General features: G+C 45.6%; 6 protein-coding genes and 2 long non-coding RNA genes across 11 annotated transcripts; 6 read left to right on the forward strand and 2 right to left on the reverse strand.

Moving 5' to 3' along the window:
• Nucleotides 1–43,068: 43,068 nt before the first annotated feature.
• LOC310827235 lies at nucleotides 43,069–68,280 on the reverse strand. The gene is made up of 3 exons (XR_014556242.1): nucleotides 68,231–68,280; nucleotides 66,835–66,942; nucleotides 43,069–43,231 (listed from the first exon to the last, which is right to left on the reverse strand). It is a non-coding gene; the product is annotated as an uncharacterized lncRNA (long non-coding RNA).
• Nucleotides 68,281–68,409: 129 nt separating this feature from the next.
• Nucleotides 68,410–88,422, forward strand: LOC310827231. Its single transcript, XR_014556238.1, has 4 exons — nucleotides 68,410–68,454; nucleotides 71,394–71,453; nucleotides 86,878–86,978; nucleotides 88,297–88,422. It is a non-coding gene; the product is annotated as an uncharacterized lncRNA (long non-coding RNA).
• On the forward strand, nucleotides 79,904–81,436 carry LOC310827189 (peroxiredoxin-5, mitochondrial-like). The gene is made up of 2 exons (XM_083702989.1): nucleotides 79,904–80,384; nucleotides 80,979–81,436. The coding sequence occupies exons 1-2, from the start codon at nucleotides 80,103–80,105 to the stop codon at nucleotides 81,186–81,188; spliced, it is 492 nt and encodes a 163-aa protein (XP_083559115.1). The 5' UTR covers nucleotides 79,904–80,102; the 3' UTR covers nucleotides 81,189–81,436.
• A 3,748-nt stretch (nucleotides 88,423–92,170) lies between the features above and the next one.
• SKOR2 (SKI family transcriptional corepressor 2) lies at nucleotides 92,171–126,836 on the forward strand (the record flags this gene model as incomplete). Its single annotated transcript, XM_083703788.1, has 8 exons — nucleotides 92,171–94,573; nucleotides 98,631–98,694; nucleotides 99,138–99,212; nucleotides 108,969–109,034; nucleotides 109,486–109,584; nucleotides 118,441–118,508; nucleotides 123,679–123,749; nucleotides 126,801–126,836. 7 exons carry the CDS (start codon nucleotides 92,171–92,173, stop codon nucleotides 123,739–123,741), a joined length of 2,838 nt encoding a protein of 945 aa, XP_083559914.1. The 3' UTR covers nucleotides 123,742–123,749; nucleotides 126,801–126,836.
• A 6,208-nt stretch (nucleotides 126,837–133,044) lies between these two features.
• Nucleotides 133,045–143,142, forward strand: LOC310827194 (uncharacterized protein). Its single transcript, XM_083702995.1, has 4 exons — nucleotides 133,045–133,160; nucleotides 138,494–138,549; nucleotides 140,547–140,664; nucleotides 142,491–143,142. The coding sequence occupies exons 1-4, from the start codon at nucleotides 133,129–133,131 to the stop codon at nucleotides 142,654–142,656; spliced, it is 372 nt and encodes a 123-aa protein (XP_083559121.1). The 5' UTR covers nucleotides 133,045–133,128; the 3' UTR covers nucleotides 142,657–143,142.
• Nucleotides 143,143–152,980: 9,838 nt separating this feature from the next.
• Nucleotides 152,981–157,913, forward strand: IER3IP1 (immediate early response 3 interacting protein 1). The gene is made up of 3 exons (XM_083702999.1): nucleotides 152,981–153,263; nucleotides 156,881–156,982; nucleotides 157,729–157,913. Exons 1-3 carry the CDS (start codon nucleotides 153,173–153,175, stop codon nucleotides 157,782–157,784), a joined length of 249 nt encoding a protein of 82 aa, XP_083559125.1. The 5' UTR covers nucleotides 152,981–153,172; the 3' UTR covers nucleotides 157,785–157,913.
• On the forward strand, nucleotides 157,729–181,953 carry HDHD2 (haloacid dehalogenase like hydrolase domain containing 2). 3 transcript variants are annotated; one of them, XM_083702951.1, is made up of 13 exons: nucleotides 157,938–157,981; nucleotides 158,792–158,863; nucleotides 162,169–162,454; nucleotides 163,650–163,739; nucleotides 167,461–167,569; nucleotides 168,669–168,877; nucleotides 172,409–172,493; nucleotides 174,356–174,572; nucleotides 174,675–174,738; nucleotides 176,488–176,865; nucleotides 176,965–178,840; nucleotides 178,889–180,740; nucleotides 181,529–181,953. In XM_083702951.1, the coding sequence occupies exons 5-10, from the start codon at nucleotides 167,469–167,471 to the stop codon at nucleotides 176,589–176,591; spliced, it is 780 nt and encodes a 259-aa protein (XP_083559077.1). In that variant the 5' UTR covers nucleotides 157,938–157,981; nucleotides 158,792–158,863; nucleotides 162,169–162,454; nucleotides 163,650–163,739; nucleotides 167,461–167,468; the 3' UTR covers nucleotides 176,592–176,865; nucleotides 176,965–178,840; nucleotides 178,889–180,740; nucleotides 181,529–181,953. The 3 variants fall into 3 exon arrangements, with proteins under 3 accessions (XP_083559076.1, XP_083559077.1, XP_083559075.1); XM_083702949.1 differs by lacking the exon at nucleotides 158,792–158,863 and having other exon boundaries at nucleotides 176,488–178,840; XM_083702950.1 differs by lacking the exons at nucleotides 158,792–158,863; nucleotides 162,169–162,454 and having other exon boundaries at nucleotides 157,729–157,981; nucleotides 163,653–163,739; nucleotides 176,488–178,840.
• Nucleotides 181,546–219,460, reverse strand: KATNAL2 (katanin catalytic subunit A1 like 2). Of its 2 annotated transcripts, XM_083702812.1 has the most exons (16): nucleotides 219,264–219,460; nucleotides 208,869–208,939; nucleotides 206,389–206,555; nucleotides 205,053–205,089; nucleotides 203,854–203,977; nucleotides 201,498–201,593; nucleotides 199,785–199,883; nucleotides 197,576–197,653; nucleotides 196,228–196,326; nucleotides 195,680–195,743; nucleotides 194,349–194,467; nucleotides 190,135–190,226; nucleotides 188,007–188,117; nucleotides 186,080–186,242; nucleotides 184,698–184,800; nucleotides 181,546–182,225 (listed from the first exon to the last, which is right to left on the reverse strand). In XM_083702812.1, the coding sequence occupies exons 1-16, from the start codon at nucleotides 219,312–219,314 to the stop codon at nucleotides 182,086–182,088; spliced, it is 1,614 nt and encodes a 537-aa protein (XP_083558938.1). In that variant the 5' UTR covers nucleotides 219,315–219,460; the 3' UTR covers nucleotides 181,546–182,085. The 2 variants fall into 2 exon arrangements, with proteins under 2 accessions (XP_083558938.1, XP_083558939.1); XM_083702813.1 differs by lacking the exon at nucleotides 206,389–206,555 and having other exon boundaries at nucleotides 219,264–219,454.
• Nucleotides 219,461–222,011: the final 2,551 nt, after the last annotated feature.

A 222,011-nucleotide genomic window follows, 5' to 3' on the forward strand; every position in this document is an offset into this window, starting at 1 on the left:
GGTTCCTGCCGTATCTCAGGAAGAATGCTGTTCCAACGAACAGGGGCAACCCTGTTAAAAACCCTCCTCTGGGTTAATGCAGAGCAGATTTCTGAGAGCTTTGGAACTTAAAGTTATAGAGGTCAAGGAAGTCTCTTTAGGGACATATAGTAAGCAGCCCGGGATATTTGTCTACCTACCTCAGTATTGCCTTCCTGAGCCTTTCCTGAAGTGGGGATGTTTTGGAACCTTTTTTATGTATGCAACAACAGCAGCAAGAATACTTATCACAAAGTACTGGAAGACACAAGATTTGCCCACCTTGGAAGAATGGCAGATGAAGGTGATAGACTACATGGGACTGGCAGAAATGACTGGCAGAATCCGAGACATGGGAGAAGAACAAACAGAAGAAGACTGGAAGAAATTTAAAGATTATCTGCAAAAACATTGTAAATTATTTGAATGTTAAAGTGATGCAGGATAGTGAGATAATGTGGCATTAGTGACAAAGTTGAAAGGAATGTGCAGTGATGCAGGATAGTGAGATAATGTGGCATTAGTGACAAAGTTGAAAGGAATGTGCAAAGATGTTTTGTAAGTAACAAGTAAAGAAACACAGCTAAATTAATCAATGAAGGGGGATTAGAAGATATGTGGACAGCAATGGGAATGGTTAATTTAAAAGAAATTAAGTAATATTAAAATTAGTCGAAATAGAGGAAGAATTTGCTGAAACTAAATTGGAAACTTGAATACAGAAAAGGGAGATGTGAGGAAGTCGGGAAAGCAAGTTATATGAAATTAAGAGGTGAACTTATATATTTTTGTTTGATTTTTGTGTTTTTTACTGTTTATTGTTTGTTATTGTGTTGTTTTGTCTTGTTTGTTATTATAAAATCTGTTGAAACTTTAACAAAAATCTTTTTGGGGGGAAAAATGAAGTGGGGATGTTTTGAAATACATCTCTCATCAGTCTCAGCGTTGGCTGGGGCTGATGGAAGTTGTAGCTGGAAATGTATGGAGGGCACCAGGTAGAGAAAGTAGCAGTTCTTCAGGGTCTCAAGAACTTGAAATCGAAGGGGCTGAGAATTGAACTTGAGGTCTCCTGTACGTGAGGCAGATTCTCTACCCAGGAAGCCCCTTTCCAGATTGAATGTACAGTCCTTGGGTTCTAGCCAATGCTAGTCCTACTCAGAGTAGGCCCATTTAAATGAATGGCCATTAACTCCAATGGGTCTATAGGACTAGCTTTGGGTACAACCCATTGGATTGTTTTCAATGTGAGTTGCGCTCAGAGCGGAACCATTGAAACTGGTGGACATTCCAGACTTAGATCCATTCATTCCAAAGGGCCTACTCTATGTGACCTTAGCTACATACTGTACACCCCATTAAATATCCAGTAAGAATCATTGGGTTGTTAGTTGCAATCAGCACAGACCTACTAAAATTGATGGATAGGCCTAACTTAGATCCATTAATTTCAGTGGGTCTACCCTAAGTAGAACTTAGCTGTAAAATTCATTAATTTTGTTGTTGTTGTTTAGTCGTTTAGTCATGTCTGACTCTTCGTTACCCCATGAACCAGAGCACGCCAGGCACTCCTGTCTTCCACTGCCTCCCGCAGTTTGGTCAAACTCATGCTGGTAGCTTCGGGAACATTGTCCAACCATCTCGTCCTCTGTCCTCCCCTTCTCCTTGTCCCCTCCATCTTTCCCAATATCAGGGTATTTTCAAGGGAGTCTTCTCTTCTCATGAGGTGGCCAAAATCTTGGAGCCTCAGCTTCGGGATGTGTCCTTCCAGGGAGCACTCAGGGCTGATTTCCTTCAGAATAGATCGGTTTGATCTTCTTGCAGTCCATGGGACTCTCAAGAGTCTCCTCCAGCACCATAATTCAAAAGCATCAATTCTTCGGCGATCAGCCTTCTTTATGGTCCAGCTCTCACTTCCATTCATCACTACTGGAATTCATTAATAAGTAATAGCAATTATCCAAATACTGAAACATAGATTACCCTTGAGTGAGCAAGCTGGAGGACCTCAGCTAGAAGCCTGGAATGTCCCCCACATTCTCCAATGGGACAACTAGGTTGGAAAACTTTGCCGGGCTCGGGCCCTTCCTCTTCTCCAGCTCCAGCTCAGCCTTCTTCCATGATTATTGAAAGCCCCTTAACGCCCACTCTCCCTTTGCTACTTTCCCCCCTGCTGGAAACTAAAATGGCACAGCTAATTTCATTTCCTTTTGCTTTCATTTGTCTATCTGCGGCATCCTTTTTTCCTGATGTGTTTAATCCATTCTCAATTTCTCATCATCAAGCACAAGGTGTCCCCTTAGGTTAGGAGAGAGCTTGTCAAAAAAAAAAAAAGGAGGGGGGTATAACCGCATAAATTTACAGAGGTAATCACTAATCTATCTCCTCTTTTTTTCCCCTTCTTCACAGCCCATGGAACCATTAACTAATATCGCCGTCTAATCTTCTCCCCTGTTCTTTCCCCCTTCCACTTATTTATTTTTGCAACCAGAAACTCCGGTTATAAACACTCCTACTGTCAAAACTTGTCATCCTCATTACCTCAAGGCGGGCGCCCAACTCCGTTCTTCTAATTTCATAGTTTCTCGAATTTACAGCCGCTGGAAATTGAGTACAAAATCCATTATCATTTGTATATTTTAATTATGTAAATGAGGCAGCTCAGCTGTGCTGTCCGAGACCTGCAGGGATGCCTAACTTCAATCTGGGTGATTACAATTTATCCAGTCGAGTCACTTTAATTGTAACAAGCTAATTACATTGTTTCATTTGGCTTTAACAAAAGTCAGAGGCAGGCGGGGGGTGCGGGGGGCAGGGCGAGGAGAAGGAAAGAGGAGATGGAGCTTATTGGCAAAGGCCTGGGATGACTTCTCTGCTTTTGACATTTCTACGTTGGAACCGGGTAACCCTACAGCTCCAGTCCTGCCCAGAGCCAGCCAATGGAGCCAAACTAACTCCCGTTCTTAGCACAACTTTAATGTCAGTTCCCCACATTTCTCTAGCAAGTGGCGAACTTCTGGTCCTTAAATCCTCGTGAAAATTCGCCACCATTTGGCTGCGAATTTCTCCCAATAAACGCATTTTGAGCCACAGTTTTGACTAATCTACACATTTCGGCAAGCGACTTTCCCTTACGCAATGCATTTTTATATGTTAATTTCGTTTTTAGGCGCAGTTGCTCCTAATGTGCACTTTTCCTGTAAACATTGTTTGGTTGGAGAACTGAATTGCCTTTTGATTCAAATATGTAAACTGAATTTGCAAACTGAATTGAATTTCCTCCCATCTATAGGGCCATTTTGTGATGGAGAGTACTTGAATTATTAGGGACGTGGGTGGCACTGTGGGTTAAACCACAGAGCCTAGGACTTGCCGATCAAAAGATTGGCGGTTCAAATCCCGTTGCTCGATCCCAGCTCCTGCCAACCTAGCAGTTCAAAAGCTTGTCAAAGTGCAAGTAGATAAATAGGTACCGCTCCGGCGGGAAGGTAAATGGTGTTTCTGTGCGCTGCTCAGGTTCACCAGAAGCGGCTTAGTCATGCTGGCCACATGACCTGGAAGCTGAACACCAGCTCCCTCGGCCAATAAAGCGAGATGAGCGCTGCAACCCCAGAGTCAGCCACGACTGGACCTAATGGTCATGGGTCCCTTTACCTTTACTTTATGTTGCTCTACAAGTCCGCCTCCACCCAGAGGCATAGCAAAGTTTACCTTTACCTTTTTACTTGAATTATTTGGTTGGGGGCCAGGGGAGTCTGTTCCCTTTAATTTTGGCGCTGTCCTCTTGGATTCTGCTTTTAAACAGCTAAACGGAGCCTGATTAGGCTAAAGTAGAGGGAAATAGAGGGGCTGCACTGGTTTACTTCAGTGGAAGCTCATGCCATGTATGCACTGATATACTCAAAATAATTTGGCAGCTGTCACGTCCATGTCCTTCAGAACAGCCTTTGATAGACAAGGAAATAACGTCAAGGCGGACACGATAAATTCTGAGTTATTGTAAGGATGAGATTATGGGTAAAAGTAAATACATATAGGGAAATGGCAGCAATATATATCCCAAATCCAGGCTATTAGGACATTTAGAAATAAAATAAACCAGGGCAAATCCTGTTTAGAACCACGGAGTGCGGCCAATAAATATATTTTGTCATCACCATGGCTGCAGAACCAAATACCCACTGCCAAAGATACACGCAGGTACATAAATTAGAGCTACAGAGGCTGCAGTTCCAGCACCATTCGTTTTTCTGTAATCCCACTTTGGCCCTGAGGTAAATTGTGAAGATGACCTCTAATTTTCCTCCTGTGTTCTGTGAATAATCACATTGCTCTGTGTACACATTGCCTCTTTCCACCCGAGTCCATGCAGCTGCTGTTCGGCATCATGATGGAATCAAGGTTCTGGTCCTCATCTTTAAGCCTTCCACCTTGACCTGCAGCACCATTTTGAATTCTTGCTGTCATGTGGTGAAAAGCTCCTCTTGTGCTGACCCATGTCAAAGCATCTCCTCAGAGAGGAGCCAGTGACAGATATCCTTTTATCTGCGGTGCTAATTGTAACGTTGGGTGTGAATTTCAAGGCAGTGGCCTCATTTCATTTGTATCAAACTGGAATCCATGTATAGACCCATTCAACCGCATCTTAACCACTTTTAAATATTTTACCATGCATATATATTTTTCTGTCTCTTTCCTTCTTTCCCCTTCTCTCTCTCTCTCTTATGCTCAGCCTCTCTCCTTTTCTTCCAAAAAGGACAGCAACCCCTATCTCTATTTTTTTTAAAAACCATATTTTTAATGGCAGGAAAATGCTGTTCCAGGAAATCCCTGAAATCACTATAGTATTTAAGGAATATTCTAAACTGCTTTTAAAATGTTTCTGAGCAGGAACTGATTTACCAATAATAAGGTGAAATATTATAATTTGACAAAGGGTAAATAAGTGCTTATAGAAATGTGAAGAATATGGAAAGTTATGTGGAAGTCAGAAAGAGGGAGGGAAGGAGGCTGATGCTCTCACAGAGTTATATATTAAGTCATGGAATTATTTAACAAAATGTGAATATGATTTAAGTGGAAAACTCAATGAAAATTATTTTTTTAAAAAAAAATTAAATGTTTCTGAGCTCCTTTGGGAGGAAAGGTGGAATATGAATGGAATTATTAACAATGACAATGGTTATTACAGGAGTGGAGTGTCTCTCCAAACATTCTTGGACTCCAGCTCCCATCATCCCTGGTCACTGCCTATCCTGGCTGGGAGCTGATGGCAGTTATAGTCCAGCAGTATCCATAAGACCACCGGACTCCCACACCCAATAAATGGAACTTCCATGTTCAAAGCCAGTATGTTGGTGGGTGATAGCAGAGGAAGGTTGTTGTTTTCATGGCAGGGCTTCCTGGATTCATCTGGCTGGTCACTGTAAGAAACAGGGTCCTGCACATGATCAAACATATTCTGTCCCTACTCTTCATTCATAGCTATCTTTCTCTCTTAAATGGCTCTCCCCTGTTGTTCCCTAGGCCTGGAATTATCTCTGAAAATGCCCACATGGTGCTACCTCTTTGTTTCTCTCTCTGCAAACCCCCACCATCTCAAGGAAGCAGTTGGCTTGACACCTTAAACTTCAGACATGGCCTAATCAGAGTGGACCTCTGCAGCTGCCCATAGCATTGCTCCTCTGTTCTGCTGTTTGTAACGCTCCTCTTCCATTTTCTGTCTCTGCTATTTAGACTGTAAGCCCATTGGAGCAGGAACCTACTTTTTTATTTATGTTTACTTATGTTGCTCTACAGAATGCTGGTGGCGCTGTGGGTTAAACCACAGAGCCTAGGGCTTGCTGATCAGAAGGTCGGTGGTTAGAATCCCCACGACAGGGTGAGCTCCCGTTGTTTGGTCCCTGCTCCTGCCAACCTAGCAGTTCAAAAGCACATCAAAGTGCAAGTACAGTGGTACCTTGGGTTACTTACTTAATTCGTTCCGGAGGTCCGTTCTTAACCTGAAACTGTTCTTAACCTGAAGCACCACTTTAGCTAATGGGGCCTCCTGCTGCCACCGCACCACTGGAGCACAATTTCTGTTCTCATCCTGAAGCAAAGTTCTTAACCCGAGGTACTATTTCTGGGTTAGCGGAGTCTGTAACCTGAAGTGTATGTAACCTGAAGCGTATGTAACCCGAGGTACCGCTGTAGATAAATAGGTACCACTCCGATGGGAAGGTAAACGGCATTTCTGTGCACTGCTGTGGCTTCGTCAGAAGCGGCTTAGTCATGCTGGCCACATGACCCGGAAGCTGTATGCCGGCTCCCTCGGCCAGTAAAGCAAGATGAGCACCACAACCCCAGAGTCGGCCACGACTGGACCTAATGGTCAGGGGTCCCTTTACCTTTACTTTATGTTGCTCTACAAGTCCGCCTCCACCCAGAGGCATAGCAAAGTCAGGTGGTTTTTGTCGCACACACACACACACCCCACACACATTGCAATTTTTGGGAACGTTGCCCACAGTTGTTGAGCTTTTATAGGGAGGCTACCGCCCACCCTCGGGACTGCCAGCGCCGCCCGCCAGGGGGCGGATTCTCATGGCAACAATTGCGCCAATCATGAAAATCTGCCTGCCAGGAGTGTGAGCGCTGCCACGCTGATCCGCCTGGGGGGATTTTGTCACCCCCCTAGGCATTACACCCGGGGCGGACTGCACCCCCCCCCCACGATGCCCCTGCCTCCACTGCCTCCTCTCCAGAGAAAAGTGAGAGGAACTCAGCTTCTATAATGGAATTCACCTGGTTCCTTCCCTAACAACACCCCTTGTGCCCCATTGAGGGACCCCCCCCCCGGAACAGCATAGTTTGAGGGCTGCAGCAGAATTCAGAAAACGGAAGAATTTGTGCTTGCACAAGATGTCTTTGGGCCCAAGACAATGTGCATTGATAGGAAGCAGGGATCTCTTTAAACCTTGAAATCTGCAGCATATTGAAAATGGCTCGTTATATCATCACCTTAGAGGTCTTAGCTGACTTCTGCCCTTCCTGTTGAGAAGTGAGATCGTTTTGGGAAAGGATGCAAGAGGGAGACAAGAAGTACGCTCGGTCTATCAGTCCTCCTCCCACTCCTTCATCCCCCCCCCCCCAGGAAGAAAATTGATGGGAACCACGACATCTCTGTGGGTGCGTTTAATGCACCAGTTTCCTTTCCACAAGATCATTTTGTAGCTGGTGAGGGAATGCAGGAAGACTGTGGTTACTGCTGCTTGATTGAATGGGGCCTGGAAAATGTTTATCCTGGGAAAATGGGATCCAGAGCCATCTTCTCCTTTCAGTAGCATCTTACTTGCATGTGTGGAGTCTGGTCTGCAGGGAGCTGAAATGCTTGCGCTACAGTTGCGCCCACTTAAATCTATAGAAGAGCCCTAAGCAACTTGCTCAACGAGTAAGCTAATGTTCCGAGGCAGGAAAACACCCACTTACCAGTTGCATCGATTTACTGGATACATTTTTCTCTACCTCCAACTCCTATAGAATCATAGATTTGGAAGGGACCCCAAAGGACATCTAGTCCAACACCCCCCCCCCCCCGCAATGCAGGAATCTCAACTGAAACATCATTGACAAATGGCCATCCAACCTCTGCTTAAACACCTGCAAGGAAGGAGAGTCCACAATCTCCCAAGGGACCCTGTCAGAAACGCTGTCAGAAAGTTCTTCCTGATGTTTAGTCGGAATCTCCTTTCTTGTAACTTGATTGGTTCAGGTACTATCCTCTGGAACAGAAGAAAACAAGCTTACTCCATCTTCCATGTGACAGCCCTTTAGCTATCTGAAGATGGCTATAAAAACTCCTCTCATTCTCCAGTTCTCCTAGCTAAACATACCCAACTCCCTCAACCATTCCTCATAAGGCTTGGTTTCCAGACCCTTGATCATCTTGGTCGCCCTCCTCTGTACACATTCCAGGTTGTCTATATCCTTCTTAAATTGCGGTACCCCAAACTAGACACAGGACTCCACGTGTGGTCTGACCAAGGCAGAATAAAGGTAAAGGGACCCCTGACCATTAGGTCCAGTCGTGGCCGACTCTGGGGTTGCAGTGCTCATCTCGCTTTATTGGCCGAGGGAGCCGGGGTACAGCTTCCGGGTCATGTGGCCAGCATGACTAAGCCGCTTCTGGCAAACCAGAGCAGTGTACGGAAATGCTGTTTGCCTTCCCACCGGAGCGGTACCTATTTATCTACTTGCACTTTGACGTGCTTTCGAACTGCTAGGTTGGCAGGAGCAGGGACCGAGCAACGGGAGCTCACCCCGTCACTGGGATTCGAACCACCGACCTTCTGATCGGCAAGTCCTAGGCTATGTGGTTTAACCCACAGCGCCACCCGCGTCCCAAGGCAGAATAGAGCGGTACTATTACTTTTCATGATCTGGACATTATCATTCTACTGACGCAGCCTCGAGTAGCATTAGCTTTTTCCACTGCTGCCAGTGAATTCAGCAGTATTAAAAATAATAATATTGTCCTTCAGTAAATTAAAGGTGCTTGAGGGGAAATCTCACAAGGATATCAAGTGAAGGTTTTAAACTGCTTGACAGGTTAATTAGTAGAACTGAATCTACAAGTTGATGTCTTGCTTATAGCATCCAGCATACCTTTGGTCAAGTCCCAATAAAGTTATTGCCCCACAATGGTCTTTGGAGTATTTCTTTTTTTTCCCTATGGACGGACACAATTACCTTTACCTGTTATTGTTAGAAGCATTTCTGGTTAGCAGTCAAGGTTAGGCAGTTGACATGTCATCAATGGAGGCTGATGAGTGTGAGATGACATGTTGAAAGTTGGGGATGTGTTTGCTTTTTCTGGAATGGGGTGCTCATCAGTTAAATCATGTGGGGAAAGGAAGAGAGACCATAATAAGCCCACAGGTTATCAGCCCAAAATCCCTCACTCTGAGGAAGGAACACCTGTTCTTGGGGTTCTTCCTCAAATATTGGGGTGATCAGAGGTGCAACAGCCTCAGAGCTCTTCCTAAGAGTGGCACCAGCTCCTTTCCTGGGATAAATACTGCCTTGAGGCTGCAGTCCTAACCCAACTTACCTGGGAGTAATCCCCATTGATTCCAATAGGACCAACTTCGGAGCAGACATGGTTAGGATTGTGCTGTGAAACAGAGATGGGGATGCTGTGGTCTTCAACTTTTTAGGAGGATATACTTCGTTTGCAAATGGCCACATTTATTATACACTAGTAGAGGATGGACCTTAAATCAGTAGCTACTCCACCTGCAGAAGCTCCCAGGCTCAAACCCTGGTACCTCCACCATCCGTGGCATCATCGCCACACCTGGACTTTGGACCAAAGGTCTAGGGTCTCACTGCCCACAATGGATGAAGGGACACCAACCAAATTCAGCAGATGTGGATTTTCAGGTTTTGAAGTAAGTAATACAACATTACAATATAAATAGGTGTTTGTGTGTGTAGACCATTAATTCAGGTGGACCCCCAATTAAGCCCAGGGTAAGCACCACTGTTCACTTGTATAGCCGCTGCCAGGATCCCCCAAAAGGGGTGCTGTAGGGTTCACAAATGGGAGTGAGGGAGTCCTTGCAGCAAGTTCAAAGCCTGACAGGCGAGAGATGGAGGCCCTTAAATAATTCAAGAGCATCATTTTGTAATGCACTGACCCCTTGAGCATTGTACATCATTCACTCTGATTCCTCCCTCCTCCCTTCCAATGCAGTCTGCCCGGGCCTCCCAAGTCCCACCCGCACATCATTAATGACCTTTTATGAGAATTAACAGAGAGAAAAAGCATCAGCTACATCTCTCCTGCATTTTTAAAAAGCACCAGCCTACTTTATCTATTTAGGGTTTTTTGCCCGCACAGATTAGTTTTGTGAAAACAATTAGAGTGATTTAAACAGTTGGTTATGGAAATGGCTATTGAGCTGCGTTGGTAATGCTCAGCTCTATTCATAGAAAGCATTAGGCTCTGTCAGCAACTGAACAGAATGGGAGCACAATTTAGAGGAGAACCACCTTTGGATTTCAGCTGCTTCTGATGCAGTTTTTAAGATGCTTACAAGATGTGCCTTCTGTTCATTATGAAAGAGTGGCTGGTTGACCTCTAGGGACGGGGAGAAATTTGATTCACTTCACATTTAAAGGCGGACCTACCAAATTTGCAGTTTCCTAAACAATGCAGAAAGTGAAACAACACCCCCTTTTGAAATTTGAATTTCTCTGAACTTTGTGGTGAGTTTCTCCAGCCAGGTAATGTGTACCAGAAAAACTGAGCTTTTTAAGGCTAAAGTGTCCATAAAAAGACATATATTAATGAAAATAACACACAAAAATGGATACCATTAAGGGAAACTTAATGTGAAAAGGTATGCATTAGTCAAAACTGAGTTAAAAATGTGTTTTATTAGGAGAAATTCACACTAAAATGCTGGTGAATTTTTAGGAGGGTGTTTTTTTAAAAGAAAAAGAATTGCAAACTTGATGTGGCAATGTCGAGATCTGAAAATAAGCAGGGAGACCTAAAGTAGGCAGAGCCAGAATCCTCAAAAGGCATATCCAACTAATTCTAGGTTTGTCTCCCTCTGAATTGGAGGAGGAAGCTGCCAGGCAGTGCCACCCATAACAATGATTTAGGTAACAAGGCAGGGCAGGTGAGGACTGACTGAAGGCAGAGTGAGAATGGTAGAGCAGGGCCTCAGTTGCCTATATAGAGCAGCCTCCACTGGACACAAGCTACAATTTTGAAGTCTTTTCTTGTCCTCTATTTTTCAGTGCTGTGTAAGTAGCCAACTGTCCTTAACCTGTTGAGTTCCACATTCTGGAAATCACCAGTCCTTTGAGAACTAAGAGGGAGCTTCTGTGTTATGTTATAATAATAATAATAATAATAATATAATAATAATAATTTATTATTTATACCTCGCACATCTGGCTGGGCTTCCCCAGCCACTCTGGGTGGCTTCCAACACAATATTAAAATACCGCAATACGTCAAACATTAAAAGCTTCCCTAAACAGGGCTGCCTTCAGATGTCTTCTAAAGGTCTGGTAGTTGTTGTTCTCTTTGACATCTGGTGGGAGGGCGTTCCACAGGGCAGGTGCCACTACCGAAAAGGCCCTCTGCCTGGTTCCCTGTAACTTGGCTTCTCGCAGTGAGGGAATCGCCAGAAGGCCCTTGGCGCTGGACCTCAGTGTCCGGATAGAACGATGGGGGTGCAGACGCTCCTTCAGATATACTGGACCGAGGCTGTTGGTGTTTGTCCTCAATTTCTTCCCCTGATGGACAGAGGAGGGAGCTTTCACACATACCCCTTGGAGCAGAGATCACCAACATGGTGTTCTCCAGAAGCTATTGGACTCTCCCTCCCATCAGCCCCAGTCATCATGGCTAATAGTTGGGGTGATGGGAGTTGTAGTCAATTCTCCCGATAACAACATCCCTAGAGATGGAGAAAGGATGTATCACAAGGATGGGGAAACAGGTGGTCTCCTACACGTTGGTGGACTACAGCTTCCATTATCCCTGTCCGTTGGCCATGCTGGCTGAAGCTGTTGGGAGCTGGAGACCAACAACATCTGGAGAACCACAGGTTCACCATGCTTGATGTATCAGGATTCCTTGACACAGCCTTTGCTACAGCTGAAATGTTGCAGAGGGAGGAATTCCAGGAGAACATATGAAGAGTCTGATGGACCAGACCAATGTCTCCTCTGGTCCAGCATCTCACAGTGGCAACCCAGGTGCCTGTGGGAGACCTACAAGCAAGATCTAAGCACAAGAGCACGTCCCCTCCTGCAGTTTCCAGCAACTGCTATTCAGAAGCATTCATGTGTCCAGCTGTGGAACATTGCTATTACCCAGAAAACACCATCCTATCCCTGAGTCCTGGCTGACTAGCCCAAGGGAAAGGTGGCCCAACTGGAGGTGTCACCGAAAATTTTTACACATCACTTGGGAAGACAGGCGAACTAATATCAGTGTACTGGAAGAAGCAAAGATCCCCAGTGTCAGAGCAATGATTCTTCAACATCAGCTTTGTTGAACTGGTCATGTTGTGCGGATGCCTGATGATCGTCTTCCAAAGCAATTATTCTACTCCGAACTTAAAAATGGAAAGTGTAATTCTGGTGGTCAACAAAAGAGGTTTAAAGACTGTCTCAAGGCAAATCTTTAAAAAGTAGTATAAACACCAACAATTGGGAAACACTGGCCTGAGAGCACTGCAGTTGGACAACAGCCTTTATCAAAGGTGTCATGGGCTTTGAAGACACTCGAACTCAGGACGCAAGGGAGAAACGTGCTAAGAGGAAGGCATGCTTGGCAAATCCACACTGTGAAACCAATGTCAACTCCCACCCGGAAACCAATGTCTCCACTGTGGAAGGACGTGTGGATCCAGAATTAGCCTCCACAGTCACTTACGGACTCATTGTTAAAACCGTGTTTATGGAAGACAATCTCACTTGGCTACGAGTGATCACAGAAGAAGAAGAAGAGGAAGGTAATAACTTGCCTAACCTGTCCCAGTAAGAAGGATGCCTGCTCACATATTCTAGGAGTTGATGGGGAAACCATACCATTTCTTTGGTGTGGTTTAATCTACAAAAACAAACCCAGTGTCATTTCCCTCCACCCTAGTAGCAAAATAGGGGGAAGCACTGGAATAAATACTTATCGACCTGTTGATCCTATTTAAAACAACAACTAAGAGATATTTTAAAAGGAGGAAATGAAACTATAATTGGTTTATTAAGCATACACACACACATACCCCACTTAACAGCTTTCCCCCTGCCTAATCTCATTTGCTTTTTTCCCTTCCAGCCATTTGTTTGCATTTACGAACGACACAAATTATCCTAACATTTGTGCACACTTCATCAACATGTTTCCTCCTCGAGGCACTTTACAGTGTTAATTAATGAATTAAGCACTACTAGATAAGTAGGGGACATGATACCAACTTCACAGTTGGGCAACCCTAGCCCTTTTCAACTCCACTAGGGGGCAGCAGTTGCAGGTCCCTGGACCTAGCCATGCCCACTTAGAGAAGTCATGGGGATCCTCCACTCCCCCGCCTGGCCAGCCATAGCTATCAACAAAAAGAAAATGGAGTCGACGGCATTTGTTGCAGCACCAGAACTTGACATCAAGCCAGACCTCATTGACTTCTCAACATAGTCCTCTAGGAAAACAAATAATACAAGGAGGAGGAGGAGGAGGAGGGAAACATATTTCATTTTTATTATATTTCTCATGGTTGTTTTTTTAATATGTTATAGGAATTCTAAGGTCATATATACATTGGATGCTCGGGTTGCGAACGTGATCCATGCGGGAGGCACATTCACAACCCGCAGCGTTCGCAACCCGCATCTGCGCATGCGCAGGTTGAGATTCGGCACTTCTGCACATGCGTAAAGTGCGATTTAGCGCTTCTGCACATGCATGACCGCTGAAACCCAGAAGTAACCCATTCCGGCGCATCTGTAACCCAAAAAAACACAACCTGAAGCGTCTGTAACCCAAGGTATTATATATATGTGTGTGTGTATGTGTGTGTGTGTGTGTGTGTGTTCATAAATGTACATGGCAAATACATACATAAGTATATAAACCACATGTATGAAATAGTACAGGAGAACAACCCTGAAGCCATTTTGACTCTCCCAAATTGACCTCAAATATTTCTCTGCAAGGAGGAAGGAAATTGTCTTTGGACTGTAGGGGCTTCCACCTCCCTGTAAATACAGTCTGGCAAGTATCTGTTAAGCTGAGCACAATATCAATATGAGTAAGAGATTCAGGAACTATTTACCATCTCAAAGGAATGGCCAGGCTACCCAGAAAAGGCAATCAGATAAGGCATTATCAGGTATCCTGGCAGACAGGAGAGGAGCAACACACTCAACTTTCTGCTGGGGACCACCTCTTTCCGTGATGTATGTATGATGTTTGGGGTGGGGCGGTCTTGAGCTACAGGGAAGGCAATTTCAAAAGTCTATATAAGAGTTTGCACACCAATGTTTGGGGTTTCTCTCCTCCCTTCATGCGTGGGGGAGTGGGGGACCCTGTTGCAACAGTTTAATAAAGATCAGGCTTACTAGCTACTTTGCTTCTCAATATTCTCTGGTTGGCCTCTGTTATTTTCTCCTACCGATAGAAAACCTACATAAGGACTCTCTTGGATACCCATAAGGGATAAAGGAACAGTTTTTCTCTTATAACAAATATAATATATGTGGACCCCATTTTCTCACTACAAGCAGCCCCCCATTTATACAAGGTCACTCAGAAGCAACCCAGAAACATCATAGAGATGTCACTGAAATGTCTCTAAAAGGGTGGAATGGGGGCGGAATGGGGCATTGGCAAGCTTTTTCAATGGGTTACAATTATATGCGATTTCACTGGTGCACATGGTTCCTCGGAACATAACCCCTGCATAAACAGGAGGCTGCCTGTACATGGTGTGGATGTGTTGATAGTGCGCCACAGTGAGAACATTGGTCTCCAACTGGTCCGGATCCAAGACCCACCTCTGACTCCCAACCTGCAACATGGCACCCACTTTTACATATTCACTTTTGATTTATGCTTAATAGTGCTGAACTAGGGCCAGGGCCTTTTTAGTACTGGCCCCGACTTGGTGGAACGCTCTGTCACAAGAGACTAGGGACCTGCGGGACTTGACATCTTTCTGCAGGGCCTGCAAGACAGAGCTGTTCTGCCTGGCCTTTGGTTTGGACTCAGTCTGACCCCCCTTATGGTTTTGATCTATGGGCTACTTTTAAAATGAGGGTGCATTTTAAATTGCATTTTAACCTGTATTTTAAATTGGTATTTTTTTCCTATTATGTTTTTACTGTAATTTTACTGGTGTTAGCTGCCCTGGGCCCGGCTCTGACCAGGGAAGGCAGGGTATAAATAAATTTTATATTATTATTATTATTATTATTATTATTATTATTATTATTATTATTGCACGTGATTAATCATAAAATGGCAAGGGGGGTCACGCACAAGGAAGGTTTCATTCCCAGTGCCTTTTCCCTCCTGTCACACAGCCTGCACAGAAAATCAACTGTAACAGACAGGAAAGAAATTCAGTTCAATTCACACTGAAGGGTGAGCCTACCTCGTTCACCCTATCCAAAACCAACGTGCAAGCTGAAACGCAGCTATCTTTTGAAATTTGCACCTCTCCGAATTTTGCAATGCAGTTCCCTAGCCAAGTAATGTACACTCAACAAAAAATTCATATACAGTGGTACCTCGGAGTACATACGCTTCAGGCTACATACGCTTCAGGTTACAGACTCCGCTAATCCAGAAATAGTACCTCAGGTTAAGAACTTTGCTTCAGGATGAGAACAGAAATCAGGCAGTGATGGTGCGGCGGCAGCAGGAGGCCCCATTAGCTAAAGTGGTGCTTCAGGTTAAGAACAGTTTCAGGTTAAGAACGGACCTCCGGAATGAATTAAGTACTTAACCCGAGGTACCACTGTATACTAGGTTAAAGTGTGCATTAAAACTGCACGTGTTCCTGAAAATAACCCAGGGTGGGTTACAACAATTAATCTTACACAACATTAAAAACGATATTAAAAACTTTAACAATCACAAAAATAAGGTGGGCCTTAAAAATATACATCTCAGTGTCAAAATTCAGGGTAAAGGGGCACATCTGCAGCATTTTCCTAAAGCTGTGTCATGATAGTGCCAGACACTTCTGTGGGGATGAGATTCCACCATCTAGGGGCTTCCACATGTGGGAATGTTCAGAGATGCAGGAGAGGATATACTGTTTGATTATAGCCTTTCCAACTTGTGTAAACAAGTTCACAATTTAGCAGAGTAACGTTCCCCTTCTTAAACTTGCAGCGGATGCGTTTGCTCAGGATCACTAAAGCCTCTATAATAACTGTCCTGGTATTTTCCACTTTTTCCCTCATAAAAGATAAGACACGACACAGTCTTCTACAAAAGTATAAAAAGAGTTTACTCACATTCTGTTCACAATCAGATCCCAGAAGGCAGACTTAGCTTAGAAAAGTAACATACACCTGGAAACTATCTCATAAGGAGACAGTCCCTTTATCCTCTCTTGGCTGGAGGCTGGAGGCCAACAGAGCATCTTTGGCTAAGCAGATGTTGCTTCTTCGATGAAAGTAGTCATAGAGAGGGAGTTGGCTGCCCTGCCCTGTGCTTTTGTCATTACCTGCACAGGTGAGGCCACGCCCACCTCTAGTCACATGCAGAGGAAGTCTGTCCCAGCCCAGAAGGAAACAGGAAGTTTACCTGCTGGCTGGACAAACATTCCTCCCCATGTGTAAACATGTTCACTCTAGGAATGTTGTACTTGACTGCTCTTATGTTTCACATCCCACACCGCAGAGAGGGCTGTCTCCTGGGCTGCCATGAGCTTCTGAGAGCAGTGGAACAAGCAAGAGGGCACCTTCCACCAATCTTAGCACCCAAGAAGGTCTGTACGGAAGGAGTTGGTAACTCGTGTATTTGGGGCCTCATTCATTTAAGGCTTTAAACACTGCATGGTGTGGCTATTGTGCAAAGTTTGCATGCCTTGGCCACATGGAAGGCCTGGCACTTTGCTGATTTCAATGGGAGCAATCAGTGGGTCTTAAACGAGCCTGCATTTGGTTGGGCCATGCCTAACATGATCTCTGCAACTAATGTATTTGACCTTGATCAGGATCTGTTTCCAAAAGTTGTCTCCTGCTGGATGTGACCTCCTAGCATTTGTCTCTGCAATAGGTATCCATTTTGTATTGTTTTAAAACTCACATGACGTTATTTGGGTAACCGTTTTTAGTCTATTTCATGTGTTACCTTATGATCTATGTGGAAGGTGATTATTAATAATTAGAAAATTAATTGTCATAAACATTTTGCATGAAGATTCAGAAACGGAGTTCTAGGCCCACCCATCAACTTTCGCCACCGTCCCTGTATATTCTAATATAAGTAACACAAACCAGGGTGAGCAATTAATCAGTCAGTAATTAGGAGCTGACACGAACATTTACTACCATCAGGCATAATTTGTATTATTACAGATGATTAAATAAAATGTAATTGAGTGAGCAGGCAATTTGTTAAGCACACGGACGTGCAGCCCTGTCACCTCGGGCTCAGGTCTCGTCAGGCCTTACTTAGCTAAGCAAGGTCAGAATAGGTCATAATCTGGATGGGAGACCAGCCAGGCCAGGAAACAACACTGGCACATTTATTTGTGGGTGCTGTTTGCAGTTGCTTACTGGATGCCTTTGATAGCATTAGGCAATTTTAGACTTTGGACACAATGGTCAACAGTATAAAGGGGTGCTCTGTATGTTACTTCACAGGAACATGGGGAGCTTCCATATTGAATCAGGCCATTGGTCAGTCCAGTTCAATATTGTCTGGCAGGCACTCTCCAGAGTTTCAGTAAAGTAAAGGTAAAGGGAGCCCTGACCATTAGGTCCAGTCGTGGCCGACTCTGGGGTTGCGGCGCTCATATCGCTTTATTGGCCAAGGGTCATATCGCTTTATACAGCTTCCGGGTCATGTGGCCAGAATGACTAAGCCACTTCTGGTGAACCAGAGCAGCGCATGGAAATGCCGTTTACCTTCCCGCCAGAGCGGTACCTATTTATCCACTTGCACTTTGACGTGCTTTCAAACTGCTAGGTTGGCAGGAGCAGGGACCGAGCAACAGAAGCTCACCCCATCACGGGGATTTGAACCGCCAACCTTCTGATTGGCAAGTCCTAGGCTTTGTGGTTTAACCCACAGCGCCACCTGCGTCCCTAGTGCCACCCGCACTTCAGAGCCTCTCCCAATTCTACCAGAGAGAGATGCTAGGATCTTCTGGCTCCAGTGCAGTTGCTCTACCACTGAGCTTTCGTTGTTGTTTAGTCGTTTAGTCATGTCCGACTCTTCGTGACCCCCTGGACCAGAGCACGCCAGGGAACCCCTGTCTTCCACTGCCTCCCACAGTTTGGTCAAACTCATGCTGGTAGCTTTGAGAACACTGTCCAACCATCTCATCCTCTGTCATCCCCTTCTCCTTGCACCCTCCATCTTTCCCAACATCAGGGTCTTTTCCAGGGAGTCTTCTCTTCTCATGAGGTGGCCAAAGTATTGGAGCCTCAGCTTCAGGATCTGTCCTTCCAGTGAGCACTCAGGGCTAAGGTGTGTAAAAATAATGAGCTTGCAACCAAGAAAATCATGTCTACTTAAAAGTTTAATCAGTTAAAGTAAACACTTAATTGTGCCTGGAATTACTTATAACTACAGCCATTCAGAACCACTGGAGTGAAAGAGGTCTTCTTATGCATTCAGAAGAGTCCAAAGAATGGATTTTGATGGATCTTCGGTTGCTGGTGGCCACCAAGAACACCAGCCTCTGTTTCATTTGCTGCTTGCATTTGGCACAGAAAGGTATAAACAGGAATTTGGGTGAGCACACAGTTGATGGAAAATAAGTGCAGAGGCGCTGTCTAAAGCACACCGGCTGTTTAGGGCTTTTTAGGTCAAATAGAAAGAGACTTGGAAATGGTCTTTGATTATTAAATGGATACTTACACAGAAGGATAATCGGACCAGGTTCAGCAGGATAGGACCTATTTGAGAACTGCAGGCGCACAACGGAAGGATTAAAGGCAGAAAGTAATGTCGGCTTTCTTACATAGACCAATAAACAAAATCACTTTCCTGACATCAGGAGGACCCGCTCATCTATTGCCTTCCTTTCCCGAAGTCTACACCAAGGCTTGGGAACACGATTTGGGTCAGTGTGATGTTTAAACTCTTAAGTGGTGCCACTAATCCTCATTAATCTGACTTTAAAGATGGGATCTAATGCTTAATGCGCAAAGGCTAAGACTGCCTGTTAATGCGCACACCCCTGCCTGGAGCACATTAGCGCACAACTCTTGCCGAAGGAATAACCTCTTTGGGATTAGGTGGGAGCCAGGGTTAAAAATAAAAAAAAATCAATGTTTTGGAGAGAGGGGGAAAGACATCCTTAGGAAGTCTTCCACTCCTCTCCTCCTCCAAATGTGTGGTATAGTTTTCCAGTTTCAATTTTTCCACTACCCATTGGCAACATTGCATTGTTCTTAGCTCATTTGAGAGACAGTGTGGTTAGAGCAGGAATCCCCAACCTTCGGCCCTCCAGATGTTTTGGCCTATAATTCCCATCATCCCTGGCCACTGGTCCTGTTAGCTAGGGATCATGGGAGTGGTAGGCCAAAACATCTGGAGGGCCGAAGGTTGAGGATGCCTGGGTTAGTGTGTCTGACTAGGATCTGGAAGACCAGGGTTCAAATCACTGCTCAGCCATGAAGCTCATTGAGTGAACTTGGGCCGCTCACTGCCTCTCGGCCTGACCTACCTCACAGGGTTGTCATGGGGGTTAAATGAAGAGCAGAAAGAACCATCCCTAACTGAAAGCAATGGGGGCTGTGAATGAGGCAGTGACTCCACCTTCTGCCACACTTCTGACCAGGTCAGGGTTCAGGTTGCCCTGTCAGCAGGTAGCCATCACAACATCCTGCAGCAATAATAATAATAATAATAATAATAATAATAATAATAATAATAATTTATTTATACCCCGCCCATCTGGCTGAGTTTCCCCAGCCACTCTGGGCGGCTTCCAATCAAGTGTTAAAAACAATACAGCATTAAATATTAAAAACTTCCCTAAACAGGGCTGCCTTCAGATGTCTTTTAAAAAGAAGATAGCTGCTTATTTCCTTCACATCTGAAGGGAGGGCGTTCCACAGGGTGGGTGCCACTACAGAGAAGGCCCTCTGTCTGGTTCCCTGTAACTTCACTTCTCACAGGGAGGGAACCGCCAGAAGGCCCTCGGTGCTGGATCTCAGTGTCTGGGCTGAACGATGGGGGTGGAAGAGGCCGTTTAGGGCTTTAAAGGTCAGCACCAACACTTTGAATTGTGCTCGGAAACGTACTGGGAACCAATGCAGATCTCTCAGGACCAGTGTTATGTGGTCCCAGCGGCCACTCCCAGTCACCAGTCTAGCTGCCGCATTCTGGATTAATTGCAGTTTCTGGGTGATCTTCAAAGGTAGCCCCACATAGAGCGCATTGTAGTAGTCCAAGTAGGAGGTAACTAGAGCATGCACCACTCTGGTGAGACAGTCTGTGGGCAGGTAGGGTCTCAGCCTGCGTACCAGATGGAGCTGGTAGACAGCTGCCCTGGACACAGAATTGACCTGCGCCTCCATGGACAGCTGTGAGTCCAAAATGACTCCCAGGCTGCGCACCTGGTCCTTCAGTGAGTTCCATGGTGTAACAATGCACTTCCTGCCATCCTACCCTGAGTCTCCCACCATTCAGCTTCAACGGAAGACCCCTCTGTTCTTAGTAGGATGAGAGAGTCTCTCTTTCTCCACAGATTGCATGACTTTGTTTAATAAAAGATGGTAAATGTGCCATGCAGATCTGATGACTCACAATCATGCACGGGTACACCATTTGTGAGATAGGCACAGCTATTGTAAATTCCCCCCAAGTATTAAAGGAAGCGAACACATAATGAACTCAGTAGCATTATGGGGGGGGGCCACAAGGGCGGTTGCCCCAGGCGCAAAATTGTTAGGGGGTGCAAAATTACAACTCCCTGTGCTGCCTCAATACAGCTGTGTTCTTCTGTTGCTGGGCTCCATTGAAAACAGCTTTTCCATGCAAACCAGGAAGTGGACAACAGAACAACTCTCTGTGGCTGTGGTCTCCTGGGTGACGCGGATGCCGTTAGGCAGCTGAATGTGCATGTGTACGCTGTCCGTTTCCCTCTGTTATGTACTGAGTTGAATAGGATCCAAAATGCAGCAGTCTGAATGGTCCTAGAACAATAGGATTCAGAATGCAGCAGTCTGATTGGTCCACAGGAGCCACCTAATCCAGCTCCAGGTGGAAGTGAATCCGCAACCTGATTGGCCTACAGGAGAATCCCAGAATTAGTCAATCACATGGGGCCCATTGTGTACATAATGTATATAAAGCAGACATTCTGGGGGAACTTCCATTCCTCCTCACCACTAAATAAAGAGCATGAAATCCACTCTCGACTCCAAGTATATTTCACCCTCCCTCTTCCCTGTCCCAGGTACTGTCAACCCATGATACGCCACTGAACTAACTCAGCGCTTCCCGTGCAGATGAGTCCTGGCCAGCTACACAAGTGAAGATGAGCGGTCTCTGCACTATCTGTTCCAACCACCGACTGGAGAGTTCAACAGTTCAAATCTGCCAACTGCCAGGTATATTGCCCCGGGCAGTCCTCTGGGTCATCAGCCCCTCTCTCTTTCCCTGTGTATGTTCCCTTTGTGCATACATTGAAGGGGAAAGCCACAATTCATACACATGGGGTGCCTTTAAAAAAACTGATGCGATGCACACATATTATGTACTCTGGAATCTGTTTCCAAGTAGAAGATGCATCATACAAAGTGGCTCTTGCTGGGCATTTGTTTTATCAATGAAACAGTCTTAAGGATTTCTGTGCATTCCAGACTGAAGTGCACACTCAGCGGATGAATTAACCACACATTTCAGAGCCCGCAAGTACTCATTGACACAAGAGGTAAAAATTAGAGCTCCAGCAGAGCTGTAATGAGTTCTTGGCAGCTATTCGCTTTCCCTTAAGCCTCTACAAAACAGGTTGCTAAACTGAATCTTTGCAACTAAGAAAAACCCACCTTAAAGCAACTTAGAATGCAGTCCTATACCCACTTACCCAGAAGTAATCCCCTTAGAATTCAATGTGGCTTACTTCTGAGTAGATAATATAGGATTTCACTTTTGATATCTTTTGGGTTAAAACTGAACCCACTGAGTCCTATTAAGCAGACTTCCAAGCCTGTGGGTGCAGGAACAAAGCCTAAGACGGTTTAAGGTGTTAACAAAACACTGTAAAAATGTACAGACCCACATGGTTCACCAGCAGCAGGCAATTGTCATGGAAATTTTTCTGCGATTTCCCTACAAGGCCGCAGTTCCCCAACGACAATATTGCTTTTTAATATATTAAGTGGATTTAGCAGTGCAATCACATACATGCCTACTCAGAAGAAAGTCATATTGTGTTCAAGGGGGTTTACTCCCCAGGTTAGTGGAGTTCGGATGGTAGCCTACATAAGTCCAAGGACACTGGACTCCAGCTCCCATCTGTGGCAAACACCCTAAAAAAAAAAAAGAAGCTCAGTTAACGTGACTAGGTTGCGGTGTTTTAATCTTAGACACTGCCTCTTAGGAACACTTGAGAAGTCTGAGATTCCCAGCGTGTGTTTGCGAGTCAAAGTAAGGATCAATCACATTTGAAACAAAACTGGAATATTGTTCAAACATACTCAGTGAGGGTTAAATCTTCATGGTTACTCCTATAAGGCACTTTGTCTCCATCAAAAGCACCTTAGAGAAACAATTAAGAACTGTACAGTGGTACCTCAGGTTAAGTACTTAATTCGTTCCGGAGGTCCGTACTTAACCTGAAACTGTTCTTAACCTGAAGCACCACTTTAGCTAATGGGGCTTCCTGCTGCTGCCGCATCACCGGAGCCCGATTTCTGTTCTCATCCTGAAGCAAAGTTCTTAACCTGAAGCACTATTACAGCGGAGTCTGTAACCTGAAGCGTATGTAACCTGAAGTGTATATAACCTGAGGTACCACTGTACTTAAACTTCCACTTTAAACCTGCTTCCAAGTTAAACTACTTCCACCTAGTATGACTATTTGTTCAACTAAGCCAGTACAACATTCCCAGACCCTTCTGGGTTCCTTACCTTCCCCTCAGGGCAATAATCTGGGTTGCCCTGGCAAGGACACCCCTAACTATCCAGCTAATCCCTTCCTAGCCCTTTTGCAAAGCCAATCCAAGCCCTATCCCAGCCCAAGCTGAGCCCTATCTGACAAAGTGTCCAGTTCTAACTTTTAACTCTCCACTCCCTCCTGATTGGCTGCAGGGTCTTTTGGGGGGGGGTGTTCTAAGGCCCATCCATCACACCACCACCCCCAGCCCAAACAGCCAAGAGTGAAGGGAGTTGCAGTTCAATTCTAGTTCCCATCTCTCATCTAGACCTTTTAGAGATGGCTTTCCACTCATTCTTCCATTTCATTTCTATACCACTTTATATCTTTTTTTGGGGGGAACGGACCTCAAAGCGGTTTACAACACATTTAAACGTCAAATGAGTGAAACAAGATTTGGAATACTTTATGGGCCCTAGTCTTAACTATGGAAATCTGGCAGACTTGTTAAGAAGGAATATAAGCATTGTTGGGTTGGAGCTCCCCTGAGATCTGTTTTTTAGCACCAAAGATTATCAAGAAGATCGGCAGAAGGGACGTCAAGAAGAGTTAAGAGCCTCGGATATAAGATCTCCAGGTAGACGGACTGTTGGAGGTTGATGGGATTGACGGCAGGGGCCGAGACCGGGGAGGGGAGACGGTGGAAGAAAATTGGGAATTTAAAATGTATATATAGAGATTTTAAAAAATTTAATGAGAGAGGGGGAAATCGTGGAAGGGAATTTTTATGACTCTAGGGGAAATGTCTTAAGAGATCAAGTTCAAATATGTTAGTTTTAATGAGAAATAAGATTAAATAAAGTAAAAATGGGTGGTTAATTGGTGAAAGAAGAGAATGTAAAATTACAGCATATTAAGATAAATTATTAGGATAAAAACAAAGGTGAAGGATTTGCTGAAATATCTAACTGAACTAGAATACAAAGAGGGGAGGTGTGAGAAGGTCAAGGAAATAAGCTAAAGAAAGAAAGTTATGTAAAGGTTTGATTTGGTGTGTTTTTTTCTATTGTATGTATTTTTGTTTCTCTTTTTTGTTTGTTTTCCTTTTTTAGCTTTTTTTCTTGTATGTGACTGGTTTTTATGTATTGTTTTGTTTTCCTTTTTGTTTAATTGGGTGTGGTTTTTTGCTATTTTTTTTTATCCATGTAACTTTTAAAATCTTAATAAAAATCTATTTAAAAAATAAAATAAATAAACGTCAAATGAAACAATCCAGAATAAAACGTCGCTGAAGAAAGTCAAATGCAAAGCATACATTCCAAGCAACTAAAATATTATCTTAAAGATTTCGAAATAAAACATCATGAAGGAGGTCAGCTACAGAATACACATTTAGCGTTGCGGAGTTAACAAAAATATGTGCCTTAAACGTTCCAAAGGAAAACATTACTAAAGGAAGCCAAATATAAATGCATACTTAAAACAGCGTAATTAACATGAGGATAAACTATGGTCATAAGAATAAAACATGGTTGCTTGACAAAAAGTACAGCCTCCCAGTTTACTGGCTGTAGAAGGCCAGAGGACTGGTTAGTGTTCAATTTTTTTACTGCGACCGACTGCCAATCAGGGCAGACAATACTGAACTAGATGGACCAATGGCCTGGTTTGGTATAAAGCAGTGCCTTACATTCCCAGCATCCTGCAGACAGTCCCATGTTATAAAACTTCCTCATGTCTTGGAGCACTAGAACTTATCCGACACCAGGTGTGCTGCCACCTTTTTGAGGTGTCCTGTTGAAGTTTACGTAACTGTGTCTGCAAAGAGTAAATAAGTTTAAATAAAAGAGTTGTCGCACGCACCATTCATCATAGGTCTGAACCGTTTATTAATGCCCCGTCACTGGCTAATAGAGACGCTCCCACTCCCTTCTCAGCTGTGTGCAAACAAACAGTGGTGATTAAGCACCAGATTAAACATCCTCATGAATAGTTAAAAGCCTGTTTTTGAAAGTTTCCTGTCCTTTTACACTAATAGCCCCATTAAAACCTGTTTACAAGCCGGTCATGAGAGTAACTGGGTGCACTTAAAACATGTGAGGCTTCCCCCAAGAGGAACACTCCAGTCATCTTAGGATGGCCTCTGATCAATAGAGTTCTTAAAGTAAGACTGTCTGCCTGAAGCCAATGAGAACAATCCCTGCAAATGAGACTTAAAGAGTTGGCCGAGGCCCAACTGGTTAATTAGCGCATCAAAAATTAGTATTAGCTGCTCAGCGAGGATACTCACCAAGGGAGTCTATAAACCACTTAAAACTAGTAGGACCTGTGTTTAAAACTGCCCATGCAAAAATCAGGAAGGGAAAGGACTGGTTCACACATGCCTTCGAGGACTGCAGCATTGAGGGAGGATCTGCATGTGTGAATGGCCATTGCCAGTCCAACATGGCCAACAGAACTTTCACATCAGCCCCAATGCAATGGAATGTTGCATTGGCATCTGTCTGTCTCAAAGACAATGGAGTGTAGTGCGGCTTGGTGTAGTGGTTAAGAGCGGTGGACTCGTAATCTGGTGAACCGGGTTCGCTTCCACGCTTCTCCACATGCAGCTGCTGGGTGACTTTGTTGTGGGGGAGGAAGGGAAAGGAGAATGTAAGCCGTTTTGAGACTCCTTAGGGTAGTGATAAAGTGGGATATCAAATCCAAACTACTACTACTACTATTCTTCTTCTTCTACCTTCCCAAGTGGACAGGCCCCAGCTGCCCCATACTTCCCTCCACAGCACACGCAGAAACCGCCTTCTTGATGCTTTTGACCCACTATCGCTTTTGCTTTTATGATGTTTACTGGTTTTTTGCTGGTTTTCAGTTGTCTTGTTAGTATATTGTTTTTAAATTGAAATGCGTTGTATTCATTCATTCATTCAATCAATCATTCAATAAATGAATCGGTCTGTCCATCTTGGTCACTGTGGATAGCCAACAGATGAGATGAATGATCAGAGATTTTAACCAATGAACCGTAATAGTCATTAATTATGGGGGGATTTTCTTGATAGCTAGGAATCACTCCCCAGCCTTCGGAATGTGATAGCCATCACAAATGAGGAAGATGTCAGATGCAGTGTTCAAAAGTGCTGGCTGGGAAGGAGCCAGCTTGATGAAGCTTTGATTTCCAGCTAGGAATAAAGGTGGGGTAATAACTGTTTTTTCCACATATACTTATACCAACAAAGGTCCATATAGTTAAAGCTATGGTTTTCTCAGTAGTGATGTATGGAAGTGAGAGCTGGACCACAAAGAAGGCTGATTGCCAGAGAATTGATGCTTATGAATTATGAGGCTGGAGGAGACTCTTGAGAGTCCCATGGACTGCAAGAAGATCAAACCTCTCCATTCTGAAGGAAATCAGCCCTGAGTGCTCACTGGAAGGGCAGATCCTGAAGCTGAGGCTCCAATACTTTGGCCATCTCATGAGAAGAGAAGACTCGCTGGAAAAGACCCTGATGTTGGGAAAGATGGAGGGCCCAAGGAGAAGGGGACGACAGAGGGCGAGATGGTTGGACAGTGTTCTCGAAGCTACCAGCATGAGTTTGACCAAACTACGGGAGGCAGTGGAAGACAGGAGTGCCTGGCGTGCTCTGGCCCATGGGGTCACGACTAAATGACTAAACAACAACAATACCAATAGATAGATGATAGATATAGATAGGTAGGTAGGTTGGTAGGTAGGTAGGTAGGTAGATATAGATAGATAGATAGATAGATAGATAGATAGATAGATAGATAGATAGATATAGATAGATAGATGATAGATAGATAGATAGGGAAATGATATATAATGAGTTGAAAAAGGTATTCAAGTATACCTTTACTAAGAAACCAGAGGCCTTCCTTCTGGGCATTGTCGGCCAGAAGGTGTTAAAGAAGGACCGAACATTCTTTATGTATGCAACAACGGCAGCAAGGATACTCATCGCTAAGAGCTGGAAAACTCAAGATCTACCCACGCTGGAAGAGTGGCAGATGCAGCTGATGGACTATATGGAACTGGCCGAGATGACTGGCAGAATCCGAGACCTGGGAGAAGAGAGGGTTGAAGAAGACTGGAAGAAATTTAAGATCTATCTACAAAAATATTGTAATTTCGTTGAATGTTAAGAAGGATGCTAGATCACAAATAATTGCCTACCATTGAATTAGACTCGAATTTGACGATAAGTGAGATTAAGGAAAATATAAATTTTTTGGAGAACTGCTAGATTCTATTTAAATGAGCGGATATAAGATTGTAAACAAGATGGTAATTTGCTTAGAAAAACCTTTTTTAACGATGCAAGTGAGAGCGGGAGACGTGAGGGAGTCCAAAGAAGTGATGAAATTATGCTATGATATAAATAATGTTGTTTATTATTAAAGCATTTGAATTGGAAAATCTTAATAAATATTTATTAAAAAAAAGATAGATAGAGAGATAGATAGATGATAGATAGATAGATAGATAGATAGATAGATAGATAGATAGATAGATAGATAGATATAGATAGATAATAGATAGATGATAGATAGATAGATATAGATAGATAGATAGATAGATAGATAGATAGATAGATAGATAGATAGATATAGATAGATAGATAGATAGATAGATAGATAGATAGATGATAGATAGATAGATAGATAGATAGATAGATAGATAGATAGATAGATAGATAGATAGATAGATGAGATAGATAGATAGATAGATAGATAGATAGATAGATAGATAGATAGATAGAGATAGATAGATAGATAGATAGAGATAGATAGAGATAGATAGATGATAGATAGATAGATAGATAGATAGATAGATAGATAGATGATAGATAGAGAGAGAGAGAGAGAGAGAGAGAGAGAGAGAGATGATAGATAGATATAGATGATATAGATAGATAGATGATAGATAGATAGTCAGATAGTCAGATAGATGATAGATAGATAGATGATAGATAGATAGATAGATAGATAGATGATAGATAGATAGATAGATATAGATAGATAGATAGATAGATAGATATATGATAGATAGATAGATAGATAGATAGATAGATAGATGATAGATAGATATATGATAGATAGATATAGATAGATGATAGATGAGAGATAGATAGATAGATAGATAGATAGATAGATAGATAGATAGATGATAGATAGATGATAGATAGATGATAGATAGATAGATAGATGATGATAGATAGATAGATAGATAGATAGATGATAGATAGATAGATAGATAGATAGATAGATAGATAGATAGATAGATAGATAGATAGAGATAGATAGATGATAGATAGATAGATGATAGATAGATGATAGACATATAGTCAAGTGACGTAGGGTTGCCAAATTTTTGAATTAACCCTTTGCTTGTGCCCATAAGCGGTGTCTGGAAGGCAGAAAGAAAGCAGATGACTTTCTCTGGCATGGAGATACAGAAGAGCTTCCTAATTTGTGAGTATTGTGCAGATGTTAAAGGCGCAGGAGCCACAGGGTGGGGAAGCTTGGCAACCCAATGGAGCACACACTGGTGTGAAGCAGCTAGGTTGTCAGCTTTATAGCCAGTAGGTGTAAGCCAGCTGTGCCTTTTACTGCAGTTTGATCCACGACAATTAGCAGGTAATAACATTGTTCTCCATGCTGGGGGGGAGAAACATCACCTGCTAATTCCTAAAGATCAAGCAGTTGTTAAGGATGCAGCTACAGAAACCAGGTGAAAAAAGGGAGCAACTCTAGAAACAGCCATTGAGCATGCTATTGCTTCCAACAGTTTTTGTTGTCTTTCAGACATGTCACTGTAATACAGGGGTTGGCAAAAAAAATTAGCCATGGGCCGGTCCACTGTCCCTCAGACCTTATGACGGGCCAGAGAAGAGGCACTTGGGGGGGAGCTGGAAGAAGAAGCAAGGGGGGCAAGTAGTCCTCCACCCCAGCCCCAGCCACTGTGCTTACCTTCCCAGGGGCTGCCGCTGCCACCACTGCCGCTGCTTCTCATGGGTAGGCAGAGGGAGCTCCTCCGCTCCGCTCTCAGGCCCACAGGAGCAACAGGGAGGTGGGGGTGGGGGTGGTGGCGGTGGCGGTGGTGGAAGGAAAATGAGTGGCGCAAAAGGCCTGGCTCCGGAGAGGGGCTGCTTAAAATGGCGCTCAGCCAGCTCAGCCCAGCCCCCTTCCTCCTCTAGGCAGGGCAGGGAGAAGCCAGGAGGAGGGAGGGAGGAGGTGCCGCCGCGGTGTGGGGGGGGGGGGAATGGCACAACCCAAATGAACAGAATCTCCCAGTACGTTTCTGAGCACAATTCAAAGTGTTGGTGCTGAACTGACCTTTAAAGCCCTAAACAGCCTCGGTCCAGTATATCTGAAGGAGCGTCTCCACCCCCATCATTCTACTGAAGTCCAGTGCTGAGGGCCTTCTGGCAGTTCCCTCGCTGCGAGAAGCCAAGTTACAGGGAACCAGGCAGAGGGCCTTCTCGGTAGTGGCACCCATGCTGTGGAACACCTTCCCACCAGATGTCAAAGAGAACAACAACTACCAGACTTTTAGAAGACATCTGAAGGCAGCCCTCTTTAGGGAAGCTTTTAATGTTTGATGCATTACTGTATTTTAATATTTTGTTGAAAGCCGCCCAAAGTGGATGGGGAAGCCCAGCCAGATGAGCGGGGTACAAATAATAAATTATTATATTATTATTATAATCTCCACGCCGATCCATGGACAGTCCGTGGACCAGATCCTGAAGCCAGTTGCGCATGATCCAGCTCCCGGGCCTTAGTTTGCCGACCCCGCTGTAATAGCATGTGGGGGAGGAGAAAATATTAGACCCCAACCCCCAATAGGTGCATCTTTTATTTAGGTTTAGTTTTCCTACAGTATCTCAAAAAAAAGTCACCAATGTTGCGGCTTTGGTAATACTAAATTTAATCTGGAAGGTGGCCAGATAAAGCAGGTTATTAATCAACAAAACTTTCTTTAATCATTTGACTATGTCCTTATGCTGTTGTGGGTGGTGATACATTTTTTTTTTTTCTATTTGAGATGCATGAGGTTATCATTCAGCCAGGGATGAGGAAGCCGTGGTCCTCCAGACACTGCAGAACTACAACTCCCACAAATCCCTGGCCAATGGCCAGGGACGCTGGGAGTCTATCAACATTTGGTGGGTAACAAGTTCCCCATTCTTGCAAGTCTCATCCATGCACTGTGTTAGATGGATTTAGATGCGTAGGAGAGGATATTTCGTTTAGCAATTATCGTTCCACTTTCTCACTTGTGTGAGAATGCAAATACCTATTTCAGCGGAGTGATATCACCAACCATGCGCAGCTTATCTCTGGAAGCTATTAGGACAAGGTTGCATAACCTTCTAGAACAATTATGATACTGAATGATGCTTTAGGCAGGCTTGGATTATCTTCTCCTTTTGTATGTTGCCCTCTTAACAAAGAATTCACTCTTGGACTGTTTAGTAAACAAGAAAAAAAAATCAATGTTTACTTGCATCAGAAGTCTTGCCAGGATTCAACAGATACAGTGATGAAAGTCAAATAATCTGAAATTACAAATATCCATAGTCCAGTTCAAAATGGAGACTGCTCCCTAGAGGAGAACAAAGACAAATCTCCCCCCTTTACAGGTAGGAAAAAGAGTGTGTAATGACAGGGATAGGTAAAGGTAAAGGGACCCCTGACCATTAGGTCCAGTCGTGGCCGACTCTGGTGTTGTGTGCTCATCTTGTTTTATAGGCTGAGGGAGCCGGCGTTTATCCGCAGACAGCTTCCGAGTCATGTGGCCAGCATGACTAAGCCGCTTCTGGCTAACCAGAGCAGTGCACGGAAACGCCATTTACCTTCCCGCCAGAGTGGTACCTATTTATCTACTTGCACTTTGACATGCTTTCGAACTGCTAGGTTGGCAGGAGCAGGGACCGAGCAACGGGAGCTCACCCCGTCACGGGGATTCAAGCTGCTGACCTTCTGATCTAGGCTCTGTGGTTTAACCCACAGCGCCACCCGCGTCCCAATGACAGGGATAATTAGAGATTAAGTTTTTATTGTTCCCGTTCCAATCACGAGTTTAGAGGATATGACATCATAGAGTCCTCTGTCTGTGACTATCTAGCAATCATGTGTTTGTGATTTTGGCCGCAGATCCTGCCACACACTGTAGAGACTGTGGCCACATGATTCTTATTCTTTCGCACTCACTATTTTAATTGAAGGAATAAGGGCCCCTCCAGATTTTCTTTATTTATTGAAGACATTTACATACCACTTAAATATCTGCATTTCCAAGCGGTGTACCAAAAAAACAACAACACAGAAAATGGGAAAAGAAAAAGTCATCCAACTACCTTTAAATGCTATCTTGAACAAGGAAGTCTTAGACCAGGCTTCCACAACCTCAGCCCTCCAGATGTTTTTGGCCTACAACTCCCATGATCCCTAGCTAGCAGGACCAGTGGTCAGGGATGATGGGAATTGTAGTCTCAAAGCATCTGGAGGGCTGAGGTTAAGGAAGCCTGTCTTAGACACAAGTGTCTAATCTCATGTGGGAGGGAGTTCCACAGGCTTGGGCCCACTACAGTGAATGCATGGCGTCTAGTAGCTGCAAGCCGTGCATCTCAGCCATGAGTAACTACCAGAGATTCCTCCAAAGATCTCAGTGATTGGGTGGGAATAGAAGTAATCAGGAACCCCTTAAGATGTCCTGGACCCAGCTGTTAAGAGCTTTGTATATGGATACAAGATTCTTGATGTCTTTTTTAAAAAATTAGACATTTATGATGGTTTGTGCTCATGATGATTTCAGGGTGGTTATACACGACTCCACTTTCAGCACTGCTTGCAGCTGCAAAAGTTTTAGGATAGACATACTGCTTTGTTTCCAATCTGTGCAGGCCATTCCTGATGAAATCCTGTGACTTTATACCACAAAAGTTTCAGGGGATGGAGCGGGGTTGTCCTGCTTCAGTTGCACAAGCCGGCCTCTCCAGATCTCAATAATGCGGTAACGTTAGGAGAAGCATCATAGAGCAGCTAAGAACGTGGAATGATGTGCGGCGTCTCCAGTGTAAATCCACTCACTAATACACTGCTATTGCATCAGTGACACTTTGCAGAATACACCTGCCAAAAGGAAAAAGGGGGAAATCAGCACTCTGGAGAGCACCAAAGTGTGCCTCGTTTTAATTCCTTTACTCGCTATAGAAAAGTGAGTAGCGCTTCATTTTTCAATGCAATAATGTAGTTTTAGTTATATGATACATTTTTAAAAAAATAAATAAGCAATATGTCGCAAGTAGTTTATAAGAATAAAATCATTAAACCATACAATAAAACCATTTTTAAAAAATAGGTAGGTATCAATTAAGCATTGTGGAAAGATGTGTTTCTTAATTGTCAGCACAAGGCCAGGCGGAATAGAGCAGTTTTCAGCAGTCTTTTGAAAGTTGCCACAGAAAGTCCTCGCTAAATGTTTGCTGTTAGAACATGTATGCATAGCCCTTAATGAACTCTGACTTCTGGGGGATATTATATGTTTTGCAATTTTGGGAGGCATAAATCGCTATGTATTTTATTATTATTTATTTATTTGTTATTGCAGTGTATCTCCCTTATAGGAAAGGTATAAGGACAACTACGACTTATCCAAATAAGTACGCACCAGCTCCTCCAAAATTGTTTCTGTGCATATATTGTGGAGTTTGTAGTGATCTTGGTAGGACTGCCAGATCTAGTGTTCCAGGGAATTCCTTCTTCAAGGCGGGTCGCCGGCCTCAGAGACGTTTCCAGGGAGGGGCTTAATCCGCCAGGAAACTGCCCTTTCACACCTCCCTACAGGAAATCAGTGGGAGGCAGGGCAAGACACATATGTCAATAGAACTTGCTCTGGAGGACTTACTGGTAGATTCTGACACCCACCACCACGGGCTGCTCGTATTTCCCAGTAAAGGTGCACATCTAGTGCACACACTTAACTGGAAGTCCGGGGCTTACTTCAGAGTAGGCATGCATAGGGTCCTGCTGTGTGGCGCCACAGAATGGTGCTAGACTGGACATCGTTCAGACGGATTGACCAGCTGGGGAAATTTGGGGGGTTCTGCCCCCCATCCAAATAGAAAGAGGTTCACAAGTTCTCAATAAAGGACAGGAGGGAGTCCCGCCCGACGAAATCGTGTAAAGAGGTTAGGATCGTGTCCTACTTACATTTCAACGGGGAAAGGACGAACAGCGCGATCTTCTGCACATTTGCTCAGAAGTAAACTCCAGGCCGTTCTTCGCCCTCAAGCTAAGTGTATATATAGGATCGCTGCCTAAGACTTCGGCTGCGATCCTGTACACACACGGGCTGCAAATCTCCCCTGACGGCTGATTTGGGAGTAAACCGCCCTCAAGGAAGACAGCGGGAATTGTCTGAGAGTAAAAAAAAGTGCACCGGATTGGATTCGGTGTCTGGAAGCATCTGAAACTCGGGCGTCGACCCCAGTGAAATGAGATGGGATTTAAAAAAAAACGGATTAGGGGATCGCCGTAAAACCTAACCACGCACATTATTGGGACGGCCGAGTCCCGCTGAACACAATGGTCCTTACTTCTGAGTAGATTTGGAGTGGACCGGGCTATCAATCCGAGTCCAGTCGCTTTATTCGCTCAAACCTGGATTGCTGAAAGTGTTTGGAGGCACCGCAACGAAAAGGGAGGTTGACACAATTTCTAAGCGTAAAGCTCTGAGATGCGCGGGCGGATAAAAAGGCAGAAAAGCGTCGCTTTCCCTCTGTGACTCCCTCCAGATCTCTTTGATATTTGTTTTTAAATCCTTTTTACCCACCTCAACGTACAACTTTCCAGGCTTCACGCTTTTCAGTGTTGAAAGCGCAGTAAGCAAGAGATAATTAGAGCCGCTTGCTTTTTGTTTTACATTAGTAATAGGAAATTCAGTTTCTGCTGTCGGTTTACTCTGGCAATCCGGGAGCAAACGGATTTTGGAAAAGCTCACATTTTCTTGATCCCCAGGGGGGAGGTCTACCTGTTACTCCTTCCCAGGTATCTACACGCAGATATGAAAAGCGGCTGTGAGGGACAGATCCTGTCATTGTCGTGGGATAATATACTTTCTAGTCTCGCTCAGGAAGGAAAAGATTCAGCTCCCTGCCCCAAGAAGCTTACAAACCTACGAGGGGTGTTCAGATGCGAAGGGAAATAGATGTCCTGTTTCCTATTTACAGTTTGCACCCAGGAGATTTTGCAACTGTATATATCATGCCTGGAAGAGAGGGGGCGGAGCGAAATCCACATCAGTTCCATTCTTTATATACCACTATTAAAAGTGTATAAGACAGACAGACAGACAGACAGACAGACAGACAGACAGATAGACAGACAGACAGACAGACAGACAGACAGACAGACAGACAGAAATTCTGAAATTGGAAGGGGGTGATTGGCCGTCGCCCGTACTCAGTGAAAGATCGACAAATCAGGATCCTGCTACAGCCTCGATGCTTGACAGCTGTCCATCTTCTCCTTAAATATATCCAGCAAAGGAAAGCCACCACCCCTGGGGGCAGGTTGCTTCACAATCTTAACAGCGTCTGCGAAGTTCCTACCAATATTTTTGGCAGTCGTCTCCCCATTGTTGACGCCCTCCTCGAACCTAGGAAACGCAGAGGTAGACTTCCTCTGTTTGGAAAAGTTCCATCTTAGCTGTCGATGATAGACGTGCACTCAACTCCCCATTAAAACTAATTAATTCTTTATCAATCTACCTATGCTGACGGCACCGTGAATCCTAGGCATTACTATCTGCCGTGCATTTGACTCACCCTGGCATAGGAGCCAACTCCTAGGGCCCGAGACCCCAATAATTTTTAAGGGGGCCGGCCCCCCCAAAGCTGATGGGCATTACCATTCAAATGGGGTGCATGCCCCTCATCTTGTGATCGATTATGCGGAGCAGGGCTTACTGGGCCCCCAATATTTTATTCAAGTTGGCTCCCCGACATCGTGGACTTGAGAAAACTTTGCGCGGCGGTAAGGAGCCCACCAAATACTTCTGGGGAGCGCGCAGCGCCCTCCAGCTCAACAGGCTTGCGGGCCGCGCTCCCGCCCCGCTTCCCGCAGACGTTTTCGCGGTGGCAGCGGAAATCCCCCGGGGTGGGCGCTGTGGTTAATGCAGCTCCCCCAATCTGCGCCTCTTCCCCTCGTCCGCCAGCTAAGGGCTGTTCTCTTAATGAATTACTAATGAGTTAAAATTGGACAGCAGGCTTAATTAAAGCGTAGAGGCAATGTGTTTACCACATTGTAATTGAACTCATTAGGGCTGGGAGGGTTGGTGTTTTGCGTTTTCTTTAGTCTTCCTCTTTTTTCCCTTGTCTGTTTTGTTTGGAGTTGTGGTTGGGTTTTTTTAACAGCCGCCTGTTTTGCTTTGGGGTTTTGCTTCCCCCCCACTCCCCGCACACCTCCCCCCCCCCACCGCGTCCGGTAGCAAATCACGGGCAGAAATAGTTTGTTTGGGGAAATTGGGGCGAAAGGAAAAAAAGAGGGTCAATTATTTGGATGAAAAACACGACTGGGGTGGAAGGGGAGAGAAGGAGAGGGTGAAATTGCAGTCGTTTTCTCCAGGGTAGCGCCTGGACCTGGGCTGAGAGACATATAATATATGTACGGAGGTGGAGAAGAGAAATATATTGATTTAAAGGGAAAGGGATATCGAAATGAAAGGGCAGAGACAGGAGGCCTCCAGGGGCGAATACTGAACGTTATGTAACTCGGGGTTCTTGCCCTTTAACCACCCAGCCAAAACCGGTGTAAATCCGGGGTACTTTAAGAGGAGTTATTTTTACACATCTGTTCACTCGCTTACTGCGAGTGTCTAGGGACACTCTAAGCCCCAGGCTGAATAAGGAACCAGAGCAAAAGAAAAGAAAAGAAAGTTGTATTCTTGGGTCTGTACCCCGAAGTAAGACAGCGAAGTTGAGTGCCCAGCGAGTGTCCTTCTTGGCGCCATTTGTAATCCGTGTGTTGATGACGCTTACACACGGTTTCCCAGCACAACAACCTTGGGAGGTTGGGCGGAGAGACAAAGGTAAAGAGACTTGGCTCAGCCCAAGTCAACTAATGAGCTTCGTGGCTAAGGCTGCGATCCTAACCCCCACTTGCCTGGGAATGGATTCAATAGGGCTTAATTCTGAGTAGGCATGGCTAGACTAGTCAACTGCATAAGCGCTCTATGCCAGGCGCATATTTTATTATTTATTATTATTAATAAACGCGGTTCTCCTCCTCCTGGGTCTTTTCCAGAGCATAATGTGGCGCGGCTTGCAACGCATTATCATCAAGGCTCCGCTCCCCGATCTTTAGAGCGCAATCCTCATGTATTATCCTACAGGGCTGGTTTCTTAAGTTAGTGTGTTTAGGATTGCTTATTTAAGCATTTGCCCCTGCAAAGTCAGCCTGGAGACTCCCGGGGGCGGGCGTTCTAACCTTAGGATCACAGGCTTACATGTCAGCCAAGGCAGAAGATGTGACCCTATTAAACAGACCCCCGGGGGTGGTATAAACCCGCTTCGGCTGCACTGGCTTTTGGACTGGTCTCCAAACACGATTCTGAGAACTGCAGGTGGTTAGTGGGACGCAAGGTCCAAATGGGCATTTCTGTGTGTTTTGGGAAACGATTGGGTTTTGTGCGCGCTGGGTGGGAGTCCCGCTTCCAAGCTCTTTCCCTCCTTACAGGCCTGGCAGGACGGATCCAGCCCTCGGCTTCCTTTCCGAGCATTCGCTGGGGCTTACTTCCTAAGTAAGCGCGTTTAGCATTGCGTCGTCAATCAGCTTCAGCGCGCGGGCTCCAGCTTGACAGCGGCCTGCCTCCTTCATTTCCGAACACGTTTAGGATGGCGAGGCTCCTGGTGCGGAAGTAAGGCCCGCAAACCTAAGAGCGAAAGGCTCGATTAGGGAAGGTCAATGGCAGAAGCAAAGCTGTAGTCAGACTGACTCAGGCTGCAGTCCTAACCCCACTTGCCTGGGTGTAAACCTTATTGGACTTACTTCTCAGTAGACGACGGTTAGGAGTGCGCGCTATGAACTGTAGTCCCCAACATACTAACAGCGCGATCCTGTGGATTAAATAGGATTTAGCTCCCAGGTAAGGGTGCGCAGTAGGATTGCATCCTAAATTCCACTGGACTCTGGTGGGGAAAGCCCTAGTTAGGAGGCTTGCAATGCTGAGCCCGCTCAGTGGGAAAATCTGCAAGTTTTACTGGGGGCTGAATGGGTCCCGTTCCACGTCGTGGAGCTAAACGTCAGAGTAAATAGGCAGAGGATCGCCCAACGAGTCATCGCCCTCACCCTGCGACTTCTTAGAGGCTGGCTACAGTGGAGACCAATGCGCTCGTTCGGCCAGCAGATTCTCCAAGCGCATTCCGATTGAACCAGGCGGGGAGAGCTAAGAGGTAAGAGGGGGAGGAGGGCAGTTTGGTTGGTTGGCTGGCTGGCTGGTTCCAGCAGCTACAGAGCCCTCGAGGAGGAGGTGGAGGCGGCGTGCTGGCGTGCCGGCTGGCTGGCTGCTGCTGTACTGCCGCCTGCCTAGGAGAGGGCAATCGCCGTCCCCCCGCCCCAGCCCACAAGAGGGAGGGCGAGAGCCACGGCCTGCCGCCAAAGTTCCCCAGCGAAGAGACGCCTGCGAACTCGCCGCCCGGGAAGGAAGCTCCGTCGAGTCTCCGCGCTAAGGCGCCGCTCGGATGGCCCGAGCGCTGAGAGGCGCTTGGCCCGGCTGCGGGAAGCAGAATCTGCGGGGCTGAGGCAGGTAAGCTCTGGGCTTCGCTCCCTTCGATAAACCCTCTTGGCAAGGGGTGAGGGTCTTGAGGGGAAAGGGGCACTGAGTTTGAAACGGGCTCTCTGTTTTATGACTGTTATTTTCAGACGACTCTCTGGCGCAGCGGCCACGCACGATCTCTTGGTTCAAGGTGGGTCGGTGATGGAGGTGTCATCTTCCAGGCTTGGGTGCCTTCCTGTCTCCGCTGCCTCTGGGTTGTCTTTCTTGATGCTTCGCAGTCTTCCATTGTTGTGCTTCTGTTTCTAGGTCCTCCCCACCCCCCACACCAAAACGCCAACCAACCAACTCACTCGCCAGCCAACCGCCCTGCCAATTCCGCGCTATTATAATTGTCCTATAATTTGTTGCTGGCGACGTCTTAATTTGCTGAGGGTGGATCTATTTGATTAAGACAATTAATCTTTGATTACAGGACTCTGATGTCATTTGACAATAAAAACGCTTTCCTGGCGTTTATTTGACGTTGATGCTTCTTCCTCGACAAGCTTCTCCCCTCACAAAAAAAGTGAATTTCTTCCCTGCAAAGGAAACTTGCCATAATTTAAATTGAACTCCCAACAAAAAGGTTTTTCTTAAGTGGATGAATTTCCGCTTGGGGAAGTCTGACTGACGAGGAGAGAAAGGAAATGGAGTTATTTGGTTTTGAAGTTTTATTTGCAAATGGGCTTAGCAAGGTTTGGATACGCTGCAATGACATCTGGTTTGTTTGCGTGTTTGGGAGGTGAGGGTTGTATTTCCATCCCTGAATAATCGGCATTGCTGAATGTCGAATACTGGGCCCGGAAGGTAGCGGAGAGTGTTTCTTTCGTCCTGCCTCACAAAGGATCCTCCACTGAGGAATCAGTCTGCTCCTAATATATAAAATGTAATAATAATAATAATAATAATAATAATAATAATAATAATAATAACAACAATAATAATGGCGAGGTTCCTCACACTTGGTAATTGCACTCCCTGGCCGAGGACCTCAGGCACTTGAGGACTGGCTGTGGTTACACGGCGGTGCGGAAACAGCCACTGTACATGCCCAGAGGCACTCTTATTAACATTAGAGAACTAAGCCCGGGCCGGCACAAACTAAGCGAAGTTAGGGAGCGAGAAAGGAACCAAGATTTCTCTCTTCTCCTGCTTATCTAACTCTCAGATAATGCAACGGAACCCCGAAATATTATTTAAAAAAACAAACAAACACGTTTTTGTTTACGTTAGCAATTAATTACTTAAAGTAGAGGAGGTGGCGATGCGGGAGAGGGGGCGTTTGCGGAAGGAGCTGTCCGTTCAGCACCACAAGCCTCGGCTGCTGTCCGTTCAGCACCATCAGGTCGGCATTCAAAAGGCTTTGAGATTTTTTCCCACTCGCAAAAACGGGGCCGTAATACTGCACCGTCTCAGAAAGAAAACCCTTAATAGTTACCATGTATATCGGGAATTCCGAACAAGGTTGCTGTAGAGAGCTTGAATGTAGCATATTTCTCAGCCTCATCCGCAATACCTTTAAACCCTACTAGGTCCTCTTAACCGTGCAGGGACTTCTGGCTCCTAAAAGCGTTTGACTTGGAAAGCGCCCCCACTGATTTCAGTAGTATTTATTGCGCTTAAGATCGCCGCGGTAGGGTTGGAAGCGATTTACGGTCTATTCGGCACGAATCTCTAGCACAGAGGCGGGACTCTTCCTAAAGCAGCCGGATCCGTGACAGAAGTATTTTGATTGAGTTTTTCTAGCCTCACTGAATTACATATAGAGGCCTTTCAGCTAAATTTCTGGTTTGCTCTTAAATGAAAGACCGCCCTTATTTCTATCGCATATACCGTTCTGGGAACGGAGTGGTGGGTTGGCTTAAAGAGCTACAATCTCTTGCGATCGCCGTTCAGGGAAAATATAGAATAAAATAGGAGCTTTAATTTGTAAGAAGAACAGGCTGCCTGTCAGTTTTTGGAGCCGTGTCTTCTTGTGCGGTTACATACCCTTTAAAAAGAAAATGAAATTTCTTGAAAGTGCCCCCTCACACAAAAGATTCGTGCCTTCCTCCCCCACCCCCCGCATTTTAGGAAGGTTACTTTCCGCCTTTAACTTCTGCTGACCCTTGGAACTGCAATTCAACATCTTCGTGAGCCTTAAGAAGCAGGATATGAAAATAGCCCTGACATTTAGAAGATAGATATCAAGACGGGGGTCCGCGTTTGAAAAAGAAAAGCCTACGTGCAAAAAAAAAGAAAACAGAAAAAGAAAAGATGACATTAATCCAGCGCGATAGGCAGACAAGGGGGTGGGGACCTCTCCCTTAAATAGGGAGAAGGTCCTCGACTTGGGTTTTGGGAGTGGCGACAGGTGGAGAAATGACTTGGTGCGATCCCTAAAGATTGGAGGTGGTCGTTCTGGCACCACTTTTGGGACAAGACCTCCTTATTCCTTTATTCCCCAACCTAGCCCACGGCTGCACTTTTCACCCAACGTGGCTAGCTTGAATCCACTTCTGCGCCCTAGTCTCTCGCCCCCCGCCAGGAGCTAGGTGAGGTTTATACCCAATAAAGTTATGCATAAGTTGGCCTCTTGAAAGGGGATGGACACTAAGTCTCATCATGCACCTTTCCTAAAATGCGCAAAAACGGTGCGGCCCCAGCCTTAGACTTTTTCTGCTGCAAACAGGAAGCCAAAAGACTTATACAGTACTACGAAAACCCAAGACTGCGATCCTAAGCATGACTGGCCGCGTTCTGTTCTTCAGCACGTTTAAAACACTGAAATGAAGGTGAGCAGAACGATTATACCCATGTTGCGTTTATTTACTCACTTTAAGAGGGTGCATAATTTTTTAAAAAAATATTATACTCCTCCCTTTTTTTTGTAAAGAAACAAACCACAACTCACGGTTGTTTAGAAAATATAATCTTTAAAACAAATTAAGCCAGTGCTGGTTTAAGATGACAATGTTTAGTTCCACTCACTGGCATCGAGAACAGCGTACCTACTTAAGATGTTTGAGCTCTCCCCGCCCACTTTGACTGTTCTGTCTTCAAACCGCCTGCGCGGAACTTGATGTGGCTTCTGATTAGGGGAGGTTAATTAACCGTTCCTAAACCTTAAAGCTTCCGAAAACAGCCTAATCCACAAATCGGTTAAGCCACGGTCGCTGGATTCGAATATTCCTGATGCCTTCCGCGCAAGTACATTGGCACAGAAGTATTTGATCTTTTAAAGAATCGGTTAATAACAAATAATGTTACAGCCCAGGATAGCAAGTTTGCTTAACTCAGAAATAAATCCCACCGAGTTCAGTGGGGCTTAACCCCGCACCATAAGGTTGCAGTTGTGTGGCGTAAAGCTAACGCTAATATACACTAAGTAGCACACACGAAATAAATTTGGAGATTAAAAATTGCAAATAGCAGTAGGAAGAGAGCCCGATTCACAGCTCGTGGGAGGTTGCATGAATCCTATGCATTCCAGCCTAAGAGTAAGTAGCTCATTGAACGCGTGCTGTATTGAGTCGACATGCATACGAAATTCGACTATTTGGATTTAATCCAGTTCGCACTGCGAATTGCAACTCTTTCTTTAGGGTCCCACGATGCCTTAATTTATTTTGCAGTTTGCTTTGGTTTATGGACCGGATTTGTAGCCCCAGGGTGTCCTAACGATGATGGTGCAGAGACCCAGGCAAACCGAAATACTTTGATCAGGAAACGCATTTGGGTCTGCAGCTGTCTGGGAATCCAGGTGCTCCGGATTAACAGGTTCGTGGGACCGTTGTGTGCAAGCAGCTTTACAGGAGAAAGAACTGGGTTGGGTTGGGTTTGTAAGGGAAGCAGAGGCCTTGTTAGTTTAATCATCAGAAAGAAGTAAAAAAAAAAAAAAGAAAACTGTGCGGGGCGGGGACTCTCCCCGAAGCAGGAAGCTACTGCAAACGTTTATCAATAATGAATGAATCTCCTGCAATAAAATACGTGCATCATTGGCTACATTAAACTCCGTGCGTTGCTGCGAGGCCCGCCGCTCCTCCTGTCGGTCTGAAAGGCCCACCGACGTGCGGAACCCTGAACCCAAGAAATCAGGCAAGGCACAAAATTGAACGGGGCTGCGCTTATCCGACGCAGGTAAAAGCCTCAGAAATCTGGAAAGCTCTAGTTAGGGAAGCACAAGAGAGGCAACCCCCCCCCCCACGTGCTAATTCCCCGGTCTGCCCTGCTCTACTGATACCTATTCCACCTCATTCTCGGTTTTCTTTGGCCCTCGTATTGGTTTGGAATGCCCACAGATATAGCCTAATATTTATAGAATGCCTTCAATGTGCCTTGCAATTCCTCCCCCCCCCCCACACACAAACACACACACACAAAAGTGTAAACCCCATTACGCAGAAAGAACAAACCCGGGTAAGCCCCTGCCCCGATGAGCTTCCTATTTAGATACTACTGGGGAAGGCAGTGCGGAGGGCAGGTCATTTAACAAGATAGGTGTTCCCTGGTGGGTGGGTGGGTGACGGTTAAAGAATTTCCATGACAGTCATTGCTCTTGAAGGATGTTTTATATATTACTGAACACATCTCTCACTCTCTTACATACATACACACACACACGGGAACGGGAATAGAACGAGCATAAGGTTACTCTTGTGCGAAGCGCACACTGTAAAGCCTGATTCTAAGGGTCCTTCCTGTGATTATAAAGAGTGGAAAGTTTTCCCTTTCTTAAACCCAGGTTCTCATGGGCAAAAGTACAGTGCTAAATTTCCAAATAATCACGGAGGGCACAGTTCCCCAGGGTGCTCTTTGATTTAGCCAGGAAGCGCTCGTAATGGTTTTACACGCTAAAAAGTGGGAGCTGCAACAAAATGTTGCAATGCGGAGATCTCTTGGGTTGTGTTCTTGTCTTGCTTGCCTTTCCATTCCCACCTCCCACCCACCCCGTCATTCAGTGCTCTTTTAAAAAATTCCAAAAATGGGTGGAAACTTAAAACGTGTGAGAGGATTTAGAATGTAGCAAGCCATGGGTGCTAGTTTATCTAAAGCGGCTCTATCGTGCCATTTTCTTTTTAATTATCCTGACACTCCTGAATCAAAACAACCTACCCACGTTTGAAAAACTGGACCATCGTGCCAAAATTAATCTGGTAACGCTTCTATCGAATAATCTGCCGATTAATGGTTGCAGCCACTGGGTGTAAACAGCCGCTGTTCCCTGCCCCGCGGAGCTTACAACCTAAATGGGCGCGCTTGAACATCCCAGCGATGTTCAAATGAACGCAGCGAAATCCACGGCTCCTTAAAATGTTTAACTTGCACAGGATCGCGTCCTAAATGTCGACGGTGGCGGAGACAATGGAAAAGAGAAGATTTTGGCGGGCGGGCGGGCGGGCGCGTCTGTCTGTCTGTTTATCTATGCCTGTTCTGGTGTTGTTCGCTGAGTGACAGTTACCAACTTCAGCAGCGAGTGAGACCTTTTCAATGGGAATCCAAACCCTGAGCAAATAACTAACGCGAGATCCAAGTCCAGGTCCGATTTTCTCTATCAGGCAGGGTTCCCACAGCCACCCCTCCTTCTCCGAGCCAAGTTGTCCTGAAATAAACAAAAGATTGAAAGTGCGGGGAGAGGGAGAGAGAATCGTCAGAAAACTCTCTTTGGTGAATTCCAAAGCATCATTAACATCCCGCTTTAAGTGAATGTTAACAGTAAATAAAGAATTCTCTTGATTGTAATAGTTGGAACAAAGCGACCATAAAGCAGTAGGTGGTCATCAGGCAAGATAGATGCTGCCTTATTATCGCCGTGCGGTTGAGAGAGGGGGTTTTGCCAAAGAGTTTTAAACGGGATTGCGCGGCGCAGGCGGGAAGAGGTTCGGGGTTAATCGACTACTCAAAACGAATCCCTTCTCGATCCTACGCCACGTTTACTCAGAAAGGAACTCCACCGTGTCCAATAGGACTTCCTTGTCAGAAAGCGTGTTGAGGTCTTAAGCCTCAGCCGATCGAAAAGGGAAAAAAATTACACCATTCATCCCAAGAATTGCAAACAGATGGCATTTAAATCGGTTTCGGAGGTTTTAAATTCCCAGATCGTGAATCAAGATTGGAACCTTATCTCTTCTCCTTTGAGGGCCTCGGAAAACCAACGTTCTTCGGGGAAAAGGACGTTTGGCAGGAAAGCCTATTAAAGTGACATGCTTTACTCCCCAGTAAATGTGTGCAGAGCCGGGGAGCAATGACCCGTTTTTTACTTCGAAGCTTCTTCTTCCCTTTACACACTGACAGAGCAATCCTATGCATTACTACTTGGGAGTAAGACCTATTACGCTTACTGCGGCTTACTTCCAGGTAAGTGTTTATAGGACTGCAGCCTCGGTGGGGAATAACTCTCATTGGTATCTGAAGAAGTGTGCATGCACACGAAAGCTCATACCAAGAACTAACTTAGTTGGTCTTTAAGGTGCTACTGGAAGGGAAAAAAAATTGTTCTCATTAGTGGAAATTCACTTGATCAAACGCGTTCAGAACTGAAGGGTTCACTGCGCCCAAAATGCGTTTCGTTTGAGGTGGCGATAAGGCCGGATCCGAGGAACGTCGATACTCAGGAGGAGGTTCCGCTGGCCTCAGTGGGACCCCCAATCTCAAGTGTCCGCAGGAGCATTGGATGGGGCTAAACCTCTAATCAGAGACACCTTGAACTTGGGAAAGAAGTCTCCTAGGATTCCATGGGGTTGCTTCCGCGCAGACACGCACTTTGTTGAGCCCCACTGAATCCGGCGCGATTTCCCTCCCAAGAAACTTGATTAGGGGCAGTGGCGTAGTGTGGGTTGTCAGCACCCGGGGCAAGGCAAGTAATTTGCACCCCCTAACCCGTGGATTTGCGCCCCCTAACCCTAACCCCCAGATGTTGCGCCCGGTGCGGCTGCACCCCCTGCACCCCCCACGCTACGCCACTGATTAGGGGTTAGGCTGCCCCTTCGCCAAAAAGTCCGTGCCTCCCTTGAAAGACTGTCACCTTATATAAGCTTCTGGGACCCATCCTAGGAGTCAGGAGGGAGAGGTCCTCTTCAGAAACAAAATCACGCAACTGGGAACGCTCCAGAGTCGGTTCCTGCTGCCGCACAATGGGTTAAACCTGTTCCTCTTCCTTTTTTTTCCTTTTTTTTCCTTTAGCAGATCGTTCCTCAGCATCTCCTCTCCTCCCCCTCCCCCCGTTGATTCTTTCTCTCTCCACCTTCCTCATATGCCTACAGACTGAACTGTCTCTCAACAGAAAGAAAACCACCCACAGCATTAGAGAACCAGGGCAGGAGAGCCGCGGTGGCTTTTCTTACAAAGGCAGATATTTCCCCCCTGCTTTCTTGAAGGCTACTGGAAAGCAAAGGATATCTCCCTTCGGAGAGAGCTGCCCGCGAGTCCCAGCTGCGTCGTCGGGGCTCCCATTATTTCCTCGGTGTCGATTCCGAAGTGCCTAGTCTTGCAGAAAAAGGCTGGGCCCTTCAGTAAAGGATGCCTTAGGTCATTGGAAGTGGGGGGTGGGGTGGCAGAAGATAGTGGGAGGATCTCCAAACACCCACCCATCTCACCAAAGCGCCAAGTCAATTCCAGCTCGCAACGTTACCGGCTGCTCCGAATCTCCGTCGCCCTTCGCTCTCCCTCGCGTGAAACACAACAAAAGCGCCTTGGAATCGCATCTGTTCTTTGCAGAAATAAGAGCCGCTCGCATCTAAATGTGGTTCTTTTTTTTAAAAAAAAAAAAAAAAAGGAGAGAAACGGGGCTGGCGACTGAGGTTCTTTTCCCAGTGGTTTTTTTTTCTGCTCTAAGGCGCCTTCCTTTCCCTTATATTTCCTCTTTTCTCTCTTTCTCTCTTTCTCTTTTCCATGGATGCTTCGGCGCTCGCCTGCCCGTTTTTGTGTCGCTTTGCCTGGAAGGTTATTCAGGAGACGAGACGGGGGGATGGCGGCGGGGTGGGGTGGGGGGACGGGAGACGAGGACACCCTGAAGTGATGCGATCTAATTGAACGTCGAGCTTTTCCAGATGGGACCTTCTCGTTTTCAAAAGAGTCGCTCTCTCCCTTTCAAATTCAAATCATCATCGGAATTATACGGATGCCTCTGTGTGTGTGTGTGAGAGAGAGAGAGAGAGAATTTCACTCGCATTTATTTTTTTTAAGGTTGAAAGCATGCAAACGATCCTCTTTTTTAAAAAAAAATACCCAAAGTTATTTTTGTAAAAAGAAAAAATGGTCATGATCAGAACAAAGTCTAAGCTCTTTAGTTACAGAGTAATCCTTTACGTGTCTACTCGGAAGCAAGTCTTACTTCCAAGTATTTACAAGGTTTACTCCCAAGTATGAGGCTGTTAGGATAGCAAATGCTGTTAAGCAATTGCCCTAACTCATCCACTGAAATCAATGGGCTTTTAAAAAGTACTTTAGCATTGAACCGAGTGAGCATTATCCTTTTAAAAAAATGCTTTTCAAAGACCTGTGTTTTGGACAAGCTCCTAACTAAACCAATGAGCTTGCTTGTAGGCCCAATCTGCAAGGCATTTGTGAACATACTACATGTACATGCAACTATTGACACATAAATCCCTCCTTTTCATTTGTTTGGGTGGTACCTCTATTTTTTAAGGCTGGAATAAACGTTCGAATTAAAATCGGTGGATCACGGTTACAATGGATGTGGGCTGTAGTAAACTGATCCTCAAAGCCCTCTTCAGTTATGAATGTCATTTAGTTGCCTTTGGGCAAGTCATCATCATCATTTTTAATTTGTATTTTCTATCTTACAATACCCAAGGCGGTTTACAAACTGAAGAAACAAAAAATGTACATCTTATAACAATCTAATGCAATACAAAAATGTGATAATAAAACATAACTTTAAAATAGGCAGCCTACATCAAAATAGTAACATTCAATTAGAATAGTATAAAATAATAATAACATATAAAAGTTAAACAGAAATCCACTCAACAGTTAGTCCACACAGCCCTGAACCTAACCCACTTCACAAGGTTGTTGTGAGGCTAAAACACCTCTAAGACTTTGGGGGGGAGGTAAAAGGATAAGGTGTCGAGGCGATTTACAACTGATTCACCACCAAAGCTAAGGCGGCAATGCTAGGCCCATGTACTTGAGAGTAATCCCTATTGACTCAGGTTGGGGCTTGCTCCCAGATAATACAGATAGGACTGGGCTCCAAGCAGAAATACTTTAACTGGGGCTTAATCAGGTCGTAGTTCATCCTCATTTGATTTGTATCAGGAGCCTCTTCATGTTTCTTCATGAGCACTGGAGTATCCTGTTGCAATTCTATGCCCTCAGAAGCAATCTCAACTTCTCTGGTCACAGATTTGTGCCAAATTGATAAGAGTCCACCTTCAACCAAATACCATAGGATCAGATGCCATATAACCATTGGGGTCATCTAGTCCAACTCTCAGTGCTCAGTGCAAGGTCTAAGATGCAGGATGCGGCTACAGCAGAGGTTGCCAAGCTGGTGCCCACCAGATGTTCTTGGATTACAATTCCCATCATCCCATACCATTGGCCTTGCTGGCTGGGACTGATGGGAGCTGTGATCCAACTGCATCTGTAGGGTGCTGTCTTGAGCTACATCATCCCAGACAGGTCATCCAGCCTCCTTAAATACCTGCAGTGAAGGAAATCCCACCATCTTCCAAGGCAGACTGCCCAACTGCTCTTGCCATGGGGATGGTCCTCCTCGAGCAGGCATGGGGAACCTTCCGCCCTCCACATGCAGCTGGACCACAGCTCCCATCAGCCCTAGCAAGCATGACCAGTGGCCAGGGATGATGGGACTTGTAGTTCACAACGTCTGGAAGGCCAAAGGTTCTCCACATCTGTCCTACTGCTTAGCTGATATTTGCTTCTCTGCTGTTTCCATTGATTTGCCAGTGGTAGCTGTAGAAGATGGATTGAGGGTTCAGTCTGTAGATTAAAATAGAAAGGTGTTTTAACTTGAGAATTAGCTGTTTTAACTTGTATTTTTAGTTTACCTTTGTATATTATATACAATATGATATATATACAATATATTGATACTGGTATCAACAAGGATGACCCACATGACCTTAAGGTGCTGCTGTGCGATGCCAGGTCAACAATTCACAAGATCACTGACTTGACTGTGGATGGAGGAATTGACCTGGTATTTTGTACCTTTAAGTTTTCTTATCTTCATTATATTTGCTGCCTGCACTGAAGGCTGAATGTGAGAGTGACACTCCATCTGCCTCCCCCAAGGAAAAAAACTGCTGTGTAGGACAAAATGCTAGTGATTTAAATGTTCTGTGCAAAGAGCTTGATCAGAGATAGCTCATTCGCTCCTGTAAGGCCCTGCCTGCAGTCTCAGGCCACATTAAAAAGTCATGGTGTCCGCCGAAGTATTCCGGGAGCTGTAGTTTGTCAAGGGTGCTTAGAGTTCTTAGGAGACCATATTCCCTTCACAGAGCTACAGTTCTCATTGTGGTTGTATATACCGTATTTTTTGCTCTATAAGACTCACTTTTTCCCTCCTAAAAAGTAAGGGGAAATGTGTGTGCATCTTATGGAGCGAATGCAGGCTGCGCAGCTATCCCAGAAGCCAGAACAGCAAGAGGGGTCACTGCTTTCACTGCGCAGCGATCCCTCTTGCTGTTCTGGCTTCTGAGATTCAGAATATTTTTTTTCTTGTTTTCCTCCTCCAAAAACTAGGTGCATCTTGTGGTCTGGTGCATCTTATAGAGTGAAAAATACAGTATATTAAAAAACCACTCTTCCCAGGGAACTCTGAGATTTGTAGCTCTGATGACCTTGGCCAGGCACTGTTGTTCAGTCTAACCTACCTCACAGGGCTTTAGTGATGATAAAATAGGGGGGCATGAATATGAACTTGTGCTCCTTGGGGGGCGGGGGGAGGTGGGATATAAATGTAATAATAAATAAGAGGGCAAATGTGGGCATCGACTTTGCAGGCAGTATGTTTCAGGTCACACATATACCTTCATCCATCTTCTGTAATTTAGAACAAAAACATAAAACGAGGTGTTCGATGGAGGCTTCCTTGTAACATGGTTTAAAACTTGGTAGGGATGTCATTCTAGATGAATTACTGCAGTAAAACAAAGGGATTTTGTGCACACAGCAGAGATGACATTCTGTCAAGTTACTGCCAGCTCCCCAAAGGTTGCATTTCAGCATCAATAAGAGCTTTAGGAAAACCTTTGGTGTGATCAGTGGCGTAGCGTGGGGGTGCAGGGGGGGCCGGCAGCACTGGGCGCAACATCTGGGGGGGGCGTGCTGGGGGGGCGTGCTAAAATCCACGGGTTAGGGGGCACAAATTACTTGCCTTGCCCCGGGTACTGACAACCCATGCTACGCCACTGGGTGGGATTAGTGGTGAGTTAAACGAGAGAGAGAGAGAGAGAGAGAGAGAGAGAGAGAGAGAGAGAGAGAGAGAGAGAGAGTCCCATAGAAATAGAAATAAGATTTCTATAGAAAGATTTGGAACTGGCTGTTTCTGATTATTTAAAATGCATCTTTCCATTTGGAGTGTTTTTGCGATCCTTGATTATCTGTGGCATATTGGTCTTGAAAACATAGCACCAGGTTGACATGAGAATATCTATCACTTGGTCCTCCATCACAATTGCTTAATATTTGGTGATTAGCCCTTAAATCGGGGTTTGGAACTCATAGCCCCCCCCCCCCAGATATTGTTGGATTCCAATTTCCACCTTTTGGGTGGATTTTTAAAAAGTAGAAGAGGATATAGTAAACTTAATTTTTCTCCCCAGTCTCAACTGAGTGAGGTTTAGATCTTATTCTGAGTTAAAATATCCCTTTGCAGAATAAAAAGAAACTTGAGACTATGCTGCTTAGCCTTAAATACACTTATCACAATTTCCCTCCTATAAAAATAACCAGGCAACAGACTGTATTACTACATATATTAGAAAATAAGTTTACTTACGTTTAAGTCTTGCCAGGATTCAGCATAGTACAGTGAAGAATATAAGGCAGGCAGTGACACTTATTAGTTACTCCCTACATATTAAAATGTGCTAAGATAATGTTTGTTCTCCAACAGAGCAAACAACACACCCATCTCCATCAGCAGGCTAATGAAAAATGATCTGAAGCAAGGAGCAAATGCTAAGGATTAAATCCTTCATTTAAGTTTCCCGCTAAATAAGTTCAAGGAAAATGACATCACAGAGGTTTTCTGTCTAGGAATTCAGCTCAATGTGAGTCTTGACTCCTTCATACACTTGTACAGTAAACAAAAATTATCATTTTGGCTGCAGATTTTCCCACATCAACCCCAGCCAGGCTGGCTAAGGGTCAGGGTTGATGTGGATCATTGTCACACAGTATCTGCAGGGCCACAAATTACCATCCATACCTGTATGAAATGTATTAATGGACTCATTGAAAAGGCCCTTTGTTGTAGGTGACATGAAGCACTATGGAAGTTTCATCTGTGATGTTAAATCTGTGGTTTCCTGTCCATGGAAGGATGCATGAGCTAGGCCTTCATGGCTGGTGAGAGCTCAGTGTGTGAATAAGCACTATTGAATAGCACTGGATTTGAGACAATGTGAGGTGATATCCAAGCTCCACCTGCAATGTCGTTCCTGTGATAACCCATTTATGTTTGCACAGCTTCAGTTAAAGTTAAAGGATTATCAAGCGGTTATCATATACATCCCAGGGATGCAGGTGGTGCTGTGGTCTAAACCACTGAGCCTCTTGGGCTTGCCGATCAGAAGGTCAGCGGTTCAAATCTCCGCAACAGGGTGAGCTCCCGTTGCTCGGTCCCTGCTCCTGCCAACCTAGCAGTTTGAAAGCATGTCAAAGTGCAAGTAGATAAATAGGTACCGCTCTGGCAGGAAGGTAAATGGCTGCTGTGGTTCACCAGAAGCGGCTTAGTCATGCTGGCCACATGACCCAGAAGCAGTCTGTGGACAAACGCCGGCTCCCTCGGCCAGTAAGCGAGATGAGCGCTGCAACCCCAGGGTCGTCCGCGACTGGACCCAATGGTCAGGGGTCCCTTTACCTTTTTATTATATACATCTCTGAACCAGCCATAGGGAACTTTTCATACACTTGGTCAAAGACTGTGTTTGTGTCATTGATGGAGGAGATAATACTTAACAGCCCCATGACCGGCATGTGTGACTGCACCCAAGTCCATAAACAGAATACATCAATACTTTTTTATCTGGACGTAGTCCACACTCCTGCACAACACAGAATACTTATGTCTAATCTGTGCAAAACACTCCCTCTGTTTCTGAGAGAAGAAGAAATGTACAGATTTGGCCTAACCACATATATTCCCACGTGTGGAATAAGGTTTGCTGTCAACAAGGAGAAAACTATTCCAGCCATTGTTTTTGGTTTTCAGACCAGGAAGCCTTTGGTTATTCATTCATTCATTCATTCATTCATTCATTCATACCCCACTCATCTGGCTGGGTTTTCCCAGCCACTCTGGGTGGCTCACAACAGAATATCAAAAACACAATAAAACATCAAACATTAAAAACTTCCCTAAACAGGGCTGTCTTCAGATGTCTTCTAAAAGTCAGATATTTGCTTGAGGCAAAGGAGAATATGGGAGAAGTATTCCATTAGATGTCAGAATCCAATTGGATTGACCATTGAATCTTACATGAACACTGACAATGGAACATCCTAGCTATGGGGACTGGGGGCGGAGACTAGGGGCTGCTGCTACCCTTGGTGTCTGCAGCCTGAGGCAGCCGACTCACTTTTCCCAAAAGTAGGGCCAGCCCTGTTAAAGAGATCATGAGAGTTCTGAAACCATTTGATTGCATCCTGGACTTGCCATAAATGTTTGGGTTCCACCTCTAATTGCACCCTAAGAACTTCTCAGGGCATTGTCCCTAAGCTTCCTGTTTTCTCACCACCTACTGAGGTTTTTCAGCTACATGTTTGCTTGAACGTGTCCTTGATGTCCCATTTCCAAATGTCTGAATTGCCTCTGTTGAAAAGTGTTGCGTTTTGAGCGGCTGCTTGGACACAGGAAAGCTCTATCCAGGTTAGTTCATACATGCAAGTTATCACTTGATGTTGCAGCGAACAAGTGGTGAACATGCATGTACGAACCAAATCAGATGTGGAAAACTGAACCCCTTTCTCCATTATCTGTGGAAGAAATTCTCTTGGTGGTCCCTGTGTTAAATGAGGTGTGTAGCGTGGGGATCCATAGCAGAGCCTTTTTGGTGGTGGCTCCATGTCTGTGGAAGAAGCTTCCGACTGAAGTGCATCTTGTCCCAACCTCTTTTTGATCCCAGGCAAAAGCTCATATTTTTTGCCAGGTTTTTAGGGGCTGGTGGGTTGTGTCATTTTTATGATGCTGCTATGCAATATATGAGAATGATTTTAATCTTTTCATTTATTGCAGATTTTGTTTTACATTTCTTATTGTTAATAAAATGCCTAGTGACCATTTCAGTGAAGGGAGTCTTTAAAAACTAAAATTAACTAGAAAGAACAAAGATTCTTCATTGATGGATGCCTTTTCCTTTGGGTTTGTTACCCACCAAATATTGAAATGGAGGTTTGTGGCCAAAATCCAAGACTGGATCAGCCTCACAACTTGCTAAAATGCATGGTGGTGTCTGCAGTATGACCCATACGTTAGTTGAACCCATACGTTAACTACTAAATTAGCTCTGATCTTAAACAACTTCATGTGGGAATGTTCAGGGTGGCAGGAGAGGATATATTGTTTATTAATATTCTTCCTAACTTGCAGTAACAAGTTCCTTTACTTAGCAGAGTTTACATTCCCCTTCTCACGCACTGCAGAAAACTTGTTGCAAACTCGTGTGAGTTTCTTAAGACAATATGCAATTCAATCTGCCTTGTCCAGATTGAAATGTGTTCTAATATTTTCCCTGAATCCCTCCTAAAAGAATAAAGACACCAGTGTCTTATTCATAAGTAACAAAAAGTAGTTTTATTCATGATCAGGAAGAGCACAGTGTGATCCCTGAAGGCAGGCTTTAGGCTTAAAGTTTCAAACATATACAAACAGGTAACAAGATGAAAGATTTTTTATATAGTAGATGATAGATGATAGATAGATAGATATGGATAGATGATAGATATAGATAGATAGATAGATAGATAGATAGATAGATAGATAGATAGATAGATAGATAGACAGATAGATAGATGATAGAGATAGATAGATAGATAGATAGATAGATAGATAGATAGATAGATAGATAGAGATAGATAGATAGATAGATAGATAGATAGATAGATAGATAGATAGATAGATAGATAGATGATAGATAGATAGATGATAGATAGATAGATAGATAGATAGATAGATAGATAGATAGATGATAGATAGATAGATGATAGATAGATAGATAGATAGATAGATGATAGATAGATGATAGAGATGATGATAGATAGATAGATAGATAGATAGATGATAGATAGATAGATAGATAGATAGATAGATAGATAGATAGATGATAGATAGATAGATGATAGATAGATAGATAGATAGATAGATAGATAGATAGATAGATAGATGATAGATAGATGATAGATAGATGATAGAGATGATGATAGATAGATGATAGATAGATGATAGATAGATAGATAGATAGATAGATAGATAGATGATAGATAGATAGATAGATAGATAGATAGATAGATAGATAGATGATAGATAGATGATAGAGATGATGATGATAGATAGATATAGATAGATAGATGATAGATAGATAGATAGATAGATAGAGAGATAGATAGATAGAGATAGATAGATAGATAGATAGATAGATAGATAGATAGATGATAGATAGATAGATAGATAGATAGATAGATAGATAGATAGATAGATAGATGATAGATAGATGATAGATAGATAGAGATAGATGATAGATGATAGATAGATAGATGATAGATAGATAGATAGATAGATAGATGATAGAGATGATGATAGATAGAGATAGATAGATAGATGATAGATAGATGATAGATAGATAAATAGATGATAGATAGATAGATAGATAGATAGATAGATAGATAGATAGATAGATAGATAAATGATAGATAGATAGATGATGATAGATGATAGATGATGATAGATAGATATAGATAGATAGATAGATAGATAGATAGATAGATAGATAGATAGATAGATATAGATGATAGAGATAGATGATAGATAGAGATGATAGATAGATAGATAGATAGATAGATAGATAGATAGATAGATAGAGATAATCCAAAAAGAACTCCCTTGAGAATCAATTCTTTTTGTCTTAAGACAGTCTTTAAAAGGATCTTAAAAAAAATACTTATTTTTTATAATTCCAGTAGCACCTCAAAGACCAACGAAGTACTGTATAAGCTTTCTAGGTATGAGCTTTCATGTGTATACACACATCTTCACATATCTCAACCTCCTAGGCCACACGCATGGGAGAAATGCAGAAAGTAAATGGACTGTGTCACCTTTTTTAGCAAAGTAGAAACACTTATACATTTTGCCGCTTACTAAAGCAGTTATACATTTTTACCTCGTTTTGTGGTCTTCTCCCCCACCACCAGTTGCAGAGAACAAACCACACATTTTTAGTAAAGTAAACACAACAACAACAAAAAGGTTTGCTTACAAAGCAGTATGCAGAAAAATGCCACGAAGTTACAGTAAAATAAAAGTTGGTCGTCTCAAAAAGGGGTGAGTGTATCTGGAGCCCCCATCTGCGTAGCGTGGGAACACGGTGGAAAGAGAGACTCCTCAGAGGCAGAAGGAATTTTTATGAGGTTATTTCATTTGTTGCAGAATCCCCTCCAAGAGGAAGTGGCCACACACAAAGGGTCCTCTCTAGGAACTTTAATAACTCTCTGTGCACTAGCCCTGTGCTTGTCTAGCAAAAACATGCATTTGTGATTTGGCTGCAAAACCCACAAATTTAACTAATAGACCCATTAATAGCATGGGGAAATCAACCTGGGTTGCTATTTTCTATGCATTTTCCTAGAAGTGCGTCATGTTGAACTCAGTGGGACCAGCCATGTTTAAAGGTTGAGCAGTAAGATTTCTTTAATCGAATGACAAGCACTGATTTCAGTGCATTATTATGAGGTCAAGAATTCAAATCCATTTCAGCGACTGTTGGTACAGAAGCTTTTGCTGATTAGATTATTGACTGCAGAGTAGAAACGGGAAGGAGGATAGAATTTGTTAACTGAAAGGGAATTTGCACTTGGATCTCACACAGAGCCAACCAAGAAAAGTTGGAGAGGATTCCTCAGCATGGGCATAGCCAAGGGGGGACGGGGAGGGGCAGCTGTCTCCCCCCCCCAATAATTAAAAATACAAAAAATATATAGCAAATTGAGGCCTGCCCCCCCCCCCAACAAAAATCGTGGCTATGCCCATGTTCCGGCCCTTCCTATCAGTTGATGTCAAGCCAGCGTACCACACCGTGATGCAGTATGAAAGGACACTTTGTATTGTGGACCAGTAGAAGGAGATCTGGGATGCGGGTGGTGCTGTGGGTTAAACCACAGAGCCTAGGACTTTCCAATCAGAAGGTCGGCGGTTCGAATCCCCGCGATGGGGTGAGCTCCCGTTGCTCGGTCCCTGCTCCTGCCAGACTAGCAATTCAAAAGCACGTCAAAGTGCAAGTAGATAAATACGTACCGCTCCGGCGGGAAGGTAGACGGCGTTTCCGTGTGCTGCTCTGGTTCGCCAGAAGCGGCTTAGTCATGCTGGCCACATGACCCGGAAGCTGTACGCCGGCTCCCTCGGCCAGTAAAGTGAGATGAGCGCCGCAACCCCAGAGTCGGCCACGACTGGACCTAATGGTCAGGGGTCCCTTTACCTTTACCTTAGAAGGAGATCTATTGTGTGAATCAAAAACTAGGGTGGCTGAGCCCCTATGGTTCTGAATCAGAAGATGTCACAATCATAGCATTCATGAAAAAGAGGGATGGGTAATTTATAGAATCATAGAATTGTAGAGTTGGAAGGGATTCTGAGGGTCATCTAGTCCAACCCCCTGCAATGCAGGAATCTCAACTAAAGCATCCATGACAGATGGCCATCCAACCTCTGCATAGAAACCTCCAAGGAAGGACAGTCCACAACCTCCAGAGGGAGTCCTTTCCAGTGTCTAACTGCTCTTACTGTCAGAAAGTTCTTCCTGCTGTTTAATCATTCTTTAAATCTCCCTTCAGTAGAAGTATGGACTTGGCAAAGAACTCTTAACTTCTGGCTCCGCCTAAACTCAAATCCCCCCGGTTTACTATCCCTAGTACTTCAAGACTCCCATAAAAGTGCCTGGCTTAAAACCGTCTATCAGAAACTTCACTCTTGTGGCCTATCCCCACAACACCTACTCACTACGGGCCCCACTAAAGCAAACAGTCTAATTGGTCACCGTCTAAAAGATATCGAGCATCAGAACAACCTGGCCACTATAAGGAAATTCTGTCCTTGGTAGGTTCAGTTTCTACCTCTCCATTTTGATTCTCTGGCCCCATATCTGCACAAACTTATTATCCAAAAATACAGACGTGCTTTTACACTTGCAAGACTGGATGTTTTGCCATCTGCGGTACTTGAGGGTCGATTTCAAAAGATCCCGCCTGAGAAACATCTTTGCCCATGTGGAGATGGTAGCACCGAAACAGCAGCACACGTCCTCCTGTCCTGTACTCTCTACAAAGACCTGAGGAACGAGAGCATCACCCCATTCGTATTAACCATCCCAGGGCACTCAACCACTATCACAATGTCCTTTCTTCTATCAGATCAAAATGAGCAGATTAGAGCAATGTTGGCTAGGTTCATAGAAGGGGCATTCAGAATAAGGACCACTAACTGACGGCTGATTCAGAACTTTAAACTGTGCTCTTATACCAAATTCCTGCCAAGCAGGAAACACCATCAGAGCACTCCTGACATATGGTTGTCAAGCCTCTGCTTAAAGACCTCCAAAGAAGGAGACTCCACCACACTCCTTGGCAGCAAATTCCACTGTCAAACAGCTCTTACTGTCAGGAAGTTCTTCCTAATGTTTAGGTGGAATCTTCTTTCTTGTAGTTTGGAACCATTGCTCCGTGTCCGCTTCTCTGGAGCAGCAGAAAACAACCTTTCTCCCTCCTCTATGTGACATCCTTTTATATATTTGAACATGGCTATCATATCACCCCTTAACTTCCTCTTCTCCAGGCTAAACATGCCCAGCTCCCTTAGCCGTTCCTCATAAGGCATCGTTTCCAGGCCTTTGGTTGCCCTCCTCTGGACACGTTCCAGTTTGTCAGTGTCCTTCTTGAACTGTGGTGCCCAGAACTGGACACAGTACTCCAGGTGAGGTCTGACCAGAGCAGAATACAGTGGCACTATTACTTCCCTTGATCTAGATGCTATACTCCTATTGATGCAGCCCAGAATTGCATTGGCATTTTTAGCTGCCGCGTCACACTGTTGGCTCATGTCAAGTTTGTGGTCAACCAAGACTTGGTGGCACATTTGGTATTGGGTGGATTTTGATAAGTAGGAGGGGCTATATTAAACTTGATTTATCTCCCAAGTCCCATTTGAATGAGGTTTGGACATTTCCTGAGTTAAAATCCTTTTAAGTTTCCCATCACAGAATTCAAGGGAATGACATCACAGAGGTGTTCTCTTTAGGAATTCATTTCTCTGTGAATTTTAACCCCTTCTTACTCTTCTACAGTGAACGTAAATTGGCATTTTGGCTGCAGATTTTCTCCGCATTTGAGAAAGCTAAGAAACTGCTGTGGGCATCACAAAATATTCATGTCTTGGTGGCAGGAGTGGGAGAGGCAATAATCAGGCAAACACACATACTTCTACAAACAAACAAAGCAGGTAAAATGACAGGGAATACTGCCCCCATAAAATAATAATAATAATAATAATAATAATAATAATAATAATAATGGCAAGTAGACCCATCCATACAAACCACCCTCCCAAACTCTCAAGTGCTCTTACTTTTTTAAACAATAAAATTTGGTGGGATGCCAATGGAGACTATAGTTTGGTGGTCAAGAAGACAGAGATGAAGAATCTTTGGCCCTCCAGATGTTGCTGAACTACAACTCCCATCATGCAAAGCAAGCGTGGTCAATGACAAGGGATGATGGGAGTTGTAGTTCAGTATCACCTGGCGGGCCACAAGTGCCCCCGGGCGATCTAATACCGAAGAGAGAGGAGGGGATATTTGCAACTCTGTGTTCTAACGCCCTGCGTTTGTTTTTCTTGAATACTGCCAACACACTCTTACACGTGTTTGCGCAGCATTCAATACCGCCGTTTCTCAAAGCTTTTACTCCTGCGTAAGGGTGCACAGGAGTCTAGCCTACTTTGATCCTGTCAGCGCCTGCTTGGCTAAATAGCTGATTCCTTCCGTACACTGGAGCCCTGTGCGCTTTAATTAAAAGCCAATAGTTGAGATTGCCAGCCGCTTTAGCTTACGACCCTTCTGAGCTCTGCAGCAGACGAGGATGCTGAAAGCCGGGCAGGAGCCGAGTGGGAAGTACTATTTGTGATGGGCAGAAAGCAGAATGGACCCTCTCCAGCCCCGACCCCAGCCCACGCAGGTCACTGTTCATTCACACCGCAGAGGGGTGAGCAACGCAACCAACAACTTAGGCTGGAATCCTAAGTATAGCCGCTTCCTTGCGAGTAATCACCATTGAACTCAATCGGAAACTCCATCGCCATGTTTAGGGGTTGTTGCAATCCTAGCCGCTCTTAGCTGAGGAGCAAGTTCCTCTCGATACAGTGGGATGTGCTTCTGAGTAAACTGAATTGCGCAACGCGTTGAACTGAGCAGCGCGACCCTTCTCCGGAAGCAAGTACGTCCCACCCACTTCCATGGGATATTAAAAGCGCAAAAGGCTTAGCGAGTTTACTCCCTCTGAGTTCAGAAGGACTTGTTCCCGAGCAAGTGTGCTTGGAGTTGCAGTTGGTATATATGGGGTCCAAGGATAAAGACGTAAGAGTGAGAAGGAAAGCGACCCGGGCTTTTTGCAACGATGTTTACAGAGTCCTTGTTCAGGATACAGTCTTGCATAGCTCTGTAGAATCTTAATAATAGCAGGATGGACTGCCACGACCCTGGCCCCTCAAAGAAAAATTGTTTCTTGCCTCAGGCCTGCAAAGGGTCTTAATTTGGGCAGGGAGCTCCCAGAAGATCTGCTTATTGCGCATTCGTCCTGATTTGTTTGCAGAGAGGTTAGATAGAAGCTGGTCATCTATGAAGCACGCCTTCAGATTTGTTTGCAGGGAGGTTGCGCGAGGTGGCATCTCGCACTTTCCTCCACAATTCCACATCACTCCCCTTACCGCTAGAAGTCAAGTCTTTTTGCGGGGGCGGGGAGCGGCTTTTGTTGCGCACAGCCCCGGATCAACTATAATTGCAGGTTTGAGCGTTATCTGGTGCCACTAGAAAACAGACAGCTGGGATGGAGCTATTCAGATAGGAGCAAGCTTGGTGTCCAAAGACCAGTATGCCCAGTTGAAGGAAGAAGGGCATTGCTGCTCCTTAAAAGACTCCCACTTTCATCATCATCATCATCATCATCATCATCATTAGGTGATATCCATGGAGAGATGGGTTTATAGCCAGGGAGGAAATGTAGGTGAGACCTGCAGAGATACAAGGACCCACTACCTGCCTTGTTCACACGCACACCACTCCCAGAACAGGGACATTTCTTTAACATATATACACGAAACATATATACACGAAACATAACATATATACACGAAAACATCCACCCAGAGCTTTCCCTTGCATTCATTTCCATTTTTGTGTCGTGATAGGACTCAAGTAACAAGGAATTTAAGGGGGAGGACATTCTTCCCTGCTAATAGATCATGTGAGGAGGGAGGGAGGCCCGCTGCTTTAACCGATAAGCCATTTAAATCAATTAGCTGGAGGAGGAGATCCGATGACGTGCGAGAAATTCACGTCCGCCCGGCTAGAAGCATTGATTAAAGTGCCACGGAGTCCGAGGCAAACCTGGGAGCCCTGCCTTCTCGCTCCCATGCAAACGGCAGGCTCCGTGACAGAAGGGGGAAGGCGGAGTGGAGAGATGGGGTTGGAAGGGGGCTGAGACACTGTGGGGCTGGGAGACTCAAGAGGAAAATCCGTGCCTCTTGACAGATGCGCGCTAGCTCTGTATGAGGAGGGGAGTCACAAAAGGATGACACCTGGCGATCCATACCTCATGTAAGCCGGATCTGAACAGACATGGATGTCGTTCCCAGTTCTAATTGGCCTTAGGCAGGCTTCGGGTGCAGCTTTCGCTAAGTTTACTCCAGAGTAAATGCTGCTGCTGCTGCTGCTGTCCCTGCGACATACCGCCTTCTAAAAATTATATGTGCGGCACGGTTCCATCGGCCTGAATGGGTTGCCATCCTGTGCCCAGACTTTAAAAATAATAATAATAGTAGGACTTACTTCTGAATAACCGTTGGGGAGTTGAGTCTGTCAGGCATCACATTCCGTCTTTATTATATTTATCTGGATACAATCAAGGGATGAGTTTCTAGAGAATACATGCGTACGTTCTCCGGCTCACCAATAATACCGGGCGGAACGCGTATTAACAACTCCCTAGCTATTTAACGGCTTCTTTCATAGTCTCGGTCCGGGTTGTTTCATAGGGGTGAAACAATGGGGTGGAGGGAGGAGAGGGGTTATGCATTCTCAATGCTTGCCAATTGATGGTCCTAAGTCCTAGGACGATGCTGTAACCATTACACCAGCTGGCCCTTGACTTTGTGGCACATGTTAAGAATCGAATACCCACGAGGTTTCCCCTTTAGCGAAGATGTAGGTGGGGGTTTAACGTTAGAAAGGGAAACGGGAGACACCTTTAATTGCCGAGAATATACAATACAAATCCCATTCATATCACTGGGACTCAATTTGACTGGTCGAGGCTGCAAGATTCCACTATTTCTACAATGTATTGTTGGGGAGGTCGTCACAGCGTCATTCGGAATAAAAAATAACACTTTGTACCAAATTCGGATGGAAATAAACATTTATTTAGTTTTCGACTACATTAGTTCAATACTTTAGCATTCTGGTTCCCCCACCCTTCCCGCTTCCTGGGTCCGCTTATGAAGCCGTTTTTATTCTAAGCCCTTGAAGGGTGCAGTCTTACTCGGAGGTGAACCCCACTCAGTTAAATGGGGTTTATTCCCAGGCAATGGATTATAGGATTGGAGCATAATTTGCAACAAGTTGCCCTGAATCTTCTGGTAGGTGGGTGATAAAACCAAAACCCTAACCAAGAACACCCAAAAGATAGGAGCTTTAGAAAAGAATAATTTTGGGGCTATAAGTACTGCAGCCCTATACAGGTCTATGCTCAGAACTAAGTCTTCTTGATTTCAATGAGACTTATTCACAGGTAAACATGATGTGTACAGGATTGCAGTTTTTCTCAGGATTAACTTCTCTTACAACTGCATGGGACTTCCTTCAGAGTAAACCTGCATGCACTGGAATGGGCTACCTTGGAAGACAGTGGACACTCCTTCACTAGAAGTTTTAAAACAGAGCTAGGATGATCATCTGCCAGGGATTTTTTAGTTGTCCTCCTGCTTTGCATGGGTTGGGCTTGTTGTCGTTTAGTCGTGTCCGACTCTTCGTGACCCCCTGGACCAGAGCACGCCAGGCACTCCTGTCTTCCACTGCCTCCTGCAGTTTGGTCAAACTCATGCAGGTAGCTTTGAGAACACTGTCTAACCATCTAGGCCTCTGTCGTTCCCTTCTCCTTGTGCCCTCCATCTTTCCCAACATCAGGATCTTTTCCAGGGAGTCTTCTCTTCTCATGAGGTGGCCAAAATTTTGGAGCCTCAGCTTCAGTGAGCACTCAGGGCTGATTTCCTTCAGAATGGATAGGTTTGATCATCTTGCAGTCCATGGGACTCTCAGGAGTCTCCTCCAACACCATAATTCAAAAGCATCAATTCTTTGGCAATCAGCCTTCTTTATGGTCCACCTCTCACTTCCATACATCACTACTGGGAAAACCATAGCTTTAACTATACAGGTTGGGCTAGATGGCCACATTTGACCCTTTCAGAACTATGATTCTATGCCTTTTTAACACTGAGTTTGTTGGACTGAGGCCTTTTCTGCTGAAAAGTTGGGGAACTATATTCTTGTTATGAGTCCAGAATAGACTGTTTGCCATTCTGCTTTTTAACAGAATGTTTCCATTTAACTCCACTTTTTAAAATATAGAGAGGTTATCTGTCTCCATACCAAGCCTACAAGTTCATCTGCATCTGTTGCTGGGGCTCAGGGTTCCCTGAACATAAAACATGCAGCTTAAGCTGAAGGACCTTTGAATCTAAGTCAATTGGCATTTTCTTCTTCCATGTTTACATGGAAGAAAAGGCTCCCTCCAGACAGAGGGACACATCCACCAAACATGTGTGCCCTTTACTTATACAGTATACCACCCTTGTCATAAACCCTAGGGTGGTTTACATCAAATAATATTCTTTTAATTAAAAAATCCATAAAATAACACAAACTTTAAATTCACCAACAAGTCACTAAATTGCATTTACAGTGGTACCTCAGGTTACAGTCACTTCAGGTTACAGACGCTTCAGGTTACCCGCAGCCTTTCTCAACTTGTGGGTCCCGAGGTGTTGTTGAACTACAACTTCCATCACCCCTAGCTAGCAAGGCCAGAGCTCAGAGATGATGGGAGTTGTAGTCCAACAACATCTGGGGGCCTACAGGTTGAGAACCACTGGTACAGACTCCGCTAACCCAGAAATAGTACCTTCGTGTTAAGAACTTTGCTTCAGGATGAGAACAGAAATTGCACGGCGGTGGCAGTGGGAGGCCCCATTAGCTGAAGTGGTACCTCAGCTTAAGAACAGTTTCAGGTTAAGAACAGACCTCTGGAACGAATTAAGTTCTTAACCCGAGGTACCACTGTACTAACAACAACAGGATCTAATCCACTGATCCAATCACGTCTGTTCTCTAACAACGGCCTGAGGGGGAAAGTGCTCTTCACCAGCCACCTAAAACTGCAAAGAAACGGTTCCAGATACACCTCAGTAGGGAGGGAGCTCCACATGCAGGGGGCCAACACCAAAAAGGCCCATCCTCAACATCCCATGCCATGTATCTCATCCTGCATGGAAACTATGAGGAGACAGCCTTGTCTCCTAATCCTAAAGATGGACAGCCCAGCTCCTCTTGTGACCAGAGCTCAGCTGTGTTGGATGGATCTGCCAATAGGACACTTTTGATGCTTGTGGAGAAGATAGGAGTATAGCATCTAGATCAAGGGAAGTAATAGTGCCACTATATTCTGCTCTGGTCAGACCTCACCTGGAGTACTGCGTCCAGTTCTGGGCACCACAGTTCAAGAAGGACACTGACAAACTGGAACGTGTCCAGAGGAGGGCAACCAAAATGGTCAAAGGCCTGGAAACGATGCCTTATGAGGAACGGCTAAGGGAGCTGGGCATGTTTAGCCTGGAGAAGAGGAGGTTAAGGGGTGATATGATAGCCATGTTCAAATATATAAAAGGATGCCACATAGAGGAGGGAGAAAGGTTGTTTTCTGCTGCTCCAGAGAAGCGGACATGGAGCAATGGTTCCAAACTACAAGAAAGAAGATTCCACCTAAACATTAGGAAGAACTTCCTGACAGTAAGAGCTGTTCGACAGTGGAATTTACTGCCACGGAGTGTGGTGGAGTCTCCTTCTTTGGAGGTCTTTAAGCAGAGGCTTGACAACCATATGTCAGGAGTGCTCTGATGGTGTTTCCTGCTTGGCAGGGGGTTGGACTCGATGGCCCTTGTGGTCTCTTCCAACTCTATGATTCTATGATTCTATGGAATTCCACCAGACACAAACGATATTAAAGGTGAGGCATAGCTCAGGGGTAGAGCACCTGTCCTGCATGCATGAAATCACCCGTTCAATCCCTGGCATCTCCAGGTGAAGCTGGCAGAGATATATCCCTGCCTGAAACTCTGAAGATCCCCTACCAGTCAATGCAGAAAATGCGCTGCTAGATGGAACAAGGGTCTAACTTAGAATCACAGAGAGGGACCATGAGGGTCTTCTAGTCCAACGCTCTGCAATATAAGGACCCCTCCAGACTTGGGTGCCATTGCCCGTACGGTGGTACCTCAGGTTAAGTACTTAATTCGTTCTGGAGGTCCGTTCTTAACCTGAAACTGTTGTTAACCTGAAGCACCACTTTAGCTAATGGAGCCTCCTGCTGCTGTCGTGCCGCCGGAGTGTGGTTTCTGTTCTTATCCTGAATCAAAGTTCTTAACCTGAAGCACTATTTCTGGGTGAATTTATTCTGTGATGGTCCCCCTGTGCTGTCTGTGGGGTGGGGGGGCTATAGGGCAGGGATCTGCAAACTTTTTCAGCAGGGGGCCGATCCACTCTCTCTCAGACCTTGTGGGGGGGCAGACTATATAGGGGGGATGAACAAATTCCTATGCCCCACAAATAACCCAGAGATGCATTTTAAATAAAAGTATACATTCTACACATGTGAAAACACGCTGATTTAGAAGGCGATTGGGCCGGATCCAGCCCCCAGGCCTTAGTTTACCTACCCATGCTATAGGGCAGGGGTGGCCAACTCCCAAGAGACTGTGATCTACTCACAGAATTAAAAACTGGCAGTGATCTATCCCCCTTTTTAGGGGTTCAGGTCAAAGTTGTTGAGCTTCACTGAGGCAGGAGGAAAACCCCATTTTGGGGGGGGTGAAGAGCTAAAATTTTGAGCCTTTGGGGCGGAGCCAAAGTTGTTGAGCTTCTTTGGGGGGAGCCAGTGATCTACCAGTGATCTACCAGTAGATCACGATCTACCTGTTGGACGTACCTGCTGTAGGGTAACGAAAGCAGGACAAAAATAAACCGGAAGTTATGAGATTTCCACAGGAAGTTACTGGATATGCACTTATTGGAAACGAAGGAGTGTGACCTTTTCAGGTACAAAGTGTAGTGAAAGTGGGATGTGTGTAACCACCCCAATAGCACAAACCATCGTGAACAATAAAAGGATGTCTGGATGGGCCTTTAATGAATGCTTTTTAAAAAATCACTATGCATGATTTTTTCAGAAGCCCCACTTATGTTCAGAATTGCAGCCTTACGCCAGTGCGAATACCATTTAATGGAGCTTACGCTGGAGTAAATAGGTGCCTAGGATATGTTATGGTGGTGGGCACCACGGAGAAAGCAAACTTTCTGAGTGTCGCAGGCTGTGTGTGGTGTAAGCAAGCCAGATCCACAAGCTGGTTAAGCCATTTGACATGCAGGTCATTTACATGCACTGAACCTGGTCCAGTGATCAGGTTGGTGTCAATTTGAGGCCTTCAGATGAAATAAAAGCTGTGTGGTTTCAATAGACTTTCATACCTTGAAACTTAAGCGTTATCATTTAATAATCAGCAATATATTGCAAAGGGACGCGGGTGGCGCTGTGGGTTAAACTACAGAGCCTAGGACTTTCCGATCAGAAGGTTGGCGGTTCATATCCCTGAGACGGGGTGAGCTCCCGTTGCTCGGTCCCTGCTAGAGCCAACCTAGCAGTTTGAAAGCACGTCAAAGTGCAAGTAGATAAATAGGTACCACTCCGGCGGGAAGGTAAACGGTGTTTCCGTGCGTTGCTCTTGTTCGCCAGAAGCGGCTTAGTCATGCTGGCCACATGACCCAGAAGCTGTACGCCGGCTCCCTCGGCCAGTAAAGCGAGATGAGTGCCGCAACCCCAGAGCCGGTCACTACTGGACCTAATGGTCAGGGGTCCCTTTACCTTTAATATATTGGAAGCCAGTGCTCTGGATTTCAGTGGAATCTACTTCGAAGGAAGACAGTTGCCATAATTGGTGGAACATTTGTCACCCTTTCCTGAGGACTGACTTCAGAAAGCCTACATGAGGAGGATGGCACTGTTGTGACTCAGGATCCAACCCCAGGGATGTAAAACCATTGGCATCCTTGCGAGGAAAGATTACTCCCAAGAAAAAGCATATGGGATTGCAGTTTCAATCAAAAGTGTGTGTGTGTGTGTGTGTGTGTGTGTTTTCTGAGCAAGAATCACAAATGGATGCAGAACCTCTTTGAAGAGAGGATATGCCTAATTTTAATGGCAACATTGTTTCCCCTCCCTCTTCCGAATTCCTTATCCCTTCCAAAGCCTGGCTTATTTTCATGTTGGAAAATATTATAATTATTCACACACCTCGGCATTTTACAATTTGCCTGCAGATAAAGACCACCGCCCGGCTTTCATAAACAATGCATCTTGATCACTTTGTACTAGCCAGGCTTTTTCAAACGTTGGGCCCAATCCACTTGGAAATTCTCCGAATGAGGAAGGAGCTTGGCACCCGCGGACTGCAAAGGTGCCCGATCCATAAGAGTGGAAGGTAGCACCTCACCTGCTGCTGCCGGCCCGATCCTCTCTGCCCGTGCTTACACGGAAGCAAATCCGGCTGCGTTCAATAGAGCCGAGTCCCAAATCAACGCGCGGGAATGAATGCCGCTTTCGACCGTTCAGTGATTGAGATTTAGATTAGGAGGGGCGTGCGAGCAATACTGATTGCCTTCATTTGGGGAGGGCCGAGGGCGGACGAGACGACCAATCCGAATAAGAGCCAATCCGAATCACGTTTACCCCCCTCCCCCCACCCAAAAAGAAAAAGAATAAATCCTCTTGGATTTTGCCACAGAGCTGGGCTGGAATTTAAATCCTTAAAGCTCCATTCCTAAAACACACTTACTCGCAAGTAAGCCCCATTGGATTCAGTTTGGCTTTCGAGTAAGCATGGATGGGGTTGACGTTCCCTTGGTGCTCTGTTTCTCGAAGGAGGAGGCTGCCTTGATCCTCTGACTGCCTCCTACACAAAAGTAAGCCCTTTGGAACGATAGAATCATAGAATTGTAGAATTGGGAGAGACCCGAGGGTCATCTAATCCAGCCCTCTGCAATGCAATATTCTCAACAAGCGGTCTCTCATCCAATTTTAAACCATACCGGACCCTGCTTAGCTTTGCAAATGTGCTAGCAGTTTCATTGCTGGATGAGCGTCTGTAGAACTGCTATGTAATAATTCTTCATGCCAATTTACCACTATGTCTTCCCACGTGGATTCGGAAGGAAGATCCGTCGGATTTACTTCGGAGTCAGAATCACACCATTAATAACTGCACCCTCAATTATTCTGCAGGCTCAGTTACTGTGGCGGAGGGGAGCTTATTTCTTATAGGGATTAATACTGTATTTACTTTGGCCATTTCCATTTCCTTCTTACAACTTGCCCCATTAAATGATTAGGCCATGGATTGTGAATTAAGTCAATTTTCTTCTCATAAGAAAATTGGGGGCCCTTATTTTTTGGGAGGGAGGGGTGGGTCTTAGATGCTCTGCTTGAGAGCGTTTGCCAGCATGGTATTGTAAATAGATCCACGGTGCTAAATGTTTAGGTATGGTGAATATTAGGATATAGTTAGAACTTGTATGTTATAACCGGGAGATGTTATAAGGCAGTCTCAATGTGTCTTGGAAAGAAGTTAGCCAAGGGGTTTGAGGTGTTCAATTAGTGTTTATGTGTAAAGACTGTGTCAGACTTTGAGAATTCAGCTGCTGAATTACAACTTATCACCAAACTTAAAACCATGGAGAAACCTGGCCTGAACAAAGACCTTGGATTCTTATCTCATTATACATGACAAAGCCATTTTTCACCTTTTCACCCCTTGCTTCCTCCTGTAAGACCTATTGCAGTCGTTAAGAGTCGTCAACAGGCTCATCACAGCCATCTGCCAATCACCCATTCCCACCACCCTTCTGAGTAATACCCCTCCCCACCTTCTCACTATATAGAAGGGTCTGGAAACTTCTGTTTCAGTGTATCTGAAGAAGTGTGCATGCACATGAAAGCTCATACCAAGAACTGACTTAGTTGGTCTTTAAGGTGCTACTGGAAGGAATTTTTTTGTTTAGACTTTGAGAATGTAATCGAGATCCACGTGTTTTGGAATGTGTGTACCTACTTCTGAGCACCAGCAATTAATTAGCATTTGAAGAGTTAATTAACCTATGTGTGTACCAGTCTTTAATCCTAGTCAATCAACAAGTGCTGATGAAGTCAGGGGAACTCCTTTGTTAGGTGGCACCTGATTAGCTATTAGTACATCAAAGCACCAAAAGAACTGACCCTTAGTATGCAACCGAATAGAGGAGGCTTAGTTTTGAGGAACAACAGAATGAGGAGAGATTAAACCTTGGACTGGAGTGTTGCACTGCTGTGGAGAGCAAACCCCTCTTGACATGACCTTGCTGTAACATCTGACCCCTTCCATGCAGACTGAAGGTGTAAATAAGTGAATAAACCATGTATCTTAAAGCTAGGACAACCTCCGCCATGCCTTCAGTTCTCCAAAGGAGCACCAACCCTGGGTGAGAGCTTGGAAACGCCATGGGCTCTCGCCACTGACTTTATAACAGTATTAAAGATGACTCACTGCTTCTCGTGTTAGGATTTCTTCATGATCCCTGCTTGAAAGGACCTCGCTACTCGCCTCCGTTTCAACCCTCCTGTTCTCTTTCTCTCTCTCTCTCTTTCTCTTTTTGGACTCTGTTTCCATTATTGCGTCTGTGTGTGGAAGAGGAGTGCATGTTTCCCTATTCTGTCGTCGTTGAGGTCAGGAATGAGGAGGCGACTGGGGAGGCGGAATAAACTCCGAATGTCATGTTGCTCCTATTATTATCGTTACTATTAATAGTAATCAATAACAATAATAATATTAGTACGCCTGCACCCCAACCCTATTAATATGTATTTAGAACCATAGAGTTGTAGAGCTGGAAGGGAGGGGGGGTCATTCGGTCCAACCCCCTGCGGTGCAGGAATCTCAATCAGATCATACATGGCAAATGGCATCCATCCTCTGCTTTGAAACTTCTAAGGCAGGCGAGTTCATCATCTTAATAGAATCATAGAATCATAGAGTTGGAAGAGACCACAAGGGCCATCGAGTCCAACCCCCTGCCAAGCAGGAAACACCATCAGAGCACTCCTGACATATGGTTGTCAAGCCTCTGCTTAAAGACCTCCAAAGAAGGAGACTCCACCACACTCCTTGGCAGCAAATTCCACTGTCTTAAATGACTCTTATGCACGGTTCCCTGCCTGAGAGTAATAGCCCATGTCCTTCGTTTAGGGTAAAACGGGGAAGTTACTGGACCTTAGAAGGGAATGACCAGGCAACACAAGTCCAGTTCGTTTCCGAGCACAATTCAAAGTGCTGGTGCTGACCTTTAAAGCCCTAAATGGCCTCGGTCCAGTATACCTGGAGGAGCATCTCCACCCCCATGATTCTGCCCGGACACTGAGGTCCAGCGTCAAGGGCCTTCTGGCGGTTCCCCTGCTCATCCAGCCTCATCCAGCCTCTGCTTAAAAAACTGCAAGGAAGGAGAGTTCACCACCTTCTGAAGGAGACCGTTCCACCATTGAACAGCTCTTACTGTCAGAAAGTTCTTCCTGATGTTGAGCAGGAATTTCCTTTCTTGTAATTTGAAGCCTATCCTCCAAAGTAGGAGAACAGGACCCTCTTCTCATTGGGTCTAAACTACCATCATTCACAGAACACAGAAGAAGTGGAAACCCTGAATCTGTTCCATATCTGAAGGAGCGTCTCCACCCCCATCATTCTACCCGGACAGTGAGGTCCAGCGCTGAGGGCCTTCTGGCGGTTCCCTCGCTGCGAGAAGCCAAGTTACAGGGAACCAGGCAGAGGGCCTTCTCGGTAGTGCCGCCCGCCCTGTGGAACGTCCTCCCACCAGACGTCAAAGAGAACAACTACCAGACCTTTAGAAGACATCTGAAGGCAGCCCTGTTTAGGGAAGCTTCTAATGTTTGATGTATTCCGGTATTTTAATATTTTGTTGGAAGCCGCCCAGAGTGGCTGGGGAAACCCAGCCAGATGGGCGGGGTATAAAATCATCATCATTATCATCATCCTTGGGAACTGAACTCAGTGCAACTGTATTCCCAAAGTTCAGGAAGTAGAGGCAAACCCTGGTCCTCTCCATGTTTATTCATATGAGCAAATGCCACCGAGTTTGTCTAGGAACGTAAAACCAGAAGACTGCAAGACTTTGACGTACCCTGAACTGGGGAGGAACCCTCTTCAACCCAGGGGAACAAGAAGAAACCCCGATCCTACAGACACATTAACTCACGAGCATTTAACCGATCCAAAGGGTTCCCGATAAAATGGGACTTCCCAGTATGAAATGAGTCTCCGCAGGTGGCCCAATAGATCACTGCATCTGTGTGTTAACCAAAATGTTGGTAGTTCGAGCCTGCCTCAGAGAAGGCAATAGGCAGGATTCCTGCATTGGGGGTTGGACTAGATGACCCTCAGGGTCCCTTCCAGCTCTAAAATTCTTTGACTTTCCAGTAATTTGGCATTCACATAGGATCGTGCTCCACGTCTGTTGCCCTCCTGTTTTGATAAAATGGTGTTGTGAATCTCTATTTACCTTGATTATACATTATTATTATTATTATTATTATTATTTCTATACCGCCTTTCATCTGAAGATCACAGGGCGGTTTACAATATATAAACACAAACTTGCAAACCTTCGAAATAATAATTTTGTGCTACACTGAATAATGGTTCAGTGATCATTTAACAATGGGGAGCGAGGGAGGGGGCTGAAGTTCACATCCACAGTCGTCCTAGCCTGACGCCGAAGAACAACAGCTGGATCGCTGTCACGTGTATAATTTTAACTTTAACTCCCATATATTTCCTTCATCTGTACAGTTATTCCCCCTCCCCCCAATTAAAATGCAATACATTGATATATTGAGTGGGAGGCAGGGAATAAATTATACCATGCCCGCCTCACATAGGCCAGTAACATAAACAGACACCCCTTCCAAACGTATTGGGTTGAACGCCAAGTCCCACTGATTTTCAGTGAAAATCACTGCTAAGGACTTATGTCCTATTTTATTTTAATTTTTAAGCTCCTCATCTTCAGTGGAGGAAGCTAGACGGGATGAGCTCGCTTGCAGGAACCGGAGAATCCGGAGCCAAAGCGGATTTTCTGCTCAGGGTTGAAGCGGAGCCGACTCTTGGAACCGGCCGAGAGAGAGCTTCGGCTCAATCTCTTTATGGATCGCACCGCTGAATTCTCACACACACCCCACTCCCGCTCCCACCCCTGGACTGCCTTCTTCTCTGCGAGGTTTCCCTTCCTCCTGCGAGGAAGAGTGTGCGGGAGCCGGTGACGTCACCGTGCCCACTGGGTGTTCTCCTCTCGGTCCGCCCGAGAGTTCCGAGGCAGAGAGAGAGAAAGGGAGAGAGAGAAGCGTTCAGCAGAGCGCAGAGATTCAGCCTTTGCTTCTGGCAAAAGCAGGCGGACTGGGCGGACTTGGGGGTTGGAATCTCTGTTCCAGCGGCGGAGGCTAATAATTGACAAGCGCTTCAGTCCCGTCCGGGGTCCAGAGCGTCGTTTGGCGTCTGAGCGAAGAGGCTGCCTTTTTAATTGCGCTAGAGAGAAGCCGCCCGGGAGAGAGCGAGCGAGCGAGCGAGCGAGCGAGCGAATTCCTGCCCGCCTGGATGTAAAAGCCTGATGGTTTTCCGACGCTCAACCTCTCTCCTTTACCAGGAGGAGGACCCGCAAGATGTACGCGTGAGGAGGAGCAGCAGCAGCAGCCTGATTTAGGAGGTAAAGCGGGTTAGGGTGGCGCGAGGAGGGAGGGGGGCACTTGTGGGTCCGGCCGGGAGCTCCGAACGCGTGTTGTGAGCGCGCGGAGGTCGTAGCCCAGGCAACATTGTCCCTTGCGCGCGCGCACACACACAAACAAAAAGGACCCAAACCGAAACGGGTGAGACAATTTCCCGGGATCTCAATGGAGCCTCCATGTTCAGCGGCAGTTGAGTAGAAAATATTGGTGGGGGGGGGATCAACCACAGGCAAAGAGGAAAGACCTTCATGCCTTGCTTTTGAACGCTGCGTAAAGATCTGAGCCAAGAGAGCTTAGATTCCTAGACTTTGGTTTATCATAAGGATGGTTTGGTTTTGGTTCTTTAATCTATCTCCCCCCCAAAAATGGTCGTGTGAGTGTGTGTATCCGTGTTTATGTAAGGGCGCAAGGGAGGGTAGCAAGGAACATATAGTGGAGTGGCGCGTAAGAACCGTCTCCAAAGGCCACGATCGTAGGGCATTTATCCCGTAGTCCTTGTCCCTGCCGATTTACTCTTGAGTAAGTCCCTCTCAGTTTATGAGGGCTTTCTTCCACGTATGGGTTCATGAGTTCGCCGGCTTCAAAAGATCCCTCCAGATTAAGACAGAGAGTTGCCTTAGAGGTCAGGATCGGGATAAAAAGCAGCTCAGGGGAATACCTAAGAAGGAGAGGGGGGGGTCCGTGGCGAGGACGTTTCTCAGGACAGCGGGGACGGTTAAACCGCAAGAGGTGGAAGTCAGGAGAAGCCCAGTTTTAGCCCCTTCCTTGTGATGGAGAGAGAGGGGTGCCCGCTCTTTCCGCGGGATCCCGGTTCTTCCTTCTGCAAAGTCTCCAAGCGCGGAGGGCTGTGGAAACCGGTTTCGGCACATCGGAGCAACTCGGCTCCCAAGCTGCGTGCTAGATCCAGAGGGAAAGGTCTGCAAAGCGTCGTGTGTATTTCTTGAGAATTATTCACACCGGCAGCCAGGACTGTTGATCCACTACCAATCGCATCACGCACTTTTCTCATCGCTCCTTTCCTTCGCTTAGTTTCAATTCATTGGGAAGCGGAGGGAAGCGGAGGGAGTAGGATCGAAATCCTCTTTGAGGGTTTAAGAAGGGAAGGCGAGGGAAATGAGTTAGGGGGAGGTGGATGTCTTTGTAGTCCTAGAGGCGGAGGAGTTGGGATCCCACAGACGCTTTCCCTAGGGCGCTGGAGCTGCCTTTGGGGCGCTTAATCCGAAGCGACCCGCCCTTTGGAACCGATTTCAGGTAGTGTATCGCAGAAGAGCAAGTTAACCACGCACCCGCGCCTGAAGTCTGGTTAGATTCTTCTTGGCAGAATGATGGCCGGCGGCGAGGCTACTCCGGGGTAAGAGAGAGCTCACCCCGGGGTAGTTGGCCCACCGCGTGGGGAGAATATGCGCCGACCAAACTTCCAACCTCCAGGTTGCGATCTTGGACGCGAGAGAGACAATCCCGAGGTAAACACTTTAAGGACTCTATATAGGAGAAGAAAAAATGTGGATTTAAAAAACCTACCAAAAAACGCCAAAGCAGCGATCCACAAAACTGTTGTTTCGGGGCATTTGAAACCAGCACCCGAAGCAACCGGGGAAAGTTGGATATTGGAAGCCGGTTTCGGTCGAAATAGCTCGGCTGTTGGAGGCGGATCGGGCCCCCAAGATGCAACAGGAGTCCCCTCGGCTCAGACCGAGCACATTTTAGGTTGCAGTCCTATACTCTCTTACTCGTGAGTAAGTGACACTGAATTCAACGGGACTTGAGTAGACACGGAGAGCTTTGTGGCTTGGAAATCGCGCAGTAGAAACATTGTAGACCCACATGCACAGCTTCGCTGTTCCTGGATGTGGCTATTTTATTTCCTTCTTTTTCCCATTTTTTAAAAAATCTGCTTGCTCCGGCCTCGTTTGTCAGGGCTTATTATTTGCAGGCGTGGTCCCTTTTTGATGCCGTGTGTCCTATAATTTGGCAGAAAATCTCACCTCTTCTGAAAAGGCCAAGAAACGGTCCGCAAACCTCAAGGGAACGTAATAGCTAGTAGAAGGGACATTGCAGTAAGATTTAAAAATAAGTAATTATCAGTGAGCCCACGAAGAAATATTAGTGTACTGACAATCTCTGACCGACGTTCTTAAATTCCTGCGAATTCAGAATCGAAAGCAAGTTAGGTACTGGACTCGTCTAACAACCCAGGTTACCGGGATGTATTCTTCTTTACCTTTCCATTATCTTTGGTCCACTCTCCACTGTAACAATAGCCGCAGGTTCTTTTAAAACAATAAAGCGATTGGTTCTCAACGTTCACAGTGCAGTTTGGCAGATTTTCCATTTGCAAAAGACTCTTCCTGAAGTTGGGTGCGTTGTTGTTGTTGTTGTTGTTGTTGTTGTTGTTGTTGTTGTTGTTTTTAAAAGGCAATTGTAGCGCTGATGGTTTTAATAATAATAATAATTAAATACAAGGTTGTTAGAAGTATCAGTACGGATATTAGAAATCCACGTTAAGCAGGTTTCTAATTTCAATGTTCTTCAAGAAAAAGAATTGTGCTTTTCTTTGGCTCTCCAGAATGTTTGCAAAATGCCTTTTCAGCCTCTCTGTATATATTGTTCAGTGAGTCTGGGGAAAAGTTCTGTGTGTTTTAGGAACGTGCACACCCTTTGACTGATACATAGGTTTTAGTACAGACATTATTCTACAGATTTTATGAATCATGTTCCTTTGACGTTGCCTCTCTGGACTCTCAACCGTATAAATTAGACTGGCAGCCTTAAAGGACCTTGCTTACGCGTGTCTGTAATCATTTGATTTCTATATGCACTTAGATTTGACCCGTTCAGGTATGTTTAAACCCCTGAACGTGTGAATGGCCGGCCACAGAACGTGCCTTAAATGCAATGCTTCGTCAGTAGAGACGACCGAGTTTCCATTTTATAAATAGCTGAGGAGTTACTGAAGTGCAGAGAAATAGTGACATGCGCGCACCTCCCTTGCATCTGAACGTGTGAACTGTGTCAGTTGCGGGTGGCGGGCGGGGGTGGGGTGGAGGGACTGAATTTGAAGTCCTGTACTACGATATGGAAAATCCTAGCCCCCTGGACTTAGATCTCTGATTGCCCCCCCCCCCATGCCACCAAGTCATCCCATAATGGTGCCGCGAATAATATGCACGTCTGAATCAATCCGCTCCACAGATTGCAACGACAACGCTCTCCAAAACAGATTCTGAGGCTAAGCTCGCGTGAGATCTGACTCAAAGCCTGCTCTTTCTTCTGAACTGGAGTACACCGGGAGGTGGGGAGAGTATTTCCTCTTGCCATATCTAGCTTGAAATGGACCAGATACGAGGGAATCGCTTCCTTTTTACTGAATAAAGTGAGCGAACCAACTTCAAAACAACAGGAACAGTCCCTTAGGGATCCAGGGGGAACAGCTGATCTGGCCTGCTAAAGCGATCAATTAAAGCAGAGAATATATTGTCCCTTAATGTGGCACCTTCAGGGGAAATGCTTCGCTAATAACCTCCGTCTGAGACGGGTACATTTCCAGAGCAATCCTGCTCGTATCCACTCCGGAGTATCTGCACACTGAGTTCAATGTGACTTACTAGGACTGCAGCCTCAGTTGGGGAGCCCAACAGACAACTTCTTTTCAAACAGTGTATTTAAAAATCGAGGCGGTGGGGGTTTTTTATTAGCCTCACATTTGGATGATTTCACCCTCCTTTCTCCCTCCGCATCCCCAATGACGCACGCATTTCGTGCCCTACTTTATCGAGGTAGCCACGTCAATCCCCTTACGCTACTTTTTCAGTCATCTCCATCCGCCATCCCTTCCTCGGTGGAGAGGAGAAGACGGGCAAACCCCGGAGAATTCAGTAGGCATTGCAATATATACGTGCTCTTAGCTCAAGCTGAATTAAGGATTAAAATAATAATAATAATAATAAAATGGGGGGGTGGATATTTTAGCGCCGAATTACCTATTTTACAAGGTCAGGTGAAAGATACAATCCTAGACTTTAGTATATGAGAATGTAGGTGGGGGGCATATCTTTAAAAATTATTCTCAAATTGTAATTTATAAAATAGAGAAAACCAGAGCATTATGGAAAGGGTTGTGTTTTGACTTGTGGGGGACTGGATGATATTTTGGAAAAGAATTAATGAACAAATTCCTATGCCCCACAAATAACCCAGAGATGCATTTTAAATAAAAGGACACATTCTACTCATGTAAAAACACGGTGATTCCCGGACCGTCCGCAAGACGGATTTAGAAAGCGATTTGGTCAGATCCGCCCCCGGGCCTTAGTTTGCCTACCCATGTTCTATAGGGTAGGTGGGGTTCTAGCACCATGTAAGGCTTTGGCCCTCTGGCCCTGCTCCTCAATATCTGCTGCCTGAAGAGGCCCCCTCAGCCTGCCTAATGGCAGGGCCGGTCCCACATGTTTCAGCCTGAAACAAAGCTCAGTGGTGCCACCCCTGCTAAGGCCAACACTATTAAACGAGTTGTTTGCAGCAATCAGACACCAGTTTCTTAAATTTATCTATTTCACACACACACTCCTCCATGGTACTGACTGAACCAGGTTGGTTCACCCTACTGCACAGTTAAGGGATAGAAACTTGCTGAGAAAAGGAAACAGCTGGTAGGCATTGCTGAGATCCTGAATTCAGGCAGCTGTAGTTGAGATTCCTGCATTGCAGGGGGTTGGAATAGATGACCACTGAGGTCCCTTCCAACTCTACAATTCTATGATTCTAAATGCTGGGATGTGCACATGGTTGTTGGGGCTGTTGTTTTTTCTTGTGGTTCTTGTTAAACTGCAATTGGGTCATTCTTCTGAATAAAAGCATGCTTCGGACAGTGCTGTCACTAGGTTACTGTAAAAATAAGGAAAATTGTTTCACAGTTGAGCTGCGAGAATATATATATATATATATATATATGCTTTCGTAGATTTTCACGGGTACAGGAATGCAGGTTTTGGTGTCCTCGGGTGTCTTCCCGTGTAAAAGTTGGGGTGTCTAGGCGACGTTTCGACGAGGTCTCACTCGTCATCTTCAGGCTGGTGCTTTCGGCTTCTTGTTACTGGAACAGAGCGGGATCTCAATGTTTGAGTTCCTATAAATACTGTAGAGGGGGTGTGGTGTCTAGCCTCCAATGTTCTGGGCAGAGAGGAAGTTCCCAGGCTAGTGTGCCTTTTCTTCTTTTGTTCCTTAATTACTTGAGAGATACCTTGAGTGATTTCTTGAGTGATATCCTGAGTACCACTTAGGTGGGTCATTAGGTGTGGATTAGTGTGGATTAGTTGTATATATACATACATACAAACACAGAGAATATATTCAAAACAAAATAAAAAAATTCCTTCCAGTAGCACCTTAAAGACCAACTAAGTTAGTTCTAGGTATGAGCTTTCGTGTGCATGCATACTTCTTCAGATACCATGCACACGAAAGCTCATACCTAGAACTAACTTAGTTGGTCTTTAAGGTGCTACTGGAAGGCATTTTTTTATTTTGTTTTGACTATGGCAGACCAACACGGCTACCTATCTGTAACTGAAACAGAGAATATATGTGTATAATGAGAGGGAGGGACATCTGGGAAAATGATCACCATTCTGTGGTCATTTTTTATCCATCTGTTTTATTTGATATGCTATTAGTATTCTTATGGCTATTATTGCAGTGTTGTGTTTTTTATGTTTTAAACTCCTTTGCTGTGTTTTCTATGAATGTTTGGCTTATAAATATTTAAATGAGTGACAATAAATAAATAAATCCTCAAACAAGGATTTCTGAGTTCGTTCAGAATGAAGCAGTCCTCACATTCTGGGTCCAGGTCCTGTTTCCTAGAAGGAAAGTTCTCTCACTTGAGATCTGGAGACAGTGCAGTTCTGCAATTGTTCTCTGTGAAGTGGGACCCACAACTAAATGTTGCAGTTTGGGGCAGCGCCACCGGAGTTAGGGTGTTGTGGGAGATTCCTCGCAGGGCGATGAGCAAAGGGGGAGCAAAACAACAACAACATGAGTACCTACTTTAAAAAGATCCATTTTAAAAGCAGCTGTACCAAAAGGAATTATTGTGAAAATAATTTTTATCTTTTTTGGGGGGTGCCAATTTTTGTCCTTGCTCAGGGCGCCACATTACCAAAGTCCACCTCTGATGTGGGCTCCTGTGCAGGGTTGCAGCCAGACGAAACCACCTTCTTTCAGGATATTCCATTGCATTCTCCCTCTGCCACATGCTCTTGTTATTTCCCACTTCTGCATTTAGCCAGCCTTCCATGGGCCCAGAGCATGCTCAGTCATCAACAAGCTGTTTGGGCTTGAGTTGCTCCACGTGGATTTTATCTGCTAAAGCATGCTAACCTCTCCTCTGTGTGTGTGTGTGTGTGTGTGTGCATTGCAGAAGCACCTGGCCTGGTGCGGTGAAGCCGGCAATACAGTCGGGAGGTCGGGGCCCTGCAGGCACGCCAGCGGATGTTGCTGCTTTGGCTGCATCTACATTGAGATGTGAGTGGCACTGTGGTCTAAACCACTGAGCCTAGGGCTTGCCGATCAGAAGGTCGGTGGTTCGAATCCCCGCAATGGGGTGAGCTCCTGTTGTTCGGTCTCTGCTCCTGCCCACCTAGCAGTTCGAAAGCGCAAGTAGATAAATAGGTACCGCTCTGGCAGGAAGGTAAACAGCGTTTCCGTGCGCTCCTCTGGTTCGCCAGAAGCAGCTTAGTCATGCTGGCCACATGACCCGGAAGCTGTCTGTGGACAAATGCCAGCTCTCTTGGCCTATAGAGCAAGATGAGCGCTGCAACCCCAGAGTCGTCCACAACTGGGCCTAATGGTCAGGGGTACCTTTACCTTTACCTTAACCTTTACATTGAGAGAACTGAGCTTGCTTCTTATATGGCTGGTTCACACGTTGAAGCCACCGCTTGATACTACAGTCAATGAGTTGTTTGCATGTAGGTATGAGCTGCATTTCAATTTAACATTTGTGGGGGTCTAGCAGTCCCTATGGTTGGGCAGAGCCACTCACCTGGCACTGGTGTTGCTGCTGGTTACCTGGACAGTTTTGGGGCAGGGAGGTGGCGAGGTCAAGGCTGTGCCAATGCATCAGTGGAGCCAGTCCAGGACTCCCACCAGGAAGTCACAGCCTTGCCAGCCCCTTTTTTCACCCTAGCCTCGTCCAGATGAGCTGGTCTTGGGAGGGAAGCCCCATAACTCCACCCCCAACACCATCACTACTGATTTGGTCCATTAGCCTGTTCACACTCCTCCATCTTTTCCACTTGGTTTTTTTCATCACTTGACGACTTAACGGTTGACAACCTGCAGCTGAACATGTGAAGTGACTCATTTTGTGTCTGCTGTGGATATATGGACCAATCTGTGGAGATTGGTAATGAAACATTCTCTCTTTCACACACACACACACACACACACACACACACACACACGTCATTGGTACTTGACATTCAAGCAATGCACACGCACCATATTTTTCGCTCCATAAGACGCACCTGATCATAAGACGCATCTAGTTTTTAGAGGAGGAAAACAAGAAAAAAAGATTCTGAACGAAACAGTGGATGTATGATTTTTGTGGTTCATGCTGTGGCCACAGACATGATATGTGATTTGACAGTGAGTTTGGGGTAGCCCAATGCAAAAATCCTGAGAATCCTTGCTTTGTAACCATGTTTTTGCGCCATTGCGGTCCCACGAAACAGTGGGTGTGTGATTTTTTTGGTGCAAGCTATAGCCATGGACATGCTATGTGATCTGATGGTGAATTTGGGGTGACCCAATGCAAAAATCTTGAGGATCCATGTGCTTTTACCTCCTCCCTCCCAGGCAGCCTCCTTTATCTCTAGAGTCCCTTATCTCCCTCCCGATCGCTTGCCAATCAGCTGTTCAGTGGCTTTGTTTCAACACCCTCTTCCCTCTTTCTAAAAATAAAAGCACGGTCTGCTTTTTGCCCCTGGGCAATTTGGTTCCAGGGACCATGCATTCGCTCCATAAGACACACAGACATTTCCCCTTACTTTTTAGGAGGAAGAAAGTGCGTCTTATGGAGAAAAAAATACGGTATATATGTAAAGGCCTTAGTGAACTGGTTGGGATCAAAACCTATTCTTGGGAATACTCTCTGTGTGAGAGCCAGTTTGGCAGAGCTGGCGCCATTTTGCTGCATGGTGCAAGGGAAAAGGTGCAAGGGTTATGGCGACTCGGGGACAGAGAAGCTGCTTTGCATGCAGAAGGTCTTAGGTTCAGCCCCCAGGATCTCTAGGAATGTCCCCTCTCTGAAACCCTGGAGAGCTACTGCCAGTCAATGTAAATGGCATTGAGCTTGATGGAGCAATGGTCTGACTTGTATAAGGCAGCTGTCCTGGTTCCACTCAAAACCCAAAGGCAGAGGCACAACTTGAAGGAGGAGGACTTCAAAGGGCCGGGGTTGCAGTGGCAGCTGTCACTCCCGCGATTTCCATGGCAACGAGGTGGAAAGGGGCGGAGGTGCTGGGCTGGCTGAGTCGCTGCGGGGAGCAACTTCAGGCTCCCCTCTTGGAAAGGGTTGGGCAGCAGCAGGGATCGTTCAGCAGGCCTTTGCAACCGAAGCACCAGCCATGGCGGCCCTCAAGGCTGGAGACAAGCTGCCCAGTGTGGAGGTCTACAAGGGTGACCCTGGCAACAAGGTGAACGTGGTGAGCCTCTTCACAGGCAAGAAGGGGATCTTGTTTGGGGTGCCTGGTGCGTTCACTACAGGTTGTTCAAAAACCCACCTCCCAGGCTATGTGGAGAAGGCAGGGCAGCTGAAGGGCAAAGGAGTGGAGGTCATCGCCTGCTTGTCTGTCAATGCCGCCTTCGTCATGAGTGAGTGGGGAAAGGCTCACAAAGCCGAGGGAAAGGTCCGGATGTTTTGTTGTTGTTTTTTCAAAAAAAATATTTGTTTTCACAATATTATAAACAAACAAACAAACACACAAGACAAACAAACATAAATCATAGACTTATTGAAAATTACACTTATTAACTTTGTTAAGTGACTTCCTCGCTTCCCCTTGGTTGAATTTCATTGCATGTCCTTTTAACGGTTTTCCAAATCCCAATTCTTATGAAATTTAACTTAAACATTAACATCCTTAAATGTTCACCTTATGGAATTAAGCATATTAATTCATCACTTAACATAAATAAAATCCTAAGCCAATTAAGTATCTGCAAGCTATTTTCAATTAATTTAACTTAACAAATTTAACTAGATAATCATTAAATTTATTCCACTCTTCCTGATACTCCTCCTCCTCCTGGTCGCGGACTCTTCCGGTCAGGTCGGCTAGCTCCGAAAAATCCATCATCTTCACCTGCCATTCTTCTATCGTTGGTAATTCTTGGGTTTTCCACTTTTTAGCTAACAAAATACGAACAGCAGTTGTGGCATACAAAAATAATTTTACATCTTTCTTGGGCAATTCCAAACCTGTTATTCCAAGAAGGGAAAGGTCCGGATGTTGGCTGATCCCACAGGAGTATATGGGAAGGCTACAAACCTGTTGCTGGACAAAGAGCCACTCTGGGGACTTTTTGGGACCCAACGATCCAAACGGTTCTCTTTGGTAGTCCAAGATGGTGTGGTGAAGGCCCTCAACATAGAAGAAGATGGCACACGCCTCACCTGCAGTTTGGCCAACAACATCCTATCTCAGCTCTGAGACCTGGGACACCGTGGTTGTTAACCTGTCTCCTAAACCCTGACAGCAAGAGACGCACAAAACCACCCACCCTCACCTGGTTCTTACTATGCAGAAGGGATGGTGGGCTGATTTATTTCCCCCTCACAGCTTCTAGGATTTGGCCTTTACAAGGGCAGGGATATGTATGTCTGTAGCTGCTTTGAATCCCTTCTCTGTCTTGACTCCGTTATCTTGGACATTATTGCCTGAAATAAAAATTATACTGGGGGGGGGACCACAGAGGCAGAAGGTGTTACTTGTAAGAAAGAGATCTTTATTCAGGCAACTCACGATACAGGCTCAGCAGGAGGCACAGGGCTTAGGAGTCACAGTTCAGGAGTTTAGGAGCAGAGCGATAAGTTCAGAACTGGACAGAAGCAATGAAGATGTCCAAACAAGTTCACCCACCCCTCCTGCCTAGCTTAGAAAGATGAAGTATGGCATGCTCAGGTGTGAGACTCTCTTGACATTGTGGGAATGTCAAGCTTACAAGCACACACTTTATTGGGTGGTTCTGCTCCCATCTGTGAAAGCAGAGTCTAGTTCTAGCCAACAAGGTTGCATCCTACTGCTCAGACTCTAGTTCAGTCATTGTGGCTTCCTGATCAGCCCTTCCCAGCCAGCATTGAGGCTCTCCACTCCACAGAAGGGTTGGAGGGGAGAGCCAGAATCCCTGCTCCCTGCTCCAAAGCAACTGAAGCTGGGATAGAAAAGGGAGACCCTGAAGAGCAAGTGCCGGTCAAATTAGACGATGCTGAGTTAGAGAGACCAATGGCCTGACTCACTTTGTGTGTGCTTGTCAGGAATGTCCCGACAATAAGGGACTGGTGTAACAAGCTACAGGAATTTGCTGAAATGGCGCAGTTGACAAATAGCCTGAGAGGCAATTCAAAACAAAAAAATATGGAAAAGTGGGATAGATATAAGATATATGTTCAAAAAATACAGTGAATGTTCGCTATCTATGCTAGCATTCAATTGACGTTGGAGAGAGACTGCGTTGAGAAATTAAGACCAAGGGTACATATTGATATAGGAATGTATTAGATAAACTGTAAAGAAATATACAATAATATTTCATTTGTAAAAAAGGAATATACAACAGGATAGACAGGAAGTCCAAAGTGTTGCTACATATATGATTTTGGAATAGTTTTTTGTCCTTTCTTTCTTTCTTTCTTTCTTTCTTTCTTTCTTTCTTTTAGTATATAAACTTTGTGTACATGTTGAAAATTATAGTATAATAAGCCTTGTGATGTAATATGAGAATGTTTACTGAGGTAGCATAAGAACTTTAATAAATAAATAACATTAAAAAAAGGAATGTCTATTGGTGGTCCAGATCTGCCCCCTCCAAAATAACATTAATCTGGTCTCCAGTAGTAGTAGCCAATTTCATGCACAGTCATTGAAAATTTGGCTCACAAGTCCATTTTCTAAGCAGGGGAAGTGGTGAGTTTCCATTTGCATTTCATTCACTTTTATGAATCATATCACCATCTCATGAGCTGTCTGGAAAGGCAACAGCCAATCAACTCTTTCTTGCTGTTTTCCTTCTTGCTGAAATCCTTCTTTGCGAATTTACTGAAAGGCAAATTCATACATGCGGAAATGAAATGAATCACACTGTCAGTCGCTGGCCCCAGTCACGGCCACCTCTTAGCGCATTACCTCAAAGCATCTAAAAGCATGTGTCCTGGTTAGGCCATCAGCTATTTTATATAGCCTGGGCATCAGTGGAAGGATTTGATTGTCTTTGCCCGCAGACGAGGGTTCTGCAACTCTGCAAATTAAAGGGCAAATCTATTAATTTAGGGATCACCAACATGGCACTGGTGGTTGCAGAGGTACCCTTGAGGCCTCTGAGACCCCCACTTACTGTAGGGTTACCAGACCTCCCCATTTCCCAAGGACAGCCCCTGGATTTGCAAATAATTCTCCGGACAAATTCCATCCCCGGAATATCCCCAGATTTCATCTAATGTCCCCAGGAAACGCAGCAGTGGCACTCTCAACAGCCCAGAGCAGTTGGCTCTGGCTGGCTTCAGGAGCTGCTCAGAAGTCCCCATATGATGGTGGTGCAGAGGCTCTAAGATGCAGCTTCTGGGCTGCCTCCACCTTCCCTGACCCCAGCAACTCAGCTGCGAAGGGAAGCTTCATGCTGCCTATCGGAGCAGCCTCCCAACTCTTACTTGCGTGTAAGCAGGAGCAGGGTGAGGATCTCTCAGTTAGGCAATGGGAAGCCTCCCTTCCCAGCTGAGGGATCCCTGCCCCCTCCCGCTTGCACGTAGGTAGGAATGGGATAGGGGCTGCTCTGATGGGAAGGGAGGCATCGCGCTGCCCGAGCCTCGCTGCCGCCACTGCTCTCAGCCCTCCAACTCCACCTTCCATGCCTGACCCACCGCGCACCGCTTCCCCACCACCACCACCACCACTGAAGAACCAATAACTCAGGGGCTGCCCAGGCTCATGGAGAGAGGAGATAGAAGCCTCGGAGGAAGGGGAAACATGGTGGTTGAGGTCAAGGCAGCAGCCACCCCTCTGCCACCGCCATCGCTGCAGCATCAATGTCCCAAATGTGTATAGAATCATAGAATCATAGAGTTGGAAGAGTCCAACCCCCTGCCAAGCAGGAAACACCATCAGAGCACTCCTGTCATATGGTTGTCAAGCCTCTGCTTAAAGACCTCCAAAGAAGGAGACTCCACCACACTCCTTGGCAGCAAATTCCACTGTCGAACAGCTCTTACTGTCAGGAAGTTCTTCCTAATGTTTAGGTGGAATCTTCTTTCTTGTAGTTTGGATCCATTGCTCCGTGTCCACTTCTCTGGAGCAGCAGAAAACAACCTTTCTCCCTCCTCTATGTGGCATCCTTTTATATATTTGAACATGGCTATCATATCACCCCTTAACCTCCTCTTCTCCAGGCTAAACATGCCCAGCTCCCTTAGCCGTTCCTCATAAGACATCGTTTCCAGGCCTTTGACCATTTTGCTTGCCCTCCTCTGGACATGTTCTAGTTTGTCAGTGTCCTTCTTGAACTGTGGTGCCCAAAACTGGACACAGTACTCCAGGTGAGGTCTGACCAGAGCAGAATACAGTGGCACTATTACTTCCCTTGATCTAGATGCTATACTCCTATTGATGCAGCCCAGAATTGCATTGGCTTTTTTAGCTGCCGCGTCACACTGTTGGCTCATGTCAAGTTTGTGGTCAACCAAGACTCCTAGATCCTTTTCACATGTACTGCTCTCAAGCCAGGTGTCACCCATCTTGTATTTGTGCCTCTCATTTTTTTTTGCCCAAGTGCAATACTTTACATTTCTCCCTGTTAAAATTCATCTTGTTTGTTTTGGCCCAGTTCTCTAATCTGTCAAGGTCGTTTTGAAGTGTGATCCTGTCCTCTGGGGTGTTAGCCACCCCTTCCAGTTTGGTGTCATCTGCAAATTTGATCAGGATGCCCTTGAGTCCATCATCCAAGTCGTTGATAAAGATGTTGAATAAGACCGGGCTCAAGACAGAACCCTGTGTCACCCCACTAGTCACTCTTCTCCAGGATGAAGAGGAACCATTGATGAGCACCCTTTGGGTTCGGTGTAGTATGTATGTATGTATGTATGTATGTATGTATGTATAGTGTCCCCAGATTCAATGAAAAAAATCTGGTAACCTTAACTTACTGCCTTCATCTGGTCAGTGAAAGTGGTTACCATTTTCTGTCTTGAAAAGAACATAGAGCTGAAAGAGAAAGTTGGACGTCTGAAACCCTTTCCCACTTCCTCTTTTGGGTCTACATCGTTTTTCGAGGCTCAGATTAGCTCTGCTAGATTTGACATTTACTCAGATCCCTTGGGGAAATGAAATGTGTGCATGCCCAATTTCCTTTCCGTGTCTGATCTGGAGAGGGAGAAGGGAAAAAGGACAGCGAGTCCAGAATCAAGGAGTGAAAGTCATTCCACATGCAGCAATCTCAATGAAAAGAGCAATATCTCCAAGAATATGCATCAATTGCCAAAACTGCCTGGTTAAATTTAAAGAAAGGTGTGTGTGTGTGTCCCCTGAGTGAACATATATTTCCACAAGAGGGATGTGTTGTGTAGTTTCCTGACATTGGGTTTGTGCTTGGGTATGGCTGCACAGCAGACAGAAATTTATCCGATGCCCCTTTTTCCATGCCAGGAAATGCTGCAGCTGCTGAATTTCAGCCAAGAAAAGTAGTATCTAAGGGGAAAGACAGGCATGGCGTGGTAGAGTGATAAGTGCTGTACCAATAAGATCCAGGAAGCCAGAGATATGTATGTCCCCCATCAGTGTCTTGACTTCATTTGATGGTAGTACAGTGGTGTCTTGGTTCTCAAATGCCTTGGTACTCAAACAACTTGGAACCCAAACACTGTAAACCCGGAAGTAAATGTTCCGGTCTGTGAACTTTTTTCAGAAGCTGAACGTGCTCCGTTTTGAGTGCCACACTTCCGTTTTGAGCGTTACGCTGGGGCCTGTCTGTTTTTGCTATTTATTTTGCCTTTTTGTTTTTGCGGCTCTTTTTCATTTGTTTTTGTGACTGTATGGAACCCAGTTCAGCTACTGGTTGGTTGGTTGGTCGTGTAGCTGCAGGACATTGTTTATTGCTATCATTTTATGGATCAGTGGTCTCGTTAGATAGTGAAATTCATGTTAACTTGCTCTTTTAGGGGTTGTTTTTAAAAGTCTGGAACGGATTAATCCATTTTGCATTACTTTCTATGGGAAAGTGCGCCTTGGTTCTAGAATGCTTTGGTTTTGGAACGGACTTCCTGAACGGATTAAGTTTGAGAACCAAGGTACTACTGTAATAGTATTTAAGACTAGTCTTTCCTAGTGCTCAAGGAGTCCCACCAAACAATTTGAGGGGGAGGACAATATTACAAGAAAACCAACAACTTCATTTACAAATAAGTTTAAATGACTGCGAGACTTCCATATGGGCACATACGCTTCCTTCTCCTTTAAAATCATCAAATAGATCCCAGATTACTAGATGGAACTGGCCATTTTTGGCTGTAGAAGAGAGAGTCCACACAATTTGCCTAATGGTAGGGTTGCCCTTTATTGCTCAGTAATCTCCCAGACCTTCAATGTCCATTGCTTTGTACCTTTGGGAGGGGTAGGCAAAACGAGTTGAGATAAGTGAAAATTAATGGAACCCAGAGAAAGAGTCTTTAAAGCATCTTCTGGTACTGACTCACTGCACTCAGAAGAGCATATCCTGAGGTCACTGTTTCCACCCACAATCCCTCTTGTGATGTAAGACCTTTGCTGGTTAATGCATAGCTAGGTTATTGAATTGTTGCTGATGTCAGTATTTTGTATTGCTGCTGTTATCTAGCATTTTATGCAGACCAAACCTACGTATCTGTGTATACTCAGATGTGAGCTGCACTAGGTTCTATACTGGGCTGCTTTCTACTGGGTAAAAATGCCTAGGATTTCAGCCTCGGGCTGCAACCCAGCTTCCTGGGCATAAGCCCAGCTGAATTGGCAGGACTTATGCATTTCTGAGTAAAAATGTGCAGAATTGTGTTCTTGACACATTTACAGTGTTATAGGGTGGTGTTCCTATTTTAGGAATACACACTTTTCAAACACACTTTGTCTGTGTGTGTGTGTGTGTGTGTTTTTATTTTTGTAGTGTAACTTGCTTAGAACACAAGAAGGCAGGATGCGAAGAAAAGGAGTCAGAAATAAAAACTGTCAGCAGCACAACCAGACAATTTCAGCACCCAAACACCTGTAAAAGCACATCATTATTTTTATTGCTATTTATTACTTGTATTCTACTTTTCTCGTCCAGAACACCCAAAGGGCCTTGCAAAAGGATTTAAAAATGGACAGTAAAAATGCACAATTTTTGAATGAGCTACAGCAATTTGGAGAAGGCTGTAGCTTTGTGGCAGAGTGGGTTCAAAAGCTCCCAGGTCCAATCCCTGGCTTATCAAGGGAGGGTTGCAAACTTGTAGCATTCTGCATGTTGTTGGACTCCAACTCCCACAAACCCCAGCCAGCATGGCCCAGTGGTCAAAGAGGCTAGGAGATGAAGGCCAACAACATCCACAGGTTCCCCATTCCTGCCCCAAAGCCGGTGGTAGTCAGTGTGAAATAATGAGCTAAATGGATGAATGACACGACTCAGGACAAATTAGCTTCCTATATTTTTAAGCAAGGCAGCAAATTAAAAACATAAAATAGCAGCGCTCAAATGTCACATCAATTAAAATGGACCATTTTTAAAAAGGCTATTCGATGGTTAGATACATAGAGCCTCTTGAGTTAAAGAGGGTTTTTTCAAATGCATGGGGGGAAAGAGGTCAGAAGATCTTCAATGGAAAGTCACCCTACATTTTGCTTCTAAAGCTCCGCTTTGAGGAGCTGATTCCAAAATCTTAGAACTACAGCAGAAATGTCTCTGCTCCACCCAGTATGGCAGGTGGTAGATTTTGCTATCCGTATAGAAAGTGCTTGAGAATTCTTGTTTTATTTTCAGCAAAAAAATAAACTTCTCCCTTCCTCTCATTTATTTATTTTTTTGCAAGACGGGTAGCAAAAGAGTTGTGCAAACATCCAGATTCTACCCACTTTATCAATGCATGTTTATGTGTGCTGATTATGCTACTACAGCCAACATTTTATTTATCTGTGATATTTTTAGGCTGTCCTTGAATGTGTATTTCTGGGGCAGCGTGGACAGCCAAAAATCTAATCAACCAAGTCAGTGTATGAAATATCTATGAAACTTAGGCAATGTGACATAAACATAGAATGAATGAATAAATTATAAGAGAAGAAAACATCTTAAGCTTCAACTTTTGAAAGCATAGCAAAGAAAAAGGTCTTGCTGGGGAGCCTCCAGATGTTGCTTTTGTTGTGCATTTGTGATTATTTGCGCTCATGATGGTTATATGCGATCCCATTTTCAACTCTGCAAAAGACACCCTCAGCTTGCAGAGAGTATAGGCAGATACTGTATAACTGCATAAGAAAGGTAGATAGAGATGAACCTTCAAGCTTCCTAGACTGTTTTTCCTGTGCTGACCTATTGATCTTTCTTCAGGGTTAGACTGATACTCTCAGGGTTGCTGACCTCATTTCCTACTTCCTTCTTCATCCTTACCTTGGGAAATGTGATCTCCTTGTGTGTTTCTCCTATGCATGTGAAAGAGCAAATATAACTCTAAGGCCTTGCCTATCAAGTACCGTATTTATTTCCTGCAATAAATGTAGATTTCTTGCTTTCCTCAACTCAGAGCATATATCCATGCTCCTCCATCAGGGATCCAGTGTTCTTTCTTTTCAGCTTGTCTGTGCCTGTTAACTCCAAACACACAACACATCCCGCCTCATGTGCAGTCAGTGACTGTCTTGTAACTTCCTGCTGAAATCCTGTAACTTTTTAAATTGCAACTTTGGTTGGTTGGTTTTTCTGCTGCTTTTATATAGGGCACAAGAGTGTCCTTCCAGAGGGCAGTAGCAATGGGGAAGTATCACAGAGCATCGAATAAGCAGAATGACCTGTGGGTGGTCCGGTCTACATCTACCACTAATGCACTATTATTGTGTCAATTACGTGTCCCAGAACTCACGCACACAACAATCTGGAGAGATGTCTCTGGAAGGATGGTGGGGAAGGAATCACACAGCTATCATACAGGAGTGTGTTTTAGAATGATGTAGAGCATGGGCAGGCAAATTAAGGCCCAGGGGCCGGATCCAGCCCAATCGCCTTCTCAATCCGGCCCGCGAACGGTCCAGGAATCAGCATGTTTTCACATGAGTAGAATGTGTCCTTTTATTTAAAATGCATCTCTGGGTTATTTGTAGGGCCTGCCTGGTGTTTTTACATGAGAAGAATGTGTGCTTTTATTTAAAATGCATCTCTGGGTTATTTGTGGGGCATAGGAATTCATTCATTTCCCCCAAAAAAATATAGTCCGGCCCCCCACAAGGTCTGAGGGACAGTGGACCGGCCCCCTGCTGAAAAAGTTTGCTGACCCCTGGTGTAGAGGCTAGACGGATGTAGATGTTACCCTTTGGTACAGTACACTGGTTTCTAGGCACACTCGTTTCTAGGCATTGTCAGAGTTCACGGATATGTTTCAAGCTGGCAAAAATGCTCAAGGATGGTTCAAAGCAGGGTGAGTGAGAAGTGCAATCTGGGGAGAGGTCTGAGGTGTGTGTTGTGTGCACATTTGGCCAATGGGCCTGAGGTAACCCATCCCTGGCATAGAAGAAAAAACTGGGCCTGTTCTGACCATAACATACAAACGTCTTCCCTTCTCTGAGAGCCAGTGTGGTGTAGTGGTTAAGAGCGGTAGACTCATAATCTGGGGAACCGGGTTCGCGTCTCCACTCCTCCACATGCAGCTGCTGGGTGACCTTGGGCCAGTCACACTTCTCTGAAGTCTCTCAGCCCCACTCACCTCACAGAGTGTTTGTTGTGGGGGAGGAAGGGAAAGGAGAATGTTAGCCGCTTTGAGACTCCTTCGGGTAGTGATAAAGCGGGATATCAAATCCAAACTCCTCTTCTTCTTCTGGGACTGTGGGGAAGGCATCAGTGATAGATGGCAGGCTTGGAATGCTGTGCTGGTATTTTTTTTAAAGGCCTTCTGAGTGCACAAAGCACATCCTATAATTTTGCTCCTTGCTCCCTACAGCACCCCTGTGAGGCAGGCTTGTGTTATCAGTCCCATATTGCAGATTGAGACTGAGAGTTTGTGCTTTCCTGAGGCTACAAAGTGCATTTGTGGCAGATGGGAGATTTGAGCCAAGGCCTTGCTGATTCATAACTCCGTTGTTTAGCCACAACCCTACCCTAACTCTGCTGCAGCCTCAATAGCGTTTATTTTATTTTTACTTGTAAGGAGAAATTGGTTTCCAGACTTGTTTCTTTGTTCTAGAGCTCAGGCTGGTCAGAAAGCAGATTAGTATCTAACGCTAGATCTCCCTGCGATTTTCAGTAGGTCAGTAAGAGTTTCTGAATCCTAATTGTTTAACTGTAGCAAAAATATGAAACCCCTTTTCTAAATTAGTTTTGCTAAAAGGAAGAAAGTTTGGGGAGTGGGTCATTTCTGGTGAAAGGACCGTGTGCTCAGTTTAGCTACTGAAAACATGTTCCCAGACTGAGCAGTTTCCCAATAGGTACTTAGTCCCTTAATTCTGTAGCTATTAATCCACTTTCTGGAAAGCGACATGGTTTGTGAGGTGACAATGGAGAAGTCTCAAGCTGGCTGTGGCATCGTGAGATGGTAGGAAGTATCTGTCTGTTTGTCCGATAGATAACATACTGCTAGTTCTGGTAGAAACAAGGAGGGAAGTCGCAAGGAATGGGATTTATCAGCTCATCCTTAAAGACATAGTGCACTAAGCCTGGAGTCAAACATTGGCCTAGTTCTCACTGCAGTGGTAGTTCTGGGATGTACCGCTTCACACTGCAGGTGCCAGAATACACCTCTGTACAAAGCAATTCTCTGAGCCAGCTAGAATTCTTCTCCCAGATTTTTTTTTTTTGGGGGGGGGGACTGGAGAGATATGGTGGAGCATTCAATCTGTGAGTTTTGACTTGTAGCCTGAAGTGGTATAGCCCTGATACAAGTTCATCACCTTGGAGTGAACTGCCGAGCATTGGTGGTCATTATGATCAACTACCCACCCAATGAAAATTACTTATTAATTGCAGCAATTCTACAATTTTGTGTGAGGTTAGATTTGGTACAGGGTAGTGTCTGTGTTTTTTCCTTTTTCAAAGACCTTATGATTTAGCGAAAAAGCTGAAAAAGTTATGGGTGATGGCAAAATGCCTTTCTGACACCGAAAGAACATTTAACAGGCCAAAGCAGTCGCTAAGAGGCCATCTTCAAGATTTTGTTTTCATGCACCATGTTATTACAGGAACGTGCCACCTTCAGAAGAACCTCAGAAAAGAACGAGGGGAGTCCCTTGTTTGTCAGAGGGGTAGCTGGGTAGATTTTCCAGTGCTAGGGGCAAGGGGCAGGCTTCCATGCCCTGCATAATTATTTTCCTGCACCTGGGATTAACAGAAGGAAGGTGTCATTCTCTGCAGTTTGGGTGGGACATGCACCCTCGGAAACATGCCATACATTTGTTGGTCTTCATTGTGCCTTAAGGCTCTGTGTCGTTTTGTTTCAACAAGCTAGCAAGACCTCTCTTCTCAAAAGTGTTACCAGCCTGAAGTTATAGTTTTAGACACACTTGCCTAAGAATCAGGCTCCCTGAATAAAGCAATCAGACTCATTCCTCCTGAGCAAGTGGACACAGGGTTGGCTGCACATCCTTTTCACCAGCAGATTCATCAAGGTGCAAAGTCGGCTTTTGCACATCCACTCACACATAAGCCCTGCTGAGTTCCATGGGGCTTACTCAGAGGTACCAGAGAGTAAGTCCCATTGAGTTCAGCAGGTCCTACTTTTGAGTAAACCTATAGGGTTTCTGATACACAGCTGCATTTATATGCCCATGCGCGCGCACAAATATGGGAGTAAATCCCATTGAATCTTTTGCATCTTCCTCCTGAGTAAAAGTGTCACAGGGTCCAGCTGCGCAGCCTTAACTGGGAATGGTGGAAAGGCCAACTTTAATGCCCTAAGTCGTTTTTTACTCAACAGGGCAGTAAACAAGGGACTCTTTCTTTTCCGAGGTTCTTCTGAAGGTGCTACATTCCTGTAATAATATGGTGCATGAAAACAAAATCTTGAAGATGGCCTCTTAAGCAACTGCTTTTGCCTGTTAAATGTTCTTTCAGTGTCAAAAAGGCACCTATATTGAGGTTCTGATCACTTAATTAAAGCCCAAGCGATTTAGAGGGCAGACGGTGCATCCGCTTAGCCGCTTGATGGCGCTAGTCCTCATGGCCTGCTCTCTTTTCTCTCTCCTCCACAGCTTGCTGGGGAGCCTGCCGGGGGCCCAGGACCATGGCCAGCAGCCCTTTGCCAGGCGCCACCGACCTCCTCCAGTCCGCCTCGTCTAACGCCTTCCCGTCGGACTCGCTGAGCCAGGGGCCGCCCCCTCCGCCTCCACGCGGCGGCCCTCCTCACCCGGGCGCCATGAAGCCCAACCAAGTGGGCCAGGTGATCCTCTACGGCATCCCCATCGTGTCTCTGGTGATCGACGGGCAGGAGCGGCTGTGCCTGGCGCAGATCTCCAACACGCTGCTGAAGAACTTCAGCTACAACGAGATCCACAACCGCCGCGTGGCGCTGGGCATCACGTGCGTGCAGTGCACCCCGGTGCAGCTGGAGATCCTGCGCAGGGCGGGCGCCATGCCCATCTCGTCGAGGCGCTGCGGCATGATCACCAAGAGGGAAGCCGAGCGGCTCTGCAAGTCCTTCCTGGGGGAGAACAGGCCGCCCAAGCTGCCCGACAACTTCGCCTTCGACGTGTCGCACGAGTGCGCCTGGGGCTGCCGGGGCAGCTTCATTCCTGCGCGCTACAACAGCTCCCGGGCCAAGTGCATCAAGTGCAGCTACTGCAGCATGTACTTCTCGCCCAACAAGTTCATCTTCCACTCGCACCGCACCCCCGACGCCAAGTACACGCAGCCCGACGCCGCCAACTTCAACTCCTGGCGGCGCCACCTCAAGCTGACCGACAAGACCCCGCAGGACGAGCTGGTCTTCGCCTGGGAGGACGTCAAGGCCATGTTCAACGGCGGCAGTCGGAAGAGGGCCCTCCCGCAGGCCTCGCACGCCCACCATCCTGGAGGGGGCGGCGGCGGAGGAGGAGGAGGCTCCGGCCCTCACTGCCACCCTTTGGGCGCCGTCAAGGCGGCGGTGGTGGGCGTCGGAGGAGGCCTGCTCAGCCCGCACCTGCTGGGCGCGCCGCCGCCGCCGCCCCCTGACCTGCACCAGAAGCGCGGCCGCTTCGACGACGACGAGGAGCTGCAGGAAGCGGTGGCGGCGGCCGCGGCGGCTGCAGCGGCCGTTGCGCACGGCGGCGCCGGCAAAGCGCAAAGGAACTACCCGGTCATCCCGGTGCCCAGCAAGGGCTCCTCCTTCGGGGGCGTCCTGCAGAAGTTCCCCGGCTGCGGGGGCCTCTTCCCGCACCCGTACGGCTTCCCCGCGGCCGCCTTCAGCCTCTGCCACAAGAAAGAGGACTCCGAGGGGCTGGGCGTCGGGGCGCAAGGCGGACCCGCGGGGCACAAAGCTGCAGGTGCCGCCCCGACGGCAGGAGCGGGCCTGTCGGGGCTCTTCTGGCCCGGGACTAGGAAGGACGCGGCGGCGGCGGCCGCAGCCTTCTACCCGCCTTTCTGCATGTTTTGGCCGCCGCGCACCCCGGGGGCGCTCCCGGGGCTGCCCACGTACTTGCAGCCCGCGCCGCAGCCGCCCACTTGCACCGCCCTGGGCGGGGAGAGCCCCAGCTTGCTGCGCCAAGCCTTCCTGGACCTCGCGGACCCCGGCAGCGAAGGGGGAGCCGCCGGGCTGGGCACGCCGCCCGCCGCAGCCGCCCCACAAGCGAGCGGCGGAGGCGGCAGCAGCAGCGGCAGGGACCCACGGGCTTTCGACGGCAGTGAGGCGGCATGTTCCCCCGCGGCGGAGGGAGGCGGCGGCGGCGGAGGGTCGCGGGGCTCGGCGCCTCACCAGCCCCACCTGCTGGACGGGCAGCCGCGGGGCAAATCCGGCGCGTCGTACCACCACTCCAGCGCCTTCCGTCCAGTGGGGGGCAAAGAGGACTCGGAAAGCTTAGCCAAGCTGCACCACCATCACCCGGCGCCGCGCTCCTCGTCCTCGCCGCCGCCCCTCTTGCTGCTGCCGCCCCCGGAGCGGGAGGCAGGGGGCTGCGAACGCCCCCTCCAGCCCCCGGGCCACCGCCTGCTCTCCCCGGGGGGCACCAGCTGCAGCTACCCCAGCGAGGAGAGCAGCGAGGAGGAAGAGGAGGAGGAGGAAGAGGACGAAGAAGAAGAGCCGGAGGTGGACGTGGAGAGCCACAAACTGCCGGAGGAGGAGGAAGCGGAGGAAGAACAGGAGGAGGAAGAGGAAGACGAGCAGGAGGTGGTGGACCCCGTCGGGGGAGCCGGCCGCTACCTGCAGAGCCGCGGGCTGACGGACAAGGGCGCCTCCCGGGACAGGCCGAGCGGGGCAGCCTCTGCAGTGGCCGTCGCCCCGACGGGGCCTTACCCCGCGGCCTCCTGCCGGCCGGCTCCAGAGGAGGAGAAGTCGGGGGCTGCCCACGCCGAGCAGCTGCTGCTGCCCCCTCCCCCTCCTCCGGCTCTTCCTCTGCCCACCTGCCCGCCGAAAGGAGGAGGAAGCAGCGGCGGGAGCAGCCCAGCGCCCCATCCATCAGCGGAGGAGCAGGCGCCGCAGCCCCCTTACAAAGATGTAAATACCCCGCTCTAGGCTCCTTCGAGCCAATTATTTTTATTGAAATGCACCTCTAGGCTGAGTCGCTTCCAGATGCGGGGAGAGGAAGATGGATCGAGGAGGGTCTTTTCGCAGGGCCCCCGCCCCTTTAGAGCCAGGGAAACGGAACTGGCAAGAAATAGGGCGAGCCTCTCCCGCATCTCCAAAGGCAGCGCCCGCCTGCCCGTGACACTTTCAAGAGGTTGTGGGTGGCGCGTTCCTCTTGTCTGGCGCTCCCCCCGCTCTACGCCCCAGCACAGCTTTTCTGGGGGGGAGGGGGCATGGGTAAAGGGGCTCAGGAAACGGGGGCCACCACCCGGCCCTTTCCCAGCCTCACTGATTTCAACGAGACATTTAAACACCTCCTCAGTCTCGGCTTCTCGCCCAATATTTGCTCCAATATTTGCTTTCCCAATATCTGGGAATACTGTAAGGTCTCCCTTAGAAGAAACACCAGTTCCTTCGACGGTAACTGGGCTTCTTCGAAGGAGGCGGGGGCGCGTTGCCATTTTTGAGGGTCGCACAGAAAAACCAACGGGGGGGGGCGCTTTATCATAGGCTCCAGGACCCGCAAGAGCTACTGGCGGACCCGACGCCTCCCCGAGCGCGACGCACAACCCGCCTCAGTGTCAAAATCCCTTGTCTGTACCTCACTTCCGTCGACTGGATTCTCAGATGAGATGGCAAATTGGTTTCTGGGCTGTGCCATTTCAGGTTGAAGGCGCAAGGGAATAGTGACTGAATGCTCCTGCATATAAAATAATTAAACCAATGCCTTTCACGCAGAAAGCTAGCATGTCAGGGAGGGGCTTCTTGCAACGCTAGCTTTCTATGTGCAGGAGCGTTACTATCATCATCACTTAGTCATTTTTTTAGTAGTAGTATGAAGAACCACCTGAAATGCAGCAGAGCCCAGAAACTGCTTAACTACCTCATGTATTGCCTGTGAGAATTAAGTGCTTTAGTGCCAGGACACTAAGTTGGTTGAGTTCCAGCGCACGCCTTGTAGCAGGAGCCACTGCAGATACACTGACGTTGACGGGCCTGAGTTGGTCCTGCGCATTAATTTCAAGGGGTCTACTCGGAGTAGGACTAACATGGGCTACAGCTCCATGCCCTTTTACTTACAGCTCAGGACTCGCCCTCATAATAGGTTCTGCGGAGTTCTGATAGCCACACCTTATATGTGTGTGTGTGTGTGTGTGTGTATTTCTAGAGTTGGGAAAGGAGCAGAAAAGCACAACCAACAGGACTAGGGGTCTGGAGCGAGTCCCTTAGACGGAAAGGGAGCTTTTTGGTTCAGAAAATAAGACCCAAGGGTGCGGAGGAAGCACCGAGAGAGAAGCTTTGCTCTCTCTCTCTCATAATGCTAGAGTTCTGGAGAAAGAACGTCCGGCGTGCTTTGCAGACCGGAGGTCCCTGGTTCGATCCCGGCATCTCCTGCCAGAGCTGGGAGAGACCTCGGCCCGAAATCCTGGAAGAGCCTCTCCCAGTCCGTACTTGAGCGAGATCAAACGGCCTGAATCCATGTGTCAACGATCAAACTGACTAATTAATCTCTGGAACTCGCTGCCAGAAGATGTCCGGATGGGCATTGAGTTAAGATGGGAATTTTCCGCGGAATCAGGAAAGGACAAGTTTATAAATGAGTCGTAGTTGTACTGGGTACTGTAGGCAACTTCCAAGTTTGGGGGGAAAACGCGTCTGCCTATCAATAGCTAAGGAAAGTCCTAACGTGTACACGGCCCTGAATAGTGACCCGTGGAAATTAAGGCCACGATCCTCTACTACACACATATCTGGGAAGAAATCCCATGGAACTCAGCGGGGCTTACCTCTGAGTAGATTATATAGGATTGCGCTATAAATTGGTTTAGAGGGGGCCTCGCCACTTTTTAGTGGGTCCCGATAGATACCGAGGGTTTGTCATAATCAGGTCTCCATAAGCACTTACTCTTTTTTGGTCGGCATACACACTGTACCTTTAAAGCAAATTCGCTGCCCCTTCTTTCCCTCAAAGGATTCTGGGCACTGTAGTTCGTTAAGCGTTGCTGGGCGTTGTCCCTCTGTGAGGCGTCAACTACAGCGCCCAGAATCCTTTGAGGGAAAGAAGTTGCAGCGAATGTGCTTTAAAAGGTTGATACACAGAGTTGAAGGCAATCCTTAGCTTGCTCTCCTGTTAAGGAGGACGGATCACCTCTCTGGGATCAGTCTGGTTCCATGCACCCATTTCCCTGAGATCAAGACCCACTGATTCCAACGGCACTTCTTCCGAGGAAGCGCCTTGAGGAACACAGACTTGGGTACACACCCACAAGGAAAAAATCCTGGATCAGTTCCACTGGAGGCCGCGAAACCCAGCTTTCTGTGGCCAACAGAAGATAAATCCTGCGGTAGCTGAGGTGGTAGAGCATAAAACTCTTGATCTCAGACTGAAATCCATAGGTTTGAGCCCCACATTGGGCAAAAGATTCCTGCATTGCAGGGGGTTGGACTAAATGACCTTTGCGGTCCCTTCCAACTCTACAATTGTATGATTCTATAAACCTTCCCCGGAAACCCATCACTGACTGAGACAACGTCTCCTCACTTGGTTCGCTCCCTCCCGCTCAGGTAGACTCCGCACTGAGCGACAGTGGCCCGGTTTGGATTCCTTAAACTGGACTTAAACTGGTGGTCGTTGCCTTCAACGGGGAAGGGGGCGGATAATAATAATAATAATAATAATAATAATAATAATAATAATAATAATAATTTATTTGTACCCGGCCCATCTGGCTGGGTCTCCCCAGCCACTCTGGGCAGCTTCCACAAAGACAAAAAATACACTAAGATGTCACACATTAAAAGCTTCCCTGAAGATGTCTTCTAAAAGTTGGGTAGTTGTATATCTCTTTGACTTCTGGTGGGAGGGCGTTCCACAGGGCGGGTGCCACTACCGAGAAGGCCCTCTGCCTGGTTCCCTGTAACTTGGCTTTTCGCAATGAGGGAACCGCCAGAAGGCCCTCGGCGCTGGATCTCAGTGTCCGGGCTGAACGATGCGGATGGAGACTCTCCTTCAGGTATACAGGACCAAGGCCGTTTAGGGCGGTTGAGGTCCATGATGGACATGTGCGGGATTTACTTCCGAGTAAACAGGGCTCACTCTCCAGCTGTGGACGTAAGCCTCCCCTCCCCTCCCCACACCCAGCCCTGACCTGTTTCACCCACAACACGGGGGAGTTTTCCCTGCGTTGAAGTAGACGAGGCTCTACACTGTTAGAGCGCGCTGGGGACGCGCCCCCGGCTAGGATCCGCGCAACCACAACTTATGCAAAACAAAAAAATTTCCTTCCAGTAGCACCTTAAAGACCAACTAAGTCAGTTCTTGGTATGAGCTGTCGTGTGCATGCACACTTCTTCAGATACACACTGTGTATTTTTTTTTTTTTTTTGACTATGGCAGACCAACACGGCTACCTATCTGTAACTGGAACTATGGAAGGCACCACATTGAGCCGCATGAAATGGAAGTCCATCTGTGTATCTGAAGAAGTGTGCATTCACACGAAAGCTCATACCAAGAACTGACTTAGTTGGTCTTTAAGGTGCTACTGGAAGGATTTTTTTTTGTTTTGACTATGGCAGACCAACACGGCTACCTATCTGTAACTACAACTTATGCACACTGCTTACTCGAAAGTAAGCCTCAATTGAGTCCAAGGATTCCTCGCTGAAATCCATAGGGTCTTTAATGCCCCCCCCCCCAGCAACCATACTTAAATGTGACCCTCCCCCTTTATATAAGACTTGTTTTTGGATGTTATTCTTCTGCTGCCCCCCCCCCCGCCTCAAATAAAAAATATCTCAGGGACCCGACAAGCATCGCCGGTCGTCATGTTTGTCCCCCCCCCCCGACCCCCCACGTTTGTTTCTCCTGCTCTATTTTCCTTGCTCGCTGCAAACCGTTTGCTTTCTCTTTCCTGTTAATTGCTCATCGATTGCATTAGGTTTGGCTTTTAATTCATGTCTGTTTGTCTGTTTGTTTCTCTGCTAGATCCAGAAAGGCAAGGAAGGGAACCAGGTTGCCGCGTCGGCGAAGGAAGACAACAGCTTCTCAGGCAAGACACGGAACCGTTGGCTAGTTTCTCACGCCGGGGCAGACCCGGGAGCGCCGTGGAAACGGGCAAATGCGCAGTTGGAGGTTCCAGATCCGGATCTGTCCTTAGGAATGTGGCTGCTGAACCTCAGATCCTTTCTCAGACACTACACGTGTGTGCGTGTGCGTGTCAGATCACACCGAACTAGATATCGATCTTCTCGAACATTTAATCAGCCAAGTTAACACGGCAATTACCAGCAACGACTAAGAAACACTGGTCGTTAGTATTCCTAACAAATGCTAGCAGGTTCCCAATGCGTTTTTCTTTCTATATGTCATTGCATGCTGGCTTGTATCTACTCCCCTCTCAGGTTTGTGGGGTGGCGGTGTTCCTTCCAAAGAGCTTTGCAATATTGCAAATAATAATAATTAATTCGGGTTTGTTTGGTTTTTTACTTTTAGAGAAGAGCAAGGAACACAATTTTTTCATCACAGACGCCGAACATCCAGGAGGGGATTTCTGGAGAAATATTGCAGGTAGGCTCTCAGTGCAGGGGAATCAATGCACAGGTCTGTAACCGGCCCGGCCCCGTGATTACTCGGAAGTAAGCCCCGCTGTAAGGCTTTCCTCCCAAGTCTGCGTGCGTAAGACTGTGTAGCCTTCGAATTCCTAATCAAATGACTGAATATTTTGTAGAAGGGTAAAAATAAACAACGGTCCCAGTTAGATATAATAACTAAGGGAAAAATGCAAAGAGGTGTTAATAGCAATAAGGTTATTAATTGCTGGGCATATTTCAGCAGGAAATTTCGGGAATGGAGCAGGTTACACAATGGAGCCGGCTGGTAGGGAAGAGAAAACATAAAATGACAATAATTGAAATGTTCTCTTTGAAACCTTCCATTAAAAAGGATCACAGCTTATTGCTTTTAATATCTGTCAGAGAGACATTAAAGGTGTTTTATGAGATCCATGGCAACATTTATATTATCTCCGTGATAATGATCTCTACACAAAATGTATAATACATTGACAAAAATTACATTATACAAATTAAATGGAACCACCTTTTACTGATTGCTAAATGTCTCCAAGGGGTTTGGGGGGGGCGGAGGGGGGAGGGAAAGACGTGATTAGAAGTTTTGATACTAAGTTGTCTATTGCGAGGGAGGGTTATAAAGAAAAGGGGTTTTTGTTTCTTGGGAGAGGGAGAGAGAGAGAGAGAAAAGGGAATCTAATTTTCCATTTATGTAATGCAAACTGTCTTGGCTTTGACTATTCACGGTTAATTGACTGTCAAACGAGGTTGTTATCCCGAGGCTATGTCTGCAAATTTGCCTGTCAAATGAGACAGAGAGACCAAGACTTGGAGAGAGAGAGAGAGAGAGAGAGAGAGAGAGAGAGAGAGAGAGAGAGAGAGAGATATGCAAGTGTAGTGGGAACTGATGGAGAAAATGGGATCTTCCAGAAACCTTATATAATAGCAGCCAGCACAGTTCTGACTATATATATATATATATATATATATATATGATCCCTAAGTGATCCAACATGGTTATATGCTTGTTTCACTGCAAAAAAGCAAACCCTACTTTCCTTCAATGGATTTCACATGATTTAAAGGCCCACTCTGAAACGGGTGCTATGACAAGGGAGGGAAAACAATAGCCTTTTAAATAAAGTGAATAAGAGATGATAAAAAGGGAAATTGATATTAAGAGTGGGGCAAGGGATAATCTAGCTTGATTATTTCCAGGGTATTATGAAATGGCCCACCAGGGAGCCCAATACCAGCAGGAATACATTCCGGAGTAAGTTATTAAGAAAGCTTTGTGCAATTCTTGGCTTCCTGCGCTGGAGAAAATTTAGATAAACTGAGATGTGTAGGTACAGAAAAGTAGTCCCACATCCCTGCATTGTGTGTGTGTGTGTGTGTGTGTGTGTGTGTGTGTGTGAAAGAGAGAGAGCTCCTGTATGTATTCATGCAAATGAATACCTCTCTCCCATTTATCTGCTTTCTGGCTCCAAAGTACTACAAAGAGTGTTTTCTAGAGAAGCATCTGTGTTGAGTCTGTTGCCGCGAAAACAACAAAGAATCTTGTACTACCTTGAAACCCTAATAAAACACAAGCTTTCAAGAGCCATAGTTAAACTCCATCAACGATTCTTAGCCCGCAACGGCTAGGTGAACCCTCTGGAATCAATGGCAGTATATCTTATAATACCAAATATTGGGGACATGCAATGGGAGGGGGTCTGATGCCTTCCATGGGCCGATCATGGGCCTTCCAGAAGCAGCTTGCTGGCCACTGAAGCTAAGTAGACCCCATATCTGATCAGCAGGACTTACGTTTTTAGGTCAGGGTAGCCAACATGGTGCTATCCAACTGCTGTTGGACTTCAGCTCCCATTAGCCCCAGCCAGCCTGGCCAATAGTCACTGATATGGGAGTTGGACCAACAACATCCACAGGGCAACACGCTGGCTGCCACCATGGACTTGGTGATTTCAGGGAGATTCATTCATTATTTGTCACATCCTGGCCCACCTCCCCTATGACTGTTGGATGGATCTAGATGAGTAGGAGAGGATATTTTATATATGAATGATCCTTCCTTGTATTCTCACTTGTGTGAGAATGCAAATAATTATTTCAGCAGAGTAATATCACCATCCGTGCGCAGCTTATCTCTAGAAGCTATCTGGGACAAGGTTACATAACCTTCATGATATCCAAGGATGCTTAGGCAGGCTTTGATTATATTCTCCCTTTTAATGTTTCCCTCTTAACAAATAAACCACTCTCAGGCTGCTTAAGTAAACAAGAATATACAAGGTTTACTCACATTAAAAGTCTTGCCAGGATTCAACAGTTACAGTGATGAAAATCAGGCAGGCAATAATCTTTAAATGTTACAAAAGTCCATATTCCATTTCAAAAGGGAGTGTGCTCCCTGGAGGAGAGCTCACAGACAACCTACTCCATTGCAGGTGAGAAGAAGAAGAAGAGTGTGCAGTGACAGGAAGATTAAGTTTCTATTGTTCCCATCACACAAGTTTAGAGGATATGGCATCACAAAACCCCATGTTTGTGACTATCTACCAGTCATGCATCTAGCAATCCATGACAGACAAAAGAAAATACTTACTTACACAGGGCATAGCTAAAGTGTGGGATCTGCTCCCACAGGAGGCAGGAATGTCCACCAACTTGGGTGGCCGTAAAAGAGGACTGAGCAAACTCATGGAGGTATTAGCTATGAAAGATAATGTTGTGCCTCCACCGTTGAGTGCTGTGTGCTTCTGACCTGTTCCTGGAAACTGCAGGAGGGGAGAGTTCTGTTGTCTTTCGAAGAACAGAAGTGGCATGAGTAAAAATGGAGACTTTTCAATTAAAATAATAATAATAATAATAATAATAATAATAATAATAATAATAATAATGGCGGAATCACCTCCCACATTAGCCTCTGGGACTATTTGTCCGTTCCCTCATGTCCCTAGTTGTCAAATTGATTGCCAATAGGAAAGGGGATGTGTTTTCTGTTTTTCCACCCAAAATGGTAACGTCTGTCATTGCACCTATCATAGATAGATGATAGATAGATAGATACTGTAGAAAGATAGATAGATAGATAGATAGATAGATAGATGATAGATAGATGATAGATAGATAGATAGATGATAGATAGATAGATAGATAGATAGATAGATAGATAGATAGATAGAGATAGATGATAGATGATAGATAGATAGATAGATAGATAGATAGATAGATAGATAGATAGATAGATAGATAGAATGGCACATTCCATCCCCCAAAAGGGCAACGATGCCTTCAATTTGCCCCCTATTCTGGCAAAAAATAAAACAGAGGTTTCATTTGCTTGTTTGTTTTTGAAACAGTGATCTTTAAAGGTTCCCTGCAAAAACCACCAAGGTAGATCTGCCTCAAATCTAGCAGGCTTAATTCACTGTGTATCCAGCGGGCCTCTTTTGCCTGCAGGCTTCCTTGACTTATGTGCTAGCATGGATTATGCCATTCTACTAATGGGATGCATTAGGGAAGCATTCTACTAATGCGTCCCATCAGTGCAAGGTTTTCTGCTTGCACAATAGGGCTTTGCCCCTCTCTCCCTCCTGTGTGTGCTCCAGAACATCAGGGGAACCCCCCAGAATAGATCTCGGGGCTGTGCGAGGAAAGAGAGGGAGAACGTTCTTGCTGTGCAGTCGGAAATCCTCGCACAGATGGAAGGGTTGCCTTAGCACTATGATCGATTCCACCAATTCTGCAGAAGTATGTACTGAGAAAGGACGCGGGTGGTGCTGTGGGTTAAACCACAGAGCCTAGGACTTGCCGATCAGAAGGTCAGCGGTTCAAATCCCCGCGACGGGGTGAGCTCCCGTTGCTCGGTCCCTGCTCCTGCCAACCTAACAGTTCAAAAGCATGAAGTGCAAGTAGATAAATAGGTACCACTCCGACGGGAAGGTAAACGGCATTTCTGTGCGCTGCTCTGGTTCGCCAGAAGTGGCTTAGTCATGCTGGCCACATGACCCGGAAGCTATACGCCGGCTCCCTTGGCCAATAAAGCGAGATGAGCGCCGCAACCCCAGAGTCAGCCATGACTGGACCTAATGGTCAGGGGTCCCTTTACCTTTTTGTGTGCTGAGAATGAGCAGGTGTCCTTGATTAATTGTGAGTGGGGAGGAAAAAGAGAGACCTAGAGCATCAGATAAAGACCACTGCTGATCCTGCTACTCTAAGTTTCATTCCTAACACCAGGAAGCAAAAAGGTTGCCAAGTGACCAGAAGGGGGAGGGGAAAATACCTGCTCTTATGCCCTTAACAGCAGTTTTGGCTGCATAAACTAGCAAGCTGTTGCTTTTCACAGATGGTTATCCTTCCTTGCTGTGTGTCAAACTGCTGTTGGGATACGCAGCAGGAGACATAAAGTGAAGCTGCCAAGTCGAGGTAGACGGAGAAGGTTTTACCAGGTTGTGGCAGGCCTTGTCATGCACAGGGGCGACTGAAGCTTCGTATGTTATTCCTTACCCAGTTATTAGAGAACACATGTAATTTCACAGGAACAGCATAGGGCGGTCAGATTAAAAGTGATGCCAGATATTTCTGCACCTAGAGAGCCAGTGTGGTGTAGTGGTTAAGAGCGGTAGTCTCGTAATCTGGGGAACCAGGTTTGCGTCTCCGCTCCTCCACATGCAGCTGCTGGGTGACCTTGGGCTTGTCACACTTCTCTGAAGTCTCTCAGCCCCACTCACCTCACAGAGTGTTTGTTGTGGGGGAGGAAGGGAAAGGAGAAGGTTAACCGCTTTGAGACTCCTGAAGGGGAGTGAAAGGCGGGGTATCAAATCCAAACTCTTCTTCTTCTCTTCTTCTTTAGTAGCTGCACCCTAAGGAACTATAAAAGGTGCAATAGTGCCTGGTTAGAAAAGCAGACAATTATAATTAGTAATAAGAATTTATTATTTATACCCCACCCATCTGGCTGAGTTTCCCCCAGACCATCGCAATTTATATTCCTGACTCATTAATACTACAATTCAAGACATGCTTACTCAGAAAGTAGGTTTCTTCGAGTGTGGTTTAGTCCCAGTCCTGGTTAAGTGGAAAGAAGACTGCAGCAAGAGGCCTAGCTTTCAATGCAATGGCCAATCTGTCGGAAAGCTCCTAATAAGAAGAATAAGGAATTTCCCTGCACACAAACAACTAGTGTGCCAGGGAGAAATGCTTTAACTCAGGCACCCCCAAACTCAGCCCTCTAGATGTTTTGGGACTACAGTTCCCATCTTCCCTGACCACTGGTCCTGTTAGCTACGGATGATGGGAGTTGTAGTCCCAAAACATCTGGAGGGCCGAGTTTGGGGGTTCCTGCTTTAACTTACCCTTATTCTTGACATCCTAGGGTTGTTGTTTTTTACATACAGGGATTTATATGCTGTCCAGCACCAGCCTGCAAGGATCAAGCAACATATATTCTGGGTTAAGGACACATGAGAGTACTGACGTTTTGCAGGACCAAGGACAGCTCCCTATAAGTGCTTTTAGGGGCAAACATTGAGCTCAGATGGTTGAGCAAGGCAGCTGCACTGTAGATTCTGGTTCCCTGCCAGAGAAGTTTGAGTCCACAACCTCAGGGCAAAGTCAGGTGTCCTCTTTGTCAGGGTGATCTTGGCCTTGGCCTGGGTTAGATCCTGGCAATCCTGTGGCAGATACCTTCTAATCCATATTTAGAATTGTAGAATTGTAGAGTCACAAGGGTCATCTAATGCAACTCCCTGCAATGTAGGAATCTTTTGCCCAACATGGGGCTTGAACCCAGGACCCTGTGATTAAGAGTCTCATACTCTACCAGCTGAGCTATTTTAATACCGTATTTTTCCATGTATAACACGCTTCCATGTATAAGATGCCCCCTTTTTAAAGCCTCCAATTGATGGTCCCCTCTCTGGCAGAAGACACCATGCACCCGCCCAACTGCCCCAGCAACAGCCAATCAACAACAAAGCTTGCCACAGCCACCATTAAAACAGCCAATCGCCACTGACAATCTCCGGCTCACGCCAGCAACCAAACCCAAGTCCCACCCCCCAAGGCACTACTCATGTTTAAGACGACTCACAATTTTTCACATGATATTTTAAGAAAAAAAGCTTGTCTTATACATGGAAAAGTACGGTATATTTGTTTTTTTGTAAATAGATAAATATTTGTTGATATGGAGAGGGGTGGTTAGGGGGGTGAACGATGGGATGAAGTAGTAAGCTATGTTTTCGCTGGGTTTGTGATCTTCCCAAAGAAGGAAAAGTTTTTATTTTGCAATCTATACTTGTAATCCAGACATTGCGCATGAGTGGGGGTGGCGAAGAACTTTCTTGTACATGGACCCCACCCCCCAATGCTGCTTATGTCTATAGAGGCCCTGTACCAGCTCAAAATAGCTATTCAGCACATCTGAGGTCTGCAAGGCCCTTTTTGCCATGGACAAGATGGTCTCTATTTGCAAGCAACATGACAACCTGTAAAACGTCCCCCTATTGCAAGGTTTATTAAATCACTCCCTCTCCCCTCGGAAAGCAACCCTGCCCTCTACATCAACATGATAACTTCCATTGCAAGGCTAGAAACTTGTGGAGAGCAATAGAAGCACCAAATCACGCATCACTTCTCCATAATGATATGAGCAGAGGTCCGGTTCGTAAGCTCAATCTCCTGGAAGGAGTCTCCAGCAATGTGAACAGCACTAGGCCCAATAGACTGATGCTCTGGTTCTTGTTTGAAGGCAAGTCCATACACTTCCATGGCCTCCAGCTTTCTGAAACAAGCCCTGACACAAAGTACAATGCAATAAAGCAGTCCTAAGCATGGCCACTCAGCAGCTCCATAGAGGTCCATGGGTAGAGGTCCGTAGACCTCCATAGAGGTCCATGGGTAGAGGTCCATAGACCTCCATAGAGGTCCATGGGTAGCTAACAGGACCAGTGGTCAGGGATGATGGGAATTGTAGGCCCAAAACATCTGGAGGGACGAGTTTGGGGATGTCTGTTTTAGAACCTGGAGTTCCAGGCCCCCTGTAAATGGAGTTATTTGATCATGGACATAAGTCAAGGGATGGGGTGGGGTTGCCAGTAATTTCCTTCACCTCTCAGCCAAAAAATAATATACAAGGGCCAGCTAAATCCCACTGCTTCTTATAAGCGTCCCTTCTTCTCCTGCAGTATTGAGCTTTTATTTGTATTTGTATTTTGAATTTTTAAAAATTCCACCGGACAGTGACCTTGTGTTCCTCACACAACATCCTGGAATGAAGTTTAGCAACCATGTTTCTGAGCATAATGGAAATGCTGGCACCATGTTGGATACATCTGGTTTTACAATTGCATTACTACAATAAATATCGAGAAGAGATCACAAATGTCACTATTGAATATGCATCATACGCAATAATAGGATTTCAGCAAAGGGCAGATTTAAGTGTACATTGATCAGTGGAAACTAGGAATAAACCATTCCCTGTAAATATATAGAAAAATCAACAAATCTAAAGTTCATGTTTTAATAATGTCTCATCATCTAATATTCTCAGATGACATTGGCTTATTTATATATTGTCCTTTCTCTAAAGAGCTCAGAAAGGTGTGTATAGAATCTTCCTGTTTTATCCACCCAGCAGCCTAATAATAATAATGATGTTGATGATGATGATGATGATGTTATTATTTATATGGCTAGGTTGAGAGTTGTTGTCTAGCTTCATGGCTAAGCAAGGATTTGAACTCAGGAATTCTCAGCGTACATAGAGCGCTCTGATTTCTTCCCACTGCCTTTAATCTCGTACAGAGTTACTTAATACACAGCTAATTTAAGTCGGCATGTTTCAATGAGTTTACTTCATGTTTAACTGTGGCCTGCGGCTCTTCCTGCTTTTGATGAAATGTTTTGCACCTTCCATTTTATCAAGTGAATATCTTGTTAGCAAGCAGAATCTAGCTGCCCCCAAAAACCTTGCAGGGCATTTTGACGGATGGGTGGAGTTACATACCTGGCAATCACCTGACCTTGTTGTGACATCAGGTGAACGATTCCCCTTTACCTGCATGGATTGAAATCAAATCATGCAGGTAAGGGCTCAGGGCTTTGCTGGTACCATTCACCAGCTGATTGGTGGTGTCTGCAAACCCCTGTTTCACTGTCAACACAGTTTGAATTGGTGCCCACGTGGACCAAGGCTCTGGTGTCTACAGGCGTAAACCCTACTTTTAGAAGGGATCTGCATCTTTATCTGCTCAAAAGCTCATGGTATATATGAAATCAAGTGTACAACAGGTGGGCATTGCTTTGGGGAAATGGCATTGTGCAGTTTAAGACATCTACTGGACTGAATTAAGCCTGAATTAAGCTGGTGGTTGCTCATCGCTGATCTATACTGTAGGTCAGGCATCCCCAAACTTGGCCCTCCAGATGTTTTGGGCCTACAATTCCCATCATTCCTGACCACTGGTCCTGTTAGCTAGGGATGATGGGAGTTGTAGTCCTAAAACGTCTGGAGGTAGATTTTGGGGATGCCTGCTGTTGGTCTTTTGTTGTGATTTTATTTATTTATTTAGACAATTCATCTATCACGATTGTCTCTATATGGTGTACAAGTGACTCAACAATATAATAAAGATAACAATTTATTAACGCTGTAATATCAGAATGCCTGCTGAAATTAGCATCTTTGCTACTAATAGTATATGGGGTATGTACTAAACATATTAGATAAACTACTGTGTACTAAATATATTAGATATACCACTATCTGTACATACACCATCCTGTAAGGTGGGGTTTATACATTTGTTTGACAATTACTGTACACCAACAATTTTGAGCATGAATAGTGTGTGCGGTTTATAGAGCTGCCTTGTATTGACAGACGTGGTCCATGTTCTGCTTCCCAGATGTTGTTGGACTACAATTCCCAGCATCCCTGACCACTGACTGGGATGCTAGCTGGGGCTGATGGGTATTGGAGTCCAACAGTAGTCAACAGGTATCACATGGGCTATCCCTGGTTCAGACAGTACTCAGCTGTCATCTGCTTCTTATAAGTCCCTGATGTAGTCCCTATTCTCTCTTGGTGCCTCTGAATTGGCCTTTACCAGGGATGAAGTCTTTAGTGCAACAGACCCTGTCCTGTGGAACTCCTTGCCAATCACAGTTGGGTGGGAGTTATCCCTGTTTCTTTTAGAGGTCTTTTAAAAAAAACAGTAGCACTCAGACAGGCCTTTGGAATTTGAAATGTCTGTACCAACCAGCGTTTATTGGCAAGAGATGAGAGTTTTTAACCAATGTTATTACTCTGTGTTCTTTTCCATTGTATGCTTCCTTGCTGTATTTCCTGTGAAAGTGTGCTTTGTAAATATATTAGTTAGTTAAATATAAAACTGCATTTAAAATTGGGATGCGAGGCTTCATCAACTTCAAGCTCTGATATTCTTTTCTGCACACCTTCAGAAAAAGGAGGCTGAACAGATACTTTTTTTTTAAAAAAGTGGCATTTCTTCACTTTGAGATTTAATATACATACGTCTTTCACAAGCCAGATCTCTGGCTAAATTCGAGTGAACAAAGGCTGGAGGGTCTAGGCATTTGCTGGTGCCATAAAACCCTTTTTTGTAATATCTCTCCCCACCCCCACAACCATCTGATGAGGATTCAAAATGAACCTCTGTGTCTGATAAGAAGCAGCACACGTGTAAATCAATAACTTTATATTCCTCTCTTCATTAAGGCGAACCCATACAGGAAACCAATTCACCTCATTCTCTGAAAAAGGATGTCGAAAACATGGGAAAAGGTAAAAGAGAGAGAAATTATATATAGATAAATAGCTCCCGATCTATCGTTGCCAAGTGGCCCTTTGTTTTAGCAGCAATACAAAGACAATTGAGGGGATTTTTCTTTTCTTGTCTTTTTTTATTCTCCGCCATATTTTAAGCTTGACAAGTAACATATGAATAATATATGGACCTTTTGTGTGGCTATAATTGAGATTAATGCATATGTATCAATCAATACATGACACTGTACTATAATACTTTAAAATAATATATTGCATTGATTTATATTCATGGATTTCTGCACAAAATCTATCCTGGGCCTAAGCAAGACTTTCCACCATGGACACCCTTAAATTGCCACCACCAACATAGACAAGTCTTTGTAATAATGGATTGTGTGGATAAGCAGACTCTCAAGATTTATTTCAGCTGATTAGTAGAAAAATATCTCCTTTCCTCTTGGTCTAGAAGAACTTCAAAAGGTCTTGTTTGAGCAGATAGACTTGCGGCGGAGGCTAGAACAGGAATTCCAGGTCCTGAAAGGAACTGCCTCTTTCCCTGTATTCAGTAAGAAAAACATTTCTGTTATTAATTTTTCTTACTTTATCTCTGTATGTTTGAGTGTATGTGAATAACGCTCAAGAGCATCGATTAGTACCAGAGGAGGGTGTTACTTTAGGGGCAAATAGGACCATTGCTGTCAACTTACAGCTTTGAAAATAAGGGACCAGCAGCCTCGAAAATAAGGGATCAACAGCCAAAATAAGGGATCAACAATACTTTGATGAAATACATATTTTGTTGCGTGCAAATTGTTTTAGATGCCTATTAGGTCCATAAATTACCATCTAGCATATATTCAACACAAAAAAACAGCAACAATTTGTTGTTGACAGAGGACAGCTGGACATAGAAAGGGCCCCATTACCTTCAGTAGCTTTTTTTAAGGGACATCATCAATAAGGGACAGCAGCGGGACATGGTGCTGGGATAAGGGACTGTCCCACCAAATAAGGGATGATTGACAGCTATGAATAGGACACTGCCCCACCAAGCTCATTCTGCCCTCAAACAGCCTCCTACCTGCCTCGTGTCTTGCCGAATGCAAGGTGGTTTTTAAAAAAAAGAGATTTGAAGGCAATACAAAACCCAAGTGAGTGAGAAGTTTTAAGATTTTATTTTAAACGGAAAGCAATATACACATTACCAAGCAAGCACTTCAAGCTGCCACTTGGAAACCCTCAAGAAGTGGCAAAGTTACTCCCCCAAGTAGTCTCAGGTTGCACAGCCCCACGGCCATCAGTCCGTCCACCAGCTTCTCAGAACTCAGCCCAAAGTCATCTGATTTATAGGTAGCTAACCTGCTAGCCTGCGTGGCTTGCCTGACTGGCTAATGCTACTAGCTACATGCAGATTATTCATTTGCTGCCTCTCCCAGTGCCTCACTTTCTTCAAACAATGTCCAACATCAAAAGAAGGTACCCAGTAATATCACTTCCTTCCAACAGATTAGGGCAGGCTTCCTCAAACTCAGCCCTCCAGATGTTTTGAGACTACAATTCCCATCATCCCTGACCACTGGTCCTGCTAGCTAGGGATCATGGGAGTTGTAGGCCATAAACATCTGGAGGGCCGAGTTTAAGGAAGCCTGGATTAGAGCAGCGGTTCTCAACCTGTGGGTCCCCAGATGTTGTTGGACTACAACTCCCATCATCCCTGAGCTCTGGCCTTGCTAGCTAGGGGTGATGGGAGCTGTGATGGGAAAAGGGGGCTGCTCGTGCGTAAGCGTTTATGTCCTCCAAGCTTTACCATCAGTTCCTAAACTTTCCCAGTTCGAGGAGCCATGGGTGCATGACTACCTCAATCACTGGCAGAATCCGTCAGTGGGCGTTTCCGGAATTTACGCCAACAAGGAAACTCTCCTTCTGGCAGTTCCCTGACATCCACCTCCCCTCCAGGACCCCCCTCACCCCCCATTTCCCCCTCTTCTCTGGGTGGTGAGGCTGGGAACCCCCTGAAAGAATCCTCCTCATCTTCGGATGACTTGAAAACCGCTCTCCACCTACTACTATCCCTTCTTTCCCCATACTCTTCCCCATCTGATTCTTCTTCCTCTTCCTGTCCTGATTCTGGGAACCCCTCGAACTCCTCTTCCTCATCAGTGGTGCTGAAGTGTTCCTCCCAGAACCTAGCCAAGGGCTGGGGCTTCCTTGGGAACTGGCGATGAAACGTTCCTACTAAGACCTCATCCTTGACCGTTTCTGCCGGTAACCAGGTATTTTCGGACTCCGGTTCCCCTTCCCAGGCCACTAAGTATTCCACCTGTTTCCCCTTCCACCGAGAGTCGAGTATTTCTGCTACCTGACTGCTCCACTCCCTCTCTTCTACTTGTGGTGCCGCAGGAACCTCACCTTCACATTCCCCAAATTCTCGCCCCTCCCAGTATGGTGATAGTAATGACCTATGGAATACTGGATGCAGTTTCATGTTGTCTGGCAGCCTGAGTTTAAAGGCCACCGTATTGACCTGCTGTATAACCTCGAAGGGTCCCAGTCGTTTTGACCGCAATTTTTTGCAACCCCCCTTGAACGGTAACCCTTGTGTTGACAACCACACCCGGTCCCCCACCCTTATAGTCTCTCCTTCCCTTCTGCTCCTATCTGCCTGCTTCTTGTATTCTGCCTTGGCCCTATCCAAATTCATTTTGAGCTGTTGGTGTATTGCTTCCATTTCTTCCACAAAATGTTCCGCTGCCGGTACGCTCCATCCTTCCCCTCCTTCCTCTGGAAAGGCCCTGGGGTGACACCCATATTTAGCCAAAAATGGACTCATGCAACCTAAAAACGTGTTTTACAAACAACCTGGCGGTTTCTTCCGCCGTTACCGCATGTGAGCAAGCTATAAAGTGGCACATCTTGGTTAACAGGTCTACCACTACCATTACCGCAGTTTTCCCCTTGGATCTTGGTAAATCCATCATGAAATCTATGGAAACTGCCTCCCATGGCCGTTCAGGTGTGGGTAATGGTTCCAGCAACCCAGCTGGTGCCGCCCTCTCCCCCCTTGCTCGCTGGCAGCGGTCGCACCCCCTTACATACTCTCGTACATCTTCCCTCACCTTGGGCCACCAGAATTGCCTGGTAACTAACCACATTGTTTTGTGTTGCCCAAAGTACCCCGCGGTGGGGCTGTCGTGCAGTTGTTTGAGTACCCTACCCCTCAATTCCCCTTCTGGTATGTACAAGGCCCCCTTGTAGTACAACGCCCCGTTCTTTTCTTCAAACCCCCGGTGATCTCCCCGGCTCTCCTGAGCCCTCTGAGCTTATCTTGGGCGTATTCATCGTTCTCTGTCCCTTCTACCAGTTCTCGTTGCCCCACCAATGCTGCCCCACACACCCAGGGGTCCTCGGGGATGACATGTCTCTCTTCGGGCGCTCCCTCCCCCTCCATATACTCTGGTTTTCGAGAGAGAGCGTCCGCCCTTACGTTCTCTGGTCCCAGTACGTAGCGAATCTCAAAATGGAATTTGGAAAATTCCTGCGCCCATCGCACTTGTCTCTGGTTCAGTACTCTGGCCGTTCGCCAATATTCCAGGTTCTTGTGGTCCGTGCACACCTGGACCTTGTGCTGCGCTCCTATTAGCAGGTGCCGCCATCGTCGAAATGCTTCATAAATGGCGAGCAGTTCCCTGTCGTACACTGTGTAGTTCCTTTCGGATTTATTCAACTTCCGCGAGAAGAAGGCACACGGTCTCCAGTCCGACGCATCCTTCCCTGGCTGGAGCAGAACCGCCCCTACCGCTCGATCTGATGCATCTGTTTCCACCCTCATCGGTTTCTGCAGATCCACGTGCAAGAGCTGTTCTTCAGAAGCGAACGCTTTCTTTAGCTTTTCAAACGCTCACTGCACCTCTTCCGTCCATGCAAATTTCTTCTTACTACTGAGACAATCAGTGATGGGAGCCATTAAGTGGGCAAAGTTTTTGATGAACTTCCGATAGAAGTTTCCAAACCCCAGGAATCTCTGCACGTCCTTCCTGGTTCTGGGTGTCTTCCATTCCAGTACCGCTTGGACCTTGCTAGGATCCATGGCCAATCCCTTGTCTGACAAACGGTACCCCAGGAATTCCACCTCTCTGGTATGGAACTGGCACTTCTCCAGCTTGACCCACAGCTGGTTTGCTTGCAGCCGGCTTAGGACCTCTCGGACATCTCGGACATGCTGCTCTTCATCCTCTGAGTAGACTAACACATCGTCTAAGAAGGCTACACAGTTCTTATAGAGCAAAGGTCCCAGCACGTGATTCATGAATGATTGGAAACAGGCTGAGCCCCCCTGTAGTCCGAAGGGCATAACGAGATACTCAAAGGCCCCCAAGGGGGTGAACATGGTAGTTTTCCATTCATCCCCCTTCCTCATCCGTATCAGGTTATACGCCCCCCTCAGGTCCAGCTTGGTAAAAAAAATTCCCTTCCTCACCCTGGTCAAAATGTCGTCAATCCTGGGCATGGGAAAGGCCACAGGTTCTGACACTGCATTGACGGCCCGGAAGTCCACGACCAGCCTGGGTTTATTAGTGTCTTTTTTGTCCACAAAAAACACTGGGCTGCCCCCCACCACTCTTGACTCCCTGATGAAACCTCATTTCAGGTTCTTGTCTATGAACTCCCTTAACTCCTGCATCTCCCTGTCGGACATGGCGTACAGCTTGCCCACTGGTAGCTGGGCTCCCGGGAGTAGGTTAATTTGACAGTCAAAGGGTCTATGCGGGGGCAGTCTATCTGCTTCCTTCTCACTGAAGACGTCACTCAGGTCGGCGTATTGTCGGGGTATTTCTCCCTTTTCCCCCACCGCCATCCCTGCAAGACTGGCCCTAGCCAGCCCCTGCATTTCTCTTCCCTTGCAGTGCTCTAGGCAATGCACTGACCCAAAAGAGACTGTCTGCTGGTGCCATCCCACTAGTGGGTCATGTAGCGCCAGCCAGCTCATTCCCAAGATGATGGGAGGTCCCGCTAGTGTGGCTACATGAAATGCAATGACTTCCGTGTGCCTTGCCACTCTCATTGTCATAGGGACCGTCTGTTGGTTCACCTCCCCTCCCAGCAGCTCCCTCCCGTCAATTGTTGTCACCTGCAAGGAAGGAATTAAGGGCAGCGTTTGTATTTGGTGCTCTGACGCAAACTCCTTACTCATGAAATTGCAGGAGCTGCCTGAGTCTAAGAGGGCTTTTATCGTGAGTGGATGTCCGTTGGGTAGCTCTAGCAGCACCTCTACGACGAGAGCAGCTCTTGGGGGTTCAGGCTTGGGCACGTTCACTGATCCTTGGCCTGACTGCTGTGCCCTGTCGTTGGCAGCCAGGCGTTAGCTTTTACTTGCTCCTTAACCCCCTCCTCCTCACTCCTAACAGCCCCCACCATTCCTTGCCATCCCTTCCTTTGCGGGCAGACCCTGGCAAAATGTCCTGGCTGTTGGCAAAGGAAACATTTCTTGGCGCTCTTCCCTTCCTTCTTCCGCCCTTCGTTAACATTTGAAGTTCCGTGCGCGCTTGCTCCTCCAATCTCCATCAGTTCCACTGGCGGGGAAGGTTGCGCCGGCATCTCAGGAATGCGGAAATCATTCCAACGCTCTCCTCTCCCTTCCCGCTTCTCCAGCGCTCTCGCCTCCTGGCGCCCACCAATCGCAAGCGCTGCCTTGGTCAGCTGATCCATGGACTCCGGACGGGGCGCGCGGGAAAGTTCATCTTTCACCGCTGGGGCTATGCCTTCTTCAAACAGCATTTGTATCGGGTCCGAAGACAGATCCCACCCCAATTTATGTATAATCATGGTAAACTGTGTCCAATACTCTCGGACGGATTGATTTCCCTGTTTGCACGCCATTAACTGTCTACGTACCACGCCCTGTTCAATCTGGCTGGAAAACATCAAGTCCATCGCACTAAAGAATTTCCTCAAGTCTTTTAAGGCGTCATTCTTATTTGCCATCAGGGGCCTCACCCAATCTTTAGCCCCTCCCTCGTGGTGCCCAATCACAAAAGCCACTCTCAATTCCTCATCGGCAAAGTCATCGTGTTGCAGGTTCAGTGCATACTCCATCTCTGTCTTAAAGGCTTGGTAGTTCCTTGGATCACCCCCAAATTTCTGTACCAACCCCGGTACCTTCCTTGCGATGGGGGTGGGTTTCCCCTGTGCATCCTGCGCCCTCCTTTCCTTGAGCCGCGCCGTTAGCAGTGCCAGCTGGTGCTCCAAAGCTCTGTTTCTCTCCTCCAGAGTTGGTCCCCCTCCAGCTCCTCCTGCTCCTGCGGCTCCAGTTGGGTTGCTCATGATGCCTCTACTTCGCACAAGCAGCGTCAAGGACTGACGGATTGCTGTGATGGGAAAAGGGGGCTGCTCGTGCGTAAGCGTTTATGTCCTCCAAGCTTTACCATCAGTTCCTAAACTTTCCCAGTCCGAGGAGCCATGGGTGCATGACTACCTCAATCGCTGGCAGAATCCGTCAGTGGGCATTTCCAGAATTTACGCCAACATAAGAGTTCCTTGATGGAAACTCTCCTTCTGGATTCTCTGCGTGACATTTTCCTCCGCGGAGTGGGCGTCCCCAGCGGAGGTCCTGAGCCCTCCCCGCTGTTCTCACTGGAAACATCTTGGAGCCATTCCTCCGATTGAGTTTCTGCAGGAACTCTCCCTCTCCCCCTACTGGTTCCTTCCACCGCATCTGAAGGTCTCCTAGCCTCCTTGAGCCCTTCCACCACCTGACTCTCTGATGGCAGTTCCCTGACAGGAGCTGTACTTCAACAACATTTGAGGACCCACAGGTTGAGAAAGGCTGGATTAGAGTATTAAAGTCTGCTCTTCAGCCATCAAAGAGTTTAGAGAGGGGGAAGCAAACAGGAGCAGGAATGATAACCATGTTAGAGCACTAGCTCCTCGAAGTACAATTATCTTCCGGATCAATTGCCCATACACCTGGCTTCTTATCTACAGCCAGTCCAGGGGTGGCGATGGTGGTCTCCTTCCTCCTCCTCAGTCTCAGTCTTGCCTCAGTATTATGGACTGGTTGGACGCAGAGGAATGGTGGGAGGAACCAGGTGGGGAAGCACCAAAGCAAGAAGGCTTAAAGCCCGGGAATTGGTGGTGGGACAACAGTGAGTGGTCAGAGAGAGACGGAGAGAGAAGACTGGGAACAAGAGGTGTTAGAAGCTGAAGAGCTAGCAGGGCTTAAGAGAGCAGGGAGAGTCTATGGCAGAATCAGAGGGAGAAGCTGAAGCAGGGGAGGAGGGAGGCCAAGATGGGTCAAGAGGCATGGGTGCCTCCTCCTCTTGCTATGACAAGCTCCCCTCTGGTCTCCCAGAACCAGAAGAGGCATGAAAAAAAGCAGAGGAGAGGTTGGCTTCATGCAGGCACAGTCTCCGATTGCTTGGAAAAAGTCTTGGAGAGGATGGACTCAAGTGGCTGTGGGGAGGTGGAGACCTTCAGCCTCAGCAACTGATCCATGGGGGCAAGACCTGCTGGGGTTGAGCTGCTGTGCTCATGCCACCAGGTCTGAGCAGATCACGTTCTTGCTAATAAAGAGTTAACTGTAGCTTGAACAGTGTGATTTACTGCCGGCTGACTCCTGACACCCTTGTAGTACTCACCTGGGAAGATGATGGGGACAAAATTGGAATTAGCCATCTCCACCTGTGATTAACTCTGGCTCCACCTACTGTCTGCCTCCCAGCCTTCTCCCCTATCTGTTCCCAGTGGGCACCAGTCACCACCACAGCGGGTACAAAAAATGTTACAGTTTGAGGACTTTACCCCAGCTGAGCTGGGAACCTGCTAGAGGAGCTGAAAGTTCACTGCATCCTACACTGCTCGTCCCAGTGTATCTTGCCATAGGATCGCCACCTTAATTTATACCATACCTTTCTAGTACAAAAAGTACCTAAAAAACCAGAACGACGTAGTTCAAAAGAGAACGTGCAATTTAGAAAAGCAGCAATGTCAAGTGAACAAAACTGAGAACAGTTTAAGAAATGACAACAACAAACAGCTGCAGTTCAAAGAGCCTGGGGAACAAGGCTGGTTTCCAAAGTGCTGTCGTACATTACCTTACCTGCCAGGTAACATTATCATGGCAGCTTGGCATTCAGCCATCTGCATTTCCCCCATGTTTCCTTTTGGTACCACAGTAAAATTTAAGACTTGCCTCCCCTTCATGTAACTAAAGCCCGCAATGAAACCACACGAAACACAATCTGAATGAAAATGGATAGTCATGCGCTGCTGACCAAGGAAGTGGTGGCGATGGCATTTGCCAGCTTGAAGAATGTGTGGTCTTGCTGCACCACAAAGCAGTGGTCAATTTTGCTCCAGATTAAAATAGAACGTAAATACCAGGCTATAAACAACCATGGAGAACTAAGGAGTGGGAACATTTAATGCCAGCTTTATAGTTTTGCAGCCTGGCCCTAGGAGTATTGACTCAGGTCCAAGTCCCATAATTGGCTGGGGCCTACTCCTAGATTAGGATTAAAGGTAAAGGTACCCCTGACATTAGGTCCAGTCACAGACGACTCTGGGTTGTGCGCTCATCTCACTTTACTGGCCGAGGGAGCTGGCGTTTGTCTGCAGACACTTTTTCCGGGTCATGTGGCCAGCATGACTAAGCCACTTCTGGCGAACCAGAGCAGCGCACGCAAACGCCATTTACCTTCCTGCCGGAGTGGTACCTATTTATCTACTTGCACTTTGATGTGCTTTTGAACTGCTAGGTTGGCAGGAGCAGGGACCGACTATGGGAGCTCACCCCGTCGCAGGGATTCGAACTGCTGACCTTCTGATCGGCAAGCCCTAGGCTCTGTGGTTTAGACCACAGCACCACCCACATGCCTTCAGATTAGGATTAAGTGTGGATAAATTTGCATGTACTTACAGCCAGATGCTATATGCATTTACTAAGACAGAGATCCCGCTGTAATTATAAATTCTGTACACATTTACTTGGAAGTAAACCCTATAGAACTTCACAAGGCTTTGTTCCGGACAGATTGTGTTCCCGATCCATCTTACTCAGGTTAGTGTGCAGAGAATTGTGGGTGAAGACGAGCAGAACATTTTAAGTGCAGCTGAAGTTATTTAATAACGGCAGTGTTGTCACCCTGATAGCACAGTGATATTTTCATGCCCTGGAGCGATGAGCTCTGAATTTTCTGTGAGCTTCCAGCATATCAGGGAAAAGCCATGTATGGTGGTAGGTCTATTGGCTATCACCTGTAACATCACTCTGCAGATTGTTCCCACTTGTGCAATCCATCAGAATAAGAAACTTTAATGTTGTGTTTCTTTTCTACTGGTTTGGGGTTTTTTAATTATTATTTTTAAAAATCCTCTTGCCCTGTAATGATTCTTAATGGACCTTCCTTCTTTTGCCCCCATGTAGATAATTTTCAAGACCAGATGAAGCGGGAATTGGCCTACAGAGAAGAAATGGTTCAACAGTTACAAATTGTAAGAGAGTGTTCCCTGCTAAAAAAATGTTAAGCTCTATGTGCTATTGTGGCTTCTTTTCTTTTCCTTTCTTTTCTTTTTAAACTCACTTCATTTTTTGAAATCATCGTCATCGTCATCATTTTATTAGTATGCCGCCTTTCCTTATTTGAAACTATGCTCAAGGCGGCTTACAACACGACAAGATTTACATAATTACCAACATAACAGAAGTCATAAACAATAAATAAAACACATCAAAAAGTACACAAACAAATGGAAACAATTTCCACGTAAACCATAAGCTCTAAAACGAAAGATACAACAATTATATCAATCACAGCAACAAGCTCTCTCAACCTTCCCTGAACAATACTCCAGCCCAAGAATCTGTTCAACAACCTCAGCTTTTGTAGCTGGAGTCAGTCCACACTCCACTCTCCCCGGCCAGATGGAAAAAAGGCCAGGTCTTCCAGGGCTCACAGCCAAGACAGTCTCGTTTAAAACAACACAGATAAAAATTAAAAACAATTTAAAAGCAGCTGCAGTCCTTGTGAAGCCTGTCAGGCCCCACCCCAAGCCAGGTGGAAAGAGGCAAGGGCAAGGTCCTTCAGGCCCCACAGGCAGTCCTCCTCTTAAATAATCTCTTAAGTAAGTTGGAAAGATGGTTAAGAAGGTGGGCGGGCAAGTCATTCGTATAAGAATTTGAGGTGGGCTGAGCATCGGAACCCTGAGACCCCTTCTGTGTGCAAAGCATTCTGATACATGGATAGTGAGCTCCATTCTCCAAGCGTGGAGATCCTTATGTAGCCAAAAGAGCACAAAGCAAAAGAAGAGGAAGGTTCAAATGAGCTCTGGTGGAACCCAAAGCTTTGCAGAAGTTAGAGATTAGATGATAGATGATAGATGATAGATAGATAGATAGATAGATAGATAGATAGATAGATGATAGATAGATAGATAGATAGATGATAGATAGATAGATAGATAGATAGATAGATAGATAGATAGATGATAGAGAGAGAGAGAGAGAGAGAGAGAGATGATAGATAGATATAGATAGATGATAGATAGATAGATAGATAGATAGATAGATAGATAGATAGATGATAGATAGATAGATAGATGATAGATAGATGATAGAGATAGATAGATAGATAGATAGATAGATAGATAGATAGATAGATATAGATAGATAGATAGATAGATAGATAGATGATAGATAGATAGATAGATGATAGAAATAGATAGATGATAGATCATAGAGATAGATAGATAGATAGATAGATAGATAGATAGATGATAGATAGATAGATAGATAGATAGATAGATAGATAGATAGATGATAGATAGATAGATAGATAGATAGATAGATAGATGATATAGATAGATGATAGATGATAGAGATAGATGATAGATAGATGATAGATAGATAGATAGATAGATAGATAGATAGATAGATAGATGATAGATAGATAGATGATAGATGATAGATAGATGATAGATGATAGATAGATAGATGATAGATAGATGATAGATTGATCGATCGATAGAGATAGAGATAGAGATAGAGATAGAGATGATAGATGATAGATGATAGATAGATATAGATAGATATAGATAGATAGATAGATAGATAGATAGATGATAGATAGATAGATAGATAGATAGATAGATGATAGATAGATAGATATAGATAGATATAGATAGATAGATAGATAGATAGATAGATAGATAGATAGATAGATATAGATAGATGATAGATAGATAGATAGATAGATAGATAGATAGATAGATAGATAGATAGATAGATGATAGATAGATAGATAGATAGATAGATAGATAGATAGATAGATAGATGAGAGAAGGGGTGGGGTGGGGACTTAAAACCCAAGGAGAACTGAGCAAGGCCAGTGAGCACAGAATGCTGGTGGAATTTTAGAGTGGGGGAAACTGGAAAAAACACACACATCAGAAGGGTCATAGCTCAGGAGTAGGAGCATCTGCCTTGAATTCAAAGGACCCCAGCATTTCTGGAGTAGAGCTAGGAATGTCCACTGACTGAAACCACGGAGAGTGGTTGCCAATAATTGTAGACAGTGTTGAATCAGTTGGACCACTTGTTTGATCGGCTGCTGAGCTATGGTGCTTCTCAAGTTAAATCAGTAGGTGCAATGCTGATTTGTGCTAGGATGGGGTCATCACCAAGTTGGCGCAACTTGCAGGAGAAGTCTTCGGCAACCCAGAAAGCATAATAAAGTTTACCTTGTAATTCCAAACAGTCTGCTGATGTTGATGGGAACACTTAAGAGCTAGAATTTTCTCTCGGCAACATATCAATCTCCCAGCGCCCCCTTCTGCCTCCACCTTATCACTACACCCTCCAGCAGATGAGGGAGTTTAAAGCATGCAATTAAAAAAAAACAACCCTGGATCAATAAGGTTTCATTTTCAGCTTTTGTCCACCGTGGACTTGTAAAGATTCTTTTTTACGATTTCCTGAGCAACTGACTTCCTTGGCTTCCCCAATAATTGGGAAATTGGCAAGACAGTCTCTCTTCTCCCCTGTACATCCTTTGCCACAGGAAATTGTATGCTCTCAAACTAAAGCAGGCAATGAACATAAGGTGAGGCTGTATATGAGGACGGCTTCTTGCAAGGAACAATCTCTTCCTATGTGGTGTAGCAGTTAGAGTGTTGGGCTGAGAGCTGGGAGACCAGGGTTCAAATCCCTTTGCAGCCACAAGTTTCAAGTGTGGCCCTAAGCTCAGACACTGTCTCTCAGCCTTACCTGACAGGGTTGTTGTGAAGACAACATTGGGAAGTGGAGAACCACGGAACACCTTGAGCTCATTGGAGACAAAGGTGGATTTTATTGTCATTTGACTGTGTATGTTTTGGGGAGCATGGATTCCTTGAGGGTGCAGTTCAGAACATGGTTAAAGGTAAAGGGACCCCTGACCATTTGGTCCAGTCGTGGCCAACTCGGATTGTGGCACTCATCTTGCTTTATTGGCCGAGGGAGCCAGTGTAGAGCTTCCAGGTCATGTGGCCAGCATGACTAAGCAGCTTCTGGCAAACCAGAGGAGCGCACGTAAACGCCGTTTACCTTCCTGCCGGAGTGGTACCTATTTATCTACTTGCACTCTGACGTGCTTTCGAACTGCTAGGTTGGCAGGAGGAGGGACCAAGCAACGGGAGCTCACCCCGTCGCAGGGATTCAAACTGCCGACCTTCTGATCAGCAAGCCCTAGGCTCTGTGGTTTAACCCACTGAGCCACCCGCGTTCCTCAGAACATGGTTACGAGGGAGTAAATCCCAGAGGGAGTGGAATAATGACTGACAACTGGGCGGAGTTAGTGTGAGTGACAGGTAGAAAGTGCAAGATGGAAAAAGAGCAGTTGAAAGGGAGGAAGTGGTTGAGAGAGACAGAGAGAGGAGGGAATGAGATCATTGAGAAAAAGAGAATGAAAGTATATGTAAAGGTTAGTTATAATAGGTCAGAATTCCATATAAAATGACTACTTATTGTGGATGTTAAATATTTATCTATGTTTTAACCACCCAGGCCCAAAGTTGCTATTTCCATTGGAAAGAAAGCTCCCAGTGATGCCAATGGGAGCTTTTTCTCTATATATGTAATCCAAAAAGCAGCTTTGAGGAGAATTTTTTCTTCGGAACTGTGGCAGTGGATGCGGAAGGGCCGAACTCTCCCTTCCCACTCACCACAGACCCCACCAGGTCCTTCTACACCTGCTAGCTTGGCTCTTAAAATAAACTAAATACACTAGTGCAGTGTTTCCCAACCTTGAGCCTCCAGCTGTTTTTGAACTACAATTCCCATCATCCCTGACCACTGGTCTTGCTGGCTAGGGAGTTGTAGTCCAAAAAACAGCTGGAGGCCCAAGGTTGGGAAACACTGCACTAGAGCATATGATGCAACTTGCAGACTGACTGAACATCCAATCACAGGGGAAATAGATATATTGATGATGAAAGTGAAGCAGAGCCCTTTTTTGGAAAGGTGGAATAGATGTGGGAGAGAGGGGCTTGATCAGGGGGCTTTGGTTTACGATTTGGGGTGTAGTAGTAATAGTAATAGTAGTAGTAGTAGTAGTAGTAGTAGTAGTAGTAGTAATTCTATTCTTTATGCCCTAGCCACTCTGGGCAGCTTCTAACACATATGAAAACATAATAAAACATTTAACATTGAAAACTTTGCTTTTGGTTTTGTCTGTGAAATATTGGGAGATGCAATAGTCGCAGCAGATTCTGTCTCTCCCCTCACGTCTCCACGGGCGAAGTGGAATTTCCCAAGGGGATTTTAGGTGTGAGCACAGGGAGACACACTTTCACAAGAACACACAGCGGGGTCTGAGATGCTCCACAGGCCACCAGGTGTCCATGGAGACCGTTCTAGAGACATGGGGTGGTATCCAGCTAACGTTTACTGAGAGTAGACCCGCTGAAATTAACGGCCCTAAGTTAGCCATGCCCACTAATCTCAATGAGCTCACTCTGGGTAAAAGGGCACATTCACAGCACACATTGAAAGCACTATGGTACCACAGTTGTGGCTTCCCCCAAGGAATTATGGGGGCTGAAGTTGTTAGGAGACCCCTGTTCCTTTCCTACAGCTATAATTCCCCAGAGTTGTTTGTCAATCAATCCCTTTTCCTGGGGAACTCTTAATTTTGGAAAGCTAGATTTTTCTACTTCAGAGAACTTTTTCTTTCTTCCCCTGAGGTAGAAGTGACAATTTGGTCTACTAATTCATCCCACACATGTTCCCACTCAATATTGTTAGTTAGGTTTGGTTTTTAGCAATTACTTCCTTGTAAATTGTTTAGTTTGCTTTCGTTGTGTCAAGTGTCCCACAGCAAGGAAGAACGTGACGTTTGAAGCTGATGTCTCTGTGTGGAGCTCAGGTGACCCACCAATTCCCTGGGTCTTCTTTAAGCTGGGAGCAAGCCCCATCGATTCAGTGGGGCTTGCTTCTGAGAAACGATGCATAGAAGTGTGCTGTGAGAAAGCCACTCTTTTTTCCCTTAACATACTCTGTATTACGCTGACGAAAAGACTTGCCTGCCTTACAGGGCTCCTGTAAGAATCACCTGGGAAGCATCTGGCTTTGCTTTGATTTAAAGTCCTGTCTCATCCTCACATAAAGGCATTTTCTATCCCTTTGCAGATCCCCTATGCAGCAAGCTTGATCAGGAAAGAAAAACTCGGCACGCATCTCAGCAAAAGCTAAAGGGCAAGGTGAGTGGTAGTCTAGAGTGGGCTGAGGCTGTGTGCCCAACACACATTTAAGCGGCACACAAAACACTACCAAACCATTCTATGTTCTAAATCTTATATTAATAATCCAAAAATTGAGAGAATGAGATACAAGATCTACTACAAAAGCCACAAACAGAAAACTCATTCAAATTGTCTCCAAAAGGAAGATTTAGTCTGTAACGTTCCTTTAGCCAGGCTCCTGTAGATATTAACAAAGGTAAGTTTGATCAAACAAAGTGTCGGCTATGTTATGCTCAAGGTTGACACTTCAATATCTACAGGAGCCTAGTTGGTTACACTAGCATGCATGGCTAAAGGGTTAATCTGCCATGCTGATTCTGAAAAATGTCAGAAAAACTACAATTGATCCGAATGCCATAAACTAGTGTGCAACCTTCTGAGTCCACCAAAACTCTTTTATCAAACCTGATGTTCAACAAACTGGGAAGGGAGGATGAGGAAAAGGGCTGGCTTGATAATGTGGTCAAAAATGCCTTTTTGTCATAAAACCTTAGGAGGGACATGGCATGGGAATTGTCATGAAGAGCATCTTCATGTCAGAACTGACCACTGCACTGTGGATGTTAAATTCACTGCATGAACTTCATAACCTCTATTCTTGCTAGTTCTTAAAACAAGGGAAACAAGTTATCTAGGAATGCTTAGATGGACAAGTCGAAATAACTTACAGCTGCTCCCCAAGAACACAACCAAAAATTCAGAGCTTAGCTAGGTCCCACCACTGAGCCAATGTTTTGGAGGCGCCATCCCTTTCTGCTTGATTCTGCCCGTCCCCTTGGTCACTTCTTCCCTCCATGCATGTGAGTGTGGGGACACCCACACACTTTGCTTTTCCATAGGTCACCTCTGTGCCTTTTTAGGATTCAAAGGTATCCCTTGAAACATTTTCTGCACCAGAAAAGAATTCCACTAGGGTGCAAGGACAGCTATGAGTTCATTTGATCGCAGTTTATAGCACAATTCAGCATCCTGAATTAACCCACAGCATCATGTTGTGTCAACATAGCTGCACTGGAGCCCTTTGAAATAAACATCGCACACTAAATTGGCGTGTAATTCAGAATTAGCTGGATATGTGCCAAAGTAGACTCATGAGTGATGATTCATCTAAATGACATTCCCATTCCATGAAGTCAACTTCATTAGTATAATCCTAAATACCTAAGGAAATGTTTAGATCAGGGGTGGGGAATTTGTGACCTTCCAGATGCTAATGTTCTACATCCTCCAGATATTGACCATTCCCACCAACCCTGGCCATGCTGGCTGGGACTGTTGGGAGGTAGGAACCCAACAACATCTGAAGAGCCACAGGTTCCCAACCCTTGTTTTAGGTCTTGTCCCAATCGCTTCTCAGTCTTTCAGCTGAGATCAAGCATAGATTTTGTTTTATGTATATAAATGGATACATGGGAATGTGAGTTATATGACTTCCAACCATTTGTCCACCTAACGCGATATGTCTACTCTGATTGACAGCAGCTCTCCAAGGTCTCCAGGAGAGGTTCTTCCCATCACCCGATCCTTTTAACTGGAGATACCAGAGTTTGAACTTGGTATCTCCTCCAGGCAATGCATAGAATCATCACACTGTAGAGTCGGAAGGGACCGCAAGGCTCATATGGTCCTATACCCTGCTGTAGCTTTCCCAAAGCAAGGAAGGATTGGACTCTGATTAATAAAATACACACGAGGCTTGACAGCAAGACTCTGGGTGGAGTGCGTATAATAATAATTCCTGTCCACCCCTTGCCCCAGGTCGTTTTATTCACAAAAGAACTTTTTACACAGTGTTCGTAAGAACTAATCAGATTTCCTCTGAGCAATTCAAAAAACCCCATGTGGGGACAAAGTTAAGGTTAAAACTACAAAGAGCTAATTTGAGCATGCATAGTAGTCCAGAGTAAATAAAAGAGGAAGCAAGGAGGAATGTTTTTAGGACCCCGGAGGTCATAAACAGGAGAGGCAGGATTTACCATCTCCTTGTGAACTCTCTTCCTGGCCCTTAGATTAACAAAACTAACAATAGCTACATCAAAGAGAGCCTAGGACTTGCCACATCACCACAGAGCCACATCACCACAGAGCCTAGGACTTGCCGATTAGGTCAGCAGTTCGAATCCCTGCGACGGGGTGAACTCCTATTCCTCGGTCCCTGCTCCTGCCAACCTAGCAGTTTGAAAGCACATCAAACTGCATGTAGATAAATAGGTACCGCTCCGGCAGGAAGGTAAACGGTCTTTCTGTGTGCTGCTCTGGTTCGCCAGAAGCGGCTTTGTCATGCTGGCCACATGACCCAGAAGCTGTCTGCAGACAAATGCCAGCTCCCTTGGCCAATAAAGCGAGATGAGCGCCGCAACCCCAGAGTCGGTCACGACTAGACCTAATGGTCAGGGGTCCCTTTACCTTTACCTTTTACATCAAAGAAGCTACCTACTATCTTTATGATCCAGGATGCCCGGTGAAGCAACTGGCCTGTGTTTTAGAATGCTTATACGTGCCTGTCGGGTGTCGAGAAAGCAAATGGTAGAGATAGAAAGGCTTGTGGGCTTTGATCCGAAATTATTGTCAATGAATCAAATCCAGTCAATGCAATGCTTTCATAGTGGACACAATGGCTTGATGCATATTTCATAATTCCTCATAGCGATCCCACCTGACCCCCCACACTCTGGGTATTTGCACCCCTACACCCTGCAAAGCAGGAATCTTTGGCCCAACATTGGGCTTGAACCCACATTCCTGAGATTAAGGGTCTCGTGGTCTACCGGCTGAGCATGTGCTCCTCCACTTCGTTAAGACACCTGCAACCAATGTACGTCGTCGTTTGCATTCTTTTTGTTCCGAGAGCCAGCAAACGAAAACAAACACCTTGCTCTAAATAGATCTATCTATTCTTGGTAATAATCCCAGCGGTTTCTCTGCTTGGATGGTTTAGTTAGCATTTAAGCGAACACTAATCTTTGAAAAGCACTGCTGTCTACTTTTTTTATATTAAAAAAAAATCAGGCTGTCTGCAGGGGAGGCATGTCAGTGACAACAGACCCAGCATGAGAAATTTATCTGCTGGGCTGTTCACTCTCTGCATATCTAAGCACGCTGCCTCTCTTGCTTGCTCAAGCGATTCTGCGCAACAGGTAAACCTCCCGACCAAATGCAGCCTGCCAACCTTGCATTGTACAGTGGTACCTCGGGTTACATACGCTTCAGGTTACATATGCTTCAAGTTACAGACACTGCTAACCCAGAAATAGTGCTTCAGGTTAAGAACTTTGCTTCAGGATAAGAACAGAAATTGTGCTCCGGTGGCATGGCGGCAGCAGGAGGCCCCATTAGCTAAAGTGGTGCTTCAGGTTAAGAACAGTTTCAGGTTAAGAACAGACCTCTGGAACGAATTAAGTACTTAACCCGAGGTACCACTTTATAGCCTGGCAGAAGCTGACAGTCCCCTTATTTTTTTCAGTGTTGGGCCCAGCAGGATTTAGCCTGCAAGGGCCAGAGACCAGGTTGGGCACAAGTCAAGGTCTAGATCAGTGAATATAGAAAAAGCGGGCAGAGACTGGGATACAGGTGAGGTCAAGTAGCTGGCCACATTCTCTACAGTAGCTTCTCTGATAAGCTTCTCAGACTAAGGTACTGAACTCATGTTAACTCAAGCCTCTTTTGGCTCCTCTAATTGCCTGGTCCAGTTGGGCTCATGAGTGCAGTACAATCCTCTCTGGCCGTTCTCTGGGTGGCGTTGCAGAGCAGGGACTATCAGTCTCATTCCTCCTTCTGCGCGATTGCTCAAACGGAGCAGCAATCAACAGCACAGAGGTGTGTGTGAGAGAGAATTTGACTTGAATTTGCTTGGAGGGAAACATCGATTCATATGGTGTCAGATTTACTATTCAAGCACAATTCAAAGTGTTGGTGCTGACCTTTAAAGCCCTAAACGGCCTCAGTCCAGTATACCTGAAGGAGCGTCTCCACCCCCATCGTTCTGCCCGGATACTGAGGTCCAGCTCCGAAGGCCTTCTGGCAGTTCCCTCACTGCAAGAAGCCAAGTTATAGGGAACCAGGCAGAGGGCCTTCTCGGTAGTGGCCCCCACGCTGTGGAACGCCCTCCCACCAGATGTCAAAGAGAAGAACAACTACCAGACTTTTAGAAGACATCTGAAGGCAGCCCTCTTTAGGGAAGCTTTTAATGTTTAATAGGTTATTGTATTTTAATATTCTGTTGGAAGCCGCCCAGAGCGGCTGGGGAAACCCAGCCAGATGGGCGGGGTATAAGTAATAAATTATTATTATTATTATTATTATTATTATTATTATTACCCACTTAAAATAAGCTGAAATGTTAAATCCTGCCCGGTTTTGAATTTGTGTGCATCGTTTTTATTTCAGCATGCTGCTCAAGGAACATGTCCGGCTTCAACCCACTCTGGGCAGCATTGGGCTGTGCGACAAATCAGCACTACCTTGGAAAATGGGACCCCGTTCTGTGGAGGCTTAATAATAATAATAATAATAATAATAATAATAATAATAATATATTTATTTATTTATACCCCGCCCATCTGTCTGGGCTTCCCCAACCACTCTGGGCGGCTTCCAACAGAATATTAAAATACAGTCATGCATCAAACATTAAAAGCTTCCTTAAACAGGGCTGCCTTCAGATGTCTTCTAAAAGTCTGGTAGTTGTTGTTCTCTTTGACATCTGGTGGGAGGGCGTTCCACAGGGCAGGTGCCACTACCGAGAAGGCCCTCTGCCTGGTTCCCTGTACCTTGGCTTCTTGCAGTGAGGGAACCACCAGAAGGCCCTCAGAGCTGGACCTCAGTGTCCGGGCTGAACGATGGGGATGGAGATGCTCCTTCAGGTATGGCACAGATTCAGGGTTTCCACTTCTGTGTTCTGTGAATGATGGCAGTTTAGACCCAATGAGAAGAGGGTCCTGTTCTCCTGCTCTGGAGGGTAGGCTTCAAATTACAAAAAAGGAAATTCCTGCTCAACATCAGGAAGAACATTCTGACAGTAAGAGCTGTTCAATGGTGGAACGGTCTCCTTCAGAAGGTGGTGGACTCTTCTTCACTGGATTTTTTTAAAGCAGAGGTTGGATGAGCATCTGTCATGGATGCTTTAGCTGAGATTCTTGCATTGCAGCGGGTTGGACTAGATGACCCTTGGGGTCCCTTCCAACTCTACAATTCTATGATTCTATGACTGTCAGAACAATTTCATTGGTGGATCTGCCTACACTTCCTAAGGCTTGCCGACTTGCTCTAGCCAAGGGAGATAAGGCTTTCTTCTTATTTTTGTTATTGCTGTCAATGGGAGATAATGGTTAAATTATGGACGGTCATAGCTAAGATTTATGTAATTAAAACAAATCATGTTATTGATTTATAGCCTGTTCTAATATTTTCTTTTCTCTCGCCTTATAGCAGGAGCGCAGGAGCCTCTGATAAGAAACTACCCACCCATCGCTTTGATTTCGGACTTATTTGAAGACTGAAAATGGAAGGGCTTTGGGTGTTTTTTTAAAAAAATAAGGAAGAAACAAAAATAAATCAGGTTCCATTGAACCCAAGGACAAGTGACCTCAAAGCTTCCTGGACAACCATGTAAATTAGAATGTAGCAGACATTTATTAATTTCAAAAGAAGAAGAGGAGGAGGAAGAGGAAGAAGAAGAGGAGTTTTTTTAAAAGGTGGAACAATTCAAGAATGCCTGTCTTGGATCTTTTTGGTGGTACCAGAGTTTGGTTTGGTGTTTTGAGAAGGACTCCTCAACTTGATAGAAACTGTGAAAAGGCTTTCTGACCCAGTCATGTGGTTAAACACACACAAAAGAGCCTTCCAAGGCTTCCTGGTGCAGTGTCACAAAAGCACGTGGAGAGTTCAGCTTGTTTTGCTTTTGAAGAGTGATTCTTTTGTGGAAAGGAATGTGATTCAGAAGGGGGGGGAAAGAACAAACTAGGGCTAGCGTGACATTGAGATGTATTGATGGAAGAGCATTAGCCATACCCAGCGCTTTCTGAAAGCAGACTGGGAAATCCAAGGATCCTCATCCGCTCAACCACCTTTTCCCAGACTCTCTCCGTTCTCTCCCAGTATTTTGCCTGCTGTATGAATGAAGATTGTACTCTTCTGGAAATATTTTACAATTTATTATTGAGTGTAATTAAAAATATAACCCCTGAGATTAAAAGGAAAAAAAGGTATTTAACTCTGTTGTAGTTTCTTTAACATTCATGTGGATAAAAAAAAGTCTATAATAAAAGCAGAAAACTATATGACGTAATAGTTGGTGCTTTCCTGCAAGTCAGCTGTTTCATTCATTTGCTTACTCTTCCTCCTCGCCCTGTTGTTTGTCATGGCAGGTAATAACTGCGTTGGTTGATAAACTTGAATATGTGTGCCAATATGAAGCTGCTGTAGGCCATTGATATATCCGGTTCGGTGTTGCCTACAAGGAGTAGGGTCTCTAGGGTCTCGGATAGGGTTTTCCCAAAGCCCTACCTGGAAATGTAGGGATGTGGGTGGCGCTGTGGGTTAAACTACAGAGCCTAGGACGTGCTGATCAGAAGGTCGGCGGTTCGAATCCCCACGACGGGGTGAGCTCCCGTTGTTCAGTGCCTGTTCCTGCCCACCTAGCAGTTCGAAAGCACGTCAAAGTGCAAGTAGATAAATAGGTACCTCTCCAGCGGGAAGGTAAACAGGTTTTGCATGTGCTGCTCTGGTTCGCCAGAAGCAGCTTAGTCATGCTGGCCACATGACCCAGAAGCTGTACGCCGGCTCCCTCGGCCAATAAAGCGAGATGAGTGCCGCAACCCCAGAGTTGGTCACGACTGGACCTAATGGTCAGGGGTCCCTTTACCTTACCTGGAAATGGGGGGGATTGTATTTGGGACCCTTAGCGCTGTGATGCATTTGCTCTGTCATGCAGCTACAGACTTTCTAACATCGCCACTGTGCAATTCATTTATTCCTCCTCTCTCCTAAAGGAAAAAGAAAAACCAGCCAGTTCTGGACCCAGCATCTCTTCACAAATGTTCTGAAATTGGTATAATGTTTAAATAGCATTGTCCCATCAGTTTGTGCATCTTGTCTGCCTTCTCCTCTTGAACTGTTTCTGACAATGGAGAGAGGAGGAAAGTACAGTAATAGGTGGTGTTTGGAGAGCCTACAACATTTCACCTGGGAGAAACTCCCTCCCCAAACACCCCTTCTCTCAATACAGTACAGGTATGAGGAACCTGTGGCCCTCCAGATGTTGATGTCTTCTCACTCCTTTCAGCCCCAGCCAGCATGGCAAATGGTCAGGCATGATGGGAGTTTTAGTCCAACAACATCTAGGAAGCCACAGGCTCCCCATCCATCATTTAGAGAACTTGCGGCCTTTGAGTCAGGGGACACATCCACTGCAAAACATTGTTCCCCTTCAAAGGAGAAAAGGCCTGCTTTGGTTCAATAGTCCTTGCGCCCAGTTGTGATGACCATGACATCAAACTGACAACTCGCATATGCGACTGAACCATCACAGACTCAACATCTTGGGGAGGGCTTTACTATCACCTGATTTCAAAACATTTTCCATCCCGGAGAGGCAGCCATCTTGTTAGTCTGTTTCACCAAACCAACAGAGTCATTTAAGGTGCTCTGTGGTGGCACTGTGGGTTAAACCACAGAGCGCAGGGCTTGCCGATCAGAAGGTCAGCAGTTCGAATCCCCCCGATGGGGTGAGCTCCCGTTGCTCAGTTCCTGCTCCTGCCAACCTAGCACTTCGAAAGCATGTCAAAGTGCAAGTAGATAAATAGGTACCGCTCTGACAGGAAGGTAAACAGCATTTCCGTGCGCTGCTCTGGTTCGCCAGAAGCGGCTTAGTCATGCTGGCCACATGACCCAGAAGATGTATGCCAGCTCCCTTGGCCAATAAAGCGAGATGAGCACCACAACCCCAGAGTCATCCACGACTGGACCTAATGGTCAGGGGTTCCTTTACCTTTACCTAAGATTCTTTTAATGTTTTCAGTGGAATTGATTCAGGAATTTAGCTGACACTTGTCAAGTTTTGAATAGTCAGGTTTTGGATAACCTAGTGCTGCACAGCTTATGGGTCAATTATCCCATAAGACAGCAGAAGTCAGATGGGCACTGGTTGTGCAATGCTGCTCCATACAAGTATGTGCTCTCTGTGTGCAACTCTATGTGCTCTGTGTTCCAGTCAAAGTTGCATGACTTTATGTAATCATTTCCACCTTTTGATTGATTGATTCAGTCGCCATCTAGGCAGAGAAACAACGAGACCAAGTCCATTTTTTTACGTCATCAGCTGTGAAATGTGTCTGCTAAAAATTACCTTATGATCACAATATCGTCCTTATCTTTGTATTAAATGATTCCAGTCTTGTGTAATAAATCTTTGGGGGTTTCGAATAATGACATTTAACAGGAATAATGGGTGTGGCTTACTGAATTTCCCATAAATTCCCTTTGGGTAAAGCAGCTGGCTTCTTGCTGCTGTTTTTATATAGTTGCCACCACCTCTACTGTGGTTTATCTTCTGAGGACATTAATGTTTGACCTATGCAAAGAACTTGTTCAGAACAGCTGACATTCCACAACAGAGTGAAGGACCGAGTGATGGGACACAGAAGAACTGAAGCTGCTGAGAAAATGAGATTGCATTTCTCTCTGTGAAGTGCAAGTGATTCTACATCTAAATAGTTCTAGTAGTAGTAGTAGTAAAAGGTAAAGGGACCCTTGACCATTAGGTCCAGTTGTGGACGACTCTGGGGTTGCAGTGCTCATCTTGCTTTTTGGCTGAGGGAGCCAGCATACAGCTTCCGGGTCATTTGGCCAACATGACTAAGCTGCTTCTGGCGAACCAGAGCAGTGCACGGAAACGCCTTTTACCTTCCCACCGGAGTGGTACCTATTTATCTACTTGCACGTTGACGTGCTTTCAAACTGCTAGGTGGGCAGGAGCAGGAACTGAGCAACGGGAGCTCACCCCGTCGTGAGGACTCAAACCACCGACCTTCTGATCGGCAAGCTCTAGGCTCTCTGGTTTAACCCACAGTGCCACCCATGTCCCTAGTAGTCGTAGTAGTGCTATCGTAAAATCAAAAACTAGCATGCAGAACTAACCCTGTAGGGGGAGCCTTGGTATCTTACAGAACGCAGTGTGAAAGAAATTACTGGTACATGGGCGAGGCAGGAAATTCCACCTCCCTCTCAATAAAAGGCTAAGAGCAACTAAACTCCTCAGGAGTATGAGAAGGTGACAAGCTGAGAGCTCAGCATGACAAGATCTTCTTTCATCGAGAGACCCAATGAGACCCAGTGAGAGATGAACAGGAAAGAAGACTTGACAGCCACAAGGTAATGAGTCCACAGATCCTTGTTTTATGTCCAAATGCTGTTTATTCCTCCCTCTCACCCATTTCTGGTGTAAATTTCTTCAGTTCAGAATCTATGGGGACTTTGAGACATCCCCCAAACAGCACTTTTTGACCCAGAACTGGCCAAATGAGGCGGAATCTCAGGGCATTCACTGGGGCTTTTGGGGCTCTGTGGGCAAAATCAAACTGTTGCGTTGGCAGTACAGTGGTACCTCAGGTTACCTACGCCTCAGGTTACAGACTCTGCTAACCCAGAAATAGTGCTTCAGGTTAAGAACTTTGCTTCAGGATGAGAACAGAAATCGTGCTCCGGCGGCGTGGCAGCAGCAGGAAGCCCAATTAGCTAAAGTGGTGCTTCAGGTTAGGAACAGTTTCAGGTTAAGAACAGACCTCCAGAATGAATTAAGTACTTAACCCGAGGTTCCACTGTACCAGAATGACCTCCTTGGGGCATAAGCCTAGGCAGCGTGTATGGAGGACCTGGGCTGCCCGGACAAAAATGATGTGGTCCAAAGGAAAGCAGAGCAATACGTTTGGCACCAGCCTAGCTGCAGAAATTGCCGGAAGGAGGCCAACAAGGCGCCATCCAACTGTCTTAGGGACTCCGCTCCAGAATTGTGTAGGGTTTACTCCCTAACCTTTTCTTCTCTCAAAGATATCCCACAAGGCAGCGGAGATTTAGGATCAGAGTTTTCCTTCTCCTAGAGGGGCTCCCTTCCCCGGTTCACAAGCCCCATTAGCCCCTCACTTCCCTCGCCTTCTTGACCAACCCTCACTCTTGGTCTCACTCACTCAATCCTCTGGAGCCTGTCTTCACATGCAAGAGCAGTCCCATCTCACTGAGGGTTTGAGACCCACTGGTTATCCTCACTTGGTTTAGCCGGCCAGTCAAAGCCTTTATTTGGGGTGTGGCAGCTGTCCCATGCAGACAGCTTCTAGCAGTTTCTTTAGGCTGGGTATTAAAATAAGAGGAAGGAAGAGACAAATACAGTGGAACCTCAGGTTAAGTACTTAATTTGTTCCGGAGGTCCGTTCTTAACCTGAAACTGTTCTTAACCTGAAGCACCACTTTAGCTAATGGGGCCTCCTGCTGCTGCTGCACCGCCACCGCACGATTTCTGTTCTCATCCTGAAGCAAAGTTCTTAACCTGAAGCACTATTTCTGGCTTAGCGGAGTCTGTAACCCAGATGTAACCCAGTCTGTAAGCATATGTAACCTGAAGTGTATGTAACTTGAGGTACCACTGTATGTTGTTGGGAATGGGGCTAAGAACACAAGACGAGCCCAACAGAATCAGGCAGAGGGTCCCTAATGGACTCATCTTGGAAGCCAGCTCAGTTGTGCTAGAACCATTAGAACTACCAGTTTCTTCTTTCTGGATGTGAGGGCGATCTGGCTGCGACATCTGATCACCAGTTTCTAGTGAGCAATCTGACTGCAGAATTCTGCACCAGCCTGAAGTCTTCAGAGGCAGCCCCGTGTGGGATCTACAGTGATCTACTTCCTGCGAAGATGGAGGCTTTCCTTAGCCATCGTGGCAGAAAGCAACTGGAAGTTCCATCTCTCCTGATCGCTCTTCTTTTCGCATGCAAGGGAAGTCCCTAACTCTCTGAGGGTTTAACACCCATCGACTACCCTCACCCGATTTAGCCGGCTAGTTGAAGCTGTTCCTGGGGTGTGGCTGCTGTCTCATGCTGACAGCTTCTATTTTTTTTTGGGGGGGGGGAGATATTTATTAGAAGTTTAAAGATTACAGAAAAAAGAAGAAGAGAAAACAACAAAAAAATTAACAAAACATACATTACAATACATAAAAAATACAAAAAATAAAAATAAAAAATACAACCATAACAATAAAAAACACACAACCAATATTCCATATCTTTATCTTTCATTTACTTGTTTCATCGACCTCTTCACACCTCCCTTTTTGTATTCTAGTTTAGTTATTTGTTTCAGCAAATTCTTTCCATCTTTCTCAATTTTTATTGGGTAATTTATCTTAGCGGTCTAACTTATTAATTAACTCAGCAAATCCTTTCCATCTTTCACTATATTCTGTCGTTCAGTTTACCTTAATTTATTTTAACCTTATCTTACCACAAAAATACCTTAAAGCTTAAAACTTAATACTTATTTATACATAACTCCTTATATCATTTCTACTAAAGCCAAATAGTTACATTCCAACATTTTTCCTAATACTCGTTAATTTTACACTAATTCCCAAAATAAATTTTTAAAAACTTTTTTCCAATCTTCCTCCAACGTCTCTTCTTCCTGGTCTCGGGTTATGTCAGTCCTTACTGTCCATTCCATCTAGTCCATCAACCTGGTAATCTTATGTCCGACTGACAGCTTCTAGTAGCCACAGGTGAGAGATGAGTGCAGAGTGGGGACCAAAGGTGGACAAACTACCCCAGAAGGAGCACGATAGGTACCCACCAGAGGTATTACCCCTCTCCTTGATTAAAACCCTCTGGGGAATGTTCCTCCAATTGTTCTCATTAGTTATGGCCACCGAGTGAAGCAGGGCAATACAGCATCAAATAGGAGAGGGCCATTGCGTCCAAGTCCCCATTGGTCAGCTTTCTGGAGGAATCTAGCTGGCCACAGCAGGAAGTTGGATGCTGAACCAGATGGGTCTTTGGTCTGGTCCAACAGTAGCATCCTATGACCTTATTCCCATGAAGTCCAGGCTCTGTCAAAGGCACATCAAATCACAACAGGGAAGACACAGCCTCACTTACAATACCATTATCTTTCTTTCTTTTTCCGAAGGGGTGGGGGGGGAGCCACAACATAAATACGAAATGTCTTATCAGGAAAAATAATGTACGTGACAACAAAACTCCCGTTAAACATTATAGCACATAATTTCAGAGCCCGATTCCGCTCTGAGCCTCCGTTAAAGCCTTGGGATTTAAAGGCCTTCCTTCCCCATAAATTCATCCCAAGGCATTTTCGTTTTGTCACTTGGGCGTTAATATAGTGGCTTCCTTGTGGCATTTATGCACTGACCCCGGCTGCCCCTTATTCCAGATTATAAATGAGGTGTGGAATTACCAAATGCATAGCCCGATAGCACACCTTTAATAAATATGTTAATCAACTGGCTGTGGCATGTCCCCAGGTGCCGGGGAGTTTGTGCCTTGCGTTATGGATGGGGCACTTTAAATTCTATTCTCTTTGCACTGACAACCTTAAGTTAAAACAAATTTATTGGGGTGGGGTGAGGAACAGGGGGGAATCCATTAGCCACGGGTTGTATATGTGAAGAAGCAAGACAATGAGAGAGAGAGAGAGAAGTCCCCAGAAAAAAAGGGTGTGCAAGTCCTTTTCACGCCTAAGTAAAATCAGAAACGATGCCTGAGACCTGGAAAGAAATCCTCCCCACACTAGCATATGTGTGGCTTTTCTTGGATCAACTTGGGAAAAACTTAGTACAGAGGTAGGCAACCTAAGGCCCGGGGGCTGGATGAGGCCCAATTGCCTTCTCAGTCCGGCCCGTGGAAGGTCCGGGAATCAGCGTGCTTTGACATGAGTAGAATGTGTCCTTTTATTTAAAATGCATCTCTGGGTTATTTGTGGGGCATAGGAATTTGTTCATTTTTAATTTCCCGACCCCAAAAAATATAGTTCTGCCAAAATAGAAACATCGCCACCCAACCCCAACTCCACTCATAAACCCCCCTCCACCTCTTTCCCCCTTTTCTTCCTAATGTCTCAACAAATGAAACTGTTTTGTGTAAAAAAAAAAGTTACATGGGGAGAAAATATGAAGGAGACATTGAACATACCTTTGTAAATGAAGAAAAACTTTAATAAAAATACATTATATATAGAGAGAGTGTGTGTGTCTGGCCCACCAAACTGTCTGAGGGACAGTGGCTGAAAAAGGTTGCTGACCCTTGACTTATTACAATGAACTTATAAGATGCTTGGGCCCAAACGCCAGCAAATACATAGTCAGTCACTTACCTGCTGCTTTGTGGGACATCTTAAGGAGAAGAAAAGGCTGAGGAGCAAACCCTATACAAATCCGGAGTGGAGTCCCTAAGGCAGTTGGGTGGCATCTTGTACACTTCCTTCTGGCAACTCCTGCAGCCAAGCTGGTGCTAAATGTCTTGCTCTGCTTTCCTTTGAACTGCATCAGTGAGGCTGAGAGGAGGGTCTTGGTGTCTGGGCAGCCTAGGACCTCCACACACACCGCCCAGGCTTATGGCCCAGGGAGGTCACTTTGGCGCTGCTTGTTGTTGTTGTTTAGTCATTTAGTCATGTCCGACTCTTCGTGACCCCATGGACCAGAGCACGCCAGGCACTCCTGTCTTCCACTGCCTCCCGCAGTTTGGTCAAACTCATGCTGGTAGCTTCGAGAACACTGTCCAACCATCTCGTCCTCTGTTGTTCCCTTCTCCTTGTGCCCTCCATCTTTCCCAACATCAGGGTCTTTTCCAGGGAGTTGGAGCTGCTATTCCAGGGAGTTGGCGCTGCTAGTGTAGCACAAACAATGTACAAGGTAGCAGTTACGAGTTATGGTTTCTACAGCCACAGCAGGCACCGTGATTCTCCAGCGGTTTGGCTTCACCCCTGGTGGCGTACTCCATTGTCTCTCAAGACAGACGGATGCCGAAAACAACAGTCAGTCACTACAGAGGGATGATGTTAGGAGGAGTCTCAGGACCCTACAAACCCCAAGTCTGTTGCTCCAAGCCCTGTGTCTCCTACCCCTTTCCCCCCCACTTTAAAGACTTTGCTTACAGAGCAATGGAATGGCGAGGTAGGGTGAAGATGCCCTCCCAACTCTGGCAAAGCCAGCAAGCCTGCCCCTGCAATGATATTTAGCACACATTCCCATTTTAATGGTTTAAAACAGGGGCCAGCAAACCTTTTCAGCAGGGGGCCGGTCCACTGTCCCTCAGACCTTCTGGGGGGCCGCACTATATGTTGAAAAAAAATATATGAATGAATTCCTATGCCCCACAAATAACCCAGAGATGCATTATAAATAAAATGACACATCCAACTCATGTAAACACACGATGATTCCCGGACCGTCCGCAGGCCGGATTGAGAAGGCGATTGGGCAGGATCCGGCCCCCGGGCCTTAGTTTGCCTACTCATGGTTTAAAAGCATGGTGGAATATCTGTAGCCCTTGACACATCATTGGAGTCCAACACCCATCAGAATCAGGTAGCACAGCAAATGATCAGGGATGATGGATATTGCCTTTAGGAACTTACATCACCCCCAACCTGTCACATTAACAACCTTCATCCTTCTTACAGCTCTCTGCTGTTTTCCTTTGCAGCATGCTTACTCCTAGGGAGGAGGAATTTCATGGAACGCTTCCCCCCAAAGATCCAGGTACTCTACACTGCAAAGTTGTATTCAGCGAAGGTTAATCCCATTCATTTAAAAACAAAACATTGGAAGGCCAACAAGGTTTCCTCTTGTTCCAAACTGTACAAGCTCACTGGGGATGTTTCTGTCCCTTGCCTCCTGAAGGTTTTGCCACAGGTCTCAACATCAACCTGAGACATAGGCATGGCCAGGATTTATGTTAGGGGGCAGGGTTTATGTTGGGGCATGCAGAACCAAGCTTAGTTATGTATTTACTTGATTCTGTGGGGGCAACTGCTCCCTGCACCCCTGGCTATGCCCATGTCCTGAGACATTCAGGGCCTTCTGGTGATTCCCTCGCTGCGAGAAGCCAAGTTACAGGGAAGAAGGCAGAGGGCCTTTTCAGTAGTGGCGCCCGCCCTGTGGAACACCCTCCCATCAGATGTCAAAGAGAAAAACAACTACCAGACTTTTAGAAGACATCTGAAGGCAGCCCTGTTTAGGGAAGCTTTTAATGTTTGATGTATTACAGTATTTTAATATTTTTTTGGAAGCCGCCCAGAGTGGCTGGGGAAACCCAGCCAGATGGGTGGGGTATATTTATTTATTTATTTATTTATTTATTTATTTTTAAGCCCACCCTCCCCCCAAATACTTCATGCCAGTCGGGTTGACTTCTAGATTGAGTCTCTTTCCAATCACAGACCAGAAAATTCAGGTTGTATAACCACAGCTGATTGGGTGGTCTTGTGCAACAAACTTGCTTCCTGAAAAAACTGAACATTTTGTGATAAGGGAAGTGATAGGGAAATGTGCCGGAAGTGGGATGAAAAATCGTCTAAGCTCCTTGCAAGCAAATCAGAATGAATGCTCAATAAGCACATTGTCTGGAAGCACCAATAATGTCGGTGTCAATAAATGCAACTTCTTTGTAACTATAGCACAGAAACTAGGGCAGGTGCTTATTCCCCTGAGCTCAGAATTTACTAAGCCAGGTCTAGCTGCCCCACCTGTTTGCTCATGAGCCTGGATTGCCTGCCATGGGGCCAGGTAAAAGGTAAGGTAAAGGGACCCCTGACCATTAGGTCCAGTCGTGGCCGACTCTGGGGTTGCGGAGCTCATCTCGCTTTATTGGCCAAGGGAGCTGGCATACAGCTTCTGGGTCATGTGGCCAGCATGACTAAGCCGCTTCTGGCAAACCAGGGCAGCGCACGGAAATGCCGTTTACCTTCCTGCCAGAGTGGTACCTATTTATCTACTTGCACTTTGACGTGCTTTCGAACTGCTAGGTTGGCAGGAGCACGGACCGAGCAACGGGAGCTCACCCCGTCATGGGGATTCGAACCGCCGACCTTCTGATCGGCAAGTCCTAGGCTCTGTGGTTTCACCCACAGTGCCACCCGTGTCCCATGGGGCCAGGTACCATGTGGAAATAATAATTTTTAGAGACGCACTTTGTATGCTCTTAGCAGATGCTGATCAACAACCCTGGGAGGAACTTCGTTTTAGAAATCTAGTCACCACTCCTCACTGTTTGTTGTTTCCCTGCACGCCTACTCTGCAAAGGTGACGCTGGTACATTTCCATGAACATATGCAGCTGCCTTGCTCTAAGTCATACCACTGGTCCATTGCGCTACTCCAGTGTTGACTGACCTGATGCTCTTCAGATGTTGCTGAACTGCAACCTTTGCCAGTTCCAGCTAGCATGGCTCTGCTGGCTAGGACTGACAGGCGTTATAGTCCAACAAAATCCAGTGGGCACCAGGTTGGAGAAGGCTGGCATCATCTTTCCAGGCAGGGGTCCTTCCCATCAACTGCTATGTGGTCCTTCTTAAAATTAAATTGAAGATAGCAAGGGTTGAATTTGGGGTGATTTGCTGAACAACAGACCAAGGTCTATTCACAAGCTTTCCTTTTTTTTATTTCAAATCCATGTTGTTGAGAAAAGGATTAATGCTAATAACCTAACACCACGGGGTGTACATTTAAGGAATGGTTGCTTTTGTTCTCTGTGCTTAGATCTTTCCTCTTGGACCTATGAGATCATCATGTTATGTCTCTCTGGGAGCATCTTTCTGGCAGCTCTGATGTTCGTTGCAGTGAAGACAATCCGAACGAGGGTCTTGCATTTTCAGAGGTAGTGCATTTCTGGGGAATCTGTCAGACTCCAACTCTGCTGAAATATACTCAGAGTCGAGAGTGGATTTCATGTTCTTTATTCAGCTCATAGTGGCGAGGAGGAATGGAAGTTCCCCCAGAATGTCTGCTTTATATACACTATTTACACAATGGGCCCCACGTGATTGGCTAATTCCGGGATTCGCCTGTAGGCCAATCAGGTTGCGGATTCACTTCTACCTGGAGCTGGATTGGGTGGCTCCCTGTGGACCAATCAGACTGCTGCATTCTGGACCCTATTGTTCTAGGACCAATCAGACTGCTGCATTCTGAATCCTATTGTTCTAGGACCAATCAGACTGCTGCATTCTGAATCCTATTGTTCTAGGGCCAATCAGACTGCTGCCTTTTGGATCCTATTCAACTCAGTACATAACATCTGCTTTCATGCTTACATTCCAAACAAACATGGAACATACCCAATAACGCGTTCCTTCACCAAGCTGGGGACTACAAAACCCATTAGCCCCAGTCAACATAGCCAGCAGTCAAGGCCGATGGGAGTTGTAGTCCAACATTTAGAGGGCACCAGGTTGTAGAAGGCTGCCCTATGGTGTTGCACAAGAAGTATTGTGGGTCTTCAACTCCCTGAAAGCAGGAGCAACACAACACAATGCAACCAGGACGGGGTTGGTGTAACTATTGCTACATAAGCAGGTCATATTTTAATCCTTGGGCACCATGTAACCAATGGAGAGGCAGAGGCGCAGCAATTCGTTGACTGGTCTTGCCATGGTGTACATCTTTTGCCATCTCGTGTCACCCTCCCCCTATCAGCCTGATTTGAAAATCCATTTAGCTTAATTAATTCATTATTAATTAAATTTGCATACCGCCCTTCAGCTGAAGAACACAGGGTGGTTTGCAGCATAAAAATACAAAACGAAAACGCCGAATACGTAATAAAACAAAAGCAAAAACGATGCAAACCAAGAACCCTCTCCCAAAAGAGCATCAAACACCTAAACTCCTGGATGTTTTGATCCAGGAGATTATAAGCTAAAATGTTAAAGGGAAAATTCTCATTCCTTCTTCCCCTGTACCCCACCCCAACAAAGAGCCAAGACATTTCAGTAGCCTTAGAGGCAGCAAAAGGATGTCCTAAACCAGGGGTCAGCAACCTTTTTCAGCCGTGGGCCGGTCCACCATCCCTCAGACCATGTGGGGGGCTAGACTATATTTTTGGAGGGGGAAATGAACGAATTCCTATGCCCCACAAATGCAGAGATGCATTTAAAATAAAAAGACACATTCTACTCATGTAAAAACACGCTGATTCCTGGACCATCCGCAGGATTTAGAAGGCAATTGGGCCGCATCTGGCCCTCGGGCCTTAGGTTGCCTACCCCTGTCCTAAACTCTCCCCTTCCATCCACTTCCTTGGATAGCAGAAAGAGAGTAATACATTTTGAAGCCATTTCTTAGAGGTTTAGAACGAGGTCTTCCTGCCTAGCCCCATTTTTAAAACTTTATCAGGAAGCAGGAACCTCACTTTTGTGATTACTTATTCTAATGATTAAGCTAAGGTTTGGACATAAAAGTTGGTACAGCTCAGCTCAGGATTTCAGGACTTTTCTCTCCCAAGGATCTTCCTGAGAAGTTGCAGTTTGCAAATCTTTCCTCCCTACTGCATTTTATTTTTTATTTTTTATTTTTATTTTTATTACTACTACTACTACTACTACTACTAGTAGTAGTAGTAGTAGTCTAGGACAATCTCGGCAGAACATCACACTTGACCAGCCAATTAATTTTGCTATGTTGTATTTTTTATTCTTGTTTCAGAAAGGGTAAACCAAGCAGCCCCGCCAAAGAGCTTTCTGCAGCTGAAACAGTGGTGGTAAATATTATTGTGAAGCGCAATGAAGTGAAGGATATTTTTACAGCGCAGATTACTGGACCAGCGTATATAATATACATGTCTGAGACAGAAATGCCACTTGAAGCTTGAAGAGGAAAATACTGTGGGATAACCAGCTTCAAATAACCAACATGCTTAAGTCTAGTTAATGCATGAAGGGGTTAAAACCATAGAGTAAGCTGTCCTGCTAAGCTTAGCTATGTCACTTCCCCTCACCTTCGGAAGAAATAGGTAATAAAGCCTATAGTTGTATGCAGTCTACCCGATTAACTCAGTGTGTGAAGAGGATTGAGCTGGTTGTTTCAGCGCAGCCGCATGGCTTTCACCAGCCATTCTTGTGTTCCTATACCAATAATTTAGGAACTTTCACCAATTTGTAACTAAGCTAAATTTCACTGCCTGTGCAACTTTCCTGAAGCACATAAATCTGACCTTTGGAGAGTTTACTTGCAATTTTAACTTACCAAACGTATGGTCTTTTCCTATCCTGGGGGAAGAGGGAAATTTTGGAATTCACTTAGAAAGGCATATTTAAAAGTTTAGCCTATATTTTCATGCATTACTTTGCTGAATATGTTGATACTTTAAATCTCTACTGTGGTTCTCACTCCAAGCTTGGATATTGGCACCCAAGAATTACCATACATACATAGGTAAAGGTAAAGGTACCCCTGCCCGTACGGGCCAGTCTTGACAGACTCTGGGGTTGTGCGCCCATCTCACTCAAGAGGCCAGGGGCCAGCGCTGTCCGGAGACACTTCCGGGTCACGTGGCCAGCGTGACATTGCTGCTCTGGCGAGCCAGAGCCGCACACGGAAACGCCGTTTACCTTCCCGCTGGTAAGCGGTCCCTATTTATCTACTTGCACCCGTAGGTGCTTTCGAACTGCTAGGTTGGCAGGCGCTGGGACCGAGCAGCGGGAGCGCACCCCGCCACAGGGATTCGAACCGCCGACCTTTCGATCGGCAAGTCCTAGGCGCTGAGGCTTTAACCCACAGCGCCACCTGCGTCCCCACCATACATACATACACACACACACATATATATATATCCACCCACAAATATCTATATTTATGTAAAAAGGTGAACTGGAAACTGAATTCACAAGTCTATGCAGTATTCTGCTTGAGTTAGCACTGACAGAGAAGGCCTCATTTGATTTCAGGCTCTTCCACACATCTTTTTTACGTTGCATTTGTGATGATTTCTGTGCATGATGGCAACGGGCAGTTGTACGCGATCCCATTTTCAGTACCGTTTGTTTGTGCCTTCAAAAAATTCAGCTGAGCAATATAACACAACATGATGGCCAATAACAATGGCACTAAACACTATTTATAGACTAATAGAAATGATCAGAAATTACAACCAAAGTCTCTAAATCTTCTTCACCAATCGCGGTAGAATAATTCAAAAGTTCAATATATACATAATCTGTCACCAAATATTGCCGGAACAGAGTTACTTAGTTGGTCTCTAAAGTGCTACTGGACAATTTTTAAATTTTAAAAATATATTTCTATTGTATTAAGGTATTGTTGATGGAGCACCCAAGAGGATTACAAGGCAATTTGTAATCTTGTACTAGTATTTACGGTCCAAATACTGGGGTGCCTGTGACTGCTAAGACACGGCAGCAGAAGGTTCCCCATTATTTCCAAATTCAGATTTACAGCCTGAGCTCTTACTGTGAAGTCTTGCTATTCAATTCAAAGCCTATGAATTCAAATATGAATTTATTGCAAACCGCAGTGGTGGGGAACCTGACTTTTTCATCATCCGCAATAAAGATTTAGAGGTGCATTTAAATAATTTAGAATGCCAAATCAAAAGCTCTTTTATTGTTCAGGCAACAGATGAAGACTTTTGTTATTGTTGTTCTCCAAGACTCTTTTTAGTGTTGTTTTACTGCTTGAATATTGTTTTTTTTATATATGATCCTGCATGATTTTCAGTTGTTCTGATGCTTTATTGTATAATAATCATTTTATTTTTGTTTATTGAAAGTATTGTGAACAATTGGATACAATTTTAGAGTTTAAAAGTATATATTTTAAAGAAAATAAATAAAAGCATTTGAATGCAGACAGATATGAACTTACCCTCCTGCAAAGTCTTTGCTGAGTCTAAGGAGCTCCACAAATGTTGAAAAGCTGCAGTTACAACTCTCTGCTTCATGGATTTGAAGCTGAGATGGGATAAGAAGAACTCCTTCAGCTATGGGACACTTGGAATTCGAGTTGGCCCTTCTCTACATTCAAACCCCTTATGAGTATAATCTCTGTGGGAGCTTCTTAGTTGTGGACTAAGGACTGAGGTTGTACACAAGGTGTTCGGATCAGTCAGGGCAACCACTTGTGCCCTGGATCCTTGCTGCTCTTAAAGATAAAGGGACCCCTGACCATTAGGTCCAGTCGTGACCCACTCTGGGGTTGCGGAGCTCATCTTGCTTTATTGGCCGAGTGAGCCGGCGTACAGCTTCCGGGTCATGTGGCCAGCATGACTAAGCCGCTTCTGGCGAACCAGAGGAGCGCACGGAAACGCCGTTCACCTTCCCGCCGGAGTGGTACCTATTTATCTACTTGCACTTTGACGTGCTTTCGAACTGCTAGGTTGGCAGGAGCAGGGACAGAGCAACGGGAGCTCACTCCATCGCGGGGATTCAAACCGCCGACCTTCTGATCGGCAAGCCCTAGGCTCTGTGGTTTAATCCACAGCGCCTCCCGCGTCCCACTTGCTGCTCTTGGCTGATAATAACTAAGAGGGAGGGGACAACTGGCCAGGGCAGGGTGGTGATTAATTCCTTGCGAGAGGGGGTGCTCCCTGCCTGCCTGAAGGAGGCAGTGGTACAACCACTCCTCAATGAACCCTCACTGGATTTGGAAAATCTGAGTAATTACCGGCCAGCTGCCAGTCTCCCCTTCTTGGACAAGGTTCTTGAAAGGGTGGTTTGCAGAAGTCACCATACTTTTTAAGTCTGTAGGCAGATTTGAATTTTTGAGTTAATGTCATGGATGTTGCCATCTCTGGTCAACAACTCTCCCAGATCTGACACATACAGAGAAAAAGTGGACGTGCACACACAATATTTTTTTTGTGAAGGATCTGGATAGGACTGATCCACAAGCCTTGGAAAGCACATAGAGCTGAAAGAGAAAGTGGAAAAGGGCATAACTTTGTCCTTTAGGTTTAGGTACTTGTCAAGGGGAAACAAGATAACCACCCTCACCAGCTCATGATTAAGGGAAGACCTCCAGAGTGCCACTGTGCCCATGTGTACCTAAGAATGCCATGTTGGTCAGACACAAACAACAAATGACATATATTAACTGCCCAGGAGCCAAGGTAAAGGTAAAGGGACCCCTGACTGTTAGGTCCAGTCGCGGACGACTCTGGGGTTCCAGCACTCATCTCGCTTTATTGGCCAAGGGAGCCGGCATACAGCTTCCGGGTCATGTGGCCAGCATGATTAAGCCACTTCTCCCGAACCACAGCAGCGCATGGAAACGCCGTTCACCTTCCCGCCGGAGCGGTACCTATTTATCTACTTGCACTTTGACGTGCTTTCGAACTGCTAGGTTGGCAGGAGCAGGGACCGAGCAACGGGAGCTCACCCCGTCGCAGGGATTCGAACCACCGACCTTCTGATCGGCAAGCCCTAGGCTCTGTGGTTTAGACCACAGTGCCATCCACATCCCGTTTTTAAAAGTTGTCACTTCCAGTTTCATTTGAGACCCACATTGTGAGCTTGTGCTACCAGCAGCTACCAAGTCAGGGTGCCTACTTTAGTTAATGTTGACCAGGCAGGCACAAAATGGGCGCACACACTCATAATAGGCCTGGGTTTTAATTATGAATAAATGAAGAATTTCAGCGGAGCTTCCTTCAAGCATGTTAATTTTGGACTTTGGCAGTATCTCAAAGCCACCATTTGAAACCATGGGAAAAATCATCTGAAATCTAAGCAGAATGCTATGTAACTCAAATACATTGGTAAGCTTGGATAACACTATCTATCCTAATAACAACGGGAGCTTTCTAGCACAAACATTGTTTATTTCTACACACATGCTCCATCTTCTAATGCTGTATTTTCCAGATAGGTCCGATACCTGTCCCTCCTTTCTTTTGAGTCTATCTTACTCTCAATATATACACATTTATATCCCATTTACACTAATGGGATTCACACATGTGTATCGAGGAGAGCAAATATAACTTAGCTCTGTGTGTGCCTCTGCCATCCTTTATGGCACTCGGCTGAATTTCTTAAAGTAGGGTCTCCTTGCACTGATGAACCTGCAAAAGAAGAAGAATGTGCTTATCGGAGGGAATAGTACATAAACACTCCTTTATATCGAGAAAAGAGGCTATACTCTCTGTAATGTCAGGTACGTCTTACCCTTCCTCCAGACATCGTTTTGCTGCTTGTTTCCCTACCTTCATTCCATATCATCAGCTGCTGCTGGCAGTGGGAGGAAACCCATAGTATAGTGATGTTAGGACACACTATGCTTTGAAAAATGTTACACGGAGGAAGTACTGTAATTTGTTGCATTTATATCCTGCCCTGCCTCCAGCAAGCAAAGGCAACCAGTATGGTCCTTTACACTCCCATTTTATTCTCACAGCAGCCTTTTGAAGTAGGTTGAAACTGGGAGAAATGTCTGAAATATTGTTTTCCCCACGTTTCTCAATTATACCTAGTAAGTCGTTAGTGTATCTGTAGAAGCTGTAGAACCACAAATGCATGCCAGGCAGGCAATGTGCATTGGAAACAGAATGAAACAACACACGAAATACTTAACATGAATATTATTTGTTGTTGTTGTTTAGTTGTTTAGTCGTGTCCAACTCTTTGTGACCCCATGGACCAGAGTGCGCCAGGCACTCCTGTCTTCCACTACCTCCTGCAGCTTGGTCAAATTCATGTTAGTAGCTTCGAGAACACTATCCAACCATCTCGTCCTCTGTCATCCCCTTCTCCTTGTGCCCGCCATCTTTCCCAACATCAGGGTCTTTTCCAGGGAGTCTTCTCTTCTCATGAGGTGGCCAAAGTACTGGAGCCTCAGCTTCAGGATCTGTCCTTCCAGGGAGCACTCAGGGCTGATTTCCTTCAGAATGGATAGGTTTGATCTTCTTGCAGTCCATGGGACTCTCAAGAGTCTCCTCCAGCACCAGAATTAAAAAGCATCAATTCTTCGGCCTTCTTTATGGTCCAGCATACATCACTACTGGGAAAACCATAGCTTTAACTATACGGACCTTTGTCGGCAAGGTGATAATTGATTGAAAATGGGTCTCTGTTGTAGAGCCAGAGCCCCTCTAGCTCAGGTATGTACTCTTCATCCTGTTGGAGTGGCATCTGCACAGGTTTTAGGGCAGTCATCCTGCTTCATTTACAGTCAGTGCAGATCTCATAACTTCCTGCTGAAATTCCATGACTTTTTGTACAACAAATGTTCTGGTTTATCCCGGCCAAGACCACTGCCTGCCCCGATTTTGTCTGCATCAATGACGGGGTAGAATTGGGGAAGCAGAACAAACTAAATCAGAAGAAATCCGCCACTGGTACAATGCACGTTGCAGAAATCACGCATAATAAAACTTGCAGTTTCGGGTGGCCATTAATGCACTTTAATGCTGCAAAACTGGGCAAAAGACGTGCTTATTGTCACTTAGAAAAAAACTCTAGGAGCAAAAGTATTATACAGTTCAAGTAGAATACCAAAAACACTTGGAGTACCTTAAAAAAAACACCCTAGAAATATGTGATTACCCTGTTCAAGGTACAGGCAACTCTCCATTTACATTGGGGTTTGTAGTGGAAGTGCAGAAGACAATTGTATTTCGAGGAGTTAGGTAGCATGTCTCTTTCCCTTTAACATCCCCAGTTTGATTCTTGCGTTTCACACACCTGTCGGGAGTTTCTTGGGTTCTTCTGTGTTGCAAGTGCTGGCTGGATGCCCGGCTGCAGGTAGTGGGAGACTCTCAGCCATTCTGTATTAGTTCCATCTCAGGGTCCTGGGCTAATCATGAGTAATGCCAGGTGCATTTGATTACATCAAGGCAGGCTATAAAAGCCATAGGTGGGAGGGGCCCAGGGAGAGGACCTGACACTGGGAGACCGACGGTCAGGGTCTTTCTCCTGCTGCTCTACCTGGGGCTCCGGGCAGCTGAAGGAGAGACTGGGTAGCCCCTGTCGGGTATGTTTTTATGTTATGTTTTGTATGCCTGCTGTTTGTTAATAAAACGGTTTTGATCCACATTCCTTTTGTCCTGATATCCTTGGAAAGAACTGCTGTATTTGGCAGAACAGGGTTACATTTCAGGGATAGCACCTAAAGCCAAAAATCACATATAGTCAAAACTTCAATGGTTCAAGGGTGGGTGGGATTGCCAAAGCTCCCCCGCCCTGATGCCCATCCCATTTTCTTTTATTTTTTAAATTGCCAAGCATGTAAAACTGAATGCACGCAAGTTAAGTGCGTGAAAGTTGCAAGTTCCCTGTACACAGGAGTCTGCTCACACAAAGCACAATGGAGCCCATGTTTCACTGTCCTTGTCCTCTGTTTGCACTGCTATACAAGCCTTCCTTTCAAAACAGAAGGATTTCATAGCTGCTATGAAAGCACAGCAATATTGCCAGGCATTGTGCTCTGATAGGGTAATAAAACCTGTCAACCATTCAGAATTAAGGCGTTCATATACTGTATGATTACTGCGAAATAAAATCACAGCGATGATGCAAATCAGAAGCCTGCCACCAATCAAAATGGAAAATATAAGTGAGAAAAAATTGTCTATTTATGCATCACTAGCTGTATAGTATCCCTGAGCTCCAGTTATTATTTGGTTTGTTATCTGTATTACAGTAGTGCCCAGAGGCCACACACAGTTGATATAACACAAAACATAATTGTTTTAGCTTGGAATCAATTATTAATCTTGACACCTGCATTTTAGGTAAATAACAATTAGAACCTGATGAGTTTTTTAATTACTATTTCAAACTCTATTTACATCAGCAGCAAAATGAAAAATATTAAGAGAGACAATGGTGAAATTAACCAGCTACAAAGCTGTAATAGTAAAAGGTAAAGGACTCCTGGACGGTTAAGTCCAGTCAAAGACAACTATGGAGTGTGGCACTCATCTACCTTTCGTGTTTGTTCGGAGACAGCTTTTCTGGGTCATGTGTCCAGCACGACTAAACCGCTTCTGGTACAATGTGCCAGAGCGCATGGAAATGCCATTTACCTTCCCGCCACAGCGGTACCTATTTATCTACTTGCACTGGTGTGCTTTTGAACTGGTAGGTTGGCAGGAGCTGGGACAGAGCAACAGGAGCTTACTCTGTTACGCAGATTCGAACCGCCAACTTTCTGATCGGCAAGCCCAAGAGGCTCAGTGGTTTAGACCACAGCGTCCCTAAAAATGAAAAATATTAAGAGAGACAATAATGAAATTAACCAGCTACAAAGCTATAATAGTAATGCTAGCTACTTAAAGTGAATGTGTGTGTGTTGGTTTGTTTTTTAAAAAACCCCAACTTACACAGTCATTAAGGAATGAACACATGCACATTAATTAGGTTGCAATTTTTCTTTCTAGTTTAAGTGCATAGTAAAATGTCTTACACTTTCAAAATAACAATCAATACTGAAAGGACATGTTCTCCGTGCTTTAGAAATCTCACCTGTGTGTAGAGAGCCATGAAAATAAAAATAGAAATCTCATCTCTTACAGAACCAAGCAAAATGATCCAAGAATTAGAGTCCTTTCTCTATGATCTGGATCACACCATGTGTGAATGTAAAACTGTGGTTACATATCTTCTCTCTTGGTCCTCCTGCTACCATGCTATCTGGAGCTAAGCCATCATTTGGCTTAGAGCTCCGTCCATGCTTGGGCTTGGACAAACAAACAACCAACCCAATGACTAAGGTAAGACACTGAAAACATTTATAAAATTATGAATGGCTTTATGGACGGAAATACGCTCTGGCTCACATTGCTAGAAACTGAGAAATCTGAAGAAACTGATAGGCAGTTTTATTTCACATTTCCTCCAAGGTGTCCAACCTGACTGTATGCTTGTATGTAACCTGACAGCTCCAGGAAGGTAAACGGCGTTTCCATGCGCTCTGGCACATTGCACCAGAAACGGTTTAGTGGTGCTGGACACATGACCTGGAAAAGCTGTTTGTGGACAAACATGGACCACTTATAAACGCTATCTCCAACTCCTCGAAAGATTCCATCAATGGTGTCTCTGAAAAAAATTACACATCACTTGGGAAGACTAATGCCAGTGTACTGGAAGAAGCAAAGATCACGAGTGTCAATGTGATGATTCTTCAACATGAACTTCATTGGACTGGTCATGTTGTGTGGATGCCTGATTATCGTCTTCCAAAGCAACTACTCTATTCCAAACTTAAAAATGGAAAACGTAATGCTGGTGGTCAACAAAAAATGGTTTAAAGATTCTCTCAAGGCAAATCTAAAAAAAAAAAATGCAGTATAAACACTGACAACTGGGAAACACTGGCCTGCGAGCGCTCCAATTGGAGAACAGCCTTTACCAAAGGTGTCATGGGCTTTGAAGACGCTTGAACTCAGGATGAAAGGGAGAAACGTGCTAAGAGGAAGGCACGTTTAGGTAACCCTCAATTTGATCAACTTCTGCCTGGAAACCAATGTCCCCACTGTGGAAGGATGTGTGGATCCAGAATTGGCCTCCACAGTCACTTACAGACTGTGTTCATGGAAGGCAATCTTACCCGGCTACAAGTGATCGCCAGAGAAGAAGATATGGTTCTCCCCACCCCCCATTTATCTTCACAATAACCTTGTGATATAAATTAGCCTGATACTGCTGGCCAGAGTTCACTGCGGGTGCTTCCAATACCGTTGCTCTTCTTGTGTGGGATTCAATCACATGCCAGCAAATTCAAGTTGCAACAATTAAAGCTGATCTGGAATTCTTGTGCAACAAGCCTAGTCCTCTGAAATATCAGACAATTAGGAAAGTGACAAGAAAATGAAAAGTGAAAGTGTGTGGGGGGGTAACACTTGCTTTGAGAAAAATAATCTAACCTCGCCACAAACAGATCAGGATGAATGTGCAATCAACTGGTCATATATAGAAGCTGACTAGAATTAAAACCACGAGTGAACATACTGTACCTCTCATCTCAGAAAACCCTCAGAAGGATATGAGATGAGAGTTACAGTATGGTTCACTCATGGCTGAACTGGGACTGAGGGGACCTGAGCATAGCTGTCAACCGTCCCTTATTTGGTGGGAAAGTCCCTTATCCTAGCGCTGTGTCCCGCTGCTGTCCCTGATTAATGATGTCCCTTAAATTTCCCAAGTTTCAAAGGAAGCAGCTCCTCTCCCTCCCTCCCTGCCGGCCAGGGAGGAGGGAGGCTCCAACTGTGTTGCTTGGCTGCGTTGCTCACCCAATAAGGAGTCTAAGAATGACTGGGGGGTGGAGCTTGCATGCCTTGTGCCAATCAAATCGGTGCATTGCCTGGGGACTCGCCTTTGCTCAGCGCTTCCCAGCGGAGAGGTGACTGTGGTTTTCCTTGCTGCATCCCCTTTGCCGGGTTGCTGCGCTGTGGGAACCACCGCTTGAGGCTTCGTTTGGCTGCTGGTTGACCTTATTTTGGCTGCTGGTCCCTTATTTTCAAATCTGTAAGTTGACAGCTATGGACCTGAGTTTTTAATGCTTACGACCTTCAAAATAAATACACAATTACAAATGTAACAGCAATCATAAGCAATACACAGCCAAATTAAGCCATTTCCACATAATTAGATCTAATACAATGGTACCAAAAATACTAGCAACAAAAGCAAATGAAAGTGATGTTACACGACATGGCCCAGCACTTGTGAAGGAATATTAATTTATTTAAATGTTTATGTTTTATTATCGTTTTGCTTGTTATGTATTTTTGTGTTTTTGTAACTGTAAAAGCGCCCTATGATCCTCAAACTCATTTTATAAGTACTGTAATGAAATAGTAATAGCCTTTATTCGTAGGCTTAACATATCCACGCCCCGCCTGACAGCAAGCGCGAGACGGCTTATTAACGTTAACCACCAGTCCCCTCAAGAGACAGGTGTGCACGTGTGAACGCCCTCCCCGGGTCCTGAGGCGCCTACTCCCCCCGCACCAGCCGCCTTATACAGCCTCCTCGCCTTTCCTGGCCCCGCCCCCTCAGGAGCTGGAGGGGCGAGGCAAAGGCGGGAAAAGAAAACCAAGCCCTTCCCTTCGACTCCTCCGCGAGGAGCAACCTGACCACGAGACCGCGCCTCTTCTGACGTCACTTCAGGGCGGTTGTCCTTCTTTGGCGGCGGTGGGACTCCGTCTCCCATCAGCCCCGGCCGGCCTACGCCAATTAGAGGGGGACGACGGGATCTGTAGTTCTGTCGGCTCGCTCAGGGTTCTTTTTTCACGTCCGGCGCCACGTCTTGCGCATGCGCGTGGACGGCGGCGCTCGCGCTGCTGCTGCCGCTGCATCTCCTCACCGTCCTGAGGTAAAAGGAAGGAAGGAAGGAAGGAGCTTCGGCCGGCCGCGTCGGCGGCAGCGATGGCGTTCACGCTGTACTCGCTGCTGCAGGCTGCGCTGCTCTTCGTCAACGCCATCGCGGTGCTGCATGAGGAGCGCTTCCTCCGCAGGAGTGAGTCGGCCAGGCCTCGTAAGGGGGGCGGGAGAGGGGGGGGGTCCTGGCCTCATCATCATCCTCAATCTGTGGGGAGGAAGGCGGAGGGCCCGGGTCGAAGGTGGGGCTTCTGGGGCCACGTGGCATTCCTAAGACGTCGCCATAACGTTAATTATAAGGATCAGCGCCGAGTCATTCGTAAGGGGAGGCAGTGTGGGGTAGTGGTTAGAGCGCAGGGCTAGGACCCGGCAGGCACAAGAAGAGCCCTGATGGATCTGGCCAGTGAGCCCTCCTACCCATCATTCTGGCTTCACAGGGCCCGGCCAAATGCCCCAAAGACAGAGAAACCTGTGTTGTAAATAAAAATATGCCCTTTTCCCTTATGGGGTATCCAAGAGCCCATATAGAGTCCTTACATAGGTTCCCTATTGGTAGGAGAAAATAACAGAGGCCAACCAGAGAATATTGAGAAGCAAAGCAGCTAGTAAGCTTGATCTTTATTGATCTGTTGCAACAGGGTGCTCCCCTCACACGCAGGAGAGGAAGAGGACCTCCAAAATTGCTTTGCAAGGGCTTATAAAGACTTGAAATTCCCATCCTCTAGATCAAGACCACCCCCAGAAACATTATGCATACATCACAGAAGGGGTGTAACCTAAGACCACCCACATCACAGAAATTTAAATGTTGTTTTTCTCTTGTCCTTGTTTATCTCCTGTCTGGCAGGTTACTTGATTGGATTTCCTGGGGAGCCTGGCCATTCTTTTGTAGTGGTAAAATACTTATTTCCTGGGCCAGGTCACAGGCTCACACCTTATTCATATCTTAAATGTGTCCTTAAGACAGGATTTGTGAGGAAAGAGACAATGGGGGGACTTTTCCATTTTGACCATGCAGAGAAACATTTGCTCAGTTTAGGAATCAAAATGGTTCCAGGTCGGCTTTCCTGTGCTGATCTATGTACATGTGGTTATGAACGTTGCCATATATCTAAAACCATAAATTTCCTACCACACCTGCGAATAGGATTAATTTAACATATCAATTCCAACAATCATTTAACATGGCTTCTTATCTTACACAATATTTTAGACTTCCGTCAACAACCTCTGAAGATTTTCCGTTCTTTATCACTTATTCTGCATTTCTTAATTTCTCTATTACTTTTAATTGTCCTTAATTAATAATTCTTTGCAATGTTTCACAAAGTCCTCCTTACAGAACTTCCTGCAGTCCTACTAGCGTAATCTGTTTATTACAATTGCTTTTCAAATAGCTCAAATGTTTACTCCAGGCCTCTAAGAATCTCTGATCCCACAGGTTTCGAATCCTTCCTGTTAATTTATCTAATTCTGCATAGTTCATTAATTTCATTTGCCATTCTTCTTGCGCGAATAGGATTCTTATTACAGTGGTGCCCCGCAAGACGAACGCCTCGTAAGACGGAAAACCCACTAGACGAAAGGGTTTTCCGTTTTGGAGGCGCTTCGCAAAACGAATTTCCCTATGGGGTTGCTTCGCAAGACGAAAAAATCTTGCGAGTCCCCGCGGGTTTTTTCCGCTTTCCCCCCCTTTTCCTAAGCCGCTTAGCAGGTGATCCGCTGATAAGCCACTTAACAGCTGATCGCTAGAAACCGCTAATAGCGCTAATCCGCTAAGCTGTCAATGGGCTTGCTTCGCAAGACGAAAAAACAGCTGGACGAAGAGAATCGCGGAATGGATTCTTTTCGTCTTGCGAGCACCACTGTACTATTATTATAATTCTCCTAGTGGGGCAGCAATAAGAGAGACTTCTAGCGCATCTGTAAAGCTGAGCAGGGACTTGGTATCGTTTTTCGAAGTGGATCGAGGGAGGGCGCATTTTGAGTTTCCTGCATTGCAGGGGGTTGGACTAGATGACCCCCGGGAATTCCTTCCAGCTCATAGAATTGCAAAGTTGGAAGGGATCCCAAGGGCCATACCTTGCAACCTCCTACCATGCAGGAATCTCAGCTAAAGCATCCATGTGTGTGGATTACATGCAGGCGCTGTCTGGAGGAATTTGTAAATAATACTTGAATGTTGCCAGGTAAACCCTGACAGGTAATATATATATATATTCAACTATTTGTGTATGGCATTTATTTTATTTTTTGTATCGCAAATAACATAACAGAGTCATTGGGAAGAGGGGAATCTTCTCCCTCCCCTATCCCAGTGTTTCCCAAACTTGGGTTGCCATCTGAATTTGTACTACAGCTCTCATCATTGCTAGCTAGCAGGCCCAGTGGTCAGGGGTGATGGGAATTGTAGTTCAAAAACAGCTGGAGACCCAAGTTTGGGAAAACTCTGCTTCATCCAGACTGTATTTGCTTTGGCACCAGAGTGGCTGCAGGTGCAGCTGTCTGTGCTGTAGGAGCAGATGTGGGTTGTCAGCATTGCCCTGGGTGCAACACAGTTGCCCTCAGTAAACGACTTGATAGTAGAGCTGCTACTATAGTTCACCTCACACTAAAGTTATCAAGAAATGGTTCTAGTCTCCCAGTCTCAAAGGTTAATGTAAAAGCAATGCAGAAAAGTAGTGATAGTGTTGTTTTTTAAAAAATGGGTATGAAATGCCATCTGTACCAAATGAGCCAGTGTAGGCTGGAGCTTTTTTAAGTTAATGATAAAGGAGGCTGAAGTGGAATGATACAGAACTTTTCACATAAAGTTCAATTACAACTTTTATTACCCTCTCCTTACAAGATCTTTTTGGCTATTTCCCGCCCCGCCTTACAGTTGTTTGAATCACTTGTCAACTCACTCATTCTAGTTTCAGATCACCTTCATGTGGGTTTGTGGTTGCTCATATGAAATCTAATTGTGAGTGCTGGTTTAGATCGGTGGTCCTTGTAATTCGTTAATTGTGGTAGTGAAGCAGTAAGGAGAGGTAAGATTTGGAACAAAATCAGGCAAACTCTTGAGCAAATCATTGTGGGGGCAGTTCGAAAGCACCTCTAAGTGCAAGTAGATAAATAGGTACCGCTTTATAGCGGGAAGGTAAACGGCGTTTCCGTGTGCTGTGCTGGTGCTGGCTCGCCAGAGCAGCTTCATCACGCTAGCCACGTGACCCGGAAGTGTCTCCGGACAGCGCTGGCCCCCAGCCTCTTAAGTGAGATGGGCGCACAACCCTAGAGTCGGACACGACTGGCCCGTACGGGCAGGGGTACCTTTACCTTACACAAAGCTGAAGTGCTTTGAAGGTTTTGCTTCATATATTTTAGCTGTGATCATTGGTTCTAATCAGTGGTGGAAATACTAGACAATCAGTTTTCTGAAATTCTGGTTTCTGGTGGTTTTGCTTCTCTCATGATGCATTAAATTTATTTCATTTATTTATTTAAACACCACTTAACTACAATAGTCTCTAAAGCGGTATACAAGAAATCAATCAAAGCTATAAAATCAAACTGCAGTTAAAATGCCTGCTAGAATATGTATCCAGTTTGAATTATAATTTCAAATGGGCTGAAACAGGTTAGAAGTCTGCTATTTATCGATATTTGGGCTTAAAATGCTTGCATTTGTAAAATACATTTTTGGTTGATATGACTGATAATTTAGATTATGTATTTGCATGTTTACTTAACAAAAATAAAATTTCTGAATTATAGTTGGCTGGGGAACAGACCAGGGAATTGGAGGATTTGGAGAAGAGCCAGGAATTAAAGGACAGTTAATGAACCTTATTCGATCTGTACGAACAGTTATGAGAGGTAAGGTGGACAAAATGTTATTTTTAGCAATATGTTGTTGTGAGTGGATTTGTTTTACTGTGTTCCGTACCCCATATACCTAGTATTACTGTGGCTTTTACACACTGATGGCTAATTTAAATTGTCCTGAGTTGCAGCATCTGGGCATTTTCCTGTCTGGTGCACTAGTGCAACACCAGGACAAATAATGTTGCACTAACCAGGATAAAGACCTTCGCATTTAATCCTGCCTAGCAGACTAATAGAAACAGGCTGTTAACTTATTCACTAGCCATATAAGTTATAACCATGAGAAACTAATGTGGCAACACCAGTGTCCCACTACTCTGCTGTCGCTGTGTCCTGTTAATCTTACGAGCATCATTGCTTCTTTCTGATCCTGCCTCCCGTAACCCATTCACCCAGTGCTGTAGTTTCCCTGAAGCATGTGAGACTCTCTGACTGCAACCCCCTGCTTTCACTGCCACACCTTTTTGAGCTGAAATGGGAATGCAGGGGCATCCAAAATTAAAGTGCTTTTTCCTTTAAGCAAATTTGGCCTGAGAGAATCTGGATCAGGCCTGTGGAGCCAATAAGGTTTCTACCCCTGCTTTATAAAATGCATTGCTGAAATCGTTGCTTTGTATGCATGCATGCAGAAAATGATCTTGAATGTCTTTGTTCTTGAAGTTTATTCTCCGCTTAATGCAATATTATGTTTATCGTTAGCTGAGAAACTGTAATACCCTTTCTGTTTTTCTTTGCAGTGCCATTAATTGGACTGAACACTGTTACAATTGTGCTGCTCTTGTTGTTTGGTTGAAGTTGGTGTCTTCAAATCAACCTGTCCAGTATCTCTAATATACAGACTGCAGACCAGTTTATTCATTAGGATTCAATTTGGCTTTGCTTTGGAAGCAACACATCTGTTTCAATAAAGACACCATTTCTATTTATTGTATTCCTTAATATTCAGCCCACTTCATAACACCATAGGATTGGAATCACTGCAATCGTGCTGTACGTATCCTGAACCAGAACCAGATTTTTTCATTTAATAGTATCAAATGTTTACAGTATGCATTGTAACATATTGTAGTAAGTACTTAAAGATTCTGTTTCTTAACTCCTCTGTTGCTCAGGGCTTATTTTTCCAACGGTGTACTTGAGATGTGCTTGTGTTTTAAGTTGACCTTTCATTCAGTTTCTGAAGAACTGAGTGATGTAGACTTTGCAGACCACTAAGTCAAATATGGCCCATGGACTATATGAATGTCACAGAAATGGAAATATTGTTACTGGCACATATTAGAGGTTTTTAAATAGACTTTTGATAGTTGATCAGTAGTATATGATTTATATCTTTACACAGCAGTGACATTTTAAGCTTAACAGTTTGAAATCTGGTGACATGTTGCAACTGCTATATAGCCAAACTTGGAAGAATAAGACCTAGAAATGGAAACATGTAAAACTTCATTTGGCAAGTACAGTTTATTAGTATGTTTTACAGTGGATCTTTATCCTTTCCCAAGTTTTTCATTGTAAATAATTGTGGATACTGTGTGTAATCTGTTTTGGTGAAAGAATTTTTAAATATTGGGGAAAAGAATCTTTTTTTAAAAAAATGTGGCTGTACTTCCTTTTTTTAGAAAGAGAAATGTAAACAGAAATCCTCTTCAGTGGTTGTTTGAGATTAAAATCTGTTCAAAGCAGATATTACTTAAAATTCAGACCATAGAAATGTGCCCAGTAAAATGCACTATTTTCCTGATTCATATATTTAAGACTCTGAATCAGGTTTTTGTTTGTCTCTCTTTTAATTGGAAGATAATCCAAGAGAAAATGGGACTGTGATCAGATCATCTACATTGGAGGGTGGGAGGCAGACAAGGGAAACTGGTGAGCAAAATGAAATAATTTCTTCTTTTTATCACCTGAGTGCTTTTAGCAATCCTCTGCATGTTTACAGAAAAATAACCCTGGTGACTTTAAAACCCAACTGACAATTGGTATTTACGCTAATAGGGAATCTGTCCATTCATTGTTACAGATACATTTCCTGAAATCTGAGTGTTTTCCAATTAGTCACAATCTGTATGATGGGATTCCACCAGCTCTTGCCCATTTGAAAGATGCAGTAAAGGTTGTTGCCGAAGGAAGTAACTCTCCTGAATTAGTACAGTGCATAGGAAGAAAGGGATTGGTTGGTCCTGGGGAAGCAGAACTACAGATATAGTTCAATTGTCAATGGTAGATGCGCGCAAATCAATAAGCTTAACAATATGGAAAAACAAATTCTACCACATCTTAAGTTAGTTTCAGAACTGCAGATTCTTTGAGGGCATGATCAAGCCAAAGTTATGGCACATTGAAATCCATTTATTTAAATGGGAGGGTTAAAATCATAAAAAATCTGCCCCTGAAATTAAAGGGACATAACTGTTCAATTTTGGCAGGATTACAACCATGTCCCGTCCCCAATTTTAAGTACAGTATTTGATTTGATTTTTCCAATATTGTAAGCATGGCATATGGGCTGTTGTCTATCTTCCCTCTACTCCCCTTTCTCTTTTTGTGATGTGAGCTGCTTTGGAACTCCATAGTAAGTCTGAAAAATGAAATTGAGTTGTGTGATATAAATGGCACAGCTTTCCACATCGAAGAAAGTTGAAGGCAAATGGCAGTCAGAAACAATTCTCCCTTATGGAAGACGGCAGGACATGAGAAAGAGCTATTTCTGCTGCACAAATCATCACATTTCCTCTTAAATTGGTCTATGTCAGCAATCCTAAAGACCAGATGTAGATAACCTCTTTCCATCAGGGGCTGCCCCTTGGGTAATATTTCAGGACTGAAAGTGGGTGGCTGGGGCTAAAATTGGGTGGAGCTCTGAAACAAAGCCGGGATGCGAGTCCTAGCCCAGCTTTACACACTTCGAAATAGCTTGATAACAGCTCATAACTGCTCAAATACATGCCAAAATAACAGTGTAAGACAACACTGATGGCAACCTTTCTACTGATGAATAGCATGCCACGAATATAAAAACAAGATGTGTATCCCTATTACTAAAAAATAACCAATAGTGATAGTTGAGGTGTATGGACTCAATCCACACACTGAATCTTGTGCAAGCACCCTTCATTAAATATTTATCCATATTACATCAATAAAAGCTGCTTAGGGGGACCTGCCTCTTTTGCTAAAGAATCCTTGTTTTGAGTATAGATCCTGGACCATGGAACTTTTTCAGAAATAAATAAAAGTTTAGTTTGTGAGAAGCAATCACTTGCTTGGAAGTATGCAGCTTTTGGAAATACTGTTTGGGGGAGGAAGCAAGATAGGGAGGAGGTAAACTTTGAAAGCCACTCACATTTGCTCTCTGCAGTAAAGCTTTGGGCACTGGCGTTTGCTCCACGCACCCACACAGTGCTGTGCTTTTAGCAGCTGAATGATAAGCAGATTTCAACAGGTGAACTTCTCTTGTACTGCCTAAGGTGAACTGCTCCTGGGTGTTAGGGTGATCCAATACAAGAGAGCACAGGCTTTCTGTATCCTTTATACGTTCTGGCTAGTCTCTCTGCGAGTGTTAAAAGTGCAGCATCCCACTTTCCCCTTCGGGAAATCTGGATTGCCACAAAGACGGGCAGAAGTTCAACAGGAACGCATTTTCTACTGAACCAGAAAGGTGGCTATAGCCTTCATCCTCATTTGCTGCTTGGTCCTTTATCTTTCGCCGCCCCGATCCAGTGCTTTCTGACATGCTGGAGTCTCCCAAGTTCATTACGTTAAGCCAGTTTCAGCAGACTGGCTCTGTCCCATCCGCTTGCAAAATACCGCAAAAAAAAAAAGAGAGCAGAAGGTGACTATCGGAGTGCCTGTTTGCTAATGTCAAAATCGGACAGAAATGTTAAAAGCGGGAGCATCTAGTGGGGAGACATTAACTGTGTGTTTCAGGGAAATATGTTGGGGGGTGCGCGGAACTGAAACGAAACAAGGGCCCGCAGGCGTTCGTTAAGGTCACCTGCCGGGGCCTGCCTGGGTCCTTACGCAGAGAGAGCTTCCGCTTTACAAGCCCCGCCCTCCACCTCTTGCGGCTGAGCCGCGTCGCTCTAGCGTCAGGTCATTCGAACAGAGGGAGGGAGTTGTGAACCCCCCCTCCCCGTTTGCCGCCATGGTACGGCCCAACTCCCGTGGCGACTAAGGGCGAGGGCGGTACCAACTGTGCAGCAAAAGGGGGAGGACAGAAACTCACCCTCTCGGCTGGCAATGGACCAACCCGCGATGCGGTCCTCTTAGCTGGAAGGACAGGTCCATCTCATGAGAGAGGGGAGGGGGGCGTGAAAACGTTGGTAAATTCCCCTCTTCTCTCGCTGATTTCCTCACCTTGAGACGTGGGGGTGAGGCACGCCAGGTGAGGAGCGCTTTTCTCCTGAAGGTGGGGGTGAGCTGGTGGACAATAATGCCCTAAATCACCTTGAATTAAAGTCTCGTGTGAGCCTAGAACAGCCTTTGTGAGAGGAGGTTGCCTGCTGTACCTCTGGAAGAGTCGCTGTTCTGGCTTCTCCTTCCAAGCTGTGCTGGGAGTGGGGCATTTCCCGCTTTTTCTCTGCATTGGTGTGTAGAATTGTCTCTTGTCAGTCGCTAAGGATGCCAATGTCACACCAATTTTCCTTATTTGCTACAGAGTTGTTGTTGTCGAACAACTTGTACTGACAGAATGTTCTTCTACATGTTTAAAGACTTGGGGAGCTTTGTAAACAGTTTAATATTTTCCAATAGTAAACTGTTTGTGCAAGGCTATAGTTCCCTGATGGTTCATTTTGTAGCAGAAGACTGTTCCAAGGCAGAATGTGTTTTCTTTTAATTAAAAAAAGGGGGGGAGACGCGCTCACTTTGTGGATGGGAAGGAGAGCAAATTTTCAAGTTGTGCAAAAATATTGTGAATGAAACATTTTTCATAAGAAAACCATGCTTTAATTTATTGTTTCTACCAAAGACTCACACTTTGTATCCAACCTTAATCACACTCAGTGGGGATTTATTAATTGAATTGCAGACCTTCAACCTCCTTCACATAATGTATTAGAAAATTTGGGCTTCGATGTTTGACATAAAGACTTAGAAAGCACTCTTTGGTCGTGGACTTCATGTGCTTTATTAGTTTTTTCCAATATGGGAAGGGCATTGAGCTCAAAACCTAGTTGTTGTTGTTGTTTAGTCGTTTAGTCATGTCCGACTCTTCGTGACCCCATGGACCAGAGCACGCCAGGCACTCCTGTCTTCCACTGCCTCCCGCAGTTTGGTCAGACTCATGTTTGTAGCTTTGAGACCACTGTCCAACCATCTCTTCCTCTGTCGTCCCCTTCTCCTTGTGCCCTCCATCTTTCCCAACATCAGGGTCTTTTCCAGGGAGTCTTCTCTTCTCATGAGGTGGCCAAAGTCTTGGAGCCTCAGCTTCAGGATCTGTCCTTCCAGTGAGCACTCAGGGCTGATTTCCTTCAGAATGGAGAGGTTTGATCTTCTTGCAGTCCATGGGACTCTCAAGAGTCTCCTCCAGCACCAGAATTCAAAAGCATCAATTCTTCGGCGATCAGCCTGGTGCAAAACATAGGTTCTTTCACTGCAGAGTTTGGGCTGTTTTGTGTATGTGGGTGGCTGGTGTTGGGGTGGAACCAGTCACTCACAGCCTGGATTGTGGGTTGGTGAGACATTTCTGCAACAAGGAGCGGATTCTGAAGTATGACATTTGTAAGACTGAAACCTCTGACCTTACTCCCATGACAAGCCAATGACACTAAAAAGAAATTCTAATTTATTCTGGCAGCTGCTTGACAGTGGATTGGACTTCCTCAGAAGGTGGTGGACTCCCCTTCACTGGATGTTTTTAAGCATAGGTTGTGTGGACATAATAATAATAATAATAACAATAATAATTTTTATTTATACCCAGCCCTTCCCGGTTCAGAAAACCGGGCTCAGGGCGGCTAACAACAAATTTAAAACACTTAATTGATGCAACAAAAAGCAGCATAAAATACAGCATGAAACGTGAATAACAATAAATTCAGAATTCAAAAATCAATTTTGGGGGGAAATCCATCCAATAAATGTTAGATGATCACCAGGGCTAGCTGGCTAAATTAGTCCTATTTGGGCCAGCGAGGAGACCAGGGGAGAATTAGCTGTGGGATCCCAGAGCGGGTAATCTTCATAAAAAGGGGAGAGGGAGGGAAGGAAGGGGAATGAAAGATCAGGCTAAGTTCACATTGAAAGACAGGCAGAATAGCTCTGTCTTACAGGCCTTGCGGAAGGAAGTTAAATCCTGCAGGGCCCTGGTCTCATGGGACAGAGCATTCCACCAGGTCAGAGCCATCACTGAGAAGGCCCTGGCCCTGGTGGAGGATAATCTGACTTCCTTAGGGCGGCCCGGGACCTCTAAACTATGATTATTCATGGACCTTAAGGTCCTCTGCGGGGCATACCAGGAGAGGCGGTCCTATAAATACGAGGGCTCTAAGCCACAAAGGGTTTTAAACGTCAAAACCTTGACATCTGTCATGGATGCTCCTGCATTGCAAGGGGTCTGGACTAGATGATCCTCAGGATCCTTTCTAACTCTACAATTCTGTGATTCTATGTATAATCCTTGAACTTAATCAGCTTTTCTTTTCTTTTTTTACAGCAGATGTGTATCTTTGGTCCACCTGTAGATAAGTTTATATTTCTTTGATAAAGAGAGTTCTTTTGAGGTGATAAAAAGCAGACTCTGCAGGTATGTACCTTGAAACATCTTTTAGTGGCTGGCTTTATCTCTGGGAAAGAGGAGTGCTCTTCTTTTCTGATTAGATAAAAACCTGCGATGGCACCTGGTGATCTCAAAACTGCTCGATAGGAAATTGCTGATAAATGTTTAAAATTCCCGAAGGCTAGTCCATACTGGTCACGGAGTTTGCAGTCTGGAAAAAGAAATTGTTCTTTTTGGCTGTTGAGAAGGGGGGGGAAGCAGTCTGGTGTAGTGGTTAGGGTGTTGGCCATAAAGCTTTCTAGATGACCTTGGTGTGAGGATAAGACACCACCATCTGCACTTACTCTTGGAAGGAACGACGGAACAAAAGTGCAATATAATGTAATACCAAAGGAACCTCATTGATTCCCGTGGGATTAGAGGAACCGTTCTGTCATTTGCCCTAAAGAGCAGTTTCTTCATTCTAATAGTGCTCTCCTGCATGCAGCTGTAAGTGGAAGCCAAATATTTTTTTCCCCTAGAGGTGTCATTATCAACAGCTTGTACAGTAGTACCTTAGGTTAAGTACTTAATTCATTCTGGAAGTCTGTTCTTAACCTGAAACTGTTCTTAACCTGAAGCACCACTTTAGCTAATGGGGCCTCCTACTAATGGTGCCGTCGGAGCACGATTTCTGTTCTCATCCTGAAGCAAAGTTCTTAACCTGAAGCACTACTTCTGAGTTAGCGGAGTCTGTAACCTGAAGCGTATGTAACCTGAGGTACCACTGCATTGGGTTAGAGCCTCTGATCAATTTCCACCACGTAGCAGAGCACCCGACGATTCTCAGCTCCTTTATCACCATCAGGATCCTGCCTAGTTTGCTGGGTAGCAGTCCTCCTCTACGGTGGCCCCCATGTTGTGGAATGACCTCCCTTCCGAGTTGTGCCCTTTTCCCAGAGGCCTTTGCGAGTGGAGGATGAGATCAGAATATTCCCCCCCACCTCCCCAGTCCGTTGCCATTTCTAACAGCTGTTGATTCAGTTTAATTTTTGTTTTTTTTTAAAAAAATAATATTTATTAAAGTTTTTAAACAATAAACATCATACATAAAAACATAATCTTTTTCAGTAACCACATTTCATTCTCATCTCTGGACTTCCTCACATCTCTTGTTCCTGCAAGCTGACTTCATAAATTTTTCTAGCAAATTATTTACTTATTTCAATTTATATCATATAGTTATCCAATATTATTTCTCAAATTTTAGAATTTAAAGCACTCTTTTAAGAACTTAATTTTAAGATGTTATATATCCAAAATTTGTCTTTCCTTTCAATTACATTTAAATTTGTATTCCTTGTACTAATTTGTTGGAGCCATATTAATACAGATCTTACATCTTTCTTAACATTCATACAATTTACAGTGTTTTTGTAGGTAGTCCTTAAATTTCTTCCAATCCTCCTCCACCAGTTCTTCTCCTAGGTCTCGGATTCTGCCAGTCATCTCAGCCAGTTCCATATAGTCCATCAGTTGCATCTGCCGATTCAGTTTAATTTTTGGTCCAGTAATGAGTATGTTACACATAGTTTACTTCTTGTGTTGAGCTCCTAGAGCCACATGTTTATGGTAGGGCCATAAGCTAAAGGGACCCCTGACCATTAGGTCCAGTCGTGGCCGACTCTGCGGTTGTGGCGCTCATCTCGCTTTACTGGCTGAGGGAGCCGTCGTACAGCTTCTGGGTCATGTGGCCAGCGTGACTAAGCCGCATCTAGTGAACCAGAGCAGCGCCTGGAAACACTGTTTACCTTCCCACTGGAGCGGTACCTATTTATCTACTTGCACTTTGACATGCTTTCAAACTGCTAGGTGGGCAGGAGTAGGGACCAAGCAACGGGATCTCACCCCATCGCGGGGATTCAAACTGTCAACCTTCTGATCAGCAAGTCCTAGGCTCTGTGGTTTAACCCACAGCGCCACCCGCGTCCCATGGGTAGGGCCATAAATATGCATAAATGACTAGCAGCTTCACACCTACTGCAGCTTAGCAATTTGCAAGAAACCGAAAAATGGGTGCGGTTTTGAAAGGTTCAGTCTGCCATCTTGATACAAAACGGTCGTATCCAGACACTGATGTGAGCCTGTTCCTTCGTCTCAGGAACCACCATGCAAAATGCGCTTACGATCTCGTTAGAAGTGTCCGAACGAATAGAGAATAGGCAAGGGAACACAAGGTTCATCTAGTCTAGGCATAGGCGCAAACTGGCCCTCCAGATGTTTGGTACTACAATTCCCATCATCCCTGACCACTAGTCCTGTTAGCTAGGGATGATGGGAATTGTAGTCCCCAACATCTGGAGGGCCGGAGTTTGCCTATGCCTGATCTGGTCTAATCCCCCACAATGCAGGAACCTTTTGCTCAACGTAGGGCTCAAACTCACAACCTTGAGATTAAGAAATAGCCGGCAGGCTCAAGTGATGGGTTGCATCATTATATTGTAGGTTTTGCTACATGGAAGTGGTTCCTTGAGGAAGAGAAGTCTGTCAATGGCTACTAGCCATGATGGCTGTGCTTGGTCTCCACTTCTGGAGGAAGCAATGCTTCTGAATAGCAGCCACCGCAAACCACAGGAGCGGAGAGGGCTCTTGTGCTTATGTTCTGCTTGCTGGTTTCCCAGAAGCATTGGGCTGGCCACTCCAGATGTTTGGGACTACAGTTCCCATCATCCCTAGCTAACAGGACCAGTGGTCAGGGTTGATGGGAATTGTAGTCCCAAACATCTGGAGGGCCGGAGTTTGCTTGTAATAACAGGATGCCGGACTAGATGTTCAGGGAAGTTTTTAATATTTAACGCTGTACTGTTTTTAACACTTGATTGGGAGCTGCCCAGAGTGGCTGGGGAAACTCAGCCAGATGGGCAGGGTATAAATAATAAATAATAAATAATAATTATTATTGTTATTGTTATTATAGATGGGCCATTGGCCTGATCCAACACTCTCTGCTTACATTGTAAAGTGTGAAACATCCACACTGAGCACGATGCACCCATGTGAAACAGCCCCTCAGTTGCACCAATAAAAGGCATCTCTCTCTCCCCCGATTTCCGGTCCTTTGGGGACAGTTCCTAATATGGGCACTTTGCATTCCCTGAAGCAAGATACGGACAGCCTTCTGTCCAACACCTGCTGTGTTCAGATTGGACTCTTGGGCCCTATTGCTGGTCCTGTCACATCGCGTGGCTCTCCCTTCCCCATCTGTGCATCCGACGCTCCACCTACGGAAACAGAACAATATTCGGCTTGGAATGCTTTGCAAAATTCTTCCAATGAAGGGGGGGGCACGCACCTAATTGCTTTTTAATTGTGTCGCGCTGCTGCGGTTGGCACCGCACCTCTGTTCCATGCAGCAGGTAAAAATATAAAAACTCAAAAGACTTGAGATAAAATAGCCTGTACTTTTAAATCCAAGCTGGACGTGCCGTTTCTCTCTGGTGCGAGTATGCATGTGGAATTTAAAAGTTGAAAAAGGTGGTTTCTGTGTGGGTAGCGAATGGGAAAAAATGCTTGTTCTATCAATTATGTATATATATTTTTAATGTTGCCTCTTACTTCCCTGTCCAAAGGGGCTCGTTGAACATGCTGGGTAATGCTCTCTAAACATTACTAGGCTTGGCACAAATGGAACAGATAACAGAGTGCCTTTTTAATTGTCCATTGTTATCTAACTCTTTGGTTGTTTAATCTTCCTTCCCTCTCCTGGCAGCGTGAAGGATGGCAGCCCGGCGTGCGCTAAAGGCAGTCCTGGTGGATCTCAGTGGAACGCTTCATATTGAAGACTCGGCTGTTCCAGGGGCCCAGGAAGCTCTTAAAAGGCAAGTTATCCCTTCCAGGCACCCCGAAAAGAACAGAAAACAAACGTGTAAAAAGGCCGTTTTCACAAAGGCTGCTTACTGGGCAAGGAAAAGGTCTTTTCCAACATCAGGGTCTTTTCCAAGGAGTCTTCTCTTCTCACGAGGTGGCCAAAGTATTGGAGCCTAAGCTTTAGGATCTATCCTTCAATGAGTGCTCAGGGCTGATTTCACTACCATGAGTAGTCTCAAAGCTGCTAACAATCTCCTTTCCCTTCCTCCACCACAACAAACACTCTGTGAGGTGAGTGAGGCTGAGAGACTTCAGAGAAGTGTGACTGGCCCAAGGTCACCCAGCAGCTGCATGTGGAGGAGCGGGGAATCGAACCCGGTTCACCAGATTATGAGTCCACCACTCTTAACCACTACACCACACAGTAATTCCTGGTCTTATGTCTAGGCAGCTACCCCCAGGTCTGCACCCTATAGAGCAGTTGCACCAGTTCATGTGCCTTCCCCCAAAGGGCTGCATGCACGCACCCTGGGGACTATGCCTCTGCTCTTCCCTTTTCAGTCCCTTCCTGGTTCTGGGAGACAGTGGTGCAGGAGAGGGTGGGGAAGCACCCAGCCTGACCTGCCTCTTCTTCCTACCCATCCTGCGCCCCATCTACCAGCCTCCGACTTTTGCTTCCTGGTTGGCAAAGTTCCCCATAAACCACTGCCTCCCTCTCCCGAACCAGAATCCAGCTCTCACTTTTCCTGGTGCACACTGCAGTGTCTTGCCAGTCCCTGGCATGCACCTTACAACATTAGAATGTCATATGTGGGAAACCAAACTTTCCCTCCTGCCCCACCCCCCATTACACTTGGACATTGGATTCAAGCTTGAGTGATCCAAAGCCATAGGGATTGGTCTCAGGTGGGATTTCTCTTTCTGTTAAACTCCAAAGATCCAGGAGTAATCTTCTTAGCACTTCCGCTTGGCAGCCCTGCTTGTGATAATGTGCTCATGTTATCTTCTGATGAAGCTGTTCCATGAATGCGAGAACAAAAACATGTTTTTGCCGTGGTTTCTGAAAACGGCGGCGTCCTAAACTGCTTACCCTGTTTTTCACGGGTCAAGGCTGCGCAGTGCTCCGGTTTCCATCCGGTTTGTGACCAATACGACAAAGGAGTGCAAGCAAGATTTGCTGGAGAGGCTGAGGAAACTCAAGTTCGACATCAAGGAAGATGAGATCTTCACGTCTCTGACGGCAGCCAGAAATCTCTTGGAGCAGAAGCAAGTCAGGCCCCTGCTGCTTGTCGAAGACAACGCACTGCACGATTTCAAAGGTATAGTGTCCTAGTGCCAATTTGCTGGGAACTGTAGTTTGCTAAGGGACCTGGGTACCATAGCTCTGTGAGGTCAGCACCCTTAACACTTTGACAAACTTAAAGTAAAGTGGCGTTATAATATATCCACGGTATGGTGTGATTGTGATCCTGTTGGATAAAGGTAAAGTTTATACATTTGTTGCTCCACCCACTTTTGTCTCTGGCCCCGCCCACACCTGGCATGTGGCCCCTGAAATGTTTCCCAGAATGAAATGCGGCCCTCAGACTGAATAGCGTCCCTCATCCCTGATACGTGAACAGTAGGATCTATTGACTAAGGCCAGTGAACTTAGCTCTTTATTCAAGGAAACAAACCAGGGCTCAAGCCTAGTGGTCTCAGCAACCCTTTCTAGGAGGCCTCATCCTGATGAAACTGATACGAGGACTGATGGTTCCTGCCTTCCCCATAGGACTCCTCTCTCCAGGGTCTTTCCCACATAGTCTCAGGCTGTGTCTGCACACGACCACCTCGGCTCTGCCCGTTTTATTTCTCTGCGGGTTCTAGGAGACCAGGGGCAAGGGAACTGGTTGCAGCAGGAGGGGGAGACTCCCTGGTGTCTTCAGCAGTCTGCCTGATATCTGCCTCTTGGCCACCCTCCTCTCCTGCCTTCGCTCCTGCCTCACATTCTGAACTGTGCTCTGCCACAGCTGCTTCCTGCTCACTAAACCCTGTCACTCATGGGTAGGCAAACTAAGGCCCGGGGGCCAGATCCGGCTTAGTCGTCTTCTCAATCCAGCCCGCGGATGGTCCGGGAATCAGCATGTTTTTACATGAGTAGAATGTGTCCTTTTATTGAAAATGCATCTCTGGGTTATTTGTGGGGCGTAGGAATTTGTTCATTATTATTTTTCGAAATATAGTCTGGCCCCCACAAGGTCTGAGGGACAGTGGACCGGCCCCCTGCTGAAAAAGTTTGCTGACCCCTGCTGTCATTTCTTCAGCTTCTGCCACCTCCTCCTCCCAGTCTTCTCCCCCGACCACCTATCGCCGTTCAATCACCACAACCCATGCTCTGAGCCTTCTTCCCCTGGGGGTTCCCCGGCTGGTGCCCCCTCTGCATCTAGCCAGTCCATGACATTCCCCAAGTGGTTGTGTGTCGATTGCCAGGAACCGCACGGACTTGCCCAGAGAAGCCCTCGTTTCACTGGGAGAGTCTTCTGTCTGTCCTGCGAGAGATGCACAGTCGCTTTAGGAATTGCAGCAGACCATTACAAGACTCGAGCAGAATTACCTTTCTATACTGCAGGCTTTAATTAAAGTAGAGCACAGAAAACACGTATACTATATTCTGATCGCTTAATGGACCGTTTGCATCGTTCAGTGAAATCCGTACGACCCATAAACCCTCTATGTCCATGACGAGATGGCTTATATTGTTTGTTTGCTTTATTTAAACCTTAATTGAGGGTTTCTTCTTCTTTTTCTCCTCCTGCTTTTGCTGCCTGTCTAAAGCTTAATTTGGACTTCATAGCTTGGCAACGCAATAGCTCGACTCCCATCTGAAGTTCCAGATCTGTGGGGTTTCTTATGCATCTGCTTTCAGCTGTGGTGCCTGTCTTGGCAGATAGGCTCATAGCTCCTCCCCCTGTGACCCCCTTCAATCCTTTGGGTGCCAATTAAAGGGACATATCCTGCTGCAAGCTTAATTTGCTGCACAGGGGGATGGAGGGTGCAGCTAAGGAGGGAAGTGTTAATCCTGCCCAGCTGCAATATTCACAAAGATCACATTCACCACCACCACCCCCCCCACTCCTGGCAATTAGGCTTACAAAATGCTTACATGCTTCCCCTCCCAGACTCATTCCTGGGCAGAACATGAGTGTGTGTCAGAGCACAGCTTGGGTACGCTTCCTCTTGCATTGGCCCTGCCAGCACCAGCCGGCGGCCCCCAGAAAGCGGGCCAAGGTGGAATGTGGCCCTTGCCCAACCCCCCAAAAGTCCCTCCCCTCTGTGCTTTTGGTCAGCTCTGATGCACACTTCTGCAGGTTTTCTGCCTCGCTCTTCCCTCCATATGTAGTGGTTGTGGGTTTTTTAAACTCCGGTTTTCAGTAGTTTAAGTACGCTGAAAGATGTTTAAGCTCCTGTTAGTAACTACTATGGAATTATTCTTGGATAATCTTCATATAAGATTGCTCGCAGATGGATGAGTGTAATCCATCCTTTGGTTAATGGACCCAGAAGCTCCCAGAGAAAGTTGCAAGCGAAATCCACACCAGCTTGCTTTTCAGTTTCTACGTTTTTGTTTTGTAATAATGTTGGGGAGGGCATTGTGGGGCCATCCAAACAGCAACTGATGCCCTCCTTCTGTTAGCTTCTGCAATAGAACTTTCCCTCTGCTCCCCTTTTATGTGTCGTGCACCCTCCCCACATCTGCTCCAGAGGATTGGGGCAGCCCCCCCAAAAAAAAACAAATTTAAGAGGTGTGCAGCTGGAGGTGGGGGCATTCCACAAACAGAAACCGTCTTGCTGATGGAACAAGTTAGTTGGATTCCACTCATGTTCCCCATGCCCAGTTTGAACAGCTGCCATCTCTAACGTTTGACCATTGAAGGCATTGTTCCTCTATTACTATTCAGCTTGCAGATCCATAACAGCCCCTGCCCTCAGATCTGCAAACTACAACACATGACACAAAAGGTAGGAGGAAGCTCAGGCCACCCGTTCTTAAAGCTGCAAAGTTCTTATAATGGCTAACTTCAGTGGAAAAAGTTCAGAGACAGCAGTGGCAAAGAGGCAAAAAGTTCTAGCAGAAAAGTTCAGCAGAATCAGTACAGCGGTCTTGGGTCCCTTTCTCTTCTGCCACCTGAAGATTTCACGCTAAGGCAATTGTATCAGTAACGATACGATATCTTTATTGTCATTGTCCCATACAGAACAATGAAACTGAGAAGTCTACATAAGACATTCAAAAACCCCTAAAAACTCTGAAATCCCATTTTAAAATACAATATACTCCTATAGAGGCTCCTTATACTGTGTTTAAAACCAGAACTGCATTTGGGTAGAAACTGTTTCTCAGGTGGCTAGTCCTAGTCTTTATAACCTGTGGGTTAAACCACAGAGCCTAGGACTTGCCGATCAGAAGGTCAGCAGTTCAAATCCCCGAGACGGGGTGAGCTCCTGTTGCTCGGTCCCTGCTCCTGTCAACCTAGCAGTTTGAAAGCACGTCAAAGTGCAAGTAGATAAATAGGTACTGCTCCGGCGGGGCGGGAAGGTAAATGGCATTTCTGCACGCTGCTCTGTTTAGCCAGAAGTGGTTTAGTCATGCTGACCACATGACCCGGAAGCTGTACACCGGCTCCCTCAGCAAATAAAGTGAGATGAACGCTGCAACCCCAGAGTCAGCCACGACCGGACCTAATGGTCAGGTATCCTTTCACCTTTACCTTTACCTTCTTCCAGGAGGCAGAAGCTGAAAGAGATCATTTCCGGGGTGCGCACTAAGTCAATGTAAGGCGAGCTATTTGGCTGTTCTCTTTTTTTCCCAGGGATCGATACAAGTGAGCCCAATGCTGTGGTGATAGGGCTTGCTCCTGACCATTTCAATTACCAAACGATGAACAAAGCATTTCGGTAAGTCGGAACAACGTGACAAAGAGTTTCTTTATAAGAAACGACTTCCTTTAGCCCCCAACAGGCAATTAACATTTGGCACAAGCTCAGTTTCTACCTGTCACATAGCACACCTCCAGATAACTTTATGACGATACTGTCCCAAGGGTTCTTTTTATTACTGGGAGGATGACAGCAGGGCTTGGTGGTACCAGGTGGAATTCCTGCCTCTCCAGGGGCTTTCAGAGCACAATGAGTCACACTGTTGTCCTTCCAAGTAGGGAAGGACTTTGCTATCTGTTATGGCATTGATGGGGAAACCTGAGGCTTAGAACCTCTCCACCAGGCCCTTAGGGCTCTCCCCAGTCAACACACCCTCCCGGGACATTTTTGCTAATAAATAATATAAAGAGAAGAGGCCCAGCCAAAGAGGACTTTGCCAAGTGCTCTCTCAGACCAGGTGGCAAGAACTTTCCCTGCCCTTCTCAAATGACAGGGCATCCTGGATTGTCCGTTAGTTAATGGATTCTGGAAACAGATTGGTATAGAAATATCAGGAATTGTGGGTAAGAAGGTGGAAATATTTAAATTAATGGTTCTTATTAGCCTGAGTGGGACACGGGTGGCGCTGTGGGTTAAACCACAGAGCCTAGGACTTGCCGATCATGAAGGTTGGTGGTTCGAATCCCCGCGACGGGGTGAGTTCCCATTGCTCGGTCCCTGCTCCTGCCCACCTAGCAGTTTGAAAGCACATCAAGTGCAAGTAGATAAATAGGTATCACCACGGTGTTTCCATGCGCTGCTCTGGTTCACCAGAAGCGGCTTAGTCATGCTGGCCACATGACCCAGAAGCTGTTTGCCGGCTCCCTCAGCCAATAAAGCGAGATGAGCGCCACAACCCCAGAGTCGGCCATGACTGGACCTAATGGTCAGGGGTCCCTTTACCTTTACCTTTATTAGCCTGAGTAGCACCAAGTTAGAAACAAAAGAGAAATGTAAATGGGTAAAATTGATGGTAATTGCAGCCAGATGGGTTATAGCGAGTAATTGGAAAAATGCAGAAGAGCTAGGAGTGAACCAATGGAGGGAAAAATAGAAAAATATTATAATCTTAGAATATCTAACTGTGAAGATACGTAAAATGAAAGGGTTTAAGGTCCGTGAAGAGGATTGGTTTGAGAAGATATTGAATTATTTGGGCAGGTTTGAACAATTTGGGGCAATTAAAATGTTAAAAGTTAAATAAAGCTTGTGGAGGGAGGAATGTTAAGGTACAGTGGTGCCTCGCAAGACGAAATTAATCCGTTCCGTGAGGCTCTTCATATGGCGTTTTTTTCGTCTTGCGAAGCAAGCCCATTGACAGCTTAGCGGATTAGCGCTATTAGCGGTTTAGCGGCTTTTAGCGGCTTATCAGCTTAGCGGATCAGCTGATAAGCAGCTTAGCTGCTTAGAAAAATGGGGGGAAAGGGGACAAAACCCGCAGGAACTCACAAGACATTTTCGTCTTGCGAAGCAAGCCCATAGGGAAATTCGTTTTGCGAAGCACCTCCAAAATGGAAAACCCTTTCGTCTAGCGGGTTTTCCATCTTGCGAGGCGTTCGTCTTGCGGGGCACCACTGTATATAGAATTGTATACATGGTTGTTATTTGAATATATTATTGATTATGTATACCCAATGTGTCAGCCACCTGTGGGGTTTCAGGGTTTGTTTTCAGTGTTTGTGTTTTGGTGGTTGGTAAAAAAATTAAAATTAACTTAAAAAAATGACAGGGCATCCCGTTGGCCAATGTGAGAACAGGTTGCTGGACTAGGTGGGCCATTGGCCTGATCCAGGAGGCTCCACTTACGTTCTTATTTTCCTCCCGCCCCTTCCTTTCTCAAGACTGATCCTCGATGGCGCTCCCCTCATAGCTATACACAAAGCCAGGTATTACAAGAGGAAAGACGGGCTCGCTCTCGGCCCTGGACCTTTCGTCACGGGGCTGGAATACGCAGCCGACGTGGAGGCCACCGTGGTGGGGAAGCCCGAGCGGACGTTCTTCCTGGAAGCTTTGCGTGGTATCGGCTGCACGCCAGAGGAAGCTGTCATGATTGGCGACGTGAGTGCCTGAGCATGTTAACCCGCCTTCAAGATGGAGGCTCTCGCAGAGTGTCCGGGAACCAAGCCGGCCTAACATTTTGGTTCCCCTTTGCCTTGGCAGGACTGCAGGGATGACGTGGGAGGCGCCCAGAACGCTGGGATGCTGGGGATACTGGTGAAGACGGGTAAGCACCATCTCACCGTGCCTCTTGCTTGTCTGGGTGGAAGCTAGAGGGATGCATGCGCGTGCAGGATCTAGCCTGTTGCAGAAAGGTAAAAGCTTTAAATGGGGAGATGTAGACACTCATCTTTGGTAGGTGTTAAGCATGTCATAGGGACGCGGGTGGCGCTGTGGGTTGAACCACAGAGCCTTGGGCTTGCCGATCAGGAGGTCGGCAGTTCAAATCCATGCGACGGGGTGAGATCCCGTTGCTCGGTCCCTGCTCCTGCCAACCTAGCAGTTCAAAAGCATGTCAAAGTGCAAGTAGATAAATAGGTACCGCTCCAGTGGGAAGGTAAATGGCGTTTCCGTGCGCTGCTCTGGTTCGCCAGAAGCGGCTTAGTCATGCTGACCACATGACCCGGAAGCTGTACGCCGGCTCCCTTGGCCAATAAAGCGAGATGAGCGTTGCGACCCCAGAGTTGGCCACGACTGGACCTAATGGTCAGGGGTCCCTTTACCTTTACGCATGTCATAGGTTATCTTGTTATTATCCATGTCATGGGCTGCTTATTTATTTCACAAGATTTATATACCACCGGACACCTCAAATTGTTTGACCCCCCCAAAAAAACAGTTAAAAGAACCATTTAAAACGTTTGAACAAATACCGTATTTTTCACTCTATAAGACACACTTTTCCCCTCCTAAAAAGTAAGTATAAGACGAACTTTTCCCCTCCTAAAAAGTAAGGGGAAATGTGTGCGTGTCTTATAGAGCGAATGCAGGCTGTGCAGCTATCCCTGAAGCCAGAACAGTAAGAGGGTGTGCACCGATCCCTCTTGCTCTTCTGGCTTCAGGGATTGCCATGCAAAGCCTCTTGAGCGTAGCGGAAGCACTCCTCCCTCTTCGCTCTGGAGGCTTTGCGTTGCTTCTTGTTTCTTGTTTTCCTCCTCTAAAAACTAGGTGCGTCTTATGGTCGGGTGCGTCTTATGGAGCGAAAAGTACGGTAATTAAAATCTACAATTAAGATAAAAATCAGATTGAGACATATGGCAACGTTCTACATATCTGGGCAGGCTTGTCTAAACTGTTTTTAGAAGATGCTGAAAAAAGGGGCCTGCCTGATTTCAGTAGTCAAGGAGTTCCAAAGTGTGTGCTGCCACAAGAAAAGACGGATTCCTTACAAGTGCAGAGCAAGTATCGCGGCACCTGTAACACCACCAGTTCTGCAGAGCAAAGAGGTTGAGTGTGTTGGGATTTTTATATCTCACCAGCTGCGAGAAGCAGCACAATGGTTGTTGACATCATGTGATGTCTGGGAGCATGAGACAGGAAGTCTCTGCTTGTTCTCAGTAACTGGAGAGTTACTTTCGCTTCTGAGTGAAGTGAGTGTTGAGTCGTACTTCTATGCTTGTTGCTCAGGAGAGCAGACATGTCGGATGAAAGCTTAGCGTACAGTCTGTAAATAAAGCAGTGTGTAGACTACTGACTGTCTCTTTCTTCTGTGATGGGATACCAGAAGGCGAGTGTGCTCCTTTAGAAGGGAGGGGTCGCTTATTACCGGTCTCTCTGGACTGAGGGCAATTTCCAGCCAGAGAGTGACCACTGGAGAGACGCTTCAGTGTCTTGGGAAGGTGGCACCCTTCCCGGGCATTTTTCCAACAGAGTGGGCATAGTTGGGAACAGTTATAACACATAGATGTCAGGAATGTGTTATGCCAACGCGAACCAGGTGTTGAGACAGAGCATTTTCTCTCTGCTTTTGTTACAGGGAAATACCGAGAGGGGGATGAAGGCAAAATTACTCCTCCTCCGTACTTAACTTGCGAGAGCTTTCCCCATGCTGTAGACCACATCCTCCGACATCTCCTATGAAGAAGCCTGCAAGAGTTGCACATCGCCATCACGTGCCAAAGGCTGAAACATCCGGCGGCATCCTCAGCAGAGCCCAAGCAGACTTGCTTGGGTGAGCTTTTGCTGGACGGCACCAAGTGATCACATCTGAATGCTGTCCCCGGAAGGGTAGCTTCCTGTGCATAGGAATCACAGGGAAGAGTCGTAGCCTAGCCTTCACCCTGCCTGGCACGCCAGTTTTCTTGTTCTTTTCACGGCAGGGAGAGCTCAAATAGATGTCCCCCCCTTGTCTGCTGTCTAGCATGGCACCTTCTGCACTTTTGCAGAATGCATAGCTCAGTTATTCCTGCGGCATGACATTTGAACGGAAAAGGAGATAAACGCTAAGCCCAAGCCTTGTTAGAAAACACTGAGGCATGAGTGGACTGGCCTCTCTCTTCCCTTCCTGTTCCGACCTCCTTCCCACACTGATGCTATGAGCAGGGGAATTCTCAGGTGTTGTTTCTGAGCTCTGGGTGATAAGTGTGTGTGTCAACAGTACAGTGCTGGTCAATAACTGAGTTTGCTTGTTTGCCAGAGTCCAAAAGCAGCCAAGGCTTGCCTTTCACCTAAACAAAGTTTTTGATTAATCCCAACATCACCAACCCCATTTAAACCACTTCATGGTAACGTGTGTGGTGTGTTTTTTTTAAGCGACATGGTAAACGGTACCACAAGCTATCATTTACTGGAAGCCTAAATTGCAAAATATCAAGGGATTTTTGTTTAGGTTACTTACCATGGCTAGCTACTTTCCTCCTCCTGATCCAATTAACTACAGCCGGGCTGCATCTTAATTAGCGATTCTTAATTTAAAGCATTCCTACCATTCATTCATAATCATATTCATGGCTGAACTTCTGCCAGCCCATTAATAGAGGCCAGGGTTGTTTTTCAATTTTTACGCACATATTAGAACTACCAGGGCTTTACAGATGTTTTAATTAGGCGGGGTTATTAACAGGAATGGCTTGGAAACAGAGATCTGGTCCATAATGGCTTCTATAGACCATGAATTTCTGATGTTAGACTTCAATGGGGGCCTATTAATTTGACAGTTGCAAGGTTTCATTGGGTTGGGGGAGTCCCCCATCCATTTCCTTACGGAGAGGGAAAATCCTAGGGAAACCATGGGGACAAATTCCCCACTTTTTATGGGGTTTTGTTAGTACAGCTGTAAAATGAAATTGCAATTTGAAGCAAGTCCCATCCTTCCCGCACATGCTAACAGCACCAAAATGAGCTAACTTTTGTAATGGCAGTAAATGGCTTTTCTGGACCATTTGCAAAACTAAGAATGGAGCCCTTTTTGTTTACTTTATGGTGCTCCTGAGTGTTAAATTATTAGACTGTAATTGTAGCAGCGGCTTTACTGAAAGAGCAGGTTTCTTAATGAGCTATAGCTACAATCTCTTTTGGATGGAAAAGACACCAGGACTGTAACGGAGACCGTAGCTGAGTGGAAACAAGATTAGGAACACTGATCAGAGATTCATATAACAAAAGACACAACAAAACACAACCGTTTAGGCAAAGTTAACTGCCGATTTCAAGCAGCAGCATTAAGCACATGTGTAAATCTTTCCTTCACTCTGGCAGGATCCAACCCTAATTGTTGTTTCTTAAATGGGAAATGCTGCCCTGATGAGAAAGAGTGAGCTATAAATATGGTAACAGCAAAACCTAAAACAATCGTCTTTAAAAAACCACTGGCCCAAATCCAGTGAGACTTGCACACAGGCAAATAGGGTTAGGACTACAACACAGATTCCATTGAAATTAACTAGTTAGTTAGAAATGACAAATCCCACTGTTTGCCGTGGGATGTGCATGCCAATCTTACGCACATTTACCCAGAAGTTAGTCCAAGTTCCATGGAGCTTACTTCCGATTAACAGTGCACAGGACTGCAGCTGTACTCAAAGCTAACTTTAGCTTGCTCATTAAAAACACTGTGGTCCCAGTTTGAAAGACTGAGATAGAGTCCTGTGTTATCTTCTTTTATAGTCAGAACTATAAGATCAGAACCCCCATCGTTCAGCCCGGACACTGAGGTCCAGTGCTGAGGGCCTTCTGGCGGTTCCCTCACTGCGAGAAGTGAGGTTACAGGGAACCAGGCAGAGGGTCTTCTTGGTGGTGGCGCCCGCCCTGTGGAACGCCCTCCCATCAGATGTCAAGGCAATAAGCAACTATCTGACTTTTCAAAGACATCTGAAGGCAGCCCTGTTTAGGTAAGTTTTTAATGTTTAATGCTGTATTGTTTTTAATATTCGGTTGAGGTAAGTTTTTAATGTTTAATGCTGTATTGTTTTTAATATTCGGTTGGGAGCAGCCCAGAGTGGCTGGGGAAACCCAGCCAGATGGGTGGGGTATAAATAAATTATTATTATTATTACACAGACTCATCCCCAGAAACATAACAATGCTTTATTCTGGGACAAGGAGGGTCAGGTGGTGTGAAATGCAACATGTCGGCAATGCTGGCATTGACCTGCCAAAACAGATTAGATGTACAAAACAAGTGGAGTGACTCCCTTTTGTTTTGGTTCTTCCCTTTAACGTGGCTGTGGGGAGCTCCAGATTCAACAGCAGAAGCAGTGTTGCAAGTGTGTGCACTTGTGAACATGTCCTTATCCCTTTCATCATGCTCTGCTTCCTGACCAAGTTTATCCTGCGTTTTTCTGATCATTCTGCCTCTCCCCCCCCCTCAGGTGTTCCTTGATAAACTTTAGTAGCCCTAACCTAGCTAAAGTTACTTGTGGACATTTATTTAACTGACCTATTGTTAAAGCACTTATTAGCCATCTTTCCAGGGCTCAAGGTAGCATACATTCATTATTATTCTTCATCATCATCATTTTAAAGTAACACAAACTAATAACCACTTGAAAAACCAAACAAAAAACCACAAACATTGAGTGAACAGACCAGACAAGGGAAACACCTCTGAAAGGTCCACCAAGCTCTAAGGGTCAGGGGAACTGTTATCATTAGGGCCAGGTGATATATCATCCAAAACTGATTTAAAGTCCATATTGTGAGATTGGCTTCATAATTTGACCTGGCAAAATATCACAAACCATTGTGTGTGTGTGCGCGCTATGTAGGAATCGCAATGTGGCAAACCCCATGAAGCTAGCCAATGCTTTTCTCGATTCTTGCAGCCCCTGTTAACTCTGCTGGTTCAGCTCTCCCCTGCTTCACGCAGGGGGCCATGAATCACAAGAGCAGGCGCCAGCAAAAATAACGTGGGGGAAACCGTGTAGCCAGCCAATGCCTCTACATTGCTCCATCCTTATTTCAGACATCGTGATGTACAGTGGTACCTCGTGTTACGTACCGCCCCCCCTTACAAATGCTTTGGGTTATGTGCTCCGCTAACCTGGAAGTAGATGCCCTTGTTGCGAACTTTGCCCCAGGATGCGAGCGGAAGTCGCGCTCCGGCGGCGTGGCAGCAGCAGCGTGAGGCACCATTAGCAAAAGTGTGCCTCGTGTTACGAGGGGTTTCCAGTTACGAACGGACCTCCGGAACAGATTAAGTTCATAACCGGAGGTACCACTGTACTGGTATATTGCAACGTTTAGCTGGTTGATATATCACGATGTTGAAAGCCAGAAATCACCCAGCCCTAGTTATCATCCATAAATTTGCTGCTGTTATTACCCACCCTTCATCAGCAGGTCCCCAGGGGAGGTTACAACAATTTAAAATCCCAAATTAAAAGCAGTTCCAGTCGCATCAGTTTAGCGGTTCCACAGCCTAGGGGCAATTTGACATGAAGGCCCTATGTCTAGCTTTAGAAGATCATATGATGTAAAGGAGAGACACACGAATAGGGGAAGCCTCTGAGTCTCCCACTGAAGCCAAATCCATGGCCCTGGTATCCTCTTCCGAGGAAGAAGCAGCTTTTGCGAGGGCAATGGGTCAACTTTCATAGGAAAGCAGCCTGCAGGACAGGATTAAGCACCCCTCCTCACTGCTGCGTCTCCCACAGCTGCAATGTTCAAAAACTGTTGGGAGGTTACCCAGCTCTAAGGCTGCGTCATGTTTGGCCCCGAGACACAAGTGATCCCTTCACTTACGGGGAAATACTCTTTGAAACGTCTACCTTAGATTCTCAATAAACTCAGGCAAGCGAGTTCTTAAACAACTCCTAACCCACAATAATACTACAACCAGACTTAACACGGACACTGGCACCAGAGCCTGCAATAAACCCAGATGCCAACTTTGCTGCCACATACACCCGGACAACACCATTACTGGCCCCAACAACATCACACATACCATCTCGGGACTATTTAATTGCTCATCGTCTAACATTGTGTATGCCATCAAATGCCAACAGTGTCCTTCAGCTCTCTATATTGGACAAACAGGCCAAACCTTACGCCAAAGAATAAACGGACATAAATCTGACATCAGGAATCACAAGACAGAGAAACCAGTAGGAGAACACTTCAATCTCCCAGGACATTCTATACAAGATCTCAAAGTAGCTGTTCTATTACAAACGAATTTCAGAAATAGACTGGAAAGAGAAGCTGCTGAATTGCAACTTATTACCAAACTTAAAACCATGGAGAGACCTGGTCTGAACAAAGACATTGGATTCTTATCTCATTATACATGACAAAGCCATTTTTCACCTTCTCACCCCTTGCTTTTTCCTGTAAGACCTATTGCAGTCGTTAAGAGTCGTCAACAGGCTCATCACAGCTATCTGCCAATCACCCATTCCCACCACCCTTCTGAGTAATACCCCTCCCCACCTTCTCACTATATAGAAGGGTCTGGTGACTTCTGTTTCAGTGTATCTGAAGAAGTGTGCATGCACACGAAAGCTCATACCAAGAACTAACTTAGTTGGTCTTTAAGGTGCTACTGGAAGGAATTTTTTTATTTTGTTTTGACTCAGGCAAGCGATGAATGGGATCCCAGAATGCATCCCTCAAAGAGGACCAGTAGTTTATTCTTCATCGTTGCAAGTCCTGCTCAACACCTGCTGCTTTTAATACAAGGATCCCTGAGAAGTCCAACTAACCACCACCTCTTCTGGTATTGCAAATATTGTCCTTGTTCCTCTGAAGAGGGGAGCGCCAGCAGCAAAATACTTGTGGTGTCAGTGTGTGGTGGATCCCAAGTGTCAGCAAGGAGGTGTGTGTGTCTGGTGGTGGATGTAAGAGGCTATTACAATTAATTGCATTTCAGGCATAAAATACAGTGCAAAAATATTTTCTGTTGCATATTAGTAAAGGCAGGAGAGAGGAGAGGCTCAGCAGCAAACAACCAGAAAGCCCCTCTCAGTTCTTAAAATAAAAATAAAAATTTGTGTGCACCTTTGAGAATGGATTGTTCCGTTTCTCTTAGAAAGGAAAAATAATATCCGTATTAATGTTAAGTATTCAGTCTCTGGCTCCCAGAAATTCATTGGGATCTGGATGGTTGAAATCTTGACTTGGTAGGGGGTGGAGTTCAGACGGACTCAAATTCTTTTTGCCACTCAGTGTATTTTTGGCTCAAGTTCTTAGCAGAGGGCTTCGTGTGAGTGATCACATCCAGGAAGTCTTCGGTGGTGACTGTGTCCAGTTCAATTACAGGTAAGCTCCCGCTGTCTGCGGAAAGAAGAGCATGGACCAAAACAAACACACACACCATTTGTTCATGTTATTGTCCCAGCCGCCCTGCTGATAGCATATACATTGACAAAAGAAGAATGGGTGTAAATACTACTCAAGTCTTCCCTTGAATATGGAAGAAGCTGCGGGAGGTGGGGGATAGAGTTGGTCAGATGACGGGCTTGAGGGGGAATGTACCGTATTTTTCACTCTATAAGACACACCAGACCATAAGACACACCTAGTTTTTGGAAGAGGAAAACGGGGGGCGGGATTCTGAATCCCAGAAGCCAGGACAGCCAGCGGGATTCTTGCTTAGCCACGCACAGCCTCTCCCCAACAATGGGAGCCTCCATCCCCTGCCCGGGAGAGACTGCTCCCCCAAGAGCCGTGTTCCCTTTAAAAAGCCCCCAAGAGCTGCACACACGCTCCACACGGCTCTTTAAAGGGAGCGCTGAGCAGAGCCTCCCGCCTGCATTCCCTCCATAAGACACACACACATTTCCCCTTACTTTTTAGGAGGGGAAAAGTGCGTCTTACAGAGCGAAGAATACCTTGTCCTTATTCTGTGAGGGTGGGGTTTGTTGGAGGCATGTGGGGAGAGGTGACAACACCTCTTTAGCAGCAAAAGGGAAAGAGGGAGAAGGAAGTGGGGAAGTCGCCAGGAAAGTTGCTGGGCAGAGAGAGGTGAGGTATCTAAAAGATTCCTAGCTATCAAGGTGAGAAGCAGCACTTCTGATGACTTAGTTGGGTGTAACAGTGACTATCAATCCTACCTCCTGGACACTGAATGGGTGCTGAAAGTTTTAAAATGGTGCCAGCCCAGAAGCTTGACTAAATAAAATGTCTGCAAAAAGCCTAGGAAAAATTATTCTGCTGCTCAGGTGAGGTGGAGAAGAGATATCGCCATTTATTTTGGGCTCCGCTGGCAAAATAGCCTCGGGCTCTTGAAACTTGCTGGTGAGTAATTGGGAGGGAGGTGGGACAAACAGATGACTACGTCCTGGCTAAATACTCCTAGAATGGGTCTGATGCTCCCTCGTTCACTTTTAAATTTATAAACGGTAGGATATGGGCAGAGCATTTCCAGTAAAAGAACTGGCCAGTTTCCCTTTCAACTCGGCTTGCTTGGAACATGAGAGCCTGGCTATCTGTAATGAAGACTCTTGAGGTTTCTCCAGGACAGCAGTGAAACTTCCCTCTGAGGCGCCAGGCCATCATATCAAAAGTTGTGATGTTTTTAGGGGTGCTTCATAACAGGAAATAGAACGCCCTGACTGCAGTTCGTCGCTGGAAGATAGCTAGTGCACAGCACTCTGCAATAGCAGGCGACTGCCTGTGCAGCTTGAACACTCAAAAAACTTATTTACAGTGGTACCTCGAGATGCGAACGGGATCCATTCTGGAGCCCCGTTTGCATCCTGAATAGAATGCAGGACGCGACTGCACGTGCGCAGGTTGCATTTTGCCGCTTCCGCGCATGACGTCATTTTGAGTGTCTGCGCATGCGTGAGCAGCGAAACCTGGAAGTAACGCTCTCTGTTACTTCCGGGTTGCTGCAGAGAGCAACATAAAAGCGCTCAGCCTAAAGCACATTCAACCTGAGGTATGACTGTACTTACTTGTTTTTATTAAATTTCCTTACTGCCCATTTGAGGACCACAGGACAGTTTACAATATCATTGGCATCCATTTGTCTCGAGAGACAGTGGAGTTGCACCCCCAGGGGTGCAATCAAACTGCTGTGTTAGCAGCACTGAAGTGACCTCCCTGGGATGAAAGCCTGGGCAGTGACAAGACCTGCTCCCCCCCTCGGCCTTGGTCCAAAGGACAGAGGTGGTCCAAAGGAAAGCAGAGCAAGACATTTGGCACCAGCTTGACTGCAGGAGTTGCTGGAAATGCCATCCAACCGTCTTAGGGACTCTACTCGGGATTTGTGTAGGGTTCACTCCTTTTCCCAAAGATGTCCCACAAGGCAGTGAGGTTTAGAACCACAGTTTTCCTTCTCCTAGATCAGCCTTTCTCAACCTTGGGTTCTCAGGTGCTTTTGGCCTACAACTCCCATGATCCCTAGCTAGCAGGACCAGTGGTCAGGGATGATGGGAGTTGTAGTCCAATAACATCTGGGCACCCAAGGTTGAGAAACACTGCCCTAGATGGACTACGTTCCCATGTGAACAAGCCCCACATGCCCCTCACTTCCCCTTGCAACACGTGCAGAGACTGCCTTCTTGACCGCTGGACCCACTATTGGTCTCATCCGCTCAATCCACCAGAACTTGTCCTCGCATGCAGGTGAAGTCCCTAACTCACCAGGAGTTTGAGACCCATCAGCTACCCCAACCTGGTTTAGTCAAACCAGCCAGTCAAAACTGTTCATAGAGTGTGGCCACTGTCGCATGTAGACAGCTTGCAGGAGGCACAGGTGGGAGCTGAGAGCTGGTTTACAATATAAAAACACAGGTGTACCTGGCTGATGATTTTCAAGGGCAGTGAAGATTTTTCTCACAGGGCGCATAGCAGCTTCTTTGCAGACCAACTTGATGTCGGAACCAGAGTATCCTTCCATCTCCTAATAAGTAAATTGGAAAGACACAGTTCAGTCTTCAGGAACTTTCCAATGCAAATGTAGCATTTCAAAGAACATGGGATTTTTCAGAAAGTGATTGAGATCCAGAGGAACGCCCCTCCACAAGCATGTCCATTTAGAATATGGCTCCCCCCCCCACTATTATTTTCCCCCAATTCCTGCCCTACTGAAGTGAAGGAAGACCAACCATTCCTCAGTACACGCTGCTCTTACCTGCCCAGCTCTTTTGCCTCTCATATGGCAGTTGCCCCACTCATTGATGCCAAGTGGGCACTTCAGTTTCATCCCAGTACGTTTCCAAGCACAATTCAAAGTGCTGGTGCTGAGCTTTAAAGTCCTAAATGGCCTCGGCCCAGTATGCCTGAAAGAGCGTCTCCACCCCATCATTCTGCCCAGACACTGAGGTCCAGAGCCAAGGGCCTTCTGGCGGTTTCCTCCCTGCGATAAGTGAGGTTACAGGGAACCAGGCGGAGGGCCTTCTCAGTGGTGGCGCCTGCCCTGTGGAACACCCTCCCATCAGATGTCAAAGAGATAAACAACTATCTGACTTTTAGAAGACATCTGAAGACAGCCCTGTTTAGGGAAGTTTTTAATGTTTGATGTTTTATCATGTTTTTAATATTCTGTTGAGAGCCGCCCAGAGTGGCTGGGGAAACCCAGCCAGAAGGGCAGGGTATTAATATTATTTTTTATTTTTATTATTATTATTATTATTATTATTATTATTATTATTATTGTGGTACCTCGGGTTAAGAACTTAATGCGTTCTGGAGGTCCGTTCTTAACCTGAAACTATTCTTAACCTGAAGCACCACTTTAGATAATGGGGCCTCCTGCTGCTGCTGCTGCGCGATTTCTGTTCTCATCCTGAAGCAAAGTTCTTAACCTGAGGTACTATTTCCAGGTTAGCCGAGTCTGTAACCTGAAGCATATGTAACCTGAAGCGTATGTAACCCAAGGTACCACTGTATTATTATTATCCTTTGCTTGTGAACCTTGTTCCAAACAACCCAAACAAAAGTAACAGACATGGAGGTTTCCAGACCAGTCTCCCAGCCGGGAGGAGGCACAAAATGGAACTGCGTCAGCTGCCTTGAAGGCTGTCCCCCAAAACATGGCTCTTGGGGTGGTGGGCCTCTTTTCTGTTGAGTCAGTTTGGCGCATGCCCAGGTCTACTTACGATGCACTGTGTGTATATGCGTTGCCCTCTGTGAAAGCTCCCTGTGAGGTGCAGCCGTTGACAGCGATGGCTTCTCCTCACCTGACTGAGCAAGCTGTAGTCTAGCTCTGTCCTCAGTTCGACTCCGCCGCTGTTGCTCACAGAAGGAAGCCAGTGCTGGACCATGGCCTGCCTTGCCTCTTTATTCGGGAGGTCCACCAGGATCCTCTTCTCGAGCCGGCGCAACATCGCGTAATCCAGTTCCCTAGAAAAGGAAAGGGGAAGGGGAAGAATGACTGTGGGTACGGGGGGGGGGGGGTCTGTTCGCCATTTTCTGAAGCGTGGACTGTGATCTCTACGAAATCATGGGAAAGGGTGGAGAGGGATTGCAAGTCCCAGACTGGCTCAGGCTCCGTTAGGGCAGGACTTGTCCACAAGTGCACTTTTATGCTTGAACGGAGATTGCAGGGGGCGGGACTAGATGAGCCTTGGGAGTCCCTTTCCAACTCTATGATTCTCACATGAGGACGGCAGAATCAAGCAGGAATCTGCATGCAGGAATGGGCTATCAGTGACCTAAGATCAGACCATCAGAACTTAGAACTTCAACATACAGTGCTTTACAACAGAGGCTGTTCGCACTTCCATATTTATTTATTTAAATTTATTTAAATAAATAAATAAATAGCACACCACTCTAGGCAGCTTCCAGCAAAATATAAAAATACAATAAAACATCAGACATTAAAAATTTCCCTAAACACGGCTGCCTTCAGATGTCTTCTGAAAGCCAAATAGTAATTAGGCAGCGTTTTTATCATTATTGAACAACTTACATACTGCTTGATTATAGGAAATCTTGTAAGCGTTTTAAAAGAAATATTAAAATTATCAAGAAGAAACACTTTAAACGTTTAGAATTGATATTAACAGTAATTAACATTAACAGGCATGCCCACGTCAGGGCAGGCTTGCTTAAACAAAAATGTTTTGGGACTACAACTCCCATCATCCCTAGCTAACAGGACCAGTGATCAGGGATGATGGGAATTGTAGTCCCACAACATCTGGAGGGCCAAGTTTGGCTATGCCTGCTCTAAGCTATAGCTTGTTTAGCTTATACGTAAATCCGGCACTGATTAAAAGCCTTCCATGAGTGCAACAGCATCAACAGGACTTCCACCCAATATACTAAGAAGAATCTGGATAGTACGTATTTTCAGCTATTCCACTAGATCTAAAGGTAAAGGTAAAGGGACCCCTGACTATTAGGTCCAGTCATGGCTGACTCTGGGGTTGTGGCGCTCATCTCGCTTTATTGGCCGAGGGAGCCAGCGTACAGTTTCCGGGTCATGTGGCCAGCATGACTAAGCCGCTTCTGGCGAACCAGAGCAGTGCACGGAAACGCCGTTTACCTTCCCGCCGGAGCGGTACCTATTTATCTACTTGCACTCTGACGTGCTTTCGAACTGCTAGGTTGGCAGGAGCAGGGACCGAGCAACGGGAGCTCACCCTGTCGCGGGGATTCGAACTGCCGGCCTTCTGATCAGCAAGTCCTAGGCTCTGTGGTTTAACCCACAGCGCCACCCGCGTCCCCTCCACTAGATCTACGTGACATTAAAAAAACTGAAGGGTTTTATCCTCAAACTTTTAAAAGTCACCTTTTAATACCAATGAAATCCATCCTTGCCTATTTATAGAGCATATCTTTCCTGAGCACTGGATGTTTTAAGCACCTTAAGCGTTTCTTTGCTGAAACCCTTCTTTAGCTTAGCCATAGTAAATAACTTGGCCATCAAGCCCCTTTTTAAATATTAGCAGCTGGCTTGGGCCGGCATATGTTGCCTTTACGGAGGATTATGCACTCCTGCGGCAAGAACTGCAGCAGCAAAGTAAAAAGCTCCCAATTAATCTTTGAAGGCTTTAACCAAATATCAAGGCTTTTACTGCTCTGGGTCTAAGTGAAATCTTTATCTGTGTTTAGAGGCTCACGCAAATGTATTCAAAGCGTACTCTCCGGATCTCTTACCAGGGCAAGTTGGAAGCCGCTAAAACAAAGACAAGATCATCTGACCGGGCCAGGCCATCCATCTGCACCAGTAATTCCGTTTTCATCCTCCGGCTTCCTTCGTGTTCACCGCTACCCGGATGTGGAGGATGGAGAAAGGGAGGGGCGGAGTCAATGTTATTCCCTGGACTGCATCAGGACCACTGCCGTTACAGAGACAGGGACAAGCTCGGAAGCACAAGCCCATTCATGGGTTTTGCATCTCCCTGTCTCGCCCAACCCCCAGTTCCAAGCACGGTTAAGTTCCATGAGATAAAACCGAAGCATTATGTCCAAACTTCATGACGATTAATGCCCAGAAGTTAATTCTGCAATGAATCCACTCATGTAAGAGCACTAAAACGAAAGGAAATGCACACTTTGGAGTTTTATCTTTGCATGCAGATTAAGACAAGAGGCACTGAGCAGATCCCAAAGCCAGCATTTAGTGAGAAGGCTATTAAGTCTTAAGTTAGATCAGCTTGGATAATTACAGGGAACAGAAACGGGCTATAGTTCAGTGGCAGTATGCAAGCTTTGTACATTCCGGATAAAAATCAGGCAATATGGACTTCTGGTCTGATTCAGAGTGTCTTACTAATCCTATATATCCTTGCGTCAAACTATGGTGCAAACTGCTGAGAAGCTCTCAAAATAAATGGTGGCAGCCCCCCAAAAAACATCTGTAACCGTTCGCTACTCCTGTTTGGCTGAATGTGGGACATGCAGGAGAGCTTCGCAGCAGATATTGTCATTCTTGTACCAAAGTCTGCATTCTGCGATTGGGCGACAGCCAATTTCACAGGTTTCCTTGGCGAGATCTTGCGCTCTGCTTGGAATGTGCTTGATGGTGGAAGTTACTTTATCATTTATTTATAAAAATATTTATCTACCACTACATCATCGAGAACAACAAAAGCTTTTACAATAGCATTTGTATATAAGGAAAGTACATAAAAAATTTAAACCCAAGGCCGTCAAGCAACTATTAGGGAAAGATGAATTCTGAATTGCCCGAAGAAGCCTGGTGGGATAGAAGGATTTTCAGCAGATGTTTAAAGGTTGGAACAGAAAGCATCTGCTGATTCACTACTGGAAGAGTATTCCACAATTCTGGGTCGACGACACCCTAAAGGCTCCATTTTGATGCCCAATGAGCCTTGTCAACATGGAAAATAACCAAGAACACTTCTCAGTAATTGAGCTAGGATAAAAGGGTCTAGGCCAGGGTTTCCCAAATTTGGATCTCCAGCTGTTTTTGGACTACAAATCCCACCATCCCTGACCACTGGTCCTGCTACCTAGGGATGATGGGAGTTGTAGTCCGAAAAGCATCTGGAGACTCAAGTTTGGGAAACCCTCATCTGGGCGGTCCTTAAGGTACCCTGAATCTAAGCCGCTCAGGGATTTGTAGATTAATACAGAGACCTTGAACCTGGCTCAGAAGGAGAATGACTGTACGGACGGACGTTGGCTGGGATGTAAAAGCGGGTGGGTGGACTATTAGAGGGATGTGGAACCTATAGCTCTTGAGATGCTGTGGGACTACAACTCCCATCATTCCTGGCCATTGGCCATGTTGGGTGGGACTGATGGAAGCTGCATTGCACCATCATCTGAAGGGCCACAGATCAGGGCTGGAGAAGGGCAAGGCCCAGGGAGAACCCTAAGAGCTGGATAAAGAGACCTAGAGGTTTCATCTGGACCTGGGCCTCAGGTTCCCCACCCTTGACATAAACTCACATACTTGCTGATTACTCTTATATTCCAGCTTTCCTCTGGGGAGCTCGGAACAAGAGTATACTAGGTAGCACATTCAGGCAGACACAGATCAGACCCAGGCACGCTTAACCCAGGGGGAAGGCTAAGTAGCTTAAGTCACAGACCTACTGGCACAAACAGATTTGGCTTTCCAGACATACTGTGTTCGTTCCTTTTTTTGAATGTAGGGATGTTTAGAGTCAGAAGTGGAAGAGCAAGATATACGGAAGGGAAAATGGATTTTTCTTGCAGTGAGCAAGGTAGGTTTATTTCTAAGCCGTTCAGGAATAGGATCTGCCTTATGGAAAACAGTCGGCCAAAGGGTATCCCCCACTTAAACGTTTGTTACCCTGGGGCTGTTCCTCGTTGGCTCATGACGGACTCCAGCTCATCCAGGAAGATTGTGGAGGGGGCGTGGTAGCGGGCAAGTTCAAATAACACCTGTCCAAAAAGAAAAGGGGAGGAAGGGAGAGACAGCTCAAGTCAGGAGAGACAAATCTCCCCACTGCCATGCTCTTGTGCAACTTCAGTCACTGGGGATCACAAATGGGGAGAGCGCTGTGAAACATGGACCACTTATAAACGCCATCTCCAACTCCTTGAAAGATTCCATCAATGGTGTCCCCAAAAAATTTTACACATCACTTGGGAAGACAGGCGAACTAATGCCAGTGTACTGGAAGAAGCAAAGATCACCAGTGATGAAGCGATAATTCTTCAACATGAACTTTGTTGGACTGGTCATGTTGTTCGGATGCCTGATTATCGTCTTCCAAAGCAACTACTCTACTCCGAACTTAAAAATGGAAAGGGTAATGCTGGTGGCTCTGGCCAAACTGCGGGAGGCAGTGGAAGACAGGAGTGCCTGGCGTGTTCTGGTCCAGGGGGTCACGAAGAGTCGGTCACGACTAAACAACAACAATGCTGGTGGTCAACAAAAGAGGTTTAAAGACTCTCTCAAGGAAAATCTTAAATCATGTTGTATAAATACCAACAACTGGGAAACACTGGCCTGCGAGTGCTGCAACTGGAGAACAGCCTTTACCAAAGGTGTCATGGGCTTTGAAGACACTTGAACTCAGGACGGAAGGGAGAAACGTGCTAAGAGGAAGGCACGCTTGGCAAACCCTCACCGTGATCACCTCCCACCCAGAAACCTATGTCCCCACTGTGGAAGGATGCGTGGATCCAGAATTGGCCTCCGCAGTCACTTACAGACTCACTGTTAAGACTGCGTTTATGGAAGACAATCTTACTCGGCTATGAGTGATCACCAGATAAAGAAAGTAAGTTGCATTCAGGTCCCTTAGGCATCTGACTTGCCACTGTGAGAACAGTATAATGGGCTAGATGGGCCCTTGGACTGATTCAGCTCTTTTTACGTTCTTACTTCCTGTTCTTTTCAATGGGGCTTGTAGAACTCAAATTTTGGGGCGGGAGGAGAGCAACACCAGGTACACACAGACCTTATGCATGATGCATGACAGATGCCCGTTCAACCTCTGTTTAAAAACCTCCAAGTTCATATGATGAAATGCATTGCTATGCTCTTCCTGCACATTCTTCTTCCACAAACCTATATTTACAATTATTCCGTTCACTGCAGGCCATTCAGATAAATGAGTTTTTACCCAAAACAAAGGTGTTAACTTCAAACACATGAACACATGAAGTCCATTTACCTGGGCTCAAGCTTCATTTGCTTTCACAGCAGATATATTTTAAAAACACTAAACCATGGGTAGGCAAACTAAGGCCCGGGGGCCGGATCAGGCCCAATCGCCTTCTCAATCGCCTGTGGACGGTCCGTGTTTTTACATTAGAATGTGTCTTTTTGTTTAAAATGCATCTCTGGGTTATTTGTGGGGCGTAGGAATTCATTCATTCCCCCCCCCCAAAATATAGTCCGTCCCCCCGCAAGGTCTGAGGGACAGTGGACCGGCCCCCTGCTGAAAAAGTTTGCTGACCCCTGCCTAAACAAATGGCAACTTCCAAGTGTGGGCTGGAATAGAGCCAAATGATGTATTTTTGGCTTTGATGCAGTTGGACTGCAGTGAATGATTGTGTTCACTTACACATATTATGCCATTATGACCACAAACTTGACATGAGCCAACAGTGTGACGCGGCAGCTAAAAAAGCCAATGCAATTCTGGGCTGCATCAATAGGAGTATTGCATCTAGATAGTGCCACTGTATTCTGCTCTGGTAAGACCTCACCTGGAATACTGTGTCCAGTTCTGGGCACCACAGTTCAAGAAGGACACTGACAAACTGGAACGTGTCCAGAGGAGGGCAACCAAAATGGTCAAAGGCCTGGAAATGATGCCTTATGAAGAACGGCTAAGGGAGCTGGGCATGTTTAGCCTGGAGAAGAGGAGTTAAGGGGTGATATGATAGCCATGTTCAAATATATAAAAGGAGGTCACATAGAGGAGGGAGAAAGGTTGTTTTCTGCAGCTCCAGAGAAGCGGACCCGGAGCAATGGTTCCAAACTACAAGAAAAAAGGTTCCACCTAAATATTAGGAAGAACTTCCTGACAGTAAGAGCTGTTCGACAGTGGAATTTGCTGCCAAGGAGTGTGGTGGAGTCTCCTTCTTTGGAGGTCTTTAAGCAGAGGCTTGACAACCATATGTCAGGAGTGCTCTGATGGTGTTTCCTGCTTGGCAGGGGGTTGGACTCGATGGCCCTTGTGGTCTCTTCCAACTCTATGATTCTATTCTATGATTCTATCTTATGATCCATTCAGAGAATTGAGAGTACAGAGTAAATAAAATAAAAGGCTGCACTTGTTTTGTTTTCTGCCATGGGCTCTGGCTGACAGAGGGAAAGAGAAGGAAACACAGATGCCACAAGGCTAGTTGGAGAAAATACTCTAAAACACTGCCTTGGTTTGGTAGGCCAAACCACTTCTTAAATCGGAACGGCTTATAAAAGAGGAGAGAAATGGCAAACACACACAAATAATCCTGTCTTTGCATTTTAAATCTTTCTCCTAAATCCTACCCAAGTATATGGAGAATAATAGGATAGAAGAAAATTATTCCAGAAAGGGATTCTGGGCAAATCCTAAAAGAGCACCAAGGATTAAAACATTCCCCTTTAATGTACTGTTGCTTCATATATATATATATTTAAATAAGGGTTGTTTTTTTAATATAAATGCAAGTTAGAAGTTGAGTTGGTTGGACTAAATAGCTTCTGTTTTCCTGATCAAAACACAACGTGGATAATCCCACGTATTATACAAAATGAGATTTTTGTTGGCTTTTCTTTTTAAACTAAGGATGATGGCTTATTTTGCTCTACAAACAGAATTCTTAAGGAGAGGTAAAACCCAATATCCTGTCACTTTTAGCATCATGTGTTCTTGCTTTCCTTGCTTAAAAAGATGACTGCATTCAAACTCCATTCTGACGCAAACTCCAGCATGGGTCTGAAGTTGCAACTTTAATCTTTGCCGTTAATGGAACCACATACTGTGAGCCTAATTCACTGCTGCAGCCAGATGATTACAGATGGATTCTACATTTACACACCAATACAGAAAGAAAAAGGCCAGATAACTTATCATACTAAGAAACAAAGGTGTCATTTAATAATAAAAGCACCTAGTCCTTAGAACTCCTATGATAGGCTTAGCAGTGTGCAATCAGTGTGCTAGCAAACCCTTGGTAAAATCTCCAAAGACAAAATGGGTAGGATTTCAATTACTTCTTTGGCTTGTCGTTGCCCTCCCCATAACTAGCAAAATTATGCAAAACTAAGAATTTTTATTATAATTTATGTAAGGTTGTAGAATTCTGCCTTCATTTTCTTTTCGATAGCACCGAATATATGTTACCTTGGCCAAATATAGATATAGATAAGGTAAAAGGTAAAGGACCCCTGGACAGCTAAGTCTAATCAAATTTGACCATGGGGTGCTGCACTCATCTCCACTTTCAGGCCGAGGGAGCCGGCGTTTGTCCACAGACAGCTTTCCGGCTTGTGTCCAGCGTTACTAAACCGCTTCTGGTGCAATGACAGAAGCTAGAGTGCATGGAAACACTGTTTACCTTCCCACCACAGACATACCTATTTATCTACTCACACTGACGTGCTTTTAAACTGCTATGTTGGCAAGAGCTGGGACAGAGCAACGAGAGCTCACCTTGTCGCGCGAATTTGAACCACCGACCTTCTGATCGGCAAGCCCAAGTGGCTCAGTGATTTAGACCACAGCGCCACCCACATCCTGATCTAGATGATACAGATATAGATATACAAACACAGGTCTAGGTGAACCTTGCCCTGATCTAGAAGGGAAACTCTTGCATCACTAAGACAAACTGAAGACTCGGGATCACTTAAATTAGGCTAGCTACACCTTCCCTGTTCCAGAAAATGAACTCACATTTGAATGGTACAAAGCAAGAGTTGGGCCATGTGGCTTCTTGAAAAGAAAGGAGGAAAGGGGGAAGAATATGTCCATTCCTGCATTAGACCACCTCACGCAAAGATTCTCTGCCAAACACTGTGGATTTCTGCCAGGGCATAAGGAAAACAGAAGGCGCTCTTACTTTCACAAGCTTTTCTGAATCCCCCCTCCATTTGCTGACGATGGTGGATGCCGAGATGTTGAAGAAGGTTGTGTTGCATTCAGTGGCAACAGCTTTGGCTAGCAAAGTCTTCCCAGTACCTACAAGGTGCAGGAAAATAAGTCAGCACTCAGTCTCGACATAGGAGCTCCTCAATGTTTCTCCCCACTGGGGAACCGTGCAAGCCTTTATCCCCACAATAAATGATTCCCCTGAGCTATCTGGTCAAAAGAGGCATACCTCCGTTTAAAAATCACCCATTAACCATCTGAAAGGAGTTTGAAAAAGCAAAATATTTATCGGCAGTGACGTTTCCGTAACAATCACTCGACCAGCATTCAAGCAAGTGTCAGCTGGGAAGAAAACCTTGTCTTTCCATCTTAACACTATCATTTGCCTTTGGGAGAAATAATATTCTCCCAGGAATGGATCGACTAGAGATAGGAAGAAAGGGTATTATTGAGATTGTATGTAGCAGCTAAGTCACAGACCTGCATTCCTTGCGTAAAATAAAAGTAAAGGTAAAGGGACCCCTGACCATTAGGTCCAGTCGTGGCCGACTCTGGGGTTGCGGCGCTCATCTCGCTTTATTGGCCGAGGGAGCCAGCGTCCAGCTTCCAGGTCATGTGGCTAGCATGACTAAGCCGCTTCTGGCGAACCAGAGCAGCGCATGGAAACGCCGTTTACCTTCCCGCCGGAGCGGTACCTATTTATCTACTTGCACTTTGATGTGCTTTTGAACTGCTAGGTTGGCAGGAGCAGGGACCGAGCAACGGGAACTCACCCTGTCGTGGGGATTCGAACCACCGACCTTCTGATTGGCAAGTCCTAGGCTCTGTGGTTTAGACCACAGCTCCACCCGTGTCCCTGCGTAAAATAAATCCTCCCAGAACAGATGCAGTGGCCGTTTAGTTAACCATTCTGTCAAAAACACTCCCAGTCTTTGGAGCACTTTTGCAAGGGGTTCACAGGTGGTGGCTGTTTTTATGTTTTAAAGGCAGCATATAGAGACATGTCTCTTTAAAACCTTTTCCTTTTTAAATGGAGAGCAGCGACTCTGCTGCAAGAGGGAATGCCAGAGTGTCAGAAATGGAAGCTGATCTTGCATTCATCTCACAAGATACGCAAGAGTATTTATGCGGCCAGCTCCACACCGTGGATGTGAGCAATATTGAAAAATGTTATGTCTGCCTTCAGCCAGGAGTAAGAAAGGTGTTTACCCCAAGGGAAGGGGATGCAAAAAAAGGTCTCTCAAGCTGTGGTGTAAGGGAATGCGGGAGTTCATTCGCAAACCGTAGTTACGCAGACAGTACCTGGGGGTCCGTAGAGCAATAGTCCTTTCCATGGAGAGAGGATGCCAGTAAACAGTTGTGGATACTAAGCAGAGAAAAGTACTATCAGAATTAAATAATAATAATAATTCTCGGGAGTCAAACTGCAATTTTTGCAACAGTTTTGGGCACCCAAACGACCACCATCCCAATATGTTGATTTCGCAACTTAGACCACATGAATTATGGGGGCAGTTTGCAACTGAACTCCATGTGTATCTGGCACAGGGAAGACACGCAATAAACCCCAGGCAAAATAGCAACTTCTTGCAGATTCTGCTTCACATATTTCCAGCTTCACCAAAACACATAAATGAGAGAGAAGGAAGGTCTGTTTTGCAGGCATATCCCTGGGCATGTCTAAAGGTATTGTAAGCAACAGTCGGGGGTGGGTGGGAGTGGAGACAGGGCAGTCTATCATTCATTACAGTTTTGAATGAGGAGTTTTGAACACTGCTGAAAAGTTGAGACTTTCAAGATCAGGAGTGCCAATCCAGAGAGAGAGAAGCTTTCAAAACAGGTTCCCTTACCCTGATTGGATACACAACAGCTTCCTTGACCAACCGCTTGGCTGCATCGAGGCCAATGATATCGCCCCACTTTACATTCGGGTTGTGGAGGTAGATATCCTGCAAGACATTGTTTGGTCTTCTTAAAGGCAGGGCTCCGGCTTCCCTGTACAGCCAGGGAAACATTGGTGCAGCAAATTAAGCTCCATTGTGCCAGGGCATAAAAACAAAACAGTGACACAGAAAGAGACAGGCTGCTTTGCAGTGTTTCTCGGTCGGTCCCCAGCCTGTTGTTGAACTACAACTCCCATCATCCCAGTGGTCAGGGATGATGGGAGTTGTAGTCCAAAAACAGCTGGGGACCCAAGCCTGAGAAACACTGGGAGAGGGAATATGCACAAAATTGTTATTGCAACGGAGGACTAAAAATTCTGAACATGCTTACTTAGGGGACAACCCCACTGAAATTGACTGTTCCTGCAGAGCAACTAGGCTTAGGGCTGCAGTGTGGAACCCAGTTCAGCTACTGATTGATTGATTGACTGTAGAAATGGATAAAAGCCCCCCATCCAAAGAATGGCTATCATCAGTGCAGGTAAGGGGAAAAATATTTTAATTTTAATCATCTGCAATAGTGTCATATTTATTTTATAGTACAGTACATTGATTATTGCTTTCATGTTATGGATCAATGGTCTCGTTAGATAGTAAAATTCATGTTAAGTTGCTTTTTTAGGGGTTGTTTTTAAAAGTCTGGAACTGATTAATCCATTTTGCATTACGTTCTATGAAAGTGCCTTGGTTTTGGAATGCTTTGGTTTTGCAACTGACTTCCAGAACGGATTAAGTTTGAGAACCAAGGCCTGCTCTTCCCTGCCACCCCTCCCAGCAGCTCCTTGCTGTCCATCAGATGAAACATGTTGAGGAATGGATGCCTGAACTAGTTTGCTGTAGAAGGTTAAAATTTTCACTTGTTGCTTCGCCCATTTTCACCTCTGGCCCCACCCCAGCCCCAGAAAGCTGCCCAGATGTGAACGAAGCCCTCAATCTGAAAAGGGTTCCCCACCCCTTCCACAGAGCGTCAAGCCTCGCCTCCTGTGCATGCACAGAGAGCACAACCCAGCTGGGAACTCTCTTGCATGGACCCCACTGCGGCAGGTGGAAGCTGTGCTGGAAGAGTGAATGTTGGGGCTTCCACAGGGGACTCTCCTGCAGGGCTGTGTCCAGAATGTGGTTATTCATAGACTCTCCTCCTGTTCTCCCATTCTGATGTTGGGTACGGAAATGCAGAAAAGCAGAGGATTAATTCCTTGACCAACTAGGCTCAGCATATACTCCAGGACTGAAAAGAAACAAGGTTCGGTCTTACCCTGCTCACAACCGTCGCAAGTTCTCTCATTTCACCAGTCATCCCAATAAAGGCGCCCAGAGGCTTTAATAACCGTTCCTACAAAAAAGACACATGTAAACGCAATCTATATACAGTATAGCAGGCATGTCCAATAGGTCGATCGCGAGGGTGTCCCAGGTTGATCATGGCATGAAGTACAACAACAAAAACAAAATAACTTTGGTCAACCCTCCCCTAAAAAGTAAATCACAGCCAGTCTTTTTATACTGTGAGTAGATCGCAGTCTCTTGGAAGCTGGATGTGCCTGATATACAGTCATACCACGGGTTAAATATGCTTCGAGTTGAGCGCATCCGAGTTGCGCTCCTCAGCAACCCGGAAGTAACGGAGCGCGTTCCTTCCAGGTTTCACCGCTTGCACATGCACAGACGCTCAAAATGACGTCACGCACATGCGCAGAAGTGCCGTCGCTAGTTACGTTTACCTCTAGATGCGAACGGGGCTCTGGAACGGATCCCGTTCGTATCTAGAGGTACCACTGTATAGCATGCAAGAAAAAATTGTTTTGGTTATTTTGAGGGGCTGCCAAACTTTAAATTAAGTATGTGAAAGTTTTAAATATGCAACACCATTTTTGGAATAGGTTTCTATATACAGCCTTACCTCGGGTTACAGCCGCTTCAGGCTACGTTTTTTTCGGGTTGCGGACCGCAGAAACCCGGAAGTACCAGAACGGGCTACTTCCGGTTTTCGGCGGTTGTGCATACGCAGAAGTACTAAATCGCGCTTTGTGCATGCGCAGACGTGCAAGTCACAACTCAAGTGTCCACTGTATATATTAAGTCCAGTTCAAGCTGTCTTCCCCAGCCCCCGCTCTATCCTTGTACATATGTGATATGTTACAGATAGGTAGCTGTGTTGGTCTGCCATAGTCAAAACAAAAAAATTCCTTCCAGTAGCACCTTAAAGACCAACTAAGTTAGTTCTTGGTATGAGCTTTCGTGTGCATGCACACTTCTTCAGGTCATATGTGATATGATAGCCATGTTCAAATATATAAAAGGATGTCACATAGAGGAGGGAGAAAGGTTGTTTTCTGCTGCTCCAGAGAAGCGGACACGGAGCAATGGATCCAAACTACAAGAAAGAAGATTCCACCTAAACATTAGGAAGAACTTCCTGACAGTAGGAGCTGTTCGACAGTGGAATTTGCTGCCAAGGAGTGTGGTGGAGTCTCCTTCTTTGGAGGTCTTTAAGCAGAGGCTTGACAACCATATGTCAGGAGTGCTCTGATGGTGTTTCCTGCTTGGCAGGGGGTTGGACTCAATGGCCCTTGTGGTCTCTTCCAACTCTATGATTCTATAATTCTATATGCAGTGTTTTCTAGTCCTCACGCTCTCCCCACACAATTCCTTCACCAAATATACAAAATAAAGTCCAAATTGGGGGATACTGTGGCTATGTGGACAGGAGGAGATACTACATCCTATCCAGGATCTAAAGTGCTATTGTGTTTGAACAGCCAAAAGAACTTCCAGTTTGGATGCCACCATCTATGCATGTCAAGGAGAGGAGAGAGGATGATACATGCAAGTCCAAAGGCCACTCCAAAAGACTTTTATTCCCTGTTGGATTTACCAGGTATTTGTTGTCAGTTTGCATTTCTTAGTGCAGGAAAGTACTTTTCTGATGTGCAGAGATCTTTTCTATTCTGATTAATACAAGAGGATTCTAGAAGCTAGTAAAAGCTTCTCTGTGTGAGAGAAGCAGGCAGAAGGATTGTTTGGGTTATACCTTCTGGAAGCTGAGTACAGCTGGTTTGAACTGGTTCTCTTATCTCTATTCTGCAAGGCCATGCTGATTATAAATATTGGCCAGAAGGAGCCTGGGTCTCACTTTCTCTTTCTGATTCTCTTTTGTTCTGTGTGGTGTTCTGTACATAGTATGCTTAGTGTTGAGGTTTTAGACTTATTATAAGTTCTTGTTAAGTTTTATTGTAAGTGCTGCAACTGGATTTCTTATGGACTGTGCCATTCCTGATTGCATTTCGATTCGTGACCATTATGCTCATTTGCCTTCAGCACCACTAAAAGCTCTGCTGGATGAAGTACTATTGCCTTTGGTCTATTTTGGGGGACTCTGCAACGTGTTTAAGTTTTTCCTCCACACATATGACGCTTATTACTTCTCAACTTTTATTTTACTAGGTGGAAAGAACACCACTCACTGAAGGATCTGGATTGCAGTTAAGGCTGTTCACGGCAATTTCATTTGATGCTCCTTTGATCGCATCCTGAATCATCCCACGAAAATCAATGATTTGGCCCTACAGGAGAAACAAATAGTGTTTACCAAACCCTGAAGCCCATGGCAGGTCTTCAGCCTGGAACACAATAATAATAATAATAATAATAATAATAATAATAATAATAATAATAATAATAATAATAATTTATTATTTGTACCCCGCCCATCTGGCTGGGCTTCCCCAGCCACTCTGGGCGGCTTCCACAAAGACCAAAAATACACTAATATGTCATACATTAAAAACTTCCCTGAACAGGGCTGCCTTAAGATATATTCTGAATGTCAGGTAGTTGTTTATCAGGTAGTTGTTTATCTCTTTGACATCTGATGGGAGGGTGTTCCACAGGGCAGGTGCCACTACCGAGAAGGCCCTCTGCCTGGTCCCCTGTAACTTCGCTTGTCGCAGTGAGGGAAGCACCAGAAGGCCCTCGGAGCTGGACCTCAGTGTCCGGGCAGAACGATGGGAGTGGAGACGCTCCTTCAGGTATACTGGGCCAAGGCTGTTTAGGGCTTTAAAGGTCAGCACCAGCACTTTGAATTGTGCTCGGAAACATACTGGGAGCCAATGCAGATCTCTCAGGACCGGCGTTATGTGGTCCCGGGGGGCAGTCCCAGTCACCAGTCTAGCTGCCGCATTCTGGATTAGTTGTAGTTTCTGGGTCACCTTCAAAGGTAGCCCCATGTAGAGCGCATTGCAGTAGTCCAAGTGGGAGATAACTAGAGCATGCACCACTCTGGCGAAACAAGTCTGCGGGCAAGTAGGGTCTTAGCCTGCGTACCAGGTGGAGCTGGTAGACAGCCGCCCTGGACACAGAATTGAACTGCGCCTCCATGGACAGCTGTGAGTCCAAAATGACTCCCAGGCTGCGCACCTGGTCCTTCAGGGGCACAGTTACCCCATGCAGGACCAGGGAGTCCTCCACACCGGCCCGCCTCCTGTCCCCCAAAAACAGTACTTCTGTCTTGTCAGGATTCAACCTCAATCCATTAGCCGCCATCCATCCTCCAACCGCCTCCAGGCACTCACACAGGACCTTCACCGCCTTCACTGGTTCTGATTTAAAAGGGAGGTAGAGCTGGGTATCATCTGCCTATTGATGGACACCCAGTCCAAACCCCCTTATGATCTCTCCCAGCAGCTTCATATAGATGTTGAAAAGCATGGGGTAGAGGACGGAACCCTGAGGCACCCCTCAAGTGAGGGCCCAGGGGTCTGAACACTCATCCCCCACCACCACTTTCTGAACACAGCCCAGGAGGAAGGAGCGGAACCACTGTAGGACAGTGCCCCCAGCTCCCAGCCCCTCTAGACGGTCCAGAAGGATGTTATGGTCGATTGTATCAAAGGCCGCTGAGAGATCCAGCAGAACTAGGAAGCAGCTCTCACCTTTGTCCCTAGCCCACCAGAGATCAACAACCAACAAGAGATGTTGGACAGGGAACCAAAATGTAAGAAGCCAGACCAGTAGGGAAGCCACTGGAACAACAACGGGTGGAGGTGGGGCTGCCCCAAACCATCTGTAGGGCACCAATTTAGGGAAGGCTACTGCAAGACGTCCATAAGTTTCCACCTTCAGACACCCAAACACTCTTATAATAACAATCCATGCATGCTGTTAGGCTTCCGACTAACCCTCCTAGGATGAGCGCCTTCTCCACTTCCTTTCTGGATTGCGGACACGTTTAAACCAAACTCAGATGGCACCCGGGCAAAAGCATCTTCACTCTCCTACAGAAAACAAACACAAACACAGACCAATTTTGAAATTACAAGAGCATGCTATAACCTTAGGGAGAACATCATGAAGATGTTATATAGATAGCATCATACCCCCTTGAAACTAGCAAAAACTTATAAAGGAGGGTCACTGATTTGTTGGAGATGTAAAATAGACATGGGGTCATACTATCACATTTGGTGGACTTGTGCAATCATTAGGGAATTCTGGGATAATAGATATAATGAATTTAATAAATTATTCAGACTTACCTATTTAAAAACTCCAGAGATCTTTCTTTTAGGCATTTTACCATTAGAAATTAAAAAAGACATAAGACCACTGTTTGTGTATGCCACCACAGCAACAAGAATTCTTGTGGCGAGGAAGTGGAAAAAACGAAACAATACCGGCAATTACAGACTGGCTCATTCTAACTCATGTTAGAGTATTTACAACTAGCAAAACTGACGGGAAGATTTAGAGGAGTATTGAACCAGAAAATATTTGGAGAATGGAGAATATTTAAGGACTATATAAGATCATATTGTACCAATCACACCATATTAGCAGAACTTGAGTGATACTTGTAAACACAACAAATACCGTTTGTGGAGTAGATGGGAACAATACTAAAGAATATAAAACTGTGAGGGGGAAAAATGACAGTATAAACAGTACAATGAGAATGACTGGAAGACTCATTTTGTCAGAAGTCTTTTTTTATTTAAGTGTTCAATTAAGTATTAATTAGGAAGATTAAGGGGTTTTTTATGTACGTAAATTTGCTTTTTCTTCTTTCATTTTTCTGTATTTTCTTCTTTTCTTTTTTCTTAATTGTTTTTTCTTTAATTTTCTTTTTGTGGTATGAGATTGTAAATTCTTTGTATAAGTGTGTACTGTAATTTAAATTAATAAAGATTATTTTTTTAAAAAAATTAAATTACAAGAGGTTTCCAAGCAGACATGTTTGAGAAACTCCCACAATCCTCTATGATTGGCACCCCCAGTGCAACCAATGTGTTCTATTGGGGTTTGTAACATCCACGATGGCTGCTGCAAGTACACAACGGGGCTGATCTCTGCCTTTGCTTCCTGTTGAGCACAGTGCAGGAAATGAGAAAAAGCAGAAATGCTCAACATTCAACTTTGCTCAGTAAGACACCCCTGAAGAGCAGGGAGGAGACAGCTGAAAATAATCACTCAGGCTTGTTTTGCCTGTGGCATGGAAGCTGCAAAGGCAGGGGAACTTTTTGGGCAATGTGGGTCAGCACACTGCTTGTTCACACTGAACCATGGTTTGTTTAAAACTATGGTTTAATGTGATGTGCAAACCAGCCATTATTGCCACAGATACAAGGCTGGCTGCAGTAACACTTGAAACAGATACATGTTTCTCTCTCTTTTCATCCTAGCCAGGTTAACCAACACTCTCAGAATAGTTTTGGAATACAGAGAGTATATCTATAGTAGAAACACGTATTGGTTATAGTCTAGTTTAACTGTGATGGCAATCCCCAAAGAATCTGAGGAATTGTTTTCCCTCCCTTCTAATTATGCAAATATACACACATATTCTCACTCTCTCTGTAAATGAAAATATATCAAGACTCCCTAATCCATAATTGTTTTTTTCAATAAAGAACGAAAAGCCGCCATTTAGAAAACACTGTGTATACAGCTTGTCCTTTTCATTTGTATACACCATCTCTTTTAGCTTACTCGTATGAGCCATTTCTAATGATTTAAATAACCATTCCCTAACAGATGGGACAATAGAGCTTTTCCAATATTGGGCAAGAACAACCCTTGCTGCAATTAAGAGATAAATAATCAAGTTTTCACTTCCTTTGTTATGGCATATCTTGTATACAATCCAGCAACATATTTAAGGCATTCTTTCTAATCTTACTCCAGTTATCTGGTTGATTATTTGAAATGCTTACACCCAATAAGCTTGGGGGATTGTAATTTGGTGAGGATACAGACAATTATCTGTCTACAAAGCTGTTGCCATCCTTCCAGTACACGTTCCCAAAGTTTGCTGGGGAGACGGAATGTCTATTAAGCAGATTTCAGTCTGTGGTTGTCCCAGGATGTCCAAAGTTTTAATTATCCTTCTACCTCCCCAATACTTTTACGCAAAACCTCCTATAAAGGTTATAGCAGCCCCAGTAATCTACCGGTTGCTGTATCCTATTGCTAAGCGCACTGCATTCCCCAAATTTACAAAACGGGGCTGGTAGGAGCAAATAAAAATGGAATCTCAACCTCTTTAGGACTATCCTTGCTGGAATGTTTTGGCTCGACTGTCCTACGAGAAATACTTTTCGAAAGTGGCCTCTGACTTGCTGGGTGAATCTTAGGAAGATTCCGACATGTGCTGCTTGTTACCCTAGAACAACAACAAAAAAGAAAGGCTTTCAGGAAGTGTCAGGTTTACAACCTGTCTTGATATGGTGAGGGACTAAGGTAAGGATGGGTTTTTCCCACCTAGCGCCTGGCACTCCTGGCAGGCCACACCCCCTCTCCCAGCTCAAGCTCCACCCTCTCCCTGGGCACCCACCCTCCAGTACATGGGTAGGCAAACTAAGGCCCGGGGGCCGGATCCGGCCCATTCACCTTCTAAATCCAGCCCGTGGACGGTCCGGGAATCAGCATGTTTTTACATGAGTAGAATGTGTGCTTTTATTTAAAATGCAACTCTGGGTTATTTTGGGGGCCTGCCTGGTGTTTTTACATGAGCAGAATGTGTGCTTTTACAGTCATACCTTGGGTTACAGCCGCTTCACGTTGCGTTTTTTCAGGTTGTGGACTGCCGAAACCCGGAAGTACCGGAACGGGTTACTTCCGGGTTTTGGCGGTTGCACATGCGCAGAAGCGCTAAATCGTGCTTTGCGCATGTGCAGAAGTGCCGAATTGCAACCCGCGCATGCGCAGACGCAGATTGCGAATGTTGCAGGTTGCGAACGTGCATCCCGCACGGATCACGTTCGCAACCCAAGCGTCCACTGTATTTAAAATGCATCTCTGGGTTATTTGTGGGGCATAGGAATTCGTTCATTATTTTTTTCCAAAATATAGTCCTGCCCCCCACAAGGTCTGAGGGACAGTGGACCGGCCCCCTGCTGAAAAAGTTTGCTGACCCCTGTCCAGTACATGGGAGACAATGTCAAACTGGGATGGGCTCTTTTCATGCTCAGTGCAACACACTTTGTGATGTGGTTTAAGCAGGAGCTCTGTGTGTGTGTGTTTGTGTGTGTGTGTTGGCGCTATGACTGTGTGTGCCTCTGCCAAGGGTGTGTTCTATGCTAAAGAGGTGAGATGTTGTGTTTGGCACCACCCACTTTAGGTCTGGCCCTGCCCACTCCAGGAATGCAGCCATCAGGAATAAATAACGTTGTGGCTGCATGGCTACGAAAAATCTGTTTTACTACCAATGGTGTCCTCATGGCAGCCATTTCTCTTACCTTTTTTGTTTTCCTCCAGTTCTTGATTTGTTGTCTGCTGTTTGTTGGGGGGGGGAAGAGAAGAGAGAGAGACCTTGCCTTTCTTTTAAATAAAATAATGTATATAGGGCCACAATCCAGCCACAAAGTTAAGCAGGCTGAAGCTTGCCCTGCACAGTGATCTACTCTTTGCTCTGACACAAGTTGTTCTTTCCTATAACGGAAGCTGACAACTGGACAACGAAAATGGATTCTACAAGAGACTGGTATTGATGAACTGGAAGAGTAAATACATGATCCCCTTTAATCAATGACACAAAAACACCCACATCATATGAAAGGATTGCTTACAGATGTAGCCTTTTTTGGATAAATATATTGACACCTGGAATGAGTTTCTACAGAATACAGTAGGTTACTAAGAATCAAATATATATTAGGACAATAATGTATGGAAATGTAACTTATTATAGTTACTGTATTGTGTTATAGCTTTATTATTGTACTTTAGCACTTTTCATTGCTTTATTTTCTATAACTGAAATTCTTTTAATATATTACTATTTTTTTAAAAAGTTGTTCTTCCCTATATCCAAATGTTTTAAACATGTATGCAACAACACAGACAGGGAGGTTCTGCTCAAAAGGAAAACTACACAAAAGGAAACTACACAACAAAAGGAAACTACACAAGTGCCTCATGGGACCCTTGCAAAGCGTCCCTTCGTCTCAGAAAGGTTTGCAAAGGACAACTTCCCGGGCAGTGAATTGCGTACATACATTCCATCCCATTACCGAGAAGGCCCTCTGCCTGATTCCCTGTAACCTCACTTCTCGCAGCAAGGGAATCGCCAGAAGGCCCTTGAAGCTGGACCTCAGTGTCTGGGCTGAATGATGGGGGTGGAGTCGCTCCTTCAGGTATAATGGGCTGAGGCCATTTAGGACTTTAAAGGTCAGCACCTTTAATGCAGAATCGAAAGCGGCTATCACCATTCCAATTTGCATCTAGTTTGCACCCACAGCTCTGAATCCAGCAAGGGATATGCACACTTAAACCAGCTTCAGAAAGCCAGTGTGGCACAGTGGTTGAGTTTCAAACTGGGGTCGGGGAGTTCAAATCCCTACTCAGCCGTCAAGTTCACTGGGGCGATTTGGGGCCAGTCACATTCTCTCAGTTTAACCTACCTCACAGGCCTGTTATAAGGGTAAAACGAGGAGGAATGCTACCAACACACCAGCACGCCGTCGGTGTTAAAGAAAATTTGAAACACTAGCGGTAATAAGAAAATCTAAATTTTAAATCTGAAAAGAAACAAAAAAACCCCACACACATTTATTCTGGAAATTAGCCACATACTGGTGTCTAAGGCTTTTTTGGTAATCTTTGGGTACTTCTGGAATTTGACATAGTAGTAGCTTTCGTATTCCATCAAAATTGTCTCAAGGTCAACATTGTCGCAAACTTCAAAGCGCCGCAAGCCCAGCTTCGTTTCTTGCTCCAATGCGTTTGCAGCATCGACATAACTGGGAATTACAGATTTGGGGGTTCAGTTTATTCAATTCTTATAACATTGCAGGGGGGAAAACCAAAACGCTTTATACAAAAAGAGGAGGGAAGGGGGAACGGCAACATAAAACAGGACCAGAATCATTGCATCATCACTGAAACTGTTAAGCACATCTACATCATCATCAACATCATCAACATCACCATCATCATCAAAACAAAATAAAAAAATTCCTTCCAGTCGCACCTTAAAGACCAACTAAGTTAGTTCTAGGTATGAGCTTTCGTGTGCATTCCCACCACCCTTCTGAGTAATACCCCTCCCCACCTTCTCACTATATAGAAGGGTCTGGTGACTTCTGTTTCAGTGTATCTGAAGAAGTGTGCATGCACACGAAAGCTCATACCAAGAACTAACTTAGTTGGTCTTTAAGGTGCGACTGGAAGGAATTTTTTTATTTTGTTTTGACTATTGCAGACCAACACGGCTACCTATCTGTAACCATCATCATCATCATCATCATCACTCTGATGTTGGTCTTCCCAAGTGGCTCCAACCCCCAAGCTGTCACTGGACAAACAGCTCTACCCAATAGCCACTATTTTGTGTGCACCTCCAACTGATGGCATCATAGCCTATTCCTGGAGTTACCAAAATAGTGCTCACAAGGACCATGGACCCCTTGCCTCCTGCTTTCCACCCCATCCTGACACTGGCATTTTTTAATATTTATTAGCTGTACAGTGGTACCTCAGGTTACAAATGCTTCAGGTTACAGACTCCGCTAACCCAGAAATAGTACCTTGGGTTAAGAACTTTGCTTCAGGATGAGAACAGAAATTGTGCTCCAGCGATGCGGCAGCAGCGGGAGGCCCCATTAGCTAAAGTGGTGCTTCAGGTTAAGAACAGTTTCAGGTTAAGAACGGACCTCCGGAACGAATTAAGTACTTAACCCGAGGTACCACTGGTGGCGCTGTGGGTTAAAGCCTCAGCGCCTAGGACTTGCTGATTGAAAGGTCGGCGGTTCGAATCCCTGCGGCGGGGTGCGCTCCCGCTGCTCGGTCCCAGCGCCTGCCAACCTAGCAGTTTGAAAGCACCTCTGGGTGCAAGTAGATAAATAGGGACCGCTTACCAGCGGGATGGTAAACGGCGTTTCCGTGTGCAGCTCTGGCTCGCCAGATGCAGCTTTGTCACGCTGGCCACGTGACCTGGAAGTGTCTCCGGACAGCGCTGGCCCCTGGCCTCTTAAGTGAGATGGGCACACAACCCCAGAGTCTGTCAAGACTGGCCTTTATGGAACACAAGGTCCTTTCAATGACAGTCATCGTGTGATAGTAGGCATCCAAACCTCTCATCACATGGCAAACACTCCATCCTTGAGAGTTATATTTTCAAGCAGCAGTATTAGTCATTTAATAATAATAATAATAATAATAATAATAATGTATTATTTGTACCTCGCCCATCTGACTGGGTTGCCCCAGCCATTCTGGGAGACTTCCAGCATATATAAAAACATTTTAAAAAATTGAAACCTTAAAAAAAAAACTCAATTACACAGAAAGCAGTGACGGACACCAACTTAGATGGCTTAAGAAGAGGATTAGACAAATTCAAGGAGGAGAGGGCTATCAATGTCTATTAACCATGATGGCTATGCTCTGCCGCCACACAGTTGGAGGAAACAATGCTTATGAATACAGTGGTACACTGGGTTAAGAACTTAATTCGTTCCAGAGGTCCTTTCTTAACCTGAAACTGTTCTTAACCTGAGGTACCACTTTAGCTAATAGGGCTTCCCACTGCCGCTGTGCCACTGGCGCACGATTTCTGTTCTCATCCTGAAGCAAAGTTCTTAACCCGAGGTACTATTTCTGGGTTAGCGGAGCCTGTAACCTGAAGCGTCTGTAACCCAAGGTACCACTGTACCTGTTGCTGGAAAATCATCTCCCACATTTTAACAACCCATCAGTGTGGTGGCAGGTTCAACAGGCCAGCCAAACAAAGCATGTAATTAGGTCATTTGCCTGTGGAGCGTAGGAAACCCTTCCAGCTGACTAAGCAGAAAAGCTTTTCAAATATTAAGTCTTTGTCTAGGACACAAATTTACAGAGGATGCCAGCCTATAGCATACCTGGAAGAAAGCCCAGTAGAACTCTACAGGTTTTACTACGCAGCCAGAAAGGAAACAAAGTTTGCAATTATTTAGGGTTATATCTTTGCTAACCTCTTTTTTTTATTGAACAAGAAAACAGATAAGTAAAAAACAAACAACAACAACAACAACAACAACACACGAATATTTGCTGGTAAGCAAAAGAAAACATACCCTTCATCCATTAAATAATGTAAAATCAGAATGAGGAGGTTTTTTCGACGGGCTTCTGATCGCATCTCTTCCTGCAAATAAAAAGAGGAAGTTTTAGAATATGATCCTCTTGTATAAATCTATCACTGTTGAGAAAGAACATAAGAAGAACCTGCTGTATGCAGCCAGTCTTCCATGTGGCCCAGCATCCAGTTCTCACAGTGGCCAACCAGATTCCTGTTGGAAACCAGCGAGAATGACCTGAGCACAAGAGGAACTCTCCTCTCCTGTGGTTTCCAGCAAAGCATTTGTTGTTGTTTAGTCATTTAGTCATGTCCGACTCTTCGTGACCCCCTGGACCAGAGCACGCCAGGCACTCCTGTCTTCCACTGCCTCCCGCAGTTTGGTCAAACTCATGCTGGTAGCTTCAAGAACACTGTCCAACCATCTTGTCCTCTGTCATCCCCTTCTCCTTGTGCCCTCCATCTTTCCCAACATCAGGGTCTTTGCCAGGGAGTCTTCTCTTCTCATGAGGTGGCCAAAGTATTGGAGCCTCAGCTTCAGGATCTGTCCTTCCAGTGAGCACTCAGGGCTGATTTCCTTCAGAATGGAGAGGTTTGATTTTCTTGCAGTCCATGGGACTCTCAAGAGTCTCCTCCAGGACCGTAATTCAGAAGCATCAATTCTTCGGCGATCAGCCTTCTTTATGGTCCAGCTCTCACTTCCATACATCACTACTGGGAAAACGATAGCTTTAACTATACGGACCTTTGTTGGCAAGGTGATGTCTCTGCTTTTTAAGATGCTGTCTAGGTTTGTCATTGCTTTTCTCCCAAGAAGCAGGCGTCTTTTAATTCTGTGGCTGCTGTCACCATCTGCAGTGATCATGGAGCCCAGCAAAGCATAGCCATCACTGAATCTTTAATCAAAGTTTCCTGGAACCAGGGCCCTGTCATGTGTCCATGCAGCTTATGAGACTCTGAAGCAGTAATGAATAACTTTTTTCAGCCTGACGGACACATTCTTTGCTGGGCAATTATGGCACGTGGGGCAATGGATGTAAATTTAACATTTGTACAGTAGACTTCTTTCTGCCCATACTCACACAACCCCCTCTATCTTCCATCCAGGCAAGGAAGAGACGGTATCAGAGTTCAAGGACACATCCCATGCAGTCCCATTTACAATTGATGCGGGTGGCGCTGTGGCTTAAATCACAGCGCCTAGGACTTGCTGATCGGAAGGTGGGCGGGTCGAATCCCCGTGACGGGGTGAGCTCCCGTTGCTCGGTCCCTGCTCCTGCCAACCTAGCAGTTCGAAAGCACATCAAAGTGCAAGTAGATAAAAAGGTACCGCTCTGGCAGGAAGGTAAACGGCATTTCCATGCACTGCTCTGGTTCGACAGAAGCGGCTTAGTCATGCTGGCCACATGACCTGGAAGCTGTATGCCGGCTCCCTCGGCCAGTAAAGCGAGATGAGCACCGCAAGACAAGAGTCGTCCACGACTGGACCTAACGGTCAGGGGTCCCTTTACCTTTACCCACAAAGTAAGGTTGCAGTCCTATACACCACTACTTGGGAGTAAGCCCACTAAGCGAGCTAACGTGTGTAGGATTCTACTGCAAAGTGCAAGATTTACAGTCATTATAGTCTACATGAAGCAAGTGTTGGCTGCTATTTGACAGTGAAAACTTTTCATCATCATTATTTTTTAATAATCGTTAGCTCATCTACTGGAATCTGGCTTTTCCAGAGGAACCGGAGAGCCATCTAGTGGCCCAGGACAGAAAGCTATTTTTCCCATTCTGTGCATTTTTCAAAATGAGTATTTGTCTTGTACTTTATTAAATGTGAGTAATATGGTAATTCCGAAAGTATGCTAGGAGAGCTCACTAGTGTGCTGCAAAAAAAAAAAAAGGCTAGCAATAAAGAAATAAGCTACCAGGAGCTCAAAGCACCCAGCCACAGAAAAGGATGCAACACCCCCAATAGTCAGCCTACCCACTCCAACCATCTGGAACTAAGGACCTGGGTTTTCAGAACAGAGGATAGGACTTCAGGTCTGGTTTTCACTTCTGCTCCTTTCCTTTTTTTTCTTGTTGAAAACAGCATCTTCAGGTATTCCAGTTGCTGGTTGTGGTCCTACCCTGTCTTTTATCTCCCCCTTTTATTCTCGCCGGAGGAACCAGCTTCATGAGTCACGGTTATAAGCCGATTTATTACAAAACCGACGATAAGAATTTCTTTTTAAACAAAGATGTCTGCTTGGAATGTAGGGATAAGTAGAGATGTTTTGAAAGTGAAGCAAAACCTCAGCACTGAGGCTCATCCACATGGAGACTAATCCTGTACATATGATTTACGTTGTCTGCTTCATGTTGCATTTGTGACGTTCTATCATGTCATTGTTATTGATTGTTTGTAAGTCGCTTTGCGATGCGTGCGAATGAAAAGCAGCACAGAAATATAATTTTTTGTGCTACAAAACAAAGAAATAAAATGGGGGAAAGTGCAAAAAAGAAAGAAAGAAAGAAAGAAAGAAAGAAAGAAAGGGATGTAACAGAATCACCTGCCTTTCATCTGTGCATGAACGCGCACAGTTCCACTCATGCAGTGGAGCTCCCCCTTCCTCTCTTCCCCCTGTGTGCACCCTCAACATCTGCTCCAGATGTTGAGGGTGTACAGAGGCAGCAGAGGATATACAGGAAGCTCCAGGGCAGGAGGACAGAAAAGTTTCGTTGCGCAAGCAGAGGTCTGCTGCATTAGAGCAACAGCAGCTTTGGATACGACCCAATCTTTTAAATAGCTTTTACATTTAATTGCTTTTATCGTCAACGTTTTTACCGTGAAATCACTTGGAGGTCTGTTATGGGAAGTGACCCATAAATAGAATCAAATATATAAAGTTGCACTCCTAGGATTTTGAGATAAAGAAGGGGCAGCTACTCCCCATTTAAAGGGACACGGGTGGCACTGAGGGTTAAACCACAGAGCCTAGGACTTGCTGATCAGAAGGTCGGCGGTTCGAATCCCTGCGACGGGGTGAGCTTGTTGTTCGGTCCCTGCTCCTGCCAACCTAGCAGTTCGAAAACACGTCAAAGTGCAAGTAGATAAATAGGTACCGCTCCTGCGGGAAGGTAAACGGTGTTTCTGTGCGCTGCTCTGGTTCACCAGAAGTGGCTTAGTCATGCTGGCCACATGACCCGGAAGCTGTACGCCGGCTCCCTCGGCCAATAAAGCGAGATGAGCGCCACAACCCTAGAGTCGGTCATGACTGGACCTAATGGTCAGGGGTCCCTTTACCCTTTACCTTTACTCCCCGTTTAAGGAAACACACAGCCTGCCTTGTAGCCCAGATCTCTTCCATACGTGATCTGCACAATTCCTATTAATTATTCTGAGCGTCATGGGCCACTCACTTCCATCAGGATGGTTTGGCAATCCCAAATAGAGGAGGGAGGAGGAGGAGGAGAAGTGGGAGGCTGGCTGCAAGGAATGGAAAATGGAGCTCTGTCCTTCATGACACCAGATGTTGGGGAGAAGCAGCTCTGCCAACTCTCTTGATTCACCCTCCTGCAAAGTCACGTCAGGAATGGGGGAAGAACTGAGCAGTAGAAGGCAGCTGGAGTCTGAGGGGCAGGATACAGCCTCGTTGCCAAGACCCAGGTGCCCCCTCTGTCTGTAGTAGAGATTGGATGCACATTTGAAGCACAGCAGATCCGTAAGGCGAGAGAGTCTATCGAGTGAGCTCACTCTGCCTCATCTTTAAAAGCTTTGCAGGATGGGCATGGCAACTGTTGGGATATCTTTGTTGCTTCTATTTGGCCCTGAATCTCTTGCCATGTTTGTGTACCTTGGACCCCCTTATCGCTGCTGAGCCTGTACCGTGAATAAAGACCTCTTCTTTACTCTGCTGTCATCAGGCACTGGGAGAGGAGCATAACACCGAGAACAATATTTAAGGTGTTTCTTTTTTAAAAGACCAGTGCTAACATAGACCTGCCAAAGACAGACATTGCCAATGGTTACCACAAAAGTGGTAGATCTTGTACATGTGTGAAAGAATAGAAGCACTTAACGAGCAAAACATTACTTAAAATTCAGTTTAGGTTTATAGTGATTTACGCTCGCTTCTTTAATTGGTATGTAGAATGCCACCATCTTTACAGCCATTGGTATTTCAATAGATGTTTAAGTGTTTAAAGTTTAATAAGCTCCCATTCCTAGAACAAAAAAATGGGTGTAATTAAATTTTCAATTACTATAAAGGGTTTTTGGTCCATACAATTAATAAAAGCTTAAGGCACTTAAACAGGAGCTAGTTTTAAATGCTAAAAGTGCCTCCCTAATTAGCTTCAATGCTTACAGAGTACATTATTCATTTCTTAAAATGCCACACATAGTTTTTGCTGCAGCTGCCAAAAGATGAATTAGAGTGCAATCAAAGTTTTAATATTACGATCAGATAATTCCTCAAGGTTCTTTTTTTTTTCTTTTAGAAGATGCTGATGGTGCTCTGCTTATTTTAAATGAGATGAAGTTGGGATGATCAACCTGCTTTGTTCTGCATTTATCATGGCCCTTGGAGAATTTGGTGCTGCCTTCCCATCTTTAAACAGGGCTCTGGCATCCCATTAAACATCTGATTAGCCAATCCAAAAGAAAGCAAATAGCATCACATGCACTAACCATACAGTGATGTGTTAATATTCACCTACATTTTGGATGAATGGGTCCTAAAAGTTGGCCAACCTGTCTTTTACTCAAGGCAGGGGGGGAAACTTTGCTTATTTTAAGGTCCACACTTCTACTTGTGCATCCAAACTGCACATTAGTTTCTTTCTCTTAGACACAGTGCATTCTCGCTTGCTCTCAATTTCATCATGCATATAAGTCTAAGCCAATGCAACCAGACTGATGAATGCACATATCTACTAGAGACTGTGTACCATCACAGGTAGTCCTGAAGAATGCACACAAACTGACTGCATCAATGGGATTTTGCACACTACCCAATCAATGTGGTTAGTCACCAATGTCAGATAATGTGGGCAGGGGGATCCTAGTCATTTCCTAGCTGATTGGAGACTGGGGATAAGGGAAGCCAGTGATTTTCATATTTAATGAACTTCAAGGAACTATTTTTACATACTGTAATTTCATCTGCTGAAAACAATGCAAAAGGTTCCAAGACATGTTCTAGAGTCTAGGCACTGATGTTGCCAACTTGGGGAGGCTATCTGCAAACCGGAGAGAAACGTTCTGGGCACCATACACAGCATACAACCAAGCACACAACACAACCTATCATACTGGCTACAAGAGAACTAATTTCACCAGGGGGAATGGGCACACGTGCAGCATGTTGGCAATCTGTAGAGCTAGCAGTCAGTTCACATAAAGCTCAAGTCAGCTTTTGAGCTTCAACATCTACTTGTGAAAAACAAGAGTGGTCCCAGGCCCTTGAACACCTCTGCCCGAAAACAGGTCTCTGTAGCAGGGACAGGTCAGTAGTGGGGTAAGTGTGGTAAGCTACCTTTCAAGGAAACTTTACCACAAATGTCTCACTGAAGAATTCCAGTTAACAAATGATGTTGCTTAAAACCAAGTCATTTCAGCCCAACCCACAACTGGCCAAGCTATCAGGGACATGGCCTTTTCAGTTGTGGCCCTGTGATTGTAGAACTGGGTGGGAGAATCCCCTGCCCCAAATCTCTTTTTTGCAGTTTTTAGACATGTCATGAATACCATTTTTGTCCTTCTCTGTGAGCAGGTATTACTACATCTATGTCAACTCAGATTCTGTTTTAATACATTTCTGATACCAGCTAAACCAGGTGAGGATAGACTATGGGTCTCAAACCCTTCGTGACTTAGGGACTTCCCCTAAAGACAGACAGATTGAGTGGACGAGGCCAATAGTGCGCCCAATTGTCAAGAAGGCGGTTTCTGTGTGTGCTGTAGAGGAAAGTGAGGGGCAGAAGGGTCTCCTCAACCTGGGAATGTAGCTCATCTAGGAAAAGGAAAACTCTGATTCAGTATCAACCTTTTATTCGACCGTCAGTCAGAAAAAAAATACAACACTAAAAAGGGCTAAACAGATAGCCCCATATCAATGCAGTCAATTATGGTCTTGCAACGCTTAAAGGCTAAAAAGAGAAATTTGGCCACCAAGAAAGGTATAGCTCTAGTGACATTATTCAGCAAGTGTAAAACCTGGTTTTCTCCGGGTAGGAAGCTAAGTTGACATAGGAGTGGGTCTATAAAATTTTGTCTAAGCTCTGCATAAGAAGGGCAAGTCAAGAGAATGTGTTCGGTGGACTCAACCACACCGATAGCACAATGACAGGTTCTCTGGGCGTATGGTACTCCCCTGTACCTTCCCCACAATATCGCAGAGTCAAGGACATTTAATCTAGCCGCTGTAAGAAGTCTGCGGTATTCCACATAGTGGATTTCTGCAAGGTAGGGGGCTGATATGGTCCGATAAATCTGGTCCCCTAGGAACATCCCTGGTTTTACCTGGGCTATGTCCTCTTGTCTGGCAATATCACTCAGTCTCCGGGAGATCACATCTCTAGCTTGATTGTACGTCATAGACTCAAAGTAAAGGTGAGACAATCCGCAGGATTGAACCTCGTTAATGACCTTCCTTTCCCACGATGATTGGAAATCGTCCCTCAATATCAAGGGGGCAATACCCACTGGTTTAAAACAAAGCTTGAGCCATAGCCAGAGCTTCGTCTTCAAGGCCACGTACCGTAGAGCTTGCCAGCCGACCTCTAATCTCATGACCGCACCCGCTACCGAGGGGGGAATCCTAAGGATGGCTCTAAGGAATCGCGTTTGAATAGAATCCAGTTTCAAAAAATCCCTACGGGAGCCTAAAGAGATGCCCACCAAAAGAAGGGGGAGGATTTTCATTTGAAAGAGTCTCAAAGCTAACTTCACTGATTGAGCCTGATTCTTAGCATATAGAGATCTAATCTGGATGGCTGCTTTAGATGCATTAGTTGTTATATAATCTCTATGGGCCAGAAAAGACCTATTTGACCGTATTACTTGTCCCAGATATTTAAAGCAGTTAACCTGCTCTAGGGGAATCCCGTTCATCGACCATCGATGGAGTCTCGGTCAGGCAGAGAAGACCATGATCTTGGTCTTAGCGTAGTTGGGTTGGAGCTCATGCTGAACACAGTATTCATGTAGAGCTTGCAACTTTCTCCTCAGTCCAATAGGGGATCTGGCAAGAAGTGCGGCGTCATCCGCATACAGAAGAATATTCAGAGATCGGCCTGCTAATTTGGGGGGGGGGGGGTGAACTCTGATTCTAAATCTCCACTACCTTGTGGGATAGCTTTGTGAGAAGAAAAGGATGAGTAGTAAACCCTACACAAATCGGGATCGGAGTCCCTAACTAGCAATGTGCTGAATCTTGGCCTAAGGCAAGAACACCCAACAACCATTCTCAGGAACAGGCTGCTTATACCTGCTGGCTTGGGCAGAGAGGGGGGTTTAAAGGGAGGGTGAATCCTGGCAACGTCCAGCCACAGAAAGTTTCCTTGCCGTGTGATGTAATGCTCTCCCTTGGCTGCCTCTGGGGGATAAGGCAGCAAAGAGGGAGTCCGGAGCAGGCCCATTGCACTCAGAACAGGGAAAGGGCACCAGATCCCAGCAAGGGGAGGCATGGCCAGATTAGCATGGCTGGGATGTTGTCCTGCTGCGTGGTAGGATAACCAGGTGAGGGTAACTGGTGAGTCTTAAACCCTCAGTGAGTTAGGGACTTCTTCTGAATGTGAAGACGGGCTACGGCAGATCAAGCGGATGAGACCAATAGTAGGTCCAACGGTCAAGAAGGTGGTTTTTGCACGTGCTGTAGAGGGAAGTGTGGGGCAGAAGGGGCTCCTCAACCTTGGAAGGTGGCTCACCTTGAAGAAGGAAAACTCTGATCCTGAAACTCCACTGCCTTGTGGGACATCTTTGGGAGAAGGGAGTAAACCCTACACAAATCTGAAGCGGAGTCCCTAAAACAGTTGGATGGTGCCTTATATCATAGAATCATAGAGTTGGAAGAGACCACAAGGGCCATCGAGTCCAACCCCCTGCCAAGCAGGAAACACCATCAGAGTACTCCTGACATATGGTTGTCAAGCCTCTGCTTAAAGACCTCCAAAGAAGGAGACTCCACCACGCTCCTTGGCAGCAAATTCCACTGTTGAACAGCTCTTACTGTCAGGAAGTTCTTCCTAATGTTTAGGTGGAATCTTCTTTCTTGTAGTTTGGAACCATTGCTCCGTGTCTGCTTCTCTGGAGCAGCAGAAAACAACCTTTCTCCCTCCTCTATGTGATATCCTTTTATATATTTGAACATGGCTATCATATCACCCCTTAACCTCCTCTTCTCCGGGCTAAACATGCCCAGCTCCCTTAGCCGTTCCTCATAAGGCATCATTTCCAGGCCTTTGACCATTTTGGTTGCCCTCCTCTGGACACGTTCCAGTTTGTCAGTGTCCTTCTTGAACTGTGGTGCCCAGAACTGGACACAGTACTCCAGGTGAGGTCTGACCAGAGCAGAATACAGTGGCACTATTACTTCCCTTGATCTAGATACTATACTCCTATTGATGCAGCCAGAATTGCATTGGCTTTTTTAGCTGCTGCGTCACACTGTTGGCTGTTAACGCCTCCTTTCAGCAACTCCTGCAGCCAAGGTGGTGCCAAATATATTGCTCGGCTTTTCTTTGGCCCACATCAGTGAGCCTGAGAGGGAGGTCTTGTTTTCTGGGCAGCCCAGGACCTCCAGACACACTGTCCAGGCTTATGTCCTGGGGAGGTCCCTTTGGTGCTGCTAACGCAGTGGTTTGGCTTTACCCCTGGAGGCACACTCCGTTTTCTCTTGAGACAGACAGATGCCAATTCTTATTTTGTTACTGATATTACAAGTCACCAGGATTTTTTTTTGGGGGGGGGGGACTGTAGCTCAATGGCACAGTATCTGCTCTGCATGCAGAACACCCCAGGTTCAATTTCCAATAGCATCTCCAGGTACAGCTGTGAGTGAAACCTGTCCAAAACCCTGGATAACTGCTGCTGCCAGCCAGTGTTGACAATGAATTAGATAATTACACCAATGATCCAATTCACTATAAGGGAGCTTCCTGCATTGCTATTTAGGGGAAAGGTAGTAACGCACTGGCAGAACATCTGCTTTGCATGCGGAAGGCCCCAGATTCAATCCCTGCAACTCCAGATAGGACTGGGAGGGAACCCTCTCCAGAGCTGTAAACATTTCCCTTTTTTTAAGGGAAATTCCTTTATTCCGAATAGCATTCCTCGCAAGAAAAGGGAAAAGTTGACAGCTATGACCCTGTCTGAAATCCTGATGAGCCACAGTCAGCCAGTGTAAACAATACTGAACTAGGTGTGTCAATAGTCTCACTCAGTGTAAGGCAGCTTCTTATGTTCCTATAGATTTTACCCTGAAAGGCAGGAGTGTGAATCAGTAAAGCTAAAGTTTTAATGAAGCATGCACTCTGCCACAGACAGGCGATTAAGCTGAATGTTGAAAGATTAATGAAATAGTTTTTTCACACAGTGCATTAAACTATGGAACTCACTCCTACAGAGGCAGCGATAGCCACCTTGGATGTCTTTAAGAAGACGAGACAAATCCATGGAAGAGAGGACTATTGATAGCTACAAGCCACAATGGCTACACTCTGGGCGAGTTGCTCATGTGCAACTGGTTCTTGCTGGTTTCCCAAAGGCATCCAGTCGGCTGCTACAAGAACAAGATCTTAGACTAAGTTGGGCCCCTAGCCTGATCCAGCTGGGCTCTTCTTATTTTCTTATGTTCTTACAGCAACGTCCCCTTGGAAAGACCCTCCTGGCTTGGCCTCCCCTCTCCCCCTCGCAAGAATGCAGAAATGATGCTGTTTCCATTATTGAGAGCTGCTTTGAGCTCAGCATTTGCCACTAGAAAAGCAGAATACCATTTATTAAAACCACTCCTGTTTCATCATCACTTTTTCTCCTCCCATTAACGTTGATTATATTATATTATTATTATTATTATTATTAATAATAATAATATAAATTAATAATAACCCGTCATCTGAAGATCCTAGGACGGTTTAAAGATTTTATACATTTATACATACATTTAAACAGCTTGAATAATTATAAGTTTGTTTGTGTGTGTGTGTGTGTTTGTATTATTCAGGCTGCTTAAATGTCAATATTGCCAACACCCAAAAACTTTTACTCCTCTTGAAATTCAAGAAACCATCCATCCGGGGCAGCGTTACTGCGCGTGCGCGTTCCAGTTCACCTGACGCATGCGCAGAGACAAAGCGCTGGGGGTTACCATAGTAACGGGGGGAAGCGAAACACAACGACGCCTACTCTTCCACTCACCGCCTCTTTGGCCTGATAAGTAGATTTCAACGTTTGGTAGGTTAGCTCCATCTCGTACACGAGAAAAAATCCCTCCTATTCTCCTTTCGGGGCTTTATGAGGCGACACACGAAGCTCCGCGGCCTTGGCGGCGTCTTTCCCGAGGTGTAAAGAGTATAACCAATCAGTACCCCGGAACATACCACGGCTCAGCCAATAAGAGGCAGGAGGGCGGGGTGTGGAGGGCGGGATGGAAAAACTGACCAATCATGAGTTAAACAAGGTTGGAAGGCAGAGAGGGAGCATTTAAAGCGCATGACTTCCCCGCAAAGAATCCTGGGAACTGTAGTTCGTTAAGGGTACTGACAATTGTATCTCTGCGAGGCGGCAGAGCTATAGAAAGCCCAGGATTTTCTTTATTTGGGAAGAGGGAGTTGTGTGCTTTTAAATGCACATTTAATGTTCCTTAAATGTAAGCTTAAACACGACTCTACAGTGTGATGCAGCAGGGGAAAAAAGAAGTTAAAAAAACTTCAATACTTCTTTTCTAGGCAGCATCGACAGAAGTATAGTGTCCAGATCAAGGGAAGTAATGTTGTTTAGTCGTTTAGTCGTGTCCGACTCTTCGTGACCCCATGGACCAGAGCACGCCAGGCACTCCTGTCTTCCACCGCCTCCCGCAGTTTGGTCAAACTCATGCTGGTAGCTTCGAGAACACTATGCAGCCATCTCGTCCTCTGTCATCCCCTTCTCCTTGTGCCCTCCATCTTTCCCAACATCAGGGTCTTTTCCAGGGAGTCTTCTCTTCTCCTGAGGTGGCCAAAGTCTTGGAGCCTCAGCTTCAGGATCTGTTCTTCCAGTGAGCACTCAGGGCTGATTTCCTTCAGAATGGAGAGGTTTGATCTTCTTGCAGTCCATGGGACTCTCAAGAGTCTCCTCCAGCACCATAATTCAAAAGCAGCAATTCTTCGGCGATCAGCCTTCTTTATGGTCTAGCTCTCACATCCATACATCACTACTGGGAATACCATAGCTTTAACTCTACGGACCTTTGTCAGCAAGGTGATGTCTCTGCTTTTTAAATAGTCCCACTCTATTCTGCCTTGGTCAGACAACACCTGGAATACTGTGCTGGGCACCACACTTTAAGAAAGATTGGAAATTGGAACATGTGCAGAGAAGGGCAAACAAGTTGATGAAGGGTGAAATGTTCTCAGAGTCGCAAGTGATTTCATTCTCTTTATTCAGCTCATAGTGGTGAGGAGGAATGGAAGTCCCCTCGAAGTATCTGCTTTATATACATTATTTACACAATGGGCTGCACGTGATTGGCTAATTCCGGACTTCTCCTGTAAGCCAATCAGGTTGTGGATTCACTTCTATCTGGAGTTGGATTGGGTGGCTCCTGCCGACCAATCAGACTGCTGCATTGTTCTAGGACCAATCAGACTGCTGCATTCTGAATCCTATTGTTCTAGGACCAATCAGACTGCTGCATTTTGGATCCTATTGTTCTAGGACCAATCAGACTGCTGCACTTTGGATCCTATTCAACTCAGTACATAACACAGGGTCTGGAAACTAAGCCTTATGAGGAACAGTTGAAGGAGCTGCGTATGTTTAGCCTGGAAAAGAGGAGGCTGAGAGGAGATAGGATAGCCATCTTCAAATATCTTAAGGGCTGTCACAGGGAAGAGGGAGCAAACGTGTTTTCTCCTGCTCTGGAGGGTAGGACCGAAAGCAAGGGCTTCAAGTTAAAGAAAGGAGATTCTAACACAACATCAGGAAGAACTTTCTGACAGTAAGAGCTGTTCAATAGTGGAATGGACTTCCTCCGGAGGTTATAGACTCTCCTTCATTGCAGGTTTTTAAGCAGAAGCCATCTGTCATGTATGATCTAGCTGAAATCATACATGCATGCCAGCTTCCAACTCTACAGTTCTATGATTTTATGCTCTACTCCATGGGTAGGCAAACTAAGGCCCGGAGGACCAGATCCGGCCCAATCGCCTTCTAAATCCCGAGCACACTATCAATATGTGTAAGAGATTCAGGAACAAAGTATTTACCATCTCAAAGGAATGGCCAGGCTACCCAGAAATGGCAATCAAATAAGGCATTATCAGGTATCCTGACAGATATTAGAGGAGCAACACACTCAACTTTCTGCTGGGAACCAACTCTTTCCATGATGTATTTATGATGTTTTTGGGGGTGGCCTTGAGCTACAAGGTAAAGGTAAAGGGACCCCTGACCATTAGGTCCAGTCGTGGCCGACTCTTGGGTTGCGGTGCTCATCTCGCTTTATTGGCCGAGGGAGCCAGCGTACAGCTTCCGGGTCATGTGGCCAGCATGACTAAGCCGCTTCTGGCAAACTAGAGCAGCGCACGGAAACGCCGTTTACCTTCCCGCTAGAGTGGTACCTATTTATCTACTTGCACTTTGACGTGCTTTCGAACTGAGGGTTGGCAGGAGCAGGGACCGAGCAACGGGAGCTCACCCTGTTGTGGGGATTCAAACCCACAGCACCACCCGCATCCCTTTGAGCTATAAGGTAGGCAATATCAAAAGTCTATACAGTGGTACCTCGGGTTACGTACGCTTCAGGTTACATACGCTTCAGGTTACACATTCCGCTAAGCCAGAAACAGTGCTTCAGGTTAAGAACTTTGCTTCAGGATAAGAACAGAAATTGGGCTGCGGCGGCAGCAGGAGGCCCCATTAGCTAAAGTGGTGCTTCAGGTTAAGAACAGTTTCAGGTTAAGAACG

The sequence above is a fragment of the Podarcis gaigeae genome (assembly GCF_964106915.1).
Source record: "Podarcis gaigeae genome assembly, chromosome: 11".
Classification (NCBI taxonomy): Eukaryota; Metazoa; Chordata; class Lepidosauria; order Squamata; family Lacertidae; genus Podarcis; species Podarcis gaigeae.

What these genes read in the sequence shown, in the direction of transcription:
- HDHD2 (XM_083702950.1), top strand. Translation starts at nt 167,469, where the DNA reads ATGGCAGCCCGGCGTGCGCTAAAGGCAGTCCTGGTGGATCTCAGTGGA. An exon ending in CGCACTGCACGATTTCAAAG is followed by an intron (nt 168,878 to 172,408) that starts GTATAGTGTCCT and finishes TTTTTTTCCCAG; the next exon opens with GGATCGATACAAGTGAGCCC. An exon ending in ACGATGAACAAAGCATTTCG is followed by an intron (nt 172,494 to 174,355) that starts GTAAGTCGGAAC and finishes TCCTTTCTCAAG; the next exon opens with ACTGATCCTCGATGGCGCTC.
- IER3IP1 (XM_083702999.1), top strand. Translation starts at nt 153,173, where the DNA reads ATGGCGTTCACGCTGTACTCGCTGCTGCAGGCTGCGCTGCTCTTCGTC. An exon ending in GGAGCGCTTCCTCCGCAGGA is followed by an intron (nt 153,264 to 156,880) that starts GTGAGTCGGCCA and finishes TCTGAATTATAG; the next exon opens with TTGGCTGGGGAACAGACCAG. An exon ending in TGTACGAACAGTTATGAGAG is followed by an intron (nt 156,983 to 157,728) that starts GTAAGGTGGACA and finishes TTTTCTTTGCAG; the next exon opens with TGCCATTAATTGGACTGAAC.
- LOC310827189 (XM_083702989.1), top strand. Translation starts at nt 80,103, where the DNA reads ATGGCGGCCCTCAAGGCTGGAGACAAGCTGCCCAGTGTGGAGGTCTAC. An exon ending in CTCACAAAGCCGAGGGAAAG is followed by an intron (nt 80,385 to 80,978) that starts GTCCGGATGTTT and finishes AAGAAGGGAAAG; the next exon opens with GTCCGGATGTTGGCTGATCC.
- KATNAL2 (XM_083702812.1), bottom strand. Translation starts at nt 219,314, where the DNA reads ATGGAGCTAACCTACCAAACGTTGAAATCTACTTATCAGGCCAAAGAG. An exon ending in TTGCGACGGTTGTGAGCAGG is followed by an intron (nt 196,327 to 197,575) that starts GTAAGACCGAAC and finishes AATGTCTTGCAG; the next exon opens with GATATCTACCTCCACAACCC. An exon ending in GCGGCTTCCAACTTGCCCTG is followed by an intron (nt 186,243 to 188,006) that starts GTAAGAGATCCG and finishes TTCCTTTTCTAG; the next exon opens with GGAACTGGATTACGCGATGT.
- LOC310827194 (XM_083702995.1), top strand. Translation starts at nt 133,129, where the DNA reads ATGAACAGGAAAGAAGACTTGACAGCCACAAG. An exon ending in GAAGACTTGACAGCCACAAG is followed by an intron (nt 133,161 to 138,493) that starts GTAATGAGTCCA and finishes TTTCCTTTGCAG; the next exon opens with CATGCTTACTCCTAGGGAGG. An exon ending in AGGGTCTTGCATTTTCAGAG is followed by an intron (nt 140,665 to 142,490) that starts GTAGTGCATTTC and finishes TTCTTGTTTCAG; the next exon opens with AAAGGGTAAACCAAGCAGCC.